General features: G+C 43.4%; 4 protein-coding genes across 10 annotated transcripts; 1 reads left to right on the top strand and 3 right to left on the bottom strand.

The window, feature by feature from the left end:
- Positions 1–16,521: 16,521 nt before the first annotated feature.
- On the bottom strand, positions 16,522–94,203 carry CARF (calcium responsive transcription factor). Of its 3 annotated transcripts, XM_056533903.1 has the most exons (16): positions 93,820–93,950; positions 87,532–87,723; positions 85,030–85,148; positions 78,018–78,131; positions 77,738–77,834; positions 77,161–77,299; positions 73,861–73,936; positions 72,237–72,426; positions 64,381–64,501; positions 59,490–59,633; positions 48,157–48,387; positions 38,884–39,046; positions 35,003–35,078; positions 27,395–27,510; positions 25,802–26,339; positions 16,522–17,713 (listed from the first exon to the last, which is right to left on the bottom strand). In XM_056533903.1, the coding sequence occupies exons 3-16, from the start codon at positions 85,135–85,137 to the stop codon at positions 17,592–17,594; spliced, it is 2,235 nt and encodes a 744-aa protein (XP_056389878.1). In that variant the 5' UTR covers positions 85,138–85,148; positions 87,532–87,723; positions 93,820–93,950; the 3' UTR covers positions 16,522–17,591. The 3 variants fall into 3 exon arrangements, with proteins under 3 accessions (XP_056389878.1, XP_056389875.1, XP_056389877.1); XM_056533900.1 differs by lacking the exons at positions 87,532–87,723; positions 93,820–93,950 and adding an exon at positions 94,115–94,203; XM_056533902.1 differs by lacking the exon at positions 87,532–87,723 and having other exon boundaries at positions 93,820–93,957.
- LOC130284020 (uncharacterized) lies at positions 92,749–93,896 on the bottom strand. 2 transcript variants are annotated; one of them, XM_056533906.1, is made up of 3 exons: positions 93,822–93,896; positions 93,568–93,737; positions 92,749–93,535 (listed from the first exon to the last, which is right to left on the bottom strand). In XM_056533906.1, exons 1-3 carry the CDS (start codon positions 93,894–93,896, stop codon positions 92,800–92,802), a joined length of 981 nt encoding a protein of 326 aa, XP_056389881.1. In that variant the 3' UTR covers positions 92,749–92,799. The 2 variants fall into 2 exon arrangements, with proteins under 2 accessions (XP_056389881.1, XP_056389882.1); XM_056533907.1 differs by having other exon boundaries at positions 92,749–93,737.
- WDR12 (WD repeat domain 12) lies at positions 94,159–129,827 on the top strand. Of its 2 annotated transcripts, none has more exons than XM_056533905.1 (13): positions 94,159–94,289; positions 97,476–97,570; positions 99,456–99,550; positions 102,085–102,191; positions 102,275–102,390; positions 106,055–106,209; positions 107,487–107,532; positions 111,731–111,816; positions 113,234–113,374; positions 122,858–122,963; positions 126,842–126,974; positions 127,067–127,139; positions 129,200–129,827. In XM_056533905.1, the coding sequence occupies exons 3-13, from the start codon at positions 99,527–99,529 to the stop codon at positions 129,275–129,277; spliced, it is 1,065 nt and encodes a 354-aa protein (XP_056389880.1). In that variant the 5' UTR covers positions 94,159–94,289; positions 97,476–97,570; positions 99,456–99,526; the 3' UTR covers positions 129,278–129,827. The 2 variants fall into 2 exon arrangements, with proteins under 2 accessions (XP_056389880.1, XP_056389879.1); XM_056533904.1 differs by lacking the exon at positions 94,159–94,289 and adding an exon at positions 94,296–94,467.
- Positions 129,828–137,618: 7,791 nt separating this feature from the next.
- Positions 137,619–234,986, bottom strand: MPP4 (MAGUK p55 scaffold protein 4). Of its 3 annotated transcripts, XM_056535054.1 has the most exons (23): positions 233,349–234,986; positions 231,140–231,189; positions 223,941–224,055; positions 221,158–221,279; positions 216,920–216,997; positions 216,167–216,247; positions 200,906–201,037; positions 183,233–183,314; positions 183,036–183,121; positions 181,934–182,005; positions 174,574–174,770; positions 174,413–174,477; positions 163,147–163,164; positions 162,991–163,029; positions 161,339–161,359; positions 160,930–160,944; positions 157,552–157,593; positions 151,817–151,987; positions 151,390–151,470; positions 146,547–146,640; positions 144,973–145,081; positions 140,795–140,929; positions 137,619–138,746 (listed from the first exon to the last, which is right to left on the bottom strand). In XM_056535054.1, exons 3-23 carry the CDS (start codon positions 224,020–224,022, stop codon positions 138,561–138,563), a joined length of 1,908 nt encoding a protein of 635 aa, XP_056391029.1. In that variant the 5' UTR covers positions 224,023–224,055; positions 231,140–231,189; positions 233,349–234,986; the 3' UTR covers positions 137,619–138,560. The 3 variants fall into 3 exon arrangements, with proteins under 3 accessions (XP_056391029.1, XP_056391030.1, XP_056391031.1); XM_056535055.1 differs by lacking the exon at positions 160,930–160,944; XM_056535056.1 differs by lacking the exon at positions 160,930–160,944 and having other exon boundaries at positions 157,552–157,590.
- Positions 234,987–235,777: the final 791 nt, after the last annotated feature.

Below are 235,777 nucleotides of genomic sequence, written 5' to 3'. Positions count from 1 at the left end.
GTAAACATTTTGGGAAAACAAGCATTTTAGGTAAAAAAATTTTTTTTTTTTTACATATGCAAAAGTTGTGAAACACCTGTAGGGCATTAAGGTTCACGTTACCCCTTGTTACGTTCCCCGAGGGGTCTAGTTTCCAAAATGGTATGCCATGTGTTTTTTTTTTGCTGTTCTGGCACCATAGGGGCTTCCTAAATGCGGCATGCCCCCAGAGCAAAATTTGCTTTCAAAAAGCCAAATGTGACTCCTTCTCTTCTGAGACCTGTAGTGCGCCAGCAGAGAACTTTTCACCCCCATGCAAGGTGTTTTCTGTATCGGGAGAAATTGGGCTTCAAATTTTGGGGGGTATTTTCTGCTATTACCCTTTTTAAAAATGTAAAATTTTTGGGAAACCAAGCATTTTAGGTAAAAAAAATATATATTTTTTTTACATATGCAAAAGTCGTGAATCAGCTGTAGGGTATTAAGGTTCACTTTACCCCTTGTTACGTTCCCTGAGGGGTCTAGTTTCCAAAATGGTATGCCATGTGTTTTTTTTTGCTGTCCTGGCACCATAGGGGCTTCCTAAATGCGGCATGCCCCCCAAAAACCATTTGTCGCTCCTTCCCTTCTGAGCCCTCTACTGCGCCCGCCGAACAATTAACATAGACATATGAGGTATGTGCTTACTCGAGAGAAATTGGGTTTCAAATACAAGTAAAAATTTTCTCCTTTTTATCCCTTGCAAAAATTCAAAAATTGGGTCTACAAGAACATGCGAGTGTAAAAAATTAAGATTTTGAATTTTCTCCTTCACTTTGCTACTATTCCTGTGAAACACCTAAAGGGTTAATACACTTACTAAATGTTTTTTTGAATACTTTAGGGGGTGTAGTTTTTATAATGGGGTCATTTATGGGGTATTTCTAATATGAAGACCCTTCAAATCCACTTCAAAACTGAACTGGTCCCTGAAAAATTGTGAGTTTGAAAATTTTGTGAAAAATTTCAAAATTGCTGCTGAACTTTGAAGCCCTATGGTGTCTTCCAAAAGTAAAAACTCATAAATTTTATGATGCAAACATAAAGTAGACATATTGTATATGTGAACCCAAAAAAAATATATTTTGAATATCCATTTTCCTTACAAGCAGAGAGCTTCAAAGCTAGAAAAATGCTAAATTTTCATTTTTTTCATCAAATTTTGGGATTTTTCACCAAGAAAGGATGCAAGTTACCATAAAATTTTACCACTAAGTTAAAGTAGAATATGTCACGAAAAAACAATCTCGGAATCAGAATGATAACTAAAACCATCCCAGAGTTATTAATGTTTAAAGTGACAGTGGTCAGAATTGCAAAAAACGCTCCGGTCCTTAAGGTATAAAATGGCTCGGTCCTTAAGGGGTTAAATATCTTTGGAACTTGTTTGGGGCTGCTTATCCACCATCCGGACTATCCTGTGTGGACACCTTTCATCAACTTTTCTCTTCCGTCCACTCCCAGGGTGATTAGCTACAGTACCATGGGTTGCAAACTTCTTGATAATGTTGTGCACTGTCGACAAAGGCAAATCTAGATTTCTGGAGATGGACGTATAACCTTAAGATTGTTGATATTTTTCCACAATTTTAGTTCTCAAGTCCTCAGACAGTTCTCTTCTCCTCTTTCTGTGTCCATGCTTAGTGTGGCACACACAGACACAATGCAAAGACTAAGTGAACTTCTCTCCTTTTTATCTTTCAGGTGTGATTTTTATATTGCCCTCACCTGTTACTTGCCCCTGGTGAGTTTAAAGGAGCATCACATGCTTCAAACAATCTTATTTTTTCTCAATTTTGAAAGGGTGCCAATAGTTTCGTCTAGCCCATTTTTGGAGTTTGGTGTAACATTATGTCCAATTTGCTTTTTTTCTCTCCCTTTTTTGGTTTAGTTCCAAAACACACAAAGGGAATAAAAATGTGTATAGCAAAACGTGTGTTACTGCAATCCTTTTCTGTGAGAAATACTTTATTTTCTAGAAAAATTTCAGGGGTGCCAACATTTATGGCCATGACTGTATATTATAGAAATCCCAACTATGTATTAATATCAGTATTTTCATTCAAACTCATTCATCAAGAATTGGCGCATTTTCCCACCGAGCATAAAACAGTAAATAGATTTTACAGTACAGACATTTCTACAATTTCTTCTTCAGTTTCTGCCAAGAGTTTGAATAGGTTCTCCTATGCCAACCATACCGTATTTATTTATTTTTTATAATTTTTTTAATTTAATTTTAATAATAAAAATTTACAAAAATACATTGTACAATTCAGATATAACAACGTCACCAATCAAGAAAAGACAAAGACAAAAAGGCCAAATAGCCATGCTTGTTTACATCTGAGAAGTATAATCATTATTAACACCCCCCCCCCCCCCATTCCACCCCCCACCCCACCCACTAGCACCGAGAAAAGGAAAGAGGAGAAAAAAAAAGAAAACAAATTATTAATGTTTAAGTCTACCATACATTCCAAATTTTTCTACATTCTCTTTGACCCTTCTTACCCCTCATCCATCTAAACTCCTTATTTTTCATGATTTTTAAACCTTCCTTCCATTCCTCTATCTGCAATTCTCTAGGGGATATCCAATTCCTTAATATGGTCAGTCTGGCGAAGAACAAAATCCGATGCAGCAGGCACTCAAATTTTCCCATCTTACTAATAGCTCCCAGCAGTATAAACTCTATCGTACGAAGTACCTTCACAGGGATTTTACTTTCTACCTCTTTTATTACAGATTCCCAGAAAACAGATATCTTCTCACACGACCAGAAGCTATGTAAATAATCCACTTCTTCCAAACAACATTTAACACAATGTGACGTAACCTTCACCCCTATCCTATATAAATGAAGCGGGGAATAGTGGGTCCTGTGTAGTATCTTAAATTGTGTGATTTTATGTTCCATATTACGAGAGACCTTACTTATATTTTGGGCCATAATGTCCCACTCATCTTCGGACACAGTACCCACTATCCCGGACCATTTTTCTTTAATTCTATCGGTCCCCCTTACTCCAATAACCTTATTCAATTTCTTATACAAAATTGATATTCCTTTTTTTTTTAAGTGCTCTATTTGGGTTAGTGCTTCTATCAAATTGTGTTTCTGTGCTACATATACCTCCTTATCTATCGTGTTATGGACTGCATGACTAACTTGCCAATAGTACAGCCAATCATTATCACCAATGTCATACCCCCTTTTTATGTGCTCAAATGAAAAAAGTTGTCCTCTATCAAATATTTGTTCCAATCGTTTTATCCCCTTACTATCCCAAAAAGTTGACTCGCAATCCACCAATTCTTTAAATTTCTTTTTACCCCATAAGGGTGTGAACCCAAAACTATTTTCTATATGTAATTCTTCCTTTAATCTTTCCCATACTTTTCTGTATTTATGCAGTAGCAACGTGTTGTTTGAACCTCTCTCCTCATAATCATCTAATTCCAACACCTCATATATGTTCTCTTTCTCCTTATCTACTACAATCTTCTCCAGATATCTAGAATTCCTCCAATTCACGACTCGTACCAACTGCGCGGCCAAGTAATAAACGAGAAAGTTGGGCATATCCCCCCCTATCTCCAGGGGCCATAAAATATCTGTACTTCAGACGAACCCTTTTTCTTCCCCATAACAAGCAACCCAGTATCACTTCTATCTTCCGGAACCAGCACTTGCCGATCCACATTGGCGAGGCACTAAGAAAGAAAAGGATCTGTGGGAGGACCACCATTTTTACTATCGCCATCCTTTCTGACATAAAGAAAGGCATTTTAATCCATACTTCTACTCTCTTCGCTAGACTATTTAATAGGGGCCGTATATTGTTAATCACGAACCTATCATTTGTGGCTGCTATTTTTACTCCCAGATAGGGGAAACATTCGTTTTTTTTTTAGCACAGATAGTCTTCCCACCATCTCCCCCATATCTTTATCCAGGGGGAGCATAGTAGATTTACTCCAGTTTATCTCCAACCCAGATAGCGGGGCAAATGCCTCGAACAGCTTAATGATACGATGTATTTTTTCTTGTGGGTTAGTTACAAAAAGGAGGATATCATCTGCAAATAATAAGATCTTACTCATCTCTCCATTTACTCCAAATCCCTCATAGACATTGTTATCTCTTATCCAAGCCGCTAGGGGATCAATATATATTAAAAATAAAGAGGGTGAGAGGGGGCAGCCCTGCCTTGTTCCTCTACTTAGTTTGAATGGGTAGGAGGGAATTCCATCCACCACTACACTCGCCTCAGGGTTAGTATACAATAACTGAATATAGCTCAAGAATCTCGGGCCCACCCCCACCCTCTTCAAAACTTCCCAGAGGTATCCCCACTCCACCCTGTCAAAAGCCTTAGTAGCATCCAGTGACAGAATGGAGCGGGGGCCCGGGATCCACTCTGGATTGCCTCATACACCTGGTGGATATAGTCATGGACCGTTCTTCCCGACCTGAATCCTCCCTGGTCATTGCCCACCACTACCTCCACCACTTTATCCAATCTCCTTGCCAATACTTTCGCTATTATCTTTATATCTGTATTAAGCAAGGAGATAGGACGATATGAACCCAAATCCAAGGGATCTTTATCTTTTTTCCTAATGAGTCTAATATTAGCCTCACACATTGATTTAGGGAGAACCCCCCCCCCCCCCTCCAGGATTCATTAATGATACCCAGCAGTTTTGGAAGTAGCAGAGTTGAGTATATCCTATATATCTGGAATGGAATGCCATCGGACCCGGGGGATGTATTCCCTTGAATTGATGCCAATGCCTCCTCCAGCTCCTGGAGGGAGATTGGGTTGTCCAAGGAATCCCTGACATCCTCTGTCAGACTTGGGATATTAATTCCCCTCAAAAATTCCACTACATCAGCCCTATTAATATTACTGCCTATATAGAGATTGGAGAAAAAAGAGCTAACCATTTGGGTTATTTCTTCTCTTTCTGTGGTTATGCTGCCATCCTCCCTCCTCAGAGCCATAATACCACACCTCACCTCGATTTTTAAGTAATCTTGACAATGTCTTATTTGGTTTCCCTTTCTCAAAGAAGTTAAATTGCCCACTAAAGAATAGTTTATTTTGTGCCTTTTTAAGTAGATATTCTTTATATTCCTCTTGAGCTGCCTTCAATTCTAACAGCCGTTCACCCCCACTATCCTCTTCTATCCCTGCTTCTAATGTTGCCACTTTACTATTCAGTGTTGATTCTTCCTGTGAATATTCCTTTTTCTTTTTATTAATTCGCCCTATATAAAGGCCCCTCAAATATGCCTTCATGGTATCCCATACTACCTGAGGGTTTGCGGACTTATGATTAATCTCCCAGAATGCCTCTATTTCCTTTCTGAACCAGTCCTGGTCTCCCACTAATTCTATCCAGTGGGGGTTGAGCCGAAAGCCCAACCTTTTCCCACCCATTGCCTTACCTCCAATTTTTACCACCACTCGGCAATGGTCCGATAGGGTTTTAGCTTTATACTGCACCCTACTGGTCCAGGTCATCGCATTCTTATCACAAAGGCATAGGTCAATTCGGGAAGAAGTTATATGAGGTACTAAAGCATGAGTACTGTCCTACTCCCGGGTTTAATTTCCACCACCCATCAACCCAATTCATCTCTCCACAGTATCTCGCCAATGCTGTTTCATTCCCCCCTACATTTCTACCTAATTTGTATCTGTCCATACTAGGGTCCATTACATTATTCAAGTCTCCAACTATCCATAATGCCGCATGTGTCTTACTTTCGCTATAACTCACGAGATCCCTCAGAACATCCACTCTAAAAGGTGGAGGAATATAAACAAAAGCCAAGATAACGGCCCTATTTTCCTATATTCCATAGAGAAATACGTATCGACCATACTTGTCTACCTTTGCATTTTTAGTTTCGAATGGTACCTTCCTATGGACATATACTGATACTCCCACGGAGTAAGAAGAGAGTCTGGAATGGTATTCTTCTTTGGCCCACTTCCTTGGTAGTATCTGCTCATCTCTTGACCTATGGGTCTCGACTAAACATATGATCGCAGGAAGGCACCTCCGAATATAATCAAAGATTGCACACTTTTTAATTCTATCCGACATGCCTCGCACGTTCCAGACTAACAATTTAAGCATAGACATATTAACCTAAGAAACGATAAAAAAATAAAAAAAAAGAGAACCCCTCTTTCCATCTTCCCGTGCCATCCCTCCCCCCTACCCCCTGCCCTTCCCCCCCCTCCCCATAATGCACCGTACTTCTACTATGCATTCCTATCCTAGTGACACCCCAGAGGTAAGCCCCTCCCCCCCGAGACGTAGATTTAATACTCAGCTATTACTTCCAACCCCTAATGCCACACTAGTATCTTATATTACATGCCTTCTTTATCCATCCAATCTGAGACTTCTTGTGGGGCTCCAAATATTGTTACCTTTCCCTTATGCTCTACCCGGAGTCTCGTTGTAAACAACAGAGAGAAGGGCACCCCCGCATTCTTTAACCGCCGTTTTATCTCCCGAAAGGATGCCCTTTTCCTCTGGGTCTCCCAGGAGAAATCAGGATATACAAAAATATTCTGCCCATTGTACTGTAGGTCCCTCACCTCTCTTGCCCTCCTAAGGATAGTGTCCCTATCCTGGGAGGTATATAACTTAATTAGGATTGTCCTAGGGGGCCCCCCGGAGGGGGTATCCGCCTTGGTACCCGATGAGCTCGTTCAATCCCAAACATTGGGGTAAAATGCCCTTCCCCTATCACGTCCTTCAGCCATCTACTGAGAAACTGTATAGCAGAGTCTCCCTCCTCCGCCCCTTCGGGAAACCCCACCATCCTTATATTACAACGTCTAGATCTATCTTCAAGGTCCGTGAGCTTATCTTTGACGGATATCTTTTCCTTTTTCAAATCATTAACCTCCTCCTCCAAAACCTTAATCCTATTTTCTGTTTTTGGGGCTTCTTCCTCCAGTCTGGAAATCCTATCTCTCATTTTAGTCATATTGTGTCTTATCAGAGATACTTTGGTAGATACCACACCCAGTTGTTTATTTATCTCCTCAATTGCACAATTAGATTTTTTTACCCCTCCCAAGATCTCCTCCAACATCTGAGTTCCCATAGGGGGCACAGACTGCCTATCCTCAGTTTCTTCCACTTCCAAGACTGAGTACCTAGAGCCTGTTTTACTAGGGGAGAGATCCTTCTGGGTTCTAGTTTTAATACCCACAGCTGGAGACTTCCATATTTTATCCAGTTTGCCCATAGCCCCCTTATCTTTTTGTGGCGAGCTACCCCCTATTCTTCTGGGGTTCACCTTAGGGGCCATTTCTCCCGCTTTTCCTCTTCGCTTTATATTTGTAGGGTGTACGTATCACCACCTGGGTATAACCTATTATCTTATCAACTTCATGCACCATAGGCCCCTCCCACCCAGAAATTTACATCCAATTATTTACAACATATAAAAGTGAGGATTCGCAGTCCCACATGGCTCTGGGGTGCACTTTGAACAGAGGGTATCACAGCCTGATCTAGAAGTATCCACCACCAGATATAGGATACTAATATGCAACTAAGAAATCGTTAACGTATTCACACTCCCCCTGATAGACAGTCCAATCTCCCCCCAGAGTCACCAATCTTATTAGGTCCAGGGAGAGGGTCCAGTTCCATGAAAAAGGGGGTCTGCTAAGGCCAAGTTGTTCGATTTAGTCCGTGAGTCCAGGTTTCTCCTGTATAAGAGAGAGAGGGAGGGATAAGTCCTCTAGAAACATCGGTTTTAACAGTAGGACAGGCCATAGATACATCTTCATGGCCACAATTATACCATCCATACTCCTCAAAGTCCATACAGATTTCATTATGGGCAAAAAGTCACCATGGCTAAGAGTAAAGGATGCCTAAAGGGAGGAGGGAGGGGGGCGTCAGTCCCACAACGCTCAGTAAATTCAGTTCCCCAAGACCCCAGTTGTCCATTAAGGCTTGGCCTAGGTAAGCAGGACAGGAGCATCACTACCACTGTAGTTAGGAGTATTGTAACTCGCTTCCCATGTGTAGCAACCAAGTAGCCCCCCAGGGGGGATCAGCTGATAATATACATGTCTGCCTCATAAGGGCATTTAGCAAGATCAATGGCTGCTCCACAGTTACCAACCATCGCAGGGGGAAGAGGGGGGGGGGGGACCCAGTCATATACATTGCCACGGCTATCACTCACCAAGTCGCTAGGAGGAGTGACCAGGCAGGGAGTCTGGTGTCCAATATTGTCTATTCCACATGGGACCAGTGCTGGGGGCTGCTGCTGTTCAAAATATTGCCAAGGTATTAATAACTGGTTTCCCCTATTAGAGGAAATCCGTGAGTAGGTTACATAGCAGTTTATCCCCATGTTAGACTCCTCCATGCAGGGAGACTGCTTACTTAGATGTCCTGCCCCCCAAAAGGAAGCGATAACTCACCGGCTTAAACGCTGTTAAGGTAATTATCACATGTAGCATCTGATCGTTTTCTCAATTCCTCTCTCCTTTCCACAAGAAAGGGTCTGGTCCGGCCTAAGCAAGTCCCAGCAAGGAGTAGCGGAGCTCCACACGTACCCCTCACCACCTCCACACCGCTATAACATGCTGTGAGGCAGATGCGACCATATATGGGCTTCCGGAACAAGCCCGAAGCTCCTCTCAGTAACTGGCCGCAAAGACCACACCTCCCTCTCTCTCACCTCCTCTCCGGCGTCTCCTTCCGCAGCACACGGGGGAAAAAAAGAAGACATTCGCCCCGCCACCTCCGCCTCCCGTCCCGTCCGACAACGGGTCGCGCCACCACCATCTCACTCCTCCCGGGGCCAAATCCAGCGCCCCACAGCTCTTCACAGGGTGTCCGGGTAGGAAAGCATTACTGACGGCGCTGCTCTGTGAGTATCCCGGCATCCTGGGGTCAGCATCCGCTCCACGTCCGTCCCGAGGGCTCAGGGGGCGGGGCCGGAGCCCCGGAGCGCGCGGCCCTAGCTCATGCCGCCGTCACTTCCTCTCCCCATACCGTATTTATTTTAGTAGTGTAGATTGGCGAGTTTACTAAAGCACTATAAGCATGTCTATAGTTTAGATTTTTCTATTTGAGATCGGCAGTCCAGCCCACCACATTTTCTATTGCATAACACCCTCAGTGTAGCGAGTGGATTATTCATTTACACATTTTCCACTGGCGGTCCCTCAAAGTTTCTTCACATAGTCTCTTAAAGGGGTACTCCGCCTCTAGACAGGTTATCCCCTATCCAAAGGATACAGAACAACATGTCAGATTGTGGGGGGTCCAGCCTTTGGGAACCTCAGCAATCTCCAGGTCGGCGCTGTGGCATTACGGACACAGAAGCCTGGGGCGTGGCGTAACGTCATAATGGGGGGCGTGGCGTAACGTCATAATCACAGAAGTCCCAGGCTTCCGTGTCCGTAACACGATAGCACCGGCATGGGGGTCCTGGCGGCTGGACCCTCTGCGATCAGACAATATCCCTTTAAGGACAAGCAGTGTGAAAATGCAACCCCAGTATCCCTTTAGGAGGCCGGTTGTTCCCCCACCTAGTCTTGTTCCTGTCACAACTGTATCTCTGAAAACATGAGCAGCTGCTTACTACACCTGCTCCCAGTCCAGCGATGCTTCTCTGTAAGGCAAAAGGAGAACTCCGTCTTAAGTGCTGCCCCCTTTATATCACTGCTCCAACTGGCATGTTCCATGCACTATTAGGGTGCGTTCCTGCCTGGCGTATACGCAGCACATTTCTCACTGCGCAAAATTTGCATCAGCAGCGGAAAATTAAGTGTGTATTCCTCGCCCACTATACACACAGGGCTTTCTGGCGTCAGCCCTATGCGTGTAGTGAGTTTGAGGCAGGGCGTCATATCACGGCGGGCCCGGCGTCATAGTGAAGCCGGGACCCGCCTCTAATAGCGCGCAGTGCCGATCGTGGCACCGCGTGCTATTAACCCTTTAGCCGCGCGCTCAGAGCTGAGCCGCGCGGCTAAAAGTGAAACCGAAAGTGGCCGGCTAGCTCAGTCGGGCTGTTCGGGATAGCCGCGGCTAATCGCGGCATCCCCAACAGCTGACAGGACAGCGGGAGGGCCCCTACCTGCCTCCTCGCTGTCCGATCGCCGAATGACTGCTCAGTGCCTGAGATCCAGGCATGAGCAGTCATGCGGCAGAATCGTTGATCACTGGTTTCTTATGAGAAACCAGTGATCAATAATGAAGATCAGTGTGTGCAGTGTTATAGGTCCCTATGGGACCTATAACACTGCAAAAAAAAAGTGAAAAAAAAGTGAATAAAGATCATTTAACTCCTCCCCTATTAAAAGTTTGAATCACCCCCCTTTTCCAATAAAAAAAAAAAACCAGTGTAAATAAAAAGAAAAATGAACATATATGGTATCACCGCGTGCGGAAATGTCCGAATTATAAAAATATATCATTAATTAAACCGCTTGGTCAATGGCGTGCGCGCAAAAAAATTCCAAAGTACAAAATAGTGCATTTATGGTAACTTTTTATATCATTTAAAAATGAATAAAAAGCGATCAATAAGTCCTATCAATGCAAAAATTGTACCGTTAAAAACTTCAGATCACGGCGCAAAAAATGAGCCCTCATACCGCCCCATACACAGAAAAAAAAAGTTATAGGGGTCAGAAGATGACAATTTTTAACAGTATTAATTTTTCTGCACGTAGTTATGATTTTTTCCAGAAGTCCGAAAAAATCAATTCTATATAAGTAGGGTATCATTTTAATCGTATGGACCTACAGAATAAAGATAAGGTGTCATTTTTACCGAAAAATGTACTACGTAGAAACGGAAGCCCCCAAAAGTTACAAAACTGCGTTTTTTTTTTCAATTTTGTCGCACAATGATTTTTTTTTCCGTTTCACCGTAGATTTTTGGGCAAAATGACTGATGTCATTACAAATTAGAATTGGTGGCGCAAAAAATAAGCCATCATATGGATTTTTAGGTGCAAAATTGAAAGAGTTATGATTTTTTAAAGGCAAGGAGCAAAAAACGAAAATGCAAAAACGGAAAAACCCCTGGTCCTTAAGAGGTTAAGCTCCCAGGGGCTCGTCCATGACATCCAGCAGCATATGTAGTTTCAGCCTAAGTTTTTACATTTTGACATTTTTAATAGAGATGAGTGAATTTTTGAAAATTTCGATTTGGCCGATTCGCCGAATCCCCCCCCAAATTTTTTGTTCCAAATTTATTTGCGGCAAATTGCTATTAAAAACGGCTATTTCTGGCCTACAGAGAGCCTCAATAGGGGTGTAGATAGAAAAAAAGAGATGCGCTCCTAGTGTGGCATGTAAAGATAGGTGAGCCCCTTATGGAAACAATTTTTAGGCTTACCAGAGGGCGTTGTGCTGAGGGCACAACACCTACGTTGGCGTGTAGTATCGCTTGGTCGGCGTGAGGTCAGCAGCTCCAGCATCCCCTCTGAGTGTACTAGACACTCAGTATTTGTAATGATATTCCAGATGTGTGAACCAAAATATGGGACACATAAAATGAGGACTTGGTTCCAGAGCGCTTCTCCTCAGATGGATGAATGGTAAAGGCAGAAGAATTTCTTAGTATAAAGGAATTTATTTCAACAATTAGTTTCAAGTAACTAATTGTTGCAATAAATTCCTTTATACTAATTGTTGCAATAAATTCCTTTATACTAATTGTTGCAATAGATTCCTTTATACTAAGAAATTCTTCTGCCTTTACCATTCATCCATCTGAGGAGAAGCGCTCTGGAACCAAGTCCTCATTTTATGTGTCCCATATTTTGGTTCACACATCTGGAATCTCAATAGGGGTGTAGAACACTTTGCCTTGCTGTAACATGCATAGGGTTTGTGCTGGGTTACTGAAATAATACTGTTATTCAGTATGACATGCAGATTCTTTTGGAAATGTCCTTCATGCCATGAGAATGTAGTGACAAGAGTTACCTTCCATTCTGGACTTCTTACCTGGCTTTTATGAATTAAAATTATTTATTTAAATTCTATAAAATTTTATTTCAAAATTTACAAGTCACTTTTCATAAATTAGATAAGTGCTAAATATTGTTACATGATGTGCATTACAGACAGAGCTGTAGCTAGCTCTTTTTGCTCCATTTAGCACAGGACATCATGGAACCTGCAACACAAACATATTAGTATTTGGCTCTTTTCCACTTTTCCAGCATTATCCTCCCCTTTTCACTACAAATGACTCCAGACTCCTCCAAACCCAATGCCACCAGCCTTCCAACAACACACAATTATGATTATTGATTACATTTACAAGTAACTTTTCATAAATTATGAAGCATCTTTAAACAATGGCTGCAAACTACAAGGCACTTATAACCAGCCTTACCCCCACACAGTGACAGAGGGTTTTACATGGGAGACAGGGGTGTAGAGGGGTGTACATGGGTGACAGAGGGGTGTAGGGGGTAACCCTGGTGTGTAGAGGGGTGACAGAAGGGTGTAAAGGAATGAAAGAAGGGTGGGGGTGCACTACCTGAAGCTGAGTAGGCGTCTGTCAGCTCTGCCCCTGCTCCTTCCCTCCTCTATTCTGCTGAGGGACCAGGGAGAATTTAGGGTCCAGGGTTGCTCCACAGGAGAGGGAGTATACACGAGGATTGGAGCTGCAGCATCACCCCTCTCGGCACTGCACACAGACTTCCCTCCTGCCTGGCCTTCACGCCTGTACCACAGGTGCACAGGCCTGAGCAGAAAAATCTAAAAAAATGTTACGCCATATTTCCCACCAGAGTCTTCTGGCACCCTGGTTGGGAATCAATGCCTCAGTGTAATGTGTACTGGAACCCCCTTGCGCCCCCTTGCAACAGCGCACCCTGATTACATAACGTGCAAAAAAACTTCAAAAAACACTAAAATCTGATAAATGTGCTATCAAAAATTAGGTAGTATTATATGTGACAAGGTCATCAAGGGTGGATTTAAAAGGGGGGCAGTTTAAGTTGTAGAAATTTCTGCAACAGTCCGTTCCATAAACCTGATTGAGGGGAACTCTCAATGTGCTCAAGAACAATGTGCTCCAGTACGCTTAAAACAGTATTTGTCTACAACACCAGCCGGTGTGTACTTTTGCCAAAGGCTGGCCAGGCATACTGGGGGTTGTAGTTTTGCAACATCTGGAGGCACCCTGGTTGGGAAACACTGATCTAGGCCCTTGAGACTTTAACAGGAACAAAATAGTACACCACTTAGATGTACGTATGTGGTATGCACTTATGAGAGGAGTACAATGCGCTACAGTACGCTTAAATAAGTATTTGTGTATAACACCAGCTGGTGAATACTTTTGTCTGGCCATTCACAGAATCTAGGCCCTTGAAACTTTAACAGGTAAAAAATAGTACACTACTTAGATGTACATATGTGGTATGCACTTATGAGGGGAGTACAATGCGCTCCAGTACGCTTAAAATAATATTTGTGTATCTAGGCCAGTATTTCCCAACCAGGGTGCCTAAGGGTGTTGCAAAACTACAACTCCCAGAATGCCTGGACAGCCAAAGGCACCCTGGTTGGGATACACTGGAGGCACCCTGGTTGGGATACACTGATCTAGGCCCTTGAGACTTTGAACAAAATAGTACACCACTGAGATGTACTTATGTGGTATGCACTTATGTATGTGTACAACACCAGCCGGCGAGTACTTTTGCCTGGCCTTTCACAGTATCTAGGAGAAAACAGCTGGTTCTGTGAGCCCCTGGCAAGGTGCCCGCAGAGCTCCGGCAGAAAAATCTGATTTTGGCTAGGAGGCGCACACCCAAGTATAGTGAAAAAAAGCAGGCTTTATTAATCCATAAAACATGCAGTGTGAACAGGACAACACGTTTCAAAGGTTTCCCTTCTTCTTTAGGTCCTTTACATAGCATACAACATAATCAGGTATATATACAGTTTTGGAAGTTCAAAAATTGGTGGGAAACCCGCCCCCTGATCCCGGGTGGGGGATTGTGTACAGAGGAGATTGAGTCCTGTGTGGGTATAACATTATGAAATTTTGCCCATTGATTACAATAGGCTGGTCACAGCCTATGCAAGTGAGCGAGGTGAGTGAGATTGCTACACAGAGGAATGTCTGGCTGTGTGATGTATGGGGGACTTGTAAGCCAGATTGAGTTCCGTCGCTGGGAGATATAGTTCATTTTTAGTTTGCTCGTAGTATGTTAATGATCATGGACAGAACTGTGTCACTAGGTTAACAAGGTATCCATATAAGTTGCTGTATTAGTTGAGTGGTGTTGTGGAGTTGATATTTTAGTGTGTGTATGAGAAAAAGTTTAGTTAGTAGATGTGTGTAGATGGGGATGTGGGTGCAGATGATGGGGAGGGGGCATAGGGGGGATGGAGGTGGGTTGGGGGGGGTAAAGGAGTGTGGCGTGTGGGATGTGGTTTCATCTGATGAGTTCGGTGGCTTCGTTCAGCCCATGGGGCTGGAGCGTGTTGAGTTTAAAAATCCAGAACATCTCTCTTCTTGTGAGGGTCTGGAATCTATTCGGATTGTGACTGGGGACAAAATTGATGGGACAAATTGTGATGTGATTGGTTTCTTCAGGGTGGTTCATTGCACAGTGTCTGGACACACTGTGAAGTAGGTATTTCCGCTTGATATTGTTCCTGTGCTTGTTCAGTCTTGAGTGTAGCTCTTGAGTGGTCCTGCCTGACCTACTGCACAGTGTGTCCAGACACTGTGCAATGAACCACCCTGAAGAAACCAATCCCATCACAATTTGTCCCATCGATTTCGTCCCCAGTCACAATCGGAATAGATTCCAGACCCTCAAAAGAAGAGAGATGTTGTGGATTTTTAAACTCAACACGCTCCAGCCCCAGGGGCTGAACGAAGCCACCAAACTCTTCAGATGAAACCACACGCCACACTCCCCTCCCCCCCAAACCCACCTCCATCCCCCCTATGCCCCCCTCCCCATCATCTGCACCCACATCCCCATCTACACACATCTACTAACTAAACTTATTCTCCCAAGCCCCCCCTCCATACACACACTAAAACATCAACTCCACAAAGCAACTCAACTAATACAACAACTTATATGGATTCCTTGTTAAAGGGGTACTCCGGTGCTTAAGGGATAAGATGCCTGATAGCGGGAGTCCCGCCGCTGGGGACCCCTGGGATCTTGCATGCGGCACCCCGTTTGTAATCAGTCTCCGGAGCGTGTTCGCTCCGAGTCTGATTACCGGCGACCACACGGCCGGCGGCGTGTGACGTCATCTCTGCATTTCTTTCCTCTGCTGTTTCACAGTATCTAGGCCCTTAAGACTTTAACAGGAACAAAATAGTACACTACTTAGATGTAGGTATGTGGTATGCACTTATGAGGGGAGAAAAATTTGCTACAGTATGCTTAAAGGGGTATTTCAGGATTTTTTATTTTATTTAACTATGCGCTACAGGGGCTGTAAAGTTAGTGTAGTTCATAATATAGTGTCTGTACCTATGTGTGATGGTTTTCTCACAAATCTTATGTGATTTTTGTCACAATATTTATTTTTAACAGCATAAAAAAATTACTTTTGTCTCAGATTTTTCGCAGGTTGCAATGCGGCCAAGACCTGACTCACCAGTAAGCTGATGACAGGGAGCCTGTCTGCTTCAATGGGTGGAGAGATCATTTCGTGGGAGAGAGATCAATCTGCAACTAATGCAAGATCTTTAGGCACCCTGATTAAAAACCACAGGTCTTTTGAATGGATGCTGCTCATTTATGTTTCAATGGGTGGGGTGGCTGATGTGTGGGAGGGAGTAAAATGGAATTATGGGACTTGTAGGCAAAGAAGAAAAGTCAAAAAGGAAATACCAGTTCACAAAAAGCTAGCCACAGTCTTATGGTGGACTCACAACATAGCCATTTAGCCCCAAGACAAGCGCAGATCCTTCCTAAGCATGTCCATCACTGTCTGGCAGGTACATACTAAAATCACCTTATGGTGGATAAACCCCTTTAAAGGGGTATTCCAGGAAAAAGTAGATCGTCAATAGAGGCAGAGAATGAGCTCTCAGCCTCCAGGGATTGTGAAGCTCACGGAGAGTGCGAGGACAAAGCATACAGGTGCTGTCGGAAGGAGAGCCCGTGTGTCAATCAAAGTGGCGTGACGTAGTGGAAATAGGTGTTGTGGCCCATGCCTCTCAGACCCAGTGGGACACAGTTTTTTTTTCTTTAGAGATTAAAGACACAAGATTGCATAAAAAAGGTAGGTCATGTTTGTCATGGGGATACTAACCCCTGCTAGGCTATGGGGTCAGTTGTATGTGGTTAATCTATGTGACAGATGCTCTTTAAAAATTATCTTTGTTACAGGATACCCCATTATTTGCATAAGATTATTCAAATAAACAGGTTAGATTTGTATTGAATTAAAAACAATGAAGAACGACACTAAAAGTTAGGGTGAGGTGGGTAAAATTTTATTTCAATGCAGAGATAGTCAAGATTAGCATCCTTGTTTATTTCTATGAAGTTCTCTTGCAATCTGTAACTTACAAAACACATTAACATACATAGGTCTAGATTATCATCCAGAGGGGGAAGAGGTATACTTGAGAGAATCTGTAAACTGTATTTAATGTTCCGAACTGTTGACATTGTTAGATAGCTGTTAGGGCAAGAAGACACTTGGTACCTTACATATATCTGTCTGTGCTTCCATAAAGTCGAACAATGTTTTTATTCTCTGGTGCCAAGTGTCAAAGAGGCATTCCCAAGCCCCCGAAGTGCTGGGGTCTGAAACATCTCCTCGCATCTCCTCCCATTTCTGTCTCTAGATGACAGCCATCTTGAAGCCAAGCCCTGTTTTAAAAAAAATTTCTGCACTGTGCATTAAAATAGTGCGCAGTTGTAAGGATTTGGGAACAGGGCTCGGTTTCAAGCTTTCAATCAAGCAGGGACAGAGATGGGAGGTGGAGCAAGAAGGTGTTATAGCAGGGGCTTGAGAACATCTCTTTGACTATTTAAACAGGGAATAAAAGCATTTTTCCTATGTTATAGAAGCACAGAAAGATATATGAAATGTAATGGGTGTCTCCTTGTCCTAACACCTATCTAACAGTGTCAGCAGTTTGGAACGTGAATTGCCGCAGAAAGATTCACTTTAACTGCAGCCAGATCTGCTTTGTGACACAGCAGATTATATGGAATAAGTAATAAGACTTGCAATTTACAGACAGAAGAGTAGGAATGCTGTGTTAAACTGTCAGTCTGATCAGTTCCAGTCTTGAAGGGAGGGTTATATGGTCAGTGTATACAAAGCCTAGCATCAAAATCTCTGTACATGGGCATTAGATTTATGCTGCTGTGTTGCCTTAATCTTTTCATTTTCTAACGCTGTCTCAGGAGAAATTGTTTGCAACATTTAAAACAGTTGGAAGAGATCCAAATGTTGGATAAACAGTCTTTATTGAATATGTGGTTGTTTTCCTCAATATGAGGCTGAATATAAAACTTGTAATTTGATTAATTTGCAATTCAAGCCGGGTCCTGACAGTCTGTGGATCCTGTTTCTTCAGTATGCGATTGGGAATCTGTTGACTCTCTTGGGCTGTCTTGATCTTGCACAGTACAAAATTCATCAATAGAACCAACTTCAACTAAAATGGATGCAGAAAGACAAAGCACTTATTCATCATGTCTCTTAACAGCATTTACTTATTAACCTTGTCCTTTTAAACAGATATAAAACATAGAAGTCAATGTACATTAATGAATCATGGAAGAGTTTAGATCAGCTCACACCATAAAGTCCATATGTCGTATGAATCTGGTAATAGTCCCGGAGCTTGGATGCAAGGAGCCGCAACTCCTTGTAGCATATAGTTGAGAAGACAATGGAAAGGATCCAGCTCCCAGGTGTGAAATAATCCAATAAAACTTAGCCTTTAATCGTGCATATTAAAACCAAAAAAAGGATAGCCACGTAGTGGAAAGTAACAGGTCACTCATAAAAAGGGGGGTGAAAGGCCGACGCGTTCCGAGCTGTCACTCTTAGTCATGGCGTCACGCTATACATTAATGAATGCCCACTGAACTGCTTTGTTTAAATGTCACAGAGCAGTGGCGGGTTGTGTGATAATTGTATTAAAAGTCGCACTGACCTTAATACAATTGTTGCATGGAGACATATAGGGAAGGGTTGAATTGCCCTGTGATTTCTTCTAAATATGTCGCACGTGATAAATTAGTGACCACTACACAAAGTGATCTAAATCAGATCACTTTGTGGTAATAAAAATTAAACGTTCTAAATAAAATGTTGCAGGAAAAGTAACACGGAACCAGCCTACGACTTTTCCTGCCACAATTTTGGATTAAAAAAGCTGTCTAAATTGAATGATAAATGCTCGTCATTGGCTATAGCTCCACTTAGACTTTTGGTTGTGCGTCATTGATACTGCAATCTGTAACAATACTAGTAGGCTGCACAACCAGACTTCAACTATAGCAGCCACCACCTTTCAGGGGTACTCAAAAGTAGAGCAAAATAGGAAAGATCATCCAGTGTTTGAACGAGAAATACATACAAGCCTATATCAAGTCAGAAATAATGAGTAACTACTTAGCAGGATGAATGATTGAGTAGTGGTACCTGCATGATGATTGAGCAACCACCCACCAAGGATGGCTACAGAAGATCGGAGCAGACAACTTGTAGGATGACTAAGGTTCCTTTCACACTATAGAATTCTCAGTTTTAAAGATCTCTTATAATGACCCATTAACAAAACCATTAAAAACAGCCATTACAAAATCCCATTATAGTCTATGGGATTTTTACCTGTTTTAACACGTCATAGCCCATTATTAATAATGAAAGTTATTTTGTGATGGGAGAAAGTAACAGGAGAAATAGCGCATGCACTGTTTCTCCCGTTATTTTTCCCATCACAAAATAACGTTTGTTATTAATAATGGGCTATGACGGGTTAAAACGGGTAATGTAAAAATCCCATAGACTATAATGGGATTTTGTAATGGCTGTTTTTAATGGTTATGTTAACGGGTCATTATAACAGATCTTTAAAACAGAGAATTCTATAGTGTGAAAGCAACCTAAGCAACAATTCACATAGTAATTTGCATGAATAAGTTTGCAAATTCTACAAACCTATTGTTTGCAATCATCCTAACAGGCTAGAATCGCATTTGCTGCCCAACATAATCATATCAAAACACTCAAGAGCAAGCCAGCAGCAGGCCAAGAGTAACAAGCTTGTTAAAATGCTTTATTTTTTGCTAATCTGGTCTCACCTGGCATCACATTATCATGTATGTCCACAGGGGTATGCCCCAGATGCTTGTTAAAATTTTCTTCACGGCTCCATGTCAAAGCCACAGAGAATAATAAACAGAGTATCTAGTGTGAGGGCTGGCAGTGCAGGACTGTGGTCACTCATATCATTATGTGTATCCTTAAGGGTATGCCCCCTTCTCCCGCTTCCCGGGATGCTTGTTAAAAGTTTTCTTAGAGGCTCCATCGAGGATTGTATTTACACTGTCTATTCCAAAAATTCAAAATTGTAAAGCAGAACATAACCCTTTGCATGCCTGCGCTTTATCTGATATGAACTAGGCCCCTGCATAACATTGTTAAGAGGAGGTGGAGCATGGATGACATTAAAATTGTGCACATCACCCCTCTCTTGTGCCTACACCCAAGTGTACTACAAATGTATGCCTACACCCAAGGGACAAAGAGAAAGGACACACTGAATGGCAAAACCAATATCATGAGCACCTGCCCAGAGGTACACAGTTCCTTAAATAAACTGGAAGCCACACCAACAACCAGATACAAATAAAATCTGCTATGGATTTATTCCTCTAACAAAAAACAAACAAACCTACAAATCAAAAAGCAGAAGATAATGGTGTATTTTGATCTGCCATGCATAACATAACCTAAGTCGTCCCTATCATAGGAAAGATGCGCAACATGGTTGTTTAATGGCAAATTACCCATCACTGTTTGCAGTAACCCACAATTTAAGCCCTAATTTATTTTGTAACACACATATATCATAATACATTCCCATCAGCTTTGACATAATATATTTGAAAATAAGATGATAAATAATTAGACCCACTGTTCACACTGCCAAAAAGTCAATAAAATTTAGTGTGAACACTGCTTAAAGGGGTACGACTTACAAACAGTTCCAAACGCTGTAGCCTGGAGCTCGTGACGTCATAGCCCCGGCCCCTCATGCCGTCACGCCCCACCCCCTCAATGCAAGTCTATGGGAGGGGCGTGGCAGCTGTCACGCCCCCTCCCATAGACTTGCATTGAGGGGGTGGGGCGTGACGGCATGAGGGGCTGGGGCTATGACATCACGAGCGCCAGGTGCTGGCTCCAGCATTCGGAATAGTTTGTTCCAAAGCGGAGTACCCCTTTAACGCAGAATGACGGGTAAACCCGTCGGCTGCTGAAGTGCGTTCGCGCAGAGCGACGGGTATACCGGTCGTTCACATAGTTGAGGCTGCTGCTGCATCCCGGGGGCTGAACTTTTCACCTCCGGTTGTCTCCGGCAGGTGAGAAGTTCTGCTTAACCCCCGTCGCGCTGAACCCGCATTTATACGGCGGATAACGCGATTCCTTCGTGCATTCTGCCGTATAAAGGTGGCGTTCATTAAGTGCGCGCTCCCGCTGCGCTGATCGGGTTAATTAGCTAAAGTCCCGGGGTGTCCGGCAGGAAACCACTCCTGCCCGACACCCCGGGACTCCATTTGATTAACGTGACCAGCGATTGGGTGTGCAGGGGCGGCGGCGGGGTGTGGCGGGTGCGCGGAGGTCCAGCAGCGGCGATCCGTAGGTCCGGCAGCGGTGATGGCGGGGGTAAGTGCCCCCACCATCGCCGCTACCGGACCTCCACCCACGTGTGGATGTCCGGGGTGAGCGGGGCACAGCGGGGTGAGGGGGAATAAGAAGTTATTGCTTAGGGAATGCAGTAGGGATCGACCGATATCGTTTTTTTAGGGCCGATACCGATAATCGGTGGAGGTTAGGGCCGATAGCCGGTAACTTATACCAATATTCCGGTATAAGTTATCGGCTATTTATCCCCCCTCGACACCGCTGCAGAGCATTGATTTAAAGCGGGGGCTTTAAATCAATGCACTGCGGTGGCTTTTGCGGTGCCATAGGCCGCCGCCACCACCCGCTTCTCTCCCCCTACCTGTCAGGGTGGTCCGGGCCATCCATCCTCCCTTCCTGTAGTGTCCGGCGGCATTCCGGGTGGAGGGTGAACCGGTCTGGGCTGTCCTTCTTCTCCGGGGGTCATCTTCTCCACTCTGGGCAGGCTCCGGCCTAGTACGCTGCATAGACGCCGCTGCGCAGTGACGCCCGTGCGCAGCGACGCACCTGACGTCACGGCGTAGCGGCGTCTATGCAGCGTACTAGGCCGGAGCCTGCCCGGAGTGGAGAAGAGGACCCCCGGAGAAGGATAGCCCGGACCGGTTCACCCTTCACCCGGAATGCCGCCGAACACTACAGGATGGATGGCCCGGACCACCCCCATTACGGGTAAGTTGAATTTTTTTTTAATGACTCGGAGGGTGGGGGAGGGGCCCGACCGGTATAGCGGTATGGGCAAAAATCCATACCGGTATACCGCCCAGCACTACGGGGGGCGGTCGCGGTGCGGGGTGGCGGATCTGGGGGGCGGTCGCGGTGCGGTGGGGGCGGGGCATTATCGGCTTATCGGCAAGGTAATTGCCGATACCGATAATGCCCAAAATCGTGATTATCGGCCGATAATCGGTCGATCCCTAGAATGCAGCCTTACCCGGTGGCGGATCCTGCAGGCTGCGGAGGGATCTGGCTGGCCGTTGAGTGATGCTCCAGATGTTGCAAAACTACAACTCCTGGCATGCCCAGACAGGCATTGGCTGTCTGGGCATGCTGGGAGTTGTAGTTTAGCAACATCTAGAGGACCACTGTTTGGAGACCAATGTATAGTGGTCGCCAAACAGTGATCCTCCAGATGTTGCAAAACTACAACTCCCACCATGCCCAGACTGTCTGGACATGCTGGGAGTTGTAGTTTTGCAACATCTGTAGGACCACTGTTTGGAGACCACGGTGTAGTGGTCGCCAAACTGTGATCCTTCAGATGTTGCAAAACTACAACTCCCAGCATGCTCAGACAGCCAATGCCTGTCTGGGCATGCCGGGAGTTGTAGTTTTGCAAGATCTGGAGGATCACAGTTTGGAGACCACTACACAGTGGTCTCCAAACTGTAGTCCTCCAGATGTTGCAAAACTACAACTCCCAGCATGCCCGGCTGCAAACGGCTGTCTGGGCATGCTGGGAGTTGTAGTTGTGTGCTTCCAGCTGTTGCAAAACTGCAACTCCCAGCATGCCCAGACAGCCAATTGCTGTCTGGGCATGCTGGGATTTGTAGTTTTGCAACATCTGGAGGGCCGCAGTTTGGAGATCAGTGTGCAGTAGTCTCTTAACTGTAGCCCTCCAGATTTTGCAAAACTGCAAATCCCAGGATGCCCAAACAGCTGTCTCGGCATGCTGGGAGTTGTAGTTGCGTACCTCCAGCTGTTGCATAACTACATCTCCCAGCATGCCCTTCGGCAATCAGTACATGCTGGGAGTTGTAGTTTTGCAACAGCTGGAGGCACCCTGGTTGGAAAATACTGAATTAGGTAACAGAACCTAACTGAAGGTTTTCCAACCAGTGTGCCTCCAGCTGTTGCAAAAGTAGTTTTGAAACAGCTGGAGGTTTGCCCCCCCCCCCCCCCCCCCCATGTGAATGTACAGGGTACATTCACCCGGGCAGGTTTACAGGAAGTTTCCTTGTTCAAGTTTGAGCTGCGGCAAATTTTCTGCAGTGGCGCAGACTCCTAGCGGGAAACTCACTGTAAACCAGTGCGAATGTACGCTAAAAACACTACACTAACACATAATAAAGGGTAAAACACAAAATATATACCCCTTACACTGTCCCCCCCAGTAAAAATGAAAAACATATCATACGGCAGTGTTTCCAAAACAGAGCCTCCAGCTGTTGCAAAACAACAACTCCCAGCATTTCTGAACAGCCACCGACTGTCCAGGCATGCTGGGAGTTTAGCAACAGCTGGAGGCACCCTGTTTGGGAATCACTGACGTAGATTACCCCTATGCAATCCCTTTTTTAGTCCTCAAATGCGCATAGTGCTCTCTCAATTCGGAGCCCTGTCGTATTTCAAGGAAACAGTTTAGGGCCACATATGGGGTATTTCCTTACTCTGGAGCAAGTGCGTTACAAATTTTGGGGGTCTTTTTCTCCTTTTACCCCTGATGTACCGGCTGATGTAGTTGGGGGTCTACATCAGCCGGTTAGTGTAAAAAAAAAAAAAAATGTGGTGTTGCCCCATACTTTTTATTTTCACAAGAGGTAAAAAGAAAAAAAGACCGCCAAAATTTGTAACGCAAATTTCTCCTGAGTACGGAAATACCCCATATGTGGGTGTAAAATGCTCTGCGGACGCACAACAAGGCTCAGGAGTGAGAGCGCACTATGTACATTTGAGGCCTAGATTGGTGATTTGCACCGGGGTGGCTGATTTTACAGCGGTTCTGACATAAACGCAAAAACATAAATACCCACATGTGACCCCATTTTGGAAACTACACTCCTCACAGAACGTGACAAGGGGTATAGTGAGCCTTAACACCCCACAGGTGTTTGACGAATTTACGTTAAAGTTTGATGGGAAAATTAAGAAAAAAAAAATTTTCACAAAAATGCTGGTGTTACCCCAAATTTTTCTTTTTCAAAAGGGAAAATAGGAAAAAAGCCCCCCAAAATTTGTAATCCCATTTCTTCTGAGTAAGATCATACCCCATATGTGGGTGTAAAGTGCTCTGCGGGCGAACTACAATGCTCAGAAGAGGAGCGCCATTGGGATTTTGGAGAGAAAATTTGTCCGGAATTCAAGGCCACGTGTGTTTACAAAGCCCCCATAGTGCCAGAACAATGGACCCCTCCTACATGTGACCCTATTTTGGAAACTACACCCCTCATGGAATGTAATAAAGGATGCAGTGAGCATTTACGCCCCACAGGTGTCTGACAGATTTTTGGAACATTGGTCCGTGAAAATTTTAATTTTAATTTTTCATTTGCACAGCTCAATGTTACAAGGATATGTCAAACGCCAGTGGGGTGTAAATGCTCACTGCACCCCTTATTAAATTCTGTGTGGCGTGTAGTTTCCAACATGGGGTCACATGTGGGGGGTCCGCTGTTCTGGCACCACGGGGGGGCTTTGTAAACGCACATGGACCCCGACTTCTATTCCAACCAAATTCTCTCTCCATAAGCTCAATGGCGCTCCTTCTCTTCTGAGCATTGTAATGCGCCAGCAGAGCACTTTTAGTCCACACATGGGGTATTTACATACTCAGAAGAAATGGGGTTACAAATTTTGGGGGGGAATTTTTCTCCTATTACCCCTTGTAGAAATGTAAAATTTGGGGAAAAACCTGCATTTTTGTGAAAAAATAAAATCATTTACACATCCAACTTTAACTAAAAGTCGTCAAACAGCTGTGGGGTGTTAAGGCTCACTGGACCCCTTGTTACGTTCCTTGAGGGGTGTAGTTTCCAAAATAGTATGCCATGTGAGAGTTTTCTTGCTGTTCTAGCACCATAGGGGCTTCCTAAATGTGACATGCCCCCCAAAAACCATTTCAGAAAAATTCACTCTCCAAAATCCTATTGTCGCTCCTTCCCTTCTGAGCCCTCTTGTGCACCCACAGAACACTTCACATACACATATGAGGTATTTCCTTACTCGAGAGAAATTGGGTTGCAAATTTTAAGAAGATTTTTCTCCTTTTACCCATTTTAAAAATTCAAAAACTGGGTCTACAAGAACATGCGAGTGGAAAAAATGAAGATTTTGAATTTTCTCCTTCACTTTGCTGCTATTCCTGTGAAACACCTAAAGGGTTAACACACTTACTGAATGTCATTTTGAATACTTTGAGGGGTGCAGTTTTTATAATGGGGTCATTTGTGGGGTATTTCTAATATGAAGACCCTTCAAATCCACTTCAAAACTGAACTGGTCCCTGAAAAATTCTGATTTTGAAAAGTTTGTAAAAAATTGGAAAATTGCTGCTATACTTTGAAGCCCTCTGATGTCTTCCAAAAGTAAAAAACATGTCAACTTTATGATGCAAACATAAAGTAGACATATTGTATATGTGAATCAATATATAATTTATTTGGAATATCCATTTTCCTTATAAGCAGAGAGTTTCAAAGTAAAAAAAAATGCACATTTTTCAAATTTTTCATGAAATGTTGGAATTTTTCACCAAGAAATTATGCAAGTATCGATGAAATTTTACCACTAACATAAAGTAGAATATGTCACGGAAAAAAAAAAAAACTTGGAATCAGAATGAAAGGTAAAAGCATTCCAGAGTTATTAATGCTTAAAAGACAGTGGTCAGATTTGAAAAGGTGAAAATGAGCTGTGTCCTTAAGGGGTTAATCCAAGCAGGTGTATAGAGAATTTTAAATAATGCACATTCTATGTTACATAGAAAGACAATGCTGTTCAATAGCTATATATGCTGGTATTCTCCAGGTGTATTATTTAGATTGTATTACAGTCTCTATACAGCTGGTATAATTAGAAATCTACACATGCAAACCTTTACATATGCACTTACCAATGGTTGGCTGGTTGTCTAAAATCCTAATAGGAATAGGGTGCAGTTCCCCAAGCAGAATCTGATGCACCTCTCCAGACACGCTAGATGTTGGATCTTCCACAGTCACCAGCTGCCCCATGCTGACAAGGTGATTGTGACCAGAGGGAGATAAAGCAGTGACTGCGGATGCAGAGGAGTCATTCTGTTGGCTCTGCAAATGACTAAGCACAAGAGGCTGATTACTTGTTCCAGCATTTAACATTCCTGGTTGGCTGACTGTAATAAGAGAGGTTGTTCCATCAGAAGATGTGAAGGATGGGGACTCGCGATTCACTGCAATAAGTGCTGTTGTCCCTTCAGAAGTTGTAAAAGATGGGGGAGGGTGGTTGACTGTGATAAGTGCTGTGGTGCCATCAGAATTAAAGGATGGCATTTGTGAGTTCACGGTCATCAGGGCTGAGGTCTCATCTGACGTGAATGTAGGAGATGGCTGGTTCACCGCAATCAGGGCAGTTGTCCCATCAGGTGATGTAAAAGTTGGCTGCAGCTGGAGACTCTTAAGGCAATAAAAATATATAACAAAATAAACCTAATATACAGCATACAAGTTATGAACAGCTCTTCAAAAAGCCTTCTATAGTAAGCCATAAGTACTCAATCCACTCACAAAGACTGCTGTATGTGCCTGTGGAGTCCTGATAGTAAGACACTGTGAAGAAGTGAAAACTATACCACAGCATAATAGTTCTTGAGTAGGACATTTTACCATTTTGCCTGCACATAATATCTATGTCTGCTAACAGACTCAACTCACAACAACAGTTCAGTATGGCTGATCTTATCATCCATTTTATATCCAATGTAAGTGGCATCAGGCCTTCACTTATCCCTCCTTACTCCACAATGATACCATGCATTTAATGTCTATGGAGAGCTTTGTGCTATCATAAATGCTGATAGGCCTATACAGAGTTTGCTGATGGGAGCCCAAACATATATAGTCTAGGTCATGCAGCTTGCATAACTTAGATAAATGCTGTTGAAACGCCAGGTCTATTGCAAGTGTCCAGGAGATGGGCTCTGTCTATTAGGTACCTAGGTGTAACCAGTCCCTTCTCTCAGGTATGACTGATAGTTCTAGCAGTCTCCTGATTGGATGCTACTTCTCCATGGTTACAAGCAACCTTTCTATAGTGGAATTCGGCAGTTATGTGGTGATTAAATACTAATAACATTCTGCTTGTTTGAAAAAAGCAGCTCTCTCTCACACCACCCTTTTCAGGAAGCTTTCTTATAAAGTCAAGGCTGCATTCCAACTAGTAGTCTTAGAAACTGACTGGGAATGTATGCAAAGCCACAAATCTCTACAGAAGGAAATAATACCCATCTGCAGAGAGCTGTTTAGGGTCATTCCAACCTCATCAGTATAGAGCAGAGAGCTGGCTGGTGAGTGCCCTATGGTTTTGGGACCAAAGAGGTAAGGTTTTTTAAGACACGTAAAGACTTAGACTATTCTTGTTCCATTGGAAATTCTGAGAATAATATATATGTCCAAAACTGGGAGGACTCTAAATGATAATAATTATACTTAATATCTAATTTAACACTGACCTGAAGCTGTGCAAAGATTTTGGGCTGTAGAGAGGTTAATGAAGACAGCAGCTGTGCTGTATCTTGACAGTCATCTTCATTCGAACAGTTTTGCACTTTTATCAAAGACTCTTGTTCTGAAAAACAACACACATACATTATTTTTTATTAAGACATAAAATTTATGTTTTTTTTATTCACAAGCATCATTTATTCCTACAACCTTGTACATAACTATGTACATAGCTATGCACATTAAACCAGCTAAGCTTGTGTGCACTTTATTTGTTCTACAATATTAATAAATCCTAAACTTTACAGCATTCACACATAAGACACAACTATAACGTAATGCTCCCACTGAATTTCATTATTGTTATTTAAAGGGGGACTTCGGTGGAAACATGTGGAAAATAAATGTTTTTCAAATCAACTGGTGTCAGAAAGTTATATAGATTTGTAAATTACTTCTACTTCAAAATCTGCAGCCTTCCGGGGGGCGAGGCCTGGACACGCATGGCGGAGGACGCTTGATCTGTGAGCTCTGTCTGTCTACGACCTTTTAGCAGCACTAACCGGCTAATTCCTACCCTTATTGACATTCCCTGCACTGTTAGCTGTTCCTGGTTATGGTGAACTATGGCCTGGACAAAAAAAAGCCTGCTCAAGCTTACCCAGTTCTTCCCAGCTGCAGACTCGCAAGATGGTGCCGGCGGCCTGCCCGCTGCAGGCGTGACCGGAACCCAGGCTCATAGCGGTTCCTCAGTGTCCAGGAGTGCTCGTTTGCCTGGAGGAGCACCCTCTCCAAGCTCTGCCAGCTCGGTACCTGTGGACTCGCCTCCACACTACCCACCTGCCTCACCGGTGGACCTGCCCTCCCTGGTCTCCAAGCGGCCTGCTGCAGTGCAGGGGACCTCGCCTCCAGGCTCATCTCCGGCTCTCACAGAAGCGGCTCTACTCGCTGTGGCTGCGGACTTCACCTCCACCATACGGAGCGAAATAAGGTCAGCGGTGTCCAGCATTCAGCAGGAACTGCTCTCGCTTGGGACCCTCGCTTACTTCCCATGTAGAAAATAAAATGGAGAGCTCACCTCTGCCGATAATACAGTGGTGGACAGTGTCAATACTCTAGAGGAGGAGGTGGCTGCTCTAAAAGCCAAACTTGCCAACATGGAGGACCGTTCCAGGAGGAACAACCTCTGGATTCGGGGTATTCCGGAGGACGTTAAAACTGAGGACCTCATGAGGTTCGTCACGGATTACTTTGCTGCCCTGCTTCCCTCGGCATCCACGCAGGACTTGTTGCTTGACAGGGTGCACCGCCTTCCTAAACCGAAGTTGATCCCTGCTACTTCCCCCTAGGATGTTATACTAAGGGTGCACTTCGACCACGTGAAAGAAAAAATTGCCCTTGCAGCTCGTCAACCATCAGGTTTGCCGGATCGGTTTTCCCGTTTATCCATCTTTGCCGACCTGTCTGCGGCCACTCTAGCCCGCCACCGGGAATTCACTAAAGGTACTTCTCTCTTGCAGGCTCATGGTATCCCATATAAGTGGGTTTCCTGACCAAAGTTATTGCCACTTACGAAGGTTCTAAACATATTACATCCTCACCGGACGACTTACTGGATCTTTGTCATGCCTGGCATCTCTCCTTGCCTTCCTCTGCGGAACACGAGGTCCCCACTCACCATCATCGGAAGCTGTCTAATGACTGGACTGTGGTACAGTATGGGAAACATAAATATGCCTAATGTTTCATTGTAGGGTTAAAATATGCTTTGCCGGATAGGCACACGTTATACTATGGTTATGTTTTACTCTCCATATTCCTCCGATGGTGGCTCTCTCCAGGGGTCACTATGGTTATTGTGTATGTGTATTGCACTAATACTTGGCACTACGTTGGTGCGTTCTCTTTCTTATGTTCCCGTTATTGCTTTTGTAAGTACACCTGATATACTGCTCATTATTGTACAGCTGAAATGTCTCCCTTCTTGCACCTATGATTATATTTCCAGGGGTATGCTGCTGCCGCTGCTTTCCTTCCCCCCGCAATGGTTATCCAAATTGCTTCACTAAATGTCCGGGGACTGAACTGCCCTTACAAGCGTTCCCTTGTATGGGCTGAGACCAAACGTCTGGGAGCGGACATTATATGTCTGCAGGAGACGCACCTGTCGGAATTGGATTCTGTCAGACTGCGTCACAAGGCCTTTCCTCATATCTTTTTCGCGCATGCCTCTTAAAAAAAGAGAGGGGTGGCGCTGGCCATCAAAAATACCATTGCGGTCTTCAACGTGGTGGTGAAGGTGGACAGCGGTGGCAGGTACCTTATTGTGCATTGCTTGCTTAATACTTTGGCGTACACGATAGTGGTAGTCTATGCTCCAAACTAAAAACAGCACTCTTATGTAAAACACGTGTTAAACAATGTAGCGAGCTCCAATGCAGCGCCTCGCCTCCTTGTGGTGGGCGAATTCAACACCTTGCAATGCCCTGAACCCACCCCCATTTTTAACACAATATACCGTAGAGAATTGTTTGATGTCTGGAGGATCCACCATCCTAGCAGTCATGATTTTTCTCATCCCTACTCAGTATATACCAGAAGAGATTTTTTTCTAGTTAGCAGACTCCTGCTCAGCTCTGTTTCTAAGTCCCAAATTCATACCATCTCCTGGTCGGATCACACACCCATCACAGTTAACATAGAGGAGAGCTTCTCTCCTCCTAGGGCTTCGTTATGGCATGCTAGCCCGTACGTCCTTCAACATCCTACCTACCAACGATATAGCGTCCTTTTTTTTAAATCAAAACACAGGTTCAGTGGCCAATGAATCAATGCTGTGGTGTGCCTTTAAAGACACCATTCGAGGGGTGATCCTCAGTTAAACAGCCCACCACAGGTGGCAAGTGAGAGAAAAGAGACTAGCTTTACAATTGGAGCTTGCAGACTTACATAGACAGAATAAATTGGCCTTCTCATCTACCACTGCATCTCGCATAGCCACATTGTCCGCTGACTTACATTCGCTAGACCTCTTCAAATTTAATCTCGCACTTAGGCGTCTCAAGATAAATTCTTACTGGCATGCAAACAAACCTGGGAAAATGTTGGCTAGGCAGGTCAAGGCTCAGGAAGCTAGAAGCCACATAGCCCATCTATCCTTGCCGGATGGCTCCACGGCCTGTGACCCCCAAGGCATAGTCAACGCCTTTGCAGCCTATTATGAATCCTTGTATAATCTCTCTCACACTGACTCGCCCATGCTGCCTACTCCTAATTCAACATCCGACTTTCTCAATTATGTGTCTCTCCCTACTCTTTCCACTGAAGCTAAAGATTCTCTTGCTCTCCCTTTCTCACCTCTGGAGGTGCTCAATCAGATCAGGGCATTGAAAGGCGCTAAATCTCCGGGCCCAGATGGCCTAGTAAATAAGTTCTACAAATTACATGCGCCCCTTACTCACCTTTTTATCCATAAAGCTAGTACTGGCACCATCTCTGCTGAGATGTTAGAAGCGGTAATTGCCACACTCCCCAAACCGGGCAAGGCACAAACTGCACCCCCCAATTTCTGCCCCATCTCTTTGCTAAACACAGACATTAAACTGTACTCAAAATTATGGGCCACCTGCATTGCCGACATCCTCCCATCCCTGATACATGGCGACCAAGTGGGTTTTGTGACGGGCCGTCAGTCCTCCGACCGCACTAAGAGAATTTTGAATATCATTGCGGCGGCCCATTTGAGTCAAACGCCTTCTCTTCTCCTATCTCTGGATGCAGAGAAGGCGTTCGACCGGGTGCACTGGGGGTATCTACAGGCGGTCCTGGCTAAATCTGGTCCCCCCCTATTATTTTAGCCCTAAAGGCTCTCTACACCTCCCCTTCCGCTAAAGTCTTCATCTCGGGATCACTGTCCTCACTTTTCCATATGTCGAACGTTCCAAGGATGCCATTTGTCCCCCATTCTCTTTACCCTGGAGATGGAACTGTTTGCTGAACAAACTAAGCGCAACCCATCTATAATGGGAATAATTGTTGGAGGGGAAGAACACAAAATCGGTCTTTTCGCCTATGACGTTCTGATCGCATTGACTCACCCTCTTCTCTCTCTGGGACCAGTACTGAATCTTATTGACCTCTTCAGTGCTGCTATCCTTTCACATAGATACCCCTTCAGATGGGCCACTGTGGGAATTACCAACCTGGAAATTTTTCTCACCCCCTCACCTTCTACTCTGGTTTCTTCTAAACTGTCTACACTCACTACCAAACTCTCCCGGGACATCAAACAATACTCTAAGTTCTCACTCTCATGGATTAGGCGAATAGCCGTAGTGAAAATGTTCCTTTTACCCTGCATTTTGTGTATGTTCGTAACTTGCTCATTAAGCTCCCACTAGTATCTATTAAATGGCTTCAGTCGCAACTCATGAGATATATATGGCAGGGGAAATGGGCGAGAGTCTCAGCTAGAATATTATTTCTTCCTACCAAACTTGGTGGATTGGGTTGTCCTGACTTACTCAATTACTATAGAGCAGCGCACCTAGTTAGTCTTAAGCAGTGGTGGAGGACTGAATCTGATGTTAGATGGCTCCCCATGGAAGCAGCTATAGCAGAGGTCCCCCTCCCTACACTACTTACTCTGGAAAGTGGCGACCACTAAAACCCCTATCCCTACCTTTAGCCCTACCATCTCTGCTAGTATTGATATGTGGCTCTTCGATCTATTGTCTAATCTACTGTCTCCAATTTCTCTTGCCTCGACTCCACTCTGTCCTTCCTCTTCTCCTTCCCATATATCCTTCTCGGACTGGATTGACAGTGGTATAACGTGAGACCCTATTGCCCTTTGACACTATCAGATCTAAGTTCCTGATACCAGCACGCGACTTTTACACACTTGGCCCACTAAGGGGGGGAGACACTAAGCACAATGGTACTAGGGGAGGGATATCGGTTTCCTACCGCTCCTTGCAACACATGTTAACCCCTGAGGTGCTTCCCTTAAGGCATCTTGGGAACGGGACCTGGGTTTCCCTATTAGAGAGGATCAATGGTCGTATATATCCACTTCCCTTACAACTCTCCAAATGTACTACACATGTGGAATCATCGCAAAAAATTATTGTATAGCTGGTACTATACGCCCGATCGTTTGTCTTACATATATGCAACAGCTAATCCAACGTGTTGGAGGTGTGGTGTTCAAGTGGGGACCTTCCATTTACCATGGGATCCAGGCATGGCTTTACTCTCATTCCAGCTTCAAGACCTACCTGTGGACTGCCGCTCCATCATCTTTCATGAGCTCACTTCTGCACGCACTCTCATTGCTGCTCTGTGGAAATCTCAGGACATTCCGGATGTCCCAACCTTAGTGGCTAAAGTTAACTTCTCATGTTCTATGGAGAGATTCATAGCAGCTCGTACTGGGAGAGAACTCAACTTTCTTCAATGTTGGGGCAAATGGCTGCACTCTGGCTTTAATGAGTTTCTTATTTTCTCCTTACACCCTCTTTTGTTTTCCCCTTTTTCTTGTATACACTGCTGTTATAATGCATTTGGGCATTGCTATTACAGTGTTTGTACCTATCTTATACTTCAATAAATAGAATTTGGATTTAAAAAAATCTGAAGCCTTCCAGCACTTATCAGCTGCTGTATGTTCCAGAGAAATTTGTGAAGTTCTTTCCAGTCTGACCACAGTGCTCTCTGCTGACACCTCTGTCCGTGTCAGGAACTGTCCAGATTAGAAGCATATCCCCATAGAAAACCTCTCCCGCTCTAGACAGTTCCTGACACGGGACAAAGGTATCAGCAGAGAGCACTGTGGTCAGACTGGAAAGAACTTTATACATTCCTCTGTAGTATATCTATAGTATACAGCAGCTGATAAGTACTGGAAGGGTTAAGTTTTACAGATCTGGTTAACTTTCTGGCACCAGTTGATTTGAAAACATTTTTTTCCCACCGGAATTCCCCTTTAGGGTACTTCACACATACGCAGATTTAATGCACAGGATTTGATGCACAGGATTTTCTGCTGCAGATTTCAATGTAAACTAAATGACAGCTTCTAATCTGCAGTTACAAATCCTGCGCAGGATCCTGTATGTGTGAACGTACCCTTAAGGGTGAATACAGAACATCACACTTGTTTACAATTCGTATGGAAAATATGATATGATATATATATATATATATATATATATATTAGGGCTGCAGCTAACGATTATTTTAATAATCGATTAGTTGTCGATTATTTTATCGATTAATCTGAAAAAAACTTCAAAATGCCAAAATAAGGGGTCCAGCTGATCCTACTTGAAAAATGATGTACAATAGCCATATTAAAAGTACTCTAGCATGTGATGTGACCAAACAACAGCAATTTTTTTTTTTTTTAAGTTTACGCTGGTTGCTAAACAGAGTCATTATTAATGATCCTGTACAGAAACCAGCGTAAATTTGATACTGCTGCATAGGTAACTGTACTACAGACACAAGGGTGGAATGCTCTGCACAAATCCTCATGGGTAAAGCGGTGTGTATGTAGTACTGCTTACCGATATACACATTGGGGTATAGGCAGAGCGTTGCACCCTTGTGTCTGAAGTACAGACACAAGGGTGCAATGCTCTGCACATACCCCCATGTGTATAGTAGTCAAAGTGTGTACTACATGCACACTGCTATACGCATGGTAGTATGTGCAGAGCATTGCATCCTAGTGTCTGTACTACAGACACAGGGGTGCAATGCTCTGCACACATTGCTATACAAATAGGGGTATATGCAGAGCATTGCACCCCTGTGTCTGTAGTACAGACACTAGGATGCAATGCTCTGCACATACTACCATGTGTATAGCAGTGTGCATGTAGTACACACTTACACTACTATACACATCTGCTCTGCAGATACCCCCCATGTGTGTGTCAATAAGAAATGCGGTAGTAACAAGGGCAGGGCGCAATTAAACTGCAGGAAGCTGTCCTACCGGCGGCAGTAGTACGGAGTCCTCCACGGCAGGCTGAGGCTCCATAAGTGTAGAGCGTCCACAAGAGGCGGGGGAGGGTTGGACAGGGACTGCACACATGATTGTGCGCAAAGGGTAGCGAAGGGTTGGACAGGGACTAGACTAACTTAACAGAGGCTGCGGCAGTGCGGACTAGCGTCTGACCACGCACCCGCAGCAGTGTTATCACAGCTGGAACCTGGACAATGAATCGACAGATTATTCGATAACGGGATTCGTCAACAACGAATCCAGTTATTGAATTTTATGGATAATGTTGATTAATCGTTGCAGCCCTAATATATATTAAGAGCGCTATTCAGAAAATGCTTTATTATCTTATTTGCAAACGTTATATGTAAATAATCTATATAAATGTAGCAATAGTGCTATGAAACATTAGAATTCTGATTCTGAGTCCTCCTCGGTTTTCCAGGGGATGCTTAATTTCATAGGCGACTCATGTGAAGAACGATTCATAAAACATTTTCTTTTAAATGCAAGGTAGAAAAGCCCAACTTGTTTACTAACATGTCAGTAAAATTTAAATGTCACATATAGGCAGATGCATGTAAACCCCACTAGAGTAACCTACCTTCATGAGATGAAGATTCGAATGTCACTGTAACCATTTCATTGAGAACACTCCCACTCTCAGTACTCCACTGAAGCTTCAAGAAAACAAATATGTACAGTAATAAATATATAACAAAAAGATAACATAGCACAGGGGTAAAGATAGGCAATAAAGGGTCCCTGTGCAACAGCACTAAAGTAAGGCCCCTTGCTCTCTTCCAGAAACTACCAGAACATACAAAACAGCATAACCACAAAGTAAACATATCAAACAATTAGAAACAAAAAGGAAGTACAAACTACACTGGTACATATTATACATGCATGCAATTCATATACACTATGTCCACAAAGGGGGGAGCAGCTCCATATTAAAGGAGTACTCCAGTGGAATTTTTTTTTTTTTTTTTATCAACTGGTGTCAAAAGGTTTAGCAGTATTGTAAATTACTTCTGTTTAAGAATCTTAATCCTTCCAGTACTTATCAGTTGCTAAATACTACAGAGGAAGTTGTGTACTCTCTCCCTCCAAGGGAAACAGCAACAATCGTCAGGTCCGGTAGAGTAGCAAACTGGTTTTTATTGCATCAAAAACAGCAACGTTTCGGCTAAAAGTAAGCCTTTCTAAAGCATGAGTGTGAAGTGTACCCATCCTTGGCATCCGGGTGGATTACGGGCACATCCCCAGTGGTCATCCAGTGCTGGCTCCCCTTTTGCTTTTCCGAGGAAGTTGTGTAGTTCTTTTCAATCTGACCACATTGCTCTCTGCTGACACCTTTGTCTGTGTCAGGAACTGTCCAGAGTAGGAGCAGATCCCCATAGCAAACCTCCCCTGCTCTGGCAGTTCCTGACACGGACAGAAGTGTCAGCAGTGAGCACTGTGGTCAGTCTGGAAAGAGTTACACAACTTCCCCTGGAGTATTCAGCAGCTGATCTATACTGGAAGGGTTAAGATTTTTAAATAGAAGTAATTTACAAATCTGTTTAAATTTCTGGCACCAGTTGATTAGAAGAAAAAAAAAAAAAGTTTTTCACCAGAGTAACCCTTTAATGCCTATGGATTTAAAACAGACTGTCCTAAAATATCCTGTAGGTTTAATGTGTAGGTGTTCCTATAGTCTATGATTTATTTCCATACAATATTCACACGTTTGAATTTATACAAAAATAAAGTCAGATGGAAACATATACACATATATTTTAAAATATCAAATACAATTAAATGTTGATTAATTAAAATATATAAAGAGATGCATAAATAGATAAATAAAGAGATAGAATGTAAGATGAATAAATATTTAAATAGCCTGACGAACGGCACCTGCCTCAAATATTGCTACAATGCATATTGGCCCTCAATTACAAAGACTGGAGTGTCGGTTAGGTTTTTTTTTCTTCAGTGTACTCGTCTTTTTTTTCCTTGTGATTTATTAATCTGTCGCCTAATTTCCCTTTCTTTCTGTCGCAGGTTTTTTTTTCTGTCGCACAAAATGTATTCTGTGCGACAGAAAAAAAGTATCTGCAAATTCTGACTACATTACTGCTTGTACTACTACCCCCATCATGGAACAGAGTCTGTTCCATGTTGGGGGTAGTAGTACAGGGGCTGAGGGATTGATCGCACCGGGTCTCACTTCTGAGACCCGATCCGATCAAAAGTTATTAAGCAGGGGGGTGGGCGGCATGTTCCGATCCCCTGCAATGTACTGTAAACTTTCATTTTTAAAATCCCCACCAGGAGCCCTGAATGGCTGGGGCCGAAGTGCCAATCATGGCTCTTGGCGGGGTTTTAATATAGAAGCGCTGTGGTGGGCAAAGATGTATAGAATCTAGAATCGGCCCCTCCAGCATTTCTATATATATTTCCCCATGCTGCGCTATATCAAACTTAGTGCCCGCTGCGCTTGAATAAATGTACTGCCCCCCCCAGCGCTATTATATATCTATACTGACCCCCGCTGCGCATATTTATATATATACTGCCCCCCCAAGCTGCGCATATTAATCTTCATCTTCTCCCTCCCCTGGCTGCCAATGAATGAAAACTCTATTAGTGGGGGAGCGGAGGGCTGCTACCCGCTCTCGCTGCTAAGAGTTTGTTATTCATAGCGGGCAGCAGCTGCATATCATGCTGTGGGGGTCAGACGTATGGATATATGTCTGACCCTCACATCATACATATACAAATGCCGGCTCACCGCTATGAATGATAAGTAAGCTATTGGCAGCAGCAGCGCGAGCCTCCGCTCCCTGCACTGCTTTACTTGTCATTCATAGCGGTGAGCAGGCACCTGTATATATAGAAGCGCGGTAGGTGTCAGACATATGAATATATGTCTGACCCTCACAGCATCTATACATACAGGTGCCGGCTCACTGCTATGAATGACAAGTAAAGCAGTGCAGGGAGCGGAGGCTCGCGCTGCTGCTGCCAATAGCTTACTTATCATTCATAGCGGTGAGCCGGCATTTGTATATGTATGCTGTGAGGGTCAGACATATATCCATACGTCTGACCCCCACAGCATGATATGCAGCTGCTGCCCGCTATGAATAACAAACTCTTAGCAGCGAGAGCGGGCAGCAGCCCTCCGCTCCCCTGCAGCCAGGGGGAGGGAGCCAGGGGAGGGAGAAGATGAAGATTAATATGCATAGCTTGGAGGGGGGCAGTATATATATAAATATGTGCAGCGGGGGTCAGTATATGCGCAGCGGGGGTCAGGATATATAATAGCGCTGGGGGGGGCAGTACATTTATTCAAGCGCAGCGGGCACTAAGTTTGATATAGAGCAGCAGGGGGAAATATATATATAGGAATGCTGGAGGGGCCAGATATATACCCCCCCCCCCCCACTCCCCCAGCGATTCTATACATCTTTGCCCACCACAGCTCGGCCCCGGCCATTCAGGGCTTCTGGTGAGGAATTTAAAAATGAAAGTTTACTGTACATTGCAGGAGATCGGTACATGCCGCCCGCTCCCCTGCTTAATAACTTTTGATCAGATCGGGTCTCAGAAGTGAGACCCGGTGCGATCAATCCCTCAGCCCCTGTACTACTACCCCCAACATGGAACAGACCCTGTTCCATGCTGGCTGTAGCAGGATTCACTCCGTTTTGAGTAATTTCCCGACAGCTCAGAGCTGTCAGTTTTCTGTGAAGCAAAACTCACAGGTTTTCCTGTGAGTTTTCTTCACACTCGGAGGTTTTTTTTCTCTTTTTGTCGGGAAAAACGCCCCTTTTGTAGGGTTTTTTTTTCAATCTGAGTGATTTTGATTTTTTCGGGTTGTGCGCCAGATTCTGGCGCAAATTCTGGCACAGACAGAATTCTGGTGCAAAACCCGACAAAAAGTGTCAGGATCCTGTTAGTAAATGAGGGCCAATTGTTTATCTTTGAATCAATAAATTTCCCACATTTTTGCAACATCATTTGAGTCTGACAATCGACATATGTTACTATTACCAGAATAGTGCTGCCTGAAATTGCAAGAAAAAAAAAGTGGCTAGAAATGAGAGACAGATAAATAGATTGATATAAATGTATGTAAATAGATAAACGATAGACACATAGATAGATACAGGATCCATAAAAGATAGACATGAGATATAAAGAAAATAGTTGAAAGATATGGAGGGAGTGATCAAAGGAAATGATAGACCAACATATGGTGCAAAATACATTTAGAGAGAAACTCTGCTATTTACGTGATAAAATGGACTGCTTCTCCAAGGAGACACATATTTCACCAAGAATGAATGACAGCAACATAGAAGGTCCAAGTTACAAACCTGCTTATTCTGTCTACATGAAAAATGCTATTTTGTAACCTGGACCTCCTATGTTGTGATCCTTTCTTGGTGTAGATGAATACATATGAGATTAGACAGACATCTTTCTTACTGCTCTTGGAATAGTTTCCTGTTCATAGATGAGCTCTCCATTTCCTAGGGCTTTTTGTGCTTCATGGATGTGATTCTTCAGGTCATTTACTGTTGGGAAGTAGGACAAATTATGTCGCTCTGGAATTTCATCTGGTTTGAAGAGCTCTCGCTCCACAAATTTTCTAATGTGAAGAAAAAGAAACAGAAGCAAAGAAAAAGCTAAACACCAGACCAAAGGCTACCCTAAAATCAAGTCACATCACTTGCTTTATACAGTGTTAACTTTCTGTGTAACTCACTTCTTTACTGATTGACCGTATGGGCCCATGCAATTGTGTGGAAAATTATTCCGGAGCTGAATTCTGCTTACAGCACCCTTCTTTTGTTTACAATGGGATTCGGCTGCTCCATGCACACTTCAGAAGTTCCATAGCAGAACTTCCGAGGCGGCTCCAGATTCTGCTGAAAGAATGAACATGTTCATTATTTTGCCGAAATTTGCCCTGAACTGCATTGCAGCGAATGGGGCAGCACTTAATGCCTTGCAGCCATTAAAGGACACCTGCAGCAAAATACAACTTGTCCCCTATCCACAGGATAGGGGATAAGTGTCTGATTGCACAGGATAGGGGATAAGTGTTTGATTGCGGGGGGTCTGACCGCTGGGACCCCCTGCAATCTCCCAAACGGGGGCCCCCAAATTGACGCTCTATGTGAGCGTCTAATGTGCATAGAGTCAACCTATCTGAGGTCAATGGCACGCCCCCTCCCCATACAGTTCTATGGGAGAGGTGGGGAGGCACGAACGCTGCCTCCCCGCCTCTCCCATAGAGATACATCGAGGAGGCGTGTTTGCCACAACGTCACACTGCAGCCAGCACGCTTCCTGCACGGGACAGCCGCGTATTTTGCTGCAGATGTCCTTTAAGTGCCGAGTCCACTGACAGCTGCTGCAAGCGGAATTGATATTTGCATAACATGCATGGGCCCTAACAAGGAGAATCAGATATGACACTACTGGCAACCACTAATACAAAGTGGCAGTAACACTTTTCTGTGTGGCCTCATGGACAGCCATTGACTATTAAAGCAGTCTATGAGGCTTTAATAAAAATTGGAACCAATAGAAGATGGGACTGCAGTAATGCCTCTAACATAAGCAATAAGTCATTCTTTCAAAATAAATGATATTTTTAATGGGTGTTCTGGACTTAAAAATAAAACAAATACAATTTTTTTCTTTTAGTCACCCTAGGAAAGTTGTAGAATATAACAACTTAACATGAGCAGATTTACTTTCAAACGTGCAGCGTTTCCTGCTGCGTGCTTGAAAGGGGTGGCTCTCTGTAGCTGATTTACGGCAGCGCGATCTCCGCTGTTGAAAATCTGCCGCAGACCCTCTTGACTTCAATGGGGTCTGCGGCAGATTTTCCGCAATGAAGATTCTTCTGTTTAAAATTTCTCACAGACAGCCAGTGGAGAGCCCATCCCCTTTCACTAAATCCAAGCCCTTACAGTATATTTTGTTTGGTGGGCCTAATTGATTATTGGCCAATCCATAGATGATCAGTGGGGTGTTCAGCTGTTTGGCCCCTTAAACTACACACTGAACATGGCAGGAAGCTGCACCATTCAATACTGGCTTTAGGCCCTGCTCATTGTTTAGTATGGGATGTCAAAAGGTTGCTTGGCTAAAAAAACAGGGTATCAACACCCTGCCAATCAGGCACTGAGGATAGGCCATGAATCATTTAAAGGGAATGTGGCACCAAATTATTTTTTTCTTCTTAACCCCTTAAGGACTGAGCGTTTTTACACTTTTGTTTTTTCCTCCTTACCTCTTGCCATTTCCTCCTATCCCCTGTGATTGGCCGGTCTGGACTTAACAGCGAAACGAAGGGCAGGTGTGGGGGGGTGACAGTTCATTTCGCCTGCTCTTCCCGCCCCTGGAAGTCCGGGCACAGCGGGGGAAGATGGCGGTGACGGCTGTGAGGGCCAGGGAGGCGGGGGACCCGCGGCAGTTACCTGATCACCGGCGTCAGGCAGAAAGGACCGGGGCAGGCAGCGGTGTCAGATTCAGCAGTGAAGATCGCCGTAAAGTGATCTTCATTGCTGCTTCTAGGTGTTTCAAATCTACAACTCCAAGCATGCCCAGACAGCTTTTGGCAGATCACAGCCTTTGGCTGTCTGGGCATGCTGGGTGTTGTAGTTTTGCAACATCTGTAGGGCCACAGTTTGGAGACCACTGTGCAGTGGTCTGCAAACAGTGACCTTCTAGATGTTGCAAAAATAAAACTCTCAGCATGCCTGGACAGCCTCGGCATGCTGGGAGCTGTAGTTTTGCAACATCTGGAGGGCTACAGTTTGGAGACTACTATACAGTGGTGTCCAAACTGTAGCCCTCCAGATGTTGCAAAACTTCAACTCCAAGCATGCCCAGGAAAGCTGGGAGTTGTAGTTCGGCAACATCTGGCCCTTCAGATGTTGCCGAGCTACAACTCCCAGCATGCGTGGGCAGCCTGGGCATGCTTGGAGTGGAAGTTTTGTAACATCTGGAGGGCTACAGTTTGGACACCACTATAAAGTGGTCTCCAAACTGTTCTCCAGCAGTTGTTGCATAACTACAACCCTTCGGCTGTCTGGGCACGCTGGGAGTTGTAGTTTTGCAACAACTGGAGGCACACTGGTTGAGAAACATTGTTTGTTACCTAACTCCGTTTTTTTCAACCAGTGTTCCTCCAGCTGTTGCATAACTACATCCCCCAGCATGCACGGACAGCCAAAGAGAATGCTGGGAGTTGTAGTTTTGCAACAGCTGGAGGTTTGCCCCCTCATGTGAATGCACAGGGTACATTTACACAGGTGGGGGTTTACAGTGAGTTTCTCTCTGCAAGTTTGAGATGCAGCAAATTTTCTGCTGCAGCTCAAACTCCCAGCACGAAACTTGCTGTAAACTCCCACCCATGTGAATCTACCCTAAAAGCACTACACTACACAAAATAAAAAGTAAACCCCCCCCCCCAAAATAAAAAAATAAAAACGTCTGGTACGGCACTGTTTCCAAAGCGGAGCTTCCAGCTGTTGCAAAACAACAACTCCCAGTTTTGCAACAGCTGAAGGTACCCTGTTTGGGAAATTTTGGTATCATAGGCAAGTCTAATTTCTTACAGATTTGGGGGCTTTTTCTCCTTTCACCCCTTAATAAAAGGTAAAGTCGGGGTCTACTCCAGCATGTTCTTGTAAAAAAATTTAATTTTCTACACTAACATGCTGGTGTTGCCCCATACTTTTAATTTTCACAAGAGGTAAATGGGGAAAAAAGACCACCATATGTGAACGTAAAATGCTCTGTGGGTGTACAGCAGGTCTCAGGAGTAAGAGCGCCATGTACATTTGAGGTTATTTGCACAGAGGTGGCTGATTGTTACAGCGGTTCTGACATAAATGCAAAAAAAAAAAAAAAACACCCACATGTGACCCCATTTTGGAAACTACACTCCTCATGGAATGTAACAAGGGGTATAGTGAGCCTTAACACCCCACATGTGTTTGAAGAATTTTTGTTAAAGTTGGGCATGAAAATTTAAAAAAATAATTTTTTCACTAAATGGCTGGTGTTATCCCAAATTTTACATTTTCACAAGGGGCAATAGGAAAAAGGCCCCCCCAAATTTGTAACACCATTTCTTCTGAGCATATGAATACCCCATATGTGGCTGTAAAGTGCTCTGCGGGTCACTACAGGGCTCAGAAGAGAAGGAGCGCCATTGGGCTTTTGGAGAGAGAATGTGTATGGAATTGAAGGCCATGTGTGTTTACAAAGCCTCCATAGTGCCAGAACAGTGGACTCCCCCGCCCCCCACGTGACCCCATTTTGGAAACTACACCCCTCAAGTAATGTAGTAAGGGGCACAGTGAGCATTTACACCCCACAGGTGTCTGACAGATTTTTTTGAAGAGTAGTCCATGAATATGAAAAGTTAAATTTTTCATTTGCACAGCCCACTGTTCCAAAGATCTGGCAAACGCAAGTGGGGTGTAAATGCTCACTTGCACCACTTATTACATTCTGTGAAGGGTGTACTTTCCGAAATAGGGTCACATGTGTGGGTTTTGTTAACACACATGGTCCCTGACTTCCATTCCAAACAAATTCTCTTTTTCCAAAAGCCCAATGGCGCTCCTCCTCTTTTGAGCATTGTAGTGCGCCAGCAGAGCACTTTACATCCACATATGGGGTATTTCCATACACAGAAGAAATGGGGTTACCAATTTTGGTGGCCATTTTCTCCTATTACCCCTTGTAAAAATGTAAAATTTGGGGGAAAACCAGCATTTTTGTGGGAAAAAAATAATTCATTTACACATCCAACTTTAACGAAAAGTCATCAAACACCTGTGGTGTGTTAAGGCTCAGTGGACCCCTTGTTACGTTCCTTGAGGTGAAGTTTCCAAAATAGTATGCCATGTGTTTGTTTGTTTTTTGCTGTTATGGCACATAGGGGCTTCCTAAATGTGATATGACCCCCAAAAACCATTTCAGAAAAACTCACTCTCCAAAATCCCATTGTCGCTCCTTCCCTTCTGAGCCCTCTACTGCGCCCGCAGAACACTTGACATACACATATGAGATATTCCCTTACTCAAGAGAAATTGGGTTACAAATTTAAGGGAGATTTCTCGCCATTTACCCCTTGTAAAAATACAAGAACATGCAAGTGTAAAAAATTAAGATTTTGAATTTTCTCCTTCACTTGCTGCTACTCCTGTGAAACACCTAAAGGGTTAACCCACTTTCTGAATATCATTTTGAATAGTTTGAGGGGTGCAGTTTGTATAATGGGGTCATTTATGGGGCATTTCTAATATAAAGGCCCTTCAAATCCACTTCAAAACTGAACTGGTCCCTGAAAGTTCAGATTTTGAAAATGTTGTGAAAAATTGGAAAATTGCTGCTGAACTTTGAAGCCCTCTGGTGTCTTCCAAAAGTAAAAACATGTAAATTTATGATGCAAACACAAAGTAGATATATTGTATATGTGAATCATATAAAATGTATTTGGGATGTCCATTTTCTTTATAAACAGAGACTTCCAAAACTGAAAAAAAAATGCTAAATTTTAAAATTTTCCATCAAATTTTGGAATTTTTTATCAAGAAATCATGCAAGTATCGCCGAAAATTTACCACTAACATAAAGTAGAATATGTCATGAAAAAACAGTCTCGGAATCAGAATAAAAAGTAAAAGCATCCTCGAGTTATTAATGCTTAAAGTGACAGTGGTCAGATGTAAAAAAAATGCTCGGGTCCTTAAAGGGGTATGCCGGTAGAAAACTTTTTTTCTTCTTTTTTTTAAATCAACTGGCGCCAGAAAGTTAAACAGATTTGTAAATTACTTCTATTAAAAAATCTTACAACTTCTAGTACTTATCAGCTGCTGAATACTACAGAGGAAATTATTTTCTTTTTGGAACACAGTGCTCTCTGCTGACATCAGGACCACAGTGTTCTCTGCTGACATCTCTGTCCATTTTAGTAACTGCCCAGAGCAGCATATGTTTTCTATGGGGATTTTTTCCTACTCTGGACAGTTCCTAAAATGGAGCAGAGAGCACTGTGGTCATGATGTCAACAGAGAGCTCTGTGTTCCAAAAAGAAAAATAATTTCCTCTGTAGTATTCAGCAGCTAATAAGTACTGGAAGGATTAAGATATTTTAATAGAAGTAATTTACAAATCTGTTTAACTTTCTGGCACCATTTGATAAAAAAAAAAAGTTTTCCACTGGAATACCCCTTTAACCACTAAGGGACCCAGGGCATACAGGTACGCCTTCGCTCCCTGGTACTTAAGGACCCAGGGCGTACCTGTACGCCCATGGGAATTTCGGTCCCCGCCGCTGACCGGGTGCAAATGCCCAGGGAGGTCCTGACCAGCCTCCCCCCATCCCCCCCATGTCGACGATCACCACAAATTGCCGGTTAATTCACACCGGTGATTTGCGGCCATTCCGGGTCATACGGGTCTCCAGTGACACCCACGATCCCCCTGAAGGGATAGGAGTGAGGTGGCAGGGGTGCCACCCCTCCTATTGGTCGTTCACAAGTGACGATTAATAGCAGATCGGGGGCGGGGGGGTTCCTCCGTTCTGCCCACCCACAGTAGGCCGGGCAGAACGGGAGAACCGACGGGGAACGGCACCGAAGTCCTCCTACCCATCGGCGGCGGCAGCACGCGGCGGTGATCGGCGGCAGCAGAGGACGGCGATGCGGCTCCCTGGATCCTACGGAAGCCAGTGAGTTGCCTAGCAACATCTGGAGGGCTACAGTCTGAGACCACTATACAGTGGTCTCTAAACTGTGGCCATCTAGATGTTGCAAAACTACAACTCCTAGCATGCCTACACAGCAGTTTGCTGTCTGGCCATGCTGGGATTTGTGGTTTTGCAACATCTAGAGGGCCACAGTTGGGAGATCACTGTGCAGTGGTCTCTAAACTGTAGCCCTCCAGATGTTGCAAAACTGCAAATCCCAGCATGCCCAAGCAGAAAACAGCTGTCTCGACATGCTGGGAGTTGTAGTTGCGTACCTCCAACTGTTGCATAACTACATCTCCCAGCATGCCCTTCCGCGATTAGTACATGCTGGGAGTTGTAGTTTTGCAACAGTTGGAGGCACATTGGTTGAAAAATACTGAGTTAGGTAACAGAACCTAACTGAAGGTTTTCCAACCAGTGTGCGTCCAGCTGTTGCAAAAATAAAACTCCCAGCATGTATGGTCTGTCAGTACAGGGTACATTCACACAGGCGGGTTTACAGTGGTTTTCTTGATTTCAAGTTTGAGCTGCGGCAAATTTTTCCTAGTGGGAAACTCACCGTAATCCCCCGCCAGTGTGAATGGACCCCGAAAAACACTACACTACACCACACTAACACATAATGAAGGGTAAAAACACTACACTGCCCCCCCACCCCCAATAAAAATGAAAAACGTATCGTATGGCAGTGTTTCCAAAACGGAGCCTCCAGCTGTTGCAGAACAACAACTCCCAGCATTTCTGGACAGCCACTGACTGTCCAGGCATGCTGGGAGTTTAGCAACAGCTGGAGGCGCCCTGTTTGGGAATCACTAGCTTAGAATACCCCTATGTCCACCTCTATGCAATCCCGAATTTAGTCCTCAAATGCGCATTGCGCGCTCTCACTTCGGAGCCCTGTCATATTTCAAGGAAACAGTTTAGGGTCACATATGGGTTATTTCCGTGCTCAGGAGAAATTGCGTTACAAATGTTGGGGGCTTTTTCTCCCTTTACCCCTTGTGAAAAAAGGAAAAGTTGGGGGCTACACCAGCCTGTTAGGGTAAAAAAATAAAAAAAATTACACTAACATGCTGGTACTGCCCCATAGTTTTTTTTTTTTCACAAGCGGTAAAAGGAAAAAAAGACCCCCAAAATTTGTAACACAAATACCCCATATGGTGGCGTAAAATGCTCTGCAGACGCACAACAAGGCTCAGGAGTGAGAGCGCACTATGTACATTTGAGGCCTAAATTGGTGATTTGCACAGGGGTGGCTGATTTTTCAGCGGTTCTGACATAAACGTAAAAAAATTAACATCCACACATGGGACCCCGCATAGCTCTCTGCTGACATCATTGTGGATATCACAGTCACGGAGGAGACGGTGTAAAAAAGTAACAATGTATTTATTAAACACATTTAACCTTTTTACATGGTGTGCAAGATGCGTTTTGAAGGATAGTTCCTTCTTTATCAATTGCTACCAGTGTACCAGCTACTTTTTTTACACCGTCTCCTCCGTGACTGTGATATCCACAAGGCAGCGCCATAAGCAGAACTATTTTTCCTGTACTGATCCTGCTCGACTTTTGCCGATACCCGACGGGAGACCGGCCGTCTCTGCGGGCTGCAGCCAGCGGTACCACATCTCCACCACATCCTACCCCCTGTGAGGGGTGATATGCTATATACCAAGACTTACCAAAGGTGAGCATCATTTCAAAGGGCACTCGGGTTTTCAGCCCACAGTATTACGCGAGGCGCTGTCCTCTTTTTTTTCTGTCCCCTATCTCCTGCTGACATCATGACCACAGTGCTCTCTGCTGACATCGCTGTCCATTTTAAGAACTGTCCAGAGTAGGAGAAAATCCCCATAACAAACATATGCTTTTCTGGACAGTTCCTAAAATGGACAGAGATGTCAGCAGAAAGCACTGTGGTCATGATGTCAGCAGAGAGCTCTGTGTTCCTAAAAGAAAACCATTTCCTCTGTAGTACACAGCATCTAATAAGTACTGGAATGATTAAGATTTTTTAATAGAAGTAATTTACAAATCTCTTTAACTTTCTGGCACCAGTTGTGTCTGAAAGGGGTTAAAAGGCAAAGGATTGGTCAAGTTAAAAGGAAACTGACAGCTGGTTCACCCACTGTCAAAAAGTGATGCTTTGCCTTAAAAAATAAAAATCAGGAGAATAAGTGGGGGTAAGTGCAGTAGTGAACTTTCCAGCTGATCTTTGTCTTACAGCTCTGTTATAAGGCAAAAAGACACTGCTCGTTTTCCTGATTAGTGGAGGTCTCAGCACTAAAACCCGGACTGCTGAGGTTTGTGGTGTAGTCTTCCTTCCTGTCCTGGATTTTCGGATGATTTTGACTAGGTTAAAAAACCTGGACTGGCCAGGAAGGGAATGAGAGTCCCTACTACCAATTACTACCTTTTATTACTTTGGTGGTGCAAATCAGCACAGGTGGTTTCAAAGCAAGGTGTTACTCTGCAGGACGAGGCTGTGACGAATCTGTACCTCTGATGGGAGCTGGACTCCTGAGGTTTGTAGTCTTAAAGGGGACATTTTGACGTGAGCAATACATTTGATGAAAGCCAGTGGGTCACGGGCACTGCAGAACTTCTGATCAGAAGCTCTGCAGTGCCCGCGGCCCACTGGCTTTCTGTGTTTGCAGGGGGAGGTGACAGCTTCCGTTCTCTGAACAGAAGTTCTGTGCCCGCGGCTCACAACTCATTCATTTACAGCCCCGCGGCTCACAGGAAGAGAAGGAGAGCAGCGCCTGAGGGTAACATGATTAGTCCCCCGATGTGGGAACAGCGCTGCAGCTAATTGTTCATTCAATCAAGGGAAGGGGGGGGGGAGCCCGACCGGTATTGCGGTATAGGTAAAAATGTATATTGTACAGAAAAAACACACCGGTATTCGGTATGAACCGGTATACCACCCAGCACTAATTTACAGAGTGTGAAAATATTAGTTGTATCTTTACCTTAGCTGTTTCCTGACAGAATAAACCTCATCAATGCCTTTGGCAACCAGTTCCCGGATTTTATCAGACACACAAGGATGCAGACGAGAAGAAAGGGTAGAACTCTCCTCACAAATCATCTCATCCTCTTCCTCATTAGGTGGCTGAAATGAAGTGGGTGAAGACGAGAAACAACCTGAATCCAGGTTGTGATACTGATGCGCTTCCTGATCAGGTAGCTGGACATACCATCTGTAGGACAAAATAAACCACAAAAGAAAAATAGTCAACACAATAATGGTTTTACTACTGGTTAATGAAACCATTATTTTACAACAAAAATAGATTTGCACTAGGGCTACAACGATTATTCGATTTTATCCATAATATTAGATAAAGTGGTTCGTTGTCGACGAATCCAGCTATCGAAAAATCTGCCGATATTTGTTGCAGCGGGTGCTGGCGGTTATGAGGCTGCTGCAGGCGGGAGTGTTCAGGCACTATGCCTGTGGGTACTGCAAATCCGGCACCGCCGCGGCCTCTGTAAGTGAAGTCCCTAAGTGATGAGCCCTGACTTTCAGTCCCACTCTCCGCTGACGCACTGCTCTCCAATCACGCAGAAAAACAAAATAAAATAAAAAGATTTTCATGCTTACCGTAAAATCTCTCTCTCGAAGGATCCATTGGGGGACACAGACTATGGGTATATGCTGCTGTCTCTTGGAGGTTTGACACTATGGCAACAAGAAAAGTCGGCTCCTCCCAGCAGGGTATACCAGCCCACAGGCACCAGAGGTAAATCGTTTAGTTCCAGAGCAATAGGTGAAGACCGACAGGTCCAGAAAAAAACACCGACTGTCAGAGCAACCAGAAGAAAAGGTAACTGAACACAACCTCGGACAGATGATTGAAATAGAAACACCAGAACAGGGTGGGAGCTGTGTCCCCCAATGGATCCTTTGAGAAAGAGATTTTACGGTAAGCATAAAAATCTCCTTTTCTTTATCGGCTCCATTGGGGGACACAGACTATGGGACGTACCAAAGCCGTCCCTTGGGCGGGTAAGGAATCAGACAGGTGGACGGTGGACCATCACCGCCTGCAACGTCTTACAGCCCAGAGTAGCATCAGCTGATGCAAGGGCATGAATCTGGTAGCACCTTGTGCAAAGACGACCACGTGAACGCCTCACAGAACTGCAAGGCCGAAGCCACGTAGCGGAGGCCCAGGATGCCCCAAACAACGGATGGAATGAGCCAAACCCTGAAGGGTGGATCTTCCCCTTGCAGCGGTAAGCTCCCAAAATGGTTGTCTTGTCCAACAACCACAACAGGTTGTGGAACAAACGCTCCAGAGATGAGAAAAGGCCGGACAAAAGGAGGGAAGGACGATGACCTATTGAGATGAAAAGGTCAAAGCCATATCAGGTACGAAGGACCGACCTGGACGGAAACACAAAACAACTTCTCCTGGTATACAACCAGGAAAGCAGAATTGCAGGAGAGAGCTGGCAGCTCTGACACCCCCCTAACAGAGGGAAGAGCAATAAGGAACGCCACATTCCGGGGAAGGAGGCGAAGGGAAATGTCCCTGAGAGGTTCAAAAGGGGGGCCTTGCAGGCCATCCAAGACCCAGTGCAAGTCCCAAGGGAAAAAAGGAGACTGATAAGGAGGGGCAGCTTGTGCCACTCCCTGAACTAGGTTCGGACATGATAATTTAATGCCAGAGAACGTTGGAAAAGAATGGAAACGACCGAAGAAAAAAGTCTGAGTGTCACACCAACAGAAATAAGACCGCCAGGTATGGTGGTAAATCTTTGCAGGGGAAGGCTTGTGAGCCCTCCGCATGGTGCAAACCACTTGGGAAGAGAAACCGCGGTTCCTCCGAACCGCTGTCTCAACCGCTACGCCGTCAAAAACAGAGACGGTAAATAGAGGTGGCCAAGGAGACCTGATACCAGAGGTCTGGACGATAGGGAAGGCGCAGCGGAAAGTCGTTCAGGAGCCTGACTATGACGACGTACCACGTCCTAGGACCCCAAAAGGAGGGGAAGGGGAGGGAACAGATAAGGAAGGGCAAAGCCTGACCAATAGAAGTAAATGGTTTGGTTGTGGCGGAACGTGCAGAGGTCCACGCCTGGAGCGCCCCAGAGGTTGCAGGTCACTGCAAACCCCTCCGGATGAAGGGACCACTTGCCTTGGATGGCTGAGGACCATCTGAGAAAGACCACATCCCAGAAGACTTTCAAGGATCTGGGCCCTGCTGGAGCTCTGATCAGGAGATCGTCCAAGTAAGGAATCACGGAAACAACTGCTGTCCATAAAGGGGGCTATTACAGGCGCCAGGACTTTGTGAAAGGTCCGCAGAGAAGTGGTCAGACCGAAATGGAGAGCCACAATAGGAAATGACTGTCCGTGGCAAAGCGGAGCTACGGCTGACGACCGGGAAACAATGAGATGTGGAGGAAGGCATCCTTGATGTCCACCGAGGAAAGAAAACTCCCCGTGAACAATGGACACCAGCACCGAACGGAGAGACACCATTCAGGATAGAAGGCAGAAGATGCTGGCTGAGATACTCGAGAACCAAGAGTGGGAGAACAGAAACGCCTTTCTTGGGGACCACAAAGAGGTTGGAATAAACCTCAAAAACGTTCCCCTGAAGGAACCGGGACAATTACTCCCTGGATAAAAAAGGAGCTGGGGCGTGTCCCGAACTGCTTCCGCTAGAAAGGGGAACCGGAGGGTCCAGGAAAGAAAAAGGCAATCCCAAGGAAGGGAAGCAAATTCAATCCTGCATCCGTTGACTACCACATCCCTGACCTAGGAGTCCTGAGTGTGTGTAGTCAAGGCGTCCTGGAAGAGTAAGAGGCGACCAACCACCCGAGAAAGGTCGGCGGGTGGGGGCGACCCTTCATACCGAGGAGGGCCTACGGGTGCCTGATGGGGCCGCAAAACGGCCGGAAAGGATAGCCAACCTCCGGGGCAGGTCCGGAAGGAGGGAGCCTTCTTCCTGTGAAAGCACCTGGCTGGACCATTGTTTGTACCCCTTGATGGTACCAAAGGTCCGCAGAACCAGAAGGAGGACTTACGACGGTTCTGTGAGCCTTATCAGAGGTAATAAAGAACTCTACTCCGCCCGTCGCCTCATTTCCTGAAGGCGGCGTCCGCATTCCAGGCTTTAAGCCATAAGGAGGGACGGTGGCTACCAGGTAGCTTGTGGCAAAGGCAGCACAGTGGCTGTGCATGGAAGCAGAACACAGAAAATCTCCATCTGTGGAGCATCGGAGAGCTAGATTAAACAAATCCTCTAGAGGGATCTTGAAGACTACCCTTGCGGAGTTGGGAGACCATACTGAAAGGGCCTTTGACACCCAGGCTGAAGCAAAATCAGGAAGAACCTGCTGTCTCGAAGGCAAAGTTTGCCAAAGTCTCCACCTTCATGTCTGCTGGATCCTTAAAGGCAGCCGCATCAGCCAACAGTCGGGTAGGCGCCTTAGAGAGGCGGGAGACTGATAGATCCACAGTTGGAGAGGAGGTCCACCAAGCAATGAGGTCCATGGCAAAGGGATACCGCGCTCGAACCTTCTTGTCAGGGTGCCTCCAGGTGGAAACCAGCAGGGCGTAAAATTCAGCTTGAGAGCTGAAAGCCTTGGTGCTGGTCGGGCACGAAGCAAGGAGACTTCTGGAGCCACGTCCGAAGTTCCTGGGTCCTTTAGATGGAAAGTGTGTCTTATGGCCGAAACCAATGAGTACACCACATCAGGCATCCGTGCGTTCCTTGAGTCGGAGGCCGAATCAGAAACCTCACCCACAAGTCCTCTAGTTGAATGGGGACGAAGTGAGGCAGCCCTGGAAGAGGTCGGGCACGATAAGAGGAAACTTCTGGACCAAGCCGAAGTTCCTGGGTCCTTCAGTTGGAAGGTGTCTCTTACGTCCGAAACCAATGAGTACACCACAACAGGATTATCCATGCGATCCTCTATGAAAGGAAATTTCTGGAGCTACGTCCGAAGATCCTGATGAGAGGAAACTTCTGGACTGCGTCCGAAGTTCCTGGGTCCTTTAGCTGAAAGGTGTCTCTTATGGCCGAAACCAATGAGTACACCACATCAGGCATATACGTGCTGTCCCCTGTGAAAGGAAATTTCTGGAGCCACGTCCAAAATTCCTGGGTCCACTAGATGGAAGGTGTCTCTATGGCTGAAACCAATGAGTGCACCATGTCAGATGTATCCAATCGGAAACTCCATCCACAAGTTCTCCAGGAAAATGGGAACGAGGTGAGCCAGATGAACCTCCTTTATGACGCTTGCGAGAGCGGTTAGTATAGGGGGAGAGCGGGACCCTCTAGAGGGCTGGCGTAGGGCCGACCTCTCCAAGGCTGTCACCACAGAACGGGAGACCTGAGCCAAGTCGATATAGACTGGGCGAGTGGTAGAAATAGCAGGGGAAGCAGTGGTGCAGGCGGAGCAAGTGGGTTTAGCAAAACCAAGTATGGTAGAGTTGCTAACCCCTGCAAGAACAATAGGTGACCAGGCCGGACACCTCCATTCTATATATTTATTTAAATTTATTATTATTATTATATTTTTTTTTTTAGAATCAGATTACTCAGTGTATGTGTCCCCAATAAGGTAGCGGCTGTGAGGAGCCCTGCACGGCTGAGGGGAGAGAGCGAGGGAGAAGAAGCATAGCCAATGAGAAGAGAGAGAGACCGGCCTAGCCAAAGGGCGCCACACATTGGCCCTCAGAAAGCCTCTGCACGGGCTTAGCGCTGATTGGCAGAGAAGGGACTGGCCGCATACAGAGAAGGGGAGAGAAAAGGATTCCCGCGGCTGTGAGTGGGCGGGGTTAAGGCCCGACAAGGGCCCGCGGCCAGAGAAAGAAAAATGGCCGGGCTCTAATGGCGTCCTCGCTCCCATAAATAAAAACCACCGCCGGCAGCACGACGCTGCCGACAGGAGAGCAGGGCTGTATTCCGGCGCAGTGAGCGATATGGCCGGATATAGGGGCCGCGCTCACTGAAAGCGCAGGAGGAGTCGGCAGTGCTCTGCTGCCGAAATTAAGGTAACTGCTGCCGATAGGAGAGCACAGGAGAGCAGGGCTGTGTTCCGGCGCAGTGAGCGACATGGCCGGAGATAGGGGCCGCGCTCACTGAGAGAGCAGGAGGAAATAAAAGTAACTGCCCAAGTAGTGTCGGCGTCTGAATGAATAGACGCTGAAGAAAAAGGAAAGACCTGCACAGTCCTACACCACTGATTTTAAGCCCCCATTGCCTGAAAGGGTTCCCCACAATTCAGGAGATAACAATAAAGAGGAGTGGGCTGAAGTAGGGGGTCTCCAGAGGATGAAGAATCCTAGGACCTGCAAGAAAAGGGTGGAATTATACTAACCTTTAGTCAGAAGAACTTACCTAATGGAGTCTTTAGTCATGAAGTCTTCAGTCAGCATTTTGTCACCTGCATCATGCCGGGCTTGAAAAGCGAGACGAGCAGGGAAAGAAGGGGGACCCAGACCCATGAGGTGCAACCCCAGACGCTGACCGTTGGCGAGAGGGGGTTAACAGTACATCAAAGTTGCCTGCCACCTCTCGCAATGAGGAAACAGTGAACGCTATGTTCCTGAGTCCCCACCTGAAAACAGGAAAGAAAAAGGAATAAAAAAGCTAACACATTCCCTAACTAAGAAAATAAAAAATATGAGACCTGGTCTGGAGAGAACTCCACACAGTGTCTACCCTCCTTAGACTCTAAGCAAAAACTGATTACCTCAGGTGCCTGTGGGCGGGTATACCCTGCTGGGAGGAGCAGACTTTTCTTGTTGCCATAGTGTCGAACCTCCTAGAGACACCAGCATATACCCATAGTCTGTGTCCCCCAATGGAGCCGATAGAGAAATTAACATATTTGATATTGCTGCATGGGTAACTGTCTGAACTAAAATAAAATATTAATGAACCTGTACAGCAGCCGGCTGTTAAACCCTTTTTTTTTTTTTTTCATTTTGATTTTTTTTCTGATTAAATCGATGAAATTATCAACAACAAATCAATTGTTAAAATAATCATAAACTGCAGCTCTAATTTGCACTGAATCTTTTGACATTTTTCAGTAGGTAAAATAAACAATTTTGTCCATAGGTGCGGGTCCTCTACCCCATTGTATGAGTGCACAATTGCACTTTGGGTTGAGCACCTGTTATCACCTTGAGACTACGTTGTTTTGTTTTTCTGTTTAAAGTTAGTCATGTTGTTCGCATCCATATACACGTTTATCAGGTGTCAGGATGTGATTGTGGTACTTGTGACCGTCTGCAGGCATTCTCCATTGTATGCAATTTTTGCTGGGGACATCGCCCTTAGCAACGGTTGACAAGTGCAGGGCCTCCACCCCAGCGAAGGTGCACAATTGCACTTGGGGTTGAGTTTCCTGCTATAGCCATGTCCATGCAAATATAAGCCGGCAAGCATCTTTTAAGGCTTATACCAATGCACCCTTTTATCTTATTGGGTAGCGTTGGGGGTTTCACCTGTGAGGCCTGTTATATCTAGACCAGCAAGGGTGGGGCTTGTAAACTGTCTCCCCCCTCCCATTGTATGTGTGCTGAGTTTACACTGGAGGCGACTGGGGAGCAGTCTGCAAGTTGGACCTTAGGCTGCTGTATATCTGGTTCCTGGTTCTATGCATCTGGCCAGGCAAAAAAGGTTAGTGGTAAGGTCCCGCATCACATGAGAAATCTTGGCGTGGTGTGCGGGCTCAGGTATGTCCTTCATATAAGGATATACTGGCTAATGTCTCATTTTTACATCAGTTTTGAGGATTAGCTAATATCATTGTATATATTTACCACAGGATTGAAACCCCACTTTTGTCCATAGGTGCGGGTCCTCTACCCCATTGTATGAGTGCACAATTGCACTTGGGGTTGAGCACCTGTTATCACCTTGAGACTACGTTGTTTTGTTTTTCTGTAAAATTAACAATTTGCCTATAGCAACCAATCAGATCACTTTTTAAAAAGTCTTAAAAAAATTAAACACGAAATCTAATTGGTTGTTCTGGGCAACTGGTCAACTTTTCCTAGTCACATGTTTTGATAAATCTCATCTATGGAGTTATATACAGTTTATTCACTGGTTACATTATTGATAACTAAATTCAATTGTATATGGGTGCAATGAGTAAGTAAAGATCAATAATTGTTTTTTGATTCTACACCTCCACATCTGTTCATTCCTGTATTTTTAGAGGGATTCTGTGTTTTTTGGTAGGTGAGTATCAGATTATAAAATCTTATCTTACTCATGCCAACTAGAGTTCATGAGGCATGGCTGAGCTGTTCACATTCTGCCGCATTTCTTACCTCTTTACTCCCTTACCCCTCCCTCTTATGCTTGACTGATCTATTGGGCTTGACTTCCTGGACCAAGCCCTGGCTCTACATTCCAATACCTGCACACGTGTTATGAAAGCGGCACATGTGCGGTGATCATGTGCTGTCTCAGCTGTGGGCAATGGCTTCAGTGCACCTCTATGCATGTGCAGATTCTGACACAGGCCTTTTCTCTGCATCAACCATCAGAGGAAGGAGTGTGAGAGAGAACAGGCTTAGCCACACCTTCTGGACACTTGTAGCTATGAAAAATTTTTTCTTTTTCTTTTTAAATGCCATCTTATTTCCATCTACAGCAACAGGAGTATATTTAATATATATAATGTTCCAGCATCTATTGAGCACTGCCAATAGTCTAACAAGGGAAAATGAGCAGAAAAAAATCCTGTGGAGGAGTGAAATCAAGAAAAGATTATTTGTCTTTATTTAAAGAGACCATGAGGAGATTTATGAAGCCTTTTCTAAGGGCAGCATAAACCTGGTGACATTGACCTTGATTTAGTTTCTCTATTAGTTTTCTTTTTTTTTTTTTTTAAGGTGGCTTTAATAAAATCACTATTTTTTGCTGAAGACTACAGAATGCTGTAGTGAATATAGGCTGAGGATATTTTTTGGGGAAAATATGGTGGATCTCTGTCTCCTTACTGTCTGGGACCCTGTTTGAAATGTATATATCCTCTTGACCTTTGATTATTTTCCTTTGGCTGTATACCCCCCTGTCCTGTTTGATCTTGCCTCCATTTGGTTATCTCCCTGTTGTCAGTTACTTAACATATCCCTTGGCCCCTAGCTGTGAGGAGCCTCAAGACAGCTAGTTTGCTGATTGGGTTAATCATGCATATCCTGCCAGTTTGGTGCCAACTGGAACAAAAGGTTTACATTTTACATATAGTGAAATATGTCCCAGCGTAGAAATATGTTTTTCAGGGCTCCCCTTAGTAGCCATAGTTACATATCCCCCAGAATCATGATCCCCAAATAATAGGCAGTATGTAGAACCCAAACATGACCCCATTGTACCCATAGATTAAGCTGTATGTATCCCTAAGCTGTATGTATCCTATACCTATGTATAACCCCTTCATGTATCCTATCAAAATGTGCGTTATAATGTCACCATATCAATAAGTGTACTGCCATCTATTTCACATCTGTTGTGTATGATGGGAGTTATGATTTATGGACTATCAATCTGGGTTTGAGAGGAGGTTGGGACATTTGGGAGGTGGGATGATGTGGGCTGATCTAAGAAGACACTGGAGACCTCCCTTCTAACCCAACCCTCTGCTGCACCCATAAAAGTGGTGGTCCAACACAAGCTGGTTGTTACAAGTTTGGGGCCCATTCTGAATGGACTTGTGCCGCTATTTTCTTCCTTGGCCCCAGGACGGATTAGGACTTTACTCAACAACGTTAAGTATGGAACTCTTCTGATTTTTATTCCCCTTTTATTTTGTATAACTGTTTTGCACATTTTGTATGTCTGTTTCGTTAACTCTTTTTTTTAATTAAGTACTGTACCCTTTATGTACATTAAAGCCATAACTTTAATGCGTAGCCTTGTATGCTCTAACGAACCTAAAGCCCTATAGCTTATATAGTTGTATTAGTGTATAAGTGTGGCTCGTGCCGTTAGATAGTTTTGGTGTCAAAGTGCAGAGTGTAAGAATCTGTGTATGAACAGAGGCGTTCTATCGGCCTACTGATAGATGGTGGCAGCGTATTGGTGTGTGGGCATGTGGACTGGTTTTGGGGTGTGTGTAGCTAATTTTTAGGGCCTATAGTGGTAGGTGTGTGTGAAAGTGAGCGGGGAAGCAGAGTACCCCTATACCTTCCCAGCCGAGGTCACCTGTGCAGGAAACACACGGGGACCTACAAACAGTGTGTATTTAAGTTGTGTCACTGGCTCATACGGGAGCAGAGCGTGTGCTCAAGGGAGCCGAGAGTGAACGTGCCGCGGTTGCAGATTAGAGTTAGAATATTAGAGTAAATATTCTGCTGGTTTTGTGGTTCTTTCGTCCGCTCACTCTTTTCTGAGAGGCGTGTATGTGTCCGTACGCCAGGTCCTGAGGGCTGTACGTGACAAATGCGATATTCAAGAAATGGTGATTTGGTTTGCCCAAGAGCAGTGACTGCCAGTGTTATGTCTAATCATCAGGGGTGTACATATCGCCTGTGCAACCTGTTCAGCTGCACAGGGACCCAGCGTGTGAGGGGGCCCGCCACCCTTCGCTGTGCTACCTCTGATAAAGCGTCAGCGGCGCATAATAGTGTAGCGGGCACTTTAGACAGCGAGTCTGCAGCCGACCCGGGTCTGATGAGGGACGTCGTGCAAGTAATGTGGGGAAACTATGCTACCTAATGTGGGGAATCTAAGCTACCTAATGTGGGGAATCTAAGCTACCTAATGTGGGGAATCTAAGCTACCTAATGTGTGGAATCTATGCTACCTAATGTGGGGAATCTATGCTACCTAATGTGGGGGTACTGCTGGCTGCCTACCTAATGCTGCAGATTAATGTGAGTTGCAGTGCAATTTTATGGCAAAGTACTTTTTTTTTTGCACAGGGGCCCTCTGCTGTCTGTGTCCGCCCCTTTTGTGAATATATCGAACACTGTCAACAACTGGCAGGTGGGCAATACAAATCGGCAGCTCATGAATATTGCAGGCTAATGAACATGTGTGTATTCAGCAGATTTTTTCTAAAACTACAGCACTTAACAAGAAAGCTAATATAGGGGGATATTTATCAAAGCCTGTGCAGAGGAAAAGTTGCCCATAGCAACCAATCAGATCGCTTATTTGATTTTGCAGAGGCCTTGTGAAAAATGAGAGAAGCAATCTGATTTTGCTATGGACAACTGGGCAGCTTTTCCTCTGCACAGGTTTTGATAAATCTCCCCCATAGTGTCTAGTGTTTTCCCATGTAAATTCTGACGTAAATTGCTGCAAATTGATTTGAATGGGATTCCACAATCTCATTCAGAATGCTTCCTGCATTCCGTCAAAATATAAGACTAGTCTAGTTTAGATAACACAGAATTCCATTGAAATTTTGCTGCAATTTTGGCGGGATTGTGTAAAGTCTTCTACAGGTCTCATGTGGAGAGAAAAAGGCAGCTAGGAAGAGAGGCCAAAGCAATCATATGTATGTATGATATTTATAATGTTTGGGTACTATATATTTTTTTTTAAACATCATAATGTTGATTAATTCAGATTCAGGTAGGAAAGTTTCCTTGGGTAGTGAATATAACTAATCTTCTTAAATCCTTATGGGCTTACACATTCACTTGCAGACTCATCATCTGCAGAAGAAAATTATTACTTCGTGGAAGGTCATAATCTAATGAGAGAAGCATCGAATGTAATTTGTCTAAACTTAGCCAGTATTATGTTAGGACTGTTCATTTGAATGACTCTATTGACTAACGCTGACTCAGAAATCGTTCATTGTGAAATATGGATCCCTGAATATACTGTTTTTCTGTGAATGAGGCACAGAAAAGTCAGTAATCCAGTGAAGTTCGAAGGACAGAACATTAGGTGTATTAATTGATCACTGACATGTCTTGTAATGGGGCATACTTTTTAAAATCTGTATTTATGTCTATATCGTTTTAGTATGGTTAGTAAAGAAGGAAAAGCAGTAAAATGGACATAAATAGTAACAACCATTTAGCGACAGATTTAGGCTCCCACAGTGCTTTTACTGATACACTGAAGTGGTTTTTATGGATGTTAATACTGATGGCCTCTTCTTGGGTAGCCACAGCTCCTTTAATCAGCTGGTTAATGTGGATGCAGAGATGACCTATACTTATCTAATAATGATGGCATAAGGATAGGCAATTATTATCAAAGTCTTGGAAAATCTTGTAAATGCTGCAATTTAGTAGTATATCTATTGTAGTCAGCCTGTATGGAATAGAGATGTGTACATATGATGATTGGCATACCTTAACACACCCTCAATTGTTTCTAAATCCTTTTTTAATAAGTTAAATGCTTTTTCTTGTTCCAGTTTAATCAACTTCTTGTCAATCTTCGGATCTGTAGGAACTCGATAAGAAGGAAATTTCTTCACCTTTTTGATATATATCCTTGAAAATACAGAGAAGTTCTGTGAGTATTTGTACTTACATACCTAATTTATCATTTTCACTGGTTAAATCTGTTGGTCATGTAAACAAATAAATAAAGACAGTTACATTAATACTCTTTTTTCATATATTTTACAGAGAAGTATGGAAAGGCACAGAATCATGCTACTGCTCCATACAACGTCTCAAACACATTTGGCACTCCCAGCAGCCTATCATTTACCACCCATCACCCAGTGATGATGATATATGGAATATCTCTTTAAACCCTAAACACAGCATGGGGCTTAGATTACAATAGTACTCATAGGCATATATATTTAGCACTAGCTGAGTACCCGGCGCTGCCTGGTTTTTCCTACTTAATCCTTGTGGGGGAGGAAAAGTAACAAAAAGGAGGAAGATTTTGTCCTCATATCCCATCCTTAAATCCTGATCCCATATTTTGTCCTCATATCCCGAACTCGTATCCCAACCCCATATTCCATCCTCATATCCAGTCCTCATACCCTGACCTCATATCCCAACCCCATATCTTGTCCTATTTAATCCTCCTTTCTAATCCTCATATTCCATCTTCAGGTGAGGCTGAGTGGCGATGAAGATATAGTAAGCTGAAAATAAAAGGGGTGTGGCTTTAAGGGTGGGTGTGTCTTTGCAAGATGGGGCATAGAATGCGGGGAGGGTGTAGCTTGCCAGCCGGACTGACGCATTTACCAGGAGATGCAGAGTGGAGCTTGTGTAATAAGGTACCAGAAGTCCTATATACTTGCATGGGACTTAAGACAAAAAGGCCATCATTCACATAAGGGGGTAGGTAAGGGTTAATTTAACTATTATATATTTTTATTTGACATTTAAGTAACATGTGACCAAGTATTATCGAAATATCTCCAGCTGTACGGAAGTTATGCTGGAACATACACTTCCCATAGGTTTGCATTGGACTTTAAACAAAAACCCGACCCTCACAAATGGGGGTAGGTGAGGGCTAAATTAACTATCATTTATTTTTACTGGACATATACCGTATTTATCGGGGTATACAACACGCACCCTCATTTTACCAAGGATATTTGGGTAATGCGCCGCACCGTGAAGCGCATAGCAACGACGCAGGGGACGCACACCGGAGGCCTGAAGCAGCGTGGACCCGACCCCGGCAACAGGTAATTATGCAACCGGGGATGGGGGGAGGCAACGGGGCAGCGGCGCCGGCAATGGGTGCCGCTGCCCCTTCTCTCCCCCTGGCTGTCGGCGCCGCTTCTCTCCCCTTGGCTATCGGCGCCGGTAATGGGGCGCCTGCACCGATAGTCAGGGGGACAGAACGGGCAGCGGCACCGATAGCCAGGGGGAGAGAAGGGCCGGCAGCAGGGCTCTAGACCCCAGGAAAGGCAGGGGGAGAGATGCGGGCAGCGACGGCCTCTCTCCCCCTGCCTTTCCTGGGGGTGTATCGGCGTATAACACGCACATAGACTTTAGGCTAAAAATTTTAGCCTAAAAAGTGCGTGTTATACGCCGATAAATACGGTAAGTAACATGTGACCAAGTATTATTGAAATATCTCCAGCTGTTTGGAAGTTATGCAGTAACATATATTTCTCATAGACTTGTATGGGACTTTAAACTAAAACCCCGACCCTGGCAAATGGGGGTGAGTAAGGGTTAAATGACCTATCCTATGTTTGCTGTTGACATATATGTAACGTGTACCAAGTTTCATGTTAATATCTTCAGCTGTTTGGAAGTGATGCTGGAACATACACACACACACGCACACACACACACACTGGCCGACATTTATCATTGTCTTTACACTGTTTTTTTGTGTCTATAAAAGGCGCAAGCAGAGTTTATTTGCAATTATTAAAATTTCTGCTGATTTTGAGTTGCAATCCACTGATTTTGGCAATACACATGTTATAGAAGGGTTTTATGAACTGTGCCTTTTTGTGAAAAGTTTCTAAAACTACACCAGCCCAGACTTTGCTTAGCTTTTTGGTGTATGTGAAGAGAGAAATTTCAAAAAATTTGAACCTGCACAAAATTTTGCAAATGCTCTACAACCATTTCATACCGTTTTTCCTTTTTTGCACTTTTGTTTTTTCCTCCTTACCTTTTAAAAATCATAACCCTTACAATTTTGCAACCAAAAATCCATATGATGGATTATTTTTTGCGCCACCAATTCTACTTTGCAGTGACATCAGTCATTTTACCCAAAAATCTATGGCGAAATAGAAAAAAAATCATTGTGCGACAAAATGGAAGAAAAAATGTAATTTTGTAAATTTTGGGGGCTTCCCTTTCTGCCCAGTAAATTTTACGTTAAAAATGACACACTCTCTTTATTCTGTAGGTCCATACGATTAAAATGATACCCTACTTATGATTTTTTTCAGAAGTAATACAAAATCAAACCTATATAACTACATGCAGGAAAATGTATTTATAAACTTTTTTATTTTTCCACGTATGGGGCGGTATGAGGGCTCATTTTTTGTGCCATGATCTCAGTTTTTATCGGTACCATTTTTGTTTTGATCTGAGTTTTTGAACACTTTTTATTCATTTTTTTATGGCACAAAAAGTGACCAAAAAATACGCTACTTTGGAATTTTTTTGTCCGTACGCCATTTACCGTGTGGTTTAATTAAGGATATATTTTTATAGCTCGGATATTGACGCATGCAGCGATACTACATATTTTTATTTACACAGTTTTTTTTTATTTTTATAGGAAAATGGGTGATTTAAACTTTTATTAGGGAAGGGGTTAAATCATCTTTATTAACTTTTTTTTTTTTTGCAATGTTATAGTCCCCGTAGGGACATGCAGTACTTGATTCAATACACTGATCAATGCCATTGATCAGTGTTATCGGCAGTTGATTGCTCAAGTCTGGATTTCAGGCTTGGAGCAATCAATCGCCGATCGGACGCACAGGAGGCAGGTAAGGCACCCTCCTGCTGCCCACTAGCTGATCGGACATCGCGATTTTACCGCAAAGGTCCCGATTAGCCCGACTGAGCTGCCGGGAAGCCTTCACTTTCACTTTAGACGCGACGATCAACTTTGATCGCTGCATAAAAAAAGTTAATGCAGGACATCTGCCTGAACTGCGATGTCCGGCATCAGCCACGGGTCCTGGCTGCTAATAGCAGCTAGGACCGTGCGGGTATGATGCAAGCTCAGCTCCTGAGCTCGCTTCATAACCCTCCCATGCTGCATCGCAGTTTAGAAAAGGCATTTAGCGCTAATAGGTAAATAAATTTGGTGCTCCTACACATTACCAGCACACAAAAAAAAGGTGTAGAAAAATACTTCACTTACATCTACAATGATAAATGCTGACCATTGAGTTTTATATTTATCTAGATTAACACTGTAGACTAGGCCACAGATTTTTATTTTTGCAGATCTTAGATAAAGGGGTGTTTCCATGCTGTTCATTTATAGGCCATAAATGCCATAGACATCTCAGAGACATGACCAAGTTTCTGCGTGGCTCTCTTCACTCAAGTCTAAGGAAGTTCTAGAAGGAGCTACTGCTTGTCAGATGCTTGGAAACAGTTAACATAGGTCAAGGAACTCCATTCTTCTGATCAGTAAGAGGTAGGACATCTTGCAAACATTTATGGCATATGCAGTATCAGATGGCATGAATGTCTAAGATGGGAATACCTTTTTAAGTGAAATAATACCAGAAATAATTCACTTACCGTATTTATCGGCGTATAACACACACTTTTTAGGCTAAAATTTTTAGCCTAAATTCTATGTGCGTGTTATACGCCGATACACTCCCAGGAAAGGCAGGGGGAGAGAGGCCGTCGCTGCCCGCTTCTCTCCCCCTGCCTTCCCTGGGGTCTAGAGCGCTGCTGCCGGCCCTTCTCTCCCCCTGGCTATCGGCGCCGCTGCCCGTTCTGTCCCCCTGACTATCGGTGCCGGCGCCCCACTGCCGGCGCCGATAGCCAGGGGGAGAGAAGGGGCAGCGGCACCCATTGCCGGTGCCGCTGCCCTATTGCCTCCCCCCATCCCCGGTGGCATAATTACCTGGGTCGGATCCGCGCTGCTGCAGGCCTCCGGCGTGCGTCCCCTGCGTCGTTGCTATGCACGGCGCGGTGCACTGACGTCATGCGCCACGCCGTGCAGCGCATAGCAACGACGCCGGGGATGCACGCCGGAGGCCTGCAGCAGCGTGGACCCGAACCAGGTAATTATGCCACCGGGGATGGGGGGAGGCAACGGGGGCAGCGGCGCCGGCAATCGGTGCCGCTGCCCCTTCTCTCCCCCTGGCTATCGGCGCCGGCAATGGGGCGCCGGTACCGATAGTCAGGGGGACAGAACGGGCAGCGGCACCGATAGCTAGGGGGAGAGAAGGGCCGGCAGCAGCGCTCTAGACCCCAGGAAAGGCAGGGGGAGAGAAGCGGGCAGCGACGGCCTCTCTCCCCCTGCCTTTCCTGGGGGTATATCGGGGTATACACGCGCACACACGCACCCTCATTTTACCATGGATATTTGGGTAAAAAACTTTTTTTACCCAAATATCCTTGGTAAAATGAGGGTGCGTGTTATAGGCCGGTGCGTGGTATACCCCGATAAATACGGTATTTTTATTCCTCAGCTTTCTTCTTTATAGCTAAAGATTTTTCAGTAAGATTTAAAATTAACTGTTAGGAATAAATACCATTCATGGGATAACTAGATTTAATGTGTACTTTGTAAGTGCTTGAAAGTACCCACCTTGCTGGACATGTTGCTTTATACATCTGCCCAGTTGTGCTGTCAATCTCTCCACTTTTCTTGGGCTGTGATCCTTTTCTTCTTGGTCCATACTGACATTCCATCACAATTGCTCTGCTTCCTACAACAATTTCAACTGATGAATTGTAATCATACTTTGATGGGACTATCTCACAATGTCAACCACTTTAAATATATTTGTTGAAAATCAACACTATAGAAGTCCATCACTTAGGACTGGTGTGACCCCCCTGTCTATTTATTCTGGCTTCAATGGTCATGTCTGTGAAACAACACAATTGAACAATATTTTTCCCTTTGCATGTCTAATGGTTTAACTCCAATGTCTTTACAGGACTAAACTTCTCAGCTTTCCATATTTTAAAGAGGATCTATATCCAATTATTAAATAGCTGAGGGTGTTTTACATTGAGGGGTGTATTAAAGGCATCCATACCCCCTGACTTTATAATGCTGTCCATCACCTGATTCGAGCTAATGGCTTACTATCCCAATCCTTCCCCTTAGGGCGTGGTACCTGTCAGGGGTGCCCTCTGTCCCCCTTTCTATTTGCAGTAGCCATAGAGTCCCTGGCGGCATTGTTTAGAGCCTCTCCTGATGTTAGCGGGTTTCGTTATGGGACTTTGGAGGAGCGTATTGTCCTTTATGCGGATGATATGCTCCTCTGTTTGGGCAATGCTCCACATTCGCTACGCATTCTAATTACTCTTATTGAATCATATGGCAGCTATTCTGCTTTGGCTATTAACTGGGATAAATCCACGCTACTTCCTTTAGATCCTATCCCTCCTGTACCAGTGCTCTCCAGGGTTGGTCTCCCCATAGTCTCTAGATTTAAGTATTTAGGTGTGCATGTTACAGCCTTCACCTCTGATTATGTTCCTCTTAATCTAGTGCCATTGCTGGATCGTAATTCCCAGAAGGTGGCTACTTGGCATAAACTTCCCCTATGAATAGTAGGAAGATCTAATTTGGTCAAAATGGTTCTTATGCCCCAGTTTCTATATATTCTGCATAACACTCCTGTATGGATTCCCATGCAATTCTTCCACAGGATCCAGACCCTATATAGAGAACTAATTTGGAATGGAAAATTGGCAAGGATTCGTCTTGAAACATTACATTGTGGTAAAAAAGTGGGTGGTTTATCTGTTCCTAACCCATGGTTATATTTTCTAGCATCACAGGTCCAGCAGCTAAAGGGATTGGCGCAATTTGATACCATGGGTCGTACGGGGGCTTTAATTTCACAACGTATTAGTGGTACGACACCTACCTATCTGTTAGAAATCACAGTGCAGACATGCCCCACAGATTTCCCTCCTACCTTAATTCTTATTTGTAAAGTATGGCTGAAGTTTAGGACACTCTTCCGCTATCCTGTCTTTGTGACGTACTCTCTGTTGTGGCATAACCCAGGTCTTCCTGAATTGAACTCCCTGCCTGATATTGCTCTCTGGATCTCTCATGGGATCCTGTATCTTTCCCAGGAGTATGATGGACTTACATTGAAGTAATTTGCTCAGCTGCAGGAGGATTTTAATTTACCTCACTCCTTTTTCTTTCGTTTCCTGCAGCTGTGACATTCCTTGGATGTGCAGTCACGAGTCTGTGACTTGACTGTCGGCTCCTCTGTAGTAGTAAATTATTTATTTACTCAGGTTTCCACTAAGGGTGTGATTTCAGCGCTCTATACGGAGCTGTTCTCTTCTTATCATGAGGCCTTTCCCATACATGCTAAGGAGAAGTGGGAGGCGGATGTAGGTCCCTTATCGGAGGAACAGTGGGCACAGATTTTAACTATGACCCCGAGGCTTGCTGTGTCAGAGGCTCATCGGGTGTCCCAAATTTTTCTATTACATCGGATGTATCGCACCCCAGTATTTCTACATAGAATTGAGGTGCGGCCAGATTCCTCTTGCCCCAGATGCTCTATGCCTGATGCTCATTTGCTTCATATGATGTGGGACTGTTTTGGGCTGATGTGGGACAGTTGCTAAGGAGAGTATATGGATGCCCGTTTAATTTGTCTGCCTTGTCGTGTATCTTGGGTTATCTAAATGGGTTGGATGAGGACAGTGGAGAATTTTATATCAGGCTCGTAAATTGATTGCTCAACATTGGTTGAGAGCCTCTCCCCCTATAATTTCAAAGCTGATCACGAAATTAAACCATATTATTAGGTTGGAGAAGGGTGTGTATCTTAAACGAAAAGCTTTACATAAATTTGAATTCATTTGGGGACCGTGGATTGATACTCCAGGTCTGCCATCTGTATATTTAAGGAGGACCCCTGTGGAGGTGTTGTTGGGGGGGGGTGGTACAGTCTCTGCACTAATTTATCCTGCTGTCTTATCCGTGTTGTCTATGTTTTTTTTTATGTCCTGAGTTCCTTCAGTATGTTATGCTGTTCTGAAGTTCCTAACTTCTTTCTCTGTTCGCTTTTACCGAAGCCTTTCCTGAGTCTCCCCTGAACCTTTTGTGGTTATGCTCACATGTCCCTACAGTGGTTTTTTTAAGGCGGTGACCCTCCTTTTTCTGTTATAGAGATCTATCTGCTTCCATTTTTGTGCTATGTTTATATTATGTCTATGCAACCTGTGGACAGATTTTGCACAATTTTTTTTTACTTTATAGTATTACTCTGACTCCTTTAAGGAAGAAAGATACGGGACTTGGGGGTAGGGTGTTTTGTGCAGGTGGGAGGGGGGATTGGGGTCTAAAATTTTGTCTGTTGTTTGCTTGTATTGTGTAAAATGTTCAATAAAAATTTCTGATTAAAAACAAAAAAACAAAAACAATCTTACAGGTGAGTAACACAAAAAGTCTAGTGCTATTAGGAGGTGACGCTTATTCACACTAATGGTATGTTCACACTACGGATTATGAACGGAATCTCCGCTCGCAGAATTCCGCGAGCGGAGATTCCATTCTGGTGGCCGCCGGCGCAATACTTCGGCGGTAGGACCGCGCGGCACTGCGCCGTCACCATTGACAGCTATGCAGTGTCCGCGGACTTCCGCGCAAAGAATGAACATGTTCTTTCTTTGCGCGGAAAAATTTCAGCAGCGGAATTGTCTCGCGGAAACCTATTCACACTAATGTTTATGTTCACAGCACGTAATTCCGTTAGCAGAATTACGCTCACGGAATTCCGCGGGAATTACATAGTGTGAACATACCCTAAGGAATATCCACCCAGAACAAGCTGGTGCTAGGACCACTCACAAATGAACTGATTCCATAGAACTGCAGAGCAGAATTCTTCTTGGAAAATACATAATGTGAATGGGCCCTTAGTTCCTCTTGCAAAAGCTAGACTCACCTACAGACATTGAGCTAATGAGTGTGTACACAAGCAGGAAGAATAACAGAAGAATCCAACATTGAAGGTAAACAGGAAACCGAGAACAATTCTGGCTTATCAATTACTTTCAACATGTCAGAATTGAGGATATCAATGGGACACCGAAGACACAGAAGACCATGGGCCATCCCAAGAGCAGGGGACAAGAACAAATAACTACCAGGGATCCCTACTGCATAAATCAAAAGAGAAAGACAACTGGAAAAAAAAAACATGGATGCCAGAAGAATATAAGCAGAAACAAACCATTCAACAGAAGTGCAGAGGCCCAAGGGCAAGATGGGAAGAGAACAACTAGGACCTGCAAAGACAGGCCATTATGGTGGTAGAGACAGCTAATGCAAAGAAACACATACAAAAATCCCTAGGAAATGGCTAGAGAGATATACAGGTGAAACTCGAAAAATTTGAATATCGTGCAAAAGTTCATTGTATCTAATTAATGCAACTTAAAAGAGAAGCATGAAGTGCTCCAAAATCTCCTGGTAGACAGATGTGTTGACCCTGGACTTAAGGAAGCAAAGTGGACCAACACCAGCACATGACATTGCTCCCCAAATCATAGTAATTGGGGGGGCTTTGGGGTTTTCATGAGCTGTAAGCCATAATCACCACAATTATGACAAATCACGGTTTGAACTATCTTGCTTTGCATGTATTGAGTCTCTCTCATATATCAGTTTTACCTTTTAAGTTGCATTACTGAAATAAATGAACTTTGCACTATAATCAAATTTTTCGAGTTTCATCTGTATTGCCACATGGACAATTTTCCATCAGAAGGAGCAAACTGTACAGCACAAGTGATACACCTGCTGCCTGCATACCATAAGGCCTGGATGTGAGCATAGAAGGAAAAAGATGCACAAGCACAGTTATCCACTAGTGATGAGCAGCATTGGCCATATTCAAATTCGCAATATTTTGTGAATATATATACGAATATTCGTCCTATATTTGCAAATTTCATGTATTCATTATATTCGCATATGTGAATATTCGCATATTTGAGGAAGAAAACAGTGAGGGGGTGGACAACTTTACTATTGGTTGCTAGGGATGTTGTTGATAACCTCTGACAAGTGTATTTGCATCATTCTAATTGGCCCACAAGTGAAAAGAAGGAATATGTGAATATTCAGATATGCAAATATGCAGAAAAAAGTGAATATTCGTCATTTCTAATAAATAGCGAATATATTTGCAATATTCGTGAATTTGCGATATTCGCGATAAAAATTCTAAATGCGAATATTCGCGCCCAACACTATTATCCACCATGGAAGGGAAAAATGCAGGTGGTTATATAGCTGGACAGCTTCAATCTGTAACATAAGCAGGTATCTGTGCAAGTATGTATTCTGCCAGAATGGGGGGAATGAGTAATTGGAGCAGACATAGGGAGGACAGGAGAAGGCAGAAGAGGTGCTCTGAATAAGCAACTACTCCACCCATGGAGCATGTAGTGCTGTTCTGGTGTAGCAGTGGCAGGATTAGATGTAGAAAAGGAGGGAACCTCTGAATAACACAATAATTCCACCCAGGAGATGCAGTAACGTGGCATGAATGAAACTACATATAGCAGAGGAAGTGAGGAGAAATGGTGGAAAAAAGCCGGTACAGTGGAGGCACTGCTCGAGTGGTGAAATTACTGAGAAACTCAGGCGGTGCAGGATAACGATTTTTATTGAAAGTATTGGGACAACGCGTTTCGGCATCTGCTGATGCCTTCCTCAGGTCCACTTAACAATTCCCATATTCCTATGATGTTCAGTGTGGGAGAGCTGAAAAATGATCCTGTCTGGCGTCTGCACCGCTGCTGGTCTGCTGACAGCTACTAATTGTGAGCATTACAGGTAATACAATGTAGGAGGGCTCCTCTAAACACTCCTCTAATGTGGCTGCTGGAATTGCCATGGCAGGTACTACATGAAGACAGGAGGGCACCTCTGTACAACACAATTATAAAACCTATGGAAAGGAGGATAATGACTATTTGGGTTGCATAGCAGGTACTATGTACAATGAAGAAGAACACCTTTGTAGGACACAATTGAAGGGGGTAATGTGGCTGTTGAGGTAGCTTAACAACAACCATGTGTAGTAAAAGGTACGTAGCACACGCATTGGTTACTCTTTCGTTACCTTCACCCTAGTAGTGGGGTTACTGGTACTCTGAAATAGCAATCATGGGATGGGTGATCCGTGCTTTAAGAAAGCAGGCAGAGAACTGACTGGTTTCCTGGTATTCTTTGGAGGGATACAGGCAGCATGGCGGCCCATGCTGACAACCCCTGATCATGTACCGGGTGATCCAAAAGTCAGGACGAACTTTAAAAATGAATAATTCGAAAACGAATCAAGAAACAAAGGTACGGTTTGCACCAAACGGATGGAAAAGAAACTGGGTTTTGTGTGGCAATAAAAAAAAAATAGTTCTGTTGGCAACCAGCGTTAGCGACGGGTTTCAAAACAGTTTCTGTCACTGGTCAGAGATATGTAGCACTGTTACAGAACAACATTATTCCTGAACTGCAAGCGCGACAGGAAATCCAAACAGTCACCTTTATGCAAGATGGAGCACCACCTCATATTGCTCTGCCTGTGCAACGCCTGCTACGCTCAACATTTGGAAAGGATCGCTTTATCAGTCGCTACTTTAATCACGCAGGGCCTTCAAGATCTCTCGATCTGACACCCTGTGACTTTGGTTCAGAGGATTCTTGAAGTCAAAAGTGTACCGCGACCAACCGGCATCACTAGCAGCACTGAAAGATGCCATCCGCCAAAATGTGTCTGCCATAAGGCAAGAAATGCTACTAAATGCTGTATAGCGCCATCTGTTGGTCGCCAACAGAACTATTTTTTTTTCCGTTGCCACACAAAACCCGGTTTCTTTTCCATCCGTTTGGTGCAAACCGTATCTTTGTTTCTTGATTCATTTTCGAATTATTCATTTTTAAAGTTCATCCTAACTTTTGGATCACCTGGTACTTCTACCAAAGTCAATTACTCCTCTTAATGTGCATGCACATTCAACCCATTGTTAAAGGACAAGAGTAGTGGAACACTTTTATATATTGCTGTGCCCGGGCCTCAAAAATAAACAAAATAAACTTATACATACCTTCCTACGGCACAGGCCTCACGGTCCAGCAGTGCTGACATCATTCCACTTCCTGGGGACGGGGACGCCGCAGAGCCGTCGGTGTATCACCGGCCGCAGCCATGTCCCGCCCCGGCCTGTGATAGGCTGAGCCCACTGTCATGTAAGAAGCCGGCCAGAGCTCCTTACATGACAGTGGGCTCAGCCTATCACAGACCGGGGGGGGGAACTCGCTACGGCCGGTGATACGCCGACGGCTCTGCAGTGTCCCCGTCCCCGGGAAGTGGAATGACGTCAGCAATGCCAGACCATGAGGCCTGTGCCGGACCAACAGGGGCTCGTAGGAAGGTATGTATAAGTTTATTTTGTTTATTTTTGAGGCATGGGAATATATAAAAGTGTTCCACTACAGTTGTCCTTTAACCTGGCACTGTCAAATGAATGGATACTGGCACTCCCCATTGTGGAGACAGTGAAAGGAGATGTGTGACCAGCATAAGAAGGAAAGCATGGCAGCATTCTGCCTGGTTTCCTATTACTGGCACCCCCAAGGGGAATTGCATCCAGTGTGGCATCCAACGCCCTGAATAAGAGAAAGGATAAACCTCCATCACCAACTGAAAGAGAAAATAATTGAAAATAAAAAGGAAATCAGCAGTCCTGCAGGAGAGGTCTGCCTCCTACAGACACTAGGCTAAAATCCTATGTGGCAGGAGCTAACACTTTCTTGCTAAGTGTCACTAGCCTATACGGTGTAGTGCATCCTCGTTAGCCAGTGGCAATAAAGCAGCAAGTTGCAGTAGAGGTTCGGGTGCCGTGTTGTTCATTACCTTTCAGTAAATTAGCTTGTGTATAGAGTACTTGAGACACGGGCACTGATTGATCTACGGAGGACACAGACCTGCGGGGTTCCTGAGCCTGGTAATTGAAAGCAGGAGTAGAGTGGTGCTGACAGCTATATCTCAGGACTTCACTAGACTATACCCACAACCTTTTGTGCCCCCCCCCCCCCCCCCCCCAATGATATGAACAAGCAATTATTCTTTTTTTTAATAAAGAGAATATAGCATGTTCTATTGAGTAGACTGTAATTTAAAGGGAGTAAGCGGAGTCCCCTGTTGCACATACCCCACAGGAGCAGATTATTATATAGGTATGCAGAATTGTGTTAATGAAATGTTTGGTAATAAATATCAGATTATGATATATTCCTCAGATACAGGAGATTTGGTCAACCACACCCCTAGAGAGAAATAGAGTATTCTCACTGGCTGCTACAGTAGGGGAACTTGAGAAAGCAAGAACCAATTGGGTGACATAAAAGAAACATATCCAGTACATATACAGAGATACACTATGTACCTGCATTAATAAAGGGGATTCCATCATATGGGACATACTGTGACTTCCACATTAGCCGAGTGGCTGGCTTGGCTGGGCTTGGAGACTGTCGCGTCCCCCACACGCTCATTGTATGTTGCTTGTGAAGACCTAAAATATTCATTAGTTCAGCCTCACTCAGACAGTATCCACGATAAGAATCTCCAATTTTCTGAAAGAGGATACATCAATGGAGAACACAGAGTCAAGTCAAAAGGCATATAATCTGACCAAAAAAGAAGGTTGTATTTTAATTCCTATGAATAGCACCACTTTTGTGCCTGTCCTATGTTTGGTACTGCTTCCCTGCCCTATTCAAGTAAATTAGGCTTAAAGGGGTACTCCGCCCCTAGACATCTTATTCTCTATCCAAAGGATAGGAAATAATATGTCTGATTGCAGGGGTCCCGCCACTGGGGACCCCCGCAATCTCTCCTGCAGCACCCACCTGTCATGGGCCTCACGGCTGCCATGCCCACTCCCATAGACTTGCATTGAGGGGGCCGAGCCATGACGTCACAATACTCCGGCCCCTGTATCGTGAGTCATCAGACACGGAGCGATCTTCGCTCTGTGAGGCTGATGACAGGTGGGTGCTGCAGGAGAGATTGCAGAGGTCCCCAGTGGCAGGACCCCCACAATCAGACATCTTATCCCCAATCCTTTGGATAGGGGATAAGATGTCTAGGGCTGGAGTACCCCTTCAAATACCAAACCCAGTCAGGGACAAGATTGGTGAGAAAGATAAAGCAGGCTATTTGAGTGGAGATGTATCAAAACTGGTTAAGTTGAGACGCTGCACATGACAACATATTAAAGGGGTATTCCGGGCCCCCCTAAAGGCGTCTGATCGTGGGGGGGCCCGCTGCTGAGATCCCCGCGATCTCCCTGTAGCCCCCCCATTCTATGCGGGTGCTGAATCTCCAGTTTCGGAAACATCCAAGTTTCCAGGACTGGGGATATGACGTCACGTCACGCCCCCTCCACTCATGACGGCAGAGGTTTCCGAAACTAGAGACGCATTCCCCGCATAGAATGCAGGTGCTGCAGGGAGATTGCGGGGGTCTCAGCAGCGGCCCCCCGCGATCAGACATCTTATCCCCTATCCTTTGGATAGGGAATAAAAAAATTTGCCCGGAATACCCCTTTAAATTCCACCTCTCATGTTTCAGAGGACTTTTGGAAAATAAAAGCAGCAACTTGATGGACAGAAAATTATGCTTTTGTTGCACTTATACAGTTACTAGTTTTGTTAATAGCAATATTTAGCAAGGCATAAACACTTATCTACCATAAGAAGGACATGAAATGGGCCCTGTCAGTTGTAAAATCTTCTAGTATATGGTAGAAGACCAAAAGTTGTGAATATTTGTAATATGCTCAATCAAATATCTTTATAAATAATGTACCTTATATTATCATCCACTAGAGGTCCTTGTGTATAGCAAACACTGACATGTCCCTGTATCATAGCAGTATGTGTCTCAACCATAAGGTGAACTGGGACACAGTACACAAACTTCACATGCAGAAATGTGCACAGAATATCCACTAGAGAAGAATGCCTGCAAACAGTCTCACTGCAATCTTAGAAAATGTAACTTACCTCACAACTCCTAAGACGGCGTGCCCAAACAGGAAGGTTAGAAGGAAGTGGTTTTGGGAACTGTTCTACAGATAACCTTTAAAAAAAAAAATTTTAAGATTTCAAATCCCTTTAAAATAAATAAATACATGAATAAATAAATAGATAAATTCTGAAGAACAACAACTTTGACAATCATGCTTTCAATAAACACACTTTGGTGGTGGACAATCATTATGGAGGTCATACACTGAGGCCAGATTCACAGTATAATACGATTGCATTTTACTGTATTATGCTTGTGTGAAACCTGACTAAGTGTATGACCTGCGCACCACCATGTGTAAGTATCTGCCGTTTGGCTGATGCCTCTTGACTCTACAGTAAATTTACACACTAGCCTTGACCTAGTGTGAATGATTTTTCAATGTGGACAAAGTAATAAGCCATTGCGAGACTTCGCCGATATTAGATTATCTCATGAGGTACCAAAAAGAAAGGAATAGTGAAGCTCACTGTGGTGAAAGATATACACAAGGTAGCTGGTGTTACCTACAACCCAAATAGGTCTACAATATACTAATATATAAAAATATATCATTCAAATCTCAAAAGGTACTGTATCTATAGGGTGAAAAAATAATAGATAGAAAGAGTAGTCCAATATGAATAATCAGAATAAATGTATAAAAATAATATTTTATATATATAATATGTAATATCAGAAATGTCGCAGGGTCCTTGCAGCAGACTCAAAAAAAAAAAAAAAAATTTAAAAAATAGCACAAATAAAAATACCATGAAATAAAATGGAATGTGTCCACCTCAATAATGTTTCCCCAATGGCAATATCAGAGTAAAGTGTCCATATGCCGTTATAATACAGTGTCCATATTCTGTAAACCACTTTCAATAGCATTAAATGGTCAAATTACACAGTCAATAGGAATGATAATAAACACTCACCCGATACAGGGAGATGTATGCGATATAGAGCTCAGACCTTGGAGCACTGCTGCAGCCTCTCGGCCAGTCTGTTGGTGCGAGGCAGATTGTCAGGAAGACAAGATGAGGTGCGTCCGCAGCGCAGTAACCAGGTGAGCGGTTTCAGAGATAAATTGAAAGTGAGTGATGATCACCAGGAAGTCGCACGGCGTCAGCGCCGCTGGCAGACTTCTGATATAGCCGCATAAGAGGTGAAAAATCCCTGGAGCAAGGGCTGCATAGCTTCATATTCGTATCATATAGAACAGATGTGTGGATGGACAAAATGTGGTCCAATATATTGAGTGGTGGACGTGGTTCAGCACAAAATGGATCGTAGTAGTGTCCTCGTGGTAGGCTTGATAAAAGGGCTAGACGTGTTTCAAGGCCATGGGCCTTCTCTTCAGTAGCCGTACAAAGAAAGCTGCATGCATATAGCCTAAATGCACAGTCTTTTATAGTGGTGCACTATAATGAGTAGTCAGATGGGAGAAAAGGGGAGGGAAAATGTGCAATAGGGTCAAGGGTAACCGACAATACCCCGTAAGGATCAGGAGAGTTTGGGCAAACAGGCATAAAAAGCATGAATGGTTAATCAACGAGAAAGGTGTTGCAAATATATTGGACATTGACGGGCCGCGTCTTCGCTCTGCTCACTAAACAGACGGAACAGAGTGATGACGGGGCCCATCAATCAAACGGAGGGGGCGTCGATGCCGGCCAAAGACATGGGACTAGATGAGAGGAGCTCCCCGCCCGGGGACTACTTGTGGGGCCAGCAGGTAGCAGTTCATATCCTCACCATCCCTGCAGGCAGGAACGTCCCTCAGGGATGGTGAGGATAAAGATTTTATTTATTTTATTATGTAAAATCTGATGATTGGTTCCCTTTGAAGTTGCATTTTTCCTTTTTCTTTTCCTTTCTTTTTTTATATTTATTCTTTCTATGTCCAATATGTATGAAACACCTGTTTTTTATATAAATATTCTCATTGATTAACCATTCATGCTTTTTATGCTTGTTTGCCCAAAGTCTTCTGATCCTTACAGGGTATTGTCTGTTACCCTTGACCCTATTGCTCATTTTCCCTCCCCTTTTCTTCCATCTGTCTATTCATTATAGTGCACCACTATAAAAGACTGGGCATTTAGGCTATATGCATGCATCTTTCTTTATATGGCTACTGAAGAAAAAGCCCGCGGCCTTGAAACGCGTCTAGCCATTTTCAGCCACCAGATTCCACCCACATCCCCAATGTGAACTGTTCTCTATCCTTATTTCAAGCCTACCACGAGGACGCTCCATTTTCTGCTGAACCACGTCCACCACTCAATATATTGGACCACATTTTGGCCATCCACACATCTGTTCTATACGATACAAGCTAAGCAGCCCTTGCTCCAGGGATTCTTCATTACTCATGCAACCACATCAGAGGTCTGCCAGCTGTGCTGCCAACGCAACTTCCCGGTGATCATCTCTCATCACTGAAACCGCTCACGCGGTTACTGCACTGCAGGCGCACATGATCTTGTCTTACTGACAAAACGCCTCGCACAACAGGCCGGCCGAGAGGCTGAAGAAGTGCTCCGAGGTCTGAGCTCTATATCGCATACATCTCCCTGGACCACAGTGCTATTCATTTTACTATTATTCCTATTGACTGTGTTATTTGACCATTTAATGCTATCGAAAGTGGTTTACAGCAAATTGACACTTTATTATAATGGCATATGGACACTTTACTCTGCTATTACCACTGGGGAAACAGAATTGAGGTGGTCACATTCCATTTTATTTTAATTGTATTTTTATTTTTGCTATTGATTTTTTTTTTTTTGAGTCTGCCGTAAGGGCCCTGTGACAGTTCTCATCTTACAAATTATATATATATATATATATATATATATATATATTATTCGATATTAAAATATTATTTTTATACATTTATTCTTATTATCTTATTATTCATATTGGACTACTCATTCTATCTACTATTTTTTAACCCTATATTCTCATATCTCATATACCTTTGAGGCACTGGTTTGAATAATATATTTTTATATAATTTTTTTCTCTTTGGCTAATATTTATCTAATATGTGAGGCCACATTTGCTACATAAATAGCTATTTATATATTTATATAGCTATGTTTATAGTGACCTGCAGTTTATTTATTCAGTCTATGCACCATTTTAGACACATGCTGTGGCATATTCTTGTAGTGTGCACATTTGTTTCCATGATTCTAGCTGTGAGTAGAAATTTTAACATTTGTCAGAGAGAGAACTACAACAAGTGCCCGAGTATAACAATATGATTTTTGATTTCCTACCTGGCAGCTGATTTTTTAGATACATCGAGTGCAGTGCTAGAGTGAATGATTAAGCTGCCTGTGTTTTCGGGCACAGCATTTCCTGAGATATTCTGTACAGTCTGCAGAGTCTCTCTTGTCTGACTGTGTTCTACAGGATCTTCAAACAATAAAAAAACAGATTGTACGTTAAAAATGACATTAATGCTGTTATTGACATTCATGCTATCCTCAGAATAAAACCATATTTTAAGTCAGCGAATGTTAAAATCTAAACAGTCTTTATCATATTTATGCTTAACTTTACATTTGTTATATGGAAACAACAAAGTACAAACAATGAAGTCAAATACATGGATAAGCAGTTGTTATTATTTGTCTATTAAGTAGTTTAGAGTTTCTAACAGTATTCAGAGTCAGACTAGATTGTCTCAATAATGAAAAGTTTATACTGTGATACGCCTAGGGCAGGGCATGGCAAGCATATTAAACGTACAAAGAGAGAGTCCCTTTTCAAGAACCTTCTCTTAGTCCTGCAAAGTGGATTCATTTTTCCTGGAACATTTGTTTGTTTGAAAATTGGCTCACTCATTGTTACCTTGAGGAATAAGAAACTGGGCTGTTGTCGTTTGGTTGGAGGGAATGACATTGACATGGAACACTTGTCCATTCTCCGATTCACTTGCCAGAATCATCTTTGTCAAAGAGAAAACAGAATTGAAAACTGATCAGTATTATACAATATAATATGCACGAAACATAACATTCATACAAATTATGTGTTTTCATCACTTGTTATTCCCAACTTTTCATTCATCTTCTGTACACTACATAAATATATTATATATAATGATATATGAACTACACATTTAACTTACCATCTGAGGACTAGTGCCAGGCAATGCCTGAATTTCACAACGGATGGCATTCCCATCTTGATCTATAAAGTGATATTGTTCAGTAAGGGCTGAGATCTGCTGCTGTGAGGCATCCTAAAGACAAAACATAAACTGTTTAGCAAGTAAATGACAAATCACATGTTAAAATATATGTAAAATTGTGTGTATTCACCTTTAATTTTATTGTTAATGAGTTATGTGTCATGGTGTGTAGTGTCCCACATGTTTGTGCACCTGTAGCCGTGTGTTGTAAAGAGCAGATGGGTTAGGCATCAATACAGTAAAGTGTGTTTCCTGGCTGCAAAAAGGAGGTCCGAAGCTATAGCACATACCCAAGCAGAACCCTAAGTTGATCTGGTGGTGAGCTTTGTGATTCTTAGCATTGTGCTAGGCACTTAAAGGGGTTGTCCAGGGACATGATTGTTTTTATATATTATATGAAGTCAGTGTAAAATAAATTAAACAAAGTCATACTCACCCTCCCCGATCCCAGTCTGACCTCATCAGGTCACCTATTGTCACAGCTTCTTCCTGCTTTCGAGACTAGTTGTCTTAGTGCACCAGTTTTGTCTTAGACACTAAAATTCTGGGTGCACATGCTTTTTCTTAATTTTTTTTTAATCTCCCCCCCCCCCCCCCAGTCCTAGTGACAACACTGAAAAACTAAGTGGGAGCCTTGGATACAGTCATAGTAATATTAATGAACTATGAGGCATAGTTGTAGTCATATAAATGAGGTAGGAGGCATACACTAGCAATATTAATGAAGCATAAAGTAGGAGCATTGTCCTAATGCCATCACCTGTATGCGGCACACACCTAGTGCTATCATTACAGCACAATTCTAGTCAAATTATTTAGGTATGAAGCACAGTCCATGTACAATCTAAGACAATGCAATGATTTACCACAATGGTGTAACCGCCGATTACAGGATCCCGGTAGGTGCGCAAACCCGCAGTAGCGGGGAGCCAGTGTCAGTCTCACCGGCTTCTGTGCGCTCACCTCGCCGGGATCCTCGGCAACTGGCGTCATATCCTGGCGCCTCTGCGTGACATCGTCCATCCCCACCTCGCTCTGACGCCCACAGGGGGCGGGACTGAATGCCGCTCGTCACTGCTTAGTATGGGGCCAGATAAAATACAATGTGATTCACGGCTAGAAGAGTAGGTAAAATAACTCCTAGGTGACCGGCAAAAAGTACAATCACAATAGTTAGAGGGCTAAGCCACAGCCTGAAAACAAACGCAACTTCATAGGGGATAATGCAGACAGGTAAGTTAAGTCCCTGCTTAATGTGACATCTAAATCCTGTATCGCAAAAGAAGATAGGAGTATTAGAATCAATAAATGACCTCAAAAGACGGGGTTTATGGAAACTGATAAAAACATATGAATCACCACCAGTGGAAGAGGCCGGAGTGTATAGGTGCCAAACTATATTATACTGGCACTGGGTCCCTAATTCTTTGGGAACCCACCCGGACAAGAACCACCAGAATAAACCCTCTCTGATTTATTACTATGATGTCCCTATGTGTAACTTCCAAAATTTCTTCCCGGAAATAATTATATTAGAGAGGTATCACAACCCCTCTAGTGTGTAGACCAGAGGGATCATATAACCCTCCAATAAACACACTGTTAATACCAAGTACATATCCTTACTTCCAGGGGATACCTGTATCACCCAGCAGACAGACCAGAGTGTATCATCAGCCAACAGAATGAATATAGAAGAATATCTAAAATTAGTCCCAAGTGTATGGGGATGAACCAAGTGGGGAAACTATAGAAGAGTTGGAGGGGTAGTAGCACGGGCCTAGGGAGCCTATTCTCACCCAAAACTAACTTTGGCCCTAATACCTAGGCGGTGTTATCGCCCTAACAAGGGTGGCCCCGCTCTCGTACCTCCTACTTGTCCTTTCTCGTCCCAACTAGCAAGGTGACACTAGCTCATAGATCCACTAGGATCTCCTCTAACTACCTATATGTCACCAGTAGAGGTATGATCCCCACACAGTTGGAACCTAAAGAAAGGGAGCAAAACTTAATTGGTCTGGGCTCCATGGTGCCCATTTCGTATATAAATCTACTCTCCTTCTGTAACAAACGTTTGTCAAAATCGCCCCCTCTTGGGGATGGATGGACTTTTTCTAATCCGATGAACATAAGACGATCATAATAGCCATTGTGTACAGAATTCATATGACGGGCCAAGAAGGTATGTTTGTTACAGAAGGAGAGTAGATTTATATACGAAATGGGCACCATCGAGCCCAGAGGTCTAAATGACCAATTAAGTTTTGCTCCCTTTCTTTAGGTTCCAACTGTGTGGGTATCATACCTCTACTGGTGACATATAGGTAGTTAGAGGAGATCTTAGTGGATCTATGAACTAGTGTCACCTTGCTAGTTAGGACGAGAAAGGACACGTAGGAGATACGAGAGCGGGGCCGCCCTTGTTAGGGCGATAACACTGCCTAGGTATTAGGGCCAAAGTTAGTTTAGGGTGAGAATAGGCTCCCTAGGCCCCCGCTACTACCCCTCCAACTCTTCTATAGTTTCCCCACTTGGTTCATCCCCATACACTTGGGACTAATTTTAGATATTCTTCTATATTCATTCTGTTGGCTGATGATACACTCTGGTCTGTCTGCTGGGTGATACAGGTATCCCCTGGAAGTAAGGATATTTACTTGGTATTAACAGTGTGTTTATTGGAGGGTTATATGATCCCTCTGGTCTACACACTAGATGGGTTGTGATACCTCTCTAATATAATTATTTCCGGGAAGAAATTTTGGAAGTTACACATAGGGACATCATAGTAATAAATCAGAGAGGGTTTATTCTGGTGGTTCTTGTCCGGTGGGTTCCCAAAGAATTAGGGACCCAGTGCCAGTATAATATAGTTTGGCACCTATACACTCCGGCCTCTTCGACTATGTGAGCACTTATGACTCACATACAATGCCTGATACAACGGACATATTTGTTAACCAGATTTATCCACCTAGACAGAGGGGGAGGGGAGGTATCCTTCCAGGTCATCATTACCACTTTATGGGCACAGAATAAATAGAAGGAAGTGGATCAGTAGGCGTCTATGTGAACCAGGGACAACGTCATTAATAACTCCCAACAGGCACACCACAGGTGTAAGTAGAAAAGGGAAGTCCAGATTATCTGCCAAAACCCCCCATCACCTCCCTCCAGAAGGAGGCGACAACAGGACACTCCCAAACAGCATGCAAAAAGGTACCGGCTTCTGAATAACAACGAAAACACAGATCAGACTGGGAAACACATATACGCTTCAGTTTAGCAAGGGTATAATACAATCTCAAGACATATCTAGATTTGATCAACATATCTCTACTACTAACCACAGTGGAATAATAAGAGCCTTCAAATTCCTTCCACTGGCATTCAGACAAATCCGGGATATCAGCTACCCATTTATGAAAGGCTTCTGAGAAAGGGCTAGGCCCCAGTGACTGAAGAAGAGCAAAGGACTGAGTAAGGGGTTTACAATGGTCCTTGGTGCCCAGAAGAAGCTCCACATCAGAAAAAAAAGGAGCAAACGTCAGAGAGCCAAATTGCGCCCGAACCGCATGCCTAAGATACCTATAAGAGACATTTCCAGGGAGGCCATAACGTTCCTTCATGTCCGAAAAGGATAAGTGGATCTTGACACCATGAAAACCCCAGAAACTGGCCTCCTGTAACCCATGCAGGTGAGGTAAATTGACATTACCCCACAAGGGTGCCCTAGGACATACCAGAGGCTGCAGAAATTTACTCGATACCATGGACCACACTTTAGCTATAGTTTGAAGGGGAATAAGGAAAAAGGAATGAGAGTGATACCTGTAGAGTGAGTTAGTAAGAGCTTCATAGGAACCCATAAGTGCTACAGCCAAGGCCATTGCCTTGGCTGTTGTTCGACAGATCCAGGTCGATCCACCACGCTGCATAGACCAGTTGAGAGGCAAGAAAATAATTATATACATCAGGGGCAGCTAGACCACCATGCTGTTTAGCAGTCTAGGGAAGAGCCAACCAAGTCTGGGAGGCTTGCCCTGCCAATAGAAGGATCCCAGAGCACCGCACAATGTACTAAAATATTTCTTAGGGGGAATCATGGGAGCTAAATGAATTCAGGAGGTAAAGGAATTCGGGGAGGTAAATCATTTTAAATATATTGATCCTGCCAGCTAGGGAGAGAGGGAGTGAGGACCAGGCATTCAAATACTCCACAGTGGAGCATAAGAGTGCTTCCAAATTCAGGGAAAGATAGTCCATCAGGGAGGCAGTAACCTCCACCCCTAGGTATCTAAAACGGGGGACAACCTACACCCCTGCCGGAAGAGAGGAGGAGAGAAGAACCCCAGACGAGAGTGCCATTGGGAAGACTTAGCCCACTTGACCCGCAAGCCCGAAATTGAACTAAACCGGTCAAGCAGGTCAATTAGAGACAGGAAACCCCCTCGCATCCGCAAAGTATACTAGCGTATCATCCGCATAAAAGAAAACTTTCTCTACAATAGACCCCCTGGGGATACCGCAGATAGTGGGGTCTTTACGGATGGCTGAGAATCAGGCAATGGGTCCTTTACAGGCTTGGGTAGAACTACAATCAACGCCTCCCTCATAGAGTCTGGAAGAGAATCTTCAACAGCCATTGAGTGAAACAGTTTAAGGAGTATAGGGGCCAATTGCTCCTAATTCCTCCTATACCAATCGCCAGTCATCCCATCTAGACCCGAGGTTTTCCCATGAGGAAGATCACGTATAGCCTTGCTCAACCTCTTCAACTGTAAACGGGGCGTCCAACGCCTCTGCCTGAGCGCGACCAAGCGTGGAAAGGGATAGTTCTTGTAAGAAAAACTGAATTTCCCCCTGACAGGGCCTAGGAGGAGGAGCATATAAAGAGGAGTAGAAGTCCCAGAAGACAGAGTTAATCAACTTGGGTTCAGACACAAAGGAACCATCCCCGCCCCTAATACAAGGGATAGAGGCAGCAGTATGACTAGCCCTGGCCAAATATGCCAACAGTTTCCCATTCTTGTCCCCAATCTAAAAAAGGGCAGCTTCTCTGTCCGCTAACTGCAACTGGACCCTATCATTCTGAACAACCAAAAGAGACCTCTGAGCCTTGGCCCATGCCCTCTCATTATCAGGAGATGGATCTCATGGTATCTTACATATTTATATATAGCAGATATTAAAGGGGTTATCCGGCAGGAGTGTCCTGCTGTGGTCCTTGATGCAATCCTCTCCTGCTTCCTGGGCCCAATATGTCATGCTGCAGCTCAGCGAATCACCTCTGCCAATAATTAGCTGAGTGGCATTGAGACATATTGGGCCCAGGCCAAGGTCTTTTTCATGGTTCCCAGGCCCAATATGTTACACCGCCTCTCAGCCGGTCACTGGCATAAGCAGGATGTATTGGGCCAAGGAAGCAGATTACACCAGGCACCGAAGCAGGATACCTCTGGAACCCCAGCAGTGCAGATGAGAAGAGGTTTATTTTTGCCCACCGGATAACCCCTTAAAGCCTTTAAAGGGGTACTCTGCTGGAAAAAAATGTTCTTTAAATCAACTGGTGCCAGAAACAGAAATCAGCCATCATGCCCCCTCCCACAGACATGAATGTAGTGGGCGTGGCGTAACGTCACGTCCCCAGTCCCGGAGGTTTCCGAAATTGGAGAAGCAGCTCCCGCATAGAATGCGGGTGCTGCAGGGAGATCACGGGGGGTCCCAGCGATCAGACATCTTATCCCCTGTCCTTTGGATAGGGGATAAAATGTTTTTGCCCGGAATACTCCTTTAAGTCTGTACCATCGGCAAAGTTGCATGAAATTGATTTCTGGTCTTCCTCAAACTCTGTATAGGCCCATTAGCTGTTTTCATAGGTTAAATTTAGTTGCATTCAGCGGAAGAATTCGATTTTAACCTTTTGATGCTAATGGGTTTGCTTTTTTTTTTTTATACAGTACTAGGGTAGGGTCACATGTGCCATGTTTAGCTGCGTATTTACTGCTGTGTATTTTCTTACCCATTGAAATCAGTGGGTAGTAAAAATCAGCTGCATATTGGGGGAGATTTATCAAAACCTGTGGAGAGATAAAGTTGCCCAGTTGCCCATAGCAACCAATCAGATCGCTTCTTTCATTTTTCACAGGCCTTGTTAAGAATGAAAGAAGAAATCTGATTGGTTGCTATGGGCAAGTGGGCAACTTTGCCTCTCCACAGGTTTTGATAAATCTTCCCCATTGACTTTAATTGGTAGGAAAATATGCAGCAGCAAATATGCAGCAAAACATGGCACATGTGACCCTACCCTTATAATGCTAATTATTTTATATTCATAAAACCTTTTCTGAAGGCACTTCCTGTATAGGTAGTGCAGCAGAATTTGTGTGTTGTGTGCTTTACGGTTGCTGAAATGAATAAGAAATCTCAGAGTTTTACAGTCTCCATGAAGTAATGAAGTAGGTCTCCCTCCCCCTAGAGACCAACAAAGATTTGTTTATGTGGATAGTCACTTAAAAGAAACACATTAAATTTTAACAAATGTTTACGGTATAATTAAAACCTGTTGCTGCTGATGTTGTGGCCACAGTGGTTCCTTCAATGTGCTACACTTATTAGGTCAGTGACCCACTTGAAAAAGTCACCGTACAGTGGTAAATGGGTTTATCAAAATATGTACTAATGACCTCATGAGTTCATATTTGTACATTTTTTCTGAGAGGCAATATATCAATGTAAAACTTTAGGATATGTGGCCATGTCTTTTTCTACATTGTGGTACATGTGATTTAAATTTTATGTAATTTTCTGACAATACATGCACTTAAAAGTGGAATGCAGTAGCCACATGAAACGACACTGGCATATGGTTATGGTTTCGCCCACATGTGGCTGCATGCACTGTGTGCCCCCCCAACTAATAGGCTGCTTAACTAAAAAGATTACTGACCTCAAGTTCCAGTTCAGACTCTCCCAATTGGGTATCTGCATTAGTGCAAGTGATAAGCAACTCTGTGGGGTGTGCCATTGTGTCACATTGTAGCCCACTGACCTCCATTTCTCTGTATCCTGTGGATATAAAACAAGACATTATTTAGCGCCCAGGCTTGTCACCTCTTGAATATGCAAACCACTTATATGTAAAGACAGTGATATGACCTCCTTTAAATTACAGACTCCCAGACCAGTCCCCTTGTTTATATAGGACCCCCCCAAACCCCCTAAAATTACAAACCCCAGGTTAGATCCTTCTATGTATAAAATCTAGGTTAGTTCCCAATTTATCTCCACAGGAAAAGGACCATGATAACGGCAGTGAGTTACGATCAGGAGTAGGGATCGACCGATTATCGGTATGGCCAATAATCACGATTTTGGGCATTATCGGTATCGGCAATTACCTTGCCGATAAGCCGATAATGCCCCGCCCCCCGCACTGCGACCGCCCCCCCCCCCCAACCCACCACACTGCGTTGCACCACCCACCGTAGTGCTGGGCGGTATACCGGTATGAACCGGATACCTTTTTTTTTCTCCCACGGTATGGATTTTTGCCCATACCACTATACCGGTCGGGCCCCTCCCCCACCCTCCGAGTCAATAAAAAAAAATTAAACTTACCCGTAATGGGGGTGGTCCGGGCCATCCTTCCTGTAGTGTCCGGCGGCATTCCGGGTGGAGGGTGAACCGGTCCGGGCTGTCCTTCTCCAGGGGTCCTCTTCTCCACTCCGGGCAGGCTCTGGCCTAGTACGCTGCATAGACGCCGCTACGCCGTGACGTCAGGTGCGTCGCTGCGCAGCGGCGTCTATGCAGCGTTACTAGGCCGGAGACTGCCCGGAGTGGAGAAGAGGACCCCTGGAGAAGAAGGACAGCCCGGACCGGTTCACCCTCCACCCGAAATGCCGCCGGACACTACAGGAAGGATGGATGGTCCCTGCAGCAACGGGGAAGGTGAGTCAGGGTTCTGGGATGGACAGGGGTCTGTATAATATGCTATACCTACATTAGGCCCTCCAGCTGTTGCAAAACTACAACTCCCAGCATGCCCGGACAGCCAACGACGAGAGCGGCGAAAAGAAACTTCCAGATCAGGATCTGAAGTTCTTGGGTCCTCCAGATGAAAAGTGTCCCTGATGGCTGACACCAAGCCGTCCACCATATCAGACGCGGCAGAGTGGTCCTCATGATCCGAAGTGGATTCCGACCTGTCGTCCACTACTTCCCCTGGAGAGTGGGAACGTGTGGTGGTAGCCTTAGACTGAGGTGTGTTAGAGCTAGGACTAGGAGTCGGGGACCTGGGATGGTCACCGGGGGAGGGGACACTGCCAGCGAGCTGGGGAAGAGGAGCGAGATCTACAGGAAGAATGTCTATCCCGAGTACGCGACTCTGGAAAAGAGCCAGACGAAATCACTTTTGGGCACTTGCGAGAGTGCTGGAAGTGGGGTTCAGGAGATACAGAGCGTGACTCCCTGGGGCAGAGGCCACTGATTTGGAGACCCTAGCCAGGTCGGAAATCGACTGAGAAAGGGAAGAAACCCACTCTGGGGGAAGGGCCGACAGCGCGCATTCCAGGGGAACATCCTGAGATACAGACAGGAGGGATGGTGCGCCTGGTGGAGCAGGCGGAACAGGAGGATTCAGTGGAACAACCAGGCATTTTGGTCTTGCAGCCCACACAAGCATAGTAGGGGACTAAGGCCATGGTCGCCTGTCTGAGGGTTACGGGTCTGGGGTCGGACATAGGTGTTAGTAAGGATAGCCAGCAAAACAAAATGGAGCAATCTCACCCAGGTCTTGTGTCCCGCAGTTGGAGCTGAGAAGCAGGCTGTAGGTGTCCTGTAGTCGGAGGTGAAGAGGCAAGGTGCAGCTGAAGCGATATGGTCTGCAGAGCAGAAGAGAAGGAGCAAACAGCACTGTCCAGGAAAAATGCCTCTGCATCAAGTCAAACCCCATTGGAGGAGGAGAGTGGAGGAGTAGAGAAAATGGCCCCCAAAGCGTGCAGAACAACTATTGGCCGGTAGCAGGAGGGCGGGAGCTCCGCCAGGGCACCCGAATGCGGGGCGGAGTAAAGTCCCGGACCCAGCCACAGCCTAGAGTAATTATTTGCCCGATATGTGCCTGCCTGAGCAAGCAGGCAAAAGTAAAAATAAAAGAGCGCCGCCGCGTGACCGCAGCCTAGCTGACAGCAGCTGTGGTCGGTGCACCGGAAAGAAAAAGATAAGCTACTGAAGCCAGAAATAGTAAGCAATGCCAGGGAGGGAGAAGGGAAGGTGCCCCGCAACCCCGGCAATGCTGAAAGCACTACAGTCCTACATCCAGCTGTGAAACACACCTCCCCAATAAAGAATAAAAGATGAAAACTTCCCCCAGAGGCCCCAAGTATAAGAGGCTCCCCAATGCAAGGTCTAAAGTTTAAAAAGCCGAAGTCTCACACTATATACAGCCACTCACCTAAGATGTCTTCAGCCAGCTATGGTCAGCTGCATTACTTCAGGCTGAGACAGCAGGACAAGCAGGGAAGATAGGGGGACCTGGACCCAAGGTGCAACCCCCGGCGCTGGCCGTTGGCGGGAAGGGGTTAACATTGCATACTCTATGCAGTGCCCCTTAGCCGCATATAGGGGAAAAGGTAGCACCATGCTCCTGAACCCCCACCCAAAAACAAGAAAATAAAACGGAGAAAAGGAACTTAAAACAGTCCATAGATATAAAATAAAAAAAAGACCAATTCTTGAGAACTCCAGACCTGTGTCTGCCTCCTACTAACACTAAGCTAAAACTGATTAGCTCAGAGTTAGTGGGCGGGGTATATCCTGACAGGAGGGGCCAGCTTTCTTTTGTATGCCTAGTGTCAGCCTCCTAGTGAAAGCAAGATATACCTACGATCTCTGTGTCCCCCAATAGAGCCGACTGAGAAATTTTTATTTATTTAATTAACTTTCCCACAACTTTATCCCCGACCTCTTTGGTGAGCTTCTTGGTCTTCTTGCTGCTGTTTGTTCAGTAATTCTCTCTAACAAACTCTGAGGCATTCTCAAAATAGGTGTATTAGTGCTAAGAACACATGGGTGGACCCTATTTACCAATATTGTGACTAACAAATGTAACATGTTAAGGCAACTGGCCACACCAGATCTTGGTTTAACAGTTAGGCCACGTTCACACGTCCCGAATTTCTGTGCGAAATTCCACAGGATTCTGCTGTGCTGTGCACATAGCGGAATTTTCGTGCTGGATGTTTCTGGCATGGAAATTCTGTGTCCACAGAAAGAATTAACCTGTTCATTTTGTGTGAATGGAATTCTGCATGAAAATTCTGCATAAATTTATAGCAAATACACTTCAATGGAATTCTGCTAACCCATTCACACAGCAGAATTTTTGCTGCAGGAATTCCAATGAAGTAAATTGTCTATATATTTATGCAGAATTCCATTCATAATTCAGTGCAGAAATTCTGCCTTGTGAATCTGGCCTACGGCTATGTTCACACGGTGAAATTCCTGCACAGAAATCTGCTTGAAAATTCTGTAGTAAATTCTGCAGAAATGTATTTCCCATTCACTTCAATAAAATTCCTGCAGTGGAAATTCTGCAGCAGAAATTCAGCTGTGTGAATGGGACAGCAGAATCCCATTGAAGTGTATTGGCTATAAATTAATGCAGAACTTTTGCATGCAGAAATTCCACCGTGTGAACATAGCCTAAAGCAGTGATTCCCAACCGGGGTGCCCTGCCAGATTACCGTGCCGGTGTAGTGACCCGTGCCCCAGCGTCTCCCCCCTCCCCCCGCAAGACGCAGTGAATGAGTGCCCTGCCGGAGCCCTGAGTCTGTGTCCTGCCGGAGAGGGGAGGAATGTTTAAGCTGTGCGGGATTCCCATGCCAGTGTAGTGAAGAAAAATGGCCTGCTTAAGGTACTGTACCCTTTCCACCCCTCTGTTACCCCTTCTTAACCCTGTCCACCCCCCCTCTTGTCACCCATGTCCCCCCCCTCACCCATGTCCACTCCTGTCATCCATGTGCACCCCCTGTCCATCCCTGTCACCCATGTTCCCCCCCAGTCTACCCCGTCACCCTTGTTCACCCCCCCTGTCCACACCCCAGTCTACCCCCTGTCACCCATGTCCACCCCCCTATTCACCCCTCTTGTCATCCTTGTTCACCCCCATATCTGCCTTGTCCACTTTCCTGTCATCCATGTCCACCTTGGCCACCCCTCTGTCATCCCTGTCACATATGTTCACCCCCCCCGTCCACCCCTCTGACCACCGCCCAGTTTACACCTGTCACCCATGTCCACCCCCCTAATGACCCCTCTGTCCCTTTGTCACTCCTGTCCACCACTCTTTTAACCACTTGTACACTCCTCTACACCCCTCTGTCTCCCATGTACACTCCTCTAAACACCTATCACCCATGTACACCTTTGTACACCCCTTTACACCTATACGCCCCTGTATTCCTCAACTGGCTCCATCAACTGGCTCCAGAAAGTTAAACAGATTTGTAAATTACTTCTATTAAAAAATCTTAATCCTTTCAGTACTTATGAGCTTCTGAAGTTGAGATTTTCTTCTAAACTGGTCAGCTCCTAAGACACGTGTCATCAGAGAGCACTTAGACAGAAAAGAATAACTCAACTTCAGAAGCTCATAAGTACTGAAAGGATTAAGATTTTTTAATAGAAGTAATTTACAAATCTGTTTAACTTTCTGGAGCCAGTTGATATATTAAAAATTTTCTTTTCCTGGATAACCCTTTAACGGTGAAGAGTTGTGGCTGGAAGAATCTGTCATGATGGCCTGGACCAGATGGAAAAGAGAAGGGAATGAAGCTGATCAGAGAAGACGCCATTTGTGAGATGTAACTTCATATCCACAGATAAATAGATAGTGTATTGCGTAATTTTTAAAAATTTTTTGTTGCTCGTCAACTTCAGTAGGAGTGCCCCGTGAAAAAATGTTTTTCGAGGGGTTCCCCGAGCCAAAAAAGGTTGGGAAACACTTGGGAAACATCTTGAAATTCCGCTCATGAAATTCAGGTGCTGGCAATGGAATTCCGCTGCACAGTGCACATTATTGAATTTTAACATTGCATATACCACCGCCAAAAGAAATCCGTCTATGGGGGCGGCAATGTCTGTGCGGTCCTAGCGCCGACTGAATTAGTAGGTACTGGTCACATTTGGAAGCCGCAGACAGGAATTTCCATCCAGAGCAGAATGTGAACCTGGCTTAAAAGCGATGCTGCAACCACTGAGTGCCCATGCTGATACTAAAGCTAGACCCAAATTTGTGGGGGGGGGGGGGGGGGGGGGGGGGTTGGGTATACAAATCCACTTATTTCCCCCACTAATATTGTAAATAAAACATTTTTTAATAGTGTTGCAAATAATAGGAGTCAAGAAAAGGGGGAATGGGGGGTTTAAAAACCCAGCACTATTCCACTATTAGATCTTTGGGGGGGGGGGGGGGTTTAGCAACCAATCAGATCGCCTTTTTCATTTTGCAGGGGCCCTGTTAAAAATAAAAGAAGCCAGATGATTGGTTGCTATGGGCAACTTTTCCTCTGCACAGGTTTTGATGAATCTCCCCATATGTGTCCATAGTCACTAAAAAGTCTGTACTGTACATAAACTGAAACCCTTACACACCTGCACTGTGGGTCAGGGGAAAAATAGTGTACTGTGCTGATGTTCAGAACACTCTACAGTGCCCCTCCTAACATATTTTGTCACTTTGGTGATGTCCTTAGAGGTTATGGGGCAATGATGATCCAAACTTTTTTAATCAACTGGTGCCAGAAATTTTAACAGATTTGTAATTTACTTTGATCTAAAAATATTTATCCTTCCAGTACTTATGCGCTGCGGTATAATCCAGAGGAAGTTGTGTAGTTCTTTCCAGTCTGAGCACAGAGCTCTCTGCTGACACCTCTGTCTGTGTCAGGAACTGTCTGGATTAGAAGAGGTTTGGTATGGGGATTTTCTACTGCTCTGGACAGTTTCTGACACAGACAGAAGTGGCAGCAGAGAGCACTGGAAAGAACTACACAACTTCCTCTGGATTATACAGCAGCTGAACTTTAAGATTTTGTAATAGAAGTCATTTACGAATTTGTATAACTTTCTGGCACCAGTAAATCTGAAAGTATTTTTTTTTCCCTCTGATGTACCCCTTTAAACATAGTCTGCACCTAGCCTAGAGGTGAAGGTATGTGTAAGTGCATCTGTATAAGTGACCCCTACCCTCTCCAGAACAGGGCCCCGGCTCTCCATGCACTGACTGTGGGAGCTGTGTTGTACCTAAGAATACCCAGAACTCTAAGGTTTGGTTCAGAATTTATAGTGTAGTGAATGATTCACACTTTGGAATTTGTGAACGGACAATCCGCTTGGAAATTTCCGCCTGAAGAAAGGCGGTGGTCTTTCTTCAGGCGGAAATCCGCGCGGAACACATTGCAGTCTTTTGGAGACCGCAGTGTCCGAGCGGTCCTAGCGCCGACTGATTCGGCCGGCGCTGGCCACACTCGGAATCTCCGGGCGGAAATTTTCTGCCTGGAGATTCCGTAGTCTGAACCTAGCCTTATGGACAATGGATGCAGTCGCAGATGTCACATGCTGTCTACTCCTCCATGCAGCCGGAAGAGCCATAGCCCATTCAGAAGATCACAGGGGACCCCTTCTGTAGATAAGCAATACATTTTCTTTTCAGCTGGATAACCCCTTTAAAAAGCTCAGGTCATTTATTTATAACATTTTTTTTTATAGTTTTCATCACTCAGGGTCTCAGTGTTGAGACCTGATCAGGAGAATGAGTGTTGAGAAGCTTGCACTTCACTCTCTGTCTCGCAGTGATCTATGTGCTGCAGCCACATAGACTTACACCATAGCCAGAGGATGTAATTCACTGAGAGATGGTGAAGCTTGCTGCTGTGCACTCCTCCTCGCTCATTCTCCTGACCTGTGGTGGTCTTAGCACTGAAACCTTTGCCGATCAAAACTTTTGACATGTTTTTTAAATTTTTTTTTTCAGGGCCTGGTGTGGGGTATAATGAAATTTTGTGGTGGGGTCAGTATCAAGAGAAGTCATCACATGAAAAATAGCATAGAGAGAGAAATATGTCTGCACTCACCATGATGTTCAGAAGCAGTTCATGCTTTTACTGTAGCAGAACAAAAATATGAACAGAGTCGATAAATAAATTCAACCGGGGTGCATGGAGGGAGAGCGGCTACCAGCTGGAGCAGGAGCGTATAAACAGAACGAACGCGCGGTTTCGCGTCAAAGATGCATCATCCGGATGATGAGTCTTTGACGCGAAACTGCGCGTTCGTTCTGTTTATACGCTCCAGCTGGTAGCCGCTCTCCCTCCCTGCACCCCGGTTGAATTTATTTATCGACTCTGTTCATATTTTTGTTCTGCTACAGTAAAAGCATGAACTGCTTCTGAACATCATGGTGAGTGCAGACATATTTCTCTATGCTATTTTTTATTGCATATTTATTGCCTATTCCCGCTAGTGTCTTGCACCCCATATTGTTCATTTCACCGGGACGAGATTTTTCAGTGCTTGCTAAGAACTCTGCTATATACATTTTGGTGTAGTGCCCATCCCCCACTCCTTTCTGTGTGGTTTAGAAGTCATCACATGCTTCTGGTCCAGATGAATAAGGAAAGAGAATGTCTACAATTAGAGACGTCTCACAATGTAATAGTTATGTACTCTGCCTTTCACTGTATCTGATCAGCGCCGTATACGCCAGTAAGTCTGCAAGGTTATGATACAGTATACACCTGATATTTGTATATTCCTGTACAGTATGATGACACAGTATACACCTGGTATCTGTATACTCCTGTAGTGTGATAACACAGTATACACCTGGTATCTGTATACTCCTGTACAGTATGGTGATACAGTATACACCTGGTATCTGTATATTCCTGTACAGTATGATGACACAGTATACACCTGGTATCTGTATACTCCTGTAGTGTGATAACACAGTATACACCTGGTATCTGTATACTCCTGTACAGTATGGTGATACAGTATACACCTGGTATCTGTATACTCCTGTCGTGTGATGACACAGTATACACCTGGTATCTGTATACTCCTGTACAGTATGATGACACAGTATACACCTGGTATCTGTATACTCCTGTAGTGATGACACAGTATACACCTGGTATCTGTATACTCCTGTACAGTATGATGATACAGTATACACCTGGTATCTGTATACTCCTGTCGTGTGATGATACAGTATACACCTGGTATCTGTATACTCCTGTACAGTATGATGATACAGTATACACCTGGTATCTGTATACTCCCGTAGTGATGACACAGTATACACCTGGTATCTGTATACTCCTGTACAGTATGATGATACAGTATACACCTGGTATCTGTATACTCCTGTCGTGTGATGACACAGTATACACCTGGTATCTGTATACTCCTGTACAGTATACACCTGGTATCTGTATACTCCTGTAGTGATGACACAGTATACACCTGGTATCTGTATACTCCTGTAGTGTGATGACACAGTATACACCTGGTATCTGTATACTCCTGTAGTGTGATGACAAAGTATACACCTGGTATCTGTATACTCCTGTAGTGTGATGACACAGTATACACCTGATATCTGTATACTCCTGTAGTGATGACACAGTATACACCTGATATCTGTATACTCCTGTAGTGTGATGACACAGTATACACCTGATATCTGTATACTCCTGTACAGGGGAGGGACGCAGCAATGCCGTGTTCCGGTCGAGCATGTCGATGTGACATCTTCGTCAGCTATCCCTGAGCACACAGCACCGCCATATTAGAAGACGCCTAAACAATGAGCTAATAAGGCAGGGCGCCTCTCCTCACACCGTCCCCGGGTCCCCACACGGCTCCACCGTAGCATAACCCCACTCCCTGCCCTGGACACAGCTCTATATGGGGGGAGGGGAGGGACCCAACCACCAAAGGAGAGAAAATTCAAAACGAGTCTACTCAACCTCGTCTTGGCTTTCACAGGCACCACCATGGAGACCAGGACACTCGCGCATGCGTACACCCGTGCCTTTCTAAGTGCCTCTCGGCCTCCGTAAGAACAGTGGAACGCAACTCGTGACGTTGGGAACATTCCGGAAACGGAGATGGAACGCAGCGCAGAAGGAATGAGTAGTTGAGGTATGTGAGCACTGCCCCTTTAACAGCAGGCCGATGAATCGATAGGCTGGGAGGTGCTCGGCTAGTCGTCCTGCTCTGTGTAACACGTGGTTCGTATAGTAAGGAGCATTGAGTGTGTTCTACAGACAGTGGCCGCCATGGCGCAGATCCAGGCTCGGTTCTTCACCAGGAATAAGAAGTGAGTACCGTGTGTGTGTGGTGTATGACCGGAGGAGCATTCTACAGACCGGGGCCTGATCCTCCTCTTACCCAGCACTGATCAGCACTGTCACTCCCATATAAGCTGCAGTCTAGGCTATTGTTCTCTGTTATCAGCCCTCAATGATTGTTACTCTGTGTAAAGTGTTTGCCAACCAGTGTGCCTCCAGCTGTTGCCAACCAGTGTTCCTCCAGCCTTTGGCTGTCTGGGCATGGTGGGAGTTGTAGTTTTGCAGCAGGTGAAAGCATACGAGTAGGGAAATACTGCTTTATGTTCTATATCTCTATTTTACTGATGTGTCAGGTTTCCTTCTCTTTACAAGCTTCAGCATTTAGATCCTCCGCTCAGCCAACATCATATTGCAGTGGCTGGAATCTGAGTTACCTCCTATTCCAGTGACTGCGACATCTAAGGAGTACAGCAATGGGAAGGGGGGTCAGCCTATCAGTCCCTGAGGTACAGTGGCAAGGTCCCAGAGGGTTTCTTTCATGGCAATAAAGGCTGACAGAGACAAAGCCTAATAGTTTGCCTGACAGCATAACAGTAATCATGTGTTGGAATGCTGAGAACTCTAATTCAGTATACAAGGAGTCACAGTAGAGGACTGCATTAGAATTGGGATCCTGCATTCAAACACGATACCAGCGGGTTCTGCAAATGCCACTGCCCCTCTGCTCTTTATATGTGAAAACAGGAGAGTTACACTCAGGGGCCGGATTAGCCTGAAGTCACTTTCCCTTATGCGCAACGAAATTCATGAAGAATTGTTGGACGCTAAAGTCCTGCTGTGCAGCCTCTAGCGTCTGACGTATAAAGGGGTACTCTGGTGGAAGACAACTTTTTATTTTTTCTAGTCAACTGGTGCCTAAAAGTGAAACAGATTTGTGAATTACTTCTATTAAAAAAATGTTAATCCTTCCAGTATTTATTAGCTGCTGTATACTACAGAGGAAATTCTTTACTGTCTGACCACAGTGCTCTCTGCTGACACCTCTGCTGTCAATTTTAGGAACTGTCCAGAGCAGCATATGTTTGCTATGGGGATTTTCTCCTGTTCTGGACAGTTCCTGACATGGACAGAGGTGTCAGCAGAGAGCACTGTGGTCAGATAGAAAAGAAATCCAAAATAAAAGAATTTCCTCTGTAGTATATAGCCGCTAAGTACTGGAAGGATTAAGATTTTTTTTTTATAGATGTAAGTTACAAATCTGTTTAATTTTCTGGCACCAGTTGATAAGAAAAAAAAAAGTTTTTTCAGAGGAGTACCCCTTTAACTGCACTGTAGCTGATTCTAAACAACCCCCCTCTACCACTGTATACGTAAGTTGTCTTGTCTGTGTGGTGGCAAGGTGCTGTTCCGCTCAGGTTCTCCCTAAGTGAAGGACTTTTGTCAACAGTAAACGCAGTCCTTAGTGCCCACCAGTGCTCTGTGAAAACAAAGTCCTCTGAGGATGCCACAATATACTATCTGACTGCACTATTAGTCTGCTGTACCCTGTGCACACATAAGACCTCTCAGACACCCCCTCCGTGATCAACTCAAGTAGAGACAATGCCTAGAGCTTGTGCAAACCCATCATTCAATACAGTGGGGAGAGACAGGACCCTGCTCTGGAGATTGAGGGGGGGGGGTCATACCCCCCTCACAAACAGGCACTTATCCCCTATTCTGTCCCTAAGGGATATACTATTAAGGGCTGAATTACTCCATTAGGGTAGGGTCACACATATTTAGCTGCATATATTTCTATCCATTGAAGTCAATGGGTAGCAAAATCAGCTGCAGATAATATGCAGCAAAATACGGCACTTACCCTTATGATCCTAGGGATCCTTTGTACAGGGTGGGTAATTTATATGGATACACCTTAATACATTGGAACTGGTTGGTCATATTAACTTCCTGTTTGTGACACATTAGTATATGTGAGGGGGGAAACTTTTCAAGATGGGTGGTGACCACGACGACCAATCCATTTTCCAGGAAACTGTTCATCTAGGAATGCTCGGACCTGACACCCATAATGTGGTGGTGCACCATCTTGCTGGAAAAAAACTCAGGGAACGTGCCAGCTTCAGTGCATAAAGAGGGAAACACATCATCATGTAGCAATTTCACATATCCAGTGGCCTTGAGGTTTCCATTGATGAAGAATGGCCCCACTATCTTTGTACCCCATATACCACACCATACCATCAATGTTTGTGTTCCAGCAGTCTTGGAGGGATCTATCCAATGTGGGTTAGTGTCAGACCAATAGCGGTGGTTTTGTTTGTTAACTTCACCATTCACATAAAAGTTTGCCTCATCACTTAACAAAATCTAAAATGAACATACCAGCCAGGTGAGAACACCTACATCTTTCAGACCTTTATGGAATGTCCTGTGAATATGCCATGTCTGTGCTGACAATAACCCTTAAATGGGCACTGTCACCAACTTTATTTTTTGATATGTTGTAGTACTTATGTACTACAACATATCTCTAATATACTTTTATTATAATTTTTTTTTCATTAAAAAGGTTTAATTTACATTTAAAAATCGGCCACTGAAAAAGGACTGATTTTGGAGTGGCAATCAGTCCTTTTTCAGTTAGGCTGCACTCGCTCCCTGCCTGTCAATCAGACAGGCGGGAGCGAGCGCATTGGCTCCCCGGCCACTGGCTGGGAGGCCACTCCTCCCGCACATCACCGCCGCTGTCCCTGCACGCCCGCTGCCGGACTCTGGAGTAACTGCAAGTGTAATGAGGAAACGGGGTATGCGGGGCTGGGGGTTGGGGATTGAGGAGTGAACGGACTAGTGACGTGGGGGGGGGGGCGGGCTAGCCAAAAAAAAAATAGGATGGTGGGAGCTACCCTTTAAAAGGGGACCTGACAATTCAAAATACAGTCCAATGTTCATTTATCCTGTAGAGCGAACTGATGTATTATATAGTTTTGTAGGAAAAGTAAGTTATCATTCAATAACTTTTTTTATGTTTTAGGTATAAGATCGATGATGTTCCATTTTCCATTCCTGCTTCCTCAGAAATAACTGATCTCAGCAATATCATCAACAAGGTGCTTGAAACAAAGAATGGTATGTCTGTGTAGTGGAGGTCACTGCTTTCATGAATTTACGTGAACACTAAAATTGCTCCTCATGAAGCTTTTCATACACATTAAATTTGTGTTGGACAAATTCTGCCTCCCGCCTAATATGTTCAGCAGTGTTTCCACACCAGGGTGCCTCCAGCTTTTTCTAAACTACAACTCTCAACAACTTGTACTGTGAATTGTAGTTCTGCAACAGCTGGAGGCACCTAGGTTGGGAAACCCTGTACAGGGTAATACCAACTCTCTACTGATGTCTGTAGAGAAGAAGAGTCGGGCATGTTGGATTTCAGCTGCTGTTCCTTTTTGTTCTCAGAGATGAGGTGGCACTGCAGCGGTCTGTCAGCAGCTTTCTCCCCATGAAGGAGAAGTGCACACTCTGCTGAGCATGCATGTATATGGGGGAATCAGGAGAGATAGCTGTCAGCCAAACAAACATGTGGTCAAGAGTATGACCCACTATACTTTATATATGCTAAGATTTCAGTGATCTGTACTCCAGGACCATGTGTTGGTTCGGTGATGTCTATGCAGTGTATATTCAGAGATTTGTATAGGCCTGGCTTCATTACAGGCTATAGAAGAGAAGGTTCCAGCTCCCGAAAAAAATAGATTATAAATTCTAAAAGTCCAAAATGTATTCAGTCCATATTAAAATCAAAAAGCAAAAACACCCTGTGTGGTTAAAAAAAAACACGCCGACGCGTTTCGGACTGTCTTGTCCTTAGTCATGGCCATGACTAAGGACTAGACAGTCCAAAACGTGTCGGCGTGTTTTTTTTTTAACCACACAGGGTGTTTTGCTTTTAATATGGACTGAATAAATTTTGGACTTTTAGAATTTATAATCTATTTTTTTTTCGTGAGCTGGAACCTTCTCTTCTATGGTTTATCTGTATACCAGGACAACGGCTTAGCTTCTTGCTATGGGGAACCAATTCCTACGAGTGTCAGGACCAAATCATTACAAACGGTGAGCTGGCTACATACTTTTTTCTTTGCTTGAATTCATTACAGGCTACTTTATGTAGTCAAGAAACATTAAATTAGTAGTCAAGAAACATAAAAACATTTTTTAAACTAAGTTCATTGCAGTGTGAATAAGCAGAGAGGATAACAAACAGCAATCAGCAGCAACACGTAAGATAAACAGCCCAACTGGCACATTGGGAATGCATAAGATGGTAGAAAATATGGGCATCAGAACCATCAACTATAGTGGGAACTGTTGACACATAACTACATAACTGACAAAACAACATAAACAAAACAAGACCACGCTCAATGGTCACATTTAAGCACAGAGGGATAAGAAATGAAGGGGATCGAGAGGGGACAGGCATTAGGGGCTAAGTTCCATAGTGAAAAAGGGTAGTTGGGAAAAGTTACTTAGTGATCCATGAGCATGGGACATGGGGGAGATAAGGGTGCAGGTGGCTGCAGGGCGTTTCTGACTGCCAAAAATCAGTTAATATTGTAGTTAGTATGGAGAGAGTTACACCATGTGACCCAGATCTTATGGAACTTGGACAGGCTTTTCTGAAGTTTATACACCAAATACTCCTAATTGACAATAGTATATACAAGGGATTTCCATCCATCCAGCAAAGGACCGGACTCTAGGGTCCATCCATAGTAATGCTCTGGATTCACAGGCAATAAATAACGTTTCCATATACAAGACTATTTCACATGTTTTCACATATGTGTCCACTCCTCATCAGACACCCAATCGTTATCCCTTGGGCTCAAGCCTGCACACATCTTGGTACTATAGTCATAACATTCTACACTTTTCTCACTCAGTTCAGGTGAATATGCCTTATCCAGTTACTTGATTATATTAATGACTGATCTTTTCTCCTCCACAGATGAACACACTCACGTGGAGTTTGACTGCCTTGTCAGGAGCCAGTTTCTTCGGTTGCAACTTATCAAACACATGGAAATGGAAGGCATATCAACAGTAGGTGACGCCACCTTGTTCCTGCCTGACATCTAAGGCTATGTTCACAGAAAACATGGGCAGACATGTTGAAAATTTGCATGTTCTGCCGGTGCTCAGAAATGCTCCGTCTAGACTTTAATGCATTTCCGAGAGTAATCCGCAGAAACAATGTATACGTTCATTGCTTCTGCAGACGCTGAAATCGTGATTTCTGTGGGAGATGTTTCTACCAAGTGCACAGTGTAGCAGAATCCCATTGAATTCAATGGAAGTCTGCTGCAGCAGAACTCGAGTGGAATATTTCCACGGAATTCCGTTAGGAAATTCGTCTGTGTGAATATAGCCTAAGAATACCCTCACACATACAAGGGGACATTTATCAAAACCTGTGCAGAGGAAAAGTTCTCAGTTGGCCACGGCAACCAATCACATTTCTTCTTTCATTTTTAACAAGGCCTCTGCAAAATGAAAAAAACGATCTGATTGGTTTCTATGGGCAACTGGGAAACTTTTCCTCTGCACAGGTATTGATAAATCTCCCCCACAGTGTTTGCTGCAGATTTGTTGATGTGTTTAATTAATGTAACTAAATGATCAGTATCAAATCCGCAGCAAACACAGTACATATGAATGCTCCCTAAAATGATGTTTACTGTGTGGTGAAAATGTATGCCATCTTCAGACATCTTATTGCAGTAAGTGACCAGAGGAAAGAGGTAATCTTTAAGTCACCTACTGGGGCTACATGAGTACATTTATTTTGCTAAATATGTTATTTTTTGTTTTCAGTTCATAAAGTTGCATTTGCATGAACCATACATTAAGCATATACAGTGGGGAATTATTTGGGCATATATGTTAAGGTTGCACTGCAGTGTGTACATTGTCATGTTGAGTTAATTCCTTGTCAAAAATAAGAAAAATCCAGGTGTAATTCAGCTTGGCTTTTTTCAAACAATATCATACCGTATACACACGAGTATAAGCAGAGTTTTTCAGCAAGATTTTTCGTGCTGAAAACGCCCCCCTCTGCTTATACTCGAGTGAACTCTCAGCCTGTCAATCCCTTCTTCAGTGGTCTTCAACCTGCGGAACTCCAGATGTTGCAAAACTACAACTCCCAGCTTGCCCGGACAGCCATTGGCTGTCCGGGCATGCTGGGAGTTGTAGTTTTGAAACATCTGGAGGTCCGCAGGTTGAAGACCACTGCGTCCTTCGTCATCATCCAGGCCCCCCTTAGTTTTCTACTCACCTACACTTGGTGGAAAGGAAGGGTAAAATGTTCCGGGCCATCTATGCTGCACGGACCGTCCGGTGGGGAGGGTTAGTCGTTCCGGGCTGTCCATTTTCACCAGGAGGCCCTCTTCTCCAGGCCGGCCCCGGACTAGTGACGTTGCCTTGACGACGACGCACAGGGACGTTCATACGCAGGTACGTCTGCTGTGCACGGACGTCCCTGTGCGTTGTCATCAAGGCAACATCACTAGTCTGGGGCCGGCCTGGAGAAGAGGGCCTCCTGGTGAAAATGGACAGCCCGGAATGACTAACCCTCCCCACTGGACGGTCCCTGCAGCATAGTTGGCCCGGACAGCTCACCCTTCCCACCCACGGGAGGTGAGTAGCAAACTTAAAAGTTAGTCTGAATGATGACAAAGGCCGCAGTGGTCTTCAACCTGTGGACCTCCAGATGTTTCAAAACTACAACCCCCAGCATGCCCGGACAGCCGATGGCTGTCCGGGCATGCTGGGAGTTGTAGTTTTGCAACAACTGGAGGTCTGCAGGTTGAAGACCACTGAAAGGGTGATGATGACGGGGGGGGGGGGGGGGGGGGGGGGTCTGGATGATGATGACGTGGGTCTGGATGATGACATGGGGGGGGGGGGGATGATGAATTTCCTACCCTAGGCTTATAGTCGAGTCAATAACTTTTCCTGGGTTTTTGGGGTGAAATTAGGGGCCTTGGCTTATATTCGGGTCGGCTTATACTCTAGTATATACGGTATGTGGGGATCTGCCATTTAAAGAGAAAATCTCTCTGGGATTTCTTTAGCCGCTTCCTTATAGAGCATGACTCCTTCATTGCCTGCTTGGATCAGAGCCCTATCCTTTAAGTAAATTCTCTCTATGGATGATATTGTAATATTATACAGAGCAGATCATGGCTACCTGTATGACTTCTTATACTGCCCCCTTTTATGTGCCCCATGAGGGTGAGAGTTTTACATTAGGGATTATGCCCTGGAAAAGTCAGTGTAGAGCAGCTCTGGGTGCATTTATTCAGATAGTGTACAGATAGAACTATAAAATGAGTTGTTGCCTTGTATATGTTTTTAATTCCTTGTGTGATTTGGTATAGGGTCACACTGTGTGTGTATCTGAAAGTTCTGGCTCGTCTGGTAGGGTATATTTTGATTGACTTAAAAGCTGTATAATGGCAGACCTCTTGCAATGATTTGGACTGATTCACTTTGATTAAAATCTTAATAATGAAAATGTATTACAAAGCACATCTATAAATATAAACATGATACATTGTCTTTGTTATTTATAGGAAGAAGTGGTTGAAATAGAATATGTGGAAAAGATTACAGCCCCCCAACCTGAAGAATGCATGCTTCATGATGACTGGGTCAGCTCCATAGCCGGAAGTGAAGAATGGTACATCCAGCTTCATGTTTGTTGACCACTATCCTTATGTCATCTAATCTTTAATCTGCATCATCTTCTCATTTTGTGTTTAGGATTTTAACAGGTTCTTATGACAAAACATGTAGAATCTGGTCTGTCGAGGGGAAGCCACTCATGACCATAGCAGGCCACACAGAAGTTGTTAAAGATGTTGCCTGGGTGAAGAAAGGTAATGAAACTCATTCCAATTTTAACTCCTTAAGGACCAAGCCTATTTTCGCCTTAAGGACCAGAGCGTTTTTTGCACATCTGACCACTGTCACTTTAAACATTAATAACTCTGGGATGCTTTTACCTTTCATTCTGATTCCGAGATTTTTTTTTCGTGACATATTCTACTTTATGTTAGTGGTAAAATGTTGTCTATACTTGCATCATTTCTTGGTGAAAAATTCCAAAATTTGATGAAGAAATTTTTTTTTTTGCATTTTTCTAACTTTGAGGCTCTCTGCTTGTAAGGAAAATAGACAATCCAAATAAATTATATTTTGATTCACAAATACAATATGTCTACTTTATGTTTGCATCATAAAGTTGACATGTTTTTACTTTTGGAAGACATCAGAGGGCTTCAAAGTTCAGCAGCAATTTTCCAATTTTTCGCACAATTTTCAAAATCTGAATTTTTCATGGACCAGTTCAGGTTTGAAGTGGATTTTAAGGGCTTTCTTATTAGAAATAACCCACAAATGACCCCATTATAAAAACTGCACCCCTCAAAGTGTTCCAAATGACATTCAGTAAGTGTGTTAACACTTTAGGTGTTTCACAGGAATAGCAGCAAAGTGAAGGAGAAAATTCAAAATCTTCATTTTTTTTACACTGGCATGTTCTTGTAGACCCAGTTTTTGAATTTTTTTACAAGGGGTAAAAGGAGAAAAATCCTCTCCAAATTTGTAACCCAATTTCGCTCGAGTAAGGAAATACCTCATATGTGGATGTCAAGTGTTTGGCGGGTGCACTAGAGGGCTCAGAAGGGAAGGAGCGACAATGGGATCTTGGAGAGTGAGTTTTTCTGAAATGGTTTTTGGGGGGCATGTCACATTTAGGAAGCCCCTATGGTGCCAGAACAGCAGAAAAAACCCCACATGGCATACCGTTTTGGAAACTACACCCTTCAAGGCACTTAACAAGGGGTCCAGTGAGCCTTAACACCCCACAGGTGTTTGACGACTTTTCGTTAAAGTTGGATGTGTAAATGAGAAGAGAAAAAATTTCACTAAAGTGCAGTTTTTCCCCCCAAATTTACCATTTTTACAAGGGGTAATGGGAGAAAATGCCCCCCAAAACTCTCTTGAGTATGGAAATACCCCATGTGTGGTTGTCAAGTGCTCTGTTGGTGTACTACAATGCTCAGAAGAGGAGGAGCGCCATTGAGCTTTTGAGAAAGAGAATTTGTTTGGAATGGAAGTCAGGGGCCTTGTGCAGTTACAAAGCCCCCCGTGGTGCTATATGTGACCCCATTTTGGAAACTACACCCCTCACAGAATTTAATAAGTGGTGCAGTGTATTTACACACCCCACTGGCATTTGACAGATCTTTGGAATAGTGGGCTGTGCAAATGAAAAATAACATTTTTCATTTTCACGGACCACTGTTCCAAAAATCTGTCAGACACCTGTGGGGCATAAATGCTCACTGTACCCCTTATTGCATTACATGAGTTGTGTAGTTTCCAAAATGGGGTCACATGCGGGCTTCAATTCCGGACAAATTTTATCTACAAAATCCCAATGGCGCTCCTTCTCTTCTGAGCATTGTAGTGCGCCAGCAGAGCACTTTACATCCACATATAGGGTATGTTCTTACTGGGGTTAAAAATTTTGGGGGGCTTTTTTCCTATTTTCCAATGAAAAATTTAAGGTAACACCAGCATTTTAGTGAATTTTTATTTTCCCATCCAACTTTAATGAAAATTTGTCAAACACCTGTGGGGTGTTAAGGCTCACTATACCCCTTGTTACGTTCCGTGAGGCGTGTAGTTTCCAAAATGGGGTCACATGTGGGTATTTATTTTTTTGCGTTTATGTCAGAACCGCTGTAAAATCAGCCACGCCTGTGCAAATCACCAATTTAGGCCTCAAATGTACATAGTGCGCTCTCACTCCTGAGCCTTGTTGTGCGTCCTCAGAGCATTTTACGCCCACATATGGGATATTTCCGTACTCAGGAGAAATTGCGTTACAAATTTTGGTGGTCTTTTTTTCATTTTACTGCTTGTGAAAATAAAAACTATGGGGCAACACCAGCATGTTTTTGTTGTTTTTTTTTTTTTTACACTAACAGGCTGGTGTTGCCCCCAACTTTTCCTTTTCATGAGAAGTAAAAGGAGAAAAAGCCCCCAAAAAATTGTAGTGCAATTTCTCCCAAGTACAGAAATACCCCATATGTGGCCCTAAACAGTTTCCTAGAGATATGACAGGGCTCCGAAGTGAGAGAGCGCCATGCGCATTTGAGGACTAAATTAGGGATTCCATAGGGGTATTCTATGCAAGTGATTCCCAAACAGGGTGCCTCCAGCTGTTGCTAAACTCCCAGCATGCCTGGACAGTCAGTGGCTGTCCGGAAATGCTGGGAGTTGTCGTTTTGCAACAGCTGGAGGTTCCTTTTTGGAAACCCTGCCGTACATTACGTTTTTCTTTTTTATTGGGGGGGGGGGGGGCAACACAGTGTAAGGGGGTATATATAGTGTTTTACCCTTTATTATGTGTCAGTGTAGTGTTTTTAGGGTACATTCGCACTGGCGGAGGTTTATGAGCCACAGCTCACACTTGAAGCAGGAGACTTACTGTAAACCTGCCCATGTGAATGTACCCAGTACATTCACATGGGGAGGCAAACTTCCAGCTGTTTCAAAACTACAACTCCCAGCATGTACTGAAAGACAGTGCATGCTGGGAGTTGTACTTTTGCAACAGCTGGAAGCACACTGGTTGGAAAACCTTCAGTTAGGTTCTGTTACCTAACTCAGTATTTTAAAACCAGTATGCTACCAGCTGTTGCAAAACTATAACTCCCAGCATGTACTGATCACCAAAGTGCATGCTGGGAGATGTAGTTATGCAACAGCTTGAGGTATGCAACTACAACTCTCAGCGTGACAGCAGTTTTGCAATATCTGGAGGGCTACAGTTTAGAGACCACTGCAGAGAGATCTCCAAACTGTAGCCCTCCAGCTTTTGCAAAACTACAAATCCCAGCATGCCCACAAAGCAAATATCTGTCTGGGCATGCTGGGAGTTGTAGTTTTGCAACATCTGGAGGGCTACAGTTTACAGACCACTTCCGTAGGAGCCGCATCGCCGTCCTCTTCTGCTGCCGATCACCGCCCGCTGCTGCCGCCGATGGGTAAGTGGATCTTCGGCGCCGGTCCTCGTCTGTTTCCCCGTTCTGCCCGGCCTATTGTGGGTGGGCAGAAGGGGGAAACCGAAAGTTAAACCCCGCCCCCGATCTGCTATTGGTTGCCTCTTCTGGATGACCAATAGCAGGGATAGGAGGGGTGGCATCTCTGCCACCTCACTCTTATCCCTTCAGGGGGATCGTGGGTGTCTTGGACAACCCCGATAACCCTTATTTTCCGGGTCACCGGCGATTTGTGGCGATCGCCGACATGGGGGGGCTCCCAGGACCCCCCTGAGCATTTGCACAGGGTGCATGCTGATAGATATTAGTTAATCTTTTTTTTTTTTTTTTTTTTTTTTTTTTTTTTTTGGGATTGTAAAGCTTAAACATTTACATTTATGGAAAATAGGGCAGACCAGATAGACCAGTGGCCTTTGTTTTTAAAATCAGTCTTCTGAGTATAGTTATGTTTGTGAATTGTTCTTCATAGACAGCCTGTCCTGTTTGCTACTGAGTGCATCGATGGACCAGACTATTCTTCTTTGGGAGTGGAATGCTGAGAAGAATAAAGTGAAGGCTCTTCATTGTTGCAGAGGACATGCTGGCAGTGTGGACTCCATAGCTGTGGATGGTTCTGGCAGTAAAGTAAGGGATTATTTATTTTTTAATGAACTAGAACTATGATTTGTTAAAACTGCATGGGGGTAAACACAAATAATTTGTCTACAGTCAATTAAAGGGTACCTTTCATCAAAAAAACTTTTGATATTATAGCTTAATGTATGCAGAATACCTTTCCAATAGCATGCTGTTAAAAAATATGCTTCTTTCTATTTATTTTTCCACTTTGAAAAAATGACCACTAGGGGTTTCCCTACCAGTCCTTTTTTATAGATTTCAGATTTATGCTGGAGTCCTAAATCTCAGACTGCAGCCGGGACACAGACAAGCTCTGCACTGCTCCCTGCCAAGGAGTTTGTCTGTGTCCCGGCTGCAGTCTGAGATTTAGGACTCCAGCATAAATCTGAAATCTATAAAAAAAAAAGGACTGGTAGGGAGACCCCTAGTGGTCATTTTTTCAAAGTGGAAAATTTTATAGAAAGAAGCATATTTTTTTAATAATGCTATTGGAAAGTTATTCTGCATACATTAATCCTATAATATATCAAAAGTTTTTTTGATGAAAGGTACCCTTTAAATAAAATAAGGAAATGGATACTCACCTCCCCTACTCTTGTCATTTAAACAGATTCTGCCCGCTCAGTCAACCTATGGCTGAGGCTGGTTGCCACTGCTGTAAGTAATTGGCTGATCGGGCACTTTCTTTTGTGGGAATGAAGACAGGGATGCACTGTGCGCACCACATGTGCATATAGAAATCCCCATTACAACCTTTCTTTAATCCAAGATAGCATGGCTTAAAAACTTTAATCCAAATACGAAGAAACTTAAGGAGGCACTCGCGTTTACGGTGAAAGCAGGGTTTTCTTTATTTCAGCTGTGGTAAAACACAGCAGCGTGGGATGCCATAGCGGTACGGACAGGCCATGACAATTGTTTCACGCCTCTGGCGTGAAACAATTGCCACGGCCTGTCCGTACCGCTATGGCGTCCCACTGTGCTGTGTTTTACCGCACCTGAAATAAAGAAAGAGGAAACCCTGCTTTCACCGTAAACGTGAGTGCCTCCTTAAGTTTCTTCGTATTTGGATTGTCATTGCTTTGACTATGGAGGATTGAGCACCGCTTCTAGTGATTTGCATGGGACTGTGATAACTTGCTGCACTGAACAACGTGTGATAACATTGGCTTACGTGAAGGTCTCCGTAGAGATAGTGCTGGGCTGGCTCTGTATCTCTTTCCACATTTAAAAACTTTAATGCTCTTCTGACAGGATGTTTAACCAGCTTGTCTTGTCTTTAGTTTTGCAGTGGCTCATGGGACAAGATGCTGAAGATCTGGTCCGCAGGTGAGTGAACATCATTTGATCATTCTATTAGAATAACAAATCAGCTTCATAGGGAATGTTCTGTGGATGTAAAAAGGAATACGGACTGAAAACTACCAGGAGAGGGACCGACCTTAAGTCACTATCATTGCCTAGTTTAACCCCTTAAGGACCAGGCCATTTTATACCTTAAGGACCGGAGCGTTTTTTGCAATTCTGACCACTGTCACTTTAAACATTAATAACTCTGGAATGCTTTTAGTTATCATTCTGATTCCGAGATTTGTTTTTTCGTGACATATTCTACTTTAACTTAGTGGTAAAATTGTATGGTAACTTGCATCCTTTCTTGGTGAAAAATCCCAAAATTTGATGAAAAAAATGAAAATTTTGCATTTTTCTAACTTTGAAGCTCTCTGCTTGTAAGGAAAATGGATATTCAAAATATATATTTTTTGGGTTCACATATACAATATGTCTACTTTATGTTTGCATCATAAAATTTATGAGTTTTTACTTTTGGAAGACACCAGAGGGCTTCAAAGTTCAGCAGCAATTTTGAAATTGTTCACAAAATTTTCAAACTCACTATTTTCAGGGACCAGTTCAGTTTTGAAGTGGATTTGATTTGGGTCTTCATATTAGAAATACCCCATAAAAGACCCCATTATAAAAACTACACCCCCCAAAGTATTCAAAATGACATTCAGTAAGTGTATTAACCCTTTAGGTGTTTCACAGGAATAGCAGCAAAGTGAAGGAGAAAATTCAAAATCTTCATTTTTTACACTCGCATGTTCTTGTAGACCCAATTTTTGAATTTTTGCAAGGGGTAAAAAGGAGAAAATTTTTACTTGTATTTGAAACCCAATTTCTCTCGAGTAAGCACATACCTCATATGTCTATGTAAAGTGTTCGGCGGGCGCAGTAGAGGGCTCAGAAGGGAAGGAGCGACAAATGGTTTTTGGGGGGCATGCTGCATTTAGGAAGCCCCTATGGTGCCAGGACAGCAAAAAAAAACACATGGCATACCATTTTGGAAACTAGACCCCTCAGGGAACGTAACAAGGGGTAAAGTGAACCTTAATACCTTACAGGTGATTCACGACTTTTGCATATGTAAAAAAAAAAATATATTTTTTACCTAAAATGCTTGGTTTCCCCAAAATTTTACATTTTTAAAAAGGGTAATAGCAGAAAATACCCCCCAAAATTTGAAGCCCAATTTCTCCCGATACAGAAAACACCTCGCATGGGGGTGAAAAGTGCTCTGCTGGCGCACTACAGGTCTCAGAAGAGAAGGAGTCACATTTGGCTTTTTGAAAGCAAATTTTGCTCTGGGGCCATGCCGCATTTAGGAAGCCCCTATGGTGCCAGAACAGCAAAAAAAAAAAACACATGGCATACCATTTTGGAAACTAGACCCCTCGGGAACGTAACAAGGGGTAATGTGAACCTTAATACCCTACAGGCGTTTCACGACTTTTGCATATGTAAAAAAAAATATATTTTTTTTTACCTAAAATGCTTGTTTTCCCAAAAATTTTAAATTTTTTAAAAGGGTAATAGCAGAAAATACCCCCCAAAATTTGTTAGGCAATTTCTCCCGAGTACGTCGATACCCCATATGTGGCCCTAAACTGTTGCCTTGAAATACGACAGGGCTCCAAAGTGAGAGCGCCATGCGCATTTGAGGCCTAAATTAGGGACTTGCATAGGGGTGTACATAGGGGTATTCTACGCCAGTGATTCCCAAACAGGGTGCCTCCAGCTGTTGTAAAACTCCCAGCATGCCTAGACAGTCAACGGCTATCTGGCTATACTGGGAGTAGTTGTTTTGCAACAGCTGGAGGCTCCGTTTTGGAAACAGTGGCGTACCAGACGTTTTTCATTTTTATTGGGGAGGGGAGGGGGGCTGTGTAGGGGGTATGTGTATACGTAGTGTTTTTTACTTTTTATTTTATTGTGTGTTAGTGTAGTGTTTTTAGGGTACAGTCGCACGGGCGGGGGGTTCACAGTAGTTTCTCGCTGGCAGTTTGAGCTGTGGCAGAAATTTTGCCGCACCTCAAAATTGCAGCCGGATACTTACTGTAATCCTCCGCCCATGTGAGTGTACCCTGTACATTCACATTGGGGGGGGGGGGGGAACATCCAGCTGTTGCAAAACTATAACTCCCAGCATGTACGGTCTATCAGTGCATGCTGGGAGTTGTAGTTTTGCAACAGCTGGAGGCACACTGGTTGTGAAACACCGAGTTTGGTAACAAACTCAGTGTTTTGCAACCAGTGTGCCTTCAGCTGTTGCAAAAGCTACAACCCCCAGCATATACGGACAGCGGAAGGGCATGCTGGGTGTTGTAGTTATGCAACAGCTGGAGGCATACTACTTTGGCTGGGGATGCTGGGGATTGTAGTTATGCAACAGCTGGAGACACACTGGTTTGCTACTTAACTCAGTGTGCCTTCAGCTGTTGCAAAACTACAACTCTCAGCAGTCACCGACAGCCAACGGGCATGCTGGGAGTTGTAGTTATGCAACCACCAGATGCACCACTACAACTCCCAGCTTGCACTTTAGCTGTTTGTGCAAGCTGGGAGTTGTAGTTATACAACAGCTGAAGGTACACTTTTCCATAGAAAGAATGTGCCTCCAGCTGTTGCAAAACCATAAGTCCCAGCATGCCCATAAGGGAATGCTGGGAGTTGTGGTGGTCTGCCTCCTGCTGTTGCATAACTACAGCTCCCAGCATGCCCTTTTTGCATGCTGGGAGCTGTTGCTAAGCAACAGCAGGAGGCTGTCACTCACCTCCAACGATCCTCGCCACACAGGTCAGTCCCTCGTCGTCGCCGCCGCTGCTGCTCCTGGGGCCCCGATCCCAACATTGACGCCGGGGATCGGGGTCCCCAGCACCTGGGGTGCATGTCCCGCACCCGCTCACGTCCTCCGGAAGAGGGGCGGAGCGGGTTGCGGGAGTGACACCCGCAGCAGGCGCCCTGATTGGTCGGCCGGTAATCCGGCCGATGAATCAGGGCGATCGTGAGGTGGCACCAGTGCCACCTCACCCCTGCTGGGTCTGGCTGTTCGGGGCCGTCTCTGACACTGGAGACCCGATTGACCCGGAATCCGCCGCAGATCGCTGGACTGAATTGTCCAGCGATCTGCGGCCATCGCCGACATGGGGGGGTCATCATGACCCACCTGGGCGATATGCCCCGATGCCTGCTGAACGATTTCAGCAGGCATCGGGCACCGGCTCCGCTCCAGATGGTTGCGGGGGGCCGGTAAAACACATGACCTTCTCATACGTCATGTGTCCTTAAGGACTCGGAAATGGAGACGTATGAGAACGTCATGTGTCCTTAAGGGGTTAAAACTGGGTTTTCACATAGTGTTTTAGTCTATTTGTTGTTGTTGTTTTACAAATTTAAATGCATAATAAAAAATAAAAAAATAAATAAAAATAAAAAAGCAATAACAATTCTTTACAGCCAAATTCCACATATTGTCCACAATTTAATAAGCACAATGCACCATCAATATTTACTTTGGACATTAGAATGATTGTCTAGAGATCCAAAGTTCCCCTTACAGTGTAACTTGTCCAAAAGATCATCTCTTTATCCAGAATAGATTTCATGCAGCATATTTATACATTTTGCATATTTATACCTTGCATATTACATAACTTACATACATATTTATATTTTACATTTTGCACAGGGGCCATTTTCTTTAAAGGGGTATTCCAGGAAAAACCTTTTTTTTTATATATCAACTGGCTCCAGAAAGTTAACCAGATTTGTAAATTACTTCTATTAAAAAATCTTAATCCTTTCAGTACCTATGAGCTTCTGAAGTTAAGGTTGTTCTTTTCTGTCTAAGTGCTCTCTGATGACACCTGTCTCGGGAAACGCCCAGTTTAGAAGAGGTTTGCTATGGGGATTTGCTTCTAAACTGGGCATTTCCCGAGACAGGTGTCATCAGAGAGCACTTAGACAGAAAAGAACAACCTTAACTTCAGAAGCTCATAAGTACTGAAAGGATTAAGATTTTTTTAATAGAAGTAATTTACAAATCTGTTTAACTTTCTGGAGCCAGTTGATATATAAAAAAAGTTTTTTTTCCTGTATAACCCCTTTACGTTCACCCCATAGAAGACAACTTTTCAATTCAATTTTTTCGGTAGCTTTCTCAGAAAGATTTTATTGTACATTGCAGTGCCTACGGATGAAGAAGATGAAGTTGAGAACAAATCAAACCGTCCAAGGAAGAAACAGAAAACTGAGCAGCTGGGTTTAACTAGAGTAAGTTTGTATGAGGCTTAGAAAATTATTATATTTTTTTTCTTTAACCCCTTGGGAATGGAGGGTTTTTCAGTTTTTGCACTTTAGTTTTTTCCTCCTTACCTTTTAAAAATCATAACCCTTTCAATTTTGCAGCTAAAAATCCATATGATTTATTTTTTGCGCCACCAATTCTACTTTGTAATGACATCAGTCATTTTACTCAAAAATCCACGGCGAAACGGAAATAAAAATCATTGTACAACAAAATTTGAAGAAAGAACGCCATTTTGTAACTTTTGGGGGCTTCTGTTTCTACGCACTAAATTTTTAGGTAAAAATGACACCTTATTATTCTGTAGGTCCATACGATTACAATGATACCCTACTTATATAGGTTTGATTTTGCCCTACTTCTGGAAGAAATCTACATGCAGGAAAATGTATACATTTAAAATTGTCATCTTCTGACACCTATAACTTTTATTTTTCCACGTACGGGGCGGTAAAAAAATTTTGTGCCGTGAAGTTTTTAGCGGTACCATTTTTGTATTGATCGGACTTTTTGATCGCTTTTATTAATTTTTTCATGATATAAAATGTGACCAAAAATACGCTATTTTGGACTTTGGATTTTTTTTTGCGTGTACGCCATTGACCGTGTGGTTTAACGATATATTTTTATAATTTGGACATTTCTGCACGCGGCGATATCACATCTGTTTAATTTTATTTCTATTTACAGTTTTTTTTAAATGGGGAAAAGGGGGGTGATTCAAACTTTTATTAGGGAAGGGGTTAAATGATCTTTTAACTTTTTTTTTTTTTTTTATTATTATAATGTTATAGCTCCCATAGGGGGGCTATAACACTGCACACACTGATCTTTTACATTGATCAATGGTTTCTCATAGGAAACCATTGATCAATGATTCTGCCGCTTGACTGCTCATGCCTGGATCTCAGGCACTGAGCAGTTATTCGTCGATCGGACAGCGAGGAGAAAGGTAGGATGCCATGATTTTGCTGCGGTGATCCCGAACAGCCCCCTGAGCTAGCACGTAGCAGTTTACTTTAATTTTAGACGTGGCGTTTAACTTTGAATGCCGCGTATAAAGGGTTAATAGCGCGCGGCATCGCGCCGCGCGCTATTAGCCACGGGTCCCGGACGTTGCTAGGAGCCGGGCCCAACAGCGTTGCCCTGCGATATAGACAGGGAGTGTGCAGATGGCGTACAGGTACGCCCTCCGTCCCCACAGATTTCTGAAAAATGTCACAATGTGATGCATAGTAATCTAAGGGAAGATAGACATTTTTTTTTTATTTCAAATATGTGTTTTAATGAAGTGCCAAAAAAATGTGAATTGGGTGCTGGGCATTACAAACAGAAGGATTTAACAGAGTAAGGATTTACGGAGGATGTTCTGTCTTATTTCAGACACCGGTTGTTACTCTTTCTGGACATAATGAAGCCATTTCATCAGTGCTGTGGTCTGATGCAGATGAAGTTTGCAGTGCATCATGGGATCACACTATTAAAGTGTGGGATATTGAAGCAGGGGAAGCTAAAACCACTTTGGTAAGATCTGCATAGCATAAAAGACTGTTTAATTTACTATTGAAGGTGTCCTGTACTCATTTGGGTGAATTTATGAAGCCCATATATCTAGCTTTAGGTTAAAAAGGCGGAGGAAAAAAGTGACATTTTACACTGCCCTTGCAACTTTGAAACACACAATTGGGGATTAGGATAAGAAGAGTGTGGCCTCCATGCACAACAACTGTACTACAACATAGAGCTAGCATGTATTTAAAAGCATGGGCAGCTGCGCTTGAAGTGACTGATTTAAGGGGTACTCTGCCCCTAAACACTTTATCCTCATCCAAAGGATAGGGTATAAGACGTCTTATTGCGGGGGTCCGGCCGCGATCTCTGGCCAAGCACCACATTCATCTGGTGCCGAATGACAGGCGGCCACAGCTGTCACGCCCCCTCCATTCATGTTTATGCGAGGAGGCAAGACTGCTATGTACTAGCTGTCACACCCCTCCCATAGACATAGATGGAGGGGGACATGGCATGTGTCACAAACATGGAAGCTGCAAAGCTTCCATGTTTAGACCGCTCCGGTGCCGGCCCGGAGATCGCTGACACATCTAAAGAGTTAGCAGAATACAGACTGAGATGTGAGCCACTTTATGTTGAGAATCGTAAAGGAACAAAGATATGTACAATTTGAAGGGAATCTGTTAGCTCTGTACAAGGTATGGAACTATAGACACCAGCAGTTGGGTTATAATAAGCTAAAACAGGTTGTAGCCGTAAAAAAATACTTTATAAATGCCCATCATAGTAAACAAAGGTACAGGGACTGCAGTGGTGTGCATCCACTCCACCTTTCCCTACAGGCTTCATATACAGGGCTCGGCTTCTTACTGCTAACTTTTTTTTTTAAACAAAATATATATGCATAAAATTGTCCTTTTCTGACCCCTATAACTTTATTTTCTGTATATGGGGATTTATGATCTGTAGTTTTTATCATTACCATTTTTGCTTTCATGGGACTTTTTGATCGCTTTTTATATATATTTTTTTTGGTGTGTGTTTATTTTATTTTTTTTACGTTTACGCTGTTTACAGTGCGGTATCATAAACATTATTTCTCTGTCGGCTCCATTGGGGGGACACAGACCATGGGTATATGCTGTTGTCACTAGGAGGCTTGACACTATGGTAACAAGAAAAGTCTGCCCCTCCCAGCAGGGTATACCCGCCTACCGGCACCTGAGATAATCAGTATGAGCTTACTGTCTGTAGGAGGGTTCCCCAGACCTGGTCAGACACTTATTATTTTCAAGATTAGTGACGTTTAGATTTTTCTCTCCCTTTTCTTTTCTTGTTTTCAGGTGGGGACTCTGGAACATAGCGTTCACTGTTAACTCATTTGCGATTGAAGGGGCACAGACATTGTGGATGTACTGTAACCCCTTCTCGCCAACTGTCAGAGCCTGGGGTTGTACCTCAGGGGTCCGGGTCCCCCTACCTCCCTGCTCGTCTCGCTGTTACAGCCCGGAACGATGCAGGTGACTAAAGCTGAGTGAAGACTTCTTTAGGTAAGTTCTTCTGACTAAGGTGAGTATTTTTTCCCCCTTTTTTTTTTTCTTTCAGGTTTAGGGGCTTTCATCCTCTGGAGACCCCCTACTTTGAGCCCACTCCTCTTTATTGTTGCTGGGCAACCCCTATCAACCCCTGAGGATGTGGGGAATGCTAGTGTAGTGGTGTAGGACTGTGCCCTTCCTTCTCCCCTCCTCTCTCTCGGCGCGCCTGCCGGCAGCTCCCTTCCCGCATTCACAAGGAAGAGCTGGCACCTAGCTCCGACCGCATAGCTTGCTCGATGCATCCGGAGCACAGTTTCTTACTTCATCCTATCGGCAGCCGCATACTGCTGGCGGCGCTTCTCCACACTCCCTTCCATCATGCATTCGCAGAGGCAACTGGTAGTAAAAGCAAACACCATTATAACCAGGGCAATTATCATCTTTTGGCCACGGCTCTTGTTGGCTATTAGCCCTGCCCTCTCACGGCTGGCGGGGATCGTGCCCTATGAGTTGCGAGCGTAAACTTTTTCTCTGTCAATTAGCGCTGTGTATGCGCAGAGGTGCTTCTTATGGCCAATGAGAAGTGTCCTAGTCTAGTCCAGCCCCTCTCTTCTCATTGGTCCTGCATTCCTCCCGTCCTGTCTCTCTCTCCTCAGCTGCGGACCAAAGTTCTCCTCACAGCAGCTGCCTTTGCTGGGGACACAGACGCTGGGTAAGACTGTTTCAATTTTGCTATGTCCGAGCTCATAACTGTCCCTCCCTCTAGACAGCTAACCAGGGCCCTGGTCACCTATTATACTTGCAAGGGCTGCAATACTAAAATTTCTGGTTGTGCTGAACCCACTTGTTCCGCGTGCACCACTGCACCCCCTGACCATCCTGGTATTTCTACTCAGGATTCTCCTCCAGACCCGGTGGGCTCTGCTATCCCTCCGGAATTGGTGTCTTCCCTCTCCCAGTCGATTTCTGACTTGGCTCAGGTCTCTTGTTCCGTGGTGACTTCCTTGGGGAGGTCCTTCTTTCGCCGACACTCTAGAGAGACTCGCTCTCCCTATGCTAAGTGCTCTCACATGCGTACCATGGGAAGTTCCTCTTGCTCATCTCTGTAGTCTGCTAGCAGACATAGGCGCTCCCCTCATAGGTATTGCCCCTCTGCTCCAGCATCCCGTAAAGCCCCTCTTCTAAGGGACCCTCCCCGGGTTGCCGCTCTTGCTCTCCAGATCCGCACACCAGGTCAGTTTCATCCTCATCCAAGGCTGCCTTCACCCGTTCCCACTCTCCTGGAGAACTGGAAGATGAGGCTTCTGGTTCAGCCTCTGACTCGGGCCGTACAGATACCTCCAGCCTGGTGGACACCTTGGTCTCGGCCATAAGGGACACTTTTTTCATCTGGAGGACCCAGAAACTTTGGACGTAGCTCCAGAAGTTTCCTTTCACCGTTCCCGACCTGCACCCAAAGTTTTCAGATCTCATGCTGAATTTGGAGTCTGCCTGGAAGCATCCTGACGAACGATTTCAAGAAACTAAGAAAGTTCAAGCGCAGTTTCCCTTCGCCAGGGACCTTACTGCTTGGTGGACCTCTCCTCCCACAGTGGACCCACCGGTCTCTCGCCTATCAAAAGCAACTACTCTACCACTGGCAGATGCAGCTTCCTTTAACCCGTTTACGCAAAATCAGGTACATGTACCTGATGATTAGCCGTGACTTCGCGCAACATCAGGTACATGTACCTGATGGACATAAACTGTCACAGCGCCGCCGCGCACTGTGACAGTTTTATGAAACTTGCTGTGCTACACAGCAGGACCTCCCTGAAGCCGGCCAGGGACCAATCGCAGCGGTCCCCGGCCGGCGATCGCTGCTATTGGTCCGTCAGTTCAGACGAACCGAAAGCAGGGATCTGGCGGCGGTCTCCTCCTTCCCCCTCTCCTCCGTCGCTTCATTCAGTGAAGCGATCGGTGGTGAGAGGGGCCCCGTTGGGGGAGGCCGCCCGCAGCACTCAGGATCGGAGCGCAGCTCCGATCCTGAGTTAACCCTGTAGACGCTGCGGTCACTGTGACCGCGGCGTCTATTAGGATTACAGAGGGAGGGAGCTCCAACTGTCACCATCGGCGCTCTGCAAAGTGAAAGCAGAGCGCTGATGGTTGCCATGGCAACCGGAGGACTGACAGTAGCCTCCGTTGCCATGGCAACATGAGTGATCAGTCTCTACCTAAGGTAGAGACTGATCTTTCCTATGCCTGTCAGTACTGACAGACATAGGCAAAATTCAATGGAGTACAGATGTGTACTCCATTGAATTGTGTGTATAACAGTAAAACAAAAAAAAGTTAAATGTGAAATAAAGTGAAAAAGAAATAAAAAAAGTGAAAAAAAAAATAAAAATGTGAAAAAAAATTAAAATAAAAAATGTGAAAAATAAAATGAAAAAAATTGGAAAAAATAGTAAAATAAATTATATATATATAATACACCCCCAACACAAACCCAAAAATAATCCCCCCAAAAACATCAACATGTCCCGCAAAAAAAGAGTCCTCACACAATTGCGTCAGTGAAAAAATAAAAAAGTTATGGCTCACAGAATACGGCGAATTAAAAACGTGATTTTTTTTACAAAAATCATTTTTATGCTATAAATGAACTAAAATATAAAAAAAAAGCATACAAATTTGGTATCGCCGTAACCGTATCAACCTGCAGAGTAAAGTTAACACGTCATTTATACCGCATGACGAACGACCTAAATTATTTTAATAAAAAACAACTGCAGAATAGATTTTTTTATGTATATCACCTCATAAAAAATAAAATAAAAAACAATCAGTGTCACATGTGTCCCAGAATGGTACCAATAAAAGCGTCAACTTGTCTCCCAAAAATATTTTTGCACCCCAAGGCCTCTGCGACTTTATATGATGCCAACAAAATATCCTAAACTAAAAGGGTGCCCCAAAATCCACATAGCACTCCTTCATGTCTGAGGCCTGCATGAGAGACACGTAGCGCACAAAGGCCACATGTGGGATATTTCTAAAAACGTCAGAATTCAGGGAATAAATCATGAGTTTTATTTCTTTGTCAACACCTACTGTGTTACAGAAAAAAATGGATAAAAATGAAAAATCTGCAAAAAAAATGAAATTTTTAAATTCAGCCTCCACTTTGCTTTCATTTCTGTGAAGCACCGAAAGGGTTAATAAACTTCTTTAATGTCATTCTGACTACTTTAAGGGGTGCAGTTTCTAAAATGGGGTGATTTATGGGGGTATCTAACATACAGGCCCCTCAATTCCACTTCAGAACTGAACTGGTCCCTGAAAAATCAGATTTTGAAATTTTCTTGAAAATCTGGAAAATTGCTGCTAAACTTATAAACCCTCTAACATTCTAAAAAAGTAAAATTATGTTTATCAAATGATGGGAACATAAAGTAGACATATTGTAGATGTGAATTAATCATTAATTTGGTGCGATATGACTATTTATGGTACAAGCATAAAATGTAAAGTCTAGAAAAATGCAAATTTTTCATTTTTTTCGCCAAATTTTTCATTTTTTTACAAAAACCGCTGAATATATCAATCAAAATTTACCACTAATGTAAAGTACAATATGTCACGAAAAAACAATCTCAGAATTGGGTTGATAAGTAAAAGCGTTCCAAAGTTATTACCACATAAAGAGACACATGTCAGATTTGAAAAAAAGGCCTTGGTCATTAAGGCCAAAACAGGCTGTTGAGTGAAGGGGATCCGGCGGACAAGAAGGTAGAGACTCTGTCAAAATTCGCCTTTGAAGCAGCGGGCTCTTCCTTCCTGCGTTTGCTTCTGCCTGGGTTTCTAAAGCCCTTTCAGTCTGGGCTTCTCGACTCCGCCAGGGTATTCTTTCCGGATCCCTCGCAGAGGAATTGGCTGATTTAGCTCTCTAGGGCTGGAGACTCTTTGTTCTGCTTCCATGCAGTCGGCCCGTTGTGCAGCTTTTGCCACAGGCAACCTGGTGGCTCTTCATCGTTCTACGTGGCTCAAGGCCTGGAACGCGGATGCCGCTTCTAAGAAATCTCTGACGAAGCTTCCTTTTTCCTTCCTGTTTGGTAATCCCCTAGATGAGGTTATCTCAGAGGCGACAGGGGGTAAAAGTTCCATGTTACCTCAAAATAAGGTTCGCAGTACTACTTCCTTTCGAATTCCTTTCGGGCGTTTGGATCCAGTAGAGCATCCAGACAGGCTCCCTTCTTCCAGACCTGTCCTTCCTGGAAATCTGGTAACCATTCCAGTCGTTTCACGGCCAAAGCGGGCACCCGCAAGCCTACCTTTGCCTGAAGGGACGCCCCCATCCGCGTCTGTTACTCTTCCGGGATGTTTGGTCTGCGCATGAGCAGTACTCCTGGGTCAGGGATGTGGTATCCAACGGATAGAGTTTGCCTTCCTTCCAAGGGATCGCTTTTTTCGCTCCTGGGCTCCCCCGGTCCAACTATCTGGCAAGGGCCTTTCGGGGCACGCTCCAGTCTCTTCGTGGTGCCCAAGAAAGGGGGTTCCGTTCGCCCGATCCCAGATTTGAGGCGCCTCAACCAACATCTTCTCCACCATTTCCGCATGGAGTCTCTCCATTCTGTCGTGGCATCCATGGATCAAGGAGAGTTTCTTTCCTCAGTGGACATCCGGGAGGCCTACCTCCACATTCCAATTTTTCCAGGACATCAGCAGTATCTCTGCTTTGCAGTTCCCGGAAGGCCATTTTCAGTTTGTGGTCCTTCCCTTCAGTCTGGCCACTGCTCCAAGGGTCTTCAGCAAGGTCCTGGCACTTGTGATCGCCCTCTTACGGTCGAGGGGTGTCTCAGTGATTCCATATCTGGACGACCTCCTGATCAAGGTTCCAACCAGGACCCAGAATCTGGAGAGACTCCGTCTCACCCTTCAGGCCTTGTCCCGTTTAGGTTGGACTTGTCCTGATTGACCATCCAGCCGAACTCCCACTCAGTCTCTGATTTTCCTGGGACTCCAATTTGATACAGAATCCTCCCGGATTCGGCTTCCGCCGTTCAAGGGGCTGACTCTTTTGTTAGGAGTTTGGATGCTCCAGAACCCTGTTCCAGTTTCAATTTGCTTCTGCATTGGAGGTTCTGGGTTGGATGGTGGCGGCCATGGAGGCTGTTCCATTTGCCCAGTTTCATTACCGCCCTCTTCAACTTGTACTTCTATCCCGGTAGGACAGATCTGTTATCCCTCGATCGCAGGATCATTCTTCCTCAGAGGTCTTGTCAGTCCCTTCTGTGGTGGCTTCATTCCCCTCTGCTTTTATAGGGGTGCTCCTTTCTGCCCCTCCGTTGGCAAGTCGTCACGACTGACTCCAGTCTTTCGGGTTGGGGAGGTGCCTTCAGTGACCGGACAGTCCAAGGCCTTTGGTCCCATCCCCCGAGAAGCCCTTCTCCCCATCAACGTTTTGGAACTGAGGGCGATCTAGCTTTGCCTGTGCCATTGGGCGATCCTTCTTCGGGACCATCCTGTTCATGTCCAGTCGGACAACTCCACTGCTGTGGCGTACATCAATCGCCAGGGCGGCACTCGCAGCTCGGCGGCGAGTGCTGAGTTCCCCCAGAGAAGAATCCTGGACACCTCGGAGTGCCGGCCATCTCAGCAATTCTCATCCCGGGAGTGCACAACTGGGAAGCGGACTTTCTCAGCCGATCCTCAGGCGAGTGGTCTCTTCATCCGGAGGTGTTTGCAGAGATTTGCAACCTCTGGGGCACTCCAGACGTGGACTTATTCGCGCCCCGCCACAACCAGAAAGTTCCTCACTTTGTGGCGAAGTCCTAGGATCCCTTGGCCCCGGGCGTGGATGCCCTTGTGATTCCTTGGTCATACTTTGCCCTACCCTATCTTTCCCTCCTCTTCCTCTCCTTCCCAGGGTCCTGAGGAAGTTCAAAGCAGAGGGCATTCTCGTGGCTCCGGACTGGCCCAGGAGGGCGCACAAGCCCTCTTCTGTGCACTATGATCAGGGCGTGCAAGCCCTCTTCTGCGAAGATTTAGCACCGTACCTGGCGGTCTTTTCACTGATGTGAACCTCACTCCTTTTTCTCCAGTTACGTTTTCACTCCCCAAACTTCTTTCCTTTTTGCAGTCGGGGCTAGAACAACAGTTAGCTCTCAGTTTCGGCCCTTTACATTCTCTTTCAATGTCCTGTAGTGTCCAATTCCCATGTCCGGACTTTTCTTCAGGGAGTGGCCCATGCGGCTCCTCCTTACAGGTCCCCTACACCTCCTTTGGACTTGAACTTAGTTCTTTGTGCCCTGCAGGGTGCTCCCTTCGAACCTCTCAGGGACATTCCTCTTCACCTCCTTTCCTGGAAGGTGGCGTTCTTTATTGCAATTACCTCTATTAGTAGAGTTTCAGAGCTGGCTGCTCTCTCCTGCCGTTCTCCCTTCCTGATCATACACCAGGACAAAGTTGTTTTCCGTCCGGTTCCGTCCTTCTTACTTAAGGTTGTTTCTGTTTTTCATCTCAATGAGTACATCTCATCCCAAAGAACGTTTGCTCCACAAACTTGATGTGGTGAGGGCTGTTCGGACCCATCTGTCACTTCTTCTTTTCGACAGTATGACTCCTCTGTTCTCACGGAAGGTTGCCGAAAAGGACAACCTGTTTCAAAGGACACCATTTCTCGGTAAATCCGGTCTGCTATTTCGGAAGCTTACTGCTGCAAGTAGAAGACCCCACCCTTCAGGGTTTCTGCTCATTCCACTCGTTCTGTCGGGTCATCCTGGGCTCTTCGCAATATGGCTTCGGCCCCGCAGGTTTGTAGAGCGGTCACATGGTTGTCTTTGCACACCTTCACGATGTTCTACCAGGTTCATACCTTTGGGCCATAAGGTGTTGCAGGCGGCGGTGGTCCAGCCTTACACATGATTGGTTTTCTTTTGCCCACCCTAGGGACTGCTTTGGTACGTCCCATGGTCTGTGTCCCCAATGGAGCCGATAGAGGAAAGGAGATTTTTATGCTTACCGTAAAATCAGAGGATCCATTGGGGGACACAGCACCCGCCTCTTCTTTCTCTGGTGTTCCTGGTTCGGTTACCTGTCCGAGGGTGTGTTCAGTTACTTTTTATTCTGTGGTTTTCTAGGACAGTTCATGTGTTTTTCTGATCTGTTGGTCCTCTCCTACTGCTCTGGGACTAAAACTGATTAGCTCAGGTGCCTGTAGGTGTGTATACCCTGCTGGGAGGGGCCGACTTTTCTTGTTATCATAGTGTCAAGCCTCCTAGTGACAGCAGCATATACCCATCATCTGTGTCCCCCAATGGGTCATCTGAGAGATTTTACGGTAAGCATAAAGCTCTCCTTATTTTAATAGTTTGGACATTTACACACATGATACCAAATATGTAAAAAAAAATATATATTTTTTTTGTAAAATGGGAAAATTTTAAATGGGAAAAAGTGTAAAAAACAAAAAAAAATAAAATAAAAAAAGAATTACTTTTAGGTGTCCCCATAGTGGACTTTTAAATGCAATCATTAGGTTGCATTTACTGTATAATGCTATTGCTATGGCCTTCCTCCGCCATCTTAGCTCATGGAACCCCTGCGATCATGTCGTGGGTGTTCTGTGAGCCCCTCTGAGTTACCGCAGATGTTTTACTTTCAATTAAGATATCATGACTGGCATTGATCACAGTGTCCAAAGGGTAATGACCGGCAGTGACTGGATCACTTATGCCTGTCATTACTGATAGTAGCCGACACTCACTGTTCTAAAGCAAGCGCTGCTCCTGCGCTTGATTCAAAGCCGTTTAAGGATTCACGGTGTACAGGTATGCCCATGGTCCTTAAGTACCAGGACGCAAGGGTGTACCTGCACACCCTTGGTCCTTAAAAGGTTAAATGTTTGGTTGTTTTTATATCTGGTGGTTGTTATATGTAATGAATTCAGTGTTGATACTTTTCTTTTATTATCTACTAGACTGGAAGCAAGGTGTTTAATTGTATTTCTTACTCGCCACTGTGCAAACGACTGGCATCTGGTAGTACAGACCGACATATCCGTTTATGGGATCCAAGAACTAAAGGTTAGTACTCATTCTTCTCAGTTATTTCTTCCACTCGGAAACAGCCCTTCTGCTCCATGGGAGCTTTCTGTCCTCCATGAGCTCGCCTTAGGACACCTGTGATAAGGTTTGACAGGTGTACCGCCCCAGTCAAACTCCCCACCTTACAAAACATATGTATAATGCAGTCCTATGCAATCCCTTTTCTAAATCACTTAATTTTTTAGTAAATCTGTTTTTATTAAAGTTTTAACAAGAGAAACAATGGAATGTATGAAGATATGGGTCACACATGAAAGGCACAAAAAAAAGTGATCACGCGGGACCACATCGACAATAAAATGAAAATGAGTAAGAGTGGGAACCTTCCAGTACCAGTGCAAGAAAGCAGAGGGGGGAAAGGGAAGTTAGAGATGGGAGAGAAAGTCAGGAAAAAGGTAAGGGAAAGATTTCATATAATCATATCCAACCACGGGATCAACCCACCCAAGAAAAAAACTCTGGGGACTCCAGAAAAGAGTCCCAGGACAGCCAGACCCTAGTAAAGGCATCAGATTTATCCATGTCAGAAACCACCATTTCCTCCATTCTACGCACCCTATTTAAGGTCTCCACAAATTCTTCCCAGGATGGCGTCACTGGAGGTTTCCAGTGCCAAAGGATAAACGCCCTCACTGCCCCCAGAAAATGTCTCTGAAGCCTCTCTTTGGACCATGGAAGGGAGCCCAGGATTAGAGTAAGAAGAGTTATTTTAGGAGAGGGTAGATAGACATCAGAGAAGACCTTTTTATTAAAGAGTTAAAACACAGACTCCCAGAAAGGCAGGAAAATAGGACAGTCCCACCAGGTATGTATGTGCTTACCGCTCTACCACAATGCCTACATGTCACCGGAGCTGTTGGAAACATCCCATGGCTAAATCACTTAGATTTTTAATATGTATCAGAATTGCTTCCTAAATACCTGTTCTCCCTGCCGCATATCACTGTGCATTAGGAGACATGGTTTTCCTCTCCAGCTCCATAGCACTCGTCTCTAGTGCGGGACCCAGCATAATGTGATTCTATGGCCCTCCTCCAACCCTTCTTCAGAAACTAAAAAAAAAAAACTAGGATTTTTTGTTTTGTTTTTTCTCCACACTGGTTCCTGGAACAGGAGAGGGGGGTGTTCTCGGCTGGAAGGTGGAAGAGTTGATGACTGGATGTTCATCAATGAAGGCTTAGCATCTTTCACTTCCTTCTCCATACATTTTTGACAGAAGAGCGTCTTAATTGGAGAGAAGCTTTTTAGACCATAATGTATATTTATCTACACTTTCCAGCTTTATTTTCTTTTAGGCTTTTTAGGTGCATCCTTGTCAGAGAGCAGAGGCTAATAGGCAGGCACAGGAGCCTATCTTTCCACAAAGTGCCGCATAATAAACCCTAGAGGCCACACATGCCAACTAGGCCACAACCCCCACTGATTTGGGCAGGATACAGTGCGAGCCAGAGCCCGCATGGGACCCCCACAGAGTCCACCACACCACCAGGACACAGACGACTCCCTTTAGCCAACCTGGAAGGGGACCACCAAAAAGCCCCAAACCACTCTCCATCCCCCTTCACTCATGCTGGAGAGCTTCCTGATGATGACAGATACCCTACTCAGCCGGACACTGGCAAGCACCCTAGAGAGAGTGCAACATCTTTTCCCATGCCGCATGAGGGACATGAAAACACCAAGGAGTGGTATGGGGAGGGACTTTTTCTTTATCCTGTCTTCCTGTCCCAATTTGGGCACAGAGATCAACCTCCGGGGGTGCTGTCATGGAGAGTGACTTGAGAAACAATTTCATTTGTTAAATGACAGACACTGACTGCATTTAATGGACCCCATTGACTTTGAGTCTTTCTGTATTTCATGATTTTGCATACTGCACAGTTCTTTCAGTATTTTTGAAAGAATCTACAATAGAGGCTCCTTACGGGACTTCCAACACAGATATAAAAAAAGGCCCCCTGAAGCGTAATAAGCAGAAAAACTATGGAATTAAAATTTCAGATAGTGAGCACTTTGAATATATTCTTATTAATAAAAAGTTCCAAGAATTAGACAAGTCAGCAAAGAGTCTTTTTTTATTTCTCTTTTATTGTATTGTAGGCTGCCTTTTCAAGGAAAACTGTCAGCCAGTTCACCCACATTAAACCAAATACACTGGGTTATAGTGTGGGTGACCAGTAGTCCATACACGGGTCACTTACATTTTAGCGTTTTTATCCTCTAAATTTCAGTAATTCACCTCCTCAGTTGCACTCTGCAGGCGTGTCCCCTGCCAGCAGTCATGCTTTGGGTTCCAGAGGAAGGGGCTTAAGCCCGCCCCCCTTATTAGCATATTCCTTTTCTTCAACTCCACTTCCTAGTGACGTGGAGTCACACTCCCCCTGAGCACAGCGCTATGTTTGCAGAGCGCATGCGCTGAAGTTTTTACTCAGCTCTGATGTCTTGATGACGAGAGCTTTGTCGGGAGAGCCGCTCTGCGTAGCGTAACTGCGCATGTGCTGGTCCCTCGCTACCCGGAAGTCAAGTGTAGCGAGGGACCGGTGCATGCACGGTTATGCTGTGCAGAGCGTCTCTCCTGACTCATAGCTCTCACGTCATCAGGACATGAGCTGGATAGAAACTTCAGTGCATGCGCTCTGCAGACAGACCACTGCGTTCACTAGGACATGTAGTTGAAGAAAATATGCAAATAAGGGGGGAGGGCTTAGGGCCCTTCCTCCGTAACCCAAAGCATGACTGCTGGCGGGGGACACGCCTCCAATGTACAACTGAGGAGATTAATTACGGAACTTTAGAGGACAAAAACTCGGCGGCAACAAAACGCTAAAATGTAAGTGACCCGTGTATGGACTCTTGTTCACCCACACTATAACCCAGTGTATTGGGTGGGTGAACTGGCTGACAGTTTTCCTTTAAAGGATACCTTTTACCATAAAATTCCAGTCCAATCTGCAGGGATCATGTTATAGAGCAGGAAAAGCTTAGAAGATTGATAAATCGTTATGTGGGAACCATTTTCAGGATAACTTGTCATTTGCCCAAGTAAATCTCTGCTAATTCTAGGCTAAGTAGTCAACTGGGTGGTCCTCTCTTTTTTTGAGGCTGCCCTCCTTTACAACAGATTTACATGAATAAATTACTAGTAATCCAGGAACTTTTCACACTATTAACCTGCACAGCTCCTCCTAATTTTTTTTTTCACATCAACTGGCCCCAGAATGTTAAAACAGATTTGTAACTTACTTATTAAAAAAAAAAAAAACTTAATCCTTCCAGTACTTATCAGCTGCTGAAGTTGAGGTGTTCTTTTCTGTCCTTGACAACCGTGCTCTCTGCTGACACCTCTGTCTGTCTCAGAAACTGTCCAAAGCAGTATATGTTTGCTATGGGGATTTGCTCCTACTCTGGACAGTTTCTGAGACAGACAGGTGTCAGCAGAGAGCACTGTTGTCAGACAGAAAAGAACAACTCAACTTCAGCAGCTGATAAATACTGGAAGGATTAAGATTATTATTTTTTTTTTTTATAGAAGTAATTTACAGATCGGTTTAACTTTCTGGAGCCAGTTGATATGAATTATTTTTTTTTTTACTGGAGTACCCCATTAAAACGTCAGTCCAATCTGCAGGCATTGTGTTATAGATTAGGAGGAGCTGAGCAGATTGATAGTGTTCCTGTATAACTAGTAATTTATTCATGTAAATCTCCTGTTCTGGGATAAGTAGTAAAGAGGGCAGCCCCCCCAAAAAGAGCTGTCATTCAACAAGTTCCAACAGGTTCCATGTTAAATTCTAGTTACAGAACAAATAAGAAAGTTTTATGTTTTTAGTGTTCATGAATGTTGCTTTACTCTACAGATGGGTCCCTGGTCCTGCTTTCTTTAACTTCTCACACAGGATGGGTAACAACAGTAAAATGGTCGCCAACCAATGAGGAGCAACTTGTATCTGGATCACTTGATAGGATTGTGAAGCTTTGGGACACCAGGAGGTAGGAGGCCATGAATTAATCTTTGTTTGTCCATCGTATACCCTTTTTTACCATGGTATTTAGCTTCACTGTTCTTTCTGCTCCCTTCTCAGTTGTAAAGCCCCTCTTTATGATCTTGCTGCACATGAAGATAAAGTTTTAAGTGTTGACTGGACAGAACATGGGGTAAGGACTATAACACGACACATTTATGTTTCATTACTTAAGTTGATTTTTAGTGCAGTGATTTAAAGGCAAACATGAGTGAATACAAAAGAGAAGTATCAGTCTTACCGTCATACTTTTTGCTTCTTTTTGGATATGCTCACTTGACATGTATCTACTACCATTCAGTAACCATCTAGAGCAGTGGTCTCCAAACTATGGACCTCCAGATGTTTTTTTAATTTTTTTTATTTAGAATTGTTTTATGGAGAATAGAAGTCCTTACTAGAACAGACCTGTCGAAATAGCTATCACAGTACATTTAAAGGGAATACTGCTGATTAAATAATATCCTTGGTTTAATAACACTTTTAGATAATACACTGCTCAAAAAAAATAAAGGGAACACTTAAACAACACAATGTAACTCCAAGTCAATGACACTTCTGTGAAATCACACTGTCCACTCAGGAAGCAACACTGATTGACAATCAATTTCACATGCTGTTGTGCAAATGGAACAGACAACAGCTGGAAATTATAGGCAATTAGCAAGACACCCCAATAAAGGAGTGGTTCTGCAGGAGGTGACCACAGACAACTTCTCAGTTCTTTTGCTTCCTGGCTGATGTTTTGGTCACTTTTGAATGCTGGCAGTGCTTTCACTCTAGTGGTAACATGAGATGGAGCCTACAACCCACACAAGTGGCTCAGGTAGTGCAGCTCATCCAGGATGGCACATCAATGCGAGATGTGGCAAGAAGGTTTGCTGTGTCTGTCAGCATGGTGTCCAGAGCATGGAGGCGCTACCAGGAGACAGGCCAGTACATCAGGAGACGTGGAGGAGGCCGTAGGAGGGCAACAACCCAGCAGCAGGACTGCTACCTCTGCCTTTGTGCAAGGAGGAGCAGGAGAAGCATTGCCAGAGCCCTGCAAAATGACCTCCAGCAGGCCACAAATGTGCATGTGTCCACTCAAACGGTCAGAAACAGACTCTATGAGGGCCCAACGCTCACAGATGGGGGTTGTGCTTACAGCTCAACACCGTGCAGGACGTTTGGCATTTGCCAGAGAACATAAAGATTGGCAAATTCACCACTGGTGCCCTGTGCTCTTCACAGATGAAAGCAGTTTCACACTGAGCACATGTGACAGATGTGATAGTCTGGAGATGCCATGGTGAACGTTCTGCTGCCTGCAACATCCTCCAGCATGATCGGTTTGGCGGTGGGTCAGTAATGGTGTGGCATTTCATTGGGGGGCTGCACAGCCCTCCATGTGCTTGCCAGAGGTAGCCTTACTGCCATTATGTACCGAGATGAGATCCTCAGACCTGAGTTCCTCCTAATGCAGGACAATGCTAGACCTCCTGTGGCTGGAGTGTGTCAGCAGTTCCTGCAAGAGGAAGGCATTAATGCTATGGACTGGCCCGCCCGTTCCCCAGACCTGAATCCGATTGAGCACATCTGGGACATCATATCTCGCTCTATCCACGAACTCCACATTGCACCACAGACTGTCCAGGATGGCGGATGCTTTTGTCCAGGTCTGGGAGGACATCCCTCAGGAGACCATCCACCACCTCATCAGGAGCATGCCCAGGCACACACTACTGAGCCTCATTTTGACTTGTTTTAAGGACATTACATCAAAGTTGGATCAGCCTGTAGTGTGGTTTTCCACTTTGATTTTGAGTGTGACTCCATATCCAGACCTCCATGTGTTGATAAAATTTGATTTCCATTGATAGTTGAATGTGCTGAAAACAAAATCACACAAACTATGTAAAGATGAAAGTATTTCATACGATTAGTTCATTCATTCAGATCTAGCATGTGTTATCTTAGTGTGCCCTTTATTTTTTTGAGCAGTGTATAAGAACTTATATACTGGAGTTCCCCTTTAATGGCCACTAGAAAAACAGTCACTACCAAAAGGATGGCTTGTATTTGCTCTTAGTAGCAGCTAGGTAGCATATTTGTAATGGGTTTTTTTTCTGTTATTTTACGGTGGTATATTTGGGTATTGGACAATATTGAAATGTCTGTGTTTAAAAATTTTTTTTTTTTTTTTTTTTACAGTTGATCCTAAGCGGAGGTGCAGACAACAAACTGTATTCCTACAGATACACAGCGCCACCTTCAGATGTTGGTGCATGAACTACAATGTGGACTAATTATTAATTCAAATGGACAGAAGCCCTAAACTCCTGTGCTCATTTGTTTCCATTTGGCTCTCCTTGGAAAGCTGATCTTGCAGTGTACAGATTCTGCCATTTCATTTTAGAGTTCTTCAAGAATTGTTGGTCTCTTATAGCACCTGTATTCCGTGCTGAACTTGGTGTAGTTTTCCACCTAACCGCATATATACAACTTTTAAAAATAGAATCCAAGGCATAAAAACTGTAAGTTTATTGAAAATCTATACTAAAAAAATACAACAGGGCCTTGTCCATAGAGATTTCCACTCTCTGTGGCTTTGGATTCTCTTTTTGATAGTTGTAAGATTGGTGGGGGTCTCAGTACTGGGTACTGTAAGTAAGCTACACTTCTGGCATGTCAGGATTCTATAGCTGATTCAATAATTTCCACTGGTTCTCATCACAACGTGTACCTTTTTTATTTGTCAATACAGACTCCTGTGTTTTTTTTTTTTTCCCTTAAGTGACATTTTATAAAGCACATCAACCAAACAAAGCTATTTATCTGAGTATACCGGAATTACTTAAGAATAAGATCTCACAAAGTTCTATATTCTGCTGCAGTTCAGTTCCAAGACTAAAATAGCATTCCTCATACAATGCAGCTAATGCTGGTTCTAAGTACATAGAATACATGCCACTTACTGCTTGTATGCATGGAGGATGTAAGCAGAGTTTGCCTATGTTTGGTTAAAGGGTCACAGAGTTTTATAAAATATTCGACTTGACCAAACTTTTGACTAAATAGGGCAGTTTTTAAAATGAGACAATCGGGCATGTGAGAAATGACAGGCGGCGGAGGAACCATGCAGACCACTGTCTGGCTTACTGGTATGGGTCCATAGTATGCAACAGGTCACTCCGTGGGACACCTCACACTGTAGGGGGGTACTGGAATGTCAACCACGGACGTGGCAGCTATGAGATTGGTGACCTGGGGAGGAGGGAATAATAGTATATGCACATGCCAAGAACCCTCCCCTGATGGATGACAGTTGGAGGAAGAACCCCCAAAAAGGACCTAGGCGTCTGCCAGGAGTGCAGAAACCCTGTATGGGCACCGGACCGGAGCCATGCCCCGATAGGGAGGGACTAGGACTGGCCGTGGGCACAGTAGACATGGCATGGTACTCAGCAGAAGGGGAAACCAGGCACGGAATGTAACCCTGGAATCTCCAGAGACCGCGTAACTACCCTCTACCGCGGTTCGCATATGCTCCCTAACAGCGTGAGAACTCTGCAGAATTAGTTATGCCAGAGGCATAGGGCAAAAAAAACATTGTGCCGATAGCGCTATCTGGAAAAAAAAAAAAGGGTGGACCCCATATACAGTCCCAGAAAAGGACCCAGCAGATAATAATCTGATAAAAACAGATATTACGGGCAAAAAACTGTAAGAGCCATGAGTTGCCACAAGAGGGAGCCACAAAAGCAGGTAATTACTCACTGGTAATTCTATTTCCTCGTAGTCATGACAGCACCACCAGAGAGATGGACTCCTCCTCCAGGAACAGGAAACCCAAAGAATAAAAAGGATGCACTTCCCTTTCTTCCTCAGTGGATTACCGAGACTCAAGAAGCATCCTACTTAACGGTTAGAACACAAGACTATACACATAACAAATGTATATACAATCATATATATAATTTTTTTTTTTTTATTTTTTTTTTTTTTTACACCTCAGTGAACACACCACATGTGAAAAGATATAAGAAAAAAGGAGTGGGAGTAGTAGGTAGTGCTGTTGTGACTATGAGGAAATAGAATTACCGGTGAGTAATTACCGGCTTTCCACCTCGTCACAACAGCACCACCAGAGAGAATACCAGAGAAAAACTAGGGTGGGACCCACCGCCTGAAGAGCTTTGCGTGAAAAAGCCAAGGAGGATAGGTCATCAACCCTGAGTCTATAGTGCCGAAAAAAAAGTATGTGAGGATGACCAAATAGCCGCCCTACAGATTCGAGCAATAGACGCACCTCTTTTCTCTGCCCATGAAGAGGCGACTGCTCTAGTAGAGTGAGCTCTCAGGTTGGTTGGAGGAGACATACCTGCAGAGGAATAGGCTGCAACAATGGCCTGCCTAACCCACCTGGCAATAGTATCTGCTCTAACACTATTTCCCCTGTTGGGACCTGAAAACTGGACAAACAGCTTATCTGGTTTTCTAAAGCTTCTAGTTCTTTCCAAATACTCTATAACACATCTGCGGACATCAAGTGTGTGGAATAAACTTTCCCCTTCTGAAGATGGATTTGCACAGAAGGATGGAAGGACAACTTCCTGAGATAAATGAAACCCTGAAACCACTTTAGGTAAAAAGGCAGGGTCAGGTCTTAAAATAATCCTATCTGGATATAGGGTTCTCTAGTGGATAGGGCTGCTAACTCCCCTACTCTCCTAGCAGACGTGATAGCTATAAGAAAAGCAGTTTTTTTTAACCAAAACCTTCAGGGGTATAGAAGATAAAGGTTCAAAGGGACTCCTACAAAGAGAATTAAGCACCAGAGTAAGATTCCCAGGGGGAAACAGCGGGTGAACTGACAAGTTGCATCCTGGTAACAGACTTAAAGAATCTCACTACCCGGGGATGATTAGCAATCTTTTGACCAAATAAAGCTCCCAGAGCAGCTACTTGTACTTTAAGGGTGGCAGCCCTTAATCCTTTCTCAAGACCTTTTTGTAAAAAATCAAGAATAGAGGCATAATTCGGCCTATCTAAATTAAATGCAGTAGAGCCTGAGAAAGACAAAAATTTCTTCGATATCCTAAAATAAATTTTTGTAGTGACAGGTTTTCTACTGTATTGTAAAGTGGAAATAACAGCATCAGACAGACCCTTGGACTTTAGGATCATCCTCTCAAGAGCCAGGCCCTCAGATGGAGATTGCGGAAATCTGGATGAAGGACCGGGCCTTGACTGAGAAGGTCCTGAATTTCCGGAAGAACCCAGGGATCTGTTAGCGACATAGTCCTTAGAGAGGAAAACCATGCCCTCCGTGGCCAGAATGGGGCTATTAATATGACTGTCGCCGTGTCCTCTTTGATCTTCCTTATGACTCCTTATGGGGATTAATGCCAGAGGAGGAAAGGCGTAGCCCAAGTCCCAACCCCGAAGTCTGAGAAAGAGCGTCCACTGCTAGGGGTCTGTCTGCTGGACTTAGGGAAAGAAAGTCTCTGACCTGTTTGTTGCACCTGGTAGCGAAAAGATCCACTTGAGGGGTTCCCCAGAGAGCTGTGATCTTGCGAAAAATTTAGGGATTTAACCGCCACTCCCCTTGCAAGATTGAATGACTGCTTAAAAAGTCTGCTCTGAAATTTAGATCCCCTTTGATATGAACTGCAGATATTGTCTTTAGATGGGATTCTGCAAAAGATAGGACCTGAAAAGACAAATTCATGAGGGAAGTACTCCTCGTAGTTCCCTGTCTATTTATGAAAGACACAGTGGTGGTATTATCTGAGAAGATTTTAACATTGGTGCCCTTAATAGTCTCTTTGGCTGACTCAAGCGCCCTATACACCGCCAACAGTTCTTTGAAATTTGAGGATTTGGTCAAAACTTCCTCTTCCCAGATACCTTGCAAGATTAAGTCATTTAAATGAGCCCCCCAACCCCAAGAAGTGGCATCAGTAGTGATGACAACAGGGTCTTGATAAACCCAATCTACCCCTTTAGAAAGGTTATCTCTAACTAACCACCAATCCAAAGAGGCCAGCACTTGAGGGGGCAATACAATGCGTCTAGCCAGATCCTGTTGAGAACCATCCCAAGCCCCAAGGAGCTCGAACTGTAATGCTCGAGCATGGAAGTGGGCCCAGGGGACTGCTGGAATGGACGCTGTAAATAAATCTAAAACGGACATACCTTTCCTAATTGATATGCAAGGGCAACTAATAATCTCTCTAACTGAAGACATAATCTTTTCTATTTTGGCTGGAAGGAGAAAAGATTTTTGTACCAAGGAGTCAAACAAAATACCCAAAAAAACTTTCTACTGAGAAGGAACAAGGGACAATTTTTCTCAATTATCCAACCCAGCTCATGAAGTATATCAATAGTACAGGACAAAAAGGCTTTTACTTTGACTTCGGATTCAGCTACCAACAGAAAGTCATCCAGGTAGGGAATTAAAAATTCCGTCTCCCTCCCGAATATGGGCTGCCATTTTGGAAATAACCTTTGTAAAAACCCTAGGGGCCACAGCTATACCAAAAGGCAGAGCACAAAACTGTAAATGAAGCAACTGAGAATTAACAGAAACCACAATCCTTAAATAAACTTTTGATAATCAGTATGAATAGGGACATGGAGATAAGCATCTTTTAAATCTAAAGGTGACATAAAACAATCCTTAAACAAAAGGTTAACTGTGGATTTTATTGTCTCCATTTTGAAACGATTATAAATTAAATAACGATTCAGTGGTTTGAGATTAATAATCACCCTGAACGTACCATTTGGTTTTCCCACAAGGAAAAGGCTGGAATAAAACCCCGAACCATGTTCCTGTGGGGGAACCGGAATCAAAACACCTTTATCAATAAGGGATAAAACCTCTCCCTGTAATGAAGATTGACCTGAGGGGCCTGAAGGGGGTTTAGTGACCAGAAACCGAGTAGGTGGCAAACTAATAAAATCTAGACGGAGACCGTCACGAATAGTCTGGATTAACCAAGAGCTGTTAAAATGTTCTTTCCAGAATGGGAAAACATTTCCAAGTCTGCCACTTACTCGAAGATCCCGTCATTGGGATTCAGGTTTTTTGGAAGAGGTAGCAGGAGGATTAAACATAAATCCACTCTCCTTCCAGGAAAACTTCCACTTATTGGAAGAGTCTCTATTTTTATTCTGATTACCTCCTTTGCCTTTAAAGCGAAAAGGCCTATTCTGTCTAGGAGGCTAGGAAGATGGGAATCCCTTTTTCCTATCACCCACTTTATCTAAGACATCAGAGAGAACTGAACCAAACAAAAATTCTCCCTCACAGGGAATGGCACATAACATACTTTTTGAACCACTTTCCCCTGACCAATTTTTTATCCAGAGAGCTCTTCTGGCAGAGTTAGTGAGTGCCGCCGACCTGGCGGACAACCTAACAGAATCTGATGATGAATCCGCCAGAAAAGCAGAGGCCTTCTTAATTGTAGCTAATAAAGAAAGAGTCTGCTCCTTGGGCATGTCATTCTGGACACATGAGGATAACTGGCCACATAACTGGACCCACATAACCAAAGATCTTGCAACAGTGGTACCAGTGACAGAAGGCTTTAGAGTGGCCCCTGCAGTCTCCCAAGCCCTTTTAAGAAAAATTTCTGCATTTCTGTCCATCGGGTCTTTTAGGGAACCTAAATCTTCAAACGGTAAAGACCCCTTCCTGGAGACCTTAGATATAGCCACATCGATTTTAGGAGGGCGCTCCCAATACTTAAAAGGAAATACCCCTTTTCGGAGGCTGACTCTAATTGCCCTAGGAATAAAGGTTTTTTTTTATCCGGGGACTCCTACTCCTTTTTTATCAGCTGAGAAATGGTCCTATGAACCGGAAAGACTCTGCGCTTTCTTTCTTCTAGGCCCTCGAACATGATATCCTGAATGGACCTCTGCTCTTTAACTTCCTCAAACCACATGATGGACCTCACCGCCTTAATTAATTGCTCGGAATCTTCCGAAAGAAAGAGAGGCTTTCCCGATAAGTCATCCTCCGATGAACGGGATTCATCCCCTGTAGGGAATATATAACTATGACTACCTTCATAGTATAAAAGCAAAATAAACCAATATCACATAAAGTGAATACCTGAATCAGAATGCACCGAGATCAAACCTTCTTCCTCTTCAACATCAATAGGAACAGAAGGTATCATATCTGGCTGCGGAGGGGTAACAACCGGAAGAAACCCTTTAAGGGCAGACTCTATCTGGCTCTTAACCATGTCCTGCATCTGCATAATCAAGGACGGGGATTCTAAAAAATGTACACAGATATCCAAATAACAGAAACCCCCTAAAAAATATATAAACATATATTTTAAAACAAAACACCTGCACCCACCTGTAGCAATGATTCTATCAATACTGGCTGGACAATTAGGCTTACGATAATCAGATGCTAGCGTAGCTTTACACATAAGACATGCCTTATGCTTAGCCTTCTTAACAACTTTTTGTAGGAGTATCCTAGAAAAATAGAAGGACAATAAGAAGCTATACCTAAAGAGCCATAACACTCACCCCTCCGCCAGGGACCGTACCGTGGAAGCAGTTTTGGATTCCTCACGGTCCTGCTTGGAAGGAACATCCTTAGTGGAGCTCATCTTCCTGAAGCTTCTCCCTCCTGGAGGCACGTAGCTGCAGCTTAAGACCGGTGTCCTCTGTGCACTGGAGGCAGGGATGCAGAAAAGGGATTCCCCTTTTTAAATCTGCTGCCCTGGAAGGTCTGGACCTCGGCGTCTGACGTCACATGCGCCCCTCTCCTCCCCAGCTGTCACGGTCATGTGACTGAGCCCCGCCTCCAGCAGGCCGCAGCCACGGAGCTCTCCAGTGAACGCCGCCGGAGCTCCGAAACCCCCCTCGTCCACGCTACAGGTAAAGAATGCGCAGGCGAAATCTGTACTACAGATTTGCCGTGCGAACGGGGACGAGGAAGCGGAGGGAGAAGGGAGGCGGGCGGTGGCGCCGGTAACCGCTGCTGGGGGCACCAAGGAAAAACTCCCCACCAGGGAGTTAAATGGAGGTCCAGAATACTCGCCAAACTAGGGGAGAAAGCCTCCTCTGGACCCCACCCCCACCGTCACAGCATCCACACCAGAGGCATAGATTATCTCCAGGCTTCCTACAGGAACAGGAAACCACTGAGGAAGAGATGGAAGTGCATCCTTTTTGTTCTCTGGGTTTCCTGTTCCTGGAGGAGGAGTCAATCTCTCTGGTGGTGCTGTCGTGACGAGGTGGAAAAACACAATACCATTAACAGCCACTAGAGGGTGCCAGTCAAAGAGACCAGGGGCAGACAATTTATTATTATTATTATTTTTTTTTTTTAAATAAAGCTGGCGTGGGACACAGGGTGCCCCACGAATTCCTGGCATTAACCCCCCAGCCCAAGCCTGGACGCGCTATGGGGGAAAGGAGAGGGGCAGAAGAAGAGAGGAACTGCGGGTGTCCTGTGAGACACCCTGGAAAAAGGGCCCACCCTCCAGGAAGGCGATGCTCATTGCTGCTGAAGGGGGGGGGGGGGGGGTCGCAGCTGTGGAAAGCATCCGCAGGCTGCGACAAGCACCGGTGCCTAAGCAGCTAATCGACAACTCGCTGCACTAAGCCAGCAGCTGTGTACAGCCTGCAGTGACTGAGCGCAGGGAGCCGCAAACTAAACAGGAGCGGTGAGCAGCGCGCGGTAGGAGCGCTTGCCGCTCCGAGGCCAGGGGGGGTGACAGCGGTGCCCGGCTAGACATGCTTCCGCTGAGCTAGAGCAGAACATGGCCCTGAACCAGAGAGTCAGACGAGGGAGACAGCCTCTGACATCCATGGTAGCGTTAGCAACTTATGCAACTCCCTAAGCCTGGAGGGCTCGCTGCGGGAGGCGGGGCGGAGCTAAACTCCGTTCATGAGAGGCGCTGAGCTTTTCCTGTCCGGCGCTGTCTTGTCCCTCAGCTAGTCTCCAGATTCCCGCACTGAGCATGGGGAGAAGAGGGGAGGACCTACCTGCCGCAATTATGTGTCCCATTGGCCAGCAAGCGCCGGAGGAGATCTGAGCAGCTGAAGAAAATACAGTGGCCGCAAAAAGTACAGGGAGCTACTGCAAAAGCCGGCGGCTACCATGAGACGGCTGCCGTAACTGCGAGTCCAATGGCGGGCGGGCGGAGGGGATGATATACTCACCCAAGTCTTCATATACTCACCCCCAGTCTTCGTATACTCACCCAGACCGCTTCAGCCATCTTATGGCCACGCTGCATCATACCAGGTTATGATAGAGGGGCGTGCAGGGTACAACCTCCAGGCGCTAGCCGGTGGCGAGAAGGGGTTAACAGTACATGTCTTTGGGAGAACAGGTAGCACCATGCTCCTGAACCCCCACATGAAAATGAGAAACAAAAGGGTGGAAAAAAGCTAACTAAACAGCCCTTACTAGAAAATAATGAAAACAGACCAGGTCTGGAGAGCACTAGACCTGTGTCTTGCCTCCTCCTGACACTAGCTAAAACTGATTACCTCAATTGGTGGGCATATCCTGCCAGGGAATGCCGACTTTTTTTTTCCCTAGTGTCAGTGCCTCCTAGTGGCAAGAGCCATAGTCTCTGTGTCCCCCACTGAGGAGCGACTGGGAAATTGTTTTTTTTTGTCTCAGCAGTATGGCCCAACCAGTATGACATGGCAGATCCAGTATAAATCTGGAAAACTAAAGTGTCAATGTATCAATGCTTCCACCAGAAAACTAGTGTGCAATTTTTTTGTGCAAAGTACAAATAAATTGATAAATTTCCCCCCAAATCTCTTTTCTGATCATGTATGCTAACGCTATATTAGCAGGATGCTATGAATGCCTGACTAGTTACAGGTCCCATACAAATACAGCAACCTCTCCTTTGCTCTGCTACGACATAAGCAGCTGGAATGACACAGGACCATGCTCCATTATTGTTTATTGCACATTACATGACCTGGGACAAATACATGTAGGAAAAACACTGGATTGCTGCATCTGTTCAAGGCTGCTTCCACACCACATTTTGCAAGATCTCAGTTTGACAAAAAGAAAAAAACATACTCTTTAAGAAATATCTTTCTAGAATACTAAGTATAAGAAAGGGAAAAAAATGGCTAAACTGAATCTGTTAGCTGTCTGGTATGTAAGATTGTTAAATATGCTAGAATTGTAGTAGCTCAACTTTTATATCTACTCAAAATGTAAAATAGTATGTTAGGTACCGCAGTCTTCCTTCATTGTTCTATAAGGTAGTGAAGAGTGGCTGTGTAGACCGCTATTCTTCCTCATCCTACCCCATAAACATGCATGCCTGGTTTAAGGTACTAAGCCAATGGCAGACCACTTTGGTGTTGGCTTATTTTCTCCTGAAAGAATCTGGCTTGTTGAAGGCAAACCTATCCAGTTCCTTTTTTACCACAACATCTGCTGTTGGGGAGAGTCAGGATAGCCCTATACAGATCAGCCAATATTCATTTTTATGGGCTGACAAGAATCATATAAGTCTTTGAGTAAGTAATCTCATCTGTAAAATATTTATGAATCTGAACAAATCCAAGACGCAGGGATCCATTGTGGCTCATCCTGAGCACGGCGGACAATGGACAGGAGCTGGACTGTAGCAGACTGCAGATCATCATTCACCAACACTTGGTCAATAAACTGGCTATATTGCTCTTCTATCTTCTTTGCAGATTCTTCTATTTCCTGAAAGTCTTCCTCCTGCAGGTTTAATAAGATAGCAAAGTGACCTCTGCATACAGCGAACACTTCAAAATGTAGCCCCAAGATGATGATTTGGAAATCACAGCTTTTATGTCTTAGGATAGGGTCACACAGATTTTCCATAGCTTTAGAGTAGCAGCAAAGTGAAAAATGTTTAAAACAATCTTAGATATGGAAATATGACTTTAAATCTGCAAGGTCATATTTTGGTGTCAAACATTGCAAATTTGCTATGTTTTTTTCAGGATAAAAAAAAAAAAGCAAAAATAAGTTGTGTGGAAACATAGTCTTGCATGACATGTACCACATTTATAATGAATTGTACGCAAAGGGCGTGGCTGTGGTAGAAAAGAAAAAGTGTATAAAGAGGTGTGGCTCAAGATACGCCAAATTCTGGTGCAGATGAAGTGTACCTGTCACAAAAACTTTTTATATAATGTAAATAATACCAGTATATGCTATTGTGAGTGGACAAGCAGGGCTCTGCAGCGAGGACAAGCAGGGCTCTGTACAGTGAGGACAAGCAGGGCTCTGTGCAGCGAGGACAAGCAGGGCTCTGTGCAGTGAGGACAAGCAGGGCTCTGTACACTGAGGACAAGCAGGGCTCTGTGCAGTAAGGACAAGCAGGGCTCTGTACACTGAGGACAAGCGGGGCTCTATGCAGCGAGGACAAGCAGGGCTCTGTGCAGTGAGGACAAGCAGGGCTCTGTACACTGAGGACAAGCAGGGCTCTGTGCAGCGAGGACAAGCAGGGCTCTGTGCAGTGAGGCTCTGCAACACGCTCCCGACTCACACATCAGGATGATTGACAAGCTAGGAGCCTGCACAGAGCCCTGCTTGTCCTGTCCTCACTTCCTGTATTTGGTCTCCTCATAGAGACACACAGGCAATAGCTGCAGGGACCGAATTTTTTTTCACCCAAAAATATTCAATGTATATTAAAAATATTGTATACATATAATGGTATTATCTATATTGTATCAAAAGTTTTTGTTAACAACAGGTACACTTTAAGTCAAATAATAGTCTAAATTTGACAATTAAGATGCGTTAGATTTATCAGTCAGCCTGCATCATAATACATTCGGCACATTTAAATACTGTGTCTGAATTTGCACTAGTATTTAAACTGTTTTAGTAAATCTTGGTCATTGGCCGAGAGAAAATTGTGTTTTGCCCACAACGACCAGTCACAGCTACACTTTTATTTTACCAGAACAATGTGAGAAATGAAAGCTAAGCTGCTATGGGTAAATCATGATTTAGTATGGCGATATTCCACTGCAGAAAATTTCAGCTGCATGCTGCAATAATCTAATGGGGTCTATTTAGTGACTACCTTTAAAGGGGTACTCCAGCTTAGACCTTTATCCCTTGGCTGCTGGCATATAAAGCAACATCCTGGACTTACCTGCTTCTGCGGTGCCCCGGTATCACTGCTCCAGTCCTCTGGTGCCATCTTCTCTCTGCTTGCTGGTGTTCGACGCGTCATACTGCTGATGAGATAATCGCTGGCCATACAATGTCCCACCAGGAATAAGACATGTCGTGGCACATCACCTTCTGTTCAGGCTACTTCTGGCCGAGGTGGGACTTCAGTGCAGTCTTATCAGCTAATCGCCGGCGGTAGCAGAGAACTGGAGCAGCGATATGAGGGCACAGAGGTGGCAGCAGTTGAGTCTAGGTCGTTGTTTTATATGCCAGCAGCCGGGGATTGATGGCTCAAAAAAGTTTAAAGCTGGACTATGCCTTTAAGCTGAAAATTTTGCCATAGCAATATGATGGACAAAATCTATCAGGAATCTACTACACATTTTTTTTCCTGTGCATTTTGTAACCAGCAACTGCATACAGAAAAGACTCCAAATGGCAATTAAGGAGGAAAATTTTCCTGCTCACCGCCATGAGCCCTTTGGGCCAGTGAAACTAGTGATAAACCCACAAGGACCTGACAGTGTAAGATCACATGTAGCACTGTGTGTTGTTGTTTAAAAGACAAGAGTATTATTTATGTTATTGCCTTTAAAACAGGTATGTAACTCTACCTTATACTTCTGGTCCACATAGTAATTGGTGAGGATGCTGGCGTTTCTCCTTGTCTGCCTCATGCAGTTTCGGCTCGGTGGTTTTATAAATATTACATATGGCTTAAGTTCATGTGTTCGAGCGCCTGTAACACCCTGTAGAAAAGAAAAAAATTCAACAATATGTGCCACTGCCATAGTTTATTTCGAAATTATTAAAAATTATTTCTTTTTGATGTTGTGTTTTTTTTTTTTATAATTTTTTTTTATTCCAAAGTTTACAAATGGTACATACATAATAACAAGCAATATTTTTACCCTGTGCTCCACCCAACCCAACCCAGAGGAAAAGAAAAAAAAAGACTTCATTACCCGGGTTTCAAATTAAACCTTCCAAGTATTCCAAATTATTTTTACTTTTGCCAAAGCTTTCTCAGTTTTTTTACAATTGAGGGATTCGTATTTTTCTCTACCAGATTTAGCCAAGCTAGAAATTCCGGTTTCTTGTTCGAGAGCCAAATTCTTAATATTATAATTTTAGCACAGGTAAATCGTCTAATCAGCAATTCTCAAATCTCTGCCCCATAGTTTCCTAGTCCCCAAATTACTTGTGAGAAGGTACTAGAGTGCGTATCCCCAAGAAATTTTCCATCTGTCAAATGCTGGAAGACCTTTGACCAATATACCTTAGCAACACTACAATCCCATATAATATGGAAGAAGTCTGTTTCTTCCTTCCTACAACGGGGACAGTTGGAATTATCCTAACATTTAAGTCTTGCTAGTGTTTTTGGGCAATTGTGTATACATTTAAATTGGATAATTTTAAAATTAGTGTTAAAGATGAGGGAAGAAGCATTTTGTAGGCCATATCCCAGAGATCTGAATCAGCGCAAATCCCCACACATTCCCATATACCTTTAATTCTATTTTTCTCTTTATCTCCTTAATCATTTTATAGATTTTAACCACATTCAAACTCCTTGGCTTGCAATAAATTCCTCTCTGTCTGCCATTTTTCCTGAAGATACCAAATTTTGTGCTCTAATTTCATATTACAATCCAACTGCATTTGTTCAAAACTCCTAAATATAGTGACCTTGTAAAAGTGATTTCCCTCAATTGTACCAGTGCCCAAAATCCCCCTTGATCTATTTTTATAAAATTCTTGCACATATGATATTGGGCCACAATGGTGTGGAATGTGTAGAATTTATGTTTAGAAAACTTTTAAGTTTTGACAAAGAGATCCTCATATGTGAATGTCTTATATAAGTTGGCCCGCTTCAAATGCTAGGAAAATATCTGCAAAACTACAACTTGTCGAGTGCATACAGTAATTAATTATATACTGTATGCACCGAATACTGTAGTGGAAAAAGCAAATCCCCTATATAGATATGGGGGGGGGGGGTCTGACCGCTGGGACCCCCCACAATCTCTTGTACGGGGTCCCGGTAGTCTGCAGGGAAGGTGGTGTGTCCTTCTCCAGCATGACATGGTGGCCAACACGCATGTAACCCATAGAAAAACATGGAGAGGGCGTGTCAGCCTCCGCATCCCGCGTCATACAGGGATGGAACGCTCCCTTCATGTGGACTGCCGAGACCCTGTACAGGAGATCGCGGGGGGGGGGGCGCCCTAGGGGATTAGTTATTTTCCACTACAGTATTCCTTTAACATGTAAAGTGTTTTAGATAACCTCTGAAATCTGGCATTTCCAAACCACTATCCCTATCTGAAAGTGCCAGGACATTATATTTCAATCTACCCCTTTTTCTTTCCCAAATAAATTTATAAAGCATACATTCGAGGATAAGAAACCAAGATGATGTGATCCAAACTGGGCAGGCATTCAAGACATAAAGGAACTGCGGTTATTTAATGTTGTTAAATATAGCAAACAATCCACCATATATATATCTGCCTATAAATACTGTGTAGTTTTAAATCAATGCAATACTCTCCATAAAGGAAAGAACACCAAGCCACTTCTAAGTAACTATAGAGACACAGGCTTTATTGCTTTCCTAGCTTTTCTTTCTCTATATATTTGTAAAAGAATAAAATTCTATTTACCAGCAGCCTAGGGGGAGTCTGATGCATAAAGATTTATACAGGTCCCAACAGTTTTACGGGAGCCTAATAAATTCATAGGCAGTGAGCTCTACCCAATGGTAGTTGAAGGCACCCAAATTATTATTATTTAAAGGGACATTCCAAGTTAAATGAACTTATCCCCTTTTCACAGGATAGTGTCAGAGCTGGGAACACCCCAATCTCCAGAACAGGGCCCAACTCCTTGCAATTTGGCACTTATGCCCTATACTATGGATAGTGAATGAGTTAATATAATTCAAAATACCCCTTTAACATACACAACCACATTTATATATAAAACACATAGGGGAAGATTTATCATTGGTTGGTTTGGCTTATGTGTGATGCATTTATCAAACTATCAAGGGGAGTTTGTAGAGAAAAATGTCCAGCACAATAATATGTGCAATAAAACCTTTTTTATTAGGAACACAGATACACAGGACGTACAAAGTGACGCGTTTCAGTGGATGACCTCCACTAGGGTGTTTCATTTTTCCAAAGATGTGATTTTCATATGACTTTGCTTACGCCCCAAGTCATCAGTGATGTAAAAGATATGCAGGGTGGGCCATTTATATGGATACACCTTAATACAATGGGAATGGTTGGTGATATTAACTTCCTGTTTGTGGCACATTAGTATATGTGAGGGGGTAAACTTTTCAAGATGGGTGGTGACCGTGGCGGCCATTTTGAAGTCAGCCATTTTGAATCCAACTTTTGTTTTTTCAATAGGAAGAGGGTCATGTCACACATCAAACTCATTGGGAATTTCACAAGAAAAACAATGGTGTGGTTGGTTTTAATGTAACTTTATTTTTTCATGAGTTATTTACAAGTTTCTGACCACTTATAAAATGTGTTCAATGTGCTGCCCATTGTGTTGGATTGTCAATGCAACCCTCTTCTCCCACTCTTCACACACTGATAGCAACACCGCAGGAGAAATGCTAGCACAGGCTTCCAGTATCCGTAGTTTCAGGTGCTACACATCTCGTATCTTCACAGCATAGACAATTGCCTTCAGATGACCCCAAAGATAAAAGTCTAAGGGGGTCAGATCGGGAGACCTTGGGGGCCATTCAACTGGCCCATGGTGACCAATCCACTTTCCAGGAAACTGTTCATCTGGGAATGCTCGGACCTGACACCCATAATGTAAGTAAGATTCCTCCGAGCATTCCTAGATGAACAGTTTCCTGGAAAGTGGATTGGTCGCCGTGGGCCAGTTGAATGGCCCCCAAGGTCTCCCTACTTATTAATCTTAGTGCCTAGTTTTAATATTTTAGGTTTGTAATTTCTAGTTTTCCCAATAAAAACTATTAACATTGAAAAATCTAATTTTTTGCTTACTTTTACAGAACTGATAAAAGTGTGCAACCTCTAAATATTATCCAATCTTCTTGAAATTTGGCATATATATATCTATATATATATATATATATATATATATATATATATATATATATATATATATACATACATACATATATATATCTTTTACATCACTGAGACTCAGGGTATAAGCAAAGTCTGCAAAACTGTCACATTTAATTTTTTGCCTTACAAAAGAAACACCCTAACCTCCACCTTAGTCATACAAGCTGGAGGTTATCTACTGATGCACACTAATCCACGCTGCTGTTGAGAGGCGATTAAGGGGTAAGCTGATTGTTCTTCCTTACCACTATCAAGTGGGGGTTGATAAATTTGGCGAACATAAGCAAAAAAACAAGTCAGTTCAGAACGCCATTTTGTATGTTTCCTCCTCTCCTCTGTGACTTTTCTCCACAAAAAGTCGCAGTTGTAACTTTTTGTGAAACTTTTTAAAAGTGCTCTCCATAAATTTGTGACCACTGCAAAGTGAAAACTGAAAGTTGCTTATGTACGGCTGTTTGTTACTTTCTGTGTATCCACAAAAGTCGCCCAAAAAAGGGCTTAGGCGCACGTGCAAAAAAACAAAAAAGCTCTAAATACAATGATAAATCTTTCCCATAATATATTCAGTGACATTTGCTTTAACACATTTGTGATTTGGGGCTATTCTCATTTTAATGTAGTTATTCATAGAACTGATTCTTTACTGTGGCTCTAACCTGTGGCTCCAGGTCAATTATGCATATTTTACCAGCATCCAGTACTTCTTTCACTGTGTCCACACTGGTACCATACATATGCCCTTTGTATTCTCCATACTCCAGGAAACTGGTAAAAAAAAATATATATATATTAAAAATAAAATGTATTAACCACTTAATGATGCAGCCATTTTTCATGTTTGTTTTTTTTCCATTTATTTTTCACCTTTCCTAAAAGCGATAACACTTGCTTTTTTTCATGGACAGCTTGGTTTATGCAGGTGGGTGTTTTGCACAGTGATTTGTAAAATTAAGTGGTACCATTTTGGGGTGCATGGGACTTTTTTTTTTATTGCTTTTTAGCCATATCTTATGGTATGTGATGTGTCCAAAAATCTGCAATTCTGGCATTGGATATTTTATTTGTTTACATAGGATCAGTGATGTTATAATTGAATAGTTTGAACATTTCCACATGTGGCAATACCAATTTATGTTTATTTATTTAGTAATTTAGTTTTGTTTTTTTATTCACTATTTTTTTTAACTCAATTTAATTCACTCAGGGGACTTTACTATGTTATTACTTATACAGTATACTGCAGTACCTGTGCATTGCATCATTATTGAATCATTCTGTCTCAAATTACAACAGCTACAGAGACTTTTAGAAGGCATAAAACATGACCGGCACCTGTCATCTAACCTTCTAGATGCTGCAGTCGCTATTGACCCACACATCTAAAAGGTTAAATGACTATTGTCATAGGGAACTCCGAAGCTGGTCACTAATGGCAAAGGTTAGCTGGTGAAAGCAGATGGCACCCATGTATATGGAGTGGGCTGAGCTCGTGAGCCTGCTGTATACTTTCACAGCATACATCCACCCAGTGTCCACAGAAATGTTTCCAAGAGGGCATAAAGGGGTATTCCAGGAAAAACTTTTTTTTTAATATCAACTGGCTCCAGAAAGTTAAACAGAGTTGTAAATTACTTCTATTAAAAAATCTTAATCCTTTCAATAATTATCAGCTGCTGAAGTTGAGCTGTTGTCTTCTGTCTGGCAACAGTGCTTTCTTCTGACATCTCTGCTTGTCTCTGGAACTGCACAGAGTAGAAGAGGTTTGCTATGGGGATTTGCTTCTAAACTGGCCGGTTCCCGAGACACGTGTCATCAGAGAGCACTTAGACAGAAAAGAACAACTCAACTTCAGCAGGCGTTATGGCGGCATATCAGCAAGCGTTCCATGCATTTGTATATGGGAGAGCCCTATGCACACCTATGCATCCACTGTGCATGTATGGCAGATGTTGCCAAGGAGTTAACTTGGTGACAAGAATGATACTGAGTTATTTGAAGCTGTATCTGTGCATAAAAACCCAACCGGCACAATGAGTTGTTTCATTGTTTCCCCCGGTGTCCAGTGTAAAGAGTTTATAAATACAAAATGCATTAATGATACAAATGTAATGTAAAGAACAGAACTTTCTGATATTTTCCCTTTAAATATATGAAGTTATAGGAACAAGAGTGGGCTGATCATTTTATAAGAAGATATCGCCAGTATTAAACCTTTTTACGTATTGCATACCTGTGGCTGTATATCAAACTTTCAAATGTCTCTTTAGATACAAAGAAATATTCTCGGCCGGTCTCTTCATAGCTTTTCTTGTGACGAGTAGTGTCTGTTGGGACATAGTTACTTTCATGTTAACAGACGATCACGCTCAAAGACAAGCTGTCTCGGCACCTCTGGCCGCTAGCATACAGGTCACTTTAGTTACGGTACCCACTCCTTCGGCACTACTTCTCAGAGATCCCAGTCACCGGTGCTCACGTAGTAAGATAGCACATAATTCTCTCTGCATATGGAAAGCATGAAGCACTCACCAGGCATTTTCTGTTCCATCAGTAAGACATCTTTATTTCATGGCGTAGTACAGCAGCAGGAGAGCGGGCAGGTGCAATGCTTACTGATGGAACAGAAAATGCCTGGTGAGTGCTTCATGCTTTCCATATGCAGAGAGAATTATGTGCTATCTTACTACGTGAGCATCGGAGACTGGGATCTCTGAGAAGTAGTGCCGAAGGAGTGGGTACCGTAACTAAAGTGACCTGTATGCTAGCGGCCAGAGGTGCCGAGACAGCTTGTCTTTGAGAGTGATCGTCTGTTAATATGCTGTGTGAACTTTCATGTTAATATTTGCCACGTGTAATGCTATTTACAAAACCGCTTCTATTAAAGTAAATAAAAGTATAAAGTATGTTAAAAGTCTGTAGGAAAAAGACATATTTCTGACTTATATCCAGAAACAATCACACCACCCCCTAATATCAGTCCATTTACCATCATTCAAAGGCTTCTTTTACACTATGTCTGAAGCTCGTTTACAAACGGACGTTAAGGGCTCTTTTTTTCTCACTTTGAATGCCATTAACATCCGTGTAACAGAGCCTAAAGGGAGTCATAACGGCAAAGAGGATCACATTCATGTGAATGGGATTCCTCTAACATCTGTTATGACTATGTTATTTTATATGGACATAAGTGTTCAGACCATGTGACACTTGAAATTTAGCTCTGGGGCCTATTTCTCTTGGTCATCTCGGACATGTTTCTACACCTTGTTAGGAGTCACCTGTAGTAAATGTAGTTGTTAGGACATGGTTTGGAAAGATACAGCCCTGTCTATATAAGGTCTCACAGCTGAAAATGCATATCACTAAAATATCTCTGCTGCATTGAAGTTCATTGGCCTCCAAAGTTCCTAAATGGAATAAGTTTGGAACAACCTGCACTCATAGAGCAGATCATACCCCCAAAATAAGTAATAAGGGACAAGGGCCTTGGTAACAGAGATGACCAAGAACCAAATGGTTCAAAGATCGTGTGTGCAGATGGGAGAAACTTCTAGAGGGCCAACTATCACTGCAGCCTCCACCAATCTGGGCCTCATGCCAGAGTGGCCAGAAAGAAGCCTCAGTAAAAGATGCATGAAAGCTGCCTAAAGTTTGTAAAAAGACTATCAGACTGTGAAACTAGATTCTCTCGACTGATCAATGTTTTTTTTGTCACAATTCTAACCGTCAAGGGGGTTTATAAAAAAAAAACTGTGCAAAGGAAAAATTGCCCAGTTGCCCATAGCAACCAATCAGATCGCTTCTTTCATTTTACAGAGGCCTTGTTAAAAATGAAAGAAGCTATCAGATTTGTTGCTATAGACAACTGCACCCCTCTTCCTCTGCACAGTTTTTGATAAATCTCCCCCCATGTCTGGAGGAAACCAGTAAATGTTCATCACCTGTCCCACACTATGCCTACAGTGAAGCAAAATGGTGGAACATCATGCTGTGAGGGTGTTTTTTCAGCTTATTGGACAGGGTGACTGGTTAGGGTTGAATGAAAGCTGAATGGAAAAAGTAAATATATTTTCTTAATGAAACCCTGATCAGGAGTGCTATAGGCCTCTAAAGCTTCACCTTCCAGCAAAACAATGGGGGAGATTTATCTAAACCTGCGCAGAGAAAAAGTTGTCCAGTTGCCCATAGCAACCAATCAGATTGCTTCTTTCATTTTTCACAGGCCTCCCTAAGATTGAAAAAAGTGATCTGATTGGTTGCTATGGGCAACTGGGCAAGTTTTCTTCTGCACAGGTTTTGATAAATCTCCCCCAAGGACCTTAAAGGGGTACTCCGGCGCTAAGACATCTCATCCCCTATCCAAAGGATAAGGCATAAGATGCCTGATCCTGGGGGTCCCGCCGGAGCCTGTTCGCTCTGGGTCTGATGACTGCTGATCACGGGGCCGGAGTATTGTGACGTCACAGCTACGCCCCTGTGTGATATCACTTTCCCTATTAAAATCTTATCCATCCTTCTTCCTTCCGTTCTTCCTCCCCCTAATAACCAGGTTATCAATTTATCCCCGTCCTCCAACTCTAGCCTTCCCTCCATCATCCATATCACCTTCAACGAAAATTCCTTAAGCATCGAACAGTCGTAATACATATGGAAAAACCACATTCCTTCGCCCTCACATCTTGGACACTTATATTTTTTTTAGATTTGCCTATTTTTCCCAAAAGTTGTGGTGTATAATATAACCTATGTATTATAAAAAATTGTGTAATCCTATGTGAACTATTTTTAATAGTGTTCAAACTAATGTCCTGCACCTTGAGAAAGCCGGCTCTTTCCGGTGAAATGTCGGGGGGATACTAAAGATTGTGTTTTAACTAGCAACCAGGGTTGGAATAAGAGGAGATTGAGAGGATCTAAATGAAGGGAATTATTACAACATATAAAATAGAAATAGGGACATGGAAGTTATGATCCTATGATAATACCTCCAGCCTAATAGAGGTCCAAGAAGGACCTAAAACCAATACCTAGGTTGTGTTTTCAATGCCCGTTTGTATTATTTGCACAGCATTGGGGAATTTTTATAGCAAAACAAAAAAAGTGATATTTTAAGGGGTAACCCTAGTAAAGGGGCTTTATGCCCTGAAGGGAATAGTAACGGAAATAGTATTATCTCCACATGTATAATTTGATAATCCCCCGCCCCCCTCACATGTATAATCCCCTCATCACATGTATAATATGATAATCCCCTCCTCACATGTATAATCCCCTCCTCACATGTATAATCTGATAATCCCCTCATCACATGTGTAATCCCCTCCTCACATGTATAATCTGATAATCCCCTCCGCACATGTACAATCCCCTCCACACATGTATAATCTGATAATCCCCTCCTCACATGTATAATCTGATAATCCCCTCCGCACATGTATAATCTGATAATCCCCTCCTCACATGTACAATCCCCTCCGCACATGTATAATCTGATAATCCCCTCCTCACATGTATAATCCCCTCCTCACATGTATAATCTGATAATCCCCTCCTTACATGTATAATAATCTGATAATCCCCTCCGCACATATATAATCTGATAATCCCCTCGGCACATGTACAATCCCCTCCGCACATGAATAATCTAACAATCCCCTCCGCACATGTACAATCCTCTCAGCACATGAATAATATATGATAATTCAATTATCAGATTATACATGTGAGGGAAATATACATGTAAGAAGGATGTGAAGATAATACTATGATGACTAACGATGGGATAGGAGAGATAAATGCTGTCCGAAGAGGAGAAGATAATATACAAAATCATACCGGTAAGAAAATAACAGGCTGGACGCTGCCTGCAGGCTTTACACACACCAACACAGGAAGTGGCACATTCCCCTCTGCTCCGCTCCTCTCTGCCAGTATAAAGTGCTACATGCTGCCTTTAGATGTGCTGCCTTTAGATGTGCTTGCTTGGAGCAGCAAAACGCCACTACGAGCAGACACACTGAAGCGATGTGTGAATCACAAGGCATGCGTGGTGTACTCCCACACATCGTGGCTGCTCCCCCATGAGCTAGGCCGAGAGCGGCCGTGATGTGCAAGTACACTGCGTGCTGCGACTTGCACATCGCAGTGTGTCTGCTCATAGCGGCGTATTGCCGCTCTGAGCAGACACATCTAAAGTCATGTAGCGGTCCTTCAGCGGAGGACCCGCAGCGTAAAATATGATGTGGATCCGCTCGTGTGAACGTAACCTTAAGGGGAAAAAAACCCTGTCACAAAGTATTGGTACTCATACTCTGTCTTAAAAAAAAATGGTATCGGGATGATGATGATGGTGGTGGTGATGATTATTAATTATTATATTATTTATTTATATATTATATTTATTATAGTATATTATTATATTTTATAGCACAAAGCTGCACAATACTTAAATGGGCACTGTCAGAATCCAAAAACTTTTTTTATGTTGTACATCTTGGCAAAACATTAACCTTTCTTATATACTTCATAAAACATTTGTATCTCCTTTTTATAGAAATCATGGCTTATAAAAAGGGACCACTAGGTGTCCCTATAACATCCAGAATACAATCTTGTACAGCTGTAGCATCATCTTTATCCCAACTGAAGCACAGGCTAGAACAAAGTCCAGGATGTGAGATAAGGACTAGCACTTCTCTGTGCTCACTCCTGTCCTATCTATCAAATTCCAGTCTATAAACAGAGATGAGGGGGTTACAGAGCAGCCTGCAATGATTGGACGAAGAGACCCAGCACAACAGACTCTGGGAGGAAGTGAATTAGTGAGTGAGTGAGGGCGGGCTCAGTGCTTCCCTCGGACATGCCCCTTCCTAAGCAGTGGATCTCAGAATGAGTGAGCAGCAGAACAGAGGGATTTGTGAGCCATAATACAGAAGCTAAAATGACATGTAAGGATTCTGCAGGAACTAGTGAGTAACGTATAAAAGCATTTCTGTGATATGGCAGGTATGCTTAAAATACAAAAGGGTCTGAAAGCACTGGACATCTCCTGGAGTCAGAATATTAGCACTTACGTGGTACAGGGCTGTAAAACATATTGGGATTTAGTCGAATAAGCTGTTTTCTTATTTCATTAACACCAACTCCAGAAGGTCCTGCCAGGAAAAAAACATGTTGTACAATAATGTTATGTTCTAATAATCTACAGGATTGTTATTCTGCTACCACAAAAAAATAAGGAAATGTACAGGGTTGGTTTTAGACAGGTTGATAAATCTGGGCCTTTCTGTCTGATTTTCCCATAACAACCAATCACAGCTCAACTTTCACTTTACCAGAGCTCATTAAGTTAATAAAAGCTGAGCTGTGATTGGTTACTATTGGCAAAATCAGACATTGGTTTCAGGCAGTTTGATACATTTCGGCCATTGTATGACATTTCCATGTATTTATGTGAATTCAGTTCTCATGTCTGTAATCTCTGAACACGTATAGACGAACCTATTAGAACAATAAGTCTATGACGATCGCAGGGCCTTCTCTGATATCTTACAACCTCTTCATAAGGAGCAGCTAAAGTGTGAAAACAGCTACTTGGACATCTAGAGTAACAGGTATTTTGGGTGCTGTGAGACTTTCTTCGGCAAAGGCGCATACTTCTCCGAAAACCAGCTGTGGAGAGGACAGATAAATGTTATTGTCACAACAATGAGCACAAATGTCATTTCATAATTTATCTGTAAGCTCCCTTCAGCAAAGATTTATACATTTTTGGCCATGATATACCATGCCCTGACTTTGAAATGTGCCAGAGCCTTTAAAGGGGAACTCCGGGGGAAACAAATGGAAAACAAATGTTTTCAAATCAACTGGTGCCAGAAAGTTAAACAGATTTGTAAATTACTTCTATTTAACCCCTTAAGGACCCAGCCCATTTTCACCTTAACCCCTTAAGAACCCAGCCCAAATATACCTTAAGGACCCAGCCATTTTTTGAACCACTGTCACTTCAAGCATTAATAACTCTGGGATGCTTTTACCTTTCATTCTGATTCCGAGGTTGTATTTTCATGACATATTCTATTTTATGTTAGTGGTAAAATTTTGTCGATACTTGTTTCATTTCTTGGTGAAAAATTCCAAAAGTTGATGAAAAAATGTTACATTTATTTTTTTACTTTGAAGCTCTCTGCTTATAAGGAAAATGGATATTCCAAATAAATTATACATTGATCGACATACACAATATGTCTACTTTATGTTTACATCATAAAGTTGACATGTTTTTACTTTTGGAAGACATCACAGGGCTTCAAAGTTCAGCAGCAATTTTCCAATTTTTCTCAAAATTTTCAAAATCTGAATTTTTCAGGGACCAGTTCTGTTTTGAAGTGGATTTGAAGGGCCTTCATATTAGAAATACCCCACAAATGACCCAATTATAAAAACTGCACCCCTCAAAGTATCCAAAATGACATTCAGTAAGTGTGTTAACCCTTTAGGTGTTTCACAGGAATAGGAGCAAAGTGAAGGAGAAAATTCAAAATCTTCATTTTTTACACTCGCATGTTCTTGTAGACCCAGTTTTTGAATTTTTACAAGTGGTTATAGGAGAAAAATCCCCCTAAAAAATTTGTAAACCAATTTCTCTCGAGTAAGGAAATACCTCATATGTGTATGTCAAGTGTTCGGCGGGCACAGTAGAGGGCTCAGAAGGGAAGGAGCAACAATGGGATTTTGGTGAGTGAACTTGCTGAAATGATTTTTTGGGGGCATGTCACATTTAGAAAGCCCCTATGGTGCCACAACAGCAGAAAACCCCACATGGCATTCCATTTTGGAAACTACACCCCTCAAGGCACGTAACAAGGGGTCCAGTTAGCCTTAACACCCCACAGGTGTTTGACAACTTTTTGTTAAAATCGGATGTGTAAATGGAAAAAAAAAAAATTTCACTAAAGTGCAGTTCCCCCCCCCAAATTTACCATTTTTACAAAGGGTAAGAGGAGAAAATGCCCCCCAAAATATGTAACCCCATCTCTTCTGAGTATGGAAATACCCCATGTTAGGACGTTAAATGCTCTGCGGGCGAACTACAATGCTCAGAAGAGAAGGAGTCACATTTGGCTTTTTGAAAGCAAATTTACCTGAAATGGTTTTTGGGGGGCATGTCGCATTTAGGAAGCCCCTGTGGTGCCAGAACAGCAAAAAATACCCACATGGCATACCATTTTGGAAACTAAACCCCTTAAGGAACGTAACAAGGGGTACAGTGAGCCTTAACTACCCACAGGTATTTGACAACTTTTTGTTAAAGTGGGGACCCCCCACATGTGACCCCATTTTGGAAACTACACCCCTCACAGAATTTAATAAGGGGTGCAGTGAGTATTTACACCCCACTGGCGTTTGACAGATCTTTGGAACAGTGGGCTGTGCAAATGAAAAATTAAATTTTTCATTTTCACGGACCATTGTTCCAAAAATCTGTCAGATACCTGTGGGGCATAAATGCTCACTGTACCCCTTATTACATTACGTGAGGGGTTTAGTTTCCAAAATGGGGTCACATGTGGGGGGGGGGGGGGGTCCATTGTTCTGGCACTATGGGGGCTTTGTAAACACACGTGGCCTTCAATTCCGGACAAATTTTCTCTTCAAAATCCCTATGGCACTCCTTCTCTTCTGAGCATTGTAGTGCGCCAGCTGAGCACTTTACATCCACATTTGGGGTATTTATATACTCATAAGAAATGGGGTAACAAATTTTGGGGGGGCTTTTTTCCTATTTTCCCTTGTGAAAATGAAAAATTTAGGGTAACACCAGCATTTTAGTGAAAAAAAATTCTTTTTTAATTTTCCCATCCAAATTTAATGAAAATTCGTCAAACACCTGTGGGGTGTTAAGGCTCACTATACCCCTCGTCACGTTCCGTGAGGGGTGTAGTTTCCAAAATGAGGTCACATGTGGGTATTTTTATTTTTTTGCGTTTATGTCAGAACCGCTGTAAAATCAGCAACCCCTGTGCAAATCACCAATTTAGGCCTCAAATGTACATGGTGCACTCTCACTCCTGAGCCTTGTTGTGTGCCCGCAGAGCATTTTACGCCCACATATGGGGTATTTCTGTAGACATTGCGTTACATATTTTGGGGGTTACATCTTTTTCCCTTTGATTGCTTGTGAAAATAAAAAGTATGGGGCAACACCAGCATGTTAGTGTAAATTTTTTTTATTTTTTAACAATAACAGGCTGGTGTAGCCCCCAACTTTTCCTTCTCATAAGGGGTAAAAGGAGAAAAAGCCCCCCAAACTTTTTAGTAAAATTTCTCCCGAGTACGGGAATACCCCATATGTGGCACTAAACTGTTTCCTTGAAATACGACAGGGCTCCGAAGTGAGAGAGCGCCATGCGCATTTGGAGGACTAAATTAGGGATTGCATAGGGGTGGACATAGGGGTATTCTACACCAGTGACTCCCAAACAGGGTGCCTCCAGCTGTTGCTTAATTCCCAGCATGCCTGGACAGTCAGTGGCTGTCCAGAAATGCTGGGAGTTATTGTTTTGCAACAGCTGGAGGCTCCGTTTTGGAAACACTGCCATACAATAAGTTTTTCACAAAAAGCTGCAGCAAATTTTCCACCGCAGCCTAAACTCCTAGCGGGAAACTCACCGTAAACCCCCACCAGTGGGTATGTACCCTAAAAACACTACACTAACACATAATAAAGGGTAAAACACTACATATGCACCCCCTTACACTGTCCCCTCAATAAAAATGAAAAACGTATCGTACAGCAGTGCTTCCAAAACGAAGCCCCCAGCTGTTGCAAAACAACAAGTCCCAGCATTTCCGGACAGCCACTGATTGTCCAGGTATGCGGGGAGTTTAGCAACGGCTGGAGGCACCCTGTTGGGGAATCACTGGCGTAGAATACCCCTATGTCCACCCTTATTCAATCCCTATTTTAGTCCTCAAATGCGCTCTCTCACTTTGGAGCCCTGTCGTATTTCAAGGAAACAGTTTAGAGCCACATATGGGGAAATGCGGCGATTGTGGCGATCGACGACATGGGGGGGGGGGGGGGTCTCAGGACCATACTGGGCATTTGCAAGGGATGCCTGCTGATAGATATCAGCAGTCATCCCGGTCCGATCCTTGCCTGGGCGTACCGAAATTCGCATGGGCGTACAGGTACGCCCTGGGTCCTTAAGTACCAGGGAGCCAGGGCGTACCCATAAGACCTGGGTCCTTAAGGGGTTAAAAATCTTAACCTTTCCAGTACTTATCAGCTTCTGTATACTACAGAGAAAATGATGCAACACTTTCCAGTCTGACCACAGTGCTCTCTGCTGACACCTCTGTTCATGTCAGGAACTGTCCAGATTAAAAGCATTTCCCCATAGAAAACCTCTCCTGCTCTGGACAGTTCCTGACACTGACAGAGGTGTCAGCAGAGAGCACTGTTGTCAGACTAGAAAGAACTTCACAAATTTCTCTGTAGTATACAGCATCTGATAAGTACTGGAAGGGTTAAGATTTTAAAATAGAAGTAATTTACAAATCTGTTTAACTTTCTGGCACCAGTTGAATACATATTTTTTTTCACCAGAGTTCCCCTTTAAGGGAAAGATGAGGGCACATTTACTATAATATATACCACCATGATCTGCCCTTCCTGTTTATCTATAGGTCCTCCATGCATAGTGTGCTGCTAAAGATATAATTGCTATTCTATCTATGAGACCAGGAGAGCAGTGATATAGTAGGCAAGTTGATACAGTAATTATCTGCAGAGTGCTTACAGTACCTGAACTCATATTGCCTGTCTCTTCTGAGAGCGGATTCTCTAGTGTGTTCTATAAGATGAACCCTGACAGTGTCCTGCTGCTTGAAGTTACAACACTTAAGAATACATTGATACTAGGGATGTCCCAATACCATTTTTTTTTTAAGAATGAGTACTCGCTGATACCAATTATAAATACTTTTTTCAATGTCATGTGACAGGTTTTTTTTTAAAGTTTTTGTCTATTTTTTATTTTATTTAAACTTTTTGAAAAGGGGGGGGGTGATTCAAACTTTTATAAGGGAAGGGGTTAAATATACATTTAGTTATTGTTATAATTTTTTTCACCAATTTTTTTTTTTACTCGTGCAAATGTCCACTATTGTTCCCAATACCGATACCAGTATCAGTATTGGGACATCAGGATTCATACTCTAGTGTGTTAGTTTGGGGACTTAAATTCTGACTGCTCTATCACTTGCTACACTTAGGGGTGTGAAGTCTTATCACATTGCAGTAGCTCCTACCTATCTCTACAAAGTCAGAGGCTGAAGATGAAATCAGGATGGCAGAAAATCCATAAATAGTGGACTTACTAAATAGGTATATACAAGAACTTCTACATTTTTCTGCACTATATAAGCAAAAAAGTATATACAGTATACAATGGAAGCTTCCAGACTCTGGCCATATGTACAGACATAACTGTCATCATTTGCAAATGTAAATTATCTATATAAATGTTCTTATATCAGTACATTTTCCCATTAATATTTCTCTTGACTGAGGTAGAACATGACTGGTAAGATGGTTAGTGTAGTAACAAAATCCACAATAAGCAACAATGAGCAGAGGAAGCAATGCAGTTAGGACACTTTTCTATTAATTGAGAATAAAGTATGAAGGCTTAAAAATTGTGCTCTGCTCATTTGTAAAATTAAATAATATAAATTAAATATCATATTACATTTGTTGATTAGCTATTTTGGGGCATTTTGCTGCATTAGCATTTTAGGTTTATTTGTTCTATAGCAGTGACCCTTGATTGAATATTGTGGCTCCTGGTATATATTTTTGGTATACAGAGTATATTAGTAACCATGTTTTTTTGTTTTTTGTTTTTTAGTATAGTGAATATGTCTCAATACATGAAGCTAGAAAACCTATTTGTGTCAGTAAATCCCATAGAAACATAATAATCAAAAATTGTAATGGGCAATGGCAAAATAACTGCCAATTACCATATCTACTCACAATGTGATCTGTGCTTATATTATGGAACAACAATGCTTTTTTCTAAAGACCTACATGTGTCCTATATTTATTTTTCTAACCTTGTTTTATTGAACTGCTCATATTTATTAGGATGTGGGTTTCCCCATGGAACCCTCTGTATAATAGTTAATCCACATTCCTTTGCTGTAATAACAAGTCTCAGACATACCAATAGCATACGGCTGTCCATCACTGCCATATTCTTCCTCTTCTTGACATGCATGTAAAAACAGGAAGGCGAGTGAGAAAGGATGTTATTGTAAAATTCTGTCATTCTTTACCTTCACATTAAATAAAGTTCTATGTAGCATAAGAAGTTATTGTACGCTGTGTTCATAGTGAATATTCAGAACTACAGTTTTTAACTGGCAACATCACAGTTCAGAGAAGGCAAAACTATTATGAAAGGCTGGAAAAGGTCTGTTCTGCTCCATAAACAATTGGGTGATATCCATAATGTATCAGCAGACCCCTAATGTATCAGCACACATGGGCATCTCCTTGGAGTACCACTATATGACAGCAAACTGCAAAGCAGCCAAGAAAACTAAATCTTCTCCGGCAGGCAAAAGACCATGATGCTTAGTTATTACATTCATATTGTCATATCGTGAGATGCAGTTGAATGTATGGTGTCCATATAAGAACATCATCAGGCGTCAGACAAACCTCCGTCACACCTCAGACAAACCTCCCTCAGCCGTCAGACAAACCTCCGTCACACCTCAGACAAATCTCCCTCAGCTCTCAGCCAAACATCTGTCATGCTTAAGACAAACCTCTGTTACACCTCAAACAAACCTCCGTCACACCTCAGACAAACCTCCCTCAGCTCTCTGCCAAACATCCGTCATGCCTCAGACAAACCTCGGTCATACCTCAGACAAACCTCCGTCACACCTCAGACAAACCTCCCTCAGCTCTCAGACAAACCTCCGTCATGCCTCAGACGTCAGCCGAACAGCCATTGATGTAAAGTTTTCTCGATTCGTAGAACACTGAAAGCGCATGCACAGCACTCCGCTGACAGCATAGGGCTAAAGTAGGCAGCATTAGGAGTGTAGCGCTAGTGTAGCCCTGCACATGCGCAGTTGTCTGTACCGCTCAGAGCGCATGCTCTGCTTTCCTCTGCTACACAGTTAGTGTAGGGAGGGTGAAAAACTTTTACGGCTGTCTGGCTGGTGTCTGAGGCATGATGGAGGTTTGTCTGAGAGCTTAGGGAGGTTTGTCTGAGGTGTGATGGAGGTTTGTCTGAGGTGTGATCGAGGTTTGTCTGAGGCATGACGGAGGTTTGACTGAGAGCTGAGGGAGGTTTGTCTGAGGTGTGACGAAGGTTTGTCTGAGGTATGACCGAGGTTTGTCTGAGGTGTAATGAAGGTTTGTCTGAGGTATGACCGAGGTTTGTCTGAGGCATGACGGAGGTTTGGCTGAGAGCTGAGGTGGGTTTGTCTGACACCTCATGATGTCCTAATATGGACACCGTATGAACGTAGTATTTCCAGCACCATTTTAATGGGCAGCTCATTTTTTGCAGCCTATTAGAGGACAGTGGGTCATGACCCAAATGGTCCTGTTTAGGTACATTAGAATGGAGGAATATCAAACCCAACGGTAAAATTTCTCATTCTGTCACATGACGAGACCCACTTTTCATTTTCTTCAGTGTTAGTTGCTCCATTTTTCTGTAGACTTGTGCCATTAGGACAGATCTGTGATCAGTAACTCCAGCTAAGGCTAGGTTCACAGCTGCATTGAAGGCTCCCTCACAGGTTTAGTTTAAGTAACCAGACAAAAGAACATAGAAAGCAATGACAGACCCCAGTTGGAAACCCAACGGACCCCAATAAATTCAGATGGGTCTGTCAGGTTCTGTCTGTTGTACACCAAACCGTCTGTCTCGATTTGTTGCTGCCTAATGGAATCTGCGACAGAAGCCCAGAACGAAATCTCAGACACAGATGTGAACCTAGCCTCAGCTGTATGATAGTCAAAGCTACAGTTGATGGCTGAGGTGGTCTTAAACACCTTATCAGTGACTCAGCCAGCCCAGCTGTTCTCTCACTTTTTCATGCTTTACACTGCAGCTCAGATTGGCTGCTATACAGAGGCGTAGCTTTATCTTTGGGGCCCCAAAGCAAAATCTGCAACAGGGCCCCATATGCCAACTATTGTACTGCTCTCTTATGGGGCAGATGTGCTTTGGGGCCCCCTTAGGCACTAGGGCCCTGATGCGACTGCTACCTCTATAGCTACACCCCTGCTGCTGTAAATAAACACAAGCACATCACAAATTCACCAAGAGGCCAGTGAATGTTAAGCTGATTTCCGAAGAGTGCTTATAAACCGGTAACCATACCAGCAGTACATGTTAGGTTAGTAAATGAAGTCAAATCAGTCTTCTGGCCATTCTTTTCTATTGACAATCCGCTCAGAAGAGATAAGTAAAAAAAAAAAAAAAAAAATATCTTCCCTTCCTGACTCCCGCTATCTGAAATCACAGAACTCCAGTTCCAGCTGTCCAGTGCAGGTTTGGTGACATGACATCACATGCAGTAATGGCCCAGACACTGACTGGATGAGTGGGCGTGCAATGTCATGTCACCAAACCAGAATGCAGTGGAGTGCGGGAAAAGGTGTTCTGTGATTCACTTGGCGGCAGGGGAGTGAGGAAAGTAAGAGAGGGGATTTTTCACTTCTTTTTTACTTTTTATTTTTACATTTTTCAACTTTTTTTAAAACACTTTTTATGTCCCCATAGGGGACTATCCATAGCAATCCTTTGATTGCTAATACTGTTCAGTGCTATGCATAGGACATATATGTACATATATAGAGATCACAGCATCTGAGCGGTTAATGGCGGACATCCGCGCGAACGAGAAGACACTTTATAGCTTTGAAATCTGCATGTACTAAAAAAATCGGAAAATGTGTCTGGTCAGGAAGGGGAGTAAAAAGCATGGTCTGGAAGCTATTAAAAAAATCTGTAAACAAACCTTACTATATCTTATAAAAAAATACATTTGTAATTCTTGTTTGTGTATTATTTTCAGGTATGGCCACCTTCTGTAGGTTATTTATCTAGTGTGCACACTGGTATACCAATCAAGTTTATTAAAATCTATAGATGGCAATCCTTAGACGGCAATGCAGTAGAAATTCTGCCAAAAGAATGAACATGTTCAGGTCCACTGTGGCAATCCCACAATCTGAACAGAGTAGCAGGATTTCATTGAAAACAATTGGACTCTGCTGCATGCGGAATGTCCACAGTGTGGATGAGGCCTAAGACCAAAACAGACACTGATCATTTAGCAGCTGCAAAGAGACACAATGGCAAGGCTAAGCAGTAAACTCAATATAAAAAATAGCCATTTGAGAAGTTAACTTTGTTTTTTTTCATCATTCAGCAACTTAATTTTCTTGGTCACAGCAATAGTCATGGCAATGACCTATGTCCCTGCCCTAGTGCATACACATAACACACCCCATATAACATTTCAACCATCCCCTTCAAAGTAAACATGAAATAGAAATATCACCTTACCTCCTTTTAATTCCTCTGATAAGATTAAAGGCCAAAGAGAATTAATATAAAACAATGGCACCACATGAATGCATAGAAAATATAGTGTGTGTGAAGAAGTAAGATAGAAGGACATGAGGGAATTTTATGTGCATTACAGCTGGCATGGCTCAGTGAGCAGAGCCGAGAGGTGGGTATACACAGCTCAGCACTACTGTTCACTAGATTACAATAAACACTCAGATTACTTTATTACATTATTGCTTTATTTATTGCTTTATTACAGAGCTTCCTACCAAACAGCTTTCGATATAGTAATATCATACACCTGATATTTACAGCTATGCAAACACAGATGCTGATACATGACCTTTATGGCTAACAATGCATAAGTCATTCATTATGTATCTATATCTATATTTATATTTACCTGATTCAAATGTTTCCTCATCTAGCAGAAGAAAGAATTAAAAATTGACAGTAAATTATAAATAAATTACAGCAAAATCCCTTATTGGAAATTCTATTCTGAGCCAGGACATGAATGAAAGTCTTACAGTAAGAATTTTCTTAATTCTATTTTCTTAATAGAGTTCAGTACCCTCATCCAAAATACATTCCCTTATTCTATTTGGTATTTTAACCTTATTCATTTTGGATATCTTTGAAACAACAGATTGCCAATACTGCTCTGATTTGGGGCATGTTTCATCTCCACATCTAGAACAGTGTTTATTTTATTTTTTTATCATCAATATAAGCGATTCACTAGAAAAATTGTCATATACTATGATTATTATTCAGGTATACGTGGTTTATTATTTCCTTAATTTTTTTTTATCCCAGAGTAACATCGCCCACCCTCCTAGCCTATTTTAACCTGCTGTGACATACTAACCCTTTTGTATTTATTTTTAATCAACAATGTAGAGTTTAGCCCTTCAGTAGGAGGCACATTTCAAAATTTGCCATAGGGCACCCTTTCTTCTATGCATGCCACTGACACTATGATGTAAGACTATGACAGAAATAAAATTTAAAGGGGTTATCCAGGCAAAAACTTTTTTTTAATATATCAACTGGCTCCAGAAAGTTAAACAGATTTGTAAATTACTTCTATTAAAAAATCTTAATCCTTCCAATAGTTATTAGCTTCTGAAGTTTTCTGTCTAACTGCTCAATGATGATGTCACGTCCCGGGAGCTGTGCATGATGGGAAAATATCCCCATAGGAGCTGCACAGCTCCCGGGATGTGAGTCATCAGAAAGCAGTTAGACAGAAAACAGCAACTCAACTTCAGAAGCTAATAACTATTGGAAAGATTAAGATTTTTTAATAGAAGTAATTTACAAATCTGTTTAACTTTCCGGAGCCAGTTGATATATAAAAAAAAGTTTTGGCCTGAAATACCCCTTTAACTTCAGTACATCAGTGACTCATTTTCTGAAGCTGAAACCCTAAAAACTATACTCCTTTAACATCAAGAAAGCTGACTATGAAGTTGAAAACAGCAATAAATTATTTTTGGCCAATAATTTGTTTTAGGAGTGATTTATAGGCTACTTTGCCATCTTAGAGTATTCTGTATGACAGGGTTTTCTGAGACTTTTTTATTGGCCATACTGGGTTCCTGCAGCTCAGCTCCCATTTCCTTCACTAGGAGCTGCAATAACCCAACACGCCCATGACTATGTATGGAGTCATCTGCTACCAGCTCTGTTCAGATACTGATGGCCTTTCTTGATGACATCCCTACCATAAAAATAACAGTTCTCCCTACTGCTGTTCCCCAGTGATTTATTGATCAGTGTTCTGAACTCGGGTATCTGGACTCTGCAAATCCCTAGTTGGTAAGGTATGGTGCAGAACATCATACACAATTTTTATAATACAGATACAGTAAAACTTCTTTAAAAAGGACCAAGCAAAACTGTATTGAAAAGTGATCTTTCCAAAGAAAATGACCGCTATGCATATGTACCAATGTATGGTGAACTGATAATCTGTCATATAATTCAGATAGGTGGTTGCCTTCTCAAAGTGGTCTTTTAGAAAGGTTTTAATATATTGTAAATTCTTACCAGCTTCTACGCATTTCTCATCAATCTTCATGTCTTCCTCTAGGAATAATGAGAGAATCATCAAAGTAGCCTTTGGTATTGGCATAACTAAACTAAATATGTATAGATGTGCATGTCCTGAGCAAGAAGCTGAATACTAATGTTTGATTTTCTTACCTTCCCCAATTGTGCTCACTGTCCATTGAAAGAAAAATTAAAGAAGAAACAAAGTAAAACTTAAACCAAGTCATGTATTACTGTTTGATAAACAGGGCCATATACAGAAATTGTATATCATGGGGCCTCATTGTAAAATTCAAAATGGGCTCCACCCCTCTAAGGCTCAGTTTCCACTTGTTTTTTTTTTGTTTTTTGTTTTTTTTTCTTGCAGTTTTTTTTAGATCTACCACTGCAGTTTTTGAGCCAAAGCCAGAAGTGTTTTCAAAAGGAATGGGAAATATAAAGGAAGGACTTACACTTCTCCTCCCTTATGGATCCACTTCTGACTTTTGCTAAAAAACTGCAGTGGCAGTATTCCAAAAACTGCCAGAAAAAACAAAACAAGTGGAAACTCAGCCTAAAAGTTCCACAAAATGTACTACTTATTGTCTTGATGTCTATCAGAATTTCATAATATTTGTATCAGGGCCATAGCTCAGTTTTTACAGAGAAAGCACTAAATTTACCTATTGTTAGACCAAGTTTAACCCCTTAAGGACCCAGCCCAAATATACCTTAAGGACCCGGCCATTTTTTGAACATCTGACCATTGTCACTTCAAGCATTAATAACTCTGGGATGCTTTTACCTTTCATTCTGATTCCGAGATTGTTTTTTCGTGACATATTCTACTTTATGTTAGTGGTAAAATTTTGTCAAATTTGATGAAAAAATTGAAAATTTTGCATTTTTTTTTTAACTTTGAAGCTCACTGCTTGTAAGGAAAATGGATATTCCCAAAAAATTATACATTGATTCACATATACAATATGTCTACTTTATATTTGCATCATAAAATTGATGTGTTTTTACTTTTGGAAGACATCAGAGGGCTTCAAAGTTCAGCAGCAATTTTCCAATTTTTCACAAAATTTTCAAAATCTGAATTTTTCAGGGACCAGTTCAGTTTTGAAGTGGATTTGAAGGGCCTTCATATTAGAAATACCTCACAAATGACCCCATTATAAAAACTGCACCCCTCAAAGTATTCAAAATGACATTCAGTAAGTGTGTTAACCCTTTAGGTGTTTCACAGGAATAGCAGCAAAGTGAAGGAGAAAATGTTCTTGTAGACCCAGTTTTTGAATTTTTACAAGGGGTAATAGATGAAAAATCCCCCCAAAATTTCTAACCCAATTTCTCTCGAGTAAGGAAATACCTCATATGTGTATGTCAAGTGTTCGGCAGGTGCACTAGAGGGCTCAGAAGGGAAGGAGCAACAATGGGATTTTGGAGAGGGAATTTTGCTGAAATGGTTTTTGGGGGGCATGTCACATTTAGGAAGCCCCTATGGTGGCAGAAAACCCCAACATGGCATACCATTTTGGAAACTAGACCCCTCAAGGCACGTAACAAGGGGTCCAGTGAGCCTTAACACCCCACATGTGTTTGACGACTTTTCGTTAAAGTCGGATGTGTAAATGAAAACAAAAATTTTTTCACTAAAGTGCAGTTTTTCCCCCAAATTTACCATTTTTACAAAGGGTAATGGGAGAAAATGCCCCCCCAAATTTGTAACCCCATCTCTTCTGAGTATGGAAATACCCCATGTTAGGACGTAAAATGCTTTGCGGGCGAACTACAATGCTCAGAAGAGAAGGAGTCACATTTGGCTTTTTGAAAGCAACTTTTGCTGAAATGTTTTTTTGGGGGCATGTCGCATTTAGGAAGCCCCTGTGGTGCCAGAACAGCAAAAAATACCCACATGGCATACTATTTTGGAAACTACACCCCTCAAGGAACGTAACAAGGGTTCCGCTGAGCCTTAACACCCCACAGGTGTTTGACGACTTTTCGTTAAAGTTGGATGTGTAAATGAAAAAATTTTTTTTTTTTACTAAAATGCAGTTTTCCCCCTAAATTTTACATTTTTACAAGGGGTAATAGGAGAAAATGACCCCCAAAATATGTAACCCCATTTCTTCTGAGTATGGAAATACCCCATGTTAGGACATAAAATGCTCTGCTGGCGAACTACAATGCTCAGAATAGGAGGAGCGCCATTGAGCTTTTGGAAAGAGAATTAGTTTGGAATGGTAGTCAGGGGCCATGTGCATTTACAAAGCCCCCCGTGGTGCCAGAACAGTGGACCCCCCCACATGTGACCCCATTTTGGAAACTACACCCCTCACAGAATTTAATAAAGGGTGCAGTGAGTATTTACACCCCACAGAACTTTGGAACAGTGGGCTGTGCAAATTAAAAATTTAATTTTTCATTTTTACGGACCACTGTTCCAAAAATCTGTCAGACACCTGTGGGGCGTAAATTCACAATGTACCCCTTATTACATTACGTGAGGGGTGTAGTTTCCAAAATGGGGTCACATGTGTCGGGGGTCCATTGTTCTGGCACTATGGGGGCTTTGTAAACACATGTGGCCTTCAATTCCGGACAAATTTTCTCTACAAAATCCCAATGGCGCTCCTTCTCTTCTGAGCATTGTAGTTCGCCCGCAGAGCACTTTAAATTCACATATGGGGTATGTTCTTACTCAGAAGAGATGGGGTTACAAATTTGGGGGGCTTTTTTCCTATTTTCCCTTGTGAAAATGAAAAATTAGGGGAACACCAGCATTTTAGTGAAAAAATATAATTTTTTTCATTTTCCCATCCAACTTTAATAAAAATTCGTCAAACACCTGTGGGGTGTGTTGGCTCACTATACCCCTTGTCACGTTCGGTGAGGGGTGTAGTTTCCAAAATGGGGTCACATGTGGATATTTTATTTTTTTTGCGTTTGTCAGAACCACTGTAAAATCAGCCACCCCTCTGCAAATCACCAATTTAGGCCTCAAATGTACATGGTGCCCTCTCACTCCTGAGCCTTCTTGTGTGCCCGCAGAGCATTTTACGCCCACATCTGGGGTATTTCCGTACTCAGGAGAAATTGCGTTACAAATTTTGGGGGTCTTTTTTTCCTTTTACCGCTTGTGGAAATAAAAAGTATGGGGCAACACAAGCATGTTAGTGTAAATTTTTTTTATTTTTTTACACTAACAGGCTGGTGTAGGCCCCAACTTTTCCTTTTCACAAGCGGTAAAAGGAAAAAAAGACCCCCAAAATTTGTAGTGCAATTTCTCCCGAGTATGGAGATACCCCCTATATGGTCCTAAACTGTTTCCTTGAAATACGACAGGGCTCCAAAGTAAGAGAACACCATGCGCATTTGAGGACTAAATTAGGGATTGCATAGGGGTGGACATAGGGGTATTCTATGCCAGTGATTCCCAAACAGGGTGCCTCCAGCTGTTGCTAAACTCCCAGCATGCCTGGACAGTCAGTGGCTGTCCAGAAATGCTGGGAGTTGTTGTTTTGCAACAGCTGGAGGCTCCGTTTTGGAAACCCTGCCGTACAAGACGTTTTAAATTGTTTATTGGGGGGGGGGGGACAGTGTAAGGGGTGTATATGTAGTGTTTTACCCTTTATTAGGTGTTAGTGTAGTGTTTTTAGGGTACATTCACACTGGCGGGTTACGGTGAATTTCCCGCTAGGAGTTTGCGCTGCGGCGAAAAATTTGCCGCAGCCCAAACTTGAAGCAGGAAATTTACTGTAAACCCGCCTATGTGAATGTACCCTGTACGTTCACATGGGGGGGGGGGCAAACCTCCAGCTGTTTCAAAACTACAACTCCCAGCATGTACTGACAGACCGTGCATGCTGGGAGTTGTACTTTTGCAACAGCTGGATGCACACTGATTGGAAAACCTTCAGTTAGGTTCTGTTACCTAACTCAATATTTTCCAACCAGTGTGCCTCCAGCTGTTGCAAAACTACAACTCCCAGCATGTACTAATCACCGAAGAGCATGTTGGGAGATGTAATTATGCAACAGCTGGAGGTACCCAACTACAACTCCCAGCATGCCGAGACAGCTGTTTGCTTTCTGGGCATGCTGGGAATTGCAGTTTTGCAACATCTGGAGAGCTACAGTTTTTAGACCACTGCACAGTGATCTCCAAACTGTGGACCTCCAGATGTTGCAAAACTACAACTCCCAGCATGCCCAGACAACAGACAGCTATGTGGGCATGCTAGGAGTTGTAGATTTGCAACATCTGGACTGATATAGTTTAGAGACCACTGTATAGTGGTCTCAAACTGCAGCCCTCCAGCTGTTGCAAAACTACATATTCCAGCATGCCCAAACAGCTGTCTGGGCATGCTGGGAGTTGTAGTTTTGCAACATCTGGAGGGCTACAGTTAGAGACCACGGTCTCAGACTGTAGACCTCCAGATCTACTTACCGGCTTCCGTAGGATCCCGGCAGCCGTCCTCTTCAGACGCACGTGACGCCGCCCGCCGATCAACGTCGCCGCAGCCTCCGGACGGGTAAGTGGACGTCAGCGCCCGGTCCCCTTCGGTTCCCCGTTCTGCCCCGCCTATTGTGGGTGGGCAGGACGGGGAAAACAAAAGTAAACCCCGCCGCCCCCGATCTGCTATTGGTGGTCGCGTCTAGACCACCAATAGCAGGGATAGGAGGGGTGGCAACCCTACCACCTCACTCCTATGCCTACAGGGGAATCGTGGGTGTCTTAGACAACCGCGATCCCCCTTCTATTCCGGGTCACAATAGACCCGTAAGACCCGGAATCGGCGCAAATCGCAAGTGTGAATTCACTTGCGATTTGCGCCGATCGCCGATGGGCATTTGCACGGGGTGCCTGCTGATTGATATCAGCAGTCACCCCGGCCCGGTCCCCGCGCGGCGGGGACCGAAATTTCCACGGGCGTATGGATACGCCCTGGGTCCTTAAGTACCAGGACGTCAAGGCGTATCCATACGCCCTAGGTCCTTAAGTGGTTAAATTAATTCAATGTTAAACAAGTTTTTAAGACTGGTGATTTTTATTTTTTTATTTTACATACATTTTTAATAAATTAATCCTGAAATCTTGCCATTTCGATTCTGGACACTAGGCCCAATAATACGCTGAGACTTCCTGTACTGTTCAGATCACTTTCCAGCTGTGTCCTCCTTATCATCACATAAAGGAGTACAGTGAAAGGTGACACAAGTGTACAGATAAGCCCGATTCTTCAAAGTAGCTAAGCTTGGCCTCCCCCTCCCTGTAGAATGAACTTTGTACAGGTCACAGAGTACGTCAGGAAACCTCCCCCATTCATGTTAATGTGACAGCTTCAGACTACTGTTGCTTAAGTTCCATGGGCTGGCTGTAAAGCATATCTCTAAATGTTGCTAAAAACAGCTCAGGCAACCCCACACAATAATGCCCATAAAAATTTAATAATAAAATTAAAATGAGAATGTAGAAGCTAATTATAAAAATAACACGTTTCAGTATCTAGCTCTAAGGCCCCTTTCACACTACAAAATTACTCCTTTTTAAAGATCTGTACGAAGTTCCGTCTGAAAATCAGCTGTAAAACGGCAGTTACAAAATCCTATATGGCCGTTAGAAAATCCCATTAAAGTCTATGGGATTTTTTTAATACCTGTTTTAACCTGTTATAGCCTGTTATAGGCTGTGGGATTTTCTAACGGCCGTATAGGATTTTGTAACTGCCGTTTTCAGCTGATTTTCAGACAGAACTTCGTACAGATCTTTAAAACTAATTTTGTAATGTAATTTGTAGGAGTAATTTTGTAGTGTGAAACGAGCCTTACTGGTAAAAAGAAATGTAGGTGACATGTTCACATTAAAAGATAACTTTCTGCTTTCAGACAACACAAGAAAGGATTTAGCGGTATATGAATTTATATGGCTTGTATTGAATTTATTGTAAGCTATATACTGCACATGAATAGCTTTCCTAGTGGCCTTTGACAGGAAGCAGTGTTATGACAGAGAAGCAGTGAGGCACTGGCTGGAGATTCATAAAAATAGTCATCTCCATAGTGATCGAGGGGCGGCCAGAAAAATTGTACTGAATTATGAAATTTATGCATAGAATTACAATAATATGGTTGATAGAATATAAGATTATTGGTGTAGTCAATATAAGATTATTGGTGTAGTCATTCTTGACAACTGGGTTGAATGTAAGAGGGAGATAATGAAAAACTGTCTACTTCTTAAACAGTGTAAACTCAGACTTGACAGACTAAGAATGTGTTAGATTTTTATCAGTAGCTCAGGCTGATTTAAAATCTGGCACATTAGAAGGTCTTGTCTAAGCTTGCATCTTTATTAGTTGGCTTAGTTTTATGCCAAAAATTTGCACCTCAAAGTGGCACATTTGTTGAGACATTTAAAGGGGAACTCCACTGGAAAACATTTTCTTTTGCATCAACTGGTGCCAGAAAGTTAAACAGATTTGTAAATTATTTCTATAAAAAAAATCCCAATTACTTTTCAGCTGCTGTATAATACACAGGAAATTATTTTCTTTTTGAATTTCCTTTCTGCATGACCACAATCGCTCTCTGCTGACACCTTTGTCCATGTCAGGAACTGTTCAGAGTAGGACCAAATCCCCATAGAAAACCTCTCTTGCTCTGGACAGTTCCTGACATGGACAGAGGTGTCAGCAGAGAGCACTGTGGTCAGACTAGAAAGGAAATTCAAAAAGAAAAGAACTTCTTGTGTATTATACAGCAGCTGAAAAGTACTGAAAGGATTGGGATTTTTAATAGAAATAATTTACAAATCTGTTTAACTTTCTGGCACCAGTTGATTTAAAAGAAAATATTTTTCTGTGGAGTACCCCTTTTAGCCTATGCTGCTTTACTGAAACTAAATCTGCCTTTCTAAAGCACATAAAAAATTTGGATCCAGTGACCTAAGGCTGCATTCACACTTCGTTTTTTACATTAAGGGTGCCAGATCCGGCTGGGGGAGGGGCAAACCGGGGTCTCCCATACCCCACCCGGACCAGCGCTGAACTCCATTTACTTTAATAAGCCAACCGGAGTCAAACGGTAACTCCGTTCGGCTCATTTTTGACCCATATCCAGTTTTGTGAAAGGACCTAAAACCGTAGTATACTACGGTTTTAGGCCCGGTCAGGAAACCGCACACGGGTCAAAAATAAGCTGACCGGAGTCACCGTTTGACTCCGGTCGGCTCATTAAAGTAAATGGAATTCAGCGCTGGTCCGGCTGGGGTAGGGGAGAGCCCAGTTTGCCCCTCCCCCAGCCGGATCCAGCACCCGTAATGTAAAAACAAAGTGTGAATGCAGCCTAAGCCAGGTTTTTGGTGCAAATTGCACCAGATATTTGGCACATGCCATTTTGATTATGTCCCCCTCTTTGTTTATTTTCTGTTTTAACAGTTTAAATATTTGTTCTAAACAAAGCAAGAGAAGAAGGGATAACCTTACAGTGGGGAAAAAAAAGTATTTAGTCAGCCACCAATTGTGCAAGTTCTCCCACTTTAAAAGATGAGAGAGGCCTGTAATATTCATCATAGGTATACCTCAACTACGAGAGACATAATGAGAAAAAAAATCCATAAAATCACATTCTCTGATTTTTAAAGACTTAAAGGGGTATTCCGGGCAAAAACATTTTATCCCCTATCCTTTGGGGATAAGATGTCTGATTGCAGGGGGCCCGCCGCTGGGACCCCCCACGATCTCCCTGCAGCACCTGCATAGGGGATAAAATGTTTTTGCCCGGAATACCCCTTTAATTAGCAAATTATGGAGGAAAATAAGTATTTGTCAATAACAAAAGTTCATCTCAATACTCTTATCACAAAAAGAAGTACTGAATGCCAGCACCACCGTGCTATATATTTGCTGTGTACGCAACTCATAGACGACTCACTCAGGTGTATGTAACATGAATTCAGGTGAGCGCTACACGCTAAGAAATATAGCATGCATATAATTCACAATAGAAGAGAAAGGAAGCGGAGAACTCACCGTTTACGTACGCAGACGAATCACTGCAATAGGGTGATCTCTGGACCGGGCATGGGTCCATGCAGGGAGGCGGCAGCTGGTAACCGGGGGAACTCAGGCGTCAGCCCGACGCCTGAGCTCCCCCCGGTTACCAGCTGCCGCCTCCCTGCATGGACCCATGCCCAGTCCAGAGATAACCCTATTGAAGTGACTCGTCTGCCTACGTAAACGGTGAGCGCTTTGCTTCCTTTCTCTTCTATTGTGAATTAAGTTCATCTCAATACTATGTTATATACCCTTTGTTGGCAATGACAGAGGTCAAACGTTCTCTGTAAGTCTTCACAAGGTTTTTACACACTGTTGCTGGTATTTTGGCACATTCCTCCATGCAGATCTCCTTTAGAGCAGTGATGTTTTGGGGCTGTCGCTGGGCAACACAGACTTTCAAACTCCCTCCAAAGGTTTTCTATAGGGTTGAGATCTGGAGAATGGCTAGGCCACTCCAGGACCTTGAAATGCTTCTTACGAAGCCACTCCTAGTTGCCCGGCAGTGTGTTTGGGATCATTGTGATGCTCAAAGACCCATCCACGTTTCATCTTCAATGCACTTGCTGATGGAAGGAGGTTTTCACTCAAAATCTCACAATACATAGTAACATAGTAACATAGTTCATAAGGTTGAAAAAAGAACAGAGTCCATCAAGTTCAACCTATAACAATAATGAGTCCCTACTGAGTTGATCGAGAGGAAGGCAAAAAACCCTCATACTAGAGGTAAAAATTCCTTTCCGAATCCAAATATGGCAGTCAGAATAAATCCCTGGATCAATGTTCTGTCCCTATAAATCTAATATACATAACCAGCAATGTTCTTTCTCTCCATAAATGCATCCAGACCCCTTTTCAATTATTTTACAGAGTTCACCATGACCACCTCCCCCAGGAGAGAATTCCACAGTCTCACTGCTCTTACAGTAAAGAACCCCTGTCTGTGCTGGTGTAGAAACCTTCTTTCCTCTAGATGTAGATGATGCCCCCTTGTTATAGATACAGTCCTGGGTATGAATAGATCATGGGAGAGATCTCTGTACGGTCCCCTGATATATTTATACATAGTTATTAGGTCGCCCCTAAGCCTTCATTTTTTTTCTAAACTAAATAACCCTAATTCTGATAATCTTTCTGGGTACTGTAATCCTCCCATTCCCCGTATTACTCTGGTTGCCCGTCTTTGAACCCTCTCCAGCAACACTATATCTTTCTTGTACACTGGTGCCCAGTACTGTACACAGTATTCTATGTGTGGTCTGACTAGTGATTTGTACAGCGGTAGAATTATTTCCTTGTTGTGGGCATCTCTGTCTCTATTGATTCACCCCATGATTTTATTTGCCTTGGCAGCAGCTGCCCGACACTGGTCACTACAGCTAAATTTACTGTTAACTAAGACTCCCAAGTCCTTTTCCACGTCAGTCGTCCCAAGTGTGCTCCCATTTAATACATAATGCCAGCCCGGATTTCTCCTCCCCATGTGCATTACCTTACATTTATCAGTGTTGTACCTCATCTGCCACTTTCCAGCCCAAACCTCCAACCTATCCAGATTCATTTGTAACAGTGAACTGTCCTCTATTGTGTTTACCGCTTTACAGAGTTTAGTATCATCTGCAAAGATTGCTACTTTAATATTCAACCCCTCTACAAGGTCATTAATGAATATATTAAGTAGAACAGGACCAAAGACTGACCCCTGTGGTACCCCACTAGTTACAGTCACCCAACCAGAATAAGTACCATTAATAACCACCCTCTGTTTCCTATCACTGAGCCAGTTACTTACCCACTTACACACATTCTCCCCCAGCCCAATCATTCTCATTTTATGCACCAACCGTTTATGTGGCACCATATCAAATATTTTGGAAAAATCCAGATATACGAAATCCAGCGATTCGCCATGGTCCAGTCTGGCGCTCACCTCCTCATAAAAGCTGATCAGGTTGGTTTGACAGGACCGATCCCTCATTAAGCCATGCTGATATGGAGTCATACATCTATTTTTATCCAAAATAGCATCTCTTAGAAAACCCTCAAACAATTTACATTCAACAGAGGTTAAACTAACAGGTCTATAATTCCCTGGGTCACCTTTTGTCCCCTTTTTAAATATTGGCACCACATTTGCCATGCACCATTCCTGGGGAACAGTCCCTGTTACTATAGAGTCCCTGAATATAAAAAATAGTGGGTCTGTCTATTACATTACTTAATTCCTTTAGAACATGGGGGAAAATGCCATCCGGACCTGGCGATTTGCCTACTTTGATTTTTTGTAGGAGGCACTGTACTTCTTCCTGGGTTAGACAGACGACCTGTATTGGGGAGTTTACCCCATTCATTTTTTCCTTTACACAGATCAGTAGCCCTGGTCCCTTAGCAGAAAAACAGCCCCAAAGCATGATGTTTCCACCCCATGCTTTACAGTAGGTTTTATGTTCTTTGGATGCAACTCAGCATTTTTTCTCCTCCAAACAAGACAAGTTGAGTTTTTACCAAAAAGTTCTACTTTGGTTTCATCTGACCATATGACATTCTCCCAATCTTCTTCTGGATCATCCACATGCTCTCTAGCAAACTTCAGATGGGCCCGGACATGTACTGGCTTAAACAGGGGGACACATATGGCACTGCATGATTTGAGACCCTGGTGGCGTAGTGTGTTACTGATGGTAGCCTTTGTTACTTTGGTCCCAGCTCTCTACAGGTAATTCACTAGGACCCCCAATGCGGTTCTGGGATTTTTTCCTCACCGTTCTTGTGATCATTTTGACACCACAGGGTGAGATCTTGTGTGGAGCCCCAGATCAAGGGAGATTATCAGTCATCTTGTATGTCTTCCATTTTCTAATAATTGCTCTTGATTTCTTCACACCAAGCTACTTGCCTATTGCAGATTCAGTCTTCCCAGCCTGGTGCAGGTCTACAATTTTGTTTCTGGTGTCCTTTGACAGCTCTTTGGTCTTGGCCATAGTGGAGTTTGGAGTGTGACTGTTTGAGGTTGTGGACAGGTGTCTTTTATACTGATAACAAGTTCAATCAGATGCCATTAATACAGGTAACGAGTGGAGGATAGAGGAGACTCTTAAAGAAGAAGTTACAGGTCTGTGAGAGACAGAAATCTTGCTTGTTTGTAGGTGATCAAATACTTATTTTACAGATGAATTTACCAATGAATTCATTAGAAATCCTACAATGTGATTTCCTGTATTCTTTCCCCCCATTCTGTCTCTCATAGATGAGGTATACCTATGAGGAATATTACAGGCTCTCTCATGTTTTTGTGGGAGAACTTGCACAATTGGTGGCTGACTAAATACTTTTTTCCCCACTGTATATTGTCACTGGCAGATACTTACACTGGGATGCTTTAAGACAAGAGTGAGACATGAATGGCTGAGACCACCAGAATTCCCGTTGTTTCCTAAATACATAAAAAGGAATAAACTTACACTAAATGGCTCATGTAGTAGGAATCAAAAGCTTGAAGGATCTGTTAACAGTGTTACAATAACTGTACCTCTTAAGTAAGTGGTTGGATGGGATTAGGCCGGCGCACCCGCTGAGATCTGAAGCTTTTCTTGCTTGCCACCACATAGAGTCACTCTGGTCAACTATTTGAAGGATTTCTCCTCTTTTAAAAGGCAGGCCAGCGTCTGCACAAGGTATGACGGGATCCTGCTGAGGCCAGTAATCTGCCATTGCTCTGACAAACAGCTTTTTCAGACAAAAGAAGATAATAAACAAACTAAATTAGACAAGTAGATGCCATCAAGTGAATATTACATACAATGCTGTTACATCTACTATGGAAAAGTGCATTCCTTGCTTGATAGTATTAAAGAGGTACTCCGGCCCTAAGACATTTTACTCTAAAATGTATGGCGCAACAAAAAAATATTGCAAATTGTGGAGGGTTTTGTTTTTACACAGTGCACTTAACAGTAAAACTGACATGTTCTCTTTATGCTGTGGGTCAATACAATTTAAATAATACTCATGGTTACATGCTTTTCTATGATTGTACTACTATAAAAAAAAAAAAAAAAAAAATCAAACTTTCTTTTAACAAAATTATTAGGTTAAAAATGGCTCTATTCTGACCCCTATAACTTTTCAATTTTTCAATATAAGGGATGGATGAGGGCTAATTTTTTGAGCTGTGATCTGTAGTATCGTTACCACTGTAGTATCGGTACCACTTTTGTGATATATGTGACTTTTTGAATCCTTTTTATTTCCTTTTTCTGGGATGTGATATGACCAAAAAGCAGCAATTGCAGAGTTTTTCTTTTTTTTACGTTTCTGCTGTTCACTGACATTATATTTTAAGAGTTTGGACATTAACGCATGTGGCTTCTGAAGGGTTAATAGCGGGCATCGGCACGATCTCTGATGTCCGCCATTACAGGCAGGTCCCTGGCTGCTGAGAGCAGCTCCTGTGCTCGCTTCATGTACAGAATGTAAATGTACAGCACACCAGGACATACATTTTTGTCCAGTGTTCTTAAGTAGTTAAAAAAAAAGTATACATGGCCTAAAGTATGGCCTGCTTGATGTCTGCCAACAGACTTTGTTAGACTCAGTGGCGTTGCGACCCGGGTGCGGGGGGTGCAGGCGACACCAACCTAATGGGGTGACACCAAGACCCTCCGCAGCACCCCCCCTCCCCAGCTACACCAACACCCCCCATCTGTGCCCGACCAGCCTCCCGTCCGTCAGCACCCCCCCCCCGGCTTCACCTGCACTGTGTGTGCGGTGCGCCCGTCCATCAGCACACACACCCCCCGCGGCTTTCACCTGCGCTGTGTGTGCGGTGCGCCGTCCGTCAGCACCCCCCCCGGCCTTTACCTGCACTTTGGGCCCGTCATCATCACCACTGTGCCCGGCCTCCACTCTCACGTCTGCGCCGGCCTTACGTCACACCGCATGGCCACGCAGGAGGACGTCAGTTACGTCACTCGCAGGGCGCCCGGAGAGAAGGATCGCTGCGCTGGATGGGTGAGTGTGTGTGTGTCTGTCTCTCTGTCTGTCTCTATCTCTGTCTGTGTGTGACTCTGTGTGTGTGTCTGTCTGTGAGTGTGTGTCTCTCTGACTGTGTGTGTGTTTGTGTTTGTGTCTCTCTGTGTTGTATGTGGTTTTGTGTGTGTGTGTGTGTGGGGGGGGGGGGGATTGAACCAGCGATCTAATGTGGGGAGACTTTGACCCATTGTGGGGAACCTGCGGCCTAATGTGGGGAAACTACTACCAAATGTGCATAGTCTATGCTACCAAATGTGGGGAGTCTATGCTACCTTATGTGGGGAAACTGTGCTACCAAATGTGGGGAATCTATGCTACCTAATGTGGGGAAACTGCTACCAAATGTGGGGAATCTGTGCTACCTAATGGGTATGGTGTATGGAAGGTTTATAATCAAAGAGTATAGTGTATAGTAGTATTATATTTAGAGGATACAGTGTCTGGCAGGTTTATAATAATACTTGTTTTCATATAGAGGATGAGAATGCGCTGACATAGTGAGGAGACGTCTGGGCGTCACATTCTGCAGAGATAAGTTTTAGCTGGAACAAGTCCTGGTGGTATGTACCATCTGAATTAGATAAGGAAAGACTATAGAGAAGATGTCACCTGTAGTCACTGATGTCATTGCACATTCTCCTCTCTATGTCCTATCAGAGCTGTAGTCACTTGTCAGTTCTACAGTTATGGTCAGTGAAACTACAACTCCCAGCATAACCTCACCACTGCTCAAAGGGGTACTCTACTGGAAAACATTTTTTTTTTAATCAACTGGTGCTACAAAGTTAAACAGATTTGTAAATTACGTCTATTTAAAAATCTTAATCCTTCCAGTACTTATTAGCTGCTGTATAAGCGATTCACAGGAAGTTATTTTCTTTTTTAATTTATTTTCTGTCTGACCACAGTGCTCTGTGCTGACACCTCTGTCCATGTCAAGAACTCTCCATAGTAGGAGCAAATCCCCATTGCAAACCTATCCTGCTCTGGACAGTTCTTGACATTGATAGAGGTGTCAGCAAATAGCACTGTGGTCAGACTGGAAAGAACTACACAACTTTGTGTGGAGCATACACCAGCTTATAAGTACTCTAAGGATTAAGATTTTAAATACATGTAATTTAAAAATCTGTTTAACTTTCTGGCACCAGTTGATATAAAAGAAAATGTTTTCCAGTGGAGTACCCCTTTAAGTAATTCTGGGATCTGTATATTTAAATTTGTGAAAACTTCTTTAACACTTTCCTGTTCTGTAGCAACTGGTATATCTGATTATTATACTGGAATTTCTCACAATGCGCTACAACAGTGGTGTCTGTCACAACAGGCTAAAAACTTACTGGGGGGGAGGGGGTAGGTATGGGGGTGACACCATTTTCTACCGCACAGGGTGACACCAACCCTAGCAACGCCACTGATTAGACTTTTTTATTTTTTATAAATCTCATAACAGGCACAAAGTAAGAGTGCTTGAATGTGGGTAAAAAATCATTTTCTTTGGTTACATTTTGCCATGAAACAAAACGGTGGTCTGAGGTCTGAGTGAGGAGACCTGGAAAGCCAGAAACGGTGCTACACAACGGGACCTAAAAAAATCTTACATATATGACGGACAGCACGGGTAGCAATGTACTTTAGAAAAACAGATGTGGCTTCAGTCAATGTGTAGGCTGTTGGTGCACTATACTGGAGTGGAAGAGATCAGCAGATAGTGAGAGACAGAGCATAGTTACCAACATTTGAAAACATTTTCTAGGTGCACTTTGTATGTTACAGGACATGGTTATTGGGCATGTGGCTTCTTTTATGATACAGTATGGTCTGTTATTAGATGGAACAGAATATGCATTACAGTAGAGCCCCACTATAAAGACAGTGAGGGGAGTACAAAGGGACAAGATTGTCTGAATAGTGAACTCAAAAAACATTAGCTGATAACGTTTTACTGGACACTCATTTAAAAAAACATTTTATAAAATGAAGATAATTACATTATATGTATGCAAACATTTTTTTTTTGTGTGTGAAAAAGTGCTCTATACTTCTTACCATTAGGGGTCCAGAACACAGTGTAGAACACCTTCTTGTTTCTGCAGCTACTGCCTGTGTGTCTTGGCCAGCAGCAGACAAAATACAGGAAGTGTGGGCGGGACAAGCAGGGCTCTGTGCATACTTCAGGCTTGTCAATCAGCCGGCTCTGTGAGTCAGGGGCATTTTACAGAGCCGCAGTGCACACAGGAGCTAATTGTCAGCTCTGAGAAATGAGAGAGGAAGTTCCCACATGTTTGGGCAAGCAAGGGATCTCCCCCTCCTCCTCAGTGAACTGCATGCAGTGTGAGCAACATAAACAAGGGAAATAGGGAGCTATAAAAGAACGAAAACCAAGATTAAGCACACAGGATTCAGCACCAGTTAAAATGTATTTTGTAAAGGAAAAAATGTCATTGAAATGTGCCTGTTATGAGAATTTTTTTATTTTATAAATCTACACTTCAATGACCACAATACTATTTTTTTTGTTTACAAAATACATCTTTATATATATAAAATTAATTATCCCATTATTTATTCTACATGGGGAACGCTGTTAAAACAAAAATACTATGCCAGAATTGCTGTATTTTGTTTGTCTATCTCCTAAAAACAGAAAAGAAAGTACCATTGACGCTATTGAATCGTTCAACTTGTCCCGCAAAAAAAACAATGTTAACAGAAAAAGAAAAAGTTGGCGTTTTCAAAAGTAATGAGGGAGCAATTATAGAGAGTGATGAGGAAAAAGTGGATACCGTATTTATCAGTGTGTAACACGCATTTTTTAGGCTAAATTTTTTAGCCTAAAGTCTATCTACGTGTTATACGCCGATAAGCCGCTGCAGTTCAATGATTTAAAGCGGGCGTTTTAAATCAATGAACTGCAGCGGCTTTTGCAGGTCCAGAGACCTGCCTTCGCTGCCCAATTCTCTGCCCCTGCCTATCCTGGGGTCCAGAGACTGCCGGCGCCGCTGCCCCATTGCCTCCCCCATCCCCGGTTTTCTGACCCCGCAGAAGCCCCCAGGATAGGCAGGGGGAGAGAGGCCGTCGCTGCCCGCTTCTCTCCCCCTGCCTTTCATGGGGTCTAGAGCCCTGCTGCCACCGCTTCTCTCCCCCTGGCTATCGGCGCCGCTTCACTCCCCCTGGCTATCTGCGCCGCTGCCCCATCGCCTCCCCTACCCTGGTTTTATAATTACCTGTTGCCGGGGTCGGGTCCGCGCTCCTTCTGGCTCCAGTGTGGCGTCTCCTGCGTCATTGCTATGCGCTGCGCTATGCAGTTATGTCGCGTTGAAGACATCACTTGTCATTGCGCCTCGCAGTGCATAGCAACGACACAGGAGACGCCACACCGGAGCCAGAAGCAGTGCGGACCCGACCCCGGCAACAGGTAATTATAAAACCGGGGATGGGGGAGGCAATGGGGCAGCGGTGCCGATAGCCAGGGGGAAAGAAGTGGCAGCAGCAGGGCTCTAGACCCCAGGAAAGGCAGGGGGAGAGAAGCGGCAGCGACGGCCTCTCTCCCCTGCCTTTCCTGGTGGCTTCTGCGGGGTCAGAAACAGTGTATCGGGGTATACACATGCACACACACGCACCCTCATTTTACCAAGGATATTTGGGTAAAAAACTTTTTTTACCCAAATATCCTTGGTAAAATGAGGGTGCGTGTTATAGGCCGGTGCGTGGTATACCCTGATAAATACGGTATATTAAAAACATTCTTGTCCACTGTATTTAGGGAGGAAAATTAAATGCCAAGGGAAATACAGCAAGATATCCAGAAATCTAGGCTGGGATTATGTATTCTTGTCCACTGTATTTAGGGAGGAAAATTAAATGCCAAGGGAAATACAGCAAGATATCCAGAAATCCAGGCTGGGATTATGTATTAAAAAGGAAAATACTGTAGACGCAGTGATACTATGGAACTCTCATCCAGAGTAAGTGGTCATTTGAGCCCAATAAAAGAGTTCAAAAGAGGCAAAGATATTTTAACAGGTCAAAACGACATGATCAGAGTCTGCTTGTTTGGCAGCTGACCTATGGCCCTATTATGCATGGCAATGGCAACGTGGTTAGCCTTTCATCCCATATAACAGGGCTATATATATTGCGAATCACAAATGGGTATATAAAGTTGCCCAACTTGGTACTAACAAGGTGTACCAGTTAGTGTACAAAAACACTAACATTTGTTGTTAATAGTGTTTCATAGTATTGCATATTAAGTATTTTTAAACCTGATATAGCATTTCTCTCCACAGACATGTTAATCTCCAGGGGGATGACTTCTATGCTCTGGGTATAACTCTCCCTCCTTCCCTACTTAACTTATTTTCATGTGTCTTCCTCTTAGTTGCCCTTTCCTTCATGTAGTTGCCATTTCCATCTACTACATCATTGCTTTTTCCTCACTTCTATTCCTTCTTATTCCCCTGATTCTTTCTCCACATATTGTTATCTCTTTCTTTTTTATCTCGCTTTTTCCTTTTGTCATTTTATTTATTTTCACTGCCCCCCCCCCCCCCTTTACATGGTCCACTCCTTGTCCCTTCTAACTACTCCTTGGCTGGAGCAAGGTTTTTCGCCACCCTAAGCAAAAGTTAATTTTGCCGCCCCCTTAACGCTGCCCATCGGCTCGCCCTTTGACACACTCCACCTTACTACTGGGGTGACACACTGTAAAAGGCCCCTCCCTCATGTAATTAGATTACTACTGGGGTGACACACTGTAACAAACCTCCTCCGCATGCTTCTGGCTGAATGAGTAGTTTGGATGCTGTTTGTCTAACTTTCTTGTGGCATGCAGAGCGGCAACCCCATCAAGAAGGCACTCTAGGCGGCTGCCCATTTTTCCTATAGGCAGAGCCGGACCTGCTTCTTATTACTCTGCCTGGTCAGCTGCCCTCCATTTGCTTCTCTTACATCTTCTACCACTCTTACTTAAGTCCATACTATTCCCCTTCTTCATTCTAGTTAGCCCTATCATTGTACTATATGCACCTTTCCTGTTACCACACCCTAGAAAATTCCTGATTCCTTGTGTATATAGGTGCCCTCCCTTTGGTCTCTGCCTATTTGTCCCCCTTCATTCTCCCCACTGACCCCCTCTCATTCAACCATTCTGCCACTACATTTCTACCTGGGTTCTTTTTATCCCAACTAGCCTTATTGCTACTATATAATGCCTCCCTTTACTTCTACCCTCACTACCACCCCCAAGAAATTAGCAAAATAACTTTTTTTTAACTTTAGTTCCATGCCACAAATATATATTTTTTTTAAGGTTCACCTTACACTTTATATTAAAAGAAAATGTGTTGCTACAAATGACTCTGTAGATGGAAAACCATAAATGATTATGGTTTTTAGAAGTCAAGTATAATTAAACACAGTCTTGAAAGCATTAAATAAGTATTCAATCATGAAGCATTTATCACCTACCCACTGTATAGGTGATAAATGCTGGATTGGTGGGGTTCAATCACTGAGACCCCAATAAACTCGCAGAGGGACTTTATTGCCTGTTTCCCCAGTCACAAGGTCGTGGTTAGTAGGTGTCTAAATATATTGGTGGTCAAGCATGCACCCTCACACTCGACTCCAAGTCTATGGCATTGATGGAATCAGCCCTCTAGGCTTGCGAAAGGCCAAAAGATCACCTGTTTTATATGCACAAGATGTTGGCATAAATAAATTATACTTTTGCAGTGAAGATCCTATCTGCTGTCTTGTAATTTAACTGCATAAAGCCATTGACATAAGGAGGATATATTGAAAACAAAGTAACATAATAGGCAGAGTTTAATTAAAATATAGGTTATACTTACCATTGTGTGACTGCTGACTGTACGATCACCAATGGGTATGAGTTTAAATATGATTGTTCCATCAGAATGAACCTGTAGATTAAATAGAGATGAGAATAATACTAAAGAGAAATAGAGAAAATGGAGCCAGAAAAATAAGAGGATGGGAGGGAAAATATTAGAAAGAGCGGGAACTTAAAGGGTCAAGAGAAGAGGAGGGGAACAAGGGAAAGAGAAGAAGAGAAAGAGGGAGAAAATTTAAGAAATAAAGGAAGAAGGAAGTAATAGGGAAAAAGAGGCAAATATAAAGAGAACAAATAGAAAAGTGGTATAAATAGGGATAAAATAAATAAGTAAGAAGAATGAGAAAAAGAAGAGAGACAGGAAAGTGGAGATGGAAAAGGAGGGAGGGAGGGAGAGCGAGAGCGAGAGCGAGAGAGAGAGAGAGAGAGAGAGAGAGAGAGAGAGAGAGAGAGAGAGAGAGAGAGAAAGAGAGAGAGAGAGAGAGAGACAGAGAAAGAGAGATAGAGAGAGAGACTGGAAAGAGGCAAAAGGAAGAAAGGGCGGTCATAAAAAGAGGAAGAGGCAACAGGATAGAAGAGAAAAGAGGAAAGACATGAGAGAAAAAAATAGAAGAGGAAAGAGTGGTGTTGGCAGAGGGAGGAGATGGAGAGGTGCGAGAGAAAAAGATGAGAAGGTTAAGGGAAAAGTACAGAGAGGAAAGGAAAGAAATGGGTTGACAGAGGGAAGAGATGTAGAGATATGAAAGGAAAGAGAAAGAAGGGAAAGAAAAGTGGAGTGAGATAAAAGAAGAGGAAAGGGAAGAGAGGGATTGACAGAGGGAAGAGATGGAGAGTTGTGAGAGAAAAGAGAAAATAAGTAAAGGAAAGAGAAGAGAACACAGATGAAATAGAAGAGAAAAAGACCATGTGACAGGAACAATTTGTAGAACACACCAGGGATTAAGACTAAGGAAAATAAATAGAGACATTTACTCTGGAATGTCATTTTGTATTATGAAAATGCTTTGTGTCTACATGACAGTTCACTTGTATATCTTTATTTTTCAGACAAAATATTGGAACTATACACATATATATTTTATATCATATAAAATAAATACCAGTATTTGTATAACTTGTTCAGGCTCCAGTCCATCCACAGGAATCCCATTTACTTCCACCAGCTTGTCCCCAGCATACAGCAGACCTATGATGGAAGAAAGGAACAAGATCAATGCTTTAATGAACACTTTAAAATACAATAGTGGTCATTCTTATTATGTCAGTTATGTTTATAATGGAAATATATGCATCTTACCACTTCTATCTGCAAGGCCACCATGGATTACTCTGGCAACTATGATGTCACCTGTGATTTCATGACGTTTAATCGTAGCTCCCTTGGAAGAAATCATTTAAGAGTTACTGGTCACAAGTTATTGATAATGCCATTCAGGCTGGTCTATATATGGGTCTATATATGTGGCTTTATATACAGGAAAGAAAGAAGAGCTACAGGGTTTCCCACATATGGACTTTGTAGTGTAGTGTACTTAGTATATTAGGGTACATATTTCTGCAGAAAAACCAAGAATAACTAGAAACTAAAGGGTGGGCCATTTATATGGATACACCTTAATAAAATGGGAATGGTTGGTGATATTAACTTCCTGTTTGTGGCACATTAGTATATGTGAGGGTCGAAACTTTTCAAGATGGGTGGTGACCATGGCGGCCATTTTGAAGTCAGTCATTTTGAATCCAACTTTTGTTTTTTCAATAGGAAGAGGGTCATGTGACACATCAAACTTATTGGGAATTTCATGAGTTATTTACAAGTTTCTGACCACTTATAAAATGTGTTCAATGTGCTGCCCATTGTGTTGGATTGTCAATGCAACCCTCTTCTCCCACTCCTCACACACTGATAGCAACACCGCAGGAGAAATGCTAGCACAGGCTTCCAGTATCCGTAGTTTCAGGTGCTGCACATCTCATATCTTCATATCATAGACAATTGCCTTCAGATGACCCCAAAGATAAAAGTCTAAGGGAGTCAGATCGGGAGACCTTGGGGGCCATTCAACTGGCCCATGACAACCAATCCACTTTCCAGGAAACTGTTCATCTAGGAATGCTCGGACCTGACACCCATAATGTGGTGGTGCACCATCTTGCTGGAAAAACTCAGGGAACGTGCCAGCTTCAGTGCATAAAGAGGGAAACACATCAAGTGGATTGGTCATCGTAGGCCAGTTGAATGGCCCCCAAGGTCTCCCGATCTGACCCCCTTAGACTTTTATCTTTGGGGTCATCTGAAGGCAACTGTCTATGCTGTGAAGATACGAGATGTGCAGCACCTGAAACTACGGATACTGGAAGCCTGTGCTAGAATTTCTCCTGCGAAGTTGCTATCAGTGTGTGAGGAGTGGGAGAAGAGGGTTGCATTGACAATCCAACACAATGGGCAGCACAAGGAACACATTTTATAAGTGGTCAGAAACTTGTAAATAACTCATGAAATAATAAAGTTACGTTAAAACCAAGCACATCATTGTTTTTCTTGTGAAAGTTTGATGTGTCACATGACCCTCTTCCTATTGAAAAAACAAAAGTTGGATTCAAAATGGCCGACTTCAAAATGGCCGCCATGGTCACCACCCATCTTGAAAAGTTTCCCCCCTCACATATACTAATGTGCCACAAATAGGAAGTTAATATCACCAACCATCCCCATGTTATTAAGGTGCATACATATAAATGGCCCACCCTGTACATTGGAATCAAAATTAACAAAAGGAAAAGGAAAGGCTCCACATTACCAATCCACTACAATACACTAGAGTATTAATTTCTTTCTCTCTAGTTTATTAATAGGTGTATAGACAGCCCCAACATTCTTCCCTGAGCTTTATCCACTTCATACTCTGATGGGAAATAAGTCTGTAGTACTGTAGATTTGTACTGGGTGGTGCCTGTAGCTGCCTTCCACATATAATATATATATTGACCCAGATCTCAGAATTGTCCATAGCAGTGGATTTGCTCACCTCTCTGGTAGGAATAAGGTTGGGAGTCAAGAACAGATTGTACACTATCACAATGGAGGAAATACAGTGGATATAAAAAGTCTACACACTTCTATTAAAATGTCAGGTTTCCGTGATGTTAAAGAATGAAACAAACATAAATCATGTCAGAACTTGTTCTACCTTTAATGTGACTTATAACCTGAACCATTCAATTGCAAAACAAACTGAAATCTTTCAGAAGGAAATTTGTGTATGTATATAACACACTAAAATCTGGTTGCATAAGTGTGCAAACTCTCTTATAACTGGGATGTGGCTGTGTTCAGAATTAACCAATCACATTCAAACTTATGTTACGGTAAATAGAAGTCATTACACACCTGCCATCATTTAAAGTGACTCTAAATAATCACAAATTGTTGTAATAAAATCCAAAGGTGCTTCAAAGTATTAGTTTAAGGGTATATTTAAACACATATTTAACCAGAATTATGTGTTATTTAGTTTTTTCTTTACCCCTATAATATTTCAGTTTGTTTTGCAATGGAATTGTTCACGTTATAGGTCACATTAGCCCCTAGATGACTTTACGCACCAGGGAGTAAATGTATGCCTTTGAGCATTCAGTAGCAAGACTCTCACTGCTAAGGATGGACAGCAGTGATTCCGCTGCTCCCCATCATTAACCCTTTAGACGCCATGATCAATGCCGATCGCGTCATCTAAGGGTATAAATAAAACATGCCTGTTTCCTCAGGGTGCTCATTGTACTCCAGCAATGTGATTGCAAGAATCCGATGAGCTAAAATGGCGGCAGAGGGTCCCCTTACCTGCATCCAGCTGCCGGTTCAACTGGCTGCATCAGTGGAGGGCTGATCACATTGTGAAATGCTATGCAATAGGCATGCAATATAATGATTGCATTTCAAAGTCCCTTATGGGGACTTAAAGGAGAACTCCGGTGGCAAAAAAAAAATGTTTCAAATCAACTGGTGCAAGAAAGTTAAACAGATTTGTAAATCACTTCTATTTAAAAATATTAACCCTTCTATTACTTATCAGCTGCTATATACTACATATATACTACAGAGAAATTTGTGAAGTTCTTTCCAGCCTGACCACAGTGCTCTCTGCTGACACCTCTGTCTGTGTCAGGAACTGTCCAGAGCAGGAGAGGTTTTCTATGGGGATATGATTCTAATCTGGATAGTTCCTGGCATGGACAGAGGTGTCAGCAGAGAGCACTGTGGTCAGACAGAAAATAAATTCACAAACTTCTCTGTTTTATACAGCAGCTAATAAGTAGTGGAAGGATTAAGATTTTTTAATAGAAGTAATTTACAAATCTGTTTAACTTTCAGGCACCAGTTGATTTGAAAACATTTGTTTTCTACTTGTTTCCACCGGAGCTCCCCTTTAAAGGGTACTCCGGTGCTTAAGCGATCTGAACAATTTGTTCAGAATGTTCAGAACGGGAGGCTGTGATTGTGACAACCCAGCCACGGACCCTCATGAGATCACACCACGTCCCCTCCATTCATGTCTATAGACATGAATGGAGGGGGCGTGGCCATGATGTCATGACCACTGCTGCAGGTACCCGGTATTTCTTTAGAATGCCTAGTGCTGTGGGAGCTCACCAGCAGTGGAATCCCCATGATCAGACATCTTATCCCCTATCCTTTAAATGGGGGATGAGATGTCTAGCATGTCTAGCAGCGGAGTACCCCTTTAACCCCTTAAAGGGGTACTCCGGTGAAAAACTTTTATCAACTGGTGCCAGAAAGTTAAACAGATTTGTAAATGACTTCTATTAAAAAATCTTAATCCTTCTTGTACTTATTAGCTGCTGAACACTACAGCAGACATTCTTTTCTTTTTGAAACACAGAGCTGTCTGCTGACATCACGAGCACAGTGCTCTCTGCTGACATCTCTGTCCATTTTAGGAACTGTCCAGAACAGCATATGTTTGCTATGTGGATTTCCTTTTACTCTGGACAGTTCCTAAAATGGACAGAGATGTCAGCAGACAGCTCTGTGTTTCAAACGGAAAATAATTTCCACTGTAGTATTCAGCAGCTAATAAGTACAGGAAGGATTAAGATTTTTTAATAGAAGTAATTTACAAATCTGTTTAACTTTCTGGCACCAGTTGATCAAAAAAAAAAAAAAAATAAAGTTTTTCACTGGAGTACCCCTTTAACGACGCAGGACGTATTTTTACATCCTGCACCGGCTCCCGCGATATGAAGCGGGGTCGCACTGCGACTAATACCACACATCGCCGATCGCGGCAATGTGCGTTATTAACCCTTTAGAAGCGGCGGTCAAAGCTGACCGCCGCTTCTAAAGCGAAAGTGAAACTATCCAGGCAGGAGCAGTCAAGCGCCGATAACGCTGATCACAGACGTGTGAATACACGCCAGTGATCAGCATGAGAGATCAGTGTGTGCAGTGTTATAGGTCCCTAAAAAAGTGTTAATAAAGGTCATTTAACCCCTTCCCTAATAAAAGTTTGAATCACCCCCCTTTTCCCATAAAAAAATAAAACAGTGTAAATAAAAATAAACATATGTGGTATCCCTGCATGCGTAAATGTCCGAACTATAAAAATATATCATTAATTAAACTGCACGGTCAATGGCGTACGCGCAAAAAAATTCCAAAGTACAAAAAAGTGTGTTTTTGGTCACTTTTTATACCATTAAAAAATGAATAAAAAGTGATCAAAAAGTCAGATAAAAACAAAAGTCAAATTGATAAAAACTTCAGATCACGGCGCAAAAAATTAGTCCCCATACTGCCCTGTACGTGGAAAAATTTAAAAGTTATAGGGGTCAGAAGATGACATTTTTAAACGTATACATTTTCCTGCATGTAGTTATGATTTTTTCCAGAAGTCCGACAAAATCAAACCTATATAAGTAGGGTATCATTTTAACCATATGGACCTACAGAATAATGATAAGGTGTCATTTTTACCTAAATATGCACTGCGTAGAAACGGAAGCCCCCAAAAGTTACAAAATGGCGTTTTTTCTTCGATTTTGTTGCACAATTATTTTTTTTTTTCGTTTCACCGTGAATTTTTTTACTGTGGGTAAAATGACTAATGTCACTGCAAAGTAGGCCATAATATGGATTTTTGGGTGGAAAAAACGAAAGTGCAAAAACTGAAAAACCCTGAGTCCTTAAGGGGTTAAGGACCAAGCCCATTTTCACCTTAAGGACCAGGCCAGTTTTTGTTTTTGCGCTTTCATTTTTTCCTCCTCTTCTTCTAAAAATCATACCGCTTTCTATTTTGCACCTACAGACCCATATAAGGGTTTGTTTTTTGTGCTACCCATTATACTTTGTAATGACATCAATCATTTAATAACAAAATCTACAGCACAACCAAAAAATATATATTTGTGGGGTGAAATTATAGAAAACAAAACAAAACACCATTTTGTAACTTTTGGGGGCTTCCGTTTCTACAATTTTTGGTAAAAATGACACCTGATATTTATTCTGTAGGTCCATATGGTTACAAGGATACCCAATTTATGTAGGTTTTATTTTACTATAAAAAAATCCTAACTAACAAAATTGGTATGTTTAAAATTGTCCTCTTCTGACCCCTATAACTTTCTTATATTTCTGCATATTACTTAGTTATTACATTATTTTATTTAAAAAATGGGAAAAGGGGGGTAATTAAAACTTTTAATAATTTTAAAACTTTTAATAGGGAATATACTGATCAATGCCATGCCATAGCATAGCATTGATCAGTGTCACTGAGCTACCAGCACCGTTAACCCTGCATTTTAGATGCTGCGATCCACTTTGATTGTGGCGTCTAAAGGGTTAATGCCGGGCATTGGCCTGATCGGCGGTGCCCATCATTAGCCGTGAGTCCTGGCTGCCCGTTGCAACCGAGACCCACCGGGTTTAACCTGTTCTCCGCTCACGAGAACGTTTTAAACCCTGTTAACGGGACCAGGGCATACAGGTACGCCCTTGGTCCTGGTGAAGTTAAAATTTGTAAATAAAATAAAAAAAGTTTTTAAAATTATATGAAAGCTCCTACTCTTATAAAAATAAAATCACCCTTCTTCTCTCATTTTACAAAAAACAAACAAACAAACAACATATTTAGTATCACCACATGCTGAATTGCCCGTATTATTAAAATCTAATTTTGGATTTTTGGTCACATCATATATTAGAAAAAAAAGTGATCAAAAATTCCCATCAAAGCAAAAATGATACCAATAAAGACTACAGATCAAGGTACAAAAAATACATTCCAATATATGAAAAAATAAGAAAGTTATAGGGGTCAGAAGATTAGCTGCATCCTCAGGGCCAAAACTGTCTTGTGTCCTCAAGGTGTTTAAGGTGAAAAAAGTTCTGACATTAATTATCTTTGTCTCAATGTATTAACATCACACAAACCTGGCATTTTGAATGTGTGTGTGGACTTTTTATATGCACTGTATACAGAAACTAATTTAATGGAAAATCAGGCTGTCTTTTTACAACTACTTTCAAGCAGCTATATACAGAGCAGCAACCCACTGCACATGTTTTAAAGGACTGAGATACATGAAACTCTAATGTGATACAACTACTGTATACCAAGTGGATTTCCATGGTATCCTATTATGGAAAAAAACATAAGATACATTACAAGGAGGCCCTGTTGTTCAGTCAAACTTGTCTCCTGTCAAATGTTGCAAAACTGTCTACCTACTAACAAAGCAACATATAGTAAGAATTTAACATAAACAGTGAAAGTTTCAGAAATGTTTTACTCGGGGCAAAACCATTGCTTGCTTTAATTTAGTTTAGAAATTTATTGAGAGTAAAATAAGGTATATAAAACAGCAACACCAGATGACTCTGGATCCCAATTGCTATTATAAATATGCCTTATTGGCAGTATTGTAGTCATCTGGAGTTGCTACATCAGTTTACCTTTATATCTCTTTTCATTAATTATCTCACTCTCTGGTCTGTGTTTTTAATGTAATTTTATCGTACTATTGATTATTTAATAAAGCTATCATTAATATATTTATTTGTAGTGTGTAACATCTGCGCTCCGGCCAGGCCGTGGCCGTGAGCGCTCTCTTGTCATGTCCCTGCTGCCGTCGGGGTTGGGATACGCATGCGAATACCAGCCCGCCACTCCCCTCCCTGGTTTTCCTGTGCCTACGTCTCCTAGGGCGCGTGGGCGCCCAAGATCTTACATTTAAAGGACCAAGTACTCAATTGATTAAGTGTCTACACCTGCTCCCTGTCTTTAAGTATCTGCTCCTCCCTTTGTTCCCTGCTGGATCTTTGTTACCTTGTGCCCTAGAGAAAGCATACTGTGTTTCTGATATCCGTGTACCTGATCCTTGTTCCGTTACATGACCCTGCACCTGTGCCACCTGCCCTTACCTACAGCTATCCTGACCACGTCTTGTCTTATTCTCCTGTACCACACTTCATCCCAGCAACCTGTGTGGACGAGTCGTGCCAGGGGTAGCGACCTGGGTGCCGCCTGCCGCAGCAAGACCATCCCGGTTTGCGGCGGGCTCTGGTGAAAACCAGCAGCACCTTAGACTCTGCTCCCTGGCACGGCTCATGTCATCATCCACACAGACCCAGAGGATCCACTGCCTGCCATGACCCTAACCGTAAGATCCGGCCATGGATCCAGCTGAGGTGCCTTTGCCAGATGTCTCGGATCTTTCCACCGTCGTGGCTCAGCAGTCACAGCAGTTAGCCCGTCAGGCACAACAAATGAATCAACACTAAGCCATGGTGCCACAGCTTCTTGCCGCTCAGCAACAGCAACAGCAAACAGCAGCAGCCACCTGTTCCTACTATCTGGAAAAGCTTTAGCCTGGACTACTCCTCTTTGGGATCATAGAGATCCGGTCTCTTTGAACCTGTTGGCCTTCCATGCAGAATTCTGCAATGCATTTGAAGAACCCGCGCGAACCTCCTCTGTCGAGACGGCTTTCCTGAACCTGTGCCACGGTAACTCCATTGGCAACTACGCGGTTCAGTTCCGCACACTTGCCTCTGAACTTGCTTGGAATGATGAGGCCTTGTGTGCCACCTTTAAAAAAGGACTTTCTGGGGGGCGTGGCTTGGCACCAACTGGAATGGCCGCACTCTGAGGACGCTCCTGCTCTGTTGGCTGCTATATTAGCTTTTTACCTGGCTGGTGACCTTGCTTATCTATGGGGAGGAACTCCCGACGGGCGAGAACCACTCCTGCTGCTGCCTGATCCCTTTCTGAGGCTCCTGGAGGCATTCTCCGCTACCTACAGCTGCCCCTGACCCCGGAGCCCTCCTCTCTGCCCGCAATTTTAGGACCTGCGCAGGGCCTGCGCTCCCATTCTGAAGGCCGTAAATCACAGCTCACAGGGGTCCCTCCAGCTTGCTCCCTGCTGCTGCCGGGGATATCCGGGACCTCATCCCCTCTGCTGCTGTCTGCCTCCGCTTTTCCGGCTTCCTCTGGACCTCGGACCCAGCCGTCCATGCACAGCGAAGCTGCGCAGCTCCTGGAACCTCCATCTTCCACTGCCGTGCTGACTGTTTTCCCTTCTGCTCTCCTGCAACAAGACCCGGCGGTAAGTGAACCCTCTGACTCTCCAGCTGCTACAGCTGGGGGCTGTCTGCAGGCTCTGCTGCCCCCGCAGGTGACCTCCTCTCCGATCTCTCCTCCTCGGGGACCTGACGCTCCATCCTGGTCCTCACTAGTGAGGGGCCTGCCATCTCCCCACTCAGGCTTACTGTCTCCAGCAGCTACTCTACTCAGCCTCCCCCTCACAGAGCTCAGCCACTGCTCAGCCTCCCCCTCACAGAGCTCCCCTGCCTTGGGAACTGGGCTGCACTCCTCTGGGCCTCTCACTCAGGACGGGCATATCTCTCCCCCTTCAGAGCCCCTTCCCTCCACCACCCTGCCCCCTCTGGATACTCGCTTCTCTACTTCCTGCTCACCCCAGCCACAATGGCTCAGACAGGGCTTTGTGATGTCCTCTGGTACCCCTCGCCTGTCCCCCCCAGGGACCGCCCCACCTTCATCCTGGGCCTGGGACGCCTGCTCAACCTGGAGCCGCTCCAATATCCTGGGACGCTCTCTCAGATTCTGAAATTCCCTGCTCCGGTCTCTCCATGTCCTATTCCGCCCTGCCAGACTTGAGCCAGCTGCTATTCCAAGTCGCAACTAAGGAGGACTTCCGGTCCCTCATTGCCGAAGTTAAGGAAACCTGCCCGGCAGACATTGCGTCCATGCGCCAGGACCTTCAGCATGTTTCTGACCGGATGGAGGGCTTGGAGGATGCTGATGATACAACCAGGGCATATATCGCTCAGCTACAGTCTATAATTGCCTCTCAAACTGACTTTCTCGGTGACCTACATGTCCATGTGGAGGATTTGGACAACAGGGGGAGGCGTAATAATATCAGGCTACGTGGATTACCGGAGGCTACCAGTGAGGAAGACCTCTTCATCACCCTGGAGGCTATCTTCAACCTTATCCTTGGGAAGCCCTCCTCTCACAAGATAAAACTGGATAAGGCTCATCGGGCGCTACGCCCCAAGTCTACAGTGGAGGCTCCGCGGGATGTCATCTGCTGTGTGCACGACTTTCAAGTCAGGGAGGCTATCATGGCCAAAGCTAGGTCTCTGTGACATTTTGACTTCGATTGGGCACCTATTCAACTATCAGAACTTATCTTGGCTTACCCTCAGGAAGAGATGGATGCTCCAACCCCTTTTGGCGGCCCTCCGCTCCCACAATGTGCCCTACCGATGGAACTTCCCGTTTGCTCTGCATGCCCATAGAGATAGCTGCTCTGCTGTTTTGCATTCCTACTCTGATCTTCAGGCCTTCTGCTCTACCCTGGAGTTACCAGTGCCACAGCTGATGGACTGGGACTTGACGCCTCCACCCCCTCCTTTGCCGCCTGTGTGGCAGCTGGTCCAGTCTCATCGGACTGGGTCCCAGAGAAAATCCTCTTCTCATGTCTCGGAGGCCCCCTCCCGAGCCCCCCCTTGAGGTGCCGACGAGTCACGATGTTCTTGCTCTATTGCTCTTTGTTTGGAAGTCTCCTGACAGCAATGTGACTTCTTCCCCCTGCTGATTGCATTTTGTTCTTGCACACTATTATTGTTAATGTGATGTTGCTTTCTTTGGTCCCCATAAGTTTATTTTTACTCTTGTGATCAATTGCTGTGGCCTCGGAGTTGCGTGCCTATCCCCTTTTTGTTGGTTGTTCTTTGCTGGTGAACTTCCATGTCCCCTCTCGAGGTCATAGCAATGAACCGCCCATGCCTTGGTTCAAGGTCCACCCTGGTGGTCTTGACCTCCGCATTGGCTTTTTGGTCAATGGTTCTTTCATTTGTACTGTATTGTTTGTTTTTTGTCGTCCTGTCGGTTTGGTGTCCGTTTGTGTTCCCCTGTGTTTCCCGTTTTTCCCTCTGCTTTCTTGTTCTTTTCTCACTTTAGGTTGCTTTTTCTGGATCCTCTCCCCTGGAATCCGAGCTCTGGGGTTGCTGTTTCTTCGCCCTGCAGGGACTCCTCTGGACCTCTGAGTGAGTATGTTTCTTCATAGGCGCTTTACCTTTCCTTTGCTATCCATCATGGTCAAGTGTGTTTCCTTGAATGTTAAGGGGCTGAACTCCCCCCTCTAAGAGGTGTTTGCTGCAAAGGGAGTTGGTTGCTCTACATGCTGACATAGTTTTTCTACAGGAGACACACTTTGACCATTCTGGATTCTTTCAATTTCTCCACCATCTCTTTCCACAAACCTATTCTGCTGTCTCTGATAGGAAAACGGCTGGGGTTGCCATCCTGGAATCTAGGTCCTGCCCACTACAAGTCTCTTCGTCCTTTCTGGATCCCCAGGGGTGTTATGTGGTGGTGGAGGGGATTTTGGGTGGGGTTCCGCTCTTGCTTTGTAACATTTATGTCCCTAACACCTCTCAAATCCAGTTTTTACACAGGGTCCTGGCTAGGCTCCACAAATACCCCTCCTCTGCCTGGTTGTTGGGGAGAGACTTTAACCTTATCTTTTCTCCTTCTTTGGATCGCCATGCCCTCTGTGCTACTCCTCCTACCCCCGCCCAATTGCACTTGGCTTCCATTTTTCGACAGGTTATACGGGCCTCTTTATTGTACGATTTGTAGTGGATCATCCGACGGACCGTTCTTTTAGCTTTTCTTCTCATCCCCACAAACTACATACGCGCATTGACTACTTTTTTGGCAACCTCCCTATGGTACGCATGCTTTCTGCCTCCTCTCTTGAACATATCTCCTGGTCTGACCACTGCCCTATTCTCTCTTTCTCTTCTTCCCCTTCCTCTCTTGGCTCCTGCCATTGGCGGTTGAATGATTCCCTCCTTAAATCGTTAAGTCGATACTGAGGTGTCTCACTGAGTATTTTGCCACTAACGAGGGTACGGTCTCTTCTCAGGCTGTTCTCTGGGAAGCTCATAAATCTGTGGTGCGGGGACACTGTATTGCTTTGGATTCGCCACTCAAGCGTGACGCTCTGGCTCGCTCCCAGGAACTCCGCAAGGAGATTGCTTGTCTGGAGGCTCTTTTGCTGTCTGCTCCTTCTTTATCGACTCTGCGGCGCTTGGTGGCTGCTCGGGCACAGTTGGGCGACCTGGCCTTTCATAGGGTTGAGCGGCAATTGTTGTTTGCCAAGCAATGTTTTTATGAAAAAGGTGATAAAGCACACACTATGTTGGCCAGGCGCCTACGTGACCGGGCGGTGGCTCAATCCCCCTCTGCTTTGAAAGACTCTTCTGGTGTCCACCATTATCATTCTGCTGATATTTCTCGACGTTTTTTTGACTACTAAACAAATCTTTACTCCCTTCCTTCTCAGCTTCCGTTTGACCCGGAAGCGAGCGAGCGGCAGTCCTCGACTCTTATCTTTCCAGATGCAGCCTGCCTACCTTGTCGGGGGCCGATCGGGAAACTCTCAACGCACCTATCACTGGGGTGGGGCTCTTAGAGGTTCTCAAATCCCTGCCTGCTGGTTGCTCCCCGGGCCCTGATGTCTTCACGTACTTATATTATAAGACCTTTTCCTCTATTCTTTTACCTAAGAGTGTCCCTCTGTTTAATTCTTTCATGGGAGGTGATCCCGCAGGCTGTTTTGCACTCCCTGATTACCTTGATACCTAAGCCCGGTAAGGATCCGCATGATTGCTCCAGTTTTTGGCCTATTGCCCTTCTTAACTCAGATCTGAAATTGTTTTCTAAGGTGTTGGCAGTTAGACTCTGTTCCTTCCTCCCATCTCTTATCTATAAGGATCAGGTTGGGTTTATCCCTTGCCGCCAGGGCGGTGACAACACCAGGAGGGTAATAGATCTCGTTGACTTGGCCAATCGGAGGTCCGAGCAGGCGCTACTCCTTAGCTTGGATGCCGAAAAGGTGTTTGATAGACTGGGATGGCTATTTCTTTTTGCCACCCTTCAGAAATTTGGTTTTTACGGGCAATTTTCTAACTGCACTGTGGGGTCTCTACTCTTCCCCTAATGAATCACTTAAACTTCCTCATGCTCCCTCTCCAACCTTCCTGCTGCTGAATGGTACTCACCATAGTTGTACGCTGTCTCCCTTGATCTTTGCCCTCTGCATTGAGCCTTTGGCCGCCATGATGTTCTCCTCACCCTCTCCCGTCCTCTCCTTTCTCTTCCTAATCTGTATAGGGCTCTTCAGGACTATGGTGTCGTTTCGGGCTATAAGTTGAATCTCTCTAAATCGGAAGCACTTCCTCTTAATCTTCCTATATCTCTTTCAACTCTCTTGCACTCCAACTATTCCTTTAAATGTCCTCTTCTGCTCTTAAGACTTGGGAGTACATACTACTCTTCTCTCTTCTCTTCCAACTATCTCCTGTTTTTTCGGGAACTTCGAGCCCTCCTGGAGAAGTGACGCTCGCAGTACATCTCTTTTTTTTTATTGCGGCGGTGAAAATGACAATTCTTCCGAAACTCCTCTACTTTTTCGAAACATTGCCGACCCGTGTGCCTCTGTCTGCCCTCTGTTCTTTTCAGTCGGCCATCTTTAGTTTTATCTGGGATAGGAAGAGGCATCGCCTCCCTATGTCCATGATGATGGCTAGTAGGGCCTGGGGGGTCTGGCAGTTCCGGACATGACTAAATATGAATACGCCGCCCACTTGCGTCATCTTGCAGCGTGGTCCTCATACTGCGTATAGCCGCTGGATGGAGCTGGAAAAGCTCTGGCTAGCCCCCGTGCATCCCAACACCCTTCTCTGGTCTACCCCGGCTTATACTGTCTCTTCTTCCCCTCTATTGGGCCCTATGGTGTTCTCTAAATATGTTTGGGGGTATTGCTCTGTGAAATTCCGACTGTGTTCTTCCCCTATGTGTTCTTTCCTTAATCATCCTGATTATCCCTCTGGTATGTCTTCTGCTATGGTGCGGAAGTGGGGTTCTAGGGGCCTTTTCTGCTGGTCTGATGTAGTTGACCCTCTCTCACGTTCTCTCCTGCCCTTTGAACAACTGATGACTCGTTGGAACCTCCCCTCGTCTGAGCGCTTTCACTACTTGCAGCTGCGACATTTTATGTCATCCATGCATGGGTCTACAGTAGTCTCCTTACCTACTGGATTTGAAAGATTGTGCTGTGATTGGCCTCAGACGAGGGGACTTCTCTCTGACATTTATTCCTTGCTTCTCCAACCTCTTGGGGGGAGCCCCGCTGACGCATCTAAACATGTGTCGCAGGGAGGAAGCTCTGTACACCACTATTGCCCTTCCACAGTGGCGGGCTATCTGGGAGAAGGCCCCTAAGGCTTCGATCTGCACGGCCTACTAGGAAACCCAGTATAAACTGATTATGGGCTGGTATCACACTCCAGAATTATTGAGTAGGCTTAACCCTGATATTCCCCTTCAGGGTTGGAGCTGCGGGGTTGGACTGGGCACAGTATTCCATATATTTTGGTCATGCTTAAAGGACTACTGGAAAAGGGTGCAGAGACTGCTGTATGAAGTATTAAGTGTATTGGCCCCTTTAGACCCCCTTATTTATCTTCTCCATCTTTCTCACCCCTCCTTATCTAAGAAGCCCTTTAAGCTCTTCCAACATATTGTTTTAGCCGTCAAAACCCTTGTTGCCAAATATTGGAAGAAGACTCCCCCCTCCCCTGAGTCAGAATTGTTAGCACGTATCCGAGAGATTCGTTCCTTGGAATTCCTAACTGCCTCTCTCAACGATTCCATCCCCTTATTCCTTTCGGTCTGGGAAACCTGGGATAGTTTTACTGATAGGCAACCACCTTGAATCTTCCTCTTTCTTATTTTTCTTTCCCTTCTCCCTTCCCTTTCTTTCTCTCTCTTCTCTCTTTCCCCCTTTTGTGGCTATTCTGTGTTTGTCTTTGTGTGCTGTTTTTGTCCTTCCTTCACCCCCTCCTCTTCCCCTCCACCACCTTGTTTGTGGATCTTATTGTGTTGTCAGTGTTTGGTGGTGCGTGGTAGCCCACTTATGCAAGCCACTTATTTTTAGCTGTTGCGGTTATGGAAGCCTCATAGTTTTGTATTGGAGGCCATCTCCAATTTGTCAGTGTCTTAAAGGGGAACTCCGGTGGAAAGAAGTAGAAAACAAATGTTTTCAAATCAACTGGTGCCTGAAAGTTAAACAGATTTGTAAATGACTTCTATTAAAAAATCTTAATCCTTCCAGTACTTATTAGCTGCTGTTTAAAACAGAGAAATGTGTGAATTTCTTTCCAGTCTGACAACGGTGCTCTCTGCTGACACCTCTGTCCGTGTCAGAACTGTCCAGATTAGAATCATATCCCCATAGAAAACCTCTCCTACTGGACAGTTCCTGACAAGGACAGAGGTGTCAGTAGAGAGTACTGTTGTCAGACTGGAAAGAACTTCACAAATTTCTCTGTAGTATATCTGTAGTATATAGAAGCTGATAAGTACTAGAAGGGTTAAGATTTTTAAATAAAAGTGATCTACAAACCTGTTTAACTTTCTTGCACCAGTTGATTTGAAAAAGCTTTTTTTCCACCTGAGTTCCCCTTTAATCAGCCTGTCTAGGCCCTACTTTTTGCTTGTTTTCTACTTTCTGCTTTGATTATTGTTATTGGGCTCTGGTCCCTGTGATTTTGTTGCATTCTCCTGAAACTATTGGGCTCTGGCCCCTATGATATTACTCACTTGTTTTCTTTGTTTTTGAATTTATGTCTATGAAAAACTCTTTAATAAAAACTTACAGTTGGAAAAAAAAAGGACTTTTCTCTAGAATCATGGATGCTCCCGCTGCATGTGATTCTCCGACTCACCTGAACGAACTTATCCATTTAGCCACTCGAATTGATGTGCATTTTGCCGAGAGGCAGGAAGAACTTCCTTTGGAAAAAGAACCTGCTTGAACACTACGATAACCTCGTCTGGCACCCGTGTTCCAACATCCACCTCTATTGTCTTCTTTGCCTCCTGCTGAAGAGGCTAGGGAAGTGGACCGTTTTCACTTAATGCAGCAGGAAAGATACCGTCGACGCAACGAGAATTTGTGCCTATATTGTGCCAGTCCAAAGCACTTTCTCAAAGACTGTTCTGTATGTCCTCCGCATCCGGGAGAACGCTCTTCTTTTGGATAAGTTGCAGTGGCATCCCTTGATGTGAATATTACCTCTCCTCGCTTGACCACCCCAGTTCAAGTGTTTACCTCTGCCAAGACTTCTTTCATCGCTTCTGCTTTTTTGGACTCCGGTTCCGCTGGCAACTTCATTGGTGCCTCCCAGGTCCATAAACACCGTCTTCGAGTGAAGCGTCTTACCAAGCACTTCTACATTTCTTCTGTTAATGGACAAAATCTGAACTGTAAGGTGCAATTCCGCACTGAACCCCTCGTCATACAAGTGGGGAATTTGCATAAGGAAAAAATTTAGTTTTTTGTGCTACCACATTGTACTTCAGAGCTTCTTCTTGGTCTTCCTTGGCTTCAACATCATTCTCGACAACTGGACTGGAAATCTGGTAAAATCACTTGTTGGGGACAATATTGCCAAGATCACTGTGTCATGCCTCCTCTTAGGCCTGCTCATAAAAGCTTCAGAGCTGACGCTTTTTCCAGATCCTCCGATATCGCAGGATTGGACTCCACCCCAAGGCATAATGTTCATCCTGTGATACCTTCTGTGCCTGTTAAATTCAGATGTAAAGTCTTGAATTGGGGACATTCTTCTTTGCCAGTTGGTCACGTTAGAAGATGGAAGACTCCACGACAGAAGCCTGCAAGTCCATTACAGCCTTTGCCCATTCCAGAAACCCCTTGGTCTCATGTAGTGGGGAACTTTCTGAGTTCCAAAGAAGAGGGGGAGACCAAAGGGGGGTGGGGGTGTACTGTAACATCTGCGCTCTGGCAAGACACACTGGCCGTGAGCACTCTCTTGTCATGTCCCCGCTGCCGGCGGGGCTGGGATTTGCATCGCGGGATGCGCCCGAATGCGAATCCCAGGCTGTCACTCACCTCCCTGGTTTTCCTGTCCTCGCAGCCCCAGCGCACGTGCCTCCACTTCCTAGGGCGTGCGTGCGCTGGTGCTCTTACATTTAAAGGGCCAAGTACTCAAATAATTAAGTGTCTACACCTGCTTCCTGTCTTTAAGTATCTGCTCCTCCCTTTGTTCCCTGCCAGATCTTTGTTGCCTTGTACCCTAGAGAAAGCATACTGTGTTCCTGATGTCCACATACCTGATCCTTGACCCTGCACCTGTGCCGCCTGCCCTGACCTACATCTATCCTGACCACGTCTTGTCTTATCCTCCTGTACCACACTCCATCCCAGTAACCTGTGTGGACGAGTCGTGCCAGGGGTAGTGACCTGGGTGCTGCCTTCCGCAGCAAGACCATCCAGCTTTGCGGCGGGCTCTGGTGAAAACCAACAGCACCTTAGACTCCGCTCCCTGGCACGGCTCACGTCATCATCCACACAGACCCAGAGGATCTACCACCTGCCATGACCCTAACATAGTGGATTTCTTTTCTGGGTAGTTTAGTATATAGCTACTTATAACTGCACTTCATGAAATTTTCCTTGTCATTTGAAAAAAACTTTTGACATGTCATTCACATATCAAAAGTTTTGATTGTGTTGGATCTCAGTGCTGAGAGTCTGAGACCCTCACATATCAATAGAATAAGCGGTAGGAAGAGCATGGTTGTGCACTTCACTTCTCATCTCACTGGGATCTCCATCCAGACTTATAATGGAGCCCATCTAGCCCATCTCCCTGTTGGGGTTCCGAATATTTGTAGTACTGAAAAAATTGTGTTAATAAAAATGTTTAATGCAAAAAAAATAATAACATTTTTTAAGTATTAAAACAGTGAGAATTTTATACAGATGGATTGCCCTTCAAAGAATATAGAACACATAAAAAAAATGCTTATTTTTCTTTGTCAATGTCATTCTGAAGCTTGTTATACTAATTATATACTGCTCATTCAATATGTTTCAATATATCATAAGTGTAAGATGCCATTGCTAAACTTAATACACAGGTGTAAGGAGGTAGGTCTGACACTGCTCCAACAGAAAGTGGATACAACTCAATTCAGAGTATTCACTCAACCAAATGTTATAATCCTTCCTATATTATTCCAAATTTATTGGAAGAGTCATAACAGAGACAGAAGGGGTGTATAGCATTCAGGCAACAACCATATCTCCCAATGAGCTTTGAACAAAGGAGTGCACCTACTTTCTTCTACACATATGGAGGCTAAGATCACTTTATTGCAGCTGCAAACCAAGATGGTTGTACTTTACTACATGCAAATGCATTTTAGACTTCATGACACCTATTAACAAATAAGAGAATTGCAGCATGCCATGTTTCTACATAAAGTCCTTTACAACATGTAAATTAACTGCATCAGATGGCCCCATTATATTCTCTTACCAGAGGCTGCTTGTTTTTCACCAGGCACACAATCCTCATCGCTTCCTCATTCTCAGGGATGTTTTCTGGTAGTGGAGGAAGAATGGGCTCAAAATCTTTCTGTGCCACAATATCATGGGCAGATAGCAGCGCCTGAGAAGTTATACAGTTTTATTATGTATTAGAAAAAGAAAAAAGTTTGTACTTTCAGCTCACCATTTGTCAGAATGCACAGGAAGAAGATGTCCATTTGCAGGGAGCACCGGAAACCAAAGCCAAGCCATTTCCTTGGTTGATACAATCCAATACGAAAAGACAGGGGTTCCAGCTCCACCAAAAAATGTTGTTTAAAAATAGTAACTTTAATTCATATCATATTTTAAAAAATGATGAAAGAAAAATACACACAACAAAAAAGTGCTCTAGTGAGTTAAAAACCCACGTCTACTTACGCGTTTCCTACAATTATGTTCTTAATCATGGCCATGATTAAGAATATAATTGTTCGAAACGCGTCGGTGGACGTGGTTTTTTAACTCACTAGAGCACTTTTTTTTGTTTTGTGTGTTTTCCTTTCATAATTTTTTTAATATGATATGAATTAAAGTTACTATTTTTTAACAACATTTTTTGGTGGAGCTGGAACCCCTGTCTTTTCGTATTGAGTTTTAATATGTATACATCAGGGGTAAGATAGGCTACTGAGATTTTTTTTAAATTTCATTCAGTTAATTATTTTAAACATTTCAACAAATATTTTTAAATGCTACTGAGCCAAACAGAATGAAAGCACAAAACCTACAAATTCTGGGCATGTAGGTTCCAGCTATTCCCTTCTTATTACTGGGCTTAGTGCTACCCCTGGAAAGGCATATCTATAGTGTAGGGTCCATCCCAATAAGGTCCCCTTACCATGATGAGATAGTACACACTATTTGCTCATATGGTACATTTAGAAGCTCCATTTTTTTTCAATAGCTGTATTGCAAATTCAATTTATAATATACATATATCTTAACACTTGCTGCTGTAATTTTGTGTTTGCCAGCCATGGCCGCGTGCATATTTATAATAGTTCTTTGGATGCTCTGTTTTTTTTTATGTCACTATGATATTTCAGAAGTTTGTTGAAATTACAGGTACATTTTAAAAATGTAAAAGTACATAACGTCATTGCTTCATATAACTTTGGTTAACTAAATTTATCGAAATTAAACGAAATTAAACGAAAAATCCAGAAATCTTAAAATTTTCATTTTGGCCACATATCAAAATAATAGAATGACACTTCCTGTTCTGTACATATAACTTTCAGCAGTTTCCTCTCTATCATTACAGGAGGGATTAAAGTGAAAGGAGCAGGGAGGAAGAAAACTCTTGAAATATCTTTATACAGAAAATAGAATTAAAAATACAATCAGATGAAAACAGTTATATTTATCAGTATCTGGTTTTAAAATTGAAAAACAAATACAGTAGATACTTTCCTTAACCGGTTAAGGACCAAGCCCATTTTGACCTTAACCTCTTTAGGATGCCGGGCGTATGCATACGCCCTGCATCCCGAGTCCTTAAGGACGTGGGGCGTATGGGAATTGTGGGAATTCCGGAATTGTGGAATTGTGGGAATTCCGGTCCCCGCCGCTAGCCGGTTGGGGACCGGACCAGGATGCCTGCTGAAATCATTCAGCAGGCACCCCGGCACATTGCCCAGGGGGGTCCTGAGACACCCCCCCCCATGTCGGCGATCGCAGAAAATCGCATGTCAATTCAGACATGCGATTTTCTGCTATTCCGGGCTGATCGGGTCTCTGGTGACCCGATCACCCAGAAAAAAATAGGGATGATCGGAGTTGTCAGAGACAGCCCTGATCAACTGAGGGCTAGGAGTGAGGTTGCGGTGCTGCGATCTCCTCCTATCCCCTGCCATTGCTCAGAACTGATTCTGAACAATGGCAGAGCAGGACAGTGGGCTGCCATGGCAACCCCCGTTCTGCCCACCCCTGGATGTCAAGGGGAACGTGGGGAGAAGATGGAGGCCGGGTACCTGCAAAGAAGATGCCTGGGGACCCCGGATCGTCACTGACGACTGCTGGATCGTGGCTCAGGTCGGGAAGCGACGGTGGTGGGGGGGGGGGGGGGGTTTGGGGGGGTGGAATGAAAGTGAGACCACTTTTACAGTGGTGCCCAAACGGTAGCCCTCCAGATGTTGCCAAACTACAACTCTCAGCATGCCTAGACTGCCCGGGCATGCTGGGAGTTGTAGTTCTGTATTATCTGTCCCTTCAGATTTAGCAATTTTCATGAAATTTTTGAAAATTGCTTCTCTACATTGAAGCCTTCTAATTTTTTCAAGAAGCAAAAATATGTCCATTTTATGATGCCAACATAAAGTGGACATATTGTATTTGTGAATAAAAATAAAATTTATTGGGAATATCCATTTAGTAGAGAGCTTCAAAGTTAGAAAAATGCTAAATTTTCATGAAATTTGGGGATTTTTAAACAAAAAAGGATGCAGTAACGCCGAAAATTTACCACCAAAATAAAGTAGAATATGTCATGAAAAAACAATCTCAGAATCAGAATATTCGGTAAAAGCGTTGTCGAGTTATTAATTCGTAAAGCGACGGTGGTCAGAATTGCGAAAAAGGGCTCAGTCCTTAAAGGGGTATTCCAGGAATTTTTTTTATTTGATTATGCTACAGGGGCTGTAAAGTTAGTGTAGTTCATAATATAGTGTCTGTACCTGTGTGTGATGGTTTTCTCACAATTCTTATGTGATTTTCACCCCAATATTTATTTTTAACAGCTTTACAAAATTACTCATGTCTCAGATATATCCCAGCTTGCAATGCGGTCGAGACCTGACTCACTAGTCAGCTGATGACAGGGAGCCTGTCTTCTTCAATGGGTGGAGAGAGCAATCTGCAAGTAATGCAACAGCTGGAGGCACCCAGATTTAAAACCACAGGTCTGCAGCTCCTTTATGTTTCAATGGGTGGGGTGGCTGATGTGTGGGAAGGAGGAAAATGGAATCATGGGATTTGTAGGCAAACAAGAAAACTGAAAACAGGAAATAAAAGTTCACAAAAAGCCAGCCACAGTGTTATGGTAATCTCACAGCATAGTCCTTTAGCCCCAAGACAAGCACAGATCCTTCCTAAGCATGTCCATTACTGTCTGCCAGGTACATACTAAAATCACCTTATGTTGGAGAACCCCTTTAAGGTGAAAAAGGGCTGCGTCCTTAAGGGGTTAAAGGTGTACTCCGGTGAAAAACTTTTTTTTTTTTTTTTTTAAATAAACTGGTGCCAGAAAGTTAAACAGATTTGTAAATTACTTCTTTTAAAAAATCTTAATCCTTCCTGTACTTATTAGCTGCTGAATACTACAGTGGAAATTCTTTTCTTTTTGAAACACAGAGCTGTCTGCTGACATCATGACCACAGTGCTCTCTGCTGACATCTCTGTCCATTTTATGAACTGTTCAGAACAGCATAGGTTTGCTATGGGGATTTCCTTTTACTCAGGACAGTTCCTAAAAGGGACAGAGATATCAGCAGAGAGCACTGTGCTCATGATGTCAGCAGACAGCTCTGTGTTTCAAACGGAAAATAATTTCCACTGTAGTATTCAGCAACTAATAAGTACAGGAAGGATTAAGATTTTTTTAATAGATGTAATTTACAAATCTGTTTAACTTTCTGGCACCAGTTGATTTAAAAAAAAAAAAAAGTTTTTCACCGGAGTACCCCTTTAACGACGCAGGACGTATATTTACGTCCTGCGCTGGCTCCCGCTATATGAAGCGGGGTCGTGCTGCGACCCCGCATCACATCGCGTCGGTCCCGGCGCTCATCAACGGCCGGGACCGCGGCTAATACCACACATCGCCGATCGCGGCAATGTTCGGTATTAACTAGTGTTGAGCGGCATAGGCCATATTCGAATTCGCGAATATTCGCGAATATACGGACGAGTATTCGTCATATATTCGCGAATATTCGCATATTCTCGTTTTATTTTCGTGTATGCGAAAATACGCGTATGCGAAAATTAACATATGTGAAAATTCGCATATGCGAAAAGTAGCATATGTTAATTTTCGCATATGCGAATTTTCGCACGTCAGTCTCACACAGTAGTATTACAGCCTTCTTTACACCACACAAGCTGGAAGCAGAGAGGGGTGATCACTGTGATGTGTACTGTGAAGAAAAAAAAAACAAAAAAAAAACGAATATTCGTAATTACGAATATATAGCGCTATATTCGCAAAATTCGCGAATTCGCGAATATGCGATATTCGCGAATAATATTCGAATTGCGAATATTCGCGAGCAACACTAGTATTAACCCTTTAGAAGCTTTGACCGCCGCTTCTAAAGTGAAAGTATCCCGGCTAGTCAGTCGGGCTGTTCGGGACCACCGCGGTGAAATTGCGGCGTCCCGAACAGCTGACTGGACACCGGGAGGGCCCTTACCTGCCTCCTCGGTGTCCGATCGACGAATGACTGCTCAGTGCCTGAGATCCAGGCAGGAGCAGTCAAGCGCCGATAACACTGATCACAGGCGTGTTAATACACTCCAGTGATCAGCATAGGAGATCAGTGTGTGCAGTGTTATAGGTCCCTATGGGTCAATACTATTAAAATGATACCCATGGCTAGATACTTTTATATTTTTGTACCGCTTAAATAATTTTTTATTTTTCCGTATATAGGGCAATATGAGGGCTAATTTTTAGCGCCGTCATATGTACTTTTTATTGATATTACATTTGCATATATAAAACTTTTTGATAATTTTTTATTATTTTTGGGGGGAATAAAATGTGACCAAAAAGCAGAAGTTTTTTTTTTTTTTTTTTTTACATTCATGCCGTTCACCATTCAGGCTCATTAACATTATATTTTGATAGATTTGACATTTACTCACGCGGAGATACCAAATATGTTTAAAAAAATAATTTTTGCGCTTTTTGGGGGTAAAATGGGAAAAATGGACAATTTTCATTTTTATTGGGGGAGGGGATTTACTTTTTATTTTTACAATCTTCAACTTTTTTTTTTAACACTTTATGTACCCATAGGGGACTATCTATAGCAATCATTTGATTGCTAATACTGTTCAGTCTATGCATAGGACATAGCACCGATCAGTACCATCGGCTATCTCCTGCTCTGGTCTGCTCGATCTCAGACTAGAGCATGAGACGCCGGGAGACAGACGGAGGCAGGCGAGGGGACCTCCGTCCGCCATTACAGAGGATCGAATTGCTGCGGCAGCACTGCGGGCGATCCGATCATCTATTTTAACGTGTGCATTGCCGCAGATGCCGTGATCTGTACTGATCACGGCATCTGAGGGGTTAATGGCGGACATCCGCGAGATCGCAGATGTCGGCCATAACCTGCCGCGTATGACACGAGCACTGCTCCGATGCTTGCGGTCTTACACAGGATGTAAATGTACGTTCTGGTGCGCGAAGTACCGCCAAGCCAGGACGTACATTTAAGTCCGTGGTCGTTAAATGGTTAAATTAGTTCTCCAGCATTAGAAAAACAGAGCTGATTTATTTAAAAAAAACTACAGGACATGCTTGCATGCATATTGTGTGTGTGGTTTTGCAGCTAAGTTCCATTTAAGTGAATGGAGCTAAGTTGTAATACCACACACAACCGTTGGACTGGAGCAATGCTGTGTTGAGAAGAAATGAGCTCGTAACTACTGGATAACCCCTTAAAGTTTTACATCCCTCTAGTTTACAAACTGAACAATTTTTGACAACCCCCCTTTTCGCCATATTTGCTAGTCCCATATTTGAGATCTCTGGTAAATTTAAATGATTCAATAATGGTGTAAAACCACATGAAATTGTACTCAGGATTTTATTAAAGTGTACCTGTCATCAACAAAAACTTTTTATATACTGTAGATAATACCTTTAAAGGGGTATTACAGGCCAAAACTTTTTTTATATATCAACTGGCTCCGGAAAGTTAAACAGATTTGTAAATTACTTCTATTAAAAAATCTTAATCCTTCCAATAGTTATTAGCTTCTGAAGTTTTCTGTCTAACTGCTCAATGATGATGTCACGTCCCTGGAGCTGTGCATGATGGGAGAATATCCCCATAGGAACTGCACAGCTCCCGGGACGTGAGTCATCAGAAAGCAGTTAGACAGAAAACAGCAACTCAACTTCAGAAGCTAATAACTATTGGAAGGATTAAGATTTTTTAATAGAAGTAATTTACAAATCTGTTTAACTTTCCGGAGCCAGTTGATATATAAAAAAAAGTTTTTGCCTGGAATACCCCTTTGATGTATGTATAATTTATTATCTACATTATATAAAAAGTTTTTGTTGATGACAGGTACACTTTAATAAAATACTGAGTACAATTTAATGTGGTTTTACACCATTATTGTATAATTTAAATTTACCAGAGATCTCTAATTTGGGGACTGGCAAATATGGGGAAAAGGAAGGTTGTCAAAAATTGTAATATACATTGGTTAAAAAAATTTGTGTTTTTTTTGTCCCTGCAGTTATTGCCTGTGTGTCTCTATGAGGAGTCCAAATACAGGAAGTGAGGGTGGACAAGCAGGGTTCTGTGCACTGAGGACAAGCAGGGCTCTGTACACTAAGAAAAAGCAGGACAGTGTGCACTGAGGCTCTATAACATGCTCCTGGCTCATACATTAGGATGATTGACAAGCCAGGAGCCTGCACAGATCCCTGCTTGTCCTACCATAATTCTATTACAAATATACATATTATGATATTATCTAGAGATGAGCAAACTTACAGTAATTCGATTTGTCAGGAACTTCTCGGCTCGGTAGTTGCTGACTTTAGCCTGTTTAAATTAGTTCAGCTTTCAGGTGCTCCAGTGGGCTGGAAAAGGTGGATACAGTCCTAAAAGAGAGTCTCCTAGGACTGTATCCATCTTTTCCAGCCCACTGGAGCACCTGAAAGCTGAGCACCTGAAGTTTGCTCATCTCTAGTATTATCTGAATTATATAAAAAGTTTTTGTTGATGACAGGTACACTTTAAGTGACCCTCAACACATGTCAAGAAGTCCAGCTGTGGTAAGACCCACCCAACTGTTCCTGTAATAACAGCTATGAATACAGTGGTCTCTCAACATACAATATTAATTTGTTCCCCGGATGTCCATTGTATGTTGAAAACTATGGAAAATTGGTTATTGGTTCCAAAGAGCCATAAATGTTAACCCAAAGTAAGGAAACATGAAAATTAATTAAAGATCAGCATAAAAATTATACAAATAAACCATGTCCAGACTCTACCCACATCCACCTGACACTATGGCCTTCTCACTAATGTTATAAAAAATAAAAAACAAAAAGCAGAGCCAGTGCCAGCTGGAAGAGGGTCACCATCCTCTGGTTCAGCAGCGGGGTGGGGAGCACAGGGGAGAAGCAGAAACTGGGAACCTGTTGGAACTGTGCAATGTTCTCTTTCTGCCCATCTCTGGACCCAAAAGGGAGGCAACTGTAGAGCCCATATGCTGGAGGCCGGGGTGACTGCAAAAGAGTGGAGCTTTTGAGCAAATCATGACCGCAATCAGTCTTGGAGGCTGTCACTACGCCCACCTGTGCCCACTGCATACACCAGAGTAGATACTGCATTTGTAAGGCCAAATAGTACATTCTAACATCTGTAAAAACTATGCTACCATTGCCATTCAGAAAACAAACAAAAAAAATATTGTTTACTTCTGGCTGCTATGCTGTAGCTTCCTATTTTGACATGGATCAGGTCACAATCATTGGCTGAGCTGGAAGTTCCTGCAGGGTCAGCATGACATTGGAGGCAGGAACAGAAGTCTGGAGACTAGGTGCTGGTGGAAAGGAAGGTAAGTATGGGTTATTTTTATATTAGCTGCATTAAGGGGAATTTTTCCATGATGTGCCTGAAACCAAATCCAGTTGCCATAAAAGAATTGCAACCTTAACATGGTGTGTGTCACCAGACCATAATACAGTTTTATAGCTAGCTTGAAATTCTGTATTCACAAAGAAGGCATGGCTAAGCAAAGATGTACACCGGCACACCAAAATTATAGATAGTACAAACAAGTGCAAATTGTATTGAATAGAACAATACATAAACAAAGGACTATATAGACAGATTAAAACCACCTAAAAACATAACTGACCGAGGACTTCCGGTTCCGGCGCGGCCATGTGAGGAGCGGAGGGACGGAGCTCCTATACCCCACACCCCAGAACGGCACAGTACCGGGCGACTTTGCCCCGCTCGAGGTCCCTGCTCGAACCTGCACTCCCGTGGGGGCTACGGAGTTCAGCCAGCAGCGAAGATCTCGCTCCCCGTGATACACCGGGCAGCGCAGCGATATAGGAGTTCCGGTAGCTGACTGCAATAGCGGGTGCCGGAGAGGGGACCGGGATTACAGCTGGGCGGCCTAAGGAAGACTGCGGAGAACCCGGTGAGCACAATAGCGGGCGCACGCAGTCAGGACAAGCTCCGGTATGGGGAAAGGGGGCCCTCATCGGGTGTACTCAGCTGAGTACCTGCACAGCGCCACTCAGCACCATCTTGGCCCCTCTGAGCCACCACTGACTATTCTTCCCTGTTCCCTGCTGAGCTGCTATTACAACAAGACATTCCCACACTGACTCTAGGGAGTGAAGACATACCGGACATAACAGCCAGGTCATGGATAAATTTGTTCACAAGGGACCTCAGGGCCCGGCAGTCTCTGGATCACACGTATCTTCTGCGCCCTCTGGACCCCCCCGCCCCCCTACCCCTCAGCACGGGACCACAAACGGCGCCTCTATTCCTGCTGCAATGGAAGTGACTGGTAGCCAACTCCTGTTCTCTCAACTTGCAGAATCCCCTGGTCTGGGGGTCCAGCTCTCAGATGCCACGACCACAGGACCCTCTGTGGGGGGTTCACCGGCCCACCCTGATTTACAGGCACTGGCCGCAGCGCTAGTTTCTCTCATCACCCCCACGATACAGAAAACTTTAGAAAATACCATACGTGACACCCTAACGCAGATACGCACGGACTTGGGCGCTCAGGAGGGCCGCATTGGCGAGATGGAGCATAGAATTGTTGCGCTTGAGGATGAGAACAGCAGCCTGGCTACCAAATTGCGCCAAATGGACACGGATTTATGCTATGTTAGCGGAAAGCTGGAAGATTTAGAGAACCGTTCACGGCGCAGCAATCTGCGTTTGGTAGGCGTTACTGAGTCTCTCCTTCCTGCGGACCTTCAAGACTTTTGCGAGAGTGATCTACCTAAAGCGCTGGGTCTGCCACACAAATGCAGGGTGGAAAGGGCACACCGTATAGGCAAATTGCCTGACCGTAATGTTGCTTCCAAGGCGGGTGCAGATAGCCGTCCGCGCCAAGTCATATTTAAACTGCTCGACTACAACGACAAGGTTAGCATCCTGAGGGCGTTTCGAAAGCGCACAACACCTCTGACATTCCGTAACAAGAAGTTGCTGATATTTGAAGATTTTTCGGCTGATGTAGCGAAGAGAAGGAAAGCTTTCAGCAATGTTTGCACTGCCTTATACAATGCCAAACGCCGCTTTCAACTGCAATACCCAGCCACATTAAAAGTGCACATGCCGGATGGATCTGTTCGCTCCTACCAGACTCCGTCAGCAGCCGAGGCGGAACTGCGAGATGTGCTAGGGGTGTTCCTGTCTCCTCTCATGTCTGAAAAAAGTGAGGTCCACATCCAGTCAGAGGGTTGCCATCTTTCCACACAGGGCTTCCCTCACTGTTGGAGTTACAGATATGGTTTTTTCATGTTTTTTTTTATATAATTTCAATGTTTTTTTCTTACGAGCTGCGCAAGCAGGGGCACACTCTAAGTTGAAGGGTTTAGGATTACTGTGGTGCTCCCCTTCTGCGAGCTCTTGTCATGTGCTGAGGTACTTCGATAACTTGCGCTGGCGGTCCCTGCTCTTCCCCTGTCTGCCCATAGTTCTGGGAGTTTCCCTTGGGTGGGTTTTTGTGTTATGTCCCTACGTCTCCCTGTGCATTACTGCTACCCTTCCTCACTGTATTCACGATGTGTAGAATTGTTTCGTGGAATGTGAAGGGTCTAAGATCACCTCAGAAGAGAATGTCCATTCTTCGATATCTCAAGCGCTTGAGGCCGGATGTGGTTCTTTTGCAGGAGACACATCTGACCGCAACCGATTTCCCTAGAATGAGGAAGTTGTGGGTGGGTAGTGTGTATGGTTCCCCGGCGGTGGACCGAAAGGAGGGTGTATTGATTCTGATACACAAGGCATTCCAACACCATTTGATCTCCCATACACATGATGATGAGGGACGTCTTTCCCATATTTCCTTAGTACATGGCGAGCAATCTTATGCTATTTATAATGTATATGCACCGAATGGAGATAACGCCTCTTTCTTTCGTTCCCTAACAGATGAGTTAACTAGTTCAGCAGGTCTACAGGTAGTGGTTGGAGGTGACCTGAACTCGGTGGTGGATCCTCTGGTGGACAGGAGAGGGGCGACATCAACGCCAGTGGCCATCCGACAGAGTGACAGGGTCCTGCAACCGTTCCTATCCAGTACAGGCTTGGTGGATGCCTGGAGACATTTTCATCCCGACGGTCGTGAGTACACGCACTACTCCCACACACACAATTCCTGGTCCCGAATTGATTACCTCATGATAAGTCCTTCCCTTTGCCCTAGGGTGACTGTAACGGACATCTCTGACCTGATCATTTCTGACCACTCCCCTGTAGTGTTGGAGTTTCGGCAATCACACCCGAGGGGGACCGACTTTTTGTGGCGCTTCCCTTCTTATTTAGCGAAGGATGAGTCTTTTCAAGATCTTCTTCGGGGGTGGTGGCTGGAATTTCAAACTGACAATGCCCTACATGAAGGGGACCCTGCCCTTTTCTGGGAGACAGCCAAGGTAGTCCTGAGAGGTAAAATAATGGCCTATCATTCCACGTTAAAACGTAAGTCGCAAGAGGGCCATGCGGCCGCCAGTTCTCGCTTAGCCGCAGCGTACTCCAAGTTTGTGTCCTCCTCGACCCCCCCCAATAAACTGGAGTGGCAGACAGCACGTGCCGACTATGAACTATGGTTAGATAGGAGGGAGCGGGTTTATCGCTCACATTACGATCTCCAGATGTTTAAACAAGGAAACAAGGCAGGTCGCTTGCTGGCTAGACTGGCGAAGGGCCCACATTCATCTACGCATGTGCTTGCTCTGAAAGACACCCAGGGCCACATTAGTAGAGATCCGAAGGCTGTAAGTGCTTTATTGGGTGCTTACTATACAGACTTGTATTCCGCTCCACCTGACGCAGGTACTGAGGGCCGGGACTTTTTGGACAAAGTGAGTCTCCCAAAGCTGTCTGAGGACCAACGACGAGAGCTGAACATAGCCATCACAGTAGAAGAGGTTAGGGGGGCTATCAGATCTCTAGCCAATGGGAAGGCCCCGGGACCGGACGGTTATCCGGGGGAATTTTATAAACCCCTTGTTGATCAAGTCACTCCTGCCCTGACGGCTTATTTTAATGGTGTCCTGTCTGGTGGAAACTTGTCGGCGGGAGCAAAACTAGCCTTCATTAAGGTTCTCCCCAAGCCGGGCAAGGATCCGCTAGATCCTGGCTCCTATCGTCCAATATCACTTATTAATCAGGATGTTAAATTACTTACCAAAATATTAGCGGACCGGTTAGCGAAACTGTTGCCCGAGTTGATAGGGGATCATCAAGTGGGCTTTGTAAAAACGCGTTCAGCTGTCACGAACATAAGGAAGGTTCTAGCAGTCATGGATAGTGTAGGCAGAAGGCCTGCGGCTATGCCCCACCCTGTACTGCTCGCTGTAGATGCGGAAAAAGCGTTCGATAATGTCCGGTGGGATTGGTTGCATTTGGTTCTAGAACGCTTTGGTATCACAGGGAGGTTCAGTGGTTTCCTGGAAAACCTCTATTCTGGCCTGGCAGCCAGGGTGTATACCCCGGGCTTTTTGTCTCCATATATCCAACTGCATAGAGGGACACGACAGGGATGTCCTTTATCGCCCCTTTTGTTTGATTTAGCAATCGAACCCTTGGCGCGCTTTCTGCTCGCTTCGGATACGTACAAAGGCATAGCGGTGGGTTCCAGAGAACTCAAAATATCCCTGTTTGCAGATGATGTGCTACTGTTCTTGGATGACCCAGGGCGGGATGTTCCCAAGGTATTGTCTTTTCTAGCCGGGGTGGAAGGTTTCATGGGCTATAAAGTGAACGCATCCAAAAGTGTGCTCCTTCCTTTGGGGAAGGGCCCGCCTCACTGGGGGCGTATGGCCGGGGATTTAGGGATCACTTATAGCACTTCTTCCATTCTCTACCTGGGGATTAGGATAGGGAGAACCGCAGATACACTATATGCGTTGAATTTTACCCCGGTGATTAAGAAGATAGGGGACGAGTTAGCACGGTGGAAAGACCTTCCGCTGTCCTTTATGGGACGTTGTCATCTGGTGAAGATGATAAGTTTTCCAAGGCTACTTTACCCTTTGCAGACACTCCCAATATTGCTGAAGCACGTAGATGTCAGGACACTCAACGCAGCATTCACTAAATTCATATGGCATGGGAAGAGACCCAGAATTGCGCTTAAAAAGTTGATGCTGTGTAGGATTGAGGGGGGGGTCTACCTTCCCAATGTGAGGGGTTACAACTTGGTGTGCTTGTTTCGCAATGTGATGGATTGGTTGCATGATTCATCATACTTCTCTAACCTATTGATTGAGCGAGAGCTGGCGGCACCGTGGTCATTGACAGCCCTACTACATACTTCCTACGCTAAGTTACCCCCGCAGGTCAAGAGCTCGCAGGTCCTTAGGGATACCATTATTACATGGAAGGAGCTCCGTAAGACTTTTGGCCTACCGCACTTGTTGTCCAAGCGAATGCCACTCAGAGGACACCCTGAATTTTCTCAAGGGACTTCATCTGCCTGGCTTGCTCTTTGGGAAAGGGAGGGGGTTTTGAGGGCTAGAGATTTATGGGACGAGGATCGAAGGTCATGGCTTTCACCTGCAGAGATGGTAACTAAATTTTCTTTACCCCAAACTCAATTGATCTATGCAAATCAATTATACTCCTTTTGTTCGACCCGACTTAGGAACCTGACAGTTGAAGCCCCTGTCCATTCTTTTGATGACATAGTGGGGGATGGTCCGAGGAAGACTTCCATTTCCCAACTATACCTAGCTTTACGGGGGAGACTTTTGAAATTCGACCCAAAACGCCTGTTTACCACGTGGGAGAGATGGACTGGGGACCCAGACATTCATGAGACTATACTTACGGGATGGGAAGCGGTCTGTAAACAAGTTATAAATGAACGTTGGAGGGAGACCTATTTTAAAGTTTCCCACGCAGCCTTGTACGGCTTTAACATCCCACCGTCACCTTGTTTCCCTGAGCGTATAACACACTGCCCCAAATGTCTTACACCTATGACGAATCTTTTTCACGGGATCTGGGACTGTGCTCACTCGGCTGGCTACTGGCGTTCGGTCTGCTCCTACATCAGAGACCACTGGCGGGTAAGTCTTCCTTTTAAAATTCAGACCCTTATATTTCACCAGCTTCGTCCTCCGGAGGAGGATCAGACGGGGATCCAGAGGATCCCTAAAATAATACATGTGGTCTTGCTGGTTGCTCTCCGATGCTTGTTTCTCCGGTGGTTGGAGGACCGGGTACCGGACCTGCAATTATTAATAACTCAACTGAAGTTCTTTTTAGGGGTGGACAGATTGGATGCTGAACGCCATTGCAACTCTGGCACGGCACGCTTCTTTGAAAAATGGACACCGTTCATTCTTACCCACTATAATCCCCGGGAGGTAGCGGACATAGTATATCCTTTTAGACACACCACATGGTACCTTATGGAATCATTGAAAGGGACGCTGGGGGCATTACAACTTCCTGATTCAATTTAGACTGTAAGGATAAAGCTTATTGAATCTTCGGGGAGAGAGGGAATCCTGCATCCCTTCACTACAGCACCTCAATATTTGTCATTTTTAAGACAGCTGTTGTATTGTATGTTGGATCGCGGTCCATTATTTTTCCCAGATGGGGATCGTGATATTTCTGATATGTTTTTGTATTATTCTGAAAATGTTGAATAAAAATATATTGCAAAAAAAAAAAAACATAACTGACCCAGCCAAGTGGAAGCATCTGGAATTTCAGTGGATCTTGAAGGTCCTGGACATTTAACGGATGAAGGAACTTACTGCATACCTCGATCATCGTATGGCGCGTCATTCTAAAACTTAGTTCTACTGGATGGCTTTTCAGGAAAATCCTGAATACCGCGCCCTTCTGCACGCTTAACCCTCCGTAACTGGGTTATTGGGAACCTCCCCCCCTGCTTGGAGTCTTGTGTGTTATTGCCCGTAGTTGGTGTGTCTGCTGTGTGTTGCCCTTGTCTACCTATCCCTTCCCCCCCTTCATGTCTCCCCCCCCCCCACATGCCCCCCTCACTTCCCTGTATGCTGTTCTCTCTCTGTTATGCCAATGGCACTTGCAACGTGACCTTATTCCCGTAACCCCCTTTGAGGTTTTGGCTACCCTGCCTACTGATAAGGATTGTTCCTGATTTCGTATTTGTTATATTTCCCTCTGCGCAGGGATGGTTTTATGCTATACTTGAAAACTGAAAATAAAGAATTATAAAAAAAATCACACAAACCTATAAACCTACCACACCCTCTCCATACAGACAATAACAATAAAACAGCCATATCCCCTCCAAAGATGATATAATGCCCCCAAAATACATAAAGTGCACACATGTATTAAACCAAATAAATAAGAATAAATTCCAGTAGCAGCAATCTGTATATCTTAATCTTCTAAGTGTAAACTTCTACTGAAAAAATATACAAATGACAATGATGAAATAAACACTTTAGATATTATAAAGTGTACAAAATAGGATAAATACCACCTTAGCCAATAACATCAGTAAACATAGGAGTGGGGAGGAGGGTAAGAGCCACTCTGTGACTGTAGGGGAAAGAACAACCTCACGCACTAAGGCAGAGTTGTCATTGCAAATGTAGCTTACTTAACATATTAACCCAGAAACTAGTAGGAGTAACTGCTGAATTATAATACTAGTTGTCAAAAACAACTGGAATATTTTTAATTTTTTAATGTTATAAAAATGTACCCATACCTAAACGGAAAAAAAAAAGGAATTACTTGCCTTGATATGGGGGCCTCGCAGAAGACGCCTTAATTCACGAGAGTCAGCTGAAGAAGGGGACTCACGCAACACGTCTACAACCTGTCAGGAAATAACATTTGTGAGTTGTCTATCAGAACTTTACATCATTTCTCTCATACAGGAAGATTGCCAATATCAAAGAAGATACGGAGTACAATCCCCAAGCCATATGTCTCACACACACACACACACACACACACTAAGTACACCATATATTGAAGACAACTAAGTGATATAACTTTCAGAATAGAAGTTTAAATATGCTGTCTCGTCATTACATTGCCCTTAAATATGTAATTCTAAAGTGTTCTGTAAGCAAAGAGAGGGAACAGTAAAGCAAGAAGTTGACAGCTCCCTGCCCCACCATAGTGTTGCACTGTAATTGCAGTTGAATAACAAACTGCTTTTGAAACTGACTTTTGTCAAGAGATCCGGGGCATTAGGCCAAAGATCCCAAAGTTGCATCCCCAATACTCAATGCTCTAGTGATGCCACGGACATAAAGAAAAGATGTACCAATCTACAATTACAGGACACAACATAGTTGTTAAAGGGTTATAAACTATTAACACATTCCAGGCTTGTGTTACTCCTCTCTATCTGTTCCCTCTGCTAATGTCTATTTGCTTGCCAGATGAGTGGGAAATAGGGATTTAAGTAACGAACCCTATTGCAGAATCAAACTATATGATGGCAACAACAGACAATACTGAAGACATTTCTTTAACCAACCTCACTGCTTAAAGCACGAGCCTTTGGTACAACAGGGGCAGGCCTCTTCCTTATATATTGGTGCAGACAATCATGTACCTAGAAGAAAATATAACTGAGGCTATCTGTATGGAACTGAAAACATAACAATAGAAAATACATTTTGTTAATTATTATTTTAAAATGGATGAGAAGGACGCAGAGGAGTAATGATAACATGGCAGTGACCGTGTGCATAAACAGAGCAATAAAACTAGGCCGTTTTTCTGCAGTTTGATGCATTAATGTAACATGGGCAGACAAGTCACATGTAAAGAAACATGGAATCAACTTACCAAATAGGCAGGAAGGAAACCGTGCCCAGGGACATCCACAGTGCTCATATTTTCATTTTCAAGAAAATAGTCTAGCTACTACTTCTGCTTCCAATGCGGATAACATTTAGCATTTATTTAATCCATTAAAAAAACATACAAAACAGTAGAATATATGAACCATGGTCAGTTTGACGCATTTTGTGGTTGCCCACTTTATCAATTGCTTTTGATAACATGGGCAACCACAAAACGCATTAGGCTGACCATGGTATATTCTGCCGTTTTGTAAAGTTTTTAATAGTTAAATAAACAATATATTGTATCCACATTGAAAGCACGCTGGACTATTTTCTTGGATAGGTAGACAAGGATCCCTAACTAAAAACAATTTTAGGCACCATCCCACTACGATCCTTATGGCTTTTGTGAAATATGAGACAGAAGTCTGCTAGTACAAATAGGGGAGTAAGACTAGCTTTAAAGGGGTACTCCAGTGGAAATATATATATATATTTTTTAATCAACTGATGGCAGTAAGTTAAACAGATTTGTAAATTACCTCTATTAAAAAAAATCTTAATCCTTCCAGTACTTATTAGCTGCTGAATACTACAGAGGAAATTCTTTTATTTTTGGAACACAGAGCTCTCTGCTGACATCACAAGCACAGTGCTCTCTGCTGACATCTCTGTCCATTTTAAGAACTGTCCAGAGGAGGAGAAAATCCCCATAGCAAACATATGCTGCTTATGGTTTAAAGGAAATGTGTTTAAAAGGAATCTGTTTCTATTTTCTGCCATCTTGCCTGAATTGAGCAGAGTTGTTTTTAACAGCATTTAGTCATATGCTTTCCACAGGACTCATGGACATATTTGACAATGCGCAGGACCTGTCCCATTTAGGTCAATCGTGACCTTTTCAAATGTGATTCTACAGGGAGAGAAGATGCTGTTCTCTGAGCAAAAGCTATTGTGCGAATCTCTCTTACTGGTGTCACCTTTCGCTGTTTTTCCTTGTCTGTTCTTTGAAGAAAGGCATTACTGGGAAATGATTTGTACAGAACAGGAAGCCTCAGCTAAGGTTTAGCCCTGGTGGCCAAAATGCAAAGTGCAAGATTTCAGAATTATTATAAAATATAGATATAAAAATGGAAAATTAGAAAAAGCATCAACAAAAATGTGTGTGCGTATATAAAACACAATTTATCAAATTATCAATATAAAATTATCTATTAAACTACTATTTCTCCTTTGTAAGCAAAGTATCTTAGTAATAGCTCCATCAATAATTCTAATGAACATGAGCTTATGGTTGGGTGCAGACTTACAGTGGGGAACAAAAGTTTGGGCACCCCAGGTAAAAATTTGTATTAATGTGCATAAATAAGACAAGGAAAGATGGAAAAATCTCCAAAGAGCATCAAATTACAGATTATACATTCTTATAATATGTCAACAAAAGTTAGATTTTATTTCCATCATTTACACTCAAAATAACAGAAAACAAAAAAATGGCGTCTGCAAAAGTTTGGGTACCCTGCAGAGTTAATATCTTGTACTGCCCCCTTTGGCAAGTATCACAGCTTGTAACGCTTTTTGTAGCCAGCCAAGAGTCTTTCAATTCTTGTTTGAGGTATCTTTGCCCATTCATCCTTACTAAAGTCTTTCAGTTCTTAGAGATTTCTGGGCTGTCTGTCACGCACTGCTCTTTTAAGGTCTATCCATAGATTTTCAATCATGTTGAGGTCAGGAGATTGTGAAGGCCATGGCAAAACCTTCAGTTTACGCCTCTTGATGTAATCCCCTGTGGATTTCGAGGTGTGTTTAGTATCATTATCCATTTGTAGAAGTCCTCCTCTCTTTAACTTCAGCTTTTTCACAGATGGCATCAAGTTAGCATCCAAAATTTGCTGAAATTTTAATGAATCCATTTTTCCTTCTACTCATGAGATGTTCCCTGTGCCACTGGCTGCAATACAACCCCAAAGCATGATTGATCCCCCCCCCCCCATGCTTAACAGTTGGACAGAGGTTCTTTTCATTAAAGGGGTTCTCAGGTGCTTACACATCTTTTCCCCTATCCAAAGGATATGGGATAAGATGCCTGATTGCGGGAGTCCCGCCGCTGGGGACCCCCGGGATCATGCACACGGCACCCCGTTTGTAATCAGTCCCCGGAGCGTATTTGCTCCGGGACTGATTACACGCGACCACCGGGCCGGCGGCGTGTGACATCACGCCTCCGCCCCCGTGTGACCTCACGCTCCGCCCCTCAATGCAAGCTTTGGATAGGGGAAAAGATGTGTAAGCACCGGAGAACCCCTTTAAATTCTGTTCCCCTTCTTCTCCAAACGTACATTTGCTAATACCGGCCAAAAAGTGCAATTTTAACCTCATCGGTCCACAGAACTTGTTTCCAAAAAGGCATCAGGCTTGTCTATATGTTCATGCTGATTTTTGCGGTGAGGAGGTAGAAGAGGTTTTCTTCTGATGACTCTTCCATGAAGACCATATTTGTACAAGTATCTCTTTATAGTGGAATAGTGTGCCACAACTCCAGTGTCTGCTAGATCTTACTGGAGGAATTGTGCAGTCAAACATGGGTTTTCAATTGTTTTTCTCACAATCCTGCGAGCTGTACTGTCTGATATTTTTCTTGGTCTTCCAGATCTTGCTTTAACTTTCACTGTTCCTGATGACTGACATTTCTTAATTACATTCTGAACAGAGGATATTGACATCTGAAAACGTTTTGCTATCTTCTTATAGCCTTCTTCAGCTTTGTGAGCGTCAACTATTTTCAGTTTCAGATTTCTAGACAACTGCTTGGAAGAACCCATGGTGCTGATTGTTGGGGCAAGGTCAGATGAGTGTGGGCATTTAAAACCTTTGAGATTGACATCACCTGGTCTTCCCAGATGATGATTGAGAAAAATCCATGACACTGGCAGGTCTCAGCTTTGCAGTGCATGCTATAAATTCTGCAGGGTGCCCAAACTTTTGCAGACGCCATTTTTTTTGTTTTCTGTTATTTTAAAAGTGTAAATGATGGAAATAAAATCTAACTTTTGTTGACATATTATAAGAATGTCTAATCTGTATTTTAATGCCTTTTGGAGATTTTTCCATATTTCCTTCGCTTCTTTATGCACATTAATACAAATTTTTACCTGGGGTGCCCAAACTTTTGATCCCCACTGTAAGTCTGCAACCATAAGCTCATGTTCATTAGAATTATTGATGGAGCTATTACTAAGATACTTTGCTTACAAAGGAGAAATAGTAGCTTAATTGATCATTTAATATTGATCATTTGATAAATTGTGTTTTATATACACGCACACATTTTTGTTGATGCTTCTTCTAATTTTCCATTTTTATATCTCTATTTTATAATAATCCTAAAATCTTGCAGTTTGCATTTTGGCCACCAGGGCTAAACCTTAGCTGAGGCTTCCTGTTCTCTACAAATCATTTCCCAGTAATGCCTTTCTTCAAAGAACAGACAAGGAAAACAGCGAAAGATGACACCAGTAAGAGAGATTCACACAATAGCTTTTGCTCAGAGAACATCATCTTCCCCGTCCCCCGAATGAATGGGGCATCGCATGGGTGTTGCCAGTGCGCCATCCATTCTCTACGGGGCGCCATTCAGTTGGGAATACCCCTTTAACACAATATAAAAAGGTGCTTGGTGTCTTATTAAGCCTTTAGAGAGGTAAGTATAGAGAGGGGAAGAGAAGAAGACGGTGTCACACATAGGTGTCATAACACGTGGTATGGACCAGATTTGTGGGCCTTTTGTGCACCCTGCTTACTTATGTGCATGAGATCCAATTTGCAATTTTTGGCAGAAATGTTTGTCAGAATTTCTGTGTTATTAGATACTGACTTCTGTGTTATTAGATACTGGCAATAATCTTTATCATCATTATTCCGATACCTTAAGTAAAGACTGCAGCCATGGGGCCTGGAGCAAACTGTATAATACTTCAATTCCATTAACATCTGTGTGGTAGAAAAGTCCCAGCTCTTCAAGAACTAATGTGAGGATCTGAGAGAGACCTTTGACAATTTGAAAGTAAATGGTTAGTGGAGACCACAATTATTTTGACAAATTCCAAATTTCATGAGCAAGTAAAATTACATTTTTCACTGTGGTATACAATATTTACTATTACTTGTATCTGAAACACTAGATACTGGAGTTTTATTAATGTGCAAAAGGGGTTGACTTATGTCCTTCCCTAAAACACTGAAAATGGCCACTTTCAGTGTAACAGGGGATGACATAAGTCGACCCCTTTTGTACATTAATAAAACTCCGGTATCTAGTGTTTCAGATACAAGTAAATGAAGCGGCTTCAGAAGCCACCAGTGAAGAACTATGGATAACAAGGATTAAACTGTATCCATGATTTTTCATGGGCCATATAGATAGACCATCAACAGTTACTAATAGCAAGTGAGAGGATCTTTGATTTTTCTTTGACAATTATTTTAAAGGGGTTATCCAGGAATAGAAAAACAGTTACTTTCTTTAAAAAACGCTCCCCTTCTGTCTCCAGGTTGGGTGTGGTTCTGCAGCTCGGTTCCATTGAATTGAATGGAGGCAAGTTATAAAACCACACCCAACCTGGACACAGACTTGGAGCTGTTTTTGAAAGAAATTACCTGTGTTTTTTTTTATTCCTGGATAACCCCTTTAAGGTTAATGTCACTTCAATAATGTCATCTGATATTGGGGGATTATTGTGCTTACCCCATATATCAGATCACTTGATTAAAATCATTCAGATTTGGACAGGTTTTGTATACTGTATTAGTATACCTCAATCTTGTGTGACAAACTTATGAACAACAATAAAATATGGCATAACAAAGTGTATTGTGAAACCACTCAAAAAGTGACAAAATAAAAACTTGGCAAGAAAATAGGATATAAAATTGTAAGCAATGACAGGACACGATTATTATAAGCCCTGTGGGTTCAGTTTAAAACAAAGGCCAAAATCAGACTAACCTGTGAGGAATATGAAATAAGATTCCCATAAAAAAATTATGTAAACAAAAATAAACATATGGGGTATGTCCGAACTATAATGTTAATTAAACTGCATGGTTAATGGCGTACACGTAAAAAAAAAAAATAAATAATAATTCAAAGTCCAAAATAGTGTATTTTTGGTCACTTTGTATTCCTTAAAATTTTTTATAAAAAACGATCAAGAAGTCCCATCAAAACAAAAATGGTATCGATAAAAACTTCAGATCACAGCGCAAAAAAAATGAGCCCTCATACATCCCTGTATATGGCAAAATAAAAAGTTATAGGGGTCAGAAGACAATTTTACACATACTAATTTTGGTGCACGTAGTTATCATTTTTTTAACATAGTAAAACAAAATCAAACCTACGGTATATAAATGAGGTATCCTTGTAATCATATGGACCTACAGAATAAAGCTATAGTGTCATTTTTACCGAAAAATGCTAAAGTTAAAAAATTGTGTTTTTTTTCCCAATTTTGCCCCACAAATGTTTTTTTTTCTGGTTTTGCGGTAAATTTTGTGGTGAAATGATTGATGTCATTACAAAGTAAAATTGGTGGCGCGAAAATTAAGCCCTCATATGAGTCTGTAGGTGCAAAATTGAAAGCTTTATGATTTTTAGAAGATTTTAGAAGATTTTGAGAAAAAAACAAAAGTGTAAAAAAAACGAAAAACCCTGCATCCTTAAAGGGGTACTCCGGCACTTAGACATCTTATCCCCTATCCAAAGGACAGGGAATAAGATGCCAGATCGCAGGGGTCCCGCGGCTGGGGACCCCCGTGATCTTGCACGCAGCACCCCAGTTAAAATCAGTCCCCGGAGCATGTTCGTTCCAGGTCTGATTACCGGCAACCACGGGGCAGGTGCAAGCTGTGACAGCTGTCACGCCCCCTCCCAGGGGCTTGAATTGAAGGGCGGAGAGTGACATCACACGGGGGCGTCACACGCTGCCTGCCCTGTGGTCGCTGGTAATCAGACCCGGAGCGAACATGCTCCGGGACTGATTTTAACTGGGGTGCTGCGTGCAAGATCACGGGGGTCCCCAGCCGCGGGACCCCCGCGATCTGGCATCTTATCCCCTGTCCTTTGGATAGGGGATAAGATGTCTTAGCGCCAGAGTACCTCTTTACGGATGCAGGGGCGAGGTCTACAGTGAATCTGCAACAAAACTAGCATATAACTCATCTGTCCTGTGTGATAGATCTGCATGCTAACAAACTGACACTTGTAGAATCACCTAATGGGGATTATTCAGTCTGAGCACTTAGGACAGCATAGCCCTGCTCCCTGGTTCGACACTTTAGGGCAGTGGTCTACAACCTGCGCACCTCCAAATGTTGCAAAACTACAACTCCCAGCATGCCCGGACAGCCTTTGGCTGTCCGGGCATGCTGGGAGTTGTAGTTTTGCAACATCTGGAGGTCCACAGGTTGGAGAGCAGTGCTTTAGGGGGTAGTCTGGATACAAAGTTAGCACATATCCACTTATTTCTGAAGACATTGGCTTCTTATACTAAACAATCAAGGATATCAATTTGGCCACTGCTGTATTGATATCCTTGATAAAAAAAAAAATTCACAATTGTCTTCCTTTAGTCTGTAATAAAATGTAGTGAAGCAGACTGTTGTGGTAACAGCCATAATCATTTATCAGAATTTTAAATGATTTTCTACCATTTTCCTGAAGACATCCTGGGTTCATCTCCATGGTCTCCCTCATTTTTAAAGACTCTCCAGCTTTTTGTGGATGAACCATCAAAACAAACCAGTCAAACCAATAGTGATTGAACTGTAAGAAAGAAAACAGTTTATGTGAATATTTTTAAAAGTTCTAAATTACTATAAATAACAAGACAAAGTTATCTAAAGACCTCATAATAAGGGCAGAATCGGCATTATATTTAAGTGGAAATCGTTATGCTCAGGGCCAACAGGGAAGATGATTATGAGGTCCCACTTTTGATCTATACAGAACATGTATACGTCCACTTTTAACTGTATCAGGGCAGGTTCTGCCAATAGGCAAAATAGGCTGCCGCCTAGAGTGCTCTCTTGATGGGGGCACCACTCTGCCTGCTGCAAGAAAGTTAGTAGCCAGCATCCGAAGCACCTGCTGCTCATCCGAAGCTACCGCCCAGCCAGCACCACCCCCCCCCTCAAACTGCCAGCGAGAAACTACTGTGAACCCCTGCCCGTGCGACTGTACCCTAAAAACACTACACTAACACAAAATAAAATAAAATAAAAAGTAAAAAACACTACATATACACATCCCCCTGCACATCCCCCTGCACATCCCCCCTCCCCAATAAAAATGAAAAGCGTCTGGTACGCCACTGTTTCCAAAACGGAGCCTCCAGCTGTTGCAAAACAACTACTCCCAGTATTGCCAGATAGCCACTGACTGTCCAGGCATGCTGGGAGTTTTGCAACAGCTGGAGGCACCCTGTTTGGGAATCACTGGCGTAGAATACCCCTATGTCCACCCCTATGCAATCCCTAATTTAGGCCTCAAATGCGCATGGCGCTCTCACTTTGGAGCCCTGTCGTATTTCAATGCAACAGTTTAGGGTCACATATGGGGTATCGCCGTACTCGGGAGAAATTGTGTTACAAATTTTGGGGGCTATTTTCTGCTTTTACCCTTTTTAAAAATGTTACATTTTTGGGAAAACAAGCATTTTAGGTTAAAAAAAATTTTTTTTTTGCAAAAGTCGTGAAACACCTGTGGGGTATAAAGGTTCACTTAACCCCTTGTTACGTTCCCCGAGAGGTCTAGTTTCCAAAATGGTATGCCATGTGTTTTTTTTTTTTTTGCTGTCCTGGCACCATAGGGGCTTCCTAAATGCGGCATGCCCCCAGAGCAAAATTTGCTTCCAAAAAGCCAAATGTGACTACTCCTCTTCTGAGACCTGTAGTGCGCCAGCAGAGCCCTTTTTCACCCCCATATGGGGTGTTTTCTGAATCGGGAGAAATTGGGCTTCAAATTTTGAGGGGTATTTTCTGCTATTACCCTTTTTAAAAATGTAAAATTTTTGGGAAAACCAAGCATTTTAGGTAAAAATGATTATTATTTTTTTACATTTTCGAAAGTCATGAAACACCTGTGGGGTATTAAGGCTCACTTTATCCCATGTTACATTCCCTGAGGGGTCTAGTTTCCAAAATGGTATACCATGTGGAGGGTTTTTGCTGTTCTGGCACCATAGGGGCTTCCTAAATGCAACATGCCCCCCAAAAACCATTTCAGAAAAACACACTCTCCAAAATCCCCTTGTCGCTCCTTCGCTTCTGAGCCCTCTACTGCGCCCGACGAACACTTTACATAGACATATGAGGTATGTGCTTACTCAAGAGAAATTGGGCTACAAATACAAGTAAAAATTTTCTCCTTTTACCACTTGCAAAAATTCAAAAATTGGGTCTACAAGAACATGCGAGTGTAAAAAATGAAGATTTAGAATTTTCTCCTTCACTTTGCTGCTATTCCTGCTATTAACCTAAAGGGTTAAAACACTTTCTGAATGTCATTTTGAATACTTTGGGGGTTGTAGTTTTTATAATGGGGTCATTTATGGGGTATTTCTAATATGAAGACCCTTCAAATCCACTTCAAACCTGAACTGGTCCCTGAAAAATATCGAGTTTGAAAATTTTGTGAAAAATTGGAAAATTGCTGCTGAACTTTGAAGCCCTCTGGTGTCTTCCAAAAGTAAAAACACGTCAATTTTATGATGCAAACACAAAGTAGACATATTGTATATGTGATCCTAAAAATCTTTTTTTCGTAATATCCATTTTCCTTACAAGCAGAAAGCTTCAAAGTTAGAAAAATGCTATATTTTCTAATTTTTCATCAAATTTATGGATTTTTCACCAAGAAAGGATGCAAGTTGCCACAAAAATTTACCACTATGTTAAAGTAGAATATGTGACGAAAAAACAATCTCGGAATCAGAATGATAACTAAAAGCATTCCAGAGTTATTAATGTTTAAATTGACAGTGGTCAGATGTGCAAAAAACGCTCTGGTCCTTAAGGCCAAAATGGGCTTGGTCCTGAAGGGGTTAAATTGTTAAGAAATTGATGAAGACCGCAATAAAACATATGTATATATTTATTTTTTTTTACAAAATTTTATGTGAAAAGGGGGGTGAATCGCTCTTTTATTAGGGAAGGTGCTTATTCACATTTGTTACCATTTCCTGCATTTAGACACTGTGATCAATTTTGGGTTAATGCCGGACATCTGCCTGATCGGTGATATCCAGCATTAGCCGTGGGTATTGGCTGCTGAGAGCAGATGGGACTCACCGGGTATAAAGCACACTCCGCTCCTGAGCGTGCTTCAAAAGTGCTTCAAACTGCGTCCTTAAGAGGTTATGCAATAAAATTGATATTTTAGTCAGTTGGTATTGCTTTATATAGTTTGGTTAGGCCCTTCTTTTTATGAGGGCACTTATTGACAGATGGACATACCCAAACTACACATACAGGCAACTATTAACAGAGAGGCCTAACCAATCTATATGGGGGCAACTATTAACAGAGGAGCCTACCCACACTTTATGGGGGCCCCATATAGTTTGGGTAGGTGTTAATAGTTGCCCCCATAAAGTTGTTGTATGCCTCTCTCATCTGCCTTCCACTGCAATTTCTGCCCCGGGCTCCAAATCCTATCAAATAATTTTTTTCCTTTTGCACTGTAACAGTAACTTCTGTCCAGTGTCCTTCTCTGGCCAGGCTCTTCTTTAGGGACTCCTCTTCTGCATACTGCAGCCAGCAGACTGCTTCTCTCTGCTGTGCAGCATGCGTACAGCGTGTGGTCTGATTGACTGACTGTACAGTCAATCAATGTATACAGTAGTGTAACGATCCCAGCGGTCAGTGAGTGACTGTTACTCACTGACTCGCTAACATGAAAAAAAAAAAATGTGTCAGGACCGGCCGGGCCTCCCTGAGTTCCAGGCCCCTTACTGGGGTATCAGTTGTACACCCCCTGATGGCGGCCCTGCCTAGTAGTAAGGTGATTACATGATGAGGAGGTTTGTTACAGTGTGTCACCCCAGTAGTAAGGGGGGGGGGCGTGTCAAAGGGGCCGGGTCAAGGGGCAACAAAATTGGCTTTTGTCTAGGGTGGCAAAAATCCTTGCACCAGCCCTGAATGGTGTTCTATCTTTTGTTATCACTGCATGCTTATATATTTAAACAAGGTTAAATAAAGTCAATTGTAAATTAGCCCATAAGAAATAGACCCTAAAGCCTAGTAGATACAAACAAGTTTAACTTCTGCTGAACCTTTGAAGCATTTTATTGTGCCGGAACCTAGACCCACTGGAAGGTCCTCTGATAAACTGATGGGCTACAATGATCCTGTAGCCAGCTAATAAAGTCTGATGTACCTGCAAGTCTTTGGACCCAGAGACTGGTATGACCCTATCTTTCTCCTTTTTTGGAAATAATTTTTTTCACTATTTTGAAACAACATGAAATATCAAGCACTTTTGACAGTCTAAGATCTCTCTCAGTTGTTGGCTGCATTCTAAAATTCTTGAATATAGTTATGACCTAAAGCTTGACATTGGCCTTACAAAGTAATATATTAAATTAAGGGGTTGTAAAACGGGGGGAAAAAAAAAGTTTAGAATAGGGTAAAATAAAACTACCTACTTATCTTTTCGCTGGTGTTCCAACGCTTCCTGGGCCCTCCACATACACTTGTAATGGCTGCTGCCAGTCACTAGCTGCAACTGTGACTTCCGCCAGTCAGTGATTGGCTGCAGAGGTCACATGTCCTTGTCAAGAGGCACCAAGCAACGCCAATGGTGGAGGATTGGTAACATGAGCAGGACTTTTTTTTATTCAAGTGAACATGAAAAGGCTGCAATGTCCTGCACATCTTCTACCATGTCTTCGGCTTGTAGTAATAAGGACCAATGTACAAAAGAAGAGGGCGCTGCACCTACCAATGTACAGGGGGCTACCTCAGAAGCTGATTGGCAGAGGTACCTTGACTTGGCCCCCCATTGATATGATTTTGGTGGTCTAATGATATTAAGATCTTGAAAAAAAACTTTAATATGTCATTCACACTAGATAATATTTAAAACATTACCTTATTTCAACATTACTATAACAAAAAGATAAAAGAGAAATACATCTCAGCCTGAGCACACACTTTCATGATGACTTTAGCAAGAAAATCTTAATCAGTGCTCCTGCTCTTTCCTAAGAAGGTTAATCTCCTTAACATTTAGTGTTATCCACAATAGTTACAACAGAACGCATGTGACCGCCTAACCTCAGACATGAAGGTAAAAAAATTATTGTTTCACAAATTGTCATGTGTTAATGAGTTTTCTATTCATTCTGTTTCGTATCTTACAACATTCAGTAAAAAATGTATATATATTTTTTTGTAAAACAAAAATAGAGGAAAAAAAACATAGCCGCACATCCACAATTTGTATTTTGATCTACTTGCTTCTCAGCATAAATTCAAAAACTAACAGGTTGTACAAGCCCACTCACCACGTCAAGGCCACCTATTTAGAGTGGGTCCCTAACCCAACATGGCGGTGGCCACCACCACCACCACCGCAACACCATGCCCACAGGGGGAGCGACCCAGTGGCCAGGCAGCCCCTCTGCTGCCCGACCAAGCCCCTGGCTATGGGCCGCACCACCCCACAGACGAAGCATCACAGAAACAATGACCGCCACAGAGAACCACACCAGTGTAAATAACTACCAAATGCTCCCTGCCAGAGGGCTGGGAGAGTTCTAGGAGGAAACCCTTAAGCAGTCTCCTGCTAATTCTCCAAGCCCTCTGGCAGGGTCCATTTGGTAGGTATTTACATTGGTGTGGTTCTCTGTGGCGGTCATTGTTACTGTGATGCTTTGTCTGTGGGGTGGTGTGGCCCGGGGGCTTGGTCGGCAGCAGTGGGGCTGCCTGGCTACTGGGTCGCTCCCCCTGTGGGCATGGTGTTGCGGTGGTGGTTGCAATTCTAAATAGGTGGCCTTGATGTGGCGAGTGAGCTTGTACTTTTTTTTATCAAAATGTATACTAACAACCTGTTAGTGTTTGAATTTGTGCTGAGAAGCAGGTGGATCAAAATACAAATGGTGGATGTGCGGATGTTTTTCTCTTTGTGTTATATATATATATATATATATATATATAAACATTACATGTATCAACTAGTGACACAGTAATATTTTCTGCAAAGAAAAACCTGACTAAATATAAGAATTTAAGTGGATATCCCTGAATCTGGGACATACTTCAAATCATCCATTCTGCACCTTGTGCCTTGTTGCTTCCCAAAAGGTGTTCAGTGGTTAGTATTAATGCTCTAGGATCAAATTTATTCTACACGAAGTCTTCTTACTGTGTTTACATGGACTATTTCCCACAATGCAAAAATATATTTATTTTTCTATGTGAGTGAACAAATTTTTTGCCAACCGCTGTGGATTATGTTGACACTGTGAGGGTTAACAACTAACCCTCTCCCCGGGCATGTATTCCCGGCCCTAACGTCCAAGCAATTTACTTTTTCATTGTCACATGAGCCAAAACCTTATATCGTTGTCAATGTAAAAAAAAAAAAAAATTATTATTATTTTTATATTTTATTTTTTTTAAAGCATTTACTGTTTAGGATAAATAGTAATAGAATTTTAAAGTTTGGGTTGTTATGGTTATGACAATACCAAATGCATGTAGCTTATCTTTTATTTCTCATGTTATGTTAAAAATTATTTTATAAAGGAATTTTTATTTTAATCAATTTTTTTATTAAATAAAATTTTATTAAACCATTTCACTTTTTATTAGTCCCAAAGGGACCCGATAGCTGGTATATTACACTGCACTGCTACTGTGTCAAGAAGTGATATGTGTCAAAACAGCATCCACATAAATGTCAGGACCCCAACATTTCCCAGCTGATCATTGCTTAGAGAATTGCGCCACTGGGCAATAGTTCACTATCCATAGAGCATGCTAGTGTAGCACACAAGACCCTAACAGTCCGTATAATGTCATCCAGATCTAATGATCACACCTTTTTATGGCCGCTTTCAGTAGTGGACGGGGTAATGACTGGGAGAATGATCAGTCTGTGGGTATGCAGCCTGATATATAGGAAGCTGTGATGCACTGTATGTTCTATTATAGTCATGGACACTTTATACATTTCCTGGCATTCCATAATTCAAATAAACTATGAGAAACTAGACATCCCCAAAGGATCTTTATTTTGATATGAATGACATGGTATCCCTACAACCCCTGTCCATGTTTTATTGGGTTGTATGGACATTAGAGATGAGTCCACCACTCAACACCCCCCTTGTTTTGATAGCACTGCATGTTGCACTATTCTCCTGTCAAGTTTTAGTGAATCTGAATTTTAAGGTCTGAATGCAGCCTCCAATGCCAAAAGTCTCAAAAGCTTATTTCTACGTGGTATGCTTGGATTATAATGATAGTGGGTAAAATTAACCTACCCTAAACTACTTGTCTACAAACCAGTTGCCCCTTTCCTTTTTTCTGCTGTTTCTTTGAGGGGACAAATGCTCAAATGTGGGCTCAAGGAGGCATATTGATAGGACAGGATGAAGATAAGCCAGAACCCTCAGTTAAGAGACCAAGCTAATAGTAGGAAAAGGAGCAGAAGCGGTAGTCTAGGTTCATCAAAATGTATTATCTATTCCATACTGAACACACAGTTTTTGGTGTAATTTTTGGGAAACACTTTTGCTGCTCCATTATTTTCCTTGTGTTTTAATGTGGCACCTACTCTGCACTATGTGGGCATTGTGAGGATCATACAGGTCTGTAATTAAGCTTCATAGTTAGAATCTTACCTGGATGAACAGCAGGGTGAGACACCATTCCACTGCAGCTTCATGGAGACCTGTGTGAAAAGTGTTATCAGCAACAACCTGGCTAATCCCATCACATCCTCAACCAAGAACTGCGCACGGAAGACTTAATCAGCTTTGTTTAAAGCCATAGTCCAGATTATAAAATGAATGTAGCAGGACGAGAAAATTCTTAAAATAGACCCTAGATGTAGCTATGGATATAGTCACAAATAAAGGAGCATGCTGAACATCGCATCTTTTTCTTGACATTATAGGACACAACCTTTTTTATGCTTATTTTACTTTTGGGCAAAACAGAATTAATCACATTTCTGCAGTAAATCTCAATTTTCCCAAAACTGGTTATTCTGGTATAACCAATGGCCTTTCCAGTACTTGTATACTGCCATGTTTGTAGAGTCACTTCTTTAGTTATTCATGCAGCTCATGTAAAAAATGCTATGTACCTCTCTACCCTTTAGGTTGGTTTCACAAAAGCGTATTTTAGGCATTACATAAATATTTGGAGGTCCATAATACAGAGCTAATGTCAATATATTGGGCTATTTACATGGTTGAATAAAATTTATCATTGTAGGTGTAAGTGAAGCATTTTTCTACACCCTTTTTTGTGTGCTGGTAATGTGTAGGAGCACCATATTTATTAAATGGGTACTCCGGCGCTAAGACATCTTATCCCCTATCCAAAGGATTGGGGATAAGATGTCTGATCGCGGGGTCCTGCCGCTGGGGACCCCCCCAGTTACAATCATTCCCCGGAGCATGTTCGCTCCAGGTCTGACTACTGGCGACCACAGGGCCGGAGCATTGGGACATTACAGTCCTGCCCCGTGTGATTTCATGCTCCACCCCCTCAATGCAAGCCTATGGGAGGGGGCGTGGCAGCTGCCACGCCCCCTCCCATAGGTTTGCATTCCTTCCCCTTCCCTCGCCCCATAGGATATATATATTTTAACCCCCCCCCCCCCCAAAGGACACGATGCATCGTTTGAACTAGTCTGTAGTCTGTAAGGATACTATGATCCGGTAGGGATGTACCCTATGCCTTATTGAAGTCCACTAACGTATTTATACCATATTCAATAAATTTTCCATATGGACAAGATCCACAAAGTATACTACAGAGTCTGGTGTAACTAATCTATGCTGTTCCCTTAAACTGTGAGAGAAGAACCATATCTGAAGACATGGACAAAGGAATGAAAAACTATTGGACTAAAAGAAGGGAAAGAATGTGCGGGAGCCTTTATAAAATCTATATAGGATATGGACTCCTCTAATATATTATTGTGATAGCCTAGGAGAGTTGGGTGTAGGGAGTGTAGCTGTGCGGTTACTGAAGGGTGTCTGGTTAACCCTTTCTATTTGTGAAGCCAGGGTGAGGGCTCCTCTGTAATGCTTGTTCTACCGCCACCCTTCCCAAAAGCGATAGGGAGGTATAGAATAATTGAATGTCCACAATCGGAGAGTTTTCTGAAAACAGTTGGATCTTTTACTGAAGATTTTATGCAAGCTTCATAACCGGAACAGTCGCTATACATGCAAAGTCTCTTAGAGATTGACAGTGGTTGGGACCTTAAGCATTTTAGAGTCTGTAGACTGATATGCGCTGTTCCACTGGATTTAGGGCTTTTAGTTGCGGTCCAGTAGTCACGCTAGCTTTAGCGGGGATTAGTTTAGAACTCACGGTTTAGTTTACAATAGAATTTAAAAAAGATGTCCAGCGCAGCCAAGACTCGAATGCTAGTGGTTTATTGTGGACACAGCAACACACATGGAGACAGCAGTGACGGTTTAGTTTAGGCTGAGGCTGGTAGATTTTCTGGCCTAGCGTGTCTTTGAAAGTTGCACAGATCTGTCCTGCTAGTCCGGCATCCACGAGAGCAGCAACCCAAGAGAGTGATAATTGGCTGCAGCTCTTTTATATGGGCAGGGGCTGGACTAGTGCTAATTGGTCCAATACTTCTGTCAATCACCTTTACATAGAATTATGGGTAACCATGTGACCCAAGGACCTCCAAAGGTCCTCCAACATACCATAGAGGAATTAACATGGTCACATGACCGAAGGTCCTGCGACGCTAACAAGGCAAATATACTATACATTATATTAAATATACATTATTAAATATGTACATATAAACATTATAGAATTAGAGTAGAAGGAGGCGATTAGGGGCTGTCCCACCTGAACGTAGTAACTCTGACTTTGGGGACCACCATACAAGGTACGGTATGCAATACGGTACCGGGACACCACATTAAGCTCTCTTTGAGTGGAGAGCTGGGATGCTTTGCCTATACTAAAATTGGAGTATGTGTACATTTTTTGAGGAGAACTGTTCTTTCTGCCTATATTCCTAATTGATTACTAATTATTAGCTTTTAAAATTGTGCTGCTCATGTGCTTCCCCCATTTCTGTGCGTCGTGAGTGCCACAATATATTTGATCCTCTCATCCAACAAAGACAAATAATGTTATTCTACATAGTTAAGTATATATTTTTTGGAGAGAATTAATTTACTGTAACAATAAAACTATGGCGTAAATAAGCAAGACTCCTGATGGACGGTACCGGGTATTCGATGTATGGAAGAAGTATGAATGAGGTTTGTGGAGTAGTGTGATGGACGGCTATTCATTATTATGTGCAATATTGAGATAACTTGGAGATAGAAGTATGTGTCACAGAGATAGTGTGTCATGTAGGATCATACACGCTGTTAGGGGGTATGACACACAAGAATTAAGCACATTTTATTTTTAGGTATCTCATCTCTAGGTTTTGGATAGAAACAATGCACTATATAACACTATATGTTGCTATTGGTTATGGCACTGTTGCCGTGATTGAACTTATAAATTTAAGTGTGATTAGGTTGGTTAGGGGTCACGAAGTATAGGAGTTGAATGTACTATGTTTTTGCTAACACTACTTTCATTATTCCCTAAGAACATTACTGGGATACATTAAACATAGAATTGTATGATATAGAAGGATTGTGATATACAATACTATAGGTTGTTAGGGGTGACGGCAATCAGGACCTGAGAAAACCTATATGTTTGTTTGTATAACCCAATGAACACAAGAACATGTGATACAAATACCTTTTGATTCTATGTTACTAGGCGTTATGGTGCTTAGGAGCGAAGTGTGTTAGTTTGAAGGTATGTCATACAAATATCTTTGATTTTATGCTACTAGGGGTTATGTCTAATATAGGCTTATATGTATACTCTTGAATATGGAAATAATGGTACAGGAATAAGTTCACTAGTATGACATGTTGCTAGGGGTTATGACATTCGGGGCTTGAATACTTTGGAAGGATTGTACTGCATAATTTGAGATTTTCCTAGTCCTAATGACGGAAAATATGGATTTTATTAAAGACAGGAGGCGAACATTTTGCATCTCTTCTTTACTACTCAGAAGATATAGCAGCAATGAATAACATAAGGAATACAGAAAAAAACGTTAAATATGCAAATAGGTAGGTAACAGGTAGCCAATCAGAGGCCAGCACAGGTGATATAAGGTATAACCAGGAGCATTACTTCCTCTTCTTTGATGCATATAAACTAAATAAGTAAACAGAATAAAATTAAACGTCCTGGAATAAAGTCTAACTAAAACTTGTGAAGAAAATAAATCACTCTTGATCCTCGGAGTGGATGGATGACCTCAATCGTAGCAAACGAGGGATCGGGAAGAAGTGTCTGAAGAACGCAGGAACGGAATGAATTCTCCAATAAATGAATCAGGAAAACACCAACAAGATATTGAAGGAAGAAGATCGTCTTCTGAAAGGATGGTCTCTGCCAGTTGTCGAGGTTAAACTGAAAGGAAAAAATTATAATCATAAGGGTAGGGAGCACACGGGGGGGGGGGGGGGGGAAATGTTCGCCTCCTGTCTTTAATAAAATCCATATTTTCTGTCATTAGGACTAGGAAAATCTCAAATTTTATTACAAGACTGGAGGCTCCATTTTGCAAGTTTAAAGCTAAAAGACAATAAACTCAATTACGATTCAATATAATTAAATAATCAGAGAATTGCAGTAGAAACATGAGGATCTGGTCTAAAATAAAACGTCTTAAAAGTTGATTCAGAAGACCAATTAGCAGCTTTAAGGATATCTGATAAAGATACTCCAGCCTGTTGTAATTTTGTAGACATGGCTCCTCTAGCAGAATGAGCCCTGAAAATGGAAATGTCAATACCCGCTAATTGCATAATCTGCTTCATCCATCTGGCTAAAGAAGGAGAAGAGACAGGGCGGTAAGGTTTACAGAAAGAAACCAGTAGTTGAGAATCAGAGGGACTGCGAAGGGAAGCAGTTCGTAGTTCATAGGTTTGAAGGCAAGAAACCACACAAAGATATTTTTGTTGAGGAAAAGAAGGATAGAATACCGACTGTAGTGTGGTCTTAGTCCGTCTATATATAGAAAAACGAACCCCATTAGGTAAGTATTGTTTGTGAGAAATGTCAAGGGCTCTGACATCTGAGACTCGTTTTAGAGATATAAGACAAAACAAAGCAGTAAGTTTAAAAGAAAGCAATTTAAGGGAGAGAAACTAGTTATCCCCTAGAGAGATAATGTATTGTAA

This window comes from Hyla sarda, chromosome 8 (assembly GCF_029499605.1).
Source record: "Hyla sarda isolate aHylSar1 chromosome 8, aHylSar1.hap1, whole genome shotgun sequence".
NCBI lineage: Eukaryota > Metazoa > Chordata > Amphibia > Anura > Hylidae > Hyla > Hyla sarda.
The sequence above is the reverse complement of the archived record's forward strand: the minus strand, read 5'-3'. Positions and strand labels throughout refer to the sequence as shown.

Bases quoted from the DNA above. Each gene is read 5' to 3' on its own strand.
- CARF (XM_056533900.1), bottom strand. From the start codon at position 85,137: ATGGAGGTCAGTGGGCTACAATGTGACACAATGGCACACCCCACAGAG. The intron at 77,835-78,017 runs GTAAGTTAAATG...TCTTTGACAAAG, and splicing joins CTGGCACTAGTCCTCAGATG to ATGATTCTGGCAAGTGAATC. The intron at 48,388-59,489 runs GTATGCCAATCA...TTTGTCCTACAG, and splicing joins ACAATTGAGGGTGTGTTAAG to ATGGTATGTCCAGCTACCTG.
- LOC130284020 (XM_056533906.1), bottom strand. From the start codon at position 93,896: ATGTCACATCGACATGCTCGACCGGAACACGGCATTGCTGCGTCCCTC. The intron at 93,738-93,821 runs GTGTATACTGTG...TACAGATATCAG, and splicing joins CAGGAGTATACAGATATCAG to GTGTATACTGTGTCATCACA. The intron at 93,536-93,567 runs GTGTATACTGTA...TACAGATACCAG, and splicing joins CAGGAGTATACAGATACCAG to GTGTATACTGTGTCATCACA.
- WDR12 (XM_056533904.1), top strand. From the start codon at position 94,427: ATGGCGCAGATCCAGGCTCGGTTCTTCACCAGGAATAAGAA. The intron at 102,192-102,274 runs GTACATCCAGCT...TTTTGTGTTTAG, and splicing joins ATAGCCGGAAGTGAAGAATG to GATTTTAACAGGTTCTTATG. The intron at 107,533-111,730 runs GTGAGTGAACAT...TGTACATTGCAG, and splicing joins GCTGAAGATCTGGTCCGCAG to TGCCTACGGATGAAGAAGAT.
- MPP4 (XM_056535054.1), bottom strand. From the start codon at position 224,022: ATGGTTCATCCACAAAAAGCTGGAGAGTCTTTAAAAATGAGGGAGACC. The intron at 216,248-216,919 runs GTTGGTTAAAGA...ATTTCCTGACAG, and splicing joins CTCGTGCTTTAAGCAGTGAG to GTTGTAGACGTGTTGCGTGA. The intron at 174,478-174,573 runs GTACAGTTATTG...TTATGTATTTAG, and splicing joins TCCAACCACTTACTTAAGAG to GAAACAACGGGAATTCTGGT.